The sequence below is a fragment of the Podarcis cretensis genome (assembly GCF_951804945.1).
Source record: "Podarcis cretensis genome assembly, chromosome: 5".
In the NCBI taxonomy this organism is placed as follows: Eukaryota; Metazoa; Chordata; class Lepidosauria; order Squamata; family Lacertidae; genus Podarcis; species Podarcis cretensis.
The window spans coordinates 62,581,427-62,804,621 of record NC_137174.1 but is presented as its reverse complement, the minus strand read 5'-3'; the positions used below and the strand labels follow the sequence as shown (position 1 = coordinate 62,804,621).

The window sequence follows — 223,195 nt, the reverse complement described above, 5'->3', positions numbered from 1 at the left end:
CTCACCTAAGAGATCTACAGCAAACCTTTTTAGAACTAAAATACCCAGCAGATGAAGTTAGACAACAGATCAACAGAGCCAGACTGATACCCAGAGAGAACTTGCTGCAAGACAGACCCAAAAAAGAAAATAACAGAACACCTCTAGTCATCACATACAGCTCCCAAGTTAAAACAGTACAACGCATCATCAGAGATCTACAACCTCTCCTGGACAATGACAGTTCTCTTTCTCAAGCTCTGGGAGGAAGACCTTTCATTGCCTACAGACAGCCACCCAATCTTAAACAACTCCTAACCCACAATAATACTACTACCAGACTTAACACGGACACTGGCACCAGAGCCTGCAATAAACCCAGATGCCAACTTTGCTGCCACATACACCCGGACAACACCATTACTGGCCCCAACAACATCGCACATACCATCTTGGGACTATTTAATTGCTCATCGTCTAACATTGTGTATGCCATCAAATGCCAACAGTGTCCTTCAGCTCTCTATATTGGACAAACAGGCCAAACCTTACGCCAAAGGATAAACGGACATAAATCTGACATCAGGAATCACAAGACAGAGAAACCAGTAGGAGAACACTTCAATCTCCCAGGACATTCCATACAAGATCTCAAAGTAGCTGTTCTATTACAAAGGAATTTCAGAAATAGACTGGAAAGAGAAGCTGCTGAATTGCAACTTATTACCAAACTTAAAACCATGGAGAGACCTGGTCTTAACAAAGACATTGGATTCTTATCTCATTATACATGACAAAGCCATTTTTCACCTTCTCACCCCTTGCTTTTTCCTGTAAGACCTATTGCAGTCGTTAAGAGTCATCAACAGGCTCATCACAGCTATCTGCCAATCACCCATTCCCACCACCCTTCTGAGTAATACCCCTCCCCACCTTCCCACTATTTAGAAGGGTCTGGTGACTTCTGTTTCAGTGTATCTGAAGAAGTGTGCATGCACACGAAAGCTCATACCTAGAACTAACTTAGTTGGTCTTTAAGGTGCTACTGGAAGGAATTTTTTTATTTTGTTTTGATTCAAAAGGAAGTGGTTCTTCATACACACATACGTTAAACAATGGAATTTGCTACCACAAGATGTAGTAACAGTTACTAACTTCGATAGCTTTAAAATGGTGTTTAGACAATTTCATGGAGGCAAAAGCTATAAATGCCTACTGGTCATGATGGCTGCTTACTGCCTCCAGTATTGGAACTGGCACATCAGTTCTGAATATCAGTTGCTGGGAAGCACAAGGAGCGCAAGATGTGTTATTGTGCTCAGGTCCTGTTTACAGGCTTTCCATAGGCAATTGGTTGACCACTGTGAGAACAGGATATTGTATTGTGCTCCACGGGGTATCTCCAGGGGCTAGAATCTGAGGGCCTATCCATACCTCATCAATGTGGATTATGAATTCCTTGCACCTCCTTTAATTCTCCCTCATCCTTGCAGCATTCTCCTCCAGGTACACACTTACTCCTCCCTAAATCTGGAGGTTCTCTGTGCAATTGATTTGGACTCCTATAGATAATCTCTGGATTTATGGAAAATGTGGGGCAATAGTAATTGGGCGAGAATGCTGCATGGACAAGAGGGAAATAAAAGAGGCAAATGGGGCTCACAATCCACATTAAGCTGAGGTATGGAAGGGCCCCAAGTCTAAGGAGAGTAAAACCTTTTACTAAGACACCTGAGTCTATGTTGCACCTTCAACCTTGCTCAACAAGCTAAGGTCAAGCACAGAGAATGAATTTAGGTCCAAAAACATCAGGGCTGTCTTACCTATTAGGGTTAGTGGTGTCCTGCGCCACGGCGCCTGCCCATCAGGGACGCCCAGCAGCAGGAGTCTGGGACCAACCAGGAACAGCTATGAGGGCATCCTGGGTGGCAGCTCTTTCTACGGCCAGCCATGCTCTCTCGCTTCCTGCTTGGGAGAGGAGGCAGCGGTTCCCGCCACGCCGGGAACTTCATTCTCTGTGTCTTTATCAATTTATTTAAAGAACAACAAACTGGTGATTGCATTAACTTTTTGATATGTGGTGATTTGAATCATGAGGATGAAATAGAAGAACTGCTGAGTCTTGAATGAGTCTTGCTTTGGAATTGAGGACTTCATTAGATTTTCTTCTGCCTTTTCATTTGATTTTGTTCTTAGGGCTTGTTAGAGATAATGTGTAAGTGTGGTGTCAGCTCCCTAAAAAAAAAAAAAAAGGTCAACAACCCTGGGGAACCTTTCTTTAAAAAGGTCAACAACTTGGGGGGGGGGCACTGCCGGAAGGATCTTTGCACCACGGCACCGGATATGATTAATACGGCCTTGAAAAACATGATTTATAAACAGGATCAGGAAACCTTCTGACATCAGTATCAACTGGGCTGGACAACTAGAAGTAGAAACTAAGAGCCCGAGACCTGTATTGTTTCCCGCAACTGGAAGATTCAAGAGTGTAGCCTTAAGAAACCCTAACCTTAACTACACCCTAACCACAGCTTCTGGCAGTGAAAGAGCATCAGAAATTGCATACGCACAAGTAGAGCAATGACTCTGGGTTCGTAGAAGTATACTATGTCATCACTCTCCAGCCTGGACATAAAATTAGAGATTACAGTCATTGATGCTGCTTCCCTCCTTCTCCCCCCCCCCCCCCCTTACCATGGGAAGTCAACTACGTCATTCTGGTCCTGATTGTGGCACAAAAACCATATTTCCCCCAATACCAATCCAAAACCCAATTCTAAGTTGCCGTTCTGCATCTACTAACCTGTGACGTAAGCCCCATTAAACACAAAGGGACTTACTTCTGAAGTAGGCATACAAGCCATTGTGCTGCAGGTTAACTACACAGTGAATTCTTAATGAGCGCCTGGACATCAGCTTCAACACAGCAAGACACATGCCTAAGCCTTTTTGCAAAATATTCACATTTTCAGTTTGGGAAGAGGATACTTAAAATCCACTTACATTTATTCTGCAGTAGTATTTGCAGAAAATAACTTCCAGGGAGTACCTGATATCAGGTGAGCGCACCAGAGGAAAGATGTGTCCTGGCTGCTAGAAAAACAGGAAGGTCAAACTACAGATTCCAAGGACTGCTAGAAAATAAGACAGAAGCAGGAAAGATGCATGAAATGGGGGAGAACCCCTGGGATTTCTTTGCCTGGTGTCACTTACTTATCAGTCACATATCTGACTTCACCCATTGGCTAAAAACATTGAAGAGTGAGCCATACTGGCTCATTTTACATAAATTACTTAGAAGGATACCTGCACATTTTGCTTCATATCTTAAGGGCTAGATACTTGACTTAAAAAAAATATTAAACATTGCCAATGGATGCCAATGAAGACCTTTGCAGGGCAGGCACCGAGTTAGAGATTCTTGGAATAAGTCGTATAAAATTATTGCTGCAGAGATCAAGTATATTATTATTATCATCGTCATCATCATCATTATCATTGTTACATACATTTTAAAATTCTTATTTATAAAACATTACATATTAAAAACAAACAATATATTGTTTCCATGAGCAATCATTCTGCTCTTTCAGTGTCCATATTCGCCTGCTGTGCTTCTTTCTGCAATCACACTCTCTCTGCTCTTGAATCCACAGCAAGCATGCTGTGAGTTGAGGTTGTCAGGTCAGATTCCAGGCTACGCACCATCAGTGAGCTGCAGTCAATGCAAGAAATGCAAATTGGCAAGCCAGATGAAATCTGTAGGAACCATATATGCATATAACAACCTAGAATAGGTAACATGACAAAACCTATACTACAACAAACCTCTGTAAAAACTTCCATTTAAGATCTGGTTATTTGTTGTGAGAAGCTAAGGGGCTCAGTTTGCTATTTTCTTCTGAAGACTACCTTGCCTGAGACCCTACAAATGGTTGCTTTACACAGGTGAACATCATAGTCTGATATAAAAATCTTAGGGTCTGACTATGCCTGCTAGACTCTAATGAGACATATTTTAAAGAATAGAGCTGTATATATTGAATATTGGCACTTCTTATATACTAGTTAAGAAAATCTAATTTTCACAGCATTAACATTTTAAAACATTTCTCCTACACAGGACAGAAATTTCTAGTGCAGCTCCACTGAGCTATACTAGGGCAGATGTAACCTTTTATATTCAGACAAGAAATGGCAGTATGCTGTCAACAACACTCTACAAAAGACATACACAAATGAATATTAATTGTAGATATCAGTAAACCGAATACAGCTTTGCAGTCATTTAATACAAGAATCTAGTATCTCCTCATAATCTTGTTTTCTTAAGTCCTTCCAAGACAGTTTATAACATGCAAGGAAAAAGACACTAATGATGATAACTGCTCCCCCAATCATATCATAGATGCTGGGGAAGATGCGTAACACAAAGAGCTGAAGGATCATAGCTATCACAATCTCCAGATGCTGCACTGTGCTGACCAAGGCTGGATGAAATTTGTTCAAGGCATAATAGACACCCAGAAAAGCCACTGTGGAACATATGCAGATGCCCATGAGATAGCCCCAGCTTGTTCCATCCAGTGGAATGATTGGCTCTTGGAGGAAAAACATGGTGGAGGCTCCCCACACTGTTCCAGTCCAACCAAAGGTAAACAGTGCTGTCCACATGCTGACATTATCCTTAATGGACCTGTACACGATCATGGAGAGAGCTGTAGTTACACCTGCCATAACTGTCATGGTATAGCCAAAGGCCTCTTTCCAGATATTCAGCAGAGAATCTTCTTCATCAACAATGTTGGGGATCATGACCAGGCAAACACCAAAGATGCTGCTCAGTACAGTGATTACATCAATGTAAGCCATTCGCTCATCTACTAATAAAAATGCCAAGATGGCGCTGAAGACAGTGGTGGTAGCTCTCCACATTGTAGTCCCGTTGCTTGGGGGTACTATTGCAAAGGAAGTATAAGCACAGGTAATGGAAATAACGTTGCATACTCCATAAAAGAACAGCCGCAGTCTGTATCCTTTCGGTCCAAAAGGTTCCTCGTGGTAGTAGCACACAACTAAGACGGAAAACACTTGTAAAACAGAACGAATGAAGATCAGTTCTAGAGATGGCACTTTGGAACGATCAGAAGCAAGTCTAGTTATCAGGGCAACACAACCATGGGCCAAAGCAGATCCAAAAAGCACTGCCCAAGTCTTTCTGGACTGAAAAATGCTTCTGTCTACAAAACTTTGTCCTTGCCCACTCTTATTAGCTTCTGGTTTTTGTGGTTCCTGAGATGGGATGTCAATAGTGCCAAAGAAGGATCTTCCTCTCCGCTGGCCATTGCTCAGCAATCTTCTCTTTGGATTATCTTCCACAAAACTCTCAATGTCTTCATTTGCTTCTTCATACCCTTCCTCTCCAGGCTGTGGATAATGAGAAGTATATTTCACTGTCACTGTGTTAGGATGAATTTTCACTCGTTTTTTTACTGGATATTGTTTGGAAGGTGAAGTATCCATTTCCTCAGGTAACTAGGACAGATCACAAAGGGGAAAAAAGCAAACAAAATATAATCATTTCAGCATGGATAAACCTGGTCTGGCTGCAATTTTGTACCATCTAGAAATTATTACTGTTCTATTGATGCCTTAGGTAAGCTGGGGTTGCTTGAGCAGACACCAGATTGAATATAAATAACCTTTACAGAAAACCAGTGGTGACATGAGATTAGTATGCTGTGCAATAATCATTAATGCACATGCTATTATTAGACAATTTATGCTTGGTGTTTACCTCCCCAGCAATACCCGTACCATTTTCCCTAAGCTTTAATTTATTATTGCAGTTCTAGAAACGGTTCATTCTGAAGGGCTCTTTACACTTAAGTAAAATTTAGAGAGATTCCATTTTGACCCAGAAGGTGACCTTGTGATGGCTAGATACAGAAACCAGCTTTGTTACAGAATATGCCACAGTTTGGCCCAGCAGCTGTGCACAATTACACTGGGGTGTCATGCAGCATACGTTAACATTATATAGCTGCAGTGATATGTAGTTATCCAGCAGGTACATCCTAGAATGCTGTATTTGTGTTCCAATATTATTTCCACTGCTGTTGATACTCCTTAGTAATGCTATACCAGATGAAGTGTTTTCATTGTTTATTTTAACACTTTTAGGCCACCTTTTTAGGGTCAAATGTGTCCAAAACAGGTTTGAAATGTAAAATTGAATCAACAGCACTCAAATGTATGAAATATGGCTTTGCTAACATAGCTGTCTCTGTAGTGGTTAAAAACCGTTAGGGTGAAGATGTCCTACATACACGTCACCCCCAGTTCTATTCTTCTCTACATATTTCTGGGCAATGCAACAACTTTAGGGATGGTAGCTTTTTCTGATGTTGTCATGTTGACCTGTGCTACCAGACCAGTAGTTATGTTCTTCAACAGTTTGGAATGATAGTGTGACGCTACAGGTTATGTTGTTGCATGGGTGCGTAAGTCAGCCTGCTTAATCCTGAACATACAGTTAGTTAGTTAGTTAGTTAGTTAGTTAGCTGCAGGCACAGTAGCTCATAAACTCAGGTCTAAAATTTGTAAGGCTAACTTTCGAAACATTGTACCGATGCTGCTAGCTGAAATGGTTCAAATGACAAATTTAATATTGCTTTCTTATTATGCAAACATGAACGAACTTAAGTCATCCACCTCATTCTCTAACCTTCCCCCCCCCCAACTGTATAGTGTTTACTTTTATGGCACAAGACGCATTGCCTTATAATTAAAATGTAAAACCAGTGCTTTTTTTCTGGGGGTATGTAAGGGTACACATACCCCTAAGCATTTTGTGATTCTTTGTACTTTTGTCCATTTACTGTATTTATTTTTCCAGATTTGAACTATAAAATGGTGGTTTTCTTGAGGCAAAACGAGAGCACCCCTAAACATATATTTTTTTTTAAGAAAAAAAGCATTGTGTAAAACCATAGGATCATAGAATTGTAGAGTTGGAAGGGATCCCGAGGATCATCTAGTCCACCCCCCTGCAATGCAGAAATCTCAACATGTGGTCTCCCATCCAATACAGTAAGTTGTTAGATTCTTAGACAGCAGACATGCTGAAAAATGAATCCCATCCTGGTGGGAATTCATCCTGGTGGGAATGAGGTACCCTCAGAGCTAGTGAGTGCCAGTTGAAGAGATCTCAGCAGCATGGATTCTCAACAAAAACAGAGATGAGAGAGTGTTCCTTCTAAGATATATGGCATAATTTCTAGCTGTAATATCAGCTGCTTAGTAAAATTTTGTTGAAACTGCGGCACTCAAAAGTTGCTCTGTGGTATTTCCCATTCATGGTTTGAAGAGATGACAGCTTTAAAGTTACATGCCTACAAAAATACGAAGGACTTAAAATGAAACAAGGTTTTACTTAAGCAGACACCAAATGACAGCTGAAATGTCATGCAAGAAGAGAAAACAATAAAACAACCAAATAAGAGAAAATAAAATTTACCTCTTGTTTAGAAGCTGCTGAGTAAGTGATCCCTCAAAAATATACCATACCAAGAGATGTTAAAGGGAGAAAATATGCTCTCCAGCATCCGATAGTGTATCCATTCCTGTCTTTTAAATTTGAAGAAAACAGAGAATTTAGAATAGCTACCTGTGAATCCAGAAACACAGACCCAAATGTTGTCAGTTTATGGAGTGTGCAGGAGGAATAATGTAGATTCTCTTTTGGTTACCGTCTCTTCTGTCTGTACATAAAGGCAGTGAAGGGGAGAGAGAGGCTACAGCTAAAGAATCAAATGCAATGAACAGACCAGAAAAAGTGAGCATGCTCAGTAGAGCTCAAGGGCATTTGACAGCACCGTCACTACTAATTGTGGAGGGGAATAAATATCTTTCTTACTAGTAATCCTGCCAGTGGAGCATATGTTTTAGATGACATATTACAAGACTTTTGTGATCCCTTTTTGGTAATGGAAGAAAAAAGCCAATCATTTAAAATATAAACGATGCGTGCTTTTCATGACATGCATGGCTTGAACATTATGGTTTCCTCATCCTCTGCTGCAAAGACAGATTTTTAATTAGCATCTTAAACAGAGGATGAATATAACACAAAGGGGAAGGAACCCCCATGGTAACTGCTTTGGATTCATCCACATTCTGAGACATGATTTTATATGCTAATGTAGAAGTTCTTACGCCTTATGTAAGTGCATACAGTGAAAATAATTTAAAGTATAAGTGGTCCTACCTGATGATTGCTAGTTAAGTGGTTAATACAATGACTGAGATGACTAACTGCTCATTTATATTGCTGGAATCCCACTGATATAAGCAGGATTATAGAAGTGGTCAGAAGTTCTATCAAAAAGCCTAAAATTTAGGGGGAAATGTACTGACTGATCAATGGAATGGCCTCCAAGGGTGAAGTCAAACTACAGTGTGACATCCACAGGGCGCAAGACAGGGCAATTTGTATGGAGGTCACCTTGCCTACGTGACAAGACCCTTCGCCCCTCAGCCTCACTGATGTGGTCCAAAGGAAAGCTGAGCAATACAGTATGTTTGGCACCAGCTTGGCTGCAGGAGCTGCTGGAAGGAGCTATGCAAGCAGGGTCGTCTTTAGCAGATGTGGTGCCGGAGTGCAAATATCCACCCAGCGCCCCTAAATTACCACAGATAGTGGGGGGGGGGCGCAGCTGTGCACTGCCAGCCATTGGGGGGCACAACTCTCCCCCATGCCGCTGCGGGGGAGCAATCCCCACAGAGGCTTGGGAGGGAAGTTGTGCACCTGCCAGCCATATGGTTGGTGGGGCACAGCTGGTGGGTGTGCAGGGGAAGGGGAGGCCGCTGGCAAAGCCGCACAGCTCCCCCACTCGCTGGGGTGCTCCTGAGAGGCCGGCGCCCTGAAGCAACGCACCACTAAGCCCTATGGGAAAGGCAGCTCTGTATACAAGGTGTCATCCAACCGTCTTAGGGACTCCATTTTGTATTTGTGTAGGGATTACTCTTTAGACTTTTCTTCTCCCACAGATATTCAGCAAGGCAGCAAAGGTTTAGGATCAGAGCTTTCCTTCTCCTCAAAGGAGCGAGCCCCATCTCCCCCTTATTTCCCTTTACAGCATGTGCAGAAAGTGCCTTCTTGACCGTTGGACCCATTGTTGGTTTCATCCGCTCAATCCTCTGGAGCCTATCTTCGCAGGTAAGCTCCAGAGGATTTGAGACCCATCGGCTAGCCGCACCTGGTTTAGCCAGTCAGATGAAGCTGCTTCCAGGGTGTGGCTGACAATTTTTAGGGGCTATAGGTGAGAGCTGAGTGCAAGATGAGGACCCAAGGTGGGCAAACTACCCAAGAAGGAGCACAATGTGTACCCCACCAAAGGTACTATCCCTCCCCCAACACCTTATTTTTTCCAGTAGCACCTTCAAGACCAACTAAGTTAGTTCTAGGTATGAGCTTTCGTGTGCATGCACACTTCTTCACACGAAAGCTCATACCTAGAACTAACTTAGTTGGTCTTGAAGGTGCTACTGGAAGGAATTTTTTTATTTTGTCTTGACTATGGCAGACCAACACGGCTACCTATCTGTAACTGGAACCTTATTTTTTGTTGTTGTTGTTTAGTTGTTTAGTCGTGTCTGACTCTTTGTGACCCCATGGACCAGAGCATGCCAGGCACTTCTGTCCTCCAGTGCCTGCTGCAGTTTGGTCAAACTCATGCTGGTAGCTTCGAGAACACCATCCAACCATCTCGTCCTCTGTCGTCCCCTTCTCCTTGTGCCCTCCATCTTTCCCAACATCAGGGTCTTTTCCAGGGAGTCTTCTCTTCTCATGAGGTGGCCAAAGTATTGGAGCCTCAGCTTCACGATCTCATAGAATCATAGAATCATAGAGTTGGAAGAGACCACAAGGGCCATCGAGTCCAACCCCCTGCCAAGCAGGAAACACCATCAGAGCACTCCTAACATATGGTTGTCAAGCCTCTGCTTAAAGACCTCCAAAGAAGGAGACTCCACCACACTCCTCGGCAGCAAATCCCACTGTCGAACAGCTCTTACTGTCAGGAAGTTCTTCCTAATGTTTAGGTGGAATCTTCTTTCTTGTAGTTTGGATCCATTGCTCCATGTCCGCTTCTCTGGAGCAGCAGAAAACAACCTTTCTCCCTCCTCTATGTGACATCCTTTTATATGTTTGAACAGGGCATCACCCCTTAACCTCCTCTTCTCCAGGCTAAACATGCCCAGCTCCCTTAGCCGTTCCTCATAAGGCATCTTTTCCAGGCCTTTGACCATTTTGGTTGCCCTCCTCTGGACACATTCCAGTTTGTCAGTGTCCTTCTTGAACTGTAGTGCCCAGAACTGGAGGTCTGACCAGTGAGGTCTGACCAGAGCAGAATACAGTGGCACTATTACTTCCCTTGATCTAGATGCTATACTCCTATTGATGCAGCCCAGAATTGCATTGGCTTTTTTAGCTGCCGCGTCACACTGTTGGCTCATGTCAAGTTTGTGGTCAACCAAGACTCCTAGATCCTTTTCACATGTACTGCTCTCAAGCCAGGTGTCACCCATCTTGTATTTGTGCCTCTCATTTTTTTTGCCCAAGTGCAATACTTTACATTTCTCCCTGTTAAAATTCATCTTGTTTGTTTTGGCCCAGTTCTCTAATCTGTCAAGGTCATTTTGAAGTGTGATCCTGTCCTCTGGGGTGTTAGCCACCCCTCCCAGTTTGGTGTCATCTGCAAATTTGATCAGGATGCCCTTGAGTCATCATCCAAGTCGTTGATAAAGATGTTGAATAAGACCGGGCCCAAGACAGAACCCTGTGGCACCCCACTAGTCACTGTTCTCCAGGATGAAGAGGAACCATTGATGAGCACCCTTTGGGTTCGGTCAGTCAGCCAGTTACAAATCCACTGAGTGGTAGCATAGTCAAGACCGCATTTTACCAGCTTCTTTACAAGAATATCATGGGGCACCTTGTCAAATGCCTTGCTGAAATCAAGGTAGGCTACATCCACTGCGTTCCCTTCTTCTACCAGGCTTGTAATTCTGTCAAAAAACAAGATCAGGTTAGTCTGACATGACTTATTTTTCAGAAATCCATGCTGACTATTGGTGATCACAGCATTCCTTTCTAGGTGCTCACAGACTGTTTGCTTAATGATCTGCTCCAGAATCTTCCCTGGTATTGATGTCAGACTGATTGGGCGGTAATTATTTGGGTCCTCTCTTTTCCCCTTTTTGAAAATAGGGACAACATTTGCCCTCCTCCAGTCTGCTGGGACTTCGCCTGTTCTCCAGGAATTCTCAAAGATGACAGCCAGTGGTTCTGAGATCACATCTGCCAGTTCTTTTAATACTCTTGGATGCAGTTCATCTGGCCCTGGAGACTTGAATACATCTAAACTAGCCAAGTATTCTTGTACTATCTCCTTAGTTATTATGGGCTGTGTTTTATCTGCTGAATCATTTGCTCCAAATTCTTCAGGTCGGGCATTGTTTTCTTTATCAGAGAAGACTGAGGCAAAGAAGGCATTGAGGAGTTCAGCCCTTTCTGTGTCCCTTGTTTGCATTTCACCATCTTCTCCTCTGAGTGACCCCACTGTTTCTTTGTTCTTCCTTTTGCTACGAACATACCCATAAAAGCCTTTTTTGTTGCTTTTAACCTCTCTAGCAAGCCTGAGTTCATTCTGTGCTTTAGCTTTTCTGACTTTGTGTCTACACGTGCTGGCTATTTGTTTGAATTCCTCTTTGGTGGTTTCCCCCCTTTTCCATTTTTTGTACACATCCTTTTTTAATCTTAACTCAGTTAAAAGTTCTTTAGATAGCCACCCTGGCTTCTTTAGGCACCTTCCATGTTTCCATCTCATTGGTATTGCCTGAAGTTGTGCTTTTACTATCTCCCTCTTAACAAACTCCCAGCCATCATGAACTCCCTTTCCTTTTAGTATTACTGTCCATGGGATCTCACCCAGCACTTCCCTAAGTTTTATGAAGTCGGCTTTCTTAAAGTCAAGAAATTGAGTCCTAGTATGCTTGGCTGCTCCTTTCCGCTGTATAGTAAACTTCAGAAGAGCATGATCACTCACGCCTAATGATCCTTCCACTTCTACCCCACTAACCAGGTCATCAACATTGGTTAGGACCAGATCTAAAATGGCTGTTCCTCTTGTTGCTTCTCCCACTTTCTGGACAATGAAGTTGTCTGCAAGGCCAGTGAGGAATCTGTTTGACCTTATGCTCTTGGCTGAGTTTGACATCCAACAAATATCCGGGTAATTGAAGTCCCCCATTATTACTATCTCCCTTCCTTTTGCATGCTTGGCCATCTGTTCCAGGAAGGCATCATCTATGTTCTCCGTTTGGCTTGGGGATCTATAGTAAACTCCCACAATGAGGTCCCTGTTATTCTTCTCTCCCTTAATTTTGACCCAAATGCTCTCACTTTGGCTTTGAGGTTCTAAATCTTGGATCTCTTCACAGGTATACACATCCCTGACATATAACGCCACTCCTCCTCCTTTCTAGTCTGGTCTGTTTCTCTGAAATAGATTGTATCCCTCCATTATTACATTCCAATCGTGGGACTTATCCCACCAGGTTTCAGTGATGCCTATTATGTCATATTTAGTTTGCTGTACCAAGAGCTCAAGCTCATCTTGTTTATTTCCCATGCTTTGCGCATTAGTGTACAAACATTGAAGTCCATTAATCATTCCCCCGTGTCTTTTATTTAAGGATTTTTTCCTCCCACCACTAGGTCTGCGTGGTCTGTCCTTCCACAATCTGTCCTTCCAGTAAGCACTCAGGGCTGATTTCCTTAAGAATGGAGAGGTTTGATCTTCTTGCAGTCCATGGGACTCTCAAGAGTCTCCTCCAGCACCATAATTCAAAAGCATCAATTCTTCGGCGATCAGCCTTCTTTAGGGTCCAGCTCTCACTTCCATACATCACTACTGGGAAAACCATAGCTTTAACTATATGGACCTTTGTTGGCAAGGTGATGTCTCTACTTTTTAAGATGCTGTCTAGGTTTGTCATACCCCAACACCTTATATACCCCACTAACAGTGGAACAATATAATCATTGGATGATATTCAATATTATATTATAATCAATGGATGATAAGCCATCCATTCGGAGTGTGAGCAAAAAAGGCATCAAAAATGCTAGATGAAGGTAGAAAAGCTCAGACAGACAGCAGTACAGCTGAAATTATCAGTTTAGAAGTACTACTCTTCAAAATAATTGATGTCTCTTATGAGACTTATCCACTGAGTGCTTTGCTGGCAAACATCCAATTTCTGTTAAAGGGCAGCTTTTAGAAGCTTTGTGGTCTGCTCAACCTGTTGTAAACATGTAGGTTTGATTAGGTATTTGTTATTTACACATCACAGAGGCCCAGCTTGCAGGTAACACTAAGCCAAACCATGTCTTAGTGCAAACAAGCAAATGTATGGGCTTCCAGAGGGGAGACTGCAACCATTTTGTTCCTTCCCATTCTGCTATTATACTAAGCTTAGCATCTACTCAGAAACCAGGCTTGTGGTTCATACCCTCCAACATTTCTCCAATGAAAACAGGGACATCCTATTCAATAATAATAATAATAATAATAATAATAATAATAATACCATTTATACCCCTCCCACTTGACTGGGTTGCCCCAGCCACTCTGGGTGGCTTCCAACATATATAAAAACATAATAAAACATTAAACATTAAAAAAATTCCCTATACAGGGCTGCCTTCAGATGGCTCAGGGGTCAGATTACTCCATACCCTCCAACATTTCTCCGATGAAAATAGGGACGCTCTAAGGAAAAGTGGGACATTCCAGGGTCAAATCAGAAACTGGGTCAGCTTCTGTAAATCCAGGAATGGAAAATAGGGGCACTTGGAGGGTCTGGTGGTTTATATCTCCCCACATAAAACACAAGCTGTAACCAAGGTTTGTCTTATGCTGTACAGCACAGGTGGGGAATCTTTGTGGCCTGCTGGGCCAGATCCCTATCTGTCCCCACCCTCATGGGCCAACTTTGACAAGTGGGCAGGACTGCTTGCCAGGCACTGGGCATCATTGTGATATCAGGTAATGGACAGGTCTGCTGCCAACCTAGCAGTTCAAAAGCACATCAAAGTGCAAGTAGATAAATAGGTACCACTCCGGCGGGAAGGTAAACGGTGTTTCCATGCACTGCTTTGGTTCGCCAGAAGCGGCTTAGTCATGTTGGCCACATGACCTGGAAGCTGTACGCCGGCTCCCTTGGCCAATAAAATGAGATGAGCGCTGCAACCCCAGAGTCGGTCACAACTGGACCTAATGGTCAGGGGTACCTTTACCTTTACCTTTACCTTTACCTTTAATGGACAGGTAGACTGTCCCACCACTTGTCAAAGTCCCTTGGTTCAGTGCTTCCCGAGTGCCCAACAACCAGTTATTTTTCAAGTGCTTGGAACCAAAGTACAAGGGACTTTGCCAGGCCTTTGCTTGGTGCTTGGGAGCTAGCTGACTTGCAAATGGCAGGGCTTGCAAATCACTATGTGCAGCACTTCCCAAATTCCTGACAACAGCTTTCAGGCGTTTGGGAAGTGCTGTGCAAAGTGCTTTGCATGCCCTGTCCTCAAGCATCACTTCCCCAGCTTTCTGCAGGAATTAACTGAATGATCAAGTTCTCCATGGAGAACTTGGTTGTACAGTTGATCCAGACATGTCGCTACCTGCCCCACACCTGATGTTGCATATATTAGGTATGGGGCAGAGATGGTTTGGGGAAAGTGGCTATGTGGCTGGTCAAATTTGGTCCGCAGGTTGATTGTTCCCCACCCCTATTTTTTTATGGGAGAGCTAAATCACAATTATGGGTTCAGGCCACCTGCCAAGTCAAATTTTGTATGGAGTGCGCACACACGGGATGCTACACATGCGCGGTCCATACGGGCTGTGCTGCCCCGGATGCCAGAGAGGGTTCCTCCCCCACTGATTTGTCCCACATTGAACGCCAGGAACTAGCAGCAGCAGCAGAGAAAACATGTTCCCCTCTTAACTTTCAATTTTCTTGGGCATATGAAATTAACCACAATTATCTTGAATTTTTGCTTAATCCTCCAGAAAGAAGGGCATTTTCGCTGGCCAGGTTTAATTCAAATCCTTCAACCCTCCTATGGGGAAGGTTCTTGGGAATGGTGAAAGGAGAAAGAATTTGCCCATGTGAAGACCACCAGGTGGAAACTCTTACACATATATGGTTCTTAAATGTAAACTCTATGTTGATCTCTGCCAGCAGTTCCTAGATCAACTCTGCATCCCCAAATGGAGACCAGAGTTAGAGGTCATACATTTTCTATTATTGGGGAATAATCAGGAGTTCACCAAGTTAGTGGCTAAATATCTTTATCTGGTTTTTTGTCATCGAAACACATGGCAGACATCTGATCTCCCTGGAGACCTAGAGATGTAATGTTAGACTGCTTTGCCTCTTTCATTTGACAAATGTTTTGTGTCACTGAGAAGGCGGGAATTCTGTATTGATTTGCTATGGATGTTTGTATATGATGCCAATAAAAGGTTTGATGATGATGATTGTCCCACTTCTCTTAACACTATAGTGCAAGCGTGTCTCTCCAGATGTCTATAATATGGCAACAGTGGAAAGCATTGCACAGCAGCTAATGAAGTGGAATGATGTGTAGACAGTCCAGTATAAATCCACCATTAATGCACTATTATTGCAGCAAAGACGTATTGCAGAACACTCCGGTAAGAAAAACACCAGTCTGGAGGGAAACTTTCTGCAGAGGAAGTCCTATAGCAGGCATCCCCAAACTCGGCCCTCCAGCTGTTTTCGGACTACAATTCCCATAATCCCTGAGCACTGGTCCTGTTAGCTAGGGGTGATGGGAGTTGTAGTCCCAAAACATGTGGAGGGCCGAGTTTGGGGATGCCTGTCCTATAGTGACAGTAGTCATTGAACATGTACAAAAGGTAAAAATTAAGAACAAAAGATGTCTGTATCTTTAATAACTGAATGTAAAAAAAAAAATCAGCATAGGTAGTCTCCACGCGCGGAGAAGCACTGTGGCTTGCCAAAACGCACCTATTCAAATTCGGTCTTCTGCAGACATCTACGCACTGTGCAGAAGTCCTTTCTGCTAGAGCTCCTCACCTTATTTCCAACCTAACCCGTAACGTGCACTCACATCGGGGCACAGCAAATTAGTGGAGACGCACTCTAGTGCGATAGCCCACATCTTGCAATAAAAGCACAGCCTGAAGGGAAAAAGAGGTCTCGGGCCTGCGCAGCAGTTAACACCAAAATGCTCAGCGCATGAAGATGCCAGCAGCGTGACGTGCAACCACATTGTACCGTATTAAAAAAAACTGCTTTTAAGCGGTCGGCGGGGGCGTCTTCATGCGCAGTGTGCACCCCGCCGAGGAAGAAGAAAAGAAAGTGCGCTCTAACACAGTTCGTAACAGCGTGAGGAGAGAAGCAGCGAGGCAGGCGTAACAGAAATATAAAGGGAGGCTGGGCGGGGCAAATGGCTGCTGCTGTTTCCACGCTTCGGGAACCTGCCCGCCTCATCCGCCCCCCCCGCCCCGTGTGCGCATGCGTCCCCGCAGTCCACAACCATGGCCGCCCTGCGGATCCTGCCCTTTCGGCTGCCGAGGGTTCCCCTGGCGTTTTCCCGCCGGCTCAGCAACAGCCCCCCTCGGCGCGCGCCCACGGTGCCCGAGCGCATTGAGGAGAAGCGTCGGGCTGCGCTGCTCGGCGGCGGCCAGGCGCGCATAGATGCACAGCACCGGCGGGTGAGCTAGAGAGAGAGAGCGAGGAAGCCTCTGGTTGGGCTTGCAACAGCTGGCTGCTCCCGGGCGACCCTCGGAGGGACGAAGGTCCCACACTCGCTTTCCTGCCAGAGCGGGGACGCTGCCTGGAGAGTCTAGTTGGTTTAATATGCCCCTGCCCGTATTCTAATAAGATGGGACTGGGGTCCGAGACCCTTCCCAGTGGCCCCCAATTTCAAATTGGGTTATGTGGGGGCTACTTACAAACTACTATCTTCAAAGCACATTCGAAGCACAAATTTCCCTCCTCAATTCTGGGCATTGGAGTTGGTTAGGGATAGGTGGGAATTGTAACTCTCTGAGGGTTTAACTGCATTTCCCAGAATTGTTTTGGGGGTGGGGAATGTGTGTGAAATAAGCAGCCCGGATCTAAGGTTAGCCCTGGTTCATCTTGTCTACTTAAGGCCACATATGTGAGGATTTGGAAGTACTTGTACAGGAATGCAAAGTCAAGAAAGTTCTGAAGCCCCCATTAAAAGCACTGTTTCCCAAATATTTTGAAGCTACACTGACTGTCATGTCTCACATTTTTTAAAACACTGATACACATGTGAAGTTACCTTCAGATGTTATCCATTCTCATTTTCAGAAAGGGAAGGCAGCAATATAATGGTTGAGGGTACCTAACTATAGATGCACAGAGAGAGTGTGGATAAATGTGAATCAGAAGCATATGTTTTGCAAAGTTCCTGGGATGTTTTTTACCATTCCCATATTACGTATATAGATATGCCAGCAGATATATTATGGGTATATTTATTTTCTTCATATGTCTTCAGTTTGAGGAGTTGTATTGTTGGAAATACAGAGAAGAAAATATTCATCCGCACAACGTGATTAAGCTATTGGATTCACATCTAGATGGCCACAAACCTTGTTAGCTCAAAAAACTGGATGTATTCATGAAGGATATGTGTACCAAACATTATGAGTCATTATAACTGAATGGAATCTACGTGGCTTGTGGGCTCTTAGAAGAATTGGGCTGGCTGCTGCTGGAGACAGTGGTTGTGTTCAGATGTAACACTAAACCATGGTTTAGTATTACATGAGTGAACAGTTGTGGGCGATGTGCTCCCTCAGCCTTCACAATTGGAAGCTAGTGATAATCATGGCTAGTGGCAAATCTGATTTGTGTGCAAACCATGGTTTTCTGGTTTTGGACACAATTACAAGGTATAGGTTGTTGCTAACTACAGTCAGATGTTTCTGGTTATAGAGTGCAAGGGGAGGAAAAAGTACGGTATATGAATTCAAGGCTTCAGGTTGCTAGGGGATGAAATAACTAAGTCATGGCATGACCCTGATGTGATCTGGCAAGGGAGTTTTATATTAACTGTGCTCCACCCCCTCAGCAGTTCAGTCTGTTGAGGAATGAATAATCGCTTTGCAGATTGCATCCTGTAGCTGCATCTGTAATGCTGAAGATCATTAGACTCGTCCCATGTTACCAACCACCTTGTTTTGCTTTAATTCAGGGCAGACAGTTATGGCTTGAAGATCCCTTTGAACTTGCAGTGGAAATAGGAATTAATCTGAACTGTTTTCTGAGGCTCAAATAAGTATCTTAAAATAATTGCTTTCCCTATCATGTGTCAGAGACCTAAGGTAAAGCACTTATTTATTTAAATTATTAAAATAGCTTAGTAATATTAAAATATAAGACAGTGTCATAGAAAGAGATACAACATAAAAAGAGTAATATCAAAACAGGAATTAAGTAATAGCTTGGTCCAACCCAAGGGAAAGCTTGGCCAAAAAGATATTTATTTACAACTGAAGCAACTGACAGATGATGCTTAATCTGCACTTTTAGCGATACTTATACTGATTTTATTATATTTTGTATGTTGTGTACTACCTTGATATACTTTATGAAAGTACAGATTAGAAATATTTCAATAAATAAATAAAACAAGGGTATTCTATAGTGTAAAGGGCTCTGGCAAGAAATATCCCCTTTACTCCAGATGATTTAAGTGATTTTACAGATCTAGGCATGGTCAGGTAGTCTTTCAAATAACCTGGTCCTGAGTTGCTCAGGGCTTTATATGTCACTAACAAGACCTTGAACATGACCTGGTAGTTTATTCGGCAGCCAGTGCAGCCATTTCTGCAAAGGTCATTAGCAGGACAAGATTACAAGTGGCCTTTTGGCCAGTGAGGATGATGGTGCCTAAATGACCCTTCTTTTTCCTAATGAAAGGTTAAATCAGAGGCATGTAATTTTCTTTCTTTTGTCGTTGTTGCTTGTAGCTTCTTTTGCTATGCATTTGCCTTTTATAAGGCTCTCTTTGAAGTGCTGCTTCTATAACATTTTCAGTGCTTGAATCTATATAAGATGAACATTTTTGCAGGCTTCTTAAGATTTTGAGGTGTGGGGGAATCACCATGACAATATGTGACTTATGTAAATTCAGCAATTTATTTTTGTGTCTGATGCCTATTTATATATGAGCAATAATAATGGGGAAATTAAAATAGTTGGATGGTAATTTAGAGCCCCTGTCTTGCTTCTTAAAATGACTTTTGCATGTTTTAAAGGATCAGGCTGAAAGATAGCCCTGTTATACATTTACTTTTTAGATTACTAATAAACTTGTATAAGCTTTTTGTGATTGGTTTTTCGACTCCGCCGGTGTACTACATCATACCTTACATCAAACAGAAAAAGTATGATTTATTTAACTTGTTCTATCTACCCTTAGAAAAGCACATTTGTAAGTTCTGATACTACATTTAATAGTTTCACTGAAGTCAGACTGTTAAACATGTGAATACAATCCTTTTTCTTTGCTAGCCCCTTCCTCTACTAGTCCTTTATGGGTTTTATTCTCTTCAACATATGTATATAACTCGGCATTGCTTACTTAAAAGGACGAAAATGTAAAAAACCAATTAATCAATAAATCTCTGACAAAATGATCGTTCCAGAAGAGAGCAATTTCTATATTTGAAGGGAAGGTGAAATTAAAAAGGAATTCAGTTGCAATATTGAGTTTAAGGCAGCTGCTTTCTGAGGAGCAAATTTATGGATTTGAATAAAATCTTAAATTAGTATATGACTTTCTCTTTATATTTGTAATTATGCTTGGCTCTGGTGTACTGAAATGATCTCCAAACCTTACCTTGTTCATATTATTTCCTGCACTTCAGGGAAAGCTGACAGCCAGGGAGCGTGTTCTTCTTTTACTGGATCCTGACAGTTTTGTAGAATATGACATGTTTGTGGAACACAGATGTGCAGATTTTGGGATGGAGGCTGAGAAAAACAAGGTACCTGGTATATATTTTGCTCGCACTCTTGGGACTGTTTGTCATTTGGAAATATCTGGCTGATTCTAGTGCCTGAGTCTGGATGGTGGATGGTTTACTCTAATAGAATGGATGGTTCTCATCTCTTTCCTCTATACATGCTCTACCTCTTCTTGGTTCATCTCCAATCATTCAATATGTAGTACTTTAGAGACAGAGCCTGACTTGGATATATTACATTCCCTTTCAGTTTCATGGTTGTATTTTACTTACTTCCAATTCATTCCTGTTCCAGGTGATGATGGACTTATGTTAGTCTGTCTGGATGAAGGAATTATGGCAGACAGTTGTTTCAGCTGGGCTATCTTCTCATCCGTTATTTATAAACTGAGCAAGGCAAAGATATTGTTAAACAGAGATTTTAATGGAGATTGACTTATGGGGTAGCCCAAGCGCCGCGGTTCGAATCCCTGCGGCGGGGTGCGCTCCCGCTGCTCGGTCCCAGCGCCTGCCAACCTAGCAGTTCGAAAGCACCTCCAGGTGCAAGTAGATAAATAGGGACCGCTTACCAGCGGGAAGGTAAACGGCGTTCAGTGTGCGGCTCTGGCACTGGCTCTGGTTCTGGCCAGAGCAGCGATGTCACGCTGGCCACGTGACCCGGAAGTGTCTCCGGACAGCGCTGGCCCCTGGCCTCTTAAGTGAGATGGGCGCACAACCCCAGAGTCTGTCAAGACTGGCCCGTATGGGCAGGGGTACCTTTACCTTTACCTTTAATTCTAAGAATGGGATGCATTATTTGAATTGTTTGTTTGTTCCTAAATACAAGAAAGCTTTTTCCTTGGAATATTTTAACCTTACCTTCAAAGTTTTAGAAGGTAGATAAAATGAAGTTTTAAATAATAGATACTGCTCTTGTAATAATGAAAAGGTAGAATCAGTTTTATGCGTTTCAAAATGTGGGTTGTTTTTTTTAATAAGCCAGCTACAGAAACTACCGTAATCTATCCTATTACACAGTACTTCTCAGGTTGCTCATCAGAGTTTCTGTTGATCATTTTCTTGAATGGCTCTAATTTATAAATTACAGAGCAAGTTGCAAAATTCTTAAATGACACAATTTTGCTTTGACTATCTAGGACTACTTTCTTGTTTTTCTTCCTGTCTTTTCATGATCTTATAGATCCTATATTCTGTTGCTTTTGTTTTTATTTGTGGTTGGTGGAGTGTAAATAAATTATACTCAGCATTAAAGGAGGCTGTTTAGAAGTATGTATTTTTCCTATCCCTCATGACCATCATTTTTTGTTGATCATCTGCTAAGTGCACAATAATATGGAAGTCAGCCTGTTTTAAATGATACAAGCAAAGTGTAATTGAAATGTATACTCTGCCCTAAATAGAGAGTTTAATTTTCTGGTTAGCAAATACTTGCTTTGGTCATTTATAAGAATTAGATTTCGTTATTTAATCATATTGCTGTTCTGAGTTGTACATTCTTTATTCTCTTTTGCAGTTCCCTGGAGACAGTGTGGTAACTGGCCAGGGTAGAATTAATGGCAGATTGGCATATGTCTTCAGTCAGGTATTGCTATTTTGTGTTTTCAGTTGCGAACTTTTTCTTTGAAGCCTTATAAACATTTTTGTATTTCTTTACATTTGCTTTTCATTTGCAGTGCATTTAGTTTGCAGGCATGTATTATGCCTGCAATTCAATAGAATTTTAATTACAGTCAATAAAATGACTACATCTGTCCATTTTGACTATTTATACAGTATTTCACAGCATGTTCTTGGACTATGGAATCCTTATAACTTGTAAGAATAGAGTTGCTTTGCAGAAGCTTACTTCTGATACTGCAGTCCCTTGTCTCTCTTTTTTTAAAAAAACAACAACAACAGGGAACTGGTTATAATACAACATTTTAACAAGCGTGACTAACCCATTGCCCTTCAGATGATGTAAGGCTGCAACTTCAATATTTCCTGACTACAGTATTTTCCATGCTGCAAGAGTTGCAGGAGTCCATTGGGAATAAAAGACTTGCACTACAGAAACCTTGTGGGATCTTTATATTTTGTACGTGCATTGATTTCTGGCATCACAGTGGTACCTTGGGTTACAAACACTTCGGGTTACAAACGCTTTGGGTTACGAACTCCGCTAACAACTTTTAAGCTGTTAAGCTGTATCTTAGTCCCTCCTCATGTGCATGCTCTGCCTGTGTAGGGATAGATTGCACTCCTTCCATGAGGGTGAAGTCTGTTGATATTTTCAACTTGCTTGAAGACAATTACACTGAATAATTGGGAGTGCAAAAAAGTCTGTTTTACTGGTGCTCAAGGGCAAGGCAGGGGGGAAAAATCTAAATCTAGTATATATATATATTTGGCATTCTAAGCTATTATTGTATTTGATCTTTGAAATACAATCTTTATGTAGGACTTCACTGTGTTTGGAGGCAGTTTATCTGGAGCACATGCTCAAAAGATCTGCAAGGTAAGCATTTTAGAAGACAATAGTTACAAAATTCTTAAGTGCCTGCAGCCTGCAAAATATGACAACGGAGTGTTTTTAAAAGTACATTATGCCTCACATGAATCCTTGCTACATTGAAGTTTATTTCATCCCCTTCCCTGATTAGTGTCTTCAAGTCTTAAGATACCATTTTTTTCAACATAATACAGATAGATACAGTTTCAAAATAAGTGTAAACACTCCTGAATTTTAAAAAAAACCTCATCTTATTCAACTCATGGCAGTTCCTTTTCAACTAAGCTACTCAGCTTGTGCAAGCCCCTAAATCTTAATAGCCTATTGCTTATTCGGCTCCAGTACTGCTGAATTCCCTCTCTCCAAACATAACCTATTTTTTCATAATGATAAGAAGTCCATTTGTTATTACAGAAGCTAAGATGTTGCTAGGATAAAATACCTCACAGTTAATTCATTCAGGAGTACATTTGAGGTCACAATTCCTGATAAGTGGTGATATGAGTTGTGAGAAGTATCCATTTTTGACATTTCCTGAATATAACAAATAGTTGATGAAGTACTTCTCTTGGTAGTCCTTTCTAGAAGATAGATGTATATGGTTAAAAATGGGTGGGGGCTTTTTCAGAGAGGTTTGCCTGATACCTGCCTCCAGTTTGATACACCAATGTCGTTTGGGTATCAAATATATTGTTACTTTCCCAAGATTTTTAGATAAAGTTTTGATCTTGCTGTATTATGATGCTTTTGTGATCTTGTGGTTTTTTTCATTTGTCACACTCTATAATCCTTAAGTGCCCTTTATCAGATGGGACGGGCTTGCATGTCACTCTAAACCATGGTTTTAAAACTATATAGAGAAGCCTCAGTGAGCTGAGCAAAGCACTGAGGATCTCTGAGGCTCATGATGCTAAATGATGGCTTAGCGATATGTGTGAAGTAGCCCAATGTTTAAGATGGTCAAGCACAAATGTTAAAGAGAAGAGTTAATTGAACATGAAGGTGTATTAATAATAATAGTGCCAGGTGGGGGTGGTTGACTGGCCAGTAGAGGTTTATCTGTAGATGTCGTAACAAGAAACAGACATAGGACTTGAACGCATTCTGATCAAAAATGAAAAGAGATCCTATTTTATAATATGATTATTAATTATAATAAGCGCTCACTATTTTATGTTAATTAAGCTTGTGGTAGGACTTCACTAGTAAATCAAGAGTTTCTGTATCCTCAGATAATGGATCAGGCTGCTATGGTTGGTGCTCCTGTTATTGGGTTGAATGATTCTGGAGGGGCCCGGATCCAGGAAGGAGTAGAGTCCCTGGCTGGTTATGCTGATATATTTTTGGTAAGAGACCTCTTAGGTAAGCAAGCTGATTCTTGACGCTACAGATGAATAGCCTAGGAGCCACTTCTGACTTTCTGAAAAAATAATGAAACAGGAAGCATGAGTGACACAACATTTCTTTTCCTGCTGCTTCCAGGTCTTACGTGAGGGACCGGGGAGGGGGCTTTTCTCCTTTATACAGGGGCAAAATGCACATCTTCTCTCTCATTTTCTTTTCATGAGATGCTGTTGTTTCTAGGTGTTGCTGCTAGAAGTCACAATTAAGGGGGAACAGGTCCTGAAATTAATATACTTCATTTAGGAGGTTATTTCTTTTGTTACTGTTACTTTTTAGGCACAATGATACCTCCCTGACCTTTCCCCTGGTTGCATCAGTATGTCTCCCCACAGGTATAAAGACTGTAGTGCGTATTTGGTTCCTCATTTTAGCCCTCTCCTGCAAACAGAGAGCTGCTGCAGCCATCAGCATTCACAAAGCTCTCCAGGCAGCCAAAGGGAATAATTTTTATTATGTGGGTGAATGAACTGCAGTAGCAGCATCTCTCTCCTTGCTTGTGAGTACAACCCTGGAGCCAGAAGAGGGCTGGAAAACGGCTCTCCATATGCATCTGTCTGTACCAGCTGGCGGAAGCAGCAGCTGCTGCCGCCACCAACACATTGGGCATTCAGTACACATGGGACTTCAGCTTGAGCCTGCTTCAGGAATCTGATCCTGGATACTTAATTCTCTGACATTGCCTCTGTCTTGTGCTTTTCTCCCTTTTCCTTGCCATATTTGTTCTGATGCACAGGGTTTTGAACTTGGATTAATTTGGATGGGAGTTTAAGATCCCGGTTAGTGGATGAACAATGAAGCTAGAACAAATTGAATGTTATTTCTGTTGGCTAATACATTCCTACAACATCATATTTTTTACATGAAATAGTTTGTTGCAAAAGTTTAACACAGATTTAGGAGCGCTTTGGGAACTTTGACTTGGAAGTGGTATAAAATGTGTAAGCAATGGAGATGTTTGTTTTCTTTTACAGAGAAATGTACTATGTTCTGGGGTAATACCACAGATTTCTCTTATTATGGGCCCTTGCGCAGGAGGGGCTGTCTACTCTCCTGCTTTAACAGATTTCACATTCATGGTAAAGGTAAGGATGTAATGTTAGTTGCCTTTGACTGTAATAATAACATAGTTACTAGGGAGTAAGCCACATTGAACACAGTGGGACTTAATTCTGAGTAAACATGAAGAGAATGAGTCTTACGAGAGCAGTTGTTTCAAGGAGTTTCTTGCTAGTGGTGGCTGACTCTAAAAATGGATGTATTTCTGTTCCTTTAGAAGCTCTGGCTTAAGGAATAACATCTTTTTTTAAACTGCCCTGCTATTTCAGGCTGTAGCTGTCACCTTTCACATCTTCTAATTATGCCGTGTCTTAAATATCTATTGAGTCGGTTGGCTTTGAGCTGTAAAAATTGTCTTGCTTGGAAATGAAAAATGAGAGAGGATATTAAAACTGGAAATTTCAGTCGTACTGGACCTGCAGTTAAGGTGGCACAGTCTGTGCTGTATTTTTTTGCAAATACAGGAATGTAAATGCTTTACTGGGAATCCCATGCACCAGCTGTGTGATCTGTTGAGGACTATGGCTAAATTAGAGTGAATTCCAACCAAATGCCTTGTTAGTTTGAATCAAAATAAATTAGAAATTGAAATATTTGGACCTTTTTAAATTAAGTTTTCCTATTTTGAAAGCACTAAGGGATGAAAAATGCAAACACAGAGATTGTCACATCTTGCACCTCATACTTTGCAGTTGTTGTTTCTTGCAGGACACATCCTATCTATTCATAACAGGCCCTGATGTAGTCAAATCAGTCACCAACGAAGATGTTACTCAGGAGCAACTTGGAGGTGCAAAGACCCACACTGCAGTATCAGGTCAGAAATGGTTAAGTTGTTTATAATTAACATTTGCTCCTATTTGCAGTCCCCTTATGAAGTGATTGAAGGACAATATGAAGAACATAGTAGTCCAGTCATATAAAATTAGTCTTGCAGATTAGTTTGGAACAGGCACCCCCAACTTGCAGCCCTCCAGATGTTTTGGCCTACAACTCCCATGATCCCTAGCTAATAGGACCAGTGGTTAGGGATGATGGGAATTGTAGTCCAGAACATCTGGAGGGCCGAAGGTTGGGGATGCCTAGTTTGGAACATAGTAAAAGTACCTGCTGGTTGTCTTTGGCTGAAAATTATACTACAGGGGGTGACAGAAGACTGTTACTAGAGGTATTGTAAGAGAATGTGTGTAAGAGAGATGGAGATACTGGGGCTGCTCCTGTCTAATAAGTGTCAAGGGGGAAATGTACCATTAGAACTGCCTTATTTGATCCCTGACCATGTTGCACCCAGCCTGCTTCTATGCATGGCGATCCTGTTTAGCCATAATGGCTCATAGTTGCTGATGTGACTGTGTGCGAAAATACTTTTTCTTCTATCTTTCTTGCTAGTCACTTTCATTGGTTGAACATGAATTCTAGTACTGGGTGTGTGTGTGTGTGTGTGTGTGTGTGTGTGTGTGCACGCACACGCGCGCTCTGCCACTTTCCTAACTCTGTAAACCTCAATAACATGGGTGCGAAACTGTTTTTAGCCTGATGGCTACATTCCCTTGTAACTAACCTTCCTGGGACTGCTGCCAGTGGTAGATAGGGCCATATCTCTTTCTCTCACACTTACACATATACATCCACAGACACATTCAGTCTTTCAGATCCATTTAACACCTGCTTTATTTATTTTGCAAAGGGGCTGAAAATAGGGGTTCAGTATGACCCTTGAAATGCAAGATGGAGTGGAACAAGACTAGGATGGATGTTCGGGGTGGAAGTAGATGTGTGTAAAACACTGGCACAGTTGATCAAATATGACTGCTGATCTGACACTGTTTCTTTTGGTGGACATTAAGAATATCCACTGGCATTTCAGTTAATGCTATGACATTTTAGAGCTTTAAGAATTTGCTGTGAAGTTCTATTTCTTGTCCTGTTGGAAAGTTCATTGGAATCTTTGCAACGACAGATGGATGTTTGATTTTTTTGTATTATAGGGGTTGCACACTGTGCCTTTGAGAATGACATAGATGCTTTGCTCAATCTCAGAGAGTTTTTTAATTACCTACCGCTTAGCAATAAGGATCCAGCTCCTGTCAGAGAATGCCATGACCCTATGTAAGTTATATTTACAAATAATAGATGTTCATAGAATCAAAGCGTGTTTCAGAGTTTATCCTGTCAAATGTCTGCAAAGTTACAGGCAATGCCCATTTCACGTGGGGGTTCTGTTCTAGGGCCCCACATGCATTGGCAGAGCGCATATAAGTGCACCCCGCCTGGTTCTGCCTTTTCTGTGACATGTTGAGTGATGTATTTGGTAACTTGTGGGTTCAGCACCATACGTGCGTGCACGATCATGCTTCTTTAGGACGTGTGTTATTCGGTCTTTGCTTGTATGATTTTCTCGATTTGTATCATTGAAGGAGACACCTATCCCTTTGAACCCATTTAGGAAATAAAATTCCTGGGTGATTTTATTATTTTTGGATAGATTCACAATTAAGTCTTGTGAAGTGGGGATGCAATGGGACTTTGGCTTCCATGTGTTATAGATACTCCTCCACAGAGATTCCTGTTGGAGGTCTGAAGAGTAGAAAACAAAAAGTCTCCTTTAACAGCAGTGGAAGGGTATGGTATATGTTGCCGTTCAGTTGATGGGCCAGATTTTGGATATTTTCTTTTACACTTTTGCCTCCTATCACTTCCTTTTGCTGGTTAACAAAATGAGGCTGTTCTTTCCTAAGTAGTATCTGAAAATGCAACAAGTCAACTAAAGAGAATGGGTTGAATTCGGATTTCCCTTCCATTTTTGTAGGCAGCCGAAATCCAGCAAAAGGCTCTTGGTTGATCCATAAGGGGGTAGGATAGATGTTTTTGTTGATGTTCCCACCAGCCCCAGCAATATGTTCCATGCTAATATGGAGTGTCCCCTAACCTTCTGGAACAGCTTTTGGGGGGCACAATGGACTGCAGATGAAAGGTGCAATTAACAAAAATTGCCTGCTCTTCTCCATCCTCCAGTACAAGCAGGACGCATATTTGGATCCATCTCAGTGTTGGAGGGTCCTTTACTGTAAACATGGAGAATAAAGTAAAAGCGCGGGGGGGGGGGGATCTCCTTCATTCTCTCAATATTCTGGAATTGAATTCTGGAATTCAGTCAAATAGTCCTAGGTTGTAGTCATGTCTCCTCACATGAGTAATTTTCTCGTATGAATTATGCTACGATGTAAGTTTATTCCTTTCCATTCTCTGTGTTTAAAGCAACCGGTTGGTTCCTGAGTTGGATACCATTGTCCCGATGGAATCTACTAAAGCTTATGACATGGTGGATATTGTGCATTCGGTAAGCTCTGTGTACCAGTGTATTACAGCTGTTGCGATAATTTTGTGTTTACACATGATGCATAAATATCCATTGCCTCTGAGAATTGTTACATGTTGTAAATACGGTGCATTTTCTTGGATGTATGCACGCTGCAAAAATACCGTTATTTAGAAATGTGTTCCTTAGTAAAAGTGGGAAAAGGAATATAACTGGATATATAAAAGGGTTCTTCGCCTTTATTCTCACCATTTGACAAAAGGTTATGCAACCTGTGGGTTAAACATGATTCTAAATTGCATTATATCACTGTATCTGAAGAAATGGTCTTGATGCCGACATTAACTACCATTGATTTCATTGATTTCATATATAAAGAAGATGTATAGCTTTAATTATTTCCATGGTGTTTGATTTCCATATAGTAAGTGTAAAATATGGTTACAATATTCATTGTTTTGAGAGTCAACTATAATTGGACACCATGCTTTGGAGGTGTTGTAATAATAGTGGCTGAGCTCCAGGGTGAGTCACTGATCTTTCTCCATTTTTAAAAAATAATAAAGATTTTATGTTGGTGTGAGGATCCTTTGACCTCATTCTATGTCTAAAACAGTGGGGCCTTTAATGGTCTGAGGGCCATATGGTCTTGTTGCAAACCCCCTAGGGGCCACATTCCAAATTTAGGGTGGTGAAATGTCTCTCCAGCCCCATGATACACTCTTAATTTTGGAAGTTACTCAGTGGAACCATAAATCTAACCAGGATCAGTCAGGAATTTCAAAATGAATCTTACTAACACTTTTAACTTTAGTGCTGTATGGAAGAGCACTGTCGACAAGACGTCTTAAGAGCAGGACTGGATTTAGGTTTGATGAGGCCCTAAGCTACTGAAGGTTATGGGGCGCTTTATATGTCCAGCTGTCCTTTGTCAACTACAAATTGTCGCTGTTTTTTATGCTGAATATGTGCTATACGGTAATTGATGGACCTAATAGGTATCTAAAGCCATTTGCACATAACAAAATATGTATTTTATCAAAGTAATTGTTGAACTGAAATACAATTGGAAATGTACATCCAGCTTTTTTCCCCCTTTAAATTTTTTGGGGGCCCACAAGAGAGTGGGGCCCTAAGCTATAGCTTGTTTAGCTTATACGTAAATCCAGCACTGCTTAAGAGCAGTATATTGAAAAAGATTCTTAAAATACTGTTTCAACTGTCTTACATTTTAAATCATCTTTGTGTGATACAGATATATATAGGAGTGTGTATTTCACTGCTCCACGACAGTAAGATATTTGAATCTCATTTGTGTAGATAGTTGATGAGAGAGAATTCTTTGAGATCATGCCCTCCTATGCCAGAAATATCATTGTTGGATTTGCCAGAATGAATGGAAGAACTGTTGGAATAGTTGGCAACCAGCCCAAAGTAGCATCAGGTAAGAGGAGGGTGGCAGTGGCTGGGAACCTTTATAATGTCAATTTATGTTGAAAGCTTGGAAAACTTACATTTGCATGTTGCATCTGTTTAAAATCTCATTGCTGAATAGCTCGATAAAAAAATTTGGTCCTAAGGTAGTTTAGTGTTCTTTTGCAATTAAGATGAAGGTTTGGCGCTCTGTGCATACTGCAAATAGAGTAAAACCTGCTTTACATCCTTGTGTTGTTCATGCTTTGTAAGTACCGCTGGCCAGTATTCAAAGAACCATGAAACGAGATGTGCTTTTAGGTGTAAATAAGTGGTGTGTTGGTGGTGTTATCATAACACCACCATTTCTGTACATGTTTGGAATCTATTTCCCTCTCCTGGTATCCCTTTTATACACCCACCCACACGTCACCACCTTCTTTCCTTCTCTTCTTCCCTCCCTCCAGTCCATTGGATCGTTTTATACTTCTGGCAAAGTATTCGACTTCCAAGACTAACTGCTTGGATATACCTCCCGTAAAAAGAAATGTTTTATGTTGATAAACTTGGTCAGCTGAAGATGTTAAAAATCTTTCAGCATCAGTGAATTATAGGATTAGTCCTGCAATTATAGCAAGATTTCAGGCACCTCAGTCTGAAACATCCAATGGTGGTCATGGTTACCAACATAGCTCATGTTGTTACAAGATTTATATGTAAGTGTTTTGGTCTCTAAATTGTTGGCGTTTGCTGGGGCGAGTGGCATTTTAGAGAAGAATAGAATTCAGCTGCCATATTGATATTACTTGTTTTGATTCCCTCCCCACCACAGATTAATGTAAACGACTTACAAAGCTAAAATGTAGTCATAGATAACAGCTTCCTGAGAATAGCAAGAGTACGTGTGTTTCGTGAACATTTATGCAGGTTAGATAAACTCTGTTCAGTATTTCACAAGGAGGTAGAAAATGCTCTTTTGCATAGGGTGTGTAAAATGTTGCTACTGTTGCCTGTTTGGGTGATACCTAACCAAGTAAACTCAGGGTAGACCCATCAATTTTAATGAGTACCCCGAGTATGATGAACATTGAATGTCACTTTTTGTATACAATGGCCACTGCAAAATGTTCTTGAAAAGCCTTGTAAGAATCTTGTCTACTTTGTCTGAAATTTAGGCTGTTTGGACATAAACTCCTCCGTGAAGGGAGCCCGTTTTGTTCGCTTCTGTGATGCTTTCAACATTCCTCTGATAACTTTTGTAGATGTACCTGGATTTTTACCAGGTAGGTTTTTCTTCTGCATCTTCTTTGACTGAAGATGGAAATGAATTGAGTGGAAGATATTTCACTTGATTCTTCTTACCTTTGGAACTGAAAATAGTCCTTGTATCAAGGAATTGGGAGGTGGGGTTACTTTTTATTTCAAGTGCAGAGGTAAAGCCATTACTCTATCCTTTGCACAGCTTCCTCCTTCCTGTCACATGTGTAAAATGACATCAGTCGCATTTTTAACATTTATCATCGTGAGGTTGAACATTCTCACAGAGATTGTATTCCTGGAGAGACTTTAGTAGTGGTGCAAAATCCACTGAAATAAAAAGTATGTGAAAAACACTAGAGAAAGAAAAGGTATTATTCTTTTCATCCAACTTAACTGCCCTGTGTCATCCTTCTTTAAGTACACAATTAGTTTAAGTACTTTGTATACACCAGGAAGCAGTCTTTTAGATCTCTCTATGGGGGCTCTATAGCTTTCAAATGAGAATGAGTGTCGTGGATACAGCTCTTCATGGCACTGACCTGCCATGAAGTAAAGCTGCATTATATAGCCTGCGTTTATAGCTTTTTAGCTCCTGTGCTGGTGAATATTATGGAGGCAATAGGGATACCTGCTCTCCTTAAGCAGTTGTTGCTTGCCTGTGCTTCAGGCGAGTGCTGAATCACGAGGCTGACATTTGTAGAATGCATTTATTGGTGCCATTTAATCACATATAATTAAAACAGTAGAACTAGGATAAGATTTTGGTGTAATAAAAGGTTTTGGCTCAGTGGATCCCTTTCAGTCAAACCAAGAATTGCCATGTAGAAGGTTATGTGGGATTTGCTACAAGGCTGTATGTAGATCTATTATAAGAGCGTATGAAAAGTCCTGTTGGATCAGGCCAAAGGCTCATCTAGTCTTACCACCTTGTTCTCCCAGTGGCCTACTAGAAGCCTGTGCAATGCCTGCAAGCATGAAATTCCCAGCCTCTCTTCTATAGATGCATACTGCCTCTGACAGTGGAGGTAGAACATAGCCTTACCCTCCACGATACCCAGCCTGCTGGTTGGTGTTTGATGCAGTCATGCAGTCTACCTCTACTCTTGTAGAGGCTTTTAACAGCTATCTTAATTAGTGCTGGGTGTATAGTTTCTTATTAAATATCCTCTCTTGGAGACAGTAAATTTCCTTTAACCATGTTTTGCTGGTTCCTGTTGTTTTCAGGGACATCTCAGGAATATGGTGGGATTATACGCCATGGAGCAAAACTGCTCTTCGCTTTTGCAGAAGCAACTGTGCCAAAAATCACTATTATCACAAGGAAGGTGAAGTAAAATTGTATTGTATAGTTTCTAGCTGCCACATGCTGTTGAGAATGCATAGAAGATATTTGTCTTATCTTCAGCTCAGCTGACCTCATCAACACCAATTCTTCCAAGCTCTGTTTCGATTTTTTGTATCATAATATAACATCATTTTTTGCTTCACTAATACTACTAAATTTCTCTAGATAACTCACATTCAAGCCTGTTTCCCCTTAACAAATGCTGCTTCCTGAGCTGCTTCTAGCCTAATGACTCTCACATAAGTTATTTTATGTAGAATCTGAATACAACTGCCTTATACATACACAATCTCAACCTGAAGTCTTGGATTATATGTTATTTCTAGTTTGGGAACACTCATTCCAGGGCTAATTGCCTGATGCCTAATTTGATGAGTTTTAGGCACCAGGCCAAGTCTTTTAATAGGCCCACACTTTTAACATTGAAGCTGCTGCATGAGATTTATCATCTGTTTTATGTGCTGCTCTTTTCTTATGTATAGTTATTGTATTCTAATATTGCCAAGTATTTAACTATTTTTGCAAATCACCTTGATAATTTTTAATTAGAAAGCAGGATACAAATTTCTTAAATAGTTCCAGGTCTGGCTATGGCAGAGGATAAATATGAGGGGATGTTTAAGGAACATTACACATTCTAGGAATGCAGGATGCTTCCTTATTCAGAGTCAGGCCCTTGGTCCACCTAGCTTAGTATTCTCTGCATTGACTTGCAGAGGCTTTCCAATGTTTCAGAAAAGGAACATTCCCACCCCTACCTGGAAATGGTCAGGGACTGAACCTGGGATCTTCTACATGCAAGGCAGATGTTCTGCCACTGACCTACGGCCCTTTTTAAGATACCTAGAAATCAAGGAATAAACTATATAGGTTTAAAAGTCTTTAAGTGGAGAAAGGGAAAGATGAATGAAAGAGAGAAGGAAAGCTAGGCCATTCTACTGGAATTTGAAAATGCTTTAAATAAGTGAGAGTGGATGCTTCATGATAACTATATCACATAATTTTTGAATGGTTGTAGTAGGAATTGTCTGCTTTCATACTATTAATATTAAGAGACTAACTATCCTGGTATATAAACATAATGATTAAATACAGTACATAACTTGTTGACACTTATTTCCTGTTCCAGGCTTATGGTGGGGCCTATGATGTGATGAGTTCAAAACATTTAAGAGGAGATGCTAATTATGCATGGCCAACAGCAGAGGTAGCAGTGATGGGTGCCAAGGTAATTCTCACTTTGTCCCCATTTGTACTCAGCTTATCTGGGTCTGGCAGGTAGGCCAGATTGTTACACCACCCCTCCCGCATGGGTCAATCACTTGATGGCATCAATTAGCTGATCGGCTGTGCCTTCAGATCCCCTTTTGGCTGAGCCAAGTTTTTATCTGCTCCACACCTGATAGCATAACATCAGGTGTAGAGCAGGTGGGTGTGGCTTGGCCAAAATGGCCTTGGAGGCCAAATGGGGAATGCTGGCAGGCCTGATTACCTGTAAGCTGGAGGTTCCCCACCCTTGTTGAAAATGGTTTAATGATGACCAAATCCACATTCCAAAGGCCTTTACAACTATGGGTTGAAATAATATCATATTCTTATATTTTCTTCTTAGGGAGCCGTGCAGATAATTTTCAGGGGGAAGGGGGCACATGCAGAAGCAGAATATGTGGAAAAGTTTGCAAATCCTTTCCCTGCAGCAACCAAAGGTAGTGGCTTTGAGAATGTCTATTATTGAAATTTCAGATACATAATTAAAGTTTTTTATTGTGATTTCAGTGTTCTTTTACTTCTTATTTGGGTGTTTATTTTAACTGCATTCAGATGATCATGTATGAGGTTAAAAAGCTAATATGAATTAGAATTTTGTCCCTCCGCCAGCCCCTTTGTTCTTCCTCTATGCAGGCAATCAAACCATGAAGTCTCTTAAGTAATCATCATTTCCCATTTTATCTGAATCGAGCTACTGTGGTTACTTGCTTTAAAAAAAAATCCAAAGCATAGAGCACTGGTTTTCTAAATTTTAACTAAAATTCCTTCTTGGGGTTGTCCCTTCTTAAACATTGATATCTGCAAAGCATAGTTACAAAATTGAAATGTATATAAACTCTATAGCCAACTACCTTCCTGGCAGATTGAACATTTAAGAAAGTCAATTCAGGCATGTGGAGCAAAGGGGAATATATTTTCATATTACAGTTCATTACATTTATTTATTCGTTCTTAGAACTTTCGAAATGTGAGCAAAGGCACAGAATGTAAAGCACCATCAGCTGATCTTCAGGTCTTGCAAAGCCCCTTCTTTGTAAGCACAGACCATCAACTGATTGATGGTGCTTGCAAACCCCATTTGGGGGCAGGTAACTGTGATTGATGGTGCTTGCAAACCCCATTTGGGGGCAGGTAACTGTGATTGATGGTGCTTGCAAACCCCATTTGGGGGCAGGTAACTGTGACTTGACTGACATGGAACCACATGGGGATGCCTGGCAGACCTTCCTCCACCCACATGTATGATGCATTGGTGTGTGTATATATGTATTACGGTGCATTGTTTGGAATGCAAAGCAGAAATTACTAGGCTCTTTAACATTTATAGCTATGTGTTTCACGATCAGGCCCAGGATCAGAGCCACTTATTTTTAGTTGTATCCCCTGCTTCTAGATGACTCAAATCCTCTGCCTTTGAGAGCTATGGCATGATTGTTTAATCAGAGCATTATTTAAGATCCATGATCCCATTGCTTAGAGCAGTGTTTCCCAACCTTGGGCCTCCAGCTGTTTTTGAACTACAATTCCCATCATCCCTGACCACTGGTCTTGCTAGCTAGGGATGATGGGAGTTGTAGTCCAAAAACAGCTGGAGGCCCAAGGTTGGGAAACACTGGCTTAGAGGTTATGCATCTGAGATGAGACCTTAAACTTATTATAGTAATTCTGAAGTAAAATGATCTCTGTGTTGAACAGCATAATTTGCAGTGTTTCTGAAGTGGTTTTCTTCTTTTAAAAATTACAAGAGAGAGATGGGAACTTGCAGAATTGCAGTAAAATTGTTCAGTTTTCATATGTAAATGTAATCAGAATGATGGCAAATGTTTTTGCAAAGCCATATTTAAGCCATATTCCAGATGTTTGGCTTAACAGGTTGTTTCTCCTCCCTTGCTTGTTTGGAAAAATGAAACATTTCTGTGGACTTAAATCATGAAATCAAATATTGGTGATCAGTACACCCTAAAATCCTGATTTATCCCTTTTTAGAGGAATTTGTTTGTATTTAAGTTGATGAATAAGATATGCAACACTTTAGCAGTTCATGGCTTCCTCTGGAGCAGCTTGCACAAAACATCAACTTCGATTTGGTGGAAGGCTAATGTGAACCTATTAAAGGATTATCTACTGCATGATGCTTTTTGCTGCAGAAGCAGTTACAGAGCAATGGGAGTAAACTGTCATACCTGTTTTATAACAGGGTTTGTTGATGACATCATCCAACCTTCTTCAACTCGACTGCGAATCTGCCGTGACTTGGAAGTCCTGGCTAGCAAAAGACAATCTAACCCCTGGAAGAAGCATGCCAATATTCCTCTCTGAATTTGTTTTAAGGAAAAGGGATGATAGGTTGCCAGGAAAGCAGTGGAGCCCAACTCAAATCCTGACTCGGAATCGTCGGAAGTATGTGGAAATTTTTATGGATTATATTCTAGAAGGGTTGGGATACTATGAGATTGTAGACAAGGAATCAATTGTACATTTAAGCAAAAGGTACAACATATGGAAGTTGTCACGATATGCTGTAACTTCACAAGTCTAAAGACAGAACGGATAATCATACATAAATGTAAAGCCAGCATATTGCAACAGAAGTCTAAGAGAATATGGAATTAAACTATTTTGTTTCCTTTAAACAAGATTGTCTGTGGGGAGATTATTTGTGGATTAGATTCAGAGGATAATAATGCAAAACAGGATTTAATCCTGCAAGGGGAGATGGAAATTACCTGCATGGGATTCATCACAAGAAAATATTACAGGATTTCAAGGTTTTCTAATGCAGATGTTATTCAGTATAAATTTCTTATCTGTCAGATTTTGGTCTCCTCAGCTACCTAACAAGACTATTCTCCTACCACAAGAGATTGTTTTAGGCCTCTGAAAGGCTTGTGAGAGACGATTTTCCTTTGTGCCTATGCATAGTACTTCTAATTGAGGAGCCCTTTTGCCAGGTAGAACCAAGCAGGCCAAAAGAGGTTCATTCATTCTGGCCTGATATACCTTACATACAGAATTTAGGCACTTTTAAGGTAATCTCTGGTTCCCTGTCCTCTATTAAGTATTTTAAGTACTAATCATCAGTTCTGCTTGGGGTTTACTGCATGATTGGCGTGATAAATGTAATGTGTATAGCCTTGTAGTAATGACAAATTTAGCAGGGCATGCGTAGCAGTTTCAACTTCCTTCAAACCCCACAGGCATGTTCACTGTGAATATGGTTTGCCTTCAAATCTGCCCTGCAGTAATGCTGATGGAAAGATGTTAAATCTGGCAAGGGTAAGAGCTCTTCTAAATTTGGGTATTTCTGTTTTGGAGAAATACCTTGCTGGAGGAAACCCCTGCCATTATCTTTAATTTCTAGATACTTTGTCATTTCACTCATGTGGCATTGCAGCTCAACATCCCATATTCGTTGCTTAAATGTGGCTCTCTCATATCTACAGGTTATCAGAGCCTGCAGTGTGAACCCTAGACTTCTCAGTTTCTTTTCCATTTTGTTTGACATGTTTGACAATTAAAATCAAGGGTGCCAGACTTACCGGGAAGAAAATTAGTTTTAGCCAGTAATGGAGCTTCAGAATCCACATCCAGCACCGAACTGGGATTTGTTCAAGGGGAAAAGATAGTCAGAAAACTGGGCTAACAAATATTCAAAGCCTTTGACAGAAAAGTAGTAATAACAATAGTTCTAACCCATAATGGACAGACTAGAAGTCCTCCTGTGTTACATGCATAGGTTCAGATGAAGTAGATATTTAGCGCACACAATACAAAGACCATGGAAAGGTAATTTGGAAAAAAATTGGTCACTGTTTATTATATTGGAGTAATCTGTTCCAAGATTCTTCTGTAATTGTTAGTAAAACTACAATAAATTTCCAATACAAACAATTTAGAGAAGAACTATACAAACGGGTATTTATGTAGCCCTAAGTATTTACAAGTCCCACCTTTAAGTCCACCTCATCTCTGCAAAGCTCTTGTAATTGAGAGGGTGAGTTAAGACAGCAGTTGAAACACATTTACAAGTGTGTTGGTAAGTAATGGTTATTAACCATAGACAAAACAGGGTTAAAAGAGACTATGTAATTGACATGGTTAGGGACAGTGGATATGCTAGAAACAAGAACAGCATGGACTCATAACAATGTATTTGAGGTCAGAAGGAAACAAGGTTCATAAGTCAGCAATATTAATATTCCTGTTTGGTATGCAGAAGGTGGATGCATTCCTCATCTTGTTCCAATAACAGAAAGGATTACCATTTACGAGCATTTTAATGAACACATTGGGATAATTAATTTGGACAAGACCACCTGCCAGCATACTTGCACCATTCAAGATTAATTGAACTAATAAGAGTAGCAGCTAGTGATGGACAGGACAATATCAAAAAGGCAAGATAAAGCTGGCTGATGCAGCCAGAGAATACTGTCACAAGTTGTTCTAAATGACATCTCCAAGACAACAAACAGGCACCTTACACCCGATGTATTAGTAATGCCAGGCAAAAACTTCAAGTATCAAGGTAGCAAAGCACATGAGCTCTATTAAGACTAGAGCATCTTTGTGACTAACTCCTTTAACCTTATCCACATTTTCCTGTCTATGGTTGGCAGCCCTTTAGGGCAGAGATTTTGCAGCAATAGAGCACCTAACATGTATGCTACTACTAAAGCTGCGGGCATGAAAATTAAAATATTTAAACCTAAGGACATCTGTACTTATTAGGGAACCAAGAAAAGAAAATTATGACTAAAAGTGGGACACTAAACCACAAATATTCCACTGCATTGCTGTTCCAATATTATTATCACTCAAGTATCAATATTCAGTCCAGGGTTCAACAACCCTATAAAAATAGCAGATGTTCTTTACAACAGACACTCACTGTTTTTTCATATAGGTTATCACAATTGTACAGAATTCCGAAGTGTGTTCTTTAATGTGTGTTTAAGAGAACAATTATAGATTGGATAGTGCCACAATAGAAAAGTTGATTACTACTTCTAGAAGTTGGATAATTTTTCTCCTTGCTGCACCCTTTGGGCAGGGAAGTTTCCTTTGTCAGAGGGTGAATTTAAAGAGTCCAAAGAGATAACAGTACTTTATGTAGACCTATTGAATCAACTGTGGTTGACATCAAGTTGCTGTACAAATGTGTTGCATGGCTTCTGGACTCTACTGGTAGAAATAAATAGGCAAAAATGCTAAAATCCAGACACTTATCTTCTACCCCTGCCCACCCAAGATAAGATACAGAGGAGCTACAGGCGTTCTGTCAATAAGAAATATAGGAGACCACATATCTGGAGAGATCTTTTTTTAAAAAAATAAAAATAAACAAATATTAATTTACACTCCACCAATCTTATATCATGGAACCAGAAGCCATATAATATTTGTCAAAGCCAGTCTACAATCTATTGTGTGATGGTAAGTTGTTCCATTCTCAGGTGTTTGCCAGGTGTAGAGAAAAGAACAAAGTACTTCACCTTATCAACTCAGACAAGGAGACAGACTTTGGAAACCCAACTCAAGTTTCTGTCCCATTTCAGCAAAAAAGATTGTCTGAATTCTGTACTTTTTCTTTCACTGTCAAGTAAGGTTTCACTTACAGGAACTCCCATTTCGATGTGCAGCATAACCACAGATCTTCCAAGTTGATTTATTAAATGCTTATTTTTGAACTTGTTATGCTTTTGTATAAATGACCACCAAAGTGGTGGCAGGAGAGGCTTGGGCAATAAGTGTATTGACAGGAGAAATGCAGAATGTCTACTGAATTCTGGAGGGCTTTTGTACACATGATTGCACAATCATGAGGTGGTGGTTCTTTCAATGAAAGCAGGAGACTTCTGAATCCTGTACCATCAATCAGATTCTGCAAAGTTTTCTGCACACATTACAGGTCACAGTATCAGCCCCAATCTCAACTCCACATGCTCTGAATCTATTTACTTGAATTACACATTAGGTATGGGTAAGGAACAGCAACTGCTTGGGGAAATGCAAGGTTTTCAAGATGCGGAAATGTTTCACTTAAGGGTGAAACATATTCACTCTTACTTCAGAAGGAAAAACCCTCAATGTCTGATCTGCCCAGAATGCTGGGCAAGCAGCAGGATTAGCACACTTTCAAGCTTCACTATAGGAAAATATTTAGTGGTAGACAGACCAAACAGAAAGCACCCATTTTCAAATGCTTTTGTGGAAAGGACTCCACCGCACATGTGATTTTGAGGAGTTTATTAAAGGAAAAGTGAAGCATCAGTTTTAAATTGTACAAAAGGAAAAAACCTCAAATTGTAAATGTACAATTTACAGAATTACTAGCAAAACCAATCAAGGAGACACATTTTTAAAAACCTATTGACCGCAAACTGAACTGGAAACCCATTGGAGGTAACTTACTTGTAAACGGCTTTTCTTTTACAGAATTCTATAAGGATCAATTAAAATTCAATTTTCCATATGAAGGGCTGTGGAGCACAAGCTTTGTCTCTGATGGATTTAAACCACCAGCAGCTATGCCACTCTGCCCACTACACTGATGTGCTACTGCACCATTTGTGTCCACTGTTTTGGGAGAACTTGTACTTTGTCCTGAAGCACCAACTCAGTGACTTTAGCAACTTTTCAATTCCTAAACAACTGCCTTGCTTGAATTATTAGATGTTTTTGGCAACCAAAATTTGAGTACTGTACAATTTTTAGGAGGGGAAACCCCGACTAAATGATTTGATTTAAATGGTGTCTTTGTCTCCCAAAAGGCAGGTAAGCATTGGATGCACCTTGAATTCAATAAAAGGACCTTTATGGGAGGTAGGTCAGAGTTTTTTTTTTTTTGCAACTGCTATCAAAAAACACCTCTGAAGCAGGTATATTAGAACTGGGTCAATTTAGATCTGCTTTAAAGAACACTAACATTTAAACTCCAAAAAGAAGACTAGTTTGGCCTCATTTTTACAAATGTTCTTATTAACAGGAGCTGTGCTCACCTCCGAGGAACAAAATCAGTCCTTTAACTACATTAGCAGCTACCAGGAAGAATCATAATATCAAAGCAGAGTGAAAGTCCAGATCATTGAAGACACTGAAAATATCTTAGAACAAATAATTAGCTGATTGGTTTTTTGGATTGTTCTGCTTTTTAGAAAATCATTTAATAATTACTCTTAATAATGCACAGTTAACACGGAGAATGTAGCTGTATTCCATTGTAAGCTTAAGAACGTCACCATCTAAGCACAAGTTTCTATGCAGCACATACAGTAAATCTAACTGGCAAAATTAATTTACAAAAATAGCACAAAAGGGTATTTACGGCATGGAAAGTTAGACACTTCTCTATGGTACAGTTAAAATTGCTTTGAAAATGCAAGTGTGACTTCTGTCTCCCTCCTCCCACCACCCCACCCGGTGATTTGCATTCCTCAGGAAAGTTGCTGCTTTTGTACCTCAGATCTGACAGGCCATGAAATAGGTAGTAGAAACAGCAAATAGATTACTTTAGAACCACTGGTTTGTTTTTCTGAGAATATTTTATTTGCTGGTATAAGTTGCTAAAAATGCACAGAACAAGTACCAATAGAAAATGTGCTGTTTGTGTGTTCCCCTAGTGCTATATAAAATGAATGTTACACAGCGTCTGTTGGAAAAGTGGCTTATGGACATCTCTTATTTTATGCCCTCTTATAAATAAAAAATAAATCTTCTCAGAAGTATAAAATCTGGGGATTTTTTCTTTTCAGAATCTGACTTTTTGGCAGAGATGCATACACCTGACTTCTAGCCTCTTTTGCAAGAGTGCTCCACTCTCAATGGTCAGAGAGGATCTAGAAGTGTACCATACTGCTAGTCACATCCAGTGCGTTTAACAACACTTCTCCAGCCAGGATGGCCTGCTGATAGCATCACTGCTGGTCAATGGCTGACAGGCATAAATTTAATAAAATGGCTAGCTTCTAAAACATAAAAAGGCAAATGTTAAAACATTTTGAAGTTGTACAGCAGAAAAATAAAGTTAAAAAGTTTTGTTTTCATTCAATGTTTTCTGAAAATGTGTAGAACAGTGTTTATTTTTTAACTGTTTTAATTTAAAAGCTTCTCCCCATCCAGGAAAAAAAACCTGCATTAGGACTGTCAAGGACAGGGAAACAAATGATTTGTAGGTCAGCCTTTCTGAGGTGACTGGCCAATATTCCTTGTTTCATTAAGAAGCTCCTCTTCTCTCTCATTACAAAAAGGAAATGACCTTAATAATTTGGTTAAAAATCAAACCAAATCACATCAAAAATGTGGTTTTCATATAAGCTATCACAGTATATAGGCCTTGAGCTCTAAAGAACAGAGTTCCACATTTGTATAGTGTCTTCGCCAGACTTCAGAACATTGGCATTCCAAATCCCTGGGAAAGATAATTGAGAACAAAAGTTACTGTCAGAGCTGCCTCCAGGTCCCAGCTCACAGAGGACCAACGCTAGGCTGTAGTTATGTACAAAAGTCTTTATTGAGGTTCAGTTTCCATTTTAAAGCCGCAGCGTGCAGCTCTACGTCTCGACCTTAGACCGGCGAAGTCCCGTCTGAGTCTCCTCCCCTTCCACACCAGTTTAAGACTCTAGCCTTGCTCCACCTCTTCCTAAGTTCCTTTCTCCTCTGGGCCCTCCTGCCCGCTAGGGTTTCATCCTTCCTGGACTCCTCTGACGCTGACCCTGACGATTCTTGCCCCTCCTTCCGGCGGGCTTTAGGACCTGGTTCCCTATCCGGGCTACCTTCTGTGCCGCTCGCCTGTACATTTGAACTTGGCGCGCGCGCCCAGCCTGCCACTTTCCTCTTGACCGTTAACTCGCTCTCCGATGGAGGCGTGGTCAACCCTGACTCATCTTCTCTCGCTGGTGGTGCATATGTGGGCTCTGACACCTGGGACTCCTCCCCCCCACTACGCTCTGGTGGGGAAGCTGGTCCTGATTTCCAACTGCTGCTCTGGGAGTCCCCGCTGGCCCCTTGCTTCTGGGGTGTCCCCCTTGGGTCGCCCCTTGCCCTGCCCATCGGCGCCCCCTTCTGTGAATCTTCCGATTCGCTGGAGAGGCTCATGGAATCTATCGGGCTGCTGTCATATTCTCCTACGCTGCCCTCGGATTGCTCCCCCTCGCTCTCCATCTCCTCTCCTCCCTGCGCTCCCGCTGAGTCCCTGACATCCACGCACAGGAGAATCCTTTGCAGCTCCAAGTGGCAAACAATACCTTGTGAAATCTTACCGAATCATCTTCAATGATAGCTGCAGAGTCAAAGAAATCTGGCCTCAATTCAGCTCTTTCTCGTCTGTTTCTTGAAGGGGGCTGGAAAAGAAATATTTTGTCATTGTCAAAGGCAGCAGGAGCAGCCAAGACAGCAAGTGTTAGGAAGGACTTTTCGTCTATTCCTAGCACCAATAGCAAATAATGTGAATTAAGAGCAATCTGAACAGTGAGTGGTGTAAATGGCAACTTTTGTTGCCAGTTCAGGAGCAACACTTAACCAACAAGAAGAGATCCCTGAATATGGAAGGGAGAGATAGCTCAGGATAGGAGACAGAGGGGGGCAGGGAGCCCAACCTACAATAGAAAAAACAACAACCAAGCAATAAAATTAAGAAAAAAGACAGAGCATACTAACAAAGCACAAATACACAGAGAGAAAGAAATAGATTGTGAACCCCCAAGGCAAGTCTGGACATGCAAGCCCCCTGAACGATCTCATCCCAAAACCATGGCAGCCAGCTCAGGGGAGGTGTCCTAGAGCTCAAACGAGCTCTATATTTTTAATTTCTATTACAGTACTCCTATGTGACTAACAGCAGCAGCAAATTCTTGTACCCCAGTCACTGGGCGGCTTTCAACAAAGTATAAAGGGACACACCAAAAATTAAAATCTTCTTAAAACATGCTTGTCTTCAGATGTCTTTGAAAAGCCACTAAGTGAGGATTTACTGACCAGATCAATGACCATGGTGTCTTCAAATTCTTCATTCATGTCCTCTAACTGGCCTCGTGAAGACATCATTACATCTTCAAAGATGGGCTCAGCATCATCCTCCATTAGACCCCGCCTTGTTGGAAGAAAAAAGGAATATGAATACGTTGGTAATGAGATCAAATATATAATTGCTGGTCCCACTGGGTAGATACAGACTGAAGCATAGGATACTGTTGGCATCTGTCTGTATCAAGAGACAATGGGGTGCAGCTCTGGGGCTGAAGTGAAACCACTGTGTTAGCAGAAATGAAGTGACCTCCCTGGGGTGCAAGGTGATGTCTCTACTTCTCAAGATGCCGTAGAGACATCACCTTGCCAACAAAGGTCCGTATAGTTAAAGCTATGGTTTTCCCAGTAGTGATGTATGGAAGTGAGAGCTGGACCATAAAGAAGGCTGATCGCCGAAGAATTGATGCTTTTGAATTATGGTGCTGGAGGAGACTCTTGAGAGTCCCATGGACTGCAAGAAGATCAAACCTCTCCATTCTGAAGGAAATCAGCCCTGAGTGCTCACTGGAAGGACAGATTGTGAAGCTGAGGCTCCAGTACTTTGGCCACCTCATGAGAAGAGAAGACTCCCTGGAGAAGACCCTGATGTTGGGAAAGATGGAGGGCACAAGGAGAAGGGGGTGACAGAGGACGAGATGGTTGGATAGTGTTTTCGAGGTTACCAGCATGAGTCTGACCAAGCTGCGGGGGGCAGTGGAGGACAGGAGTGCCTGGCGTTCTCTGGTCCATGGGGTCACGAAGAGTCGGACACAACTAAACGACTAAACAACAACAACCCTGGGGTGCAAGCCTAGGCAGAGTGTTAAGGAGCTCATCAGCTGCCCCAATGACAATACTACCTTCTCTGCCTCACTGATGTGGTCCAAAGGAAAGCAGGGAAATACGTTTGGAACTAGTTTGGCTACAGGAGTTGCCAGAAGGAGGAATATAAGGCATCATCCAACTGTTTTTGGGACTCCACTCTGGATTTCTGCAGGGCTTACCCCTTAGCCTTTTCTTCTCCCAAGGATATGCCGCAAGCAGCAGAGATTTAGGAACAGTCTTCCTTCTCGTACATGGGCTACCTTCACATCTTGACAAGCCCCATCTGCCCCTCACTACAGCATGTGGAGAAACTGCCTTCTTGACCACTGGATCCACTATTGGTCTTGTCCACTCAATCTGCTGGAGCCTATCTTTACATGCAGGGGAGTCCCTAACTCACCAAGCGTTTGAGACCCATAGGCTACCCTCACCTGGCTTAGTTGGCCAGTCAAAGCTGTTCCTGACACAGCCTGACAGCCTCTAGGAGTCACAGGTGAGAGCTGAGTGCAGGGTGGGGACCAAAGATGGACAAACTACCCCAGAAGGAGCACATGTCCCCCATCAGATACCCCCCCCCCTTAAGCATAAGATAGGGAAGCTTGTTACTGCTCTTGCTGTTCCTCTCCACATGGAACTAAATCAGTCTCCATTTACAACATTGTTATCCATGAACATATGGACCTCTGTTTGATTTCCACAAGAAAGAACACCTGCCCAACTTCTCAGAAATCTCCTTGCATCTACAGAAGCATGGTCTGCAAAATTATGACACTCAATGGATGCATAAGTGCAAATGCCTCAGCTCAATTTTAAAATAATAAAAAAAGAAAAGCCTTTTACCACTGAGATGCAGATATTTGCTAAAGCACTTGCTCAACACAATTGGTCTACTGTACCACTGTGGTTAAGCCTTTAGGTATGCTCTTGATTCTTTTAATGTACTTTAATTCTGTTCAGCAGAATACAGAAGCTTGCACACCATTTCAGCTCCATATTTAGGTACTCCAGCACCAACCACATGCAAACACCCCAAGATAAGCCAACCTATGACATGAACTAGGGCCTGCAACAAGTTCCATTAATGCAACTTTTAACCAGCCGAAGAGACTACCATCACTGTTACACAAGTACACAGTACAGTTGTAGTTCAACGGTGTCTACCAATCCAAATACTGTGGCAAGCCTTATTCCACATCACAGCTTTGTTTGTGTGCGCTGTATATCTTTCTAGAGTTGCTGGATGCCAAGTGGCTAATAATACAACTAACCAAATTTCGTTTACAAACCCCTGAATTATTAGTGTATATCTAATTTAATTCAGCACTGGGATCTGAATACTTACACTGCATGCCTTACACCACTTCGTCCTTTCATGTAGCTCATTCCCGTCCTGTCCTTTCGACTTAAGTCTTCTAATTTCTGTTGGCCCAGCCAAGATATCTGCATCTGAGGACTGAAGAATATGGTCATTCAGTCACAGGATGGATGCCCAACATATTTTGATGTTACCTTGAACCAGTTACCATCTCTTAAGACTAATCTACCTCACTAGGTTTCTGTGCGGATAAAAAGGGCATGGGGAAGAAAACAATGTATCCCACTCCTAGCTCCTGGGAGGAATGAAATGATAAAAATGTGATAGTAAAGTAGAATACCCCCCCTCGTTTTTTTACACTGGCTCTACCCTTCCAGGGTGCAGCGCTTAAAGCACAATATTTTGTGCCTCAGAAAAATGCAATACTTTACCCTGGTTGTTTTTGCCATGTGGAATGTGATTGCATTATCTATCACAAGTTCTGTTTTTGTCTGGAAATCTTTTGTTTTGTCTTTTAGAAGAAAGGGGCAGTTGTGCTGCCAGTCACAACTTGGTGATATTTTTTAAACAAACAGAAAACTTTAAAGAATACTTGGGAAGCTCTGCACTAAACTCCCCCTTGCCAAATTCCTTTGTTTCAGTTCAAAAACAGAAAGAATAGGAAGACTGCATTTGTATTAGTTTATGAAAGTGAGTTTTTAAATTAAGCTTTTCTGGTAGAATTTTCATTCCAACAGCATTTTAAATAGGAATTTCCATTTACAATGGAAGCATTTCATTGGTACATACTTGTGCAAAAAATCCTGCTCAGATCCAGGTTCTGACTCGTGTTCCTGAATTTGCTCCCCAATTTGCCGAGTGTTCTCTCTCAGCACCGTTGATGTGAGTTGTGGAGTCTGTAGAGCACCTGGAGTTTGGATGCTGTCATTTCTATTCAGCCAGGAGCCTTCAATATTCTCATCTGACAAAAGATAATAAACTATTACACACCACAAAGGTTTGGTGCTATTGCCATTTTTAAATTGTGCTGATAATATACCATTTATTTTAAACAGTTTATAAAAATTTAGTTTTCTGTCACATTGAACAAATGAAGATTAATAAATCTAGCATTTTTCTTCAGGTTGAGCTCTAATATATTACTTCTGTGCCATTAAAAAGACACCAGCTCTACAACAGAAATGTTTATTGCATAATCTATTTTTCTTCACAGACATATTGTAGGCATTAGGATTTCAGCATTATAGGGGATTTTTTTCATATGGTGTTTGCATCATGGTTCCTCCCACCTCTGCAACTATATAAATCTCTTGGTTAATTTGCGACATGAACCAAAGGACTTATCTCCTTTGACTGGTAGCGTGTTTATGTTTTTTATGTTTTTTGTTTCTTAAACTTACTGTGCTAGATTCTAATTATGTTACTTTGTTGTGTTCTTTGTTTATAACCTTTTCATAATAAATAGGTTTTGAAAAGCTGCATAGACGTTGCAAAATAACAAAATATTAATAATTGAGGAACCCCAATCTCCTACCCAACTGCTTGTGAAACCTTAAGCAAGCTGCTCTGCAGGATATAATTTTTTTGAATATTTCATACCAATCTGTTTAATATATAACTATAGCATCTGGTGATCTTGGCAAGTGAATTTTGTGTCATTCCCCCAAATCCACTAATTTGCCTGACTTCTTGATACAATGAGTATATTGACCTTTTAGGATTACTCTAAAAAACCTGCAAAGCTTTCTACATTCTCACTGCTCTTACTTCCTCTTTCTCTTGAATGTGGAACCAAACACATCTGATATACCTTCAGTAGAAGCATGCGTACACACATTTACTCAATCACCTCTATTGCTGCACTAAGAGAAGGTCCCTACAAGATTTGGTCTATTCACTTTTTCAAACATCTCAAGCTAAGATATTTGGGAAACAGGATAAACTTGCAAGCAGTCTCGCCCAGCCTAATCTCAGTCTAAACAGATGATTTCCCCATCCTGGGAATCTTACCTAAGAGAAAACAAAATTTATATGCCACAATGTTTGCTTTTATAGTTTTGAGGCCTGCCAATTGCTCTCTTTATCAACAAAACCTTTAGGTATGAAAAGATCAGACAAACGCAATACTGCAAATATCTGAAAGACCACCTTAATCCCAGCAAGCTTTCTTGGGTGTTAAGATCAGCAGAAGGGTTCTCTCAGTAGTTCTGCTACCTGCACAAGTGCGGGGAAATAGTGGCCCAGAAGAGGGATTTCTCTGTGGCAACCCCTAAATTGTGGAACTTCATACACATTCCCTACAGAGTTCTCACTTATGCTGAAGATACCTCTGTGTCCTGGTTTTTGACAGTTAGGCTCCATCTCTTTGATTTAATCTATCTTATTCTCTTTTTGTTTAGAACTGTATTACTTGTTTTCATAATTGAATATGTTGTTGTAACAGGCCCTGAGACCCTATGGTGAAGGGTGGGTAATAAATCTTATAAACAAAGAAACAAAGATCTGTGTACTAGAAGCTACCTATGCACAATGTGAAGTAACTTTATGAAAGTGCTTTACTCATACAATGTAAAAATAGGACTTTTAATGAGATTCAAAGCCACTAGAATCTCCAGGAAAGCTTTGACTAACTTCTGTGAAAAGGCCTGGAAGGTTTTTATTTTTTGCTTTTTCTATTTCTGCCTAAATAATGGGTTGTTTAAATTTCGACCCTTAACTCCCTTGCTGTCAAATGATGTTCCAATAAGAGATGCCACTCTCAAATCCTGAGGTCTATTTCAACAGCATGAAGTCAAAGAAAGTTTCACTTTTTTTGTCAGGTGCAATTCTGGTCCACAAAGTAACAGGCATTCTTCAAACCCATACTTACCCTCAACTCTTTTCTTGTGAAGTGGAGGCCGGCCTTTCTTATTTCTCACTGAAGAGGCTTTGCTGCTACTGCTTCCACTATTTACGGACATCCTATCATCTTCCCCACCTGTAACTAATGAATTTCTGTAGGAAATCAGTGGAAGCCATACATCTTCCCTCCTTTCCATCATCTGTTCTGTTAGGAACTTCTCCAGGTAAGTGTGACTGGCGGCAGGAGAAAACAGCAAGAGGATAAATAAATAAATTATGAATAAAATAGCTTTAGTAATCACAGTATCACTTCTGCCTTAATTAGCCATCAGATGTTCTGCATTATACCAGGGTCATCTACATTCAGAGGGAAATTTACCCTGACTGTTTGTGGGGGGGGGGGGGGTAAAGTTTTCTTGCCAATAGCTAAACACTGATATATTTGGGGGATGGGGTTGTGTGGGGTGGACACATATAGGGATTCCCATGTGCACATGTAATGTATTAACAAAACTTCACACACAAACACTATGACACAGACTCCCTTAGCTACTTGGTTTCATTTTTTTTCCATCCACAAGAGCAGCAGAATTTTTCTGGTTGTTGCAGCTGGCAATATTTATATGCAGATTTAGAATATGCAGGCTCAGGCTGTGCAAGGTTATATAAGAGAATAATATTTATTTATTTAAAGATCAATATATCCTCGACAACTGCCCAGTGTCTTCTTTCAACCAAAGCCGCAACATAAGGATTAGATTTATTCCCAATATAGTTGTAGCTTGGTTCGTGAACACCTTGCGAGTCTAATGTTTTGGCTTCCAAATGCCACAAACCCGGAAATAAGTGTTTCAGTTTGCAGGAGCTTCCTGTAGCCAATCAGAAGCCACGCCTTGGTTTCCGAACATTTTGGAAGTTGAACGGACTTCCAGAACGGATTCCGTTTGACATCCGAGGTACCACTGTATCGTTTTTGTGAAGCCAAACTACCTTTTAATATTATTATTATTTACACTGTGTTCACAAATGTACTAAGCATATATACAAGGACTAAAAATCTGCAAAACCTATGTGCAAATAATTTATCATTGAAAAATAAAACAAAATAAAGGGAGAAGAAGCAGTTTTTAAAGCATTATGCATAGTCAGAATACAATTTCAGCATCCTCAGGCTAGCACACAAACAAACTAAAGGAACTTGAGCCTGAAGACCTAGCTTATAGAAGCAATCCAATTCATGAGATCTTGCCAGTTCTTGCTCCCCCAACCCTCACAAAGAGGACAGGCGATCAGGAGGATAAGCCTCCTCTTCTAGAGTCAAGGTACATTATTTGTTTATTACCTGCCTACATTGCTTCAGAGTATGAGACAGGATGCTATGGGAACATGGTTTTAAGAATAGATAATCCATAGTTCCCTGAATCCAAACAGTTTGAACCTTTGTGGATTCCAAAGCCAGTTACAGAAATTGCCATTACACGTAATTTCAAACAGCAGATAATTCTTAGCTTCCTGTATACAGATCAATAACATTCCTCTTTAGCCAGGCATCCAACCATTAATCTATGGCCTTTTAAAAGCGGGGGTGGGGGCGTTGTGATTTTTCTGTGATCATGTTTTTAATGTTGTACACTGCCCTGGAATCTTCAGATTAAGAGTGGTATATAAATTGAATAAACAACAACAAAATAAACATACAATCAGCAAAACAGTACTTACACTGTCTTTTTGTCCTGCCGCAGGAGTTTAGAAGAAAATTCACTAAGCACTTCCAAGAAAGCAAGGTTAGGAGGAGGATATTCTTGGCCTTTCTGATTCTGATATTTAAAAGCAAATTCTATGCCATCTCTGTAATAAGATTCAAAGGACATAACTGATTTATTTGCAACACTATACTGCCCAATAACTAATACTCTCTGTGTAGTGAACAGCTCAACATAAAAGCCATATTTCAAAAAACCCCCAAAAAAACACACACAAAAAAACAAGGAAATGGAAATAGCCACAACAAATAACTGAACCACCACCAGCAAACTTTTTAAAAAGCACTAAAGGAGCTTAAGAATTTTTAAAGCCTGGGACTAAAAGAAGTATAATGAAGGTGTCAAGTGAGCCTCTTTACAGAGGACATTCCACAACCAGGGCACCACCCCTGAAAAAGCCCTCCCTCAAGTATCCCACCCCCATCAAACTTCATTCTACAGGGGAATGTGGAAAAGGGCCTCTAAATATGACTTTAGAGTCTGGTATACATAGGAGGAGGCAATCATTCAGGTACGCTGTGTCACAAAGGCATTTAGGATTTAAAAGGTAATGCCTAAACTTTGAAGAGGACTGGGAAGCATACTGGCAGCCAGTGCATATGAAAAATGAGGGACGTAACATAGGCATATTGGTCAGATCCTGTTAATAAATCTTGCCTGGTTTTGGACCAGCTGAAGTTTCTAGACTCTTTTCAAAGACATCCCCATTATATAATGCACTGCTGCAATCTAAGTAGGACACCAGGGCATGAATAATTGTTATTTGGACATTTATCTGTCCATGTAGTGCCACAGTTGAGCTCTTAGTCAAAGGTGATAAAAGGCACCCCAAGCCACTGAGACAATTTTTGTCACTTTAGGCACCAGAAGTCAAATGTTCCAGTTTACCACCCAATCTGACAGAATCTAGAGAGGGAGATGGTATTGCTATACATCCCACATCCCACCAGTTAAGGATTTTAAAATATTAAACTAATACAAACAGAAATTTATCTCCAACACCAGCATATTTCTCATAAGCATATATGCTGAATTCATAAACAGAAAGAACAGCAAATTGCTGTTATTATTTGACAAACTGACACGATTCCACACTAAAAATCTCTCACACAGGTTAAGTGCCTTTTAATGTATCCCTTGTCACTCACTTGTGTAACGTGGCTACAGCCTCTCTCGTCTTGATCTGGTCCAGGCCAAAAGTAAGAGCAAACCTTCGGGCCAACTCCTTAATCCCACTGACATGGGCTGATGTCCTGTCCAAGTTAGGACCTTGCTCTTGAACAAGCTCGTTAAACAGCTAAAGAAAGAATTGAATGGTTAAAATTTTAAACACAAGTGTTTCAAATGGAAGTCTGCAGCATATACATGGGTGTCAGCTGCCATGTAATAAATATTTAGGGTTAAATGAATTTGTTTTAACACTGGGAATGAATGACAACAAATCTATTAATTATGTCTAACACAGCAGTAAAAAGAAGTGGTCAACAGCAAGAAATGTAGCAGTTTTGGGGGGAAACTTCCACTTTAATTCAGAACTGTTTCACAAGTTACAATTCTTAATGCCTAAGATTCTTACCTGCTGCAAACTGAGAATGAGGGTTTTTGCACACTGAATTTTATCAATTTGCCTTGTTTTACTCAATGTCTCCTTAATTATATCCCCATAGTCATTGTAGTACTAAAAGAAAGAGAGAGAAAACACTCTTTTAGTTGTGACATGGAACATTTAGTCTTGACTATCTTCAATTTTATGTACTCTTTCTATACAGTGGTACCTCTGGTTATGAACTGAATTCGTTCCGGAGGTCCGTTCCTAAGCTGAAACCGTTCTTATCCTGAGGCATGATTTTACTAATGGGGTTTCCCGGTGTGCAATTTCTCTTCACATCCTGGGGCAAAGTTCACAACCAGGAGCAGCTACTTCCGGGTTAGCAGAGTTCATAACCTGAAGCGTTCATAACCAGAGGTACCACTGTAATCTGTTCCCCTTCAGTTGACAATGCTTTAGAGTGAATTTAGGGATTTGTGATGTGCTGCAGTGGGGGAGGAGAGGAAGAGGAAGCCCTAACGTATCATTGGATGTCAATCAGAGGGCTGAATTCACACTCTTTGCTCCTTCAATGGAAGAAGCTTCCATACATAGAAGGATTGTTTCCATGAGTGGCACTCTATTTCTATGAATGGAAGCTTCCTAGAGATAGAGTTAGTCGGTTTTACATTGTTTGGGCCAAAGAGCTAGCAATCACTCCCACACGCCAATATATTTCAGCTGTATTATTACTAAAAATCGTGCAGGATTCATTGAACCATAAAATTCCAGAGTTGGAAGGGATCCCAAGGGTCATCTAGTCCAACCCCCTAAGATACAGGATTCAAGGATAATTAAGACTAGACAAAGTACTAACACTGTCCAATAAGAGTATCATTCAAAACAAGGCAAAACCACATGCTGGAAGTTAATGCAGTTCACAGCACAAATCTGATATTATTATGAGAAATGAAACAATTATGGAACTATACCTTCATATAATGTTTGAAGATATCAGCTGCTGCATGCATGTCTACAATATCATAAATTATAAGTTTGCTAAAGGCAGCCAAAAGGTTTCTTCTCTTGTGTAAAGCTTCAATTTTATTAGCTTCATCCTCTTCATCTCCCTCTAGACATTAAAGCAGTAAAATATTTGTTACCTTTGAAAATGACATTGAACTCGACTTCACAAATTCAACTGGCACTCAATACAATTCACTAAAATATGACTGGATGGTTTAAGTGGGATCGCAGTCAGACAGCAATTTGGTGAATACTCAAAATGAATTATGAGTATTGGTAGGAGTTTGAACTCTGGAAGCTGAGCTCTCATTGTAACTAAGCCACAAATTTGACATTTTGACTAGTCTAGTAGTTGCATTTGCACATCATAATAAAGCATGGTTTAGTGAAATATGCATGAGAAACAGCAGGCCTCCTCCCTCCACCCTGTGGAGCTTTTAGTTTGAGTTTTAGATAACCGTCATGCTGTCTGACGCAACAAATTGTGGTTAATGTTAACCATGGGCAGTTTCAGACAAGCCAACTTCAAACCCTTCTTACTGAAGATGTCTTGTTTGAACTAGCTATGGTTAGTTTGAACACAATTCTTTATCTGGATGACACAATGAACTGTTGTTAAATGAAACTGAAAATAAATGCTTTCAAAGTCCTCCTCATCCATTACATGGGAAGTGGTGATGGGAAAGCATGTGAGCCCAAGGTTTCATATAGCTTATGCACATCATGAGAAACCATAGGTTATTATTACATGTGAAAGTGGCAAGAATATCAAGCAAGTTTTTTTAAAGGAAGGATAGCTAACTGAAATTCTATGAAAAATTATTACATCTCAAGTTGTTTTCTTTTACTAATCATAATTTTATTTGTTTGTCACCTTTCCATAGTTAAAACTATGATCAAGGCAGCTTACAACATAAAATATTTATATAAACACAAATAAAAGCAGTCATAAGCAATAAATAAAAATACCTTAAAAGTACACAACCAAATTGAACAATTTCCACATAAATCATAAGCTTTAAGAATAAAGATACTCCTCCTAAGCAATACTCCAACTGCACGCACCAAAACACTATCAATGCAATATAATCACTTCTGATATTACTTGTAAGAGACTGGTATGCAATGAGTGGTAGCATATACAACAGTGATGGGGGATCTGTGGCGTTCCAGATGTTGCTGGACTACAACTCCCATCATTCCTGATCACTGGTCATACTGCCTAGGTCTATTGGGAGTTGGAGTTGGAAAGCCACAGGTTCTCAATCTCTAATTTACAAGCTTGTGGTATGCTCAATTACTAATGATACCACATTTCACACACCCTTAAAGTAACCTAGAAATGGGGTTTAGGGGACAAAAACACTGATAAGGAAAGATAAATATGGGGAAATTATAGCCCATAAATGAAATAAACATGATAAATGGGTAAGGTGTGTTGTTTTTGAAGCTATGCGAAAGTATAAATCAAGATAACAAACATTTACCCATGCTCTGGTTCTCATCATCCTGGTCAATGAAGACATGGTCCATTACAAAGCTAAGGAGTTCAGACTGGAGTCCTGAATCTGGATTAAACACCAAAGGTTGAAGACCCTCCCTGCCTCCACTCATCAGCTGGTGGCTAAAAATCATCAACAGATCACAGAGCAGCATGAAAGCCTGGAATACAAAATAACTGCAGTCAATCACTCTGTAGACATCAAGAAAGGCTCAGATTCCAAATGAACAATCTGAAGCATGAGATTTCAACACAAGTATTTGGTGGATCACACAATTCAGCTGTTGCAGAGGAGAACTGCCAATAAAGGGCAATGCTGAACTAAGGAAAGCTGCTTTAGGTGAAGCAGCAAGTTATTATTGACTTCTCTAAGTTATTCTTCAGCAATAACTGGGGTGCACATGTTGAAAAGGTTCAAAGCTGCATGGGTAATAAATCCTTGCCATTACTTCCCAGACAGCCGAAGAAAAGGTGTGTAATAGCTACTATAAATGTGTGTGTGTGTGTGTGTGTCTGTATCTATATCTATTTCTATTTCTTTATCTGGAAAGAGATTCCTATTCCATCCCAATTCAGGAGCAGCTTAAAAATAAGATCATAGATTTCATGAACCAAACCAATCAAGATGTTAATGGCATAATTTACCTTCCCCGCCTCCACAAATTAACATCTGTTTGTTTGGTTTTGTCTCATTTCCACGAATTATTCTATATAGGACACTTAGTTGTTTTTTAAAAGTACAGTATGAACTCTTGAATTCAATGAGAGTGATTCTGACATTACATTAAACTTGAGTGCTTATGGGAGTAAAAGGAAGGAAGCGGCAAGGGAATGAATTGTCCACTGAATTCTGAAATGACACCTAGCTCTCGAGGTTACTTGCAAGTAATTTTAATTAATTCCTTCTGTACATTTAAAGTTCTGATGAAAATAAAGGAAATCTAATTTTTGCGCTGCATGACATGATAAAAACAAATTCTTTGCAATGAAGACACTTAATCTTCATCCAGAATCCAGTCACACAAAATGAAAGCATCTTTGACTCTGTGGCTAATTATATTCATCCTCTGTGAAAGTTGTCCACAACAAACAAAAATGACTTTGGTAGGCAAAAAACAAAACACTTTTGCTAAATTTAACATGTCTGTGACTTTATTATTCATGTTAATCAATGAATGTGTGTGTGTGTATGTTTTAACATGGTGTAAAACACAGCTTTAAAATATTTACTTGACATGTTGAAAAATTGTTGAAATTTCTTTTACCTCTTCTTTGACTGGAGTGTTTACATTTGATAGACACTGTTGGCAAACAGCCAGAAATGATTTCACTGTTTTCCTCAACACCAACAAATCTTCCTGGAGCAAATATTAAACAGGAATTAATTGTTTACACATTAATCGAAGTTTGTCTAGTCAAGACCAAAATAAAAAAGGATTATAGTAGGATTACTGAACAAAGCCCCAGTCCATCAAGACAGCTACTGAGACAGACAGAAAGACAAAAGAAAACTAAATCAAATCACACCATTTATAAAGTAATTTTTGGCCTAGACAAGGCCTGCAAGGTGGTTCAGAATCACTTTTTAGAAATCATATTATAACACGACAGTAAGTTACAGAGACCTGTTCAAACCATAGCCCAAGTAACAGACATATAGTATGAGGGGACAGAAAAATATAATTTGTATAATGTAACAATACAATATTTGGGAGTTTTGTGTGTGTTTCTTTAAAGTGAAAAATTTGTGGAATATTGCCGGCAGATGGGGCTACTCAATCCTCTCCCCTTCCCAAGCTGCTTTGCTCCCCATGAGGTAAAAAATCAAAACAGAAACACTACACACACACAATATGAGAATCCTGAATCTTTTCCTCTGAGACTGTTGATGCACTTATTCTGGCCTTAACTCTGCAAAAATAGGAAGCTTTACTATCCATGAAGCCCATCATAATCACATACATTCTCAAAATTAGCAAGTTAAGACATCAGGGAGCAATGAGGTATAACAAAGAGAATGGATGTTACTTTTGCTGCAGACCAGAAAGCTCACTGAACAGATATGACTAATACCTTGATTGAAAAGTTCATACCTTTACACATGCACTCAAACAAAAACAACAGAAAGACCCTCTGCTTCAAGGGTGCTTAATCAATAAAAACAATAGAATAATCTATAGTTCTAAAAATCAGCCAGCAAGTTAAAAGTGAAAGGGTCAGAATATAAGAGCTGCAACCATGAACAGGCTCTTTAAAAACCACTAAAAAGCACGGGAGAACAGGACAGGCATCACTTAGTGTCCAAAAGATAACAGATGGTACAAAGGACTAAAGAGGTAGCTTGATAATTTGGTTATCAAGCATTCCCTTAGAGGCAGGCCTTAATTCACATGAAGAAGTACAGTTATAGGAGAAAATTGCACTGTAATCTTGATTTTTCCATGGTAACTATTCCTGAACTTGATATGCAGAAGGGTAGTTATAGTGAGTCTGTGAGGAAGCTGCAAGGCCTTCATATAAGAATCTGAGATTATGATGTATAAATCAAATTGACAAGGCTTAACAATGACTTCTGAAGCACATTCAAGAAGTTAAATCTTGTTCTTCTGTTCCAGCTAAGATAGCAAACTAGCACATGTAAACTCTGCTTCAGCCTAGGATGCATTTTCTATCAGTGTCTAGATGAGATGCTAGTCTGAGAAACTCTGCTCTTTTAGAAAAGCAAGTGCAAATGCATTAATATTTCACTTAATATATAGGGAAAATCCTGGACTCAAATTAATTCCTTTTAAAAATCTCTATCTACCTCATTTATGTTCACAGCTGTATGAGTTGCTACATTGTAGAAATACTAAACAAAACTAACAATACAACGATACATGGAAGGACACAAAGTGGAGAGTACAGCAGAATCAAATGAGTAACAACACCTTCAGAAAGATTAGAATCCAAATGTTTCTTACTTTTGAAGGAGATCCTTCTGTTATCTTTACCAGCTGCCAGAGAATAGAATAATGGGAACACTGAAGAGCCTGCACCACTATCTGAAACAAAATGGACATAAAATGAAGACAGAAGTGCAAAGTTATGCAATTTGGAACCTAAATAGTTTTTTGTGGGGAAACAGAAGGTTGTATAATCCACTTTTAAAGTGTTTTTTTTTTTAATCCCCCCTATTTTAGTATACTTTAGGGGCCATTTACTTATCTTTGAAGCTAGAAAAGAAAAATTGAGACTTTCACAGTAGTTTAAAACAATGATCAAGTTTTAGACAGTACAGAAACATATACTGAGCATTCTGACTTCTGGTTTCAGCCAGGTGATTCCCAAACTAGAAATGCTTTAGTTCGATAATATGAACATTGCTATGATTACTAGAGCACAACATCAACGTCACCACAAGTGACCTCAAGGAGGCATCACAGAATTACAAGAAAGCATTAGGTAGCTGGAGAAACATTTAATTGTGAAGTACTGACAAATTCTTTATTACAGATAAAGACAACCCTGCCTATCGCTATATCAGCAGTGCAAAATATAAATCATAATGAGTCAGGCTCCCTTCTCAGAATGCAAAGTTAAAACTTGCTACAGTCAGGGAAGACACATTCCATGTTGGAGCCTTGTCTACAAAAATTAATCATTTTATATGCTTGTGGATTCCTTTTGAAGTACTGTGTAACTCAGAAGTCTTTAAATTACATTTCTGCAAAAAATGAGATTATATTTCTCAATTAATATTATTCTTGCACTTATTTTTAGAAGGGGGAATTTAAGTTCCTTAGTAGAAACTAAACACATTGCCATTATTACCTGTTCTGGCATAGCTCCATGTTCAATTCCAGTCCTCAGTAACCTGTAGCAGTTACTAAACAAATCCCATTTTGTAAGATCGTGAGCACTGAAAGTAGTAGTAAAAATAAAATAAAAAATATCAATATACCAAATAAAAACATAACAAAAATTGTTTTGTTACAATAAAATCATTGCTATGATTAGGTGGATTAGTAACTCAACTGTGCATCATCTCTTAAAGCAAGGATTTGATTCAGAATGGATATGTTTCAGAACCATCTTGCTCAGTGGCACTGAACATTTCATCAAGTATTTCCAACATATGTGCTTAAGTTCTACACGTGACTTGAAACCTTCCAATTTCTTTAGCACTTTTCAGCCTTTGTTCTACATATCACTTTTTCATATCTTCTCTAATGTTGTGCATTACGTGTAACTTGGCTATGTAACTACATCAATTGATTTGGCTAACAACATGTCAAAGGCACATACTTGTGGAAAGACGTTAACCTCTTTAAAGTGGAGAGAACGTTGTATATGTCATCATCATCAGCTTCTTCTCCCTGGAAACAGAACATACTGGATCAAGGACTGAACACTTTATACTGTGCTTAATTTACAGTGGTACAGTGTTAAGAGGTTAAATCCATACATGTATAGCCTACCTACAATTAGTGATGGCAACTAAGATTAGAATTGAGATCCTGTGCATTTTGGAAACTAAATTTCCTGTTCCAAATGCCTGAATCCATTGCAAACTGAGCCAAAACTCATTCAAAACTTCAGGCTTAGCTAGGAGACGTGCCAAGCACAAAAGCTGCTCATTCCCTTTCCCATTCAAACTCACTGCTACAGTAGGCAGACCTCACTGTGATCTCCCAGGAGATGTTCAGCTCTGCCATGGCTGCATCTCAGGTACAAGGATTCATAAGTGATACAGTTCCCATAAGACTTTATATCACAGAAGGGCAGTGATATAAAAGTTAAATGTTTGGACTAAATATGTTCTTATTTTTTTTTCACCCACCTCTGTGTCTGGACCCTTTGCTTTTTACACCCCTAATACTTAACTTAGTTCTTATTTGGTTTTCTGGGATACAAAAAACAAACAAACAAACAAACAAACAAACAAAAAAAGGACATAATTAAGAGATTTCAAATGCACCTCGTTTAGCAAATCCTCTACAGAATGGTTGAATCGGTCCACAAACTCATCAATGAGCTGGCTGTGAGCTATGTCAACTCTGTTCTGAATGGTATATTCTTCACTGCACAGAATGCTGTACGTTTTGCTGCAGGCTTCAAGAACATCTGATTCCACATGCTTTTCTACAACGAATTTAATCTGTTTCAACAAGGCATCCAAATGCTGTGGGAAAGAGAGGAAATCTGGTCATTTATTATAGTATTAAAAATTCCTATATGTTAGTTAAACATGAAAGTACCACAAGACAACAACAATTAATTACTTTTGCCCTGCCTGGGTTGTCTTAACCACTCTGGGCAGCTTCCAACAGAATATATCATACATTAAAAGCAACATTAGACAGCTTATCTAACACAAACACTTCAATACAAATCAGTGATATTCAGGCACCTGAAAGTTAAACAGAACAGCTATTTGGATATACTATTACCTTTTCCATTCTTCCTGTACTGTAAATTTCCAAGTCAAAAAACTGAGGGATTTGAAGAAGGTTTGCTACCTTTTCAGCATCAGCAGAATACTGGTAACAGAAAGAAGTAAAAAGGGAAAATAAATACCCAGGTGACAAAAAGCAATTATGCAACTAGCATCAGGAAATAACACTTTAGCGAATATACCTTTGACAGTAGCATGGGAAGTGCAATAATGAAGTGTTCTGTTAGTTTGTTTCGATCATCTATCTGAGTTTTTCTTTCTTTTGCTGTTAAAACCTATAAAAATTAGAAGTATATTACAAAACAAAGTACAATTCTTGGCTGCAACATTTCAAAGTCATTTTAAAAAGGCATCAGTGGAACTTTTTCAATTAGTATCTTTTAATCTAAGTGGCACAAAATGCATCTACTGACCAGGGAAGGTACTATATTAGTGAGACAACCATCTAAATTGTTAAAAAATCTTTTAAGTTATTAAAATGGCATTAAAGCTGACTCCACTGTAATAATGCCAGGTCAACTACAGCAGTGTAAATTATTACAGCAACACTTGTCAATGTAACTTATAAGTGCACCTTTCAGTTTCTTGTTTTGAGGACTATATTAGCTTAAGAACACACACACACACACACAGAGAGAGAGAGAGAGAGAGAGAGAGAGAGAGAGAGAGAGAAAGTTTAGCAACCAATGTCATACTGGCTTGGCTTGCACAGAATGCTAAGCCATGGTTTCTTAACCCATGGCTTGTTTGATCATCGGACTCCTGCTCAGTAGCTTAACTAAGTTTTGTTAACTTCTAACAAACCATTAAATGAAGCTATGTTTTGGCTAGGCATTACAAGATAACATGGTACCACAGATCTATTGTGGTCAGTGCTGATGATTCTCCCACAAATACTCAAAATGGTGACCTTGCTCTAGTACGTGAGGTGTGCCAAACTCTGGGCACTACAAGTCACCAATAGCAGATTTCCTTGCATTCAGCTGGGTAGATCAAAACACTCTCCCTCGTCAACCAGTGATAAGAAATGGTGAGGACAAAAAAAAAAAAAAAAAAAAACAAGCATGGAGACATACACAAGAGAAGTAGACAGGGAGATGGAGGGGAAAGTCTGAGGGGAAAGAACTGAAGGAAAAAACACTGAAGACCCTGAGAAAGCAGTCCGAATGACAGAAGGAAAGGTGGGAAGAGGAGGCAAAAGGTCACTAAACTCATAAATGGACACAAAGCAAACACTAGAAAAGCTACAAATGAGAAGAATATTTTTCAGAGAAAAAGGACCCAACCATCACAAGCAGGGTCAGTCTTCAGAGGACCCTGACTGATCCTTCCAGCAGGAGGCATCTTCCCTAACCATGTCTTGACTGTACCATTCAAGTCACTTGCCAATCTACAAAGCTGAGAGGCAAAATTGGCTGGAAAATGAAATGAATCCCAAAACTAAGCTGCTGGTGGCACTTTTCCTTTTCCTTATTCCTCACTCTGCCTGGCTACAGGATCTTTTCCACCTTTCACACCCTTCACAAGCCCTACCTTGCAAAGCAGACAGCTTTGTTTCACAGCTGCTGCACTGCATGGCAAAGCGACTGCAGTATACTCTGTTAAGTTAACATCTATAATATCAATAAGGGGATGAGTAGGAAAGTAACAAAGTACAGCGGAGAGATGCACAGCAACCGTCAAAGAGGTGGGAAATAATAAGATTTTGGGAGGAACCAGTACTGTCATAGCTAACATGTTTAAAATGGCTAAGATTTTTAAAAATCACACTTCTGATGGTAACACCATGAAATCCCATGAAGCTAAAAAGCAGCTCCATTGAAGCATAACAAAGAAGCCTGTTCCTAGCTGTTACTTCAGAGTAATTAGCACCTTCTAGTCAATAACATGGCAAACCATTCATGTGGTGCTTTGAAGTCTCATTATTCTTGTGCCAACCCTACTCCCCTTGCCTAACCCTGTTGACTTAATGTTAGCACTTGTTAAATTGGATTATTTTTAAGGCAGTAATTTAGTGTTAGAGGTTCAGAGATATTTTTTTTAAGTCAACATTCAAGGGCACTCTTACATGTCAAAGGTAGCACTTGTAAGCATGGCCCAATATGATGAAGAGACCCAGAATATCCAGTCCCTTGTACCCTTTGATTTCTAGCAGACAGCCTCACAGAGGTTAAGAGCAAAATTTTAAATATGTCATCTTTCTGAGATGTGCCAGCAGTGCTACCACCCACAATGCGACCCAATGCAGGGAGAAAATGAATGCCTTGAAAAAAATCTCAAGGAAATCGTCACTCACAACAAATGCTTGAGAGTGCAACCCAAAATTCTGTCTTTATTCAATAAGCTGGGATCTATTCTTCTAGACCAGAGGAATGCAACTCTGACCTACACAATTCAGAGTATTCCTGACCAGCATCAAAGGATTCTCCCCAGAAAACCTGCAAGGTGAGCTTCACAAGATGCCAGCACATTTAATGGAGCAGTCTGCCCTCAAGTCAAGGGGGATGCCCCATGTCCCAGTCTATTCCACAGCAGGTAGGCTTAGGAATTCGAGGACAACAGATAGTCTGTGGTGAGTTGTAGACTAAGTTGAAACCACTAAAAAACAGGGTTGCTGAGACTCCTTATGAGCTGCACAAACATGATGTTTCTACATAGCACACACATTACATTGTTTCCAGAATTAGGGAGGACAGTGAACGCCTATCAGAAACCATGACAGAAGATATTGAAAGACATAAGCTACAGAAACCTGTTTTAAATAAAAAAGAAACTACCATACTGGAGTACATTGGTGCTGCAACGCATAGCTGACCACTTACACTCCTGCACTAACAAATATATTGGCCTATGGGTTACATGGTTCAGCACTATGTGCAAGACCTCTGTCAATGCAACCATCTCTACTGCTGCCACCAGCAAATCCCCCAGGATTCTCCTGTCATTAATCTCCCTGGGAATTCTGAAGAGAAACAATGCCTAATTGTCATTGGTCAATGGAAATCATTCCTAATAACTCGCATGTCACAAGAGCTTCCCTGTAAAAGGACAATGAATGACATACTATTTTAAGTGTTAATAGTCTTTATTCAAATACTATTTCTCAACACGTGTTTTTGAATTATTGGTTCTCTAATGGGGAGCTACTGCATGTCGATAAAATAAATATAACTTGGCTGAACAAAAGATCTTAGTGAAAAATAATTAACTTACCCTCTTCCCAGTTCCCCTGCCCACTGGAGGATGTGCTTCTGCGGCTTGTCGAATGGTACATACCATCAGCTCTATAAGTGCACTTTCCTGCCGATCAGACATCGCTAAAGAGATAACAAGAATTTAAAAGCGGGCCGATGAAAAGCAGACAATTAGTCTATGAAAGAATCAGCAACCCAGAATCTTTGTTTAACATCGTGAGCATTTTACAACTGATTAGTTCACTCTTTGATGTTTTTCCAATCCATTGGTATTCATCTGAAAGGTGGCTCTCCATTGCCTATAGAAGGACATTAGGTTGGGAAATGGCTCCACTTAGTAGTTGAAAGTAGTAACAGAACTTGAGGGAAGCAGGAAGCTTCCATAATTCAGTTTATCTACTCACCAAACCTGAAAAGTTCATTTAGGAATGATACACCAATGTCTAAAGAGAAAAAATACCTATATCGCTAAGAAAAAATATAGCCAAGAGCAGGAATAGGCAAACTCGGCCCTCCAGATGTTTTGGGACTACAACTCCCATCATCCCTAGCTAACAGAACCAGATGATGGGAATTGTAGTCGCAAAACATCTGGAGGGCAACATCTGGAGGGCCGGGTTTGCCTATGCCTGGCTAAGAGCACAGCTAGCAGTACGTGAAAAATACAGAACACTTATCCTAACTGAAAAGTGAATTTTGCAGCCAAAAACTAGAGTGAAGTCCTGATGTCCTTCTACAATGGAAAATGGCAATGGAAAACCACCTTTCGGATCAGTACCAATGGAACATTCTCATTACTGGTGAAGGTTATCTAATTGGGAAGTATAACAGTGCCCTAACGAAGGTGGGATATATGACTGTGAAAGGAAAACTGCTGAAGAAGGGCACTTTTACCAAATGCTACTTCAACTGAAGAACAGGCATCAATTAATGCCTAGTGAAAGTACTGGGAGGAGTCCAGGTAACTGCTTTAAACACCTCTAAAGGCACCACAGTGGCATATGCTGTCCTAGTGGCAGCAGCTATGGTTGAGTGAGTGATTATCTTAACAAGGACTGGAAGGAACTACAATTAATAAGCTAGGGAAATGCAAGCATGGACCCACCTCGAAAAGGTGGAATTAAGTCACTTTTTCACCTATCACAAGATGGGAAGAAGGTGGGAGCGCTCAAGGACCCTGCCAAATATTGGTGTCATTCTCTCCCCCAACCCCCATACGTCAAGTCAAATTACTCTTGCAGCCCACTTGGACTGCAAGACCACCCTGCATTACAGGAAAAACAATGTTTTTAATTATTTATAACTGCCAACCATGTCTTTTAAGTCATTCCAAGGGATGTGTTTACATTAGAGGGGTGGGATATGATTTGATAAATTGTTATTATTCTTCAAGATCCCAGAAGGCTACAAGCCACTTCACAAAACAAGGTCCTTGCACTTAGTCAGAATTGACAGTACAATTGAAAGCTTAAGTATTTAAAAATAAAGATAAATTCTAATTTTAACTTTTACTGCAGTAAAAATATAGCAATCTGCTGACTATCGGCAACTGTCAACTTGTGTTCATTTTTCCAGAGCCCCAAAATGGAAGAGAACAGGCTACGCTATGCTGATTTCATAAAATCAATGTGATACGTACCTTCTTCACCTTGGACAGGTTCTTCCAGCAGCAATTCTGTCATGCATTCCCAGTCTTTTAACAATTCTTGGGAGCTCTCCCATAAACTGTCCACCAAGTAAGCTGCGTGTTCATGCAACTAGAAATAATGAATAATAATTGACCAGAAGGTCTCTCAGACACATATACCAATCAATATCTGTCAGTGGTACTCTATAAGAATGTAAGTGGTGCAATAATTAAGAATATGGACATTATAATCCTACCCTGCTGTAGCTGATGCAACATGGCTGGCGAATAGGGAGTTTGATAGCACTGCTTGTAAAAGCCCTGTGCATGGGTCTTGTGAGGCACTAAGGATGCCTGACTGTTATGAATTAATGTATTAATTTTTTTGCTTCAGTTAATTCGTAGAAATCATGTGGCAGAATGACAGTCATGTATTATGTATTACATTTTCATAAACTGATGTGATTTAAGCAATCTGTGAGAAACACTTTCTGATTGAAGAAAACATTTGCTTCTGTGATAAATTAAACAAAAATTACATTTTAGTGCAATTATGAAGACAAAAAATGAATTAGCCATTCATATATTAGCCATGGTATACTATAAAAGGGACTATGATGTTACTGAAACAGTATATTCAGTTTCAAAATTATTTTTACTTAGCAGATCAAAAACAGGTAGCTGTGCTGGCTCATTAGAAAAAATAATAGAATAGCAACTTTATTAATATATATGTATAATGCAATGAGCAAGCTTTCAGCTTTCAGTTGCACAAAATTATGCAGGGGCGATGATTTTTTAAAAATTGAAGGAGAAAAAAGTTGTAGTGAGGAACCTGTCTCTTCTGTTGCAAGGGCAAAACAATGCTTGGACTTCTGAGCCACGTATACTAGAATGCTGATAGTGCACATTAAACCATAGTTAAACAATATTCGTAGCTTAACATGAGGTGGGAACAAAGTCAGCATATCTTAGTGCCAGAACTAAATAAGCAAGAGACTCAGAATACTTTTGGAAATTAACAAGTTTATTAGACACATTTTTTGTAAAGAAAGAGATTGCATAATTTAAAGCATAATTTTACCTCGCTTTCAAGAAAGAAAAGAACGAGCATTCTAATAAGATTCCCATTTGGACTGTTCCGTCCTCTCCTTTTGGCTAGTGCTTCTTCTGCTTGAGGGTCATGCCGACTAAACAGTCTAGAAACAGAAGATAGTACTTTTCATATTCTGGCTCAGTTTTACAAATAACATTTTGGGCCACTTTTCTGTTAAAATAAAGTCTTATAGAAAAGAACTTTAAAAAAATAACCTAAAAGCAAGTAGCATAAAAGTAATTTAGTCATTTAAGCACCATGCCTTTAATGGTAGTTCTCTAGATTCTCCTCAATATTTTGCTATTTTCTTCAGGCAAATTAGATAGGCTTACTTTTTGTGAAGGAATTCCCCTGCTGCAACTGCAACAGGCCGATGTGCAGAATACACCAAATGATAAACATTCTCACAATCTTCATTGGACAAAGCTTCTTCACTTCCACTGGAAAAAAACAAAACATACCTCCTGAATCAAACCACTCAGCTACAGCTTTACTATCTACCTAAAATTACATTTGGAACAGATAATATACGAAAACCTAACTAGGTCTCATTCAAAATTCAACCAAGGTATTTAACATGAATGACATGGGATGCTGAAATACACCATGTAATTTTAAAACCAACAATTATTTTCCATGTAAAAATTAGTTTTATAGAATCCACCAGGTGTATGAGTGTCCAGGTGAATCTAGGGAACAGATTTTCTAGGGCTTCAAGGGGCCGCACTGGGAATGGAATCGGTGAAAGTTACTTCCTTCGTACATTAGCAGCCTTTGGGACTGCCATTTCAGTTCTCTGGACACAGCCTATTGCCTCAAAGTACTTTTACAGAACAGGTGCTGGCTTTCCTAAGCAGACATGGCTCCCCTGAAGACAGCATTCTTTATACTCAAAGTGATGTAGAATTTAACTGAAAGTAGCTAATTAACTCAGGCGAGTATCCTGCAGGCACTGATTACAAAGACACTAAGCAATCAAGTAGTATAAATACAGCAATGCCTTGCAGCTGACGGCACAAATGTTCTCCACTGAGAAGTATTTCATCTGAGAGGACATAACACTGCTCTCTGTAGTGACTCTTACAAATGCAAAACATCCCTTAAAATTATCAAGTACATCCATGTATGAACAAGGCCTAAGCTGTAGCCCGAGGAAGGTGCTTTAATTAATTACTAAGCATCAGAAAAGGAGAGAATTGTACCTGCCAATGTGCAGAAATGATCCCAGCAATTAAACTTATTATGCTCCCTAAGTAAGTAATTTTACGTCAAACACAGCATGGAAAACTGATGGAACTGCATCAGGTACGCTCTCATTTGTATGATCTCTTTTCACAAACAGGGTGAGCCTGTTGCCTTGAACATTTTGGGCAGAGATACTCAAAGAGCATTTTATGCAATATAAATAACTAAAATTTGAGGATTACTGTAATACAAAAATAGCTATAGTGGAGCATCAGTGTGTAAAATTCTTATTCTTATTCTTATTATTTAGACAATGCACTACTTTATATCACACAATGCAAGTATAATATATTGTTGGCAAATGGGAATTGTATTTCTTTAAAACACTTACTGAAGTATTAATGTGACTAATCGAATGGCTTCTACAGCAACATCATATTCCTTATCAAGTGTCATTGATACAATGCGATCCTGAGAAAGACGGAACACACATGAATTCAGAAGAAACAGCTGAAGACATTTAAATAGTCTTAACAGGCAAAGTTTTCTGTAAAACATGACAAGCTGATTCCCCTCAAAACACTGTAGGAACAACATGAAAGCATCCTCAGAAAGCTATATATCAAAAATATTGCATGCAATGGGGTACAAAAAATTGAACAGAAAAGTCATACATCAGTATGTATGAAGTGGATGTTGAGTACGGTGACTGCTAGGCAAGATATAAACTCTACTGGGCCCTGCTAGGGCATGTGGACCATAGCAAGTTCCTGTTCATAAGCCAATGGAATTTATTACAAACAATTTTTTTTTTTGGGGGGGGAGTAATAAACTACCAAGTTTGGACTGTAACACACTATGTCATGTACTCTCCATATGAGATTTTAAACTTTAAAAGGCCAGTTGTCTTATAGTGCTCAAAAATGCTCATCTCAGCAACCAGAACAATTTATACAAATGTAGGCTTCATGATACATTTTGTTTGTACATGGCTTTGAAGAAGGTTAACTTTTGTCACACTTACCTTAAATCTATTCGTAAATAGCTCCAATTTGGGGAACAACTCTCTGTTGGTGTACAAACTCTGCAAAGCTTTCAGACACTTCAACCTCACTTCGCCTTGCTAAATAAAAACATATTCAAAAATATTAAAAGTATATCAAATTCTCAAAAAAACCATGCACTAAAGACCTAACCATTCATTTCATATAATACTTATAGAATGAAATTTTTAAACATTAATGATATAGAAAATTGTAAACTTATTTTCTATATTAGTCATCTTTCCACCAAGTACTTGGGATGACTTACAACACTAAAATCACATCTATCCACTAAGATTACAGATTTCATTACACACAAATTAATTTCCTCCCAGGATAACTGGATTGGCAAAATATATAAATTCCTGCTGCCCTGGAGATTTTATTGAAGTGTGGTGTATAAATCTCTCCTAAAGTAACTATAAACAGCAATTGAATCCTATACACTAACAAGGACTGGAAGGGTAATTCTTTTATTTGGAACTGTGCAGTATCATTTCAACAGCTTGGGTATCACATACCATTCCTAAGTCTTGCCTTCCTGAGGTATTGCTTCCCTCAGCAGCACTATTGGCAACGACATCGTTATTGCTATGATTACTGCTCTTTTTAAAAATTGAAATGCCATGTTCTCTAACTGAAACAAATATGTACCATCAGGAAAAACTGTTATTATATATTAATACAAACTCCTACAATATTTCCCCCAGAACAATATTCAAGCTTTTGATTATGGCTGAAATACAGAGAAAGCTTGGCCCCCTCAGTCCACATTTTAAGACAGACTGCGGCAACTGCGGCCATCGAGAAGAATCAGAATGGCAAGTCTGTCAGTTGATACCATGCCGACGACAGCTATAGCCATCATTTTAATATAAGGGGTAAAGGTAAAGCGGGTAGCAGCAATTACAGCAACAGTGCAACTTAGTTCCAGATATTTTCATACAACACAGGCGGAGAAACAGTTAACTTTGGATACAGCTGCTGAGTAACCACAGAAATAACAATAAAAAATAATTAAATTTTTTAATTTATATCCTGCCCTCCCCAGCCGAAGCCGGGATCAGAGCGGCTAACAACAGTAAAATGATGCAACATTCTAAAATCATTTCATTCTAAAATCAGTTCAAATCAAATTAATGGCAACCATTGGGCTAGAGTTCTGTGAGGATTGCCAAAGGAGGGGGTCAGGCTGTGCCCTGGCCAAAGGCCTGGTGGAACAGCTCTGTCTTGCAGGCCCTGCGGAAAGATGTCCCGCAGGGCCCTAGTCTCTTGTGACAGAGCGTTCCACCAGATCGGGGCCACAGCCAAAAAAGCCCTGGCTCTGATTGAGGCCAGCCTAACCTCTCTGTGACCTCCAAGTTGCTTTTGTTTGAAGACCACAAGGTCCTCCGTGGGACATACCAGGAGAGGCAGTCCCGTAGATATGAGGGTCCTAGGCCGTACAGGGCTTTAAAGGTTAAAACCAGCACCTTACATCTTATCCTGTACTCCACCGGGAGCCAGTGCAGCTGGTATAGCACTGGGTGAATGTGGTTCCGCAGCGAGGACCCCATAAGGAGTCTCGCCGCGGCATTCTGCACCTGCTGGAGTTTCTGGGTCAGTCTCAAGGGCAGCCCCATGTAGAGCGAGTTACAATAATCCAGTCTGGAAGTGACCGTTGCGTGGATCACAGTGGCTGGGCGAGAGGGCGAGAGGGCGAGAGAGGTAAAGAGCCAACTGCTCCTTTACTGCATTCAGATTACATCCTTTACTGCTTCCAGATTAAAGGGGATCAACAGGGGGCTGCTGGAAGATCTACACCTTAAATAACAGACCACCAGTACCAACTGTTTGAATTATCCTGCTACAACCAGCTCAGGGCATGGCTGCTTGAGCACTGTAAGGAAGGCGGTATGACTAATCAACCTGGTATTCAAAACTTTGTTCTGTCACCACGCAACTCCCAATTTACATAGGGTTACGTTCCAAGGTACTGCACATTTATGAGACATCACGTGTATTTGAAACACCATTGAAAAAGCCTGCAAACACCTGTTCTGCCCTCTCCCCTCTTTGTGACATTTTTTAGTCACTTCCAGGTTCAGTGCGATGCATGTGTGTGTGTGTGGTCATGCACATATCTGACATGCCTAAAGCGGTTGCTGCCTGTAATCTAGTTTCAAACATGAATCAACATCCTCAGGTTGTCAGAACATGATTATTAGCCAACAGGATAATGTTGCTGGCCAATAATGCAGACAGAATATGCATGTTGGCAGGAGCCTCAGTTTAATTTTTCAGAAGCACTGCCAGTTTGGGGGGGGGGGGATTGCTGCTATAATACCAGATATAAAGAACTGTGCTAATGAACGTTCTGCCCGGACACTGAGGTCCAGCTCCGAGGGCCTTCTCGCGGTTCCCTCACTGCGAGAGGCCAAGTTACAGGGAACCAGGCAGAGGGCCTTCTCGGTAGTGGCGCCCACCCTGTGGAATGCCCTCCCATCAGATGTCAAAGCGATAAACAACTACCTGACATTCAGAAGACATCTGAAGGCAGCCCTGTTCAGGGAAGTTTTTAATATGTGACATTTTAGTGTATTTTTCATCTTTGTTGGAAGCCGCCCAGAGTGGCTGGGGAAACCCAGCCAGATGGGCGGGGTACAAATAATAAATTATTAATTATTATTATTATTATTATTATTATTATGAACTGCAGGCTATAAACCAAGACAACACATAATGTCTTCAATCTGGCACTATTGATTTTTCTTTAACAGGTTAATACTTAACAACTTCCATTACTTTACAGTTGTGAAAACTTATCCATTTAAGTTAGCAGAACCAGTCATAAGGGGAAAATTTGAACTAGCCTAAATTAGAACATAAATTCCATCACTATCGCTACATTTCTTTCTGACAATTATGAAGATTCCACATAAATATAGGTATTTCATTTTAAGTAGCTTCTTTCATGCTGACCATAACAAGGTTTCACAGCTTTTCAAGAGATGAGGAAAAGTAATATGAAGAAAGACACTTATGAATAATGTTATACATAAATAAATCAGGAAAACCAGGTACAATTGAATATAATTTAACAATATCACTAGAAAGAAATATGAAGAATGCAGAATTTTATTTTGCATTTAAATGAGAACACAGCACATGAAAAATGCTTCTGGAGATCTATGTTAGTGCATATAAAACTTACTCTGTCATGAAGCGTCCAACCAACATATTTTAAATAACTATCATTCAGGAAGGCATCACTGTACATTTTCATCCATACTCCGATTTCTTCAATACAAACAGCTCTAATCTCAGCAATAGCATCACTATGAAAAAAGGCGAGAAAATAATTTGTCTCCCTGCTTCTTCTCTGTGTGTACTTATATATAGAGAGAGCAATTTTTCATCATTTTGCACAATGTTAACCCTCTCTAATGTCACAATTTTGCCCCTAAAATCACTCAGCCCTTTAACCCTTGCTGCTCTTCATGCTGAAAACTGTCTCCCCTAAGACTTCAATAATGCCATTTCTTACTTTTCAAAATGTAACTTTTCCATGAAGCCTTTGGCCTGATCCCTTAGTCTCCATATCCCATTATAACTAAACCTGTGTGTGCATAACTGAAATTATATTCTTCTTTTTTTACTGTAGAATTCATTCATAAATTTTAAGCAAAAATGGAAACTTAACATCTTTTACTACTACCTACATCTAAAATGCACTTGCTCCACTTACCGATATCTATGGACAAATATACCCTTGAAAATAGAATTCATCATATTTTCAATTTCATCCTGATTTTCTTGCAGCTGAAATACAAATTAAGGTTACCTATTAATTTCAGATTAATAACATAATCATTTCCAATAGAAAATTGGTTCCTAGATTTATTCTTTTTCTGAATATCTGAACCGGGGACCTCCTTGTCTAATGAAACCAGTAAATCATGGGCCTAATTTAAATAACATCTGGCCTGAAACACGTGGTAGATCATATTTGTGACTTTGTCTTCTATTCCGGGTAAGAGGAGGATGATTTGTGAGTGGGGAAAATCAGGTGGCTCTCTGTTATGTTCAAATCACTACATGCTTAAGGTTATGGTAGAAGCAGTCTCTATGCTCTGCAGAGATGGGAGGACCTATTAAATTAGTTTATCATAGTAGACTTCTGAATCTGGTTTCCCAATATTTTCCTGGAGACTTTCCTGTTGAACTGGATCAGTGCTCCTATTGATATTCTAGTTGATCTCTTGCACACTGATATGACCCAAGCTATATATCAGGAATGAGGAACCTCCAGCTCACGGGCCAGTCTCCCCATAACCATGCCCACCTGCTGACATCACTGGTGACATCAGTTGTTGGGTGAGAGTACAGGGTTAACTAACACATTGGCTGTGCACCTGCACAGCCAAGGCAGCAGGATCTAATCTCTGCTCATCAGCTGATGAGTGAAGGTTAAATCCTGCTCAGTTCAAACAAGAGCTGCAAGGGCTGTCTGAAAGCTCCCTGCTTCCTTCGTGCTGGTAGTCTTGTGTCTGCTCCTTAAGTTATTTTGTTTCCTCCCTTGAGAGGACTAGGTCAGCCTAGCAGCAGAGCAGGGAGGATGGGAGTGTAATTTCTATTTCTTGTCCATGGCATTAAAAAATGAAGTGTTCCCACTCAGTGCTAATTTGTGAAGTGAGCTGATTAAAAAAAAAATTTGTTCTGTTACTATTCAATAGTTCATTCAAGCGTTCTGCCAAATGAACAGGATGTATGGAAAAATTAATTTGGTGTTCCATGCTGATAACTTACATGTACTGCTCATATGAATTCTTGATACACAATGCAAATGTGTCAGATACTTCCTCACAAGTCTAACCCATTGCAATGATTTTTCTCCTTTCTGTGCATGGAATCCTTTTCAGAGGATTTTAGTATAATAAAACTTATTCAACTAGCTTTCTGGGAAACATACTACACAAGGAGAACAGTGTTGGTCTATTGACTTACCTCTTTTCGTTTCTGAAGGAGAAGCTCCAGTCTTTCATTGGCTCTTTTACCAATCATTTTGTTTCTCTCAGCTTCATACTGCCTCTGTGTATTATCCTGATGAATACTCAGGTTTAAGGCAACATTCACAAGAGCAGTCATAAGCTTCATAGCTAGAAATAATGTGCAATAAAAAGGGCAGCTATTTTAGTCCCTGAAACCAGATAGAAATTGCTTGTCTTTGCTTGGTTTCCATGCTTAAAATAACTTATTTTTTCAAAAATAAAAACCAAGACTACCATATATAGCTTCTTCCAGTCTCCACTCAAAGACTTCTTTCAATGTCATCAAAGAAGTGTAGGTGAAATCTACCCAAAATATATACATCTGACCTTTTCATAGACAATAGCAGACCTGTTTAACATTTTAGACATTATAGCTCCTAAATTTCAAAATCTATGGCTGAATTAACTGCTGGTGGTTATAAGGAAGAAACAGGTATGCACTCTGAGCCCATGTGCTCCACCCCCCCTTTCCTTCATGTGGAAAAAGAGTCTAGAAATGCATACTTTACTTAGTGACAAACCATAGCTTGAGGATGCAACCAAACATGTTAAACTGGTTTGCTCAAACCATTTGGGATCCTGGTTTGTGGGTAATGGCAAACTACGGTTTACTGATAAAGAAACAGAATCTTCTAATCTCCTGCCTCTGCCTGAAGAGTAAGTAATGGATGTGGGAGTCTGAGGCATATGCCCCCAAAACACTCTTTGTCATTACATTCAAATTCCACCTCAATCTCCAAGTGGTAGTAAATTGTCCAGTAAAGCAAAGGACCTGTAAGTGAACACATAGTAGAAATAGGGCAATGTCTGGTCATAGAACAAGTTTTTCTCCCACCTCAGTGTTGTCCCTGCCATTTCCTTTCTCCCACAGTCACTGAAGAAAGTCAGTGGCTCAAACTGAATGTAGAAAACAATTGCTAATAAATGACCAGCTCATACTATCTTCATTATGTTTACAGTCTTTTATTATTTATTTAAAGTGCTTATATCTGCCTTTCATCTCTGCGCTCCCAAACAAAACATAATTAGCTTCATATACATAAAATGATAAGTTAGCTTCTTATGCATAGGAGTATTATACTTTCCTTTAAGATGTACCTACCAGCAAGTGTACTGGTATGCCTAAAAGCTCGGACCTGTGAATCTGACAAACCAGTCAGAAGTGAGATCACTGTGTCCATCATATATTCATCATAAATGATGCTGTACTGACATTGTCGTATTAGAACTCCTATGAATTCACAAAAATTTGATCGAAATTTTTTCCACTGTGGCCCAGGCATCGTAAGTGGGTAATCACCACTGTCCTGAAGGAAGACAAAATGCACATACTATATTTAACACAAGTTTAGATTTCAGCAGTCTCATCTTTTATATACAACTACTATACTGAGAGAATGCTATGTGTAAGAAACCTATTTTAAGGGGAAAGAGCACATTTCACTCACATTGTATCAACACAAAAACAAAGGTTTCTACATTAAAAAACTTTCAACAGGGAGGATGCTTGAGACAAAATTAGAATTAGAATAAGTTGGTTCTTCCTGTCATTGGCTCTGACTCCACCTACTGCTGGTCTCCCTGCCTTCTGCTCTATCAGTCCCAATGGGCACCAGTCACAACTTGGGTGCTCTTTGATCCACCATTATCCTTAGAGGCTCAAGTAGTGATAGTGGCAGAAAGTACCTTTTACTAAGGCTGGTATCCCAGCCGCAATCCTATTTTGAAGTGGATAACCTGACTGCAGTGATCCATGCTCTGGCAATCTCCATTTTTTAATTCCTGCAATACATTGTGTGTGTGTGTGGGGGGGGTGCCTTTGAAGATGATCTAGCAACTTCAGCTGATGCAAAATCTAGCAAGAATGTTAACTGGGACAGGGTGTTATGAACACTTCACACTGACCTATTTTACCTGCACTGGTTTCCAATTTATTTTTGCACCCAATTCAACATTCTGATTTGGGTCTATGAAGCTCTACAAGGTTTGGAACCTCAATACTTAACAGAATGGCTCTTCCTGGACAATACCTGTGCCTGAAATCTACAGAAAACGCTCTCTATGTGCGCTCTCAATCTGGAGCTTGGAGGGTAGACACAACAGAAGCCATTTAATATCACAATAAAACTGTATTCATAGTAGTGCTAGGCAGATTGCTCCATCAGCGAAATCATTTCTGCTTGTCTCCGCTTTCCTTCACCTGCATACTGTTCTGGGAGTGTGTGTGCCTTCTAACCATCACCACCCGGCAACTGGGGTGGTGGTGCAGGGGAAGGAGAACCACATTGTGTGAGCAGGACTTGTTGAATCCGATCCTATCCTGGAGAACTCTTAGCACACTTTTACCAACAGCTCAAAATATTTCAGAATTTTTAATACTATACCTCATCAAATTCTTCCGTCATTTTCCTGATTATTTCTGCATTCTGCATGTTCCTAAACATCTCAATCCTTACAGTGCCTGTAATAAAGTGAATAAGCATAACATACATATTTTACTCTACTTAAGAGTTTTTCCTATATTGCATATCTTGATATTCTGAACTACCTATTAAAGAACATTATGGCAAATGAGGAGCCACATCAAATCCCATTGTACTGATTATGTCTGGTAGCCAGCAATAAAACTTGAGCATAATAGGAAATATAAGTGCAGCCTTTCACCAGTGAAACAGTAAGAGAGGACTTGCGTCTGTTTCTGAGGATTGGCTGTTCCTCTTCTCTACTAAGAATACTGAAGCTTATGAAACAGCCTGATTATACTAGACTACTTTAATGTGCTCTATGTGGGCCTGCCTTTAAAGAAGCTTTGGCTGGTTCTTGGCCGCCATAAGCCTAGATTGCTTATTGGGGCCGAGAAGCCAGAGAATATAATATCTATATTGTACCAGCTACATTAGTTACCTGTTGGTTTTGAGGCCCAATTTAAAGTGCTAGTGTGGACTTCTAACATTCTAAATAGCTTGAGATCAAGTTATGCTAAGGACTATCTGATTCCATATAAACTTGCCCTTAATACTGCCTCCAGATACCCTGATTAAGGGCCTGTCATCAGGATAGTTTTAAACCAGCCTTAAAGGCCTCCTTATTTAAAGCTGCTTTTAAACTCATATTTGATTACTCTGAATCTGTTTTAAACTGCTGCAGTTCTAATGTGCTATTTGAAGCTGCTTGATTCAAAATGTTGATGTTTTAATGTTTAAGAACCAAAGAAAAGCCCTGTTAGATCAGGCCAAACCTAATGCTCTCACAGTGGCCAACCACATGGCTATGGAAAGTCCTCCAGCAAAACCTGGATGCAATAGTACTCTCCCCATTTGTGATTCCAGCAACTGGTATTGAGAAGCAGCCTTCCTCCAATAGTGAAAACAGAACATATCCCTCATTGCTATGGTCCACTGATAACCTTATCCTCCATGAATTTGCTTAGTCCTCTTTTAAGTTCAAGTTGGTGGCCATCACTGTATCTCGTGGGAGCATATTTCAAGGATGCATCATGTGAAGAAGTACTGTCATTAATCGTCCAACATTCAGTTTCATTGGATGCCCCCACATTCCAGTATGAGAAAAGCTTCTTCCTATCTACTTTCTTCAAACCATGCATAATCTTAACATCTCTATCATATCCTCCCTTAGTTGCCTTTTTCTCTAAACTAAAAAGCCTCAAATCTTGTAGCCTTTCCTCATAGGAGAACTGCTCCAAACCCTTGATAATTTTGATGGCCTTCTCTGAACACTTTCCAGCTCTACCATATCCTTTTTGATGTGAGACAATGAGAAACGTACACAATATTCCAAGTGCTGTCTCACCATAATTTGTATAATGGCATTATGATATTGGCAGTTTTATTTTCAATTCCTATTTTGTTTAATGATGATTCCTGAATGGAATGGAATGAAAATAATAATTAGCCCCAACATGGAATTCACCTTTTTCACAGCTCAGCACACTGGGTTGAAATCTTCATTGAGGTATCCACTACAGTCCCACAGCCTTGTTCCTAGTCAATCACCACTAGTTTAGACTTCATTGGCATATATGTGAAATGCCCCATGTACATCCCCTCAATTTGTACACAGTGAACTGCATTTACCATTTTACTGCCCATTCACCCAGTTTGGAGTTCCTTGCAATCACTTTTTGTATCACCTTGAACAATTTGGTGTCATTGGGCAACCTCACTGCTCACTCCTAATTCTCTATCATTAATGAATAAGTTAACAAGAGCAAGTCAGAATACTGATACTTGGAGGATTCATCTCTACATCTGGGTATAGGGCAGTATATAAAATCTAATAATAATAATAATCACTCTGCTTCAGTTGCCTTAACCAATTACTGATCCACAAGAGAACATCCTCTCTTTTCCCATGACTAGTGAGTCATTGGTGAGGGACTTTATCAGAAGTTTTTTTGAAATGTGACTGGATCACCTCTATCAATATATATGCTTGTTGACCCTCTCAAAAAACCTTAGGGCTTATCCTTGCAGAAGTCATGCTGGTTCTGCTTCTGCAAGACTAAATCTTCTACATGCTTGATAATTCTATCTTTAACAATGTTTGCTACTAGTTTTTACTAGAATAGACATTAAGCAAATTGACCTCTAATTTTCCAAATTTCTCCTGCATTTCTTTTTTTTTAAATGATGTTTCATTGGCCACTTTCCAGTCCTCAATTATAGAAGCGATCTTAGAGATGTTACTTATTTTTGTTAGAAGGTAAGCAATTTCACACTGGGGTTCTTTGAGAAGTCTTGGATGGATGCCCAGTGATTTGTCAGTTTTTAATTTGTCAGTAAGTCCTAGAACTGGCACCACTTTGGTTCCATAGACAGAGCACCATAGACAGAATCTGATAATCTCCTGAGAAAATACGCACTCAGGAACATATTAATTAAAATAAACTCAGGGGGAATTGAACTTAAGTCCTTAAAATCTTAGGGAGCTGCCTTAGCAGCACATTAAAGGGCCAGAGAGAAAAGCAGTTTACAATGGAAGGCATATTCAATAATGTATCTCTCTTGACCCTGGAAGCTGGAACCCTAGAAGCTGGTCAAGGAGTATCATCCCAGGCAGTGGATGACACTCATGATGACAGAAAGTTTAGTATCAAGGTTTTTGAAGTTAGATGTGTAGAAAAATATACCCAAGTGATGTTCCAGTACAAATGTCTGTCCAAATGCACTAATTTAGCTTCTACAGATAGAAAAGAGCCAACCAGATTTCTACAGCATCAAAATCTGCCATAATATAAAGAAAGGAAATGGTCAAGAAACAATCACAAGGCATCTTCTTCATGCAAGCAGTCCCAAACTTCCCCCAGTATGTGCTTATTTGGACAAACATTAAACCTCTTAACTGGAAGAACCTGGAATTGGATGCCAGCACTGCTCAAGACACAGCCCTAATTAGAATAAATGGGGACGACGACTTTGTTTGAGCACAAAGAAGTGCACACAAAAGCAAAATGAGCAACTATAAATGCTGAACTTTCTTGATAGGCTCTCACATTTTGTCTGCTTGGAGTTTAATCTTAATGATGAAGCCATGGACGGATGGAGAAATCTAGAGACATTCTGAGCTGGTAGAGATAAAGGACTCTGTGTACATCTTGGAGTGAATTTAGGGGGGAAACCTACCAAACCTCTGGCGCTTTTCTTGGAAAAAGAAAAAGAATGGAAGAAGTGTAAATGAAAGGGACATTTTAAAAAAAATCTGGATGGAAAACCACAGCAAATACAGCAGGAAATGGGAATGGAAGATATGGCACTGGGTGCTAATGAATATAAAGTAAGAAAAGAATTATGAAATAAAGATGGAAGGACTTATTATTGTTTAATATGGAGGAATGGTTGTTGAGTATTGAAGACAAAGCTGATATGTTCGATTAGAGAAAAGTTAGATTTATTAATAACAATAATTAGAGAACCCCTTTTGGACTTTTTGTGTAAAACAGAAAATGAATTAATCTTTAAGACATCTGGGTTGAAAGATTTGGAAAATATTGCCTAACAGAAAATAGATAAGTTGGATGTCACTCTAGAGTTAATATTTTGAATCATTTCTTTTATGTAACTGAGAGATGGAAAATTGGAAGTCCTTTTTATTTTCCCCCTTTTTTTCTTTCAGTCTTCCTTTGATGTTTTCTTTTTCTCTTTGTCTCTGTTTTGGTTTCTGTTTTTATTAGTTTGTTTTAGCTTACTGAATTATGAAAAATCTTTAATAAAAAACTTACTAAAAAAAATATCGCCATCATTTTGTGAGGCTTTTAAAATTTGTTTTGCTTTTCTGGTTTGCCTAGTCCTCCATTTACATATTCTCCTTTGACTTGGTGGTCACTATTTATAGCCTGGCAATCTGCCCAGCATTCTATATTTACCAGAGAAAGACACCAGGATTAGAATCTCAACTGATATTTGTAAACATTCGGAAGTTCTGGTTACCTTGACAGAAGAGGAATTGTGGAGGATAAATGTGAGGGGAAAACAACTGCAGTTGCATTGCAAGAGTAAAAATACAACTCTAGTCCTGTGGGCGGTGTACAGGAATTAACAGTCAAGTTTCTAAAACTAGATTTAAACATTTCAGTCCTATGTCAGCCAAACATGTATAGGGGCTGCACATATCCAGCTAGTTTCTTGCTTATATAGTATTGGCAATCCCAGAGTCCCCTCTGAACAAACAAATTGCATTTTACACTCCCTGGGTTTGAGCCCATCTGGGACGGCAGATTTTGCAGAGGTTTGCAGTAGGGGGCTAGAAGAAGCAGATACCCCTACCCCTTCCTCATGGAAGTTACCTGTGACTGATTTGGGGGAGTGAGGAATCCCCTTTCCCCCCTGCACCACAACTCACTCCATTCAACAGGAGTTGGAGACTGAATGGGGTGCTAGGGAAGGAGAAACAGCAAAGTCAGTTTTTGCCAATTCCCTTCTGCGGGCTTTTCTCTATGTCCAACATGTGCTAGTCTCAAAAACCAATCAGTAATGTATGAACATCACATAGAAAACCACACAGACCAACCACCACCGTGCTTACCCTTAAGCAAAGTGAGTATACTATAATGGGTATAAAATCATGTGACAGCCATCATGTTTTCATATCCTCAGTTATTAGCTTTATCTGGTTTCAGGTGTTTGCTCATGTCTTATTCCACTGGGATTTCTTAATAAAATGTTTTAAAAGTTACCATATTCCTTACAAAAATGATTTTGTCTGGGTAAAATGCAGTCTTGCAATGACCTTTTTCTGAACATGAGCTTGGTTATATTAAATTAGCTGTGAGTTAAGTGTCTGGCTTCTAAGAAGTCAAATTTTATGTAATTTTTCTCTTTCCAAGTCTGTATTAGTGCTACATAACCTGAAGAACCATAAAAGTGACTAACTGTCCTAGGTAAAACTGTATTATTTTGTTTTTAAATAATACAGGACAATTATTAATGTTCAAATATTAGTAGCAAGACCAGCTATCAATAATAGAAAAGCAATAATAGGATCAATAATCAAACAATTATTCATTGATTGCTGGTTTGACTTACTTCCAGCAAAGCAAAAGAATTAATTCCAAGTGAAGTCTTGCAGATACAGGGGTGTCCCTTTACCAGACACTGGAATCAGAAACTATCTGAGAATACTAGCCAAAAGATAATGGCCTAGATTTAAGATTAATTTATAGAACGATATATAGATTTAATTATGATCCCCCCCCCTTCATACTGGATCTTATTCAGTATGCTTTCAGTCATATAATTCAACAAAATAGAACAATCCTGGGATAACTGTATTTTCTTTTACTTCTGAAAAGGGGCCAGGCAGTTTAAAACACAAAACGAAAACAACAAAAAGACTTAATAAAGCAGGTAGATTGTTATAGCCCTAGCTTCAACCAGATAATTTTAGCTCAGTTAATATGGCTGAGAATTCTGAAGCTTCTAAATTAAATTGATTTAAATCTACATTGTTCAAAATATAGTATGCCATAAAACCTGGTTTTATTGGCATGTGAAGCAGCATGACAAACTCAGCTAATGTGCTGAGGAGGGGAGGGAAGAAGAGGACAAAACACACAAACTAATAAAACCATCACTCGTAACATTAAATGGGGAAAAGAAAGATACCAGAAACCTTCCAGAAAATTGTATGTTCCAAGAGTGAATTGTTTATGATGCACGTGGATGCACATTCTCAGGATAATAATTAAACTACAAGGGACTGTGATTCTCTTTTGACTTTGAAATGCAGATTAAAAAAACCTTTAATGTTGGGACTCTGGAAAAGCTCCTGACCCTCATAAGTTACATCAGAGTTATCTAAATATGCTGATTTGTCTGTCATACGAATGAATAGTAATTAACAAACAAAAAAAAATGATTTTGCCACAAAACTCTTGCAATGTTGAAGTGCTTCTGTTTAGCTTCCCAGCCATTCCATCCTCATTATCCTAGTTTTCCTTCCCCGCCCCCAACAGTCACTCGGCAGTCTGCCCACTGAGCAGGGTCAACCCTCAGTGGCCCATTTGGGGATATAGAGGACTGGGTTCAGCCCTAGCTACATTAAAATCTTGCATTAAAAGCTCTCTGTTCCATCCCTGGGGACATTTTAAAATAGCTTCTCAGTACAGACCAGAAAATGGCATATCTAGACAATGAAACAGGTCTACTGTGACATTTTTATATAATGATAATAATAATAATAATAATAATAATAATAATAATAATAATAATAATTTATTTATACCCCGCCCATCTGGCTGGGCCTCCCCAGCCACTCTGGGCGTCTTCCATAGAAACAAAAAGTACAGTAAAATCACACGTTAAAAACTTCCCTGAACAGGGCTGCCTTAAGATGTCTTCTGAATGTCAGGTAGTTGTTTATCACTTTGACATCTGCTGGAAGGGCGTTCCACAGGGCGGGGGCCACTACTGAGAAGGCCCTCTGCCTGGTTCCCTGTAGCTTTGCTTCTCGCAATGAGGGAACCGCCAGAAGGCCGTCGGCGCTGGACCTCAGCGTCCGGGCAGAATGATGGGGGTGGAGACGCTCCTTCAGGTATACTGGACCGAGGCCGTTTAGGGCTTTAAAGGTCAGCACCAACACTTTGAATTGTGCTCGGAAATGTACTGGGAGCCAATGTAGGTCTTTCAAGACCGGTGTTATATGGTCTCGGCGGCCGCCCCCAGTCACCAGTCTAGCTGCCGCATTCTGGATTAGCTGTTGTTTCCGGGTCACCTTCGAAAGGTAGCCCCACGTAGAGTGCATTGCAGTAGTCCAAGCGGGAGATAACCAGAGCATGCACCACTCTGGCGAGACAGTCCGCAGGCAGACAGGGTCTCAGCTTACGTACCAGATGGAGCTGGTAAACAGCTGCCCTGGACACAGATTTGACCTGTGCCTCCATGGACAGCTGTGAGTCCAAAATGACTCCCAGGCTGCGCACCTGGTCCTTCAGGGGCACAGTTACCCCATTCAGAACCAGGGAATCCTCCACACCTGCCCGCCTCCTGTCCCCCAAAAACAGTACTTCTGTCTTGGCAGGGTGCAACCTCAATCTGTTAGCCGCCATCCATCCTCCAACCGCCTCCAGACACTCACACAGGACCTTCACCGCCTTCACTGGTTCTGATTTAAAAGAGAGGTAGAGCTGGGTATCATCTGCATACTGATGAACACCCAGCCCAAACCTCCTGATGATCTCTCCCAGCATGTAAATGTTGAAAAACATGGGGGAGAGGACAGAACCCTGAGGCACCCCACAAGTGAGAGCCCAGGGGTCTGAACACTCATCCCCCACCACCACTTTCTGAACACGGCCCAGGAGGAAGGAGCGGAACCACTGTATGACAGTGCCCCCAGCTCCCAGCCCCTCAAGACGGTCCAGAAGGATGTTATGGTCGATGGTATCAAACGCCACTTAGAGATCCAGCAGAACTAGGAAACAGCTCTCACCTTTGTCCCTAGCCCACCGGAGATCATCAACCAGTGCGACCAAGGCAGTTTCAGTCCCATGATGAGGCCTGAATCCCGACTGGAAGGGATCCAAATGGTCCGCTTCTTCCAGGCGTGCCTGGAGTTGTTCGGCAACCACTCACTCAATCACCTTGCCCAAGAATGGAAGATTTGAGACTGGGCGATAGTTGGCCATCGTGGCCGCATCTAAAGATGGTTTTTTAAGAAGCGGTTTAATAACCGCCTCTTTCAGCGGGTCTGGGAAGGCTCCCTCACGGAGGGAAGCATTCACCACCCCACGAAGCCCATCACCCAGTCCTTCCTGGCTAGCTTTTATTAGCCAGGATGGGCAAGGATCAAGGAGACAGGTGGTTGGTTTCACTCGTCCAAGCAGCCTGTCCACATCCTCGGAGGTAACAGATTGGAATTGATCCCACTCAGCTTGACTAGACAGAATTCCAGCACTCTCCCGCCCCGGCCCTGCTCCCATGGTGGAGTCTACTTCTTCCCGAATCTGAGCGATTTTATCTGCAAAAAACTTTGCAAAATCATTGTAGGAGAACATGTGGCCCGTACTGGGCCCTGATGTTGCAGGTGGTTCTGCTAAATTGTGAACCACCTGAAAAAGTCTCCTGCTGCTGTTTTCTGCAGATGCAATAGAGGCGGTGAAGAAATTCTTCTTCGCCGTCGCTATCGCCACTTGGTAGGCTCGACGTTGAGCTCTAACCTGTGTCCGGTCAGATTCGGAATGAGTTATCAGCCACTGGCGCTCTAGCCGTCTCAACGATTGTTTCATTGCCCTCAGATCCGTGGAAAACCACGGGGCTGTCCGGGCTCCATGCAATCGGAGAGGGCGCTTCGGAGCCAAACAGTCAATAGCCCTGGTTAGCTCCACATTCCAGCGGGCTACCAGGGAATCAGCTGAAAGGCCATCAACATTTATTTATTTATTTATTTATTTATATTTATATTTATATTTATATTTATATTTATATTTATATTTATATTTATATTTATATTTATATTTATATTTATATTTATATTATCTTATGTGTCACTTTTTCCTTTCTTTCCAGGCACTCCATTCCCCCTTCCCACCAAAACATTAGTTTCCTCACAACTCTTGCTCACACAAGATTCCATGTCATTGACCTATTAAAGGACATTATTATTGTTATTATTATTACCCCTGTTGTTGGGTTTTACTAAAGGGTGTTTTTTTAAAAGCATTTGACAATTTCTGGGTTGCCACTAATCTGCTAATAATTCTCTTGTGCAATGGTGGTGTAACTTTGGCTGCATAACCACAAATACGAAAATACTTCATTCCATATTCTTTTCCATGCTCTTTAAAGTACATTAGTTCTTTAACTTTGAAGAACAAGTTTCCTAACTATGGAGAAAGAACATTACAAAATATGGCAGCTCAATTCTAGTTAAATAAAGCTCTTATATATTTACCAGGTACCTAAGTGTTAATACCTAAGCTTGATTATTCTTTCAAAAATCTTACTTCTTTATTACCATTCTCTGTATAGATGTGTTCATACAGGAAAACACATGAATACACAATATACAAGTTATCTATCCAGGTTTTAGGTAACACACCACATATTATATTCCCCATTCAAGAAACACATTGGATGATGAGTTATACAGATTTAGAACAGTTTTATAAAACTCTTATCACTTATCCTTACCTCGGCATCCTGAACACTGGATGAAGAAGTTGATTAAATCCAGAAGTGCTATGTCCCTATCTTGTTTATATGACTCAATCCAGTCATCCACTACAGACTGTCAATAAAATAGAAGGTATATTCAGATATTCATATCAGAACTTTTTATTTAAGAAACTTTTAGTTGTTTTCTTCAAAAAGTGCAAATAAATCCAGGTGGTTTATTATGACATCCCAAGTTTGTATAAACAGAACCTTTTGTAAGAGGGGAAGAGGGCTAACCCTCTCAGTTCAAAGGCCACATTTATCCCTAGTCAACTCGGGGGGGGGGGGTATAAATTTGAGTGTACACCAGAAATCCAGTTAATTTCATTTAGGTCAGACTTTAGAGAATTGCAATATTATAAGCATGCAGAACTAATGTGAGGAATAGTTCTAATTTGTCAGCAGTAACTAAAAAAAAGAAAAAGAAAAGAGGAAGCAATCTTATTTCAGTAAGTGTATTTGGATGATATCCAACTTAAGTCATTGATGTGTCTGCTCTTAGAATGACTGGGTTGGTTATCACCCTTAGCCTCCCTTCCATCACACAGAGAAACTGGACAACCTAGCGATCAAAACCATATCCCACGGTGTCTGCTTCAACACGCATATACTAAAACTGTAGCTCATATTTAGAGCAACTATTTTTTTAGCATCTTTTCCCATTTTTCTACTTCTGTGCACACAGTATTTTGAGTCCAAGTGTCAAATTTAAAAGCTTTCCCATTATTTGGCGGATGAGCATTTTGGATAAGTTAATGAAAGTATATTATGGCCTAATAATATCTCTTCGAATGTGGCATGCCCACCTAGTAATTTTGATATGTCTGCACAGCTGCTTCAAATGTATATTCAGCTGCTCTTTTCCTTAGGAAGACTGTGTACATTAGCCCTCAGTTGCTGTGTACCTTAGCAATTACTACCCCACCTCTACTGTACTCTCAAAATGTTGATAGTTTCATCCAATGATTTTTTCTAAAATCTGGTCTACACATATGTAAACCCACAATACAGTCACCTAAAAGGTAAAGGTAAAGGTACCCCTGCCCGTACGGGCCAGTCTTGACAGACTCTGGGGTTGTGTGCCCATCTCACTTAAGAGGCCAGGGGCCAGCGCTGTCCGGAGACACTTCCGGGTCACGTGGCCAGCGTGACATCGCTGCTCTGGCGAGCCAGAGCCGCACACGGAAACGCCGTTTACCTTCCCGCTGGTAAGCGGTCCCTATTTATCTACTTGCACCCGGAGGTGCTTTCGAACTGCTAGGTTGGCAGGCGCTGGGACCGAGCAGCGGGAGCGCACCCCGCCGCAGGGATTCGAACCGCCGACCTTTCGATCGGCAAGTCCTAGGCGCTGAGGCTTTAACCCACAGCGCCACCTGCGTCCCACAGTCACCTACACAGTAGTAAATAACATCCCCGAAGTTCAGCCATTTACCACTGCAAGTTGCTTTTTTCTCATACAATTTTGAAAAATGGCTGAGACAAAAAGTATTCCCTGAAATTTCATACTAATTCCTATGTTTGGGGTACTTTTTTGTGCCACCTAATAGAAAATACAGTATTGGGATTCTCTAAAAGGTCCCATGGGGTTTTTCAAACAAAAACTAATCTAAGGAAATAGACTTAGATAACATGGGCTTGTTGGGGAGCATTTTACTACTCCACAGTTTATTTTAATTTGGTTTGGATTACAAAAAAGTCCTTCACAACCAAATTTTTGGTTTTTTAATTGCTTGACATAATGATTTAAGAACTGCAGTGAATGCCAAAAATCACAGAATTTGTTATTTATTTAAGATATAAATACATACTTGGAGGGACTCAACAGAAAACAATAGTAAGTTACAAATACTGGTTTACAACCAGTAATCTGGTAACAAAAAGGAATCATCTCTTAAGAATACCTTTAAAACTCATTACTAATTAAGATTCCATATTTCCATATAATCAAGATAACCCAACCCCACTCTTCGGCATAAAGCCACGATAGTTGTACTTGGTCAATACATTTCCTTAGTGGGAATTTACCTAGCTGTTCCTCCAAGTACTTTGTGTGCCAACTACCAGAAAACTTTTCTGGAAATGTACTAGGGTTCTGAATCTAGTTTTTAAAATTTAACAGAGCCTTCAACGGGCACCCATAATTTTACCTGCATAGCACTTTTGCCCAACTTCACCACCTCAAACAAAGTGACAGGTTCCCCTTCTCCATTTTGTTGTGGGTGACCATTAGCTCTTCCTCGACCTGTTCCTCTTATTCCAGTTTCAGAACGGAATTTTTCTGCTGGAGTCTTTCGAGGCTTCTTATTGGCAGACTGGGAAACAGAAGAGCAGGGAGAAAGAACCTTGATGCCTTTATATCATTCTGATCCTTATACTTACAGTTGTATTGTATGAGAGTCCAGAGTTTTGAATTATCAGCAAGAAAAACAGTGCATTTTAAATATGCATCTTCATTATTCATTTCACTTCTGTATGGCTTTATATTTTAAAGAAAAAAAATCTCAAGATATTAGCAAAACATGACACACCAATTGATTAACTTAAGTTCACAGGGCTGGATCCAGAGATAAACATGCCAAACGCAGCTGACAGAACTTGACTTTTTCTGCCGCTAGCTCCTCAATCTCCAAAAAAGCTTCTTTCAAGGGTCAGGGGGCCTTATAGAATGGTGTGAGTATGGCAGGGATCCTTGATGAGGCAGCTTCTCACACAAAGCATTGCCTCCTAATTTTTGAGAAATCCCCATTCCTCTCCAGCCCTTCTCAGCAAAGAACAACAGGGTTCCCCATTCTTTAGTTCTAGCTCTTGGGAGGAAGTTCTGGGGGAGAGAAGCAGGACGAGGAAAGTCTGTTTCTGCCAATCCTTTGACATGCTTAGCTCTGGATCAAAGCCATTTAAGCAGATATATGTATTTTATTATTATTTTCATGAGCAGCTTTGCTCATCTAAGAAGAGCAGGATGGATGGATAGATGCAGGGCTTCTTTCAAGCCGGAACTCACTGGAACTGAGTTCCAGCATCTCTGTAGTGTAGTGGCCGTGCACCAGAGGCAGCAGGCAGCACAGCGAAGAAGAGAAGCTATTTTGCAGAAAGCTCAACAACTCTGGTTGGTTCATTCACACTAAATGAATGAACCCAGATAGATGGATATATGTGTGAATGAATGGAATGCCACGCAGTAGATAGCTCTCCCAGTTCAACATTTCCTCTAACCTTGAAGCACTTTGTAAAGAGGCACTATTTTAAATTTGTTTAGGTAGCTAACGCCCATGATGAAAGAAAATTGGGAAAAGGCTGCAAAATTCGAGCTGAACATTTTGGTCATGTGTTATGGCCTTATTTCCAATTACAAAACCCAAAAAGTAGACTGTAAAAACAAACAGGGGTATTATAATCAATACAACAAATAGTGTATTCTGGCATTGCTTCAAAGGTTCTGTGAGCACCCCCCCCCTTCCGTTCATAAAGGGGCTGTTTTCAACTTAGAAATAAAAATCCTGATATATCCTCCTGTTTCTCCTAAGTCCTCCTTCCCGTAGCTGAGGTGCAAGTAGTTATGCATTGGCATTTGCACCAATCACTTTCAAGCATGTCCACTTTACATCCTCATGTCTGAATTGCAAAGCAAATCTTGCTTTGCAATGTGAACACATACTCCTCTGGTATAAAAACTTTTCAGTGTCTGCTAAAAACATTTTTGTTCGGACAAGCCTACTCAGGTGTTTAGGTAGCTGAGGTATTTTTAAATCTCTTTACTGTTTGGCTCTCCATCATGTTTTACCTTCATCTTAGTCAAACTACCAGCTTAAGGTATCTCCAATTCTGCTCCAAGGCAACCAAAAGTCTATGGTACCTCTCTTTCCTATGCTGATTTTCTTTCTGTCCTTGCTCTCATTGAGCAATCTATTTTTCTTCTTCTAGAGTTTATGCTTCTGCTTTTTCTTCAAAGTAAAGGTAAAGGTACCCCACACCATTTGGTCCAGTCATGGACGACCCTGGGGTTGTGCGCTCATCTTGCTCTATAGGCCGAGGGAGCTGGCATTTGTCCACAGACAGCTTCCGGGTCATGTGGCCAGCTTGACTAAGCCGCTTCTGGTGAACCAGAGCAGCGCACACAAATGCCATTTACCTTCCCCCCAGAGCGGTACCTATTTATCTACTTGCACTTCGTCCTTTCGAACTGCTAGGTTGGCAGGAACAGGGACCAAACAACAGGATCTCACCCCGTCGCAGGGATTTGAGCCGCCGACCTTCCTATTGGCAAGCCCTAGGCTCTGTGGTTTAGACCACAGCGCTGTTAGTTTTTCTGTGTTGCCACTGTGCAGTGCTTTGTAGTCACAAGACTCTGTTTTGCACTCCACACATTCCAGACTGTTGGAAGTCTCACGGAAGACAGGAGATGGATGTGATGTTACTGTTCCCTGTTCCTTTGTTTCAGTTGCCCTCTGCCTTTCACAGAGAGAGCATGTGTTTTCTGTCTGCGTAGTTAGGAATAAAACTCTTAGCAATGTAGCCTGTGTTTCTCATCCTTCCCTGCGTGCTGGACACTCTGCTGAATGGGGAAGCGTGCTTGGAGCCTGATCAAAGGCTCAGGCTGTTAATTATCGTCGAAGGATGAGCTTTATTAGCTTGGTCGTAGCGGAGATTCCGACAAGCGCCACCTGCTTTCTTCAAAGCATATGTTTTTAATTACCTGCTTCAGAAACTTCTATCTCCCATTTCCCTTTCACTCTCCCCCAATTTCAATTATTATTTTGGCATTCTTACCAAATCTTCTCAAGTTACCTCAAGTTCTTATCCCTGTATTTTACTCTGTTTCCTGTAATATTTTGCCAAGGCATGTGTTAGATCTAGTCTGTCTGATTTTGATTTTCATCTGTGTGGCACTTCTCTAGGCAGAGTAATAGCCATAAGCATGGTTTGGCAATTTGGATGTCACATGAGATCAAAGCTGACAAACTGTATTTTGCAAATCGACTTCGGAGGGAGGGAGGGAGCCTGCAAGCTGACATCAAGGTTTTTGACAGCCAAATCATAGCCTGGTCATTCTGTATGAACTTGAGCAATAGACTACTGACAGAATTACTATTTATTTCACCTAATTCTAATGTCTCACTTTCTAAGGATATTGGCAATGTTTCTCTCCACCTTCTAGTTTTCCTTTTATTTTAGGTTCAACATTGTCTTTTCCTGGTCAGATTCATTCTAGTGCTAAATCTTGTGGTTTCTTTATAATATTTCTAAGATTTATTCAGGTTTTTTTCTAAGAATACTGCCAAACTCCAGGTCAGGCTTAATTTCACACATTGTTTTTTGTATTTTGGGCAAGTTTTCCAGTTTCTCACCTTCAGCCTTTGATTTGTTAATTCTGGAGCATTGCCAACCTTTCCCAGGTCTTGCAATGATAATCTCTCTCCTCTTTCCTGTACTTCACATTGGCTGCCTATTCAATCTTGCACTTAACACAGATTGAATCTTTACTTCTTAACCATTACATGCTCCAACTCCTCTCTATTCCTGCTCTTCCTTCCCTACTCACAGCTTGTTCTTGGGCTTTCTGCTGTTGACAGCATTTTTAATACATGTAAATCAGCACTTTGTTGCTGTCTGACAAATGCGATAATTTTCTGTTTATGTTGATGATACTTTAAATTTTCTTTTCCCCTTCCCATCCCCCATCTTGTCATCTTATTTTGTTGTAATATGAAATATTGGTAGGACTTGCCTGCTTTGATTTGCAATCTGCATGATGCCTAGCACAGCAATAGCAATAAAATTTTAAAGGCTGATGATTGAAACATTAAATTGGAGTCATCAGTACAGTGCCCATAGATGCCACGGTGCCTGTAAATGCCTTCATTGGCAGAGACCCCAGACACTGAACTTTTGGGGTTCAACTGTTTTTTAAAGAAGGTGTCTAGCCCTCCTAAAAACAAGGCTATGAAGCAAAACATGCAGGTACCCTATCTAAGCAATTTCTTTGAAATGAGTCAATCTGGCTGCTTCTACTTGTCAGTAAGTCAAACCTGTCATTGATAAGTAAGCTGCTCGGACACCAGGCAATAGGAATTCCTGGAGTTCAAAGAACTGCCATTTCTTCCTGCTACTGTCATATTTTAGTTCTTGAAAACTCTATAGTAGTACAGTGGTACATCGGGTTACATACGCTTCAGGTTACATATGCTTCAGGTTACAGACTCCGCTAACCCAGAAACAGTACCTTGGGTTAAGAACTTTGCTTCAGGATGAGAACAGAAATCGTGCTCCAGCGGCACGGCAGCAGCAGGAGGCCCTATTAGTTAAAGTGGTGCTTCAGGTTAAGAACAGTTTCAGGTTAAGAACGGACCTTCAGAATGAATGTACTGTACTTTTGCCCCAAGCAACCAGGGTGCATCTTTTCTGTGGTGGATTTGTTTGCGATCAGGTAGTTCCTAAAGTTATTTTCTGCAAATTTTATTACACAAGACAAACACGCACAAATGCAAAACACAAAAACTCTGCAAAGCAGCAACCATATTTTCCCCCAATGACAAGCCTCAGCCAAAGTCTAGGTTGCCATTCTGTACCCACTTACCTGGGAGTAAGCCCCATTAAACACAAATAGATGTCTGAGTAGACATGTATCCTATTGTACTATAGGTTAATTATACAATGAATTATTAATAACTGCAAAGTCTTTAGCTACTGCACAACAGGAGCATAAGCTGCTTTTTTGTGTTTTGCATTTGTGTGTGTTTGTCTTGTGTAATAAAATTTAAATCACGAGATGAACATGCATGTGTACTTCAGCCCTGAGCCAGTCAAGCACAATCTGTGAAATCCCAAATTTATCAAAGACAAATTCTACTTTTTGTCCCATTATTTCTATCATAACTGGCTAACAGCTGACTTCAAAGAGCAAGGCATGTGGTGCTAAAATATAGGCAAGGTCTGCACAACTTGTGACTCTACTGTGTAGGTTGCCTATCAATAAACTAGGGGTAAGGAACTGTATCCAGCTGCCAGACAGGATCCTTACCCACTCCCATCTCCCACAGGCCAACTTCTGGAGATGGGCAGGATCACACACCTGTCGATCACCTGATGTTACAGTCAGGTGACTAACACCTGTCAAAGCTCAAAGAAGGTCGGCATAACTGATTAGCTAATTGTTGTTTAGAACAACTTTCTTTGAAGACATGCCAAGCAGTTTATTAGCCTTGGGAGCATGCCTTCAAAGAGGCATTAACTCAGCTCATTGTCAGTTAGGGACAGGACCTTAGAAGTCTCTGCAGAGTGAGAAATGCTCCTAAAAGTGGAATTATTTCCCCCTCTACAGAGACAGCAGTTTATATTCTAAGTGCTGGGGAAGGGCTTTGAATACGAACTGCTTCCTTTGAAGAGAAAAAAAGAATACTCCTTTAAAAAACAGAACAATCATGTATTTTAAAAACTTGTATAACACTGTATGAAAGTTATAAGTGGTATCCAAAGGAATATTGCAAAAGCCCACTGAGCCCACAAATCATTGTCAATTAACTAATAGTCAGGTGCCTAGAACATGATGCACTTGGGGCTTTTCAAGCACCATTGATCAGCTGATCAGATGCCTGCCAAGCTACTTTCATGCTTTTAACTCTAGGTAGGTGTGATTTGGCTGGGAGGCCTGGTTGGCCTAATCATGTAAGCAGGCAGTGGGTTTCACACCCTTGCAATACACCTTATATGTATACTGCCTTTCACAGACTGGCTCAATTTATTATTTACTTATTAAATTTGTATACCGCCCTTCATCCACAAGTTTCAGGGTGGTTTACAACATAAAAATACAAGATAAAAACAAAAAATACATAATAAAAGCAATTCAGATTAGCAGGCCTGATACTGACTCTACATTGGGGTGGCTAACCTTTTTAGAGTCAACTCTCTGGGGGCTGCATGTCAAAGTTGCTGTGTGGCTGAGGTGTAGAGGTGGGCCTAAGGTATAAAAGTGGATGTGGTACATTTTCACAAATTTCTTTTAAAAATTCTTTTTAAAAAGCCCCAGTAAGGGGCACACAGCACAAGCAGTTAGTGACTGTGTGTCATGTACCAGGCCCCACTCCAACCTAGGGAACTGTGGCTGTCCTATCAGCCAGCCCTTGAGTCTGCAGCTGCTGATTTTGAATGCCAGGTTGGCTATGAATAAGATCTTCCTCATCCATGACCTGATTGTGGACAAGTTGGGGGGTTTCAGGTGGAATATACAGTAGCGCCTCGGCTTACGTTACCCTCGGGTAACGGGAACTTTGGGTTGCGAAAGCGGCAAACCCAGAAGTGTTTTGCCACGCACACATGCGCAGAAGCGCTCTACCGCATCGTGCACATGTGCAGAAGTGGTCCCTCTGGTTGCAGAAACCTTGGGATCTGACCGGAGCTCCGGAATGGATCCCGTCCGCAACCAGAGGTACCACTGTATATTGCTCTAAACACAAGCTTTTTTCTCCACTATTTCCACCATTTTATTGCAAAATTCATATATACCATATACCCACTCATCACTCATTTTTTAAAGCCATAAAGCAATATTGTGTGCAAACATGCCAGCATACATAAACAATCTATCAGCAGGTATCGTTTTTCGTCTCCAAACATTTATATGCTCCTGCCATTCCTTATATACCCTGGGTATAGCATAGATTCCAAGATCCAAATGTATTCTTTGTTATAAATGGTATAGTTATTTTTGTCACGTTTCTTTTCAGTTTGAACATTACTTTTTCTTGTTTCAGTTTGAAATACTTTTATTCTCCCTCCCTTTTGTATTTTTACCCAATCCGATTCCATGCTGACTGAAACCCAGAAAAGGATATTCCCTTGGATATTATTTATCTGATGAAAGCCTCTCACAGAGTGGTGGCAGTAGAGTGTTTGGTCTAAGTATCTGATAGCACTTACAATTGCAAGTATATATATCAAGTATGCGAAGACTACATTTCAGCATAACAAAATACAGCAGGATAGTTACATATATTCAATACATAATTTCCTTCCTTATGTTCTATTAAAAGAGTGTTTGTTTAAACTGCAGTTTAAAGCACATGCATATAATAAGGGCAGGAAGGGTTATCAAAGTTATTGAGCATTTTTCATTAGGATACATTGTTTTCAGTTACTCCAGCTCATGAGTAACAAATATCCAACTCAGACAGCTTTAACATTGTGAGTTCTGTCTTCCATCAATATCCCTGCCTCCATTTCTTTGGGCCCCCAACTCATTCTGCTTGCTATTCTTCACTTTAAGCCTTGTTACTTCCAATCCATTCACAACACTTGCAAAAATCTCAAACTTTGCTCTGCCTTGTCATTCCAAGACCAACAATTCAGAACAAATTAAGCCAGCTGACGAAAAACTGTAAATTTAATAATACATAACTAGCTTTCCAATAAACAATATTCACTCCAATTAAAATACATGATTTTTAATCCCATGTAAAAGTAAAACAGATGGGCTCCTTGCTTGTATGCTGCAATTAACACTGCTGAATCAACTGACTATGCAAAATAAAAACAAACCAGAACCTGAACAGGCTGCAGAGTTCAAAGACAAGTAGTCTTACTCATCGCCATCTTCACCCCAATGTTTATTCAGGAAATTTCTTGTTGTTATCAGTATGCACAAGATTTCCAATACAAAAGATTTGTTCCCACCTAACTTGTAAAAGATTCATGTGAAATAAGTAAATGTATTACTTCTTTGCTTCCTCCCTCTGAAAGTCTCAAAGAAGCATTTTGCGTTGCATATTTTCCTATTTGAAAGCTCACAGTGTGAAGAAGCTGTTTCTCTGCTGGTTGTTGAACTGCAAGTTTCCACTCAGTGTATATGAGTAATACATATCAGCTACTGAAGCCCTTCATGTGTCATTCTGGCTCTATAGGCAACACAGCAAAATGTTGCCATCTCCTACAATGGTGTCACAAATCAGATCCTAGAGCTCCAGGTGTTGCCAGTTCCTTTACTAGTTTCAAGTTGGCTCGTTTAGCAACTCACCATTTTGGGTTATAAACCAGGATTCTAAGTTCATACATAACACTAAGCCAAACCTCTTTGAAAGAGAGACTAAACCTGGCAGAAGTCTTCCTCTGAGCTATGCAGAAGGATGAAAGGGGGAAAGAGCTTAGAAGCTCATGGCAGCTCCCCACCACACTGCTGAACTATGGCTTAGCTCAGAGGTTTTCAAACTTTTTGAGTCCATGGATCCCTTAATCAACTACATTCTTTCTGTGGCACCCGTGGGGCTTAGGAGGCCAGTTATGTTACCCCTTGCCTGCAGAGCTCGCAGCCTCTCACTCTTTTTTGAACATCCTCCCTTGTGGAGGGGTCCCTCAGCCTCCTCTCCCCTCTCCTTGGGAGTCCTCTGAGCAGCTGCTGCCGATGCCGTCCCTAGTTTCTGAGCTGCGCCCCCCTGCCCCAAAGGGAGATGCCTCCCAGAGGCACCATTCACATGCAGAGCTTATAGCCAGGGCTGCTGCAATAAACAGCTGTGCAAGCCTTTGGGAGGCAAAGATGCAAGAGGGCATCAGAGGAGGGAGGGAGGGAGGGAGGGAGGGAGGGAGGGAAGGAAGGAAGGAAGGAAGGAAAGAAAGAAAGAAAGAAAGAAAGAAAGAAAGAAAGAAAGAAAGAAAGAAAGAGGGACAGAGGCCAGTGTTGCCATGGCACACTGGTTGAAAACCACTGGCTTAGCCTAATAAATAATATTAATAATTTAATGAGTTTATTAAGTTCATTTTAATAAGTTTACTGAGAAATAGTGGCAACAAAATGCATTTTCCCTCACCAACAAAATAAAGATAGTGTCTATTTTCAAAGAAATTCACATATGTCTCCCTCTCCTTACCAATTTAATTCAAGTCTGGGCTTTACCACAGATCCTGCTTTCACTGCCAGAGCTCAATATAAGGAATAAATGGTGTCTGGGCATACAGAAAATTTTAGATATTTTATAAGTTTTTATCATCAGTAAAAGTTCTTTTTTAATATTCTTTTTTAGTGCTTTCCACACTTTTGCGGCATTTTGGTTAGCCCTAATAAAGGTATCACCCAGCAGATTTTGGATTCCCCCTCCCTTATAAACCAAGAGAGCTACCTTTGTAGCTGATTTTTAAGTTCAAATAAGCTCTTCCAATCACCTACTATCTCATTTCTAACTGGAGACACCAGGGATTGAACTTGCAACTTTTGAATGAAAAGGATATGCTCTATCACTAAGCTGATGTTTCCTCCCAAAAGGCTTAAAGGCTGACCACTGGCCAGATATTCAAGATTTCAGTTACGTAAAAGATAATTCAAAGTCTTGATACAGTATCACTTGCCTTGTTACATGCTTTCACATGAGAATTAAATTCTCCCATTTTACTCATTTTAGTCTCTGGATCATTCATACACATTTTTGTTTGGGAGGGTGAGGTGAGGCTCTCCAAATTAGAAGGTGAAATTGGGAGGGGGCAATCTGGTAAAAGCCTTTATGGGATGTTTGCCAGGAACACATATCTGAAAATGTGGGACTTCTATATCATTTTATTGATTTCTTTTGAATATTTATAGGCTGCCTTTCCAAGCAAAGCTCTCTCAAGGCAGATTACATAATAAAAACTTAGAAATGCAACAGTAAAAGTATTAATACAAAAGAATTTCTACATGTACACAAACTTAGTCAGCAATAACACCCACCCACCCCAGAATATAAAAACCAATTTACCAAAGTAATCTATTTCACAGAGCAATGCAGCAAAAAATATACATTATGTATAAGCTTCCTGAAACAAATAAGCCCTCAGAGTCTTTCTAAAGGTCTGTATGGCATCTCTCCCTTCCCTGTTTAACCATTACTGGCAGTAGAGACTGAGAATTTCCAGTGGTAACCAGATTTTCTGTTTCTATTTTTGTCACACTTTGCCAAAAACAACACCTGTATTCACTAAAAGAACATACCTGTTGCATAATACAGGTGTTGCAAAAGGGGGGAAGTTGTATTATTTTATATTACATCAATGTTTCCTGAAAGCTAACAGTGCATGCATGAGTGCTAGCAACTGAAATGACTTTATTTCTCATCTCCAACTTTTATTACTAAACACTGAGTGTATTTTAATTGGAAACACACACGTCATGTCTCTTAAGTCAAGTAAGATTTAAGCACTGAGCTGATTTCTTAAATGACATTTACTATTGGCACTAATTGCACCAGAACTCTCCCTGCGCTGTGTGGAATATTGTGTAAACAATAAAATGATAACATCAAGACATTCTAATGCAAATAGATTGAACCAATAATTATAAACAACTGCCCACCAAAGCCTGCTCTTTAGGAAACTCTTTAAAACATGCACAGTAAGCTTCTTCAGAGCATTCTGTGTCATATTTTAGCAGTGATAACTAAACAAGAGGGTCGTCTTCCAGAGTCCTGGATTTTTTCTTACACAAACTTATACTTCTAAGCCAGTATAACACCACCATTATAGAAAAACAGTTGTCTCAAGTTGGACTGTATACTGACATTTCTTTCCAAGAGATACTTTGAGACTGTTAGGATCTTGCACTAATTGCATCTGTTCAGACGTAGGGCAGACTCTAGGTCATGTAAAACTTAGTTGACTCCTGATCAGCTACTAATTTCAATACAAATGAAAGAAGTATCTGCTTTCCCTTCTGCTAACAAGCAAACTTTGTTCTTTCCCTTGACAAGGAGTAGACATTTTGAATAATACTTTTATATTTCAGACTACATTATTACAACTAACTGGGGAGAAACAACAAAACCAGACTTCAGCACATGCTGAAGGTCTCCCACTGAGACCTTTGGGACTTAGAAGCACTCAACTTTTGCTGTATTAACTGCTATTCCAGCAAGTACTGAGTACATTTGCTTAACTCTTATCAAGGCACATGCTGACATGCCTTACTATGGAAATTTTAGTGTCAATTTAAACCACCACAAATTAAAACAATTTAAAGACCAAATAATGAAATCACAGCATATACGTTTGAAGGAAGTACATGCCTTTAAAAAAGTCATTATGTACACTGGGTGCACATGTATCAGGATGCTGAGAGCAACTGTAACTTGTGTGTGTGCCTATAGTGCATATAGAATTCAAAGAAAGGTAGCTGCTTGCAATATTAAAAACTTAGCACATTACACAGTCATAATATTCAATGCCAAAAAATGTAAATTAGCCTCTAAAGATTCTAGTGCAAGAAACAAGTCCCAATCCCAAACTGAATTTCAAAATAAGTCAGCTATTCCATGACACAAACAGTCTTTAAAAGGGTTGTGTTCTCCACTCACAATCAATTAAAGCTTCTCTGCTCCACCAATAAATGCCATTTTCCACACTACAAAGTTAGGCACGCTACCATACACACTAATCTGTTAATTTGAAATGAGTATTTAATCTTGAAATGTACATAGGGGACACAGATGGTGGAATTCAACATCACACTACTACAAATCTGGCTTTTAGGAGCATGCAAAGCTTGCAATAAGCCACCATGTGCCAGAAAAAAGCTCAGGAAGAAATGGTGTTGAAGAAGAGAGAGGGTGATGAAACATGAGGAAATTTATAAGAATCTAAAAGAGTGGCAAAGACTGAAAGTAGCAAGAGCAGGTTGGATTCATGAGAGTAAAGGTTTATCTGCATAGCTGATTTAATGGTGCTCTAGAGACCCTTTAACTAAGAACCATTTTCTAGCATTCCTGCACAACTGAGAAACCAAATCTTCCATAACAGGTTTATTATAGTTACAGATAGGTAGCCGTGTTGGTCTGCCATAGTCAAAACAAAAAAAATTCCTTCCAGTAGCACCTTAAAGACCAACTAAGTTAGTTCTTGGTATGAGCTTTCGTGTGCATGCACACTTCTTCAGATACACTGAAACAGAAGTTTCCAGACCCTTCTATATAGTGAGGTGGGGAGGGGTATTACTCAGAAGGGTGGTGGGAATGGGTGATTGGCAGATAGCTGTGATGAGCCTGTTGACGACTCTTAACGACTGCAATAGGTCTTACAGGAAAAAGCAAGGGGTGAGAAGGTGAAAAATGGCTTTGTCATGTATAATGAGATAAGAATCCAAGGTCTTTGTTCAGACCAGGACTCTCCATGGTTTTAAGTTTGGTGATAAGTTGCAATTCAGCAGCTTCTCTTTCCAGTCTATTTCTGAAATTCCTTTGTAGTAAAACAGCTACTTTGAGATCTTGTATAGAATGTCCTGGGAGATTGAAGTGTTCTCCTACTGGTTTCTCTGTCTTGTGATTCCTGATGTCTGATTTATGTCCGGACATAAATCAGACATCAGGAATCACAAGACAGAGAAACCAGTAGGAGAACACTTCAATCTCCCAGGACATTCTATACAAGATCTCAAAGTAGCTGTTTTACTACAAAGGAATTTCAGAAATAGACTGGAAAGAGAAGCTGCTGAATTGCAACTTATCACCAAACTTAAAACCATGGAGAGTCCTGGTCTGAACAAAGACCTTGGATTCTTATCTCATTATACATGACAAAGCCATTTTTCACCTTCTCACCCCTTGCTTTTTCCTGTAAGACCTATTGCAGTCGTTAAGAGTCGTCAACAGGCTCATCACAGCTATCTGCCAATCACCCATTCCCACCACCCTTCTGAGTAATACCCCTCCCCACCTCACTATATAGAAGGGTCTGGAAACTTCTGTTTCAGTGTATCTGAAGAAGTGTGCATGCACACGAAAGCTCATACCAAGAACTAACTTAGTTGGTCTTTAAGGTGCTACTGGAAGGAATTTTTTTAGGTTTATTATAATAATTAAGCAACATGAATTATTCTATAGGTGACATCCAATGATACCCAACTAACTGTGCAACGGAATTCCACTTGTGAAATGCAATTTCTTCTGCCTCTCCTTTCCACGTAGCCTCCTGCATTCCCTCTCTGCCTGACAGCCCCCTGCTCCAGAGCAGATTTTGGAGGCATGCAAGAGACTGCAGAGTGGAGGAGAGGAACATAAGCATAAGCAGAAATCCACTTGCAAGAGGCTGGTATGCCACCCTGTTTTTAACAACCTTGGTAAACAATTCATCCAGCAAAAGCAAAATATTTTCTTGCCATTTTCAGAAAAGTCTTATTATATTCTGCAAACATTATATTTTGAAAAAAAAATCAAACATTTTGCATATAAAACCTGCTTGAATACTTAAAATACTATATGTGACACAAAACAAAATATGAAAGGTTAACTTCTCTTACAAGCTGACTTTCTGCTGCACTAAAGCATCAATACTACTTGTTTACCAATTACACGGCAAGCTTTCATACAGATTAATATATAAAGAAAACTTCATGTGGAAATTAAGAAAATGAAATGCAAGAACAGTCTTAAAACAGGTATTCAAAGAAAAAAATAAGTGGCATACTGGAGGTCTGCCAGGACGACCGCGTTTTCTTTTCCCCTTCAGTTCAGTTTCTTCCAGTTCACTACCAGCATCTGAATGTGCAGTAGTTTCATTTGTAGAATCCCTGAAGGAAAATGCCAGTTAAAAATAAATTAGTAAAGAAATTATTAATGCATAACTGAGTAAATATTTGGCCCCAACACTACTTTTTAAACAAAACTAAGGGGCTAGTAAAGCTGGTCCCAAAATGCATGTTGTCAAGCAAGTGAAGCTCTCAGTTCACAGGATGACTACTGACAGGAAGGAGTGTGGACGATGCAGCAGGCAACTGGATCAGTTCTGTGTTCATGACATTAAAATGCTTGGAATATGGGGTGGAAATTGACTGGGATAATAGACAGGTAGGGCATGATGAATATTTATACATCTTTAACCACATTTTTCTTACTTAAAAAAATTCACTTTAAAAAAAACAACAAACTACTGAAATCAAAATCAACATTATTGTTAATAGCATTGTAGAAACATGGAATGTTCACCCAAAACAAATGAAGTTTCCATACGAATCATCAGGTTACTACTGCTTTAGCTACATTCTCCCACTTCTGCCTTCTACCATGCTGCTCCCTATGCCTGGTATATACCGTAACTCCCACTATATCTCCCTCTCTTTCTCTGATAAAAACTTTCACAAATAGCATACACAGTAAAAAAATAAAGCCATCTCATTTTACAGCTGACAACATTAGGATTATACAGAAGTGATGAGACTGTTCAGTACCTGCCCAGAGCAAATATTGGTTTAAGAACCTCCAAACAACAATAACCAACAACTAAAAGTAACAATACTGAAAATGGTGAAAAGGCCCAGGTTAAATGTCTACTAACATGTTATCCTACAGAACAGGTGCCAAGGATGATGGAAGCTTTAGTCCACCAACATCTGGAGGGCCACAGAGATTCCATGGATTTTGTTACTTGCTGTTTCAGTAGGTTGGAGAAAGCCCTTCAAGGCATTCATTCACACATCAAATGTTAGCACAGATTTAGGAAACCTTATAACAGGTCAGACTATTTATTCTCATAGTACAGTACTGCCTACTCTGACTGTCAGCAGCTCTCCACAGTTTCAGAAGAGGTCTGTCCCATCACCTGCTTTGAGATCCTTTTAACTGGAGCTGCCAGGTACTGAACCTAGGACCCTCTCGATGTGAAGTACGTGCTCTACCACTGAGCTATGGATGCTCCATCATTGCTGCAAGCTGTTCCTAACCCAAAGTCAAAAAACAAAATGGTATTTTACCTGCAATATAAATCTATGCCACAGCACTCATGAATGCCTAAGTAAAGGGTTCGGGAAAGACATTCTTGCCTGTAACTGGTACCTCAATTAAGAAAACTCTTTCATACTAAAATAGAAGGGAGGGGAGAGGGGGAAATGTTCATTTGTTAAAAGCAGATGAAGATTAGCAGTGTGAAATTAAAGGAGAATCTGAAAATGTTTATTTGGAGAATAATGATCTATAGCTGATTTGGATTTCAGAGAGCAGTGCTACAAAATGGCTTCTGTATGATATGTAACACCGTGGGAAATGTATAAAATTTCTAAGACAAGTATGAGAAATGCTGGCATTGAGAGCTATCTAAAGGAGACTTTGTTCTGGTTCACACATCATATTAAACCGTAGTTGAGAACAGTGCCGGATTTACATGCAATCTGAGTGGGCTATAGCCCAAAGCCTCATAATCTGGAGAGGACTTGGCCTCTTGCCATTAAAAAAAAAAGAAAAAAGGCAAATTTTACTACCTAGGCCCAGTTGCTTAGCAACATTAAACACATGATCTATCAGTCTATGACTGCATAACAGTTACACAGGTGCCTACTTACTGTTTAATAAAGTTCATGGAGGCTTTAAAGCTACCCAAAATCAAATGATAAAGTCAATTATGAAGCAATACAAGTCCTCAGATCACTGGCTATCATTACAGCGTGCATTTTGAGAACAAGGGAGGATTATTTTATATCATTGTGAATCATAATATTTAAATTTGACTTTTGTGAAAATAATGAGTAAGCGATATAAAAGTGGTGCTAGTAAATGAAAGCGAAAACAGAACAGAAGGAAATGTTCCAACGTTTAAAGCCAATCACATCATATGGCTTTGTACAGCATGCAGAAACAGCCCTACAGAATCGCTCATATACAGAACATTCATTTTTACAAACAGAAGAAAATCAGGTAGAATATATGAGCAGTCTGAGCATACTAAAGAACAACCAGTTCACATACAGAACATAGCTTCCCAAGAACTTCAAGTACCACTACAAGTACAGAAACTTCTGGAGAAAGTGACAATGAAGTGACAAGACCTACAGCCAAAGGCACAAGGCACTGAGAGAACGTGCCATGAGATAGTTACACTGAAAGGAGAAGTTCGAGCTCATTACCATCTTAAAGAATGGAGGGGGGGGGGGAGTAAATTATCTCAGCGAAAGTCCTAGCATTACAGACACAAAAATACCAACTGCTCATGCTAATAGTAATTTCAGAGACAATAATGGTATGGGCTTATGGACTAAATAACACTAAATAACAAGGAAATATCATTCTGGATTGAGAAAGGTCCACTGGAACATCAGCACTGGATGGACCTTTTAGCACTTCAAAGTGAACATACAAAAACCAAGCCCAATTCTGCTCGAATAATTTATTCTATTCCACCAAAGTAAATGGCCCACCCTTGAGAATGGCTAGTGTATTCTCCCACAAAATAAAGGTCTACTGCTTTGTGTGCAAACTTTTCTTTAACCAAACTACCTCAACTACAGCTTTAGCTTCTACTGGATTTGATGACTGGCATCATGCTTATCTTGTTCAAACCTAAGGAAGCTCTAAAAATCGTATGAACTCTATGCTAACGAACTTAACAAGAAAGCGTGATCAAACGCTCATATTAAAACTCGAAGAGCAAATCAAAGCAGAGCAGGATTATTGGAGGCACATACTTCAGTGAGTTATTGTAGTGATTTGGCAGAACGTGGCTTTGCGTTTAGGGGAGCTGATGAAGCATTTGGTTCAGCAAACAATGGTAACTTTCTTGGATTGCTTGAATTAATTGCCAAAATTGATCCCTTCCTGTGTGCTCACATAAATCAGTAAGGAGGTAAAGGCTCTGGGTCAGCCATTGTACTTCTCCAAAACCATATGTGATCATCCAATTAATACAGATCAAGAAACAATACTGAGCAACATCAAACAGGCAGGTTATTTTAGTTTATCAGTAGATTCAACCCCTGATGTTTCCCATGTAGATCAATTTATTCTCATTGTTAGATACGTTTCTCTAATGATGGATTACCAGTTGAACACTTTCTTGAGTTTTTACATTCTTGACTCCCACGCACATCAGCAGAGCACGCATAAGCCCACCTCGCTACACCCCCGTATAGTGTAACCCTTGTTAAAAAAACCTTCTACATAGGGTATTGTAACTTTCATGTCACTTTTGGAAAATGTGTAAAGTAAAAAATATTTTATTCACAGACAAGGCTTGTAATATAGAGGTTTAAGCTATAAAAGCCACACAATTGTTTTATCAGCAAAATAGACGGCTTAGCTGTTTAAGACTACTCTCACAGAAAGAGGTCAGGCAGTAAGGAGCATACAAGACTAATTGGGACATTACAGAAAAATCCAACCTTATTAACTCTAAAAATATGTTCTTGCATTCAGGGCCACTTCATAAACACCTAATCCCTGATGTCATTAAAACAAACAGAATAGCTGTTTGTTTTAATGAGCTGAGGAGACAATATCTCAAGTTACATCCTCTTCAGTTATGTTCTAGCTGTTAAGTCTGACCAAAGTTAAACGGACTAAATTTGAAAATGCTACAGTAAGGAGGCTTTCAGAGCAGATTTAGCTAATCATGAGGGTCCACATTTTCATTCATTACCACACTTACCATGGAAAGCATGCTGCCATTTTCCAATGAGCCCCTGGCTTCCTCCTAACAGAGTTTGAGTGGGTGGGGATGGTCCCAACAAAGGTGCAGCAACCATAACCCGCTCCCTAGCACCATAGCTGGGAAAGCTAGGAGCTGTTTGCTGTGTTGCTGAGCACCTTAGTGGCACAGTGCCAAGTCCCCACCACTTTCCCCAGCTTTGAACTAGAAACTGAGGAGTAAAGGGGGGAAATAAGCCTGATCTCTGGTTCCATGACAAAGTGTTGTGGCAGTCACAATTTTTGGTATGACTACCTTGGTAAGCAAATGATGAAGTTACAATCCCTGGGAAAAACATAAAAAGGTTTAATAATGAAAAGTGTAAAGTTTAGACAAAAGTGGCCCATGCTGTGCTTCCCAAGTAACTCACCTGACCTTTACTCACTTCTAGTTCACACATTTAATTGTTCATTTTTTCAGCTGAGTCACCTGGGAATGCAAGCTATCTACCTGCATTACCCTTGGAATCTAGGCACTCTTTACCAATTGGCTATAGAAGGAGTTGGATGGAGAAGGTAAAGGGTATATATTTACGGGGAGTTTGTGAGGGAATCAGGGCTCTGTGGACAGGAGGGAGCCTCTGTGAAAAAATCATCACAGCAGCAGTGGCAAACCACCAGGCAAGTTCAGCACTTGTTCAAGTTCAGCAACCGGGTATGGTGGGCAGAAAAGTAAATTCACAACTTGTTTAACCAAGAACTTAGCTTATTAAATTTAAGACTTTTTAATTAAAAATATTACAGCAGCTTTTAATTTAAAAGACTAAAGCAGTTATGAGGCTAGGAAGCAAGCACAGGGAGTGATATCCTATGAGTGCCATACCTATGACTATATGGCTCTGGCAGCTTGTAGTTTCATAGGATACTAAAATAGAATATAACAATTTGGGTCCTGAAAACCTATTGGGGCACTTCTAAAGGTGGGTGGAGTCAGGATTAGAACCTATACTTCTTAACACCAAAGAGACTTTCTGCTGACATTCATTATTACTAAATGCCCCCGGGTAATTCTGCTAACAGGCACTAGTACTAATTTTTATCAAAAGCTAGAACAGATTCCCACTTAAAGTATTTAAACTAACTCAAACACTACCTTCTCAGTTACTTCATATACTGCATGCACACTGTACATCAAGAAACCTTTTGACTAGAATCACCAATTAATAGAACTAAAGGGTTTCCTTTGGGAGGGTAGGGAAACTGCAATCTGATAGTTGCAGAAAGGCAGATTACTGTCATTCTTTGTCCAATAGCAGCATTTTTCTGCTGTTAGCAGAAAATAAATTGCTTATATATTCTCCAGAGTAACCATCACCAGTTGCAGTTGCTTGAAGAAATACACCAAGCAAGACCAAAAATGCACTGTGGAGCACAGAATCTTGTAGCAAACATATTCTTGCTATTCTCTTACGCAACACAAATAACATGATTTTAAATTCCCATATTCTGAAGAAAAAACTGAATATATATGGCACGTTTCCAATAAATTATATTTTTAGATGTTTTTAGCCATTTTGAAATGTTTTTTTTTTTTAATTGTATTGGTTTTTAACCACAGAAGTGTTTGCTGCCTGGGCTCCTTTGGGAGGAAGGGCAGAATAGAAATGTAATGATAAAAAATTAAATGGCTGAACTGAGTGTAATTTCTTCACCACAATCAAAGTGCACAATCACATATGCGATTAGGAACATTTATTTCAATTTGCAGTTCACCTACCCTCACAGCAGTATTAAAGGCTTTGTGGCCCCAGTATAATAATAATAATAATAATAATAATAATAATAATAATAAATTTTATTTATATCCCGCCCTCCCCAGCCGAAGCCGGGCTCAGGGCGGCTAATAACAATAAAACAGTACAAAAGTACAGCACAAACAACACTCTAAAATCATTCATTATAAAATTAATTAAATTCAAGCCACTGGCCACCATTGGGCCAGAGCTCCACGAAGATTGCCAAGGGAGGGAGACAGGCTGTGCCCTGGCCAAAGGCCTGGCGGAACAGCTCTGTCTTGCAGGCCCTGCGGAAAGATGTCAAGTCCCGCAGGGCTCTAGTCTCTTGTAACAGAGTGTTCCACCAGGTCGGAGCCACAGCCGAAAAAGCCCTGGCTCTAGTTGAGGTCAGCCTAACTTCTCTGTGGCCTGGGACCTTCAAGATGTTTTTATTTGAAGACCGTAAGTTTCTCTGTGAGGCATACCAGGAGAGGCGGTCCCGTAGGTATGAGGGTCCTAGGCCATATAGGGCTTTAAAGGTTAAAACCAGCACCTTAAACCTGATCCTGTACTCCACCGGGAGCCAGTGCAGCTGGTATAGCACCGGGTGAATGTGATCTCGCAGCGAAGACCCCGTAAGGAGCCTCGCTGCAGCATTCTGCACCCGCTGGAGTTTCTGGGTCAGTCTCAAGGGCAGCCCCACGTAGAGCGAGTTACAATAATCCAGTCTGGAGGTGACCGTCGCGTGGATCACAGTGGCTAGGTCAGGGCGAGAGAGGTAAGGAGCCAACTGCTTAGCTTGGCGGAGATGGAAAAATGCCGCCTTTGTTATAGCTGCAATCTGTGCCTCCATGAAAAGGGAGGTGTCAAAGATTACACCCAAACTCTTAACGGACGGTGCTGGCACTAATTGCGCCCCCGCAAGAGATGGGAGTTGCCCCCCAATCCCATATCGTCCCGTCCCAGCCACAGGACCTCTGTCTTCGAAGGATTTAGCTTCAACCGGCTCCCAGGTAACTATGCAGCCACAGCTTCCAAACATCTGGTCAGTGTGTCTGGGGCCGAGTCAGGATGGCCACCCATCAACAGATAGAGTTGGGTGTCATCGGCATACTGATGGTAACCCAGCCCAAAACTCCGGACAAGCTGGGCGAGGGGGCGCATAAAGATGTTGAAAAGCATCGGGGAGGGTATCGCACCCTGAGGTACTCCACACACCAAGGAGTGGCGCGATGACAATTCCCCTCCCAAGCGCCACCCTCTGTCCCCGACCAGAGAGAAACGAGCGCAGCCATTGAAGGACTGTGCCCTGGATCCCCACATCGGCAAGGCGGTGGTCCAGAAGTTCGTGATCGACCATGTCGAAAGCTGCTGACAGATCTAGAAGAATCAGCAGCCCCAACCCGCCTCGATCCAGCTGTCTACGAAGATCATCTGTTAGGGCAACCAGAGCCGTCTCGGTCCCATGACCAGCGCGGAAGCCGGACTGGAATGGATCCAGAGCCGATGTTTCATCCAGAAACCCACCAAGCTGTTCAGCAACCGCTCTCTCAATCACCTTACCCAGGAACGGAAGATTCGAAACCGGGCAGTAATTGGATAGATCTAAAGGATCTAATGATGTTTTCTTTAAGAGCGGGCGCACCACTGCCTCCTTCAGTTCCCCTGGGAATGTCCCCGTGCCAAGGGACAAATTGATGATATCCCCCAGGAGGGCCTGCACCTCGTCTGGACACGCTCTAATCAGCCAAGATGGGCACGGGTTGAGAGGACAGGTGGTGGGCTTTCCAGCTCGGAGGAGTCTGTCCACATCGGCTGGGGATATCCGGTCGAAGTGGTCCAATACTGGACCCGAGGACAGTCGAGGGGCCTCCAGTTCCTTTATTGTATCCAAATTGGCAGGGAGGTCATGGCAGAGCAACAAGACCTTCTCCGCAAAAAAGCTCGCAAATGCCTCACAGCTGTGCGTCAAATTGTTATTTAAATTTGGCTGTCCCTCAAGGGACGTTAAAGACCTGATTATACTAAATAATTGTGCTGGGCGAGAGCTAGCGGATGCAATGGAGGCCGAGAAGTAAGACTTCTTAGCAGCCTTCACTGCCATCTCGTAGGTTTTCATAAAAGCCCTATAAGATGTTCTTGAGGCTCCGTCACGGGCACCCCGCCATACTCGCTCTAGCCATCTGAGGTCCCGCTTCATTTTCCGGAGCTCCTCGGTAAACCAGGGAGCCCAGTTTCTGTGGGGTCGCAGAGGGCGCTTCGGTGCGATCTGATCGATGGCTGCCAGGAGCTAGATATTCCAGCCCTCAACAAGCTCAGTCAATGAGTCGCCAGGGGGAGCAAGGTCCCGCAAGGCTTGGCGGAATCTATCAGGGGCCATCAGCCTCTGCGGGCGAGCCCAAATCGGCTCGCCACCTAAGCATGGTGGGGGTGGAAAGTCAATCCTGGCTTTCAGAGTGTAGTGATCAGACCATGGCACCTTCATCGAAGGAGACATGATCACATCTATACCTACGCCAAAGATCAAATCCAGCGTGTGGCCTGTTTGATGTGTGGGGCCCGAAACAAACTGGGAGAGCCCTATGTCGCCATGGAAGACACCAGGTCCAGAGCCTGTGAGGAGGGAGTGGCATCAGCATGGATGTTGAAGTCCCCCAATACAAATAGGTTAGGGAACTCCAAGGCCCAGCCGGCCACCGCCTCCAATAGGCCTAACAGGGTGGCTGCTGGTGCGCTAGGTGGCCGGTACACCAGCCAGACAGCCAAGCTCTCCTCGGAGCCCCACACTAGGCCAACACATTCAATGCCGGGGATCGATGACGATGGTAGAGCCCTGAAAAGACAATCTTCCCGGATTAATAATGCCACCCCTCCCCCCCCGGCCCACAGTCCGGGACTGGAGGACGGAGAAACCCGGGGGCACCATCTTTCGTAAGATAACTGTTGCCCCTTCGCGCACCCAGGTCTCCATCACACAAGCTAGATTGACCCCCTGCGAGATAAAGAAATCTCGAAGGGTGGCGGTTTTGTTGCCTATAGACCTGGCATTGCACAGCACCAGTGACGGAGGTGAGTAATCCTTGCTCACCCTACCCTCGTCCCTCGGGATGAGGCGCAGATTGGAAGGGGTACGAGCATATCCATATCTCGATCCCCTTCGCCTATAACATCTGCCCCCCCCCCGTTTGCAGTTCTGATGAGAACCCAGGTCTATATACACTTGCCTTGCCAATAAATTTTATTTTATTCCCTAGTTTATCTGCTGGTAGATACTCTGCCAACTTCTGTACCATTAACAATTAGTATTAAGCAGCAGTATGTACAGGGTGAGTCCTTTAAAAGAGGCCCCGTGGATAACAGAGTACAGCGGTGCCCTGCAAGACAAATGCCTCGCAAGACGGAAAACCCGCTAAACGAAAGGGTTTTCCGTTTTGGAGGTGCTTCGCAAAAACGAATTTCCTATGGGCTTGCTTCGCAAGACGAAAATGTCTTGCGAGTTCCTGCGGGTTTTTTCCCCTCCCCCCCTTTTCTAAGCCGCTAAGCCGCTTATCAGCTGATCCGCTAAGCCGCTAAACAGCTGATCCGATAAGCCGCTTAACAGCTGATCCGCTAAGCCGCTAAGCCGCTTAACAGCTGATCCGCTAAGCCGCTTATCAGCTGATCCGCCAAACTGCTAAGCTGCTTATCAGCTGATCCGCTAAGCCCCTAAGCCGCTAATAGCGCTAATCCGCTAATGGGCTTGCTTCGCAAGACGAAAAAACCGCAAGACAAAGAGACTCGCGGAACGGATTCTTTTCGTCTTGCGAGGCACCACTGTACACATGTTCCATGTGGCCTCTTTTAAAAGACTCACCCTGTATATGATTTGTTTTGGAATACCAAACTCACACCACTGGATTCTCTAACCTCATGGAATTCTCTCCTTTCCAATATGACATGTTTAGGTGGGGAAACCTAATAAACAATGGGAATGATTCGTACATTGAATTCTACTGAACTTTTCTACTGAAAGTCATGAGAAACTCACCATAGTCCATCCAGCAAGTACAGTGGTGCCCCGCAAGATGAACGCCTCGCAAGATGGAAAACCCGCTAGATGAAAGGGTTTTCCGTTTTGGAGGCGCTTCGCAAAATGAATTTCCCTATGGGCTTGCTTCGCAAGACGAAAATGTCTTGTGAGTTCCTATGGGGTTTTTTCCCTCCCCCCCCTTTTCCTAAGCCCTAAGCCGCTTATCAGCTGATCCGCTAAAAGCTGCTAAACCGCTAATAGCGCTAATCCGCTAAGCTGTCAATGGGCTTGCTTCACAAGACGAAAAAACCGCTATACGAAGAGCCTCACGGAACGGATTAATTTCGTCTTGCGAGGCACCACTGTATATCTAGTCTGGCTATTCAGTCAGAGGGAACAGAAGAAACTGAGATGCTGCGTCCATATAATATACCTTTAAAACAGACTTGCGATTTTTTACTTGCCCTGAACACAACACATACATCTGCCCTAAAACTTAGATGCCTACTCTTTATCTCTAATTATTCATGTTGGATATTTCCAATAGAAAAGGAAGTAGAAATTGCTGCACTTCATGTTTGTCTGTGGTCAGGAACAGAAATCAGTCAAACAATCAGTACTCGTTCACATTTTTGTTGTGGGTTTTTAAAGTCCATAAATGTAAAAGGTGAAAGATTTATATGATCTGAAGAGAACTCTGGATGCCATGTATTAAATATTACAAGTTTTATCATCATTGTTAAATAGCATCGGGGACAAAATGTTCTGTGGCATTCTGCAGGGTACCAACTCCCAGGGCACCAAACAATACTCGTGCCCCCCACCTGGCACATTCTAATAATGGCCTTAAAGCTGGTAATGGTATCACTGTAATACAGTGCCCCCAACCTCCCTTCAGCCACTCCAGGAGGATAACTTGGTCAACAATAACAAAAGTTGTGGAGAGATCAAGGAGAGCAAGCAGGATTTCACTGCAGTCACTTCCTCTGTTTCTCACCCAAGGAGATACTGCTATTAGGACATTTCATATACCGGTAATCATAAAATTGTAGAGTTGGAAGGTACCCAAAAGGGTCATGTAGTCCAACCCCCTGCAATGGAATCATAGCTTTTATATTAACATGCACAGAAGGAAGCTGCAATTCCTATTGATGTCCCTGGGACTGACAGCAAACTGTATATAACTAATATTCAAAAGTATTTTCACTTCCTAATTACATCTGAAAAATGTTTATTTTTCTGAACCTTTAAAAATATATGCAAGTTTCTTCTATCTCTACAAGGCAATAGACTTCAGCATCATCTGCTTCAGATAATGAAATTTTGTTTATTACAAAGCTGATGAGTTTATTTTCAAACTTTCTCTATACATTACAATCACATTTTACGTAGAGGTTCAGTTCCAAGGGTTCCACACATACACAAAAATTATGCATATCCAAATCTTTGCAGCCACATGGCAGCTAGCAGCTGTACTGTGTGCTGAGTGGGCCATGCCCAGCAATCAAGGCAGAGAGCCTAAAGGCTCTTTTCGTGTCAGGTCAACAGGGGTTTTCCCACACAAAAAAGAGCTTTTGAGCTCTCTGACTTGCTTCCAGGGCAATGCCCACCCAGCACGCAGGTTCTGGGAGGTCAGGGATGCACACGCAAGATTTTGCAAAAACTCACACAAGCATGCCAAAACTGGCATGTCAAGTGAGCCTTGCCCCCCAAGCAAGGCAAAGAGTTTAAAAGCTCTTCACATGCTGGGTAACCCAAGCGGACCCAGTGCATAAAGAGTTTTTAAGCTCTCTGCCTTGCTTAGATTTTACGTGCGCAATTTAAACCAGTCTGCCTTCAACTGCATATTGGTGAAATTACACAAATTAAGTGTGTATAAGATGCAGTTGTTCTATGTTTTTCTATTTGCCCAAGGGTCGGATAGGTACAGCTCAGATTGACTTCCCTAATGTTAGCTATCATATAAAAGAAAGATACAGTGGCAGAAAGGGTAAAAGACAAAGAGTCCCACAGAAATCCATGAAAAGTCAAAAACTCCTGCTTCCCCACCCCAACAGAGCAGAATTCCAATCAACTTTACGGCCAATTGCAGCACTTCAAACACATTATATAAACCCTGTTCTGGAAGGCCATCTCACAGATAACAATGAATGGCCTCCTGCCTAAAAAAAATTACAGTACAGAAGTGGGGATTTTGGTAGTTGAAACTCTTGGTCCTTTGTACAAGCACCATACCCAAGGTTACTATTTCTCAGAAACCTCACTCAGATTATTTATTTTATTTATTTAAACAATATATATAACCACTTCACTTCAGTTTACAAAAATACAAAAATAAAATAAAATTTAAAACTATAAAATCTAACATCAATTAAAATGCCTGCTGCAATAGACTTCAGTAGGTACTGGAAAGTTCAGTAGGGAGGGGACCTGCCTGAACTCAACTGAAAAGGAATTCCGTAAACTTGGGCCCACAATACTAAATGTACAGCTCCTGGTGAACACGAGCTATGCATCCAAGCGATAGAGGACCACTAACAGTGACTTCCATGAAAACCTTGGTGATCATTCAAAGATATAAAGGATCAGGTAGTCCTTTAGGTGGACTCAAATTGTTAAGAGCCTTGTAAATTAACACAAGGACCTTCAACCTGGCCCAACAGTGTATAGGCAGCCTTACCTCTTTTTTATACCTTTTAAGCAGCCAGTGCAGACTTTTGAGCATTGGAGTTATCTGTGGTGATAGTCTGCCTTCTCAACAGTCTAGCAAAAGCATTTTGTACTAGCTGGAGACTCTGACCCAGGCCCAAGGGTACCCCCACATAGAGCACATAGCAATAATCAAGTATTTAGGTTACAAATGCATGGATCACTGTGGCCAGACTATCCCTAACCAAGAACAGCAGCAGCTGACATACAAGCTGTAAAAGGCACTCCAACCAGAGGTCACCTGAGCTTCCAGAGAAAAAGATGGATCCAGGGCCACCCTCCAAATCTGTTTTTTCAGAGGATCTACAACCCCATCCAGAACAGGTAGCTGGCCCATCTTGTGGACACTATCAACCCAAAGTGCCTCCATCTTCCTAGGGCTGAAGTTCAGTTCATTGGCCCTCACCCAGCCCACTCAAGATTATTATGGAGGAGTAGAGCTGTGTGTCATCAGATACCAAACACACAGTAAGAAATTCAATTACCATACAAGGTAAGCAATGCACTTTGAATATTTGGCTGTTGATTTTTTAAAAGAAAGAAAGAAAGAAAGAAAGAAAGAAAGAAAGAAAGAAAGAAAGAAAATGAACTACTCACTGTAAGACTGGTAACTCTGAAGTAATCATGATGTAGGCCACTACGTTTTAAAACCCAACGAGTATCTTGTGGTGACGTCTTTATCAGCCAATCTCGTAATTATTTTCAAGAAATCTCCAAATCCAGCCTATTAAATAAAAAAGGTAGTTAAGAACCATAATTCTGAAATGAAACTGTAGATTCAATAAACCAAAGGATAGAGGGTAGGGAGAAGACTCTCTCAAAGTCATGTGTATTTTCCAAATGTGAGGTAGAGGATCTTCCACATTGTGAATGTACAAAAAGTGGGTGGATTTCTCAATCAGGATTATACATGTTTTTCTAGCTCTGGCCAATATAATATTTAGCGTTCTGGATGCACAAAACCAATGGGAAGCATTTCACAGCATCTTAATCATAACCTCATGTGAAAAATGCATATTCAATTGTTCATTTTATATATGAAATGTCCATTATCAATTGTTAACTGGAGGACATATAAAAAGGTAACAGTTTACAAATCCAAATAAATAAAAATCTAAAGCACACTTAAAACAATAATTTTAAATAAAAGAAATAGTTTAAAAACTGCAAAAAGTAGAAATACAAGGCCAAAAGTTCCAGAGAGTTAAACAATCACATAAAAACACAGCATATCAGAAATTAAAAAGGCCTGTAAAAATAGTACTGCTTTTAGGCGTTGAAATGAACTACTGTATATATGGCTGGTTTGCATATGATTAACCACAGTTTGTCTTAAGCCATGTGTCTTTTGTGAACCCCCCATCCCTCGCCATGCAACTTGCATGGCTTCTCTCCCTGCCGCAGGGTGGCCGTACAGTTCTAATAAACCATAGTATGGTTTGTCACTAGGGTTCAAAATTCGCAGGGCACCAGGTGCCTTTTGCTAAAGATTCTCCATTTGCAAGCACCTCAAAAGGTCTGGGTGCCATTTTTTGCACCTGGCTGACATTCAAGGATTACTGAAATGTATGCACATATGTTAAGGATAAGCAATGTGCTAAGGAGTTTAACAATAAAGAGTGGAGTGTTTTGAAAACTGAGGTACGGTACCAATATTTTTATTGTAAACACCAAATTAAACATGTATTGACAATTTCTGCTAAAAATGTTATATTAACAATGTGCCACTTGTGTGAATTGCGTATTAGTTCATGCTTATCAAAATAATAAATAAATAGTGTTGCCGGCCCACTTGCCCCCCAAAGGGGCGACTAGACATTCTGTTTGGTGCCCACAACCCAGGTCCCAGAAGCCATTTGGCTTCTAGCTTTTCTATCCCAGTTTCTAACACTGCTTGTCATGTTAACTGAACTTGAACTGTAGCTTGTTTGTTTCAACCAAACCTCGAATGGTACGCCAAAAGTAAACCAACAGCAAACCTTTATTTCTGGCTTACTGTTTGTGGTTTGTTTGAAACAAACCATGATCTGGGTTTGAATAATACAACAAGAAACATTATGGCCTGTTTGAATGTTTGAGCCATGCTGGCACTACATGGGGACCCACACAGCAGGGAGAGACACATTCACAATTAAACCATTGGTTTAAGACAAACTATGGTTTATCATAGTATGATAACCAGGCCACTTCGTCAGCATAATTTGGACACTGCACAGTTCAAACTTCTGATATGGCCTATGGGGGGGGGGGCGGGAATTATTCAGAGGCAAATAGGAAGAATGCTTAGCCTGGTGACATACACTTTTAAATCACCATTCAATAACCACAATCAACCACAAACATAATTAGCTTGCCAGAAGCAGTACAACAATTCCTTAAGGTTTTCCCAAAAGCATTGTTTGCCTTGTAGCAAAACTATTGTTTTCTTTCATTTTGCAATTCTTTTTTGCCTTTCTTCCACCTTGCAATGCTTGCATTAATGCTCTTTCCCCTCTAGTTCCATGAATTCCCATGCAGTATTGTATCAAATACTTTATAATAGGGTGGTCCAACAGCAACACTTGATGCCCCCTCCAGATATTCAAAATGACGTGGCTGTTATATTATTTTTGACCTTAGCACAATAATTTAACCTCCACAATATAAGAATGGATCTATACACCATACATCAAACAGTCTTGGATGAAACTGATTATGTTTACCAGTCTGAGTTCAGGCCTGGTTTGGGGACAAAATCAGCCTTTATTACCCTGATGGATGACCTCCTTCAGAAGGGGGATTGGAGTAGTGTGATCCTGTTAATTCTCCTAAATCTCTTAGCAGCTTTTGCCATCATTGACCAGAGATCATCGTTAGTATTTCACGCCTCTGATGCTGCAGATGTGATTGGTGTAAATCACATGCCTGACTGGGAATAGTGTGGGAATGGAAGACAGTCTTATCTCTTCCGCTGTATGTACTATTGTACTGTACTTTTGCTTTTACTTGTCCTATTTTCCCTCTTGGAGCTGGAGAGAGGACGCCATGATTCCTTTGACTGTACATAGTGTAAATAAATACATAAAATAAATACATAGATTAGCTCTACGATGTCTCACGCTTCTTGCTGTGTTATGCCAGAAGATTAGTGTGCATACATCTTTTGATATATGTTGCTGAAGCGCACTGGAGAAGAAGGGAAATGCCTTTTCCAGAGCTGCACATACCGGAGGACGCTTGGAGTTTGGGGCTGCAGGGGCACTTATTTCAAAATTAATAATTCCAGACCAATGCAGGCCCTCTATGTTCACTCATCTGATATTTCCCCCTCAGCTTTTGTCAAGGGCAGATATTTAAACATCCTCAGAAACGACAGACATTGCAGATTTTTAAAAATATGCCAGACATAGTATAACATATTCTTTTCTACTGCCCACTGTGCAACCAGCTATGCTATTCCCCATTTTGGGTAGTCAAACATCGCGACACAATGGAAGCATCAGATGCTATCTGTCTGACATTAACCCAGAAGTAACTGCAAAGGTGACTAAGTTTTTATCAGTAGTATCTCTCAGACTGGTGAATGGCACTATTTAGCGGGAAGAAACTCCAATGAAAATCCTCGTTATTACATATGTTTACATGGCTGTTTATTTGTATCTATTTTAAAATTTCATATATGGATGTTTTATGATGGCTTGTGTTTGTAATGCCTAATAAAGGTTTGGCGAAGTAAGTCCTAAACCAGTGCCTGTATGCTGTCATGCATTAGATGGGGCTATTAAATAAATATTGATTCCGAGGTCCAAGAATTGGATAGTGTAACAACTCTGGATAGTAGTACACTCCCTCTGAAAAAGCAGGTGGTCCTGGATCCATTGTTGTCAAAGGCCCAGGTGACGCCACATGGTTCAGAGTACCCATTACCAATTTCAGTTGGTGCTCTAACTATGGCTGTTTCTGGACTGGGATAACCCTTCCATAGTGGTGCATACAATGGTAAGCTCATTATTAGAAAACCGCAATGCACCTGCTTCAGAAGCCACAGCTAGTGCAAAGTGTGGCTGCTAGAGTTCTTAGAGGGACACCCGGCAGTATACATATTACAACTGCTGAAATATCTGCACTGGATGTCTATGTAATGTCAAGCCAAGTTTAAGGTTTTTTTGTTGACGTTTAAAGGCCTAAATAACTTGGCACCAGGATACCTAAGCAGAGCCCTCCCCTGATACAGTAGAAGCTGATCATTTAAGAACTTCTGATGAGACACATTGTTTGTTTCACAACTAATGGATTGACACCTGGAGAAACCATGAAGGAGACCTTTTCAGTGGTAACACCCTCCCTCAGTTTTGTGGGGGAAGTGGTGATGATTTTTAAACACCAGTAAAAAACCTAGGTATACCCAAGTTTTTCTGGACTCTCTTAATTTTTAATTCTTTGTTTTGGAAACTGCTCTACGTTGTTTATGATTTACAATTGTGTGTTGTTTTCATCTTAGGAAAGTTTATTGAATGTAGCTGTATTTTTGTTTCCCCCTAAACTACAGATAGTATTTATTCATTAAAATTAATGTAACAATATATCTAACCATTCAAACATGCCCAAATAAAAAAAAAATGTAAAGGCCACATCCAGAAAGCTAAAACTTTAAATTTGCAACACGTCCAGCATTTGAAAATAATGGCAGTATCACGGGGCTATGCTCCCCCATGGTAAGCTACCCCTCTCAATGACCAGAGGACAGTAAATAATTACTATTTGTTGGTTTCAGATGTAACACTACTGCAGAAAAGTATTTTCTTGAGGAAAGTATTTCACCACAAAGTTAGCATTATGCACCTTAATCAAGAGCTCTAAATTTAGAATGGAAGATCAAGTCATACCAATGACTACAGTCCAATAGAGTTCTCAGAAGAAAATATTGCTGCCCTTTCCTTGGTGCCTATGCCAAAGTTATCTTAACAAATCCTTGCATTTAGCAATTCACCCAGCAACTACATACAGGGGACAGCATATGCCAGTGGGCGTATGAATTCCAAGACAGTGGGTAAGCAAACTGGCAGAGGAGAGGGGGTGTGATCCATTCTTCTTCTATCAGCAGTAGAGTAAAAAGTCATTTAAAATATAAATATAAGAGACATATGGCCTGGTTTACATTGAACACTTATGGCTAAGTGCTATGTGTGAACCCTGTCCAACACCTTAACTATGCTTTGTTTACTGCCAACAAATCACAGTCTTAAGGGATGTTTTGTTGTTGACTTATGAACTTTGGTTTAAGTATGACTTGATATTACATGTAAATCCATCACCCTTCCCTAACCATAGTCCTACCCCAGGTGCTCACCACCAACAAATGCATGAGGCAAGAGCAATTAGAAAATAAAACAAAACTTTGGAGAAATGAACTATGATTTGTTTGATCATCTGTTGGAGAACTCATGGTTAACTATAGTTTAAACCACAGCTTTTCTGCAAATCAGACCAGTATTTCTATGTTGGCTACAGAGGAAGGAGCTTCATTTTCTCTGCAGCCAGCCTTAGAAGGTTCATACTTATTTATAACCCTGCTTTAATATCTAGCTTATGAAACAAATAGATGTCATGGTTCCAGGACACCAACTGTTCTATATATCAAGTGCTCAATCATGCAGTTTTCTGCATTCAGTGGCCCAGATTCAATTTTTAAAATGCAACATCATAGCATCTCACGCACTGAATCAGTGTACTTTGATCTTCAGGGGTCAAGCAAAAAGAATAGCTTCAACTCAATGTACAAGCTGAGCAAACTAAGATAAAAAGAAAACTGAACCATTAAGAACAAAAAAACAAAAAATAAATGACCAGATACACATAAAATGCATACTATCCTTTCATTTCCAATAGCTTTAATTTATTTTTTTTGCAGGGGAGACTCTAGAAAATATTGGTTCTGTATTTAAGCATCAGCAATTCTACTAACATACCACATTCCATAGATCAATTTACCATCGCTGTTGAAATTACAGTAATTTCCAATGTGAATTCCATGAGGTTTCATCACTCTCATTCCTGGCTTCTATATTTCTTTTCTCTCCATCAGGCATATTAGCGTGCATTAACAGCCAGATCATATATACACAACATTGCCTGTGACCTACTAGGAAGTTGCTATAGCAACCACTGCTTTCTGCAATACATGTTATGCATTTTAAGTACCATCAGAGTGGATATAACATGCCTGTCATTAGCAAGCACAACTCATAATAGCTCAAAATGAAAGATACTCCAACAGGAAGTATATTTTGCATGTGGAAATCTTGTGAAGCTTGTTATTTCCAACATATATTCTAATGCAATGTTCTAAGCTAAGGATAAAGATGGAACAAATCTGATACAGCCCTAAATCAGTTTGTATTCTATATAAGCACTGAAAGATTAATGATACAATTTAATTTAAAAATTGTTTTCTCATACCCAGCCTTCCTCCTGCCCTAGAATTACTTACAACTTTTTAAAGCATAATTATTTTTTTAAAAAATAATAATTAAAATCATCAACAGACCAATGATAATTTTTTTAAAAAAATGCATTCTACTAAAGATGAGCAATTAGCAATGAAAAGCCTAGTGAAATACAAATGTTTTTAATATACCTAAACATTGCTAATGTGAGAGGTAACCAAATTGCAATCAGGAGGAAAAAGCCAGGGGCCACCACTGTGCTTCATGCCACTGCTACACAGGCTTCACCCACTGAAAGCACCACCAACAGGACTTTCCTTCCAGATATATGGGAGAGGTTAAGTCCTTCAAGTACTCAGGCCCCAAGTTGCACAGTGATCATGCTACTAGGAGGCAACCCAGAAACAAAGAAACCAATCGGAGCTATTGACTACAGGCATCTATAACCTTGTACATTAACTCTGAAGAGAAGTGCTTTTTACATTAGCATGAACAGCAAAGGGGACATTTAGTACAGGGTGGCCATCCTATTGCTGTGTTCCCAAGTTTAGGGGATGCCATTGAGTTCCAGTCTTTTTGATAAGTAGAACGGTAACAACCAAAGTCAACAGTTTACAGGAGGAAGATGACAACTCCAAGTTAAATCCTGGTCTCATAGGGTACTAGTCAACTAATAATAATAATAATAATAATAATAATAATTTATTATTTGTACCCCGCCCATCTGGCTGGGTTTCCCCAGCCACTCTGGGCGGCTTCCAACAAGGATGAAAAATACACTAAAATGTCACATATTAAAAACTTCCCTGAACAGGGCTGCCTTCAGATGTCTTCTGAATGTCAGGTAGTTGTTTATTGCTTTGACATCTGATGGGAGGGCATTCCACAGGGTGGGTGCCACTACCGAGAAGGCCCTCTGCCTGGTTCCCTGTAACTTGACCTCTCGCAGTGAGGGAACCGCGAGAAGGCCCTCGGAGCTGGACCTCAGTGTCCGGGCAGAACGATGGGGGAGGAGACGCTCCTTCAGGTATACTGGACCGAGGCCATTTAGGGCTTTAAAGGTCAGCACCAACACTTTGAATTGTGCTCGGAAACGTACTGGGAGCCAATGTAGGTCTTTCAAGACCGGTGTTATATGGTCTCGGTGACCGCTCCCAGTCACCAGTCTAGCTGCCGCATTCTGGATTAGTTGTAGTTTCCGGGTCACCTTCAAAGGTAGCCCCACGTAGAGCGCATTGCAGTAGTCCAAGCGGGAGATAACCAGAGCATGTACTACTCTGGCGAGACAGTCTGCAGGCAGATAGGGTCTCAGCCTACGTACCAGATGGAGCTGGTAAACAGCTGCCCTGGATACAGATTTGACCTGTGCCTCCATGGACAGCTGTGAGTCCAAAATGACTCCCAGGCTGCGCACCTGGTCCTTCAGGGGCACAGTTACCCCATTCAGGACCAGGGAATCCTCCACACCTGCCCGCCTCCTGTCCCCCAAAAACAGTACTTCTGTCTTGTCAGGATTCAACCTCAATCTGTTAGCCGCCATCCATCCTCCAACCGCTTCCAGACACTCACACAGGACCTTCACCGCCTTCACTGGTTCTGATTTAAAAGAGAGGTAGAGCTGGGTATCATCTGCATACTGATGAACACCCAGCCCAAACCTCCTGATGATCTCTCCCAGGGGCTGCATGTAAATGTTGAAAAGCATGGGGGAGAGGACAGAACCCTGAGGCACCCCACAAGTGAGAGCCCAGGGGTCTGAACACTCATCCCCCACCACCACTTTCTGAACACGGCCCAGGAGGAAGGAGTGGAACCAAGTCTTAAACGAAATCAAGTCTTAAACGAAATGCCTCCTTTCAGTCTCCTAAGATACCTAGCATAGAATTTTCTGCCTATTGGGGCATTTGAACACAATGCTAGATGAACACGTTGTAGTTACCATCACTGTGGTAATCCTTTAATCCTAACATCACCTGCATCACAGCACAAAACATGTAACATACACACCTATCTATTGCAAGTGGCCACTTACAAAGATCTGTGCCCTTATGCCTCTCTTCGCAAATCCCTTCTTTCCCTATGTAATAATCATCAGTGACAAGAACTGGCCTTTTGATGTCTTGGCTGTGGTGCTGTTTCCCCAGAGGAAAAGATGGGAATATTTGCTGGTGCTCTTTTTGTCATCTATCAGGTACCTTCAAATCTAATTTAGGTGAATCAAAAACTGATTGCCTTATCCTGGCAACTATGCTTGAAACAAAGAGAAAGCCTACTGCCTTTTAAATTTTTAAATTTGAATTCCTATGATAGCAATGTCATGTGCAGCACAAATATTATTTAGAATGTATGCATTATTTTATTATTGTGACAATACTTATTAGGATGATAATTTGTTAAGACAGAAAAGAATGTCTTTTTGCTAAAGTTAAATATATAAACAGAAAATATCTACAATAAGTCAAAAAAGGTTCTCTAGTAGTGAGATCTTATCTAAGAGTTTAAGAATGGTTTGACACCAAAGTCTTAAATGTGGTCTGCAAGAATTCTGCAATGAGGACATTGCACAAGCAAAACTCTATATATACGGTAATTATGAACTGCAATGATCTTGGCCAAATGAAATTAGACAATCTGCAATGCAAACATGTAGAAAAGGATATGCATGCAACTGTTCCTGATCCACATGGCATATATTAATAGTTTTCTCTTCCTCACTTAGAGTTTCAAGTCATCATAGAACATGGTCCTTCTAAATTCCAAGGTACAATCTTGCTAAGACACTGACCATCTTCCACACTGAGAGTAAAGGATCTTATCAAGCCAGTAAAAATGAAACATGGAAACAAGTGGTGGAGTTAATTCATTAATACCTGAATGTAGCTGGAATGTTGATCTGATATCAGAGGCCTTAATATAATAATAATTCATTTTTTATTAAATTTGTATATTGCTCTTCATCCAAAGATCACAGGGCAGTTCACAGCATGCAAACACAAAATACATAATAAAACAAAAACCCTACTCCCACAAACACATTTAAAAAGCCACAGAATGTTTCATCAGCCAAAGGCCTGGTGAAAGAGAAATGTTTTTGCCTGGCACTTACATTGCACAGCATACTACAATTTCCTGGCCTGCATTTTGTATTACCTATTGGGAGCCCATCAAGCAATCTATCACAATCAACGGATGAAAAGGATGTCAGAAAAGGAGGGAGGCCATCCTCAACTTTTAAGAGACTAGCTGACTATGCACCATTTGGTTATGGAGGAAGAATTGTGCTGCAGTATTTTCAAATTTCTTTTTTTTTAAAAGACCTGCAATGGTAACATCATCAGTTACTGCATGTACAGTAGTACCTCCATTTACGTAACCCTCTGGTTACGTAAACTTTGGGATGAGAAAGTGACAAACCCGGAAGTATTTTACCGGGTTTTGCCGCGCGCGCATGCACAGAAGCGGTCCTCTGGTTGTGAAAACCTCAGGATCCGGCCAGACCTCTGGAATGGATCCCGTCTGCAACCGGAGGTACCACTGTACTTTAAAAATCTGTTTGTTTTTCTTGTGAAATTTACACTCAATGCACTATACAACTGCAGTAACAAAAACAATAAAATCAGTTTTAAAAAAACAGCACCCTCACACTAGCAGTAACTAAAAATACAAAACAACAGACACAGCCTTAATATATGTAAGAGAAAGTTTGGGAGACTTCCCCAAGGACCAGATTTCACAGCAGCCATGCTAAAATAGCAGCTCTGCTCCAGACTCTCTCATCAAAAAGTGAGAAGTCCATATCTGATCTAGAGTATGTCTCCAGATTAACTAAGGCCTTTTCTTTTGCGCATGCCCTTTCATGGATTCATTGGGACTGGTAATCAAAGACAACCATATTAAGCATCTTTTGTGAGCCTTGGAACCTATCAGTCTTAAGCTGTTTGCTCCTTTTTTTCTTTAAATTTTTTTCTTTGATTTTCTGTCTTAGTCAGGGATTTTTCTGCATAAGTCATAGAGGTAAGAAAAGATCAAGGAAGAAAGAGAAGGGTCAGGTAAGTAGAGGAATAAGGAAAGAAGCTGATCTAAAAACGTAGAGCCATATGCAACATACACTGGCACAAGGGACTTCTGTGCACACAACAAAGAATCATCTTCCTCCTCTCTTGTCCCCTCTCAAAATCAGCTGCAGATGTTTGGGGCAGATTTTGGAGGCACGCAGTGGGAGGAGAGGAAATGGTTGTCTCACTGCTCCAGTGGGACCCCAGTAGTATAGCACTGCGTACAACCTTTAGCAAGTAAAGAGGCGTAAGAACAGCATGATTTTTAAAATGAGGCTTAAGCATGGTGGGAGGCTGGAGAAAGGCTGTTTGCTTGGGCTAAAACAGGCAGCAAGCTGGAGTATACCTAGCAGAGCTGGAGGAGTTCAATTGTTAGTTGCTGTTTCACATGTTGTTGGGCAATTTGATAGTTTAACCCAGGGGTCAGCAACCTTTTTCAGCCCTGGGAACCCTTAGACCATGTGGTGGGCCGGACGAATTTTTTTTTTTTTTGGGGGGGGGGAATGAACGAGTTCCTATGCCCCACAAATAACCCAGAGATGCATTTTAAATAAAAGGACACATTCTACTCATGTAAAAACACGCTGATTCCCGGACCGTCTGAGAAGGCGATTGGGCCACATCCGGCCCCCGGGCCTTAGTTGCCTACCCCTGGTTTAACCCATTTTCATTGATGCTTCTTCACATGAACTGAAAATAATGCCCTCTCCCACATATGCCGACCTGGCTGTTCAGATCCTGAGGACCAGAGATGCCCCCAAGTGAAACGAAACAGATGTCTAGCAAAGGAAGAGCTGCCTCAGTGGCGGCACCTTAGATATGGAATGGCCTCCCAGAATCATCTTTCAGAGTTCATTCTCCAAAGCCTTTAAAATCTGTATTCTTAAAAACTTGACTTTTAATCCCTTCTTTCTATGTTGTATATTTTCAGTTATACCATGAACTAATATATAAGTTTTTCTCTAAATATAAATTAGTATGCTGCTATTTTCTTTGTAATATTTTAACATTGAATTTTGTTTCAGGCATGTAAGCCACCCAGAGAACTATGTTACTGGGTAGCTGATAAAAATATTATATGTAAACAAACACTAAGGAAGAGAGTGTTTTTCCAAAAAATTAAAAGTAAATATCTCTGTTTCATCAAAAGAGAATATTCATGGTTTCAGAACTGAATAACTTACACAGATTAAACAGATAAGTCTTAAAACAGGAAAAGCATACCAATATCAACACAGTGCACTCTCCTGCTAGAGTTAGAAAGCATCTCCTGGAGTCTTGTCAGTCCAAGACACAGATCAACCCCATAATATTCTGCCATTGATTGACTGAAGTGGCATATAAAATGGCCGTGGAGTATGCACCAAATGATGGTTTGTTGTTTCAACAATTGAGTCATTTATTTGACAGAACGTTTTGAGTATGTACAGTGGTACCTCGGGTTAAGAACTTAATTCGTTCTGGAAGTCCGTTCTTAACCTGAAACTGTTCTTAACCTGAGGTACCACTTTGGTTAATGGGGCCTCCCACTGCCGCCACCGCGCGATTTCGGTTCTCATTCTAAACCAAAGTTCTTAACCTGAGGTACTATTTCTGGGTTAGCGGAGTTTGTAACCTGAAGCATCTGTAACCCAAGGTACCACTGTACATGCTTTTCTATAACCAAAACTTTCCAAACAAGTCATACTCAGACCTATTGAAATCTGTGAACTTAAGTTGCTGAGGTTCATTGATTACAATGGTCTACTCTGCATATGACTAGTGTTGGTTATTAACCTGTATTTTTACATGAAATGTGCCTAATGCAGCCCTCTCGCCATCTCAACATAATGCTTGTATTTTGTGCTTCCAATACCAGAAATAGGCAAAGCAATGAATTTCAACTTTTTTAACTACTGAAAATTTGCCAGGAATTGTGTGTCAACATTCTTCTACAGCAGCAGCAGCAGCAGAAGAAGAAGAAGAAGAAGAAGAAGTGGTTTGGATTTGATATCCCGCTTTATCACTACCCGAAGGAGTCTCAAAGCAGCTAACATTCTCCTTTCCCTTCCTTCTCCACAACAAACACTCTGTGAGATGAGTGGGGCTGAGAGACTTCAGAGAAGTGTGACTGGCCCAAGGTCACCCAGCAGCTGCATGTGGAGGAGCGGAGACACGAACCTGGTTCCCCAGATTACTACTACTAATTACTACTACTAAGAGACTACTGCTCTTAACCACTACACCACACTGGCAAGAAGACCCAAGATGCCTTAAATGTTAATGCTGACACACAGAAAAATGCTTATTTTTTCCTGCTACCCTACCTCCTCTATCACCTGATTTAAGGTGGAAGAGCAAATTAACACTGATTAACATATGTAAGCAAATATCACAACCATTTGGAAAGCTAAAATTACAAAAAATCATGACCTTTTGAGTTGACGCAATGCCCAAATTTTGGAAGTTAACCAAATTAAGGTTTGGCAACTACCTCTTAGTCTGCCACTGAATTACTTCCAACACAATATCCTCTAATCTCAATTTCAGTAGATGAGTATGGAGAATTTATCACCAACTTTTTAGAAACAGACTTCCTTCTCCTCAACATTAAATATTTTAAGCCCAAGTTTGTTACTTTCATTCCATAGTAATTTCAAAACAAGGTAATGTAACAGCCATAAATTCTAAAGACACCTTTCTCTATCCTCCCACATTTTATTTTACTATTTTGTTTGGCCCACACTTCTTTAGTGTAGGAAGTTTTTAATGTTTGATGTTTTATCGTGTTTTTACTATTCTGCTGGGGAGCCACCCAGAGCGGCTGGAGCAACCCAGTCAGAAGGGCAGCCTACAAATATAATCATCATCATCATCTTTATTCAGCTTAAATGCTGATAATCTACTGCAGCTGCTTAAACCTGCAAATGTAGAAAATAGGGGATAAAAAGCCTTGCATGGTGTGCTCTCTAATCTAATTCATTCTCTGAAATCTACAATACTCCAGATACATTTTAGCATGTATTTTACACTCATTTAAAGACCAATAACAGGATCTTGTTACGTTTATATATATAAAAAATGGAACTACCCTATTGTTCATACAGATGAAGAAAAGCGAGAGTGACAAATGTTTGTATGAGGAACAGATGTGAATATATTTATTGCAGCCCAACTTGGATTCCACTTTTAATCTCACCTATACACTTACATACTCTCTGTAAATACAGAGTTAAGAGTAAAAATGTAATACACGTTGGGCTGTGGTAAATATATATTCTAAAGAACTCCAGAAAGTTTTCTTTCCTGTGCATATACCAGTCTAGGATTATTAAGTGCTAACATGTGGGACAGATCATCAACAATATATTATGCAACACAATATACTACGTTGGAGCCTACAAGCAGGCAAAACAAGGCAAGCATGTGTGCAATTTAGGCAACTACAAGTATGGACCTGCAAAAAATAATAATTAAAAATTCAACTTCTATTGGTTCCTTCAGGAAGTAGCTCCCCTACCACAACATTTGAGTTAAATCCCCCCAGCATTCACATTCCAGAAGGGTTTGTTCCCTGAACACAGAGAAGCCATTTGCAGATATGTTTAGAGATACAGTGGTACCTCTGGATGCGAACAGGATTCGTTCCAGAGCCCCGTTTGCATCCTGAAGCGAATGTATCACGCGACTGCGTGTCGCGTTTCACCGCTTCCACGCATGCGTATGATGTCATTTTGAGCATCTACGCATGCATGAGCGGTGAAACCTGGAAGTCGCCGCGGAGCGCAACCTGAAAACGCTCAACCTGAAGCATATTTATCCCGAGGTATGACTGTACATCCTGAGTCAGGTTTGTATGGAAAACAGATTTAGCTCCAGTTCCTCCTGCTCCAAGAGCTACATGTGCAGAAGATGTGCAAGTATATGTACTTACTTAGACCAGGGTGTTTCACTCAATGGATTCAATACTGGGACTAGCTCCTTGAACTGGAAAGAAATGTGCCAGAGCAGAGGGGCTACAAAAGCTGTATCACTATTATAAACTCATTACACAGAAAGAAGATTAACAGAGGTCAATAGACCTTAATTCTACATACTATGTAAGTACCTAAACATGCATGCTACCATCAATGCTCTTCCATGTTGGTGTAATTTGAAAAGGGAATGAAATTACACTAATTGCTTGGTCTATCTCTTGAGCTAGCATATCCCTCTTGTTTGGATCTCGTTTAGAGATAGAATGCCAGGTGCACTGGGTAGCCTAGCAACAGTACAAGGCTGAAAGCCTGGCTTGCTGACGCATCCATCCTCACTTTAGCTCAGGAATGTGTGTAATTGCAGAGATGGGTATAAAAACCAAGACTGCATTGCATTCGCTGTCTGGGGGCAACGGGGGGGGGGGGAGTCTATGAGAAACCATGTTTGGTGGATTTTACATAGCAGTGTGAGCTAGCATGGCAAAGTGCTAGTGGATCTCTCTGTATATTTGTTTCTTTACTTCTTAGAACTCTATTATAGTAATAATCGTGTTTAGCTATGTCTTGACACAATGAACACTTTATACTTTAAACTCAACTGAGTGGGAAAGGAGTTTTCTTAACTGGGGTTTCTGGAAAAGGCTGACTACTAAAAAGCAGAAAAATTCTGGTGTTCTGCTGGAAGACCATGCTGGAGTTGTGCACTCTCTGCTGATCACACTGGTTGTAGTGAAGCCCCAACAGATAGTGGGCCCACGTCTGGTAGGTTATGGGCCAACTGACTTCTACAAGTCATAAAGGTAAAGGTAAAGGTACCCCTGCCCGTACGGGCCAGTCTTGACAGACTCTGGGGTTGTGCACCCATCTCACTTAAGAGGCCAGGGGCCAGCGCTGTCCGGAGACACTTCCGGGTCACGTGGCCAGCGTGACATCGCTGCTCTGGCGAGCCAGAGCCGCACACGGAAACGCCGTTTACCTTCCCGCTGGTAAGCGGTCCCTATTTATCTACTTGCACCCGGAGGTGCTTTCGAACTGCTAGGTTGGCAGGCGCTGGGACCGAGCAGCGGGAGCGCACCCCGCCGCAGGGATTCGAACCGCCGACCTTTCGATCGGCAAGCCCTAGGCGCTGAGGCTTTAACCCACAGCGCCACCTGCGTCCCAGATTTATTACTTGTCTTTAAAGTTAACAGAAGACTCACCCAAAATGTTTAATGCCTCTCCTTAACTGTGATACACTGAAATGAAGATAGCAGTTAGTTTGGAGACAGCACTGCTTCAAAGGTACACATCATATTTAGACAAAGACTCCTGTGTATTCAACTGCTGATGCACATCTGCTGAATATTTAAACTTCAACCTCGCTTTTATCTGATGTGGCCATCATCACTGCGATTCATTCAAACATTCGTATATATTTTGCTCAGTAACTCCTCAGGGCAGTATTAACTCTGTATATTAGGATTGTAGATTCAATAAGCATTGTCCCCATGTAAAAATCTGTGTAGAAGTAAGTCACTGGATAAATATGTCAAGAGATGCCACTATCACTTACTAAAGATCCTAGTTCATGGGACTCTTAGACTGTGTATATATGAAACACAGGTTTTCTGGGAAGGCTAGCTAACATAATATTTTCAAAGTCTTGATACATCTGTTCAAAAGTGTATAATTTCAATTACTTAATACTGCTAAACTCTTTGGATTCGGAATGTAAGCTGCCTCTTTATACTTGCTTAATGCTTCAAGACCAAAACGTTGTTGGAAAAGTCTAATACTTGCCTTTGGCTTTTGTAAAATAAGCCGGAACATTTCGTGCAATTCAGGGGTAACACATTCAATAGAAAGATTATATTTACTCAGCAGATTTATCACCAGGAAAATTGCCTCCTTCCTCCTAGCTCAAGCAGAGCCTTATAAATTGTTGGGCTAACAAAGAACCAGGACACTGCTTTAAAACTATATGCAATACCTTAAGATCATCAATATTTTTTAAAAAGCCTATCATTGTTTTCTGGCGTTTTTTGTTTTGGTTTGGTTCTTTTACTTGCATGGTGGATTCTGAGCATTTGATACTGTTACTGTATTTCAACTTCTTCCATTACCACCAGAACTCTAAAAAAAACCAACCTCTGGTCTACATTTTGCCTACATAAAATCTGTCATGATTGTGTGGGGGCTGGAAGGCATGCAAAGCAAGCAAGACTTTAACGTATCATGAAAGCAAGCAGATGTTTTCTCATATGCAAATCATGCTTCACTTCTCAGGCACTGGTAACTAGGACAAAAAGCACTTTATTTTGTGAAGATTTCCCCCCACCCCCTAATACACACACACACACACACACACACACACACACACACAAAAAAAAAATGTCATTTACTCTCCGATACAAAATCAAAGCGAAAGGAATTGTTTGATAAAGTAGGGCAGTCTCTTTCATGACACAGAAGACATAACTGTACTGAAAATGATTAGCTCTGAAGAAAGCGATGGTGTAATCTTCACCTACATCTTATTTTGTGCAATTTTTAAAGTTTCCACATAATAAAATGCTGCATCTAACACAGATAGTATAAAAATATAGTATATCCTCTACAGTAAACTAAATATTTCATGTTTATAATAATTGGAAGTGTATCTATCTGTAATGAATGACTAGTGCAAATGACTAGGGCAAACACAGACCTGTTTCACCAGTATTCATCCAAGGTAGGCAGTGTCTTACATTTCAGATCTGCTGGAGCCCAATATTTTCAACAACCATTTTTACTAAGCCCATTTTAATTTCATCTGTAGATAAAAAGTTAGCTTCAGGGTGCATTTCCACTGAGTTAACTCTTGAAACCTCCATTCAAGTTCTCTTAAATAGCCAACTGTTATTTGAAGTTATCCCATTCTACCCCTTTCAAGTTTTCATGTACAAAGGATTCGTGAAAATGTCAAGACTCTCACTTTGCAACTTTCTTGCTTCTTCTGAATGCCTCCATGCTTGTTCCAGAGTAGAAGTTAGACTCCACCCCTGCCCCTCCTGTTGAATTCCAGAATTCCTGCAAGCCTAGCATGAAATGAAAGGCCGATCATTTCCTGAATTGTTTACACAAGTGAGAAAAATTAGAAAAAGGGAAGAGTGTTTTTCCCACCCAACATGGAGCAAGAATCCTCTTCCTTCTCCAATTTTTCCATAATGCCGAAAGAGACTACAAGTGTGTCTCAAATTAAAATAATCCAAACATGCAGTCACTGGGAAAATATGTTACTGCTGAAGCCGGCAGTACTGCAGAACCCTCTCTAATTATCAAACTAGCTTCCACAAAGCCATCCATGACAAGCAGTAAAGTAAATGGGGGGGGGGGTCAAAAACTCTGCAAAGTTGGGAAGCACTGAAGAAACTATAAGTCTTATTCTTTACAGTGCCCCAATTCCTTGACAATTATTTTTGGCTGTACTAAGCGAATCTCTAATATTCATAACATAAACTTCAATGAGTTGGAATGGTACTCTGTCCAAGCTTCAACCACAAGTTTTATTTCTTCTTTTCAAAAATCAGAAGACCACCTAACTAGGCAGCATAATAATAAATCTTTAAATTAGGAACAAACAACCCACCTTTTGTTGCCAATATTATCTAATATTAGGACTCTACTGTGGGTCTATGAATGCATGAATATTCTTTATCAATGCTGTATCATCTCCACAAAGGAATTCTGATGACTATCAAACTGAATACAAATAGGAATTTTTGAAGGTAAAGCATTAATTTATCCTGTTTCATGCACCAAATACCAGCCATAGCTATCCAAACACCAAGTTTTAAGAACATTTGCCATTCTAAATATGAGATGCATTTCTAGCTCCTTTGTAATTGGATTACTACCATATTTTTTATCCAAGAGTCTGCTCTACTATCAATAATGATTGCTGCTAATCTGATTTTGGTTTCAATTTGTAAACCAGATACTATACTACAGAGTTATACTATAACAATATTAATAAAGAATCATCTCCATCGTCAATTAAAATTACTTAAATTAGCATATATGCACAATTTAGATTTTCCAATCTTATATGGGTTATCTTCCTTTTTACTATTTGGAAGAGGCTCAATGCTTACAAAAAATAGCACAGCTGAAAAAGGCAAACTTGCCTCATCTCTTGATAAAATAAAATAAAATAAAATGTTAATTATTCATTGCAACTTATGTGGTCAATGTCTTATATTATTACTTGCTTTCATATTTATTTAATACTTTCCGCCAACCTCTACCTCAGCCTGTCAAAACTTTTGAGCACCATGAAAATGTAAAAAGTTTACCAATTTTGAGACAGAAAGGTTACAGCAATATTCTGTAGGCAAAGGGAAATGGTGCCTTCCTACCCAAAGGCCAAACCACCTAATATCAAATTGACACTTTCAACAGCACCTGTGATTAGATTAGATACAATTTATATATGACTTCCCTCAAAAGGCATCCCAAAACAATCTGCAGGGGAAAGATACAATATACAATAGAAATCCACTGCAGTGAAATACAGTGGTACCTTGGTTTACAACCATAATCCATTCCAGAGGTCTGGTTGTAAACCAAAACAGGTTGTAACCCAAGGTGCGCTTTCGCCAATGGGGCCTCCAAAATAAAAATAAAAATGGGTTGTAATCCAAAAAAAGGGACACACACTTCAAGGTTTGACATGGTTGTAATCCAAAACGGTTGCAATCCAAGGTACCATTATATACTAAAAGCGTTCATCCACAAAAATCACCCAACTGCATAAATTAATAACTGCAGCCACTTAAGGATCAACAACAAAAACAAATGACCAGAAGCCAAACCATTAAAGCTGTCCAAATGCCTGGGCATAAAATTAAATAAATCTTCATCCTTCTTCTGGCACCAAGCAATGCTCCCTGGGGAAGGAATTCAACAATCAGAAGTCACCACAGAGAAGGCTCATCCTCTCACTGCCACCTTCCAAACATCTGTTGGAGTAGGTACATGAAGAATTATATTTCAAGAAATGGTAAACAACTCTTGTAAAAAGAAAAAAGACATTTCTTAGACTTCCAACCAGGATCAGCAAAGATTCAGATACCACTAACTTCCAGGCTGCTTATTACTAGAATAAAGTTATCATTCCTTGCTTATATAAGGAATATTTAAACAGAATTGCTATATATGTGTTTTGGCCTGGTTTCTACATCACATTAAACAATGGTTAAAGCAAACAAGGATTCAATGTCTACAAGCAGTGGAATTCTGCACATTGCTAAAAAGCCCACACTCCTGCCCCACCATGATACGTCTTATTGCTATGTGTGAATCTGGGTCCAAGTTTTGTTTCCCCAAAGAAAACTACAAGCAGGGTGCAAAAAAACCCACAAGCTCAAGATTCTAGTTTGTTTCTTCCCCAAGCGCAACATCAGCAGGAGCAAGGAAGGAATGAAACATATGCTTTAAAGGAACATGCACCAGCATGCTGTTCATGTACAATAAACCAGCCTTTAAAGATTAATATTTCCCAATGGGAGGCATTCCACATAAATCAAAATACTACACGTACACCATGTAGGTAGGTAAAAGGTAAAGGGCCCCTGGACAGTTAAATCCAGTCAAAAGTGACTATGGGGTGCGGCGCTCATCTTGCTTTTCATACCAAGGGAGCTGCTGTTTGTCCACAGGTCATGTGGTCAGAATAACTAAACCACCACTGGTGCACGGAGGACAGTGACAAGTGCCAGAATGCACTGAAACGCCACTTACCTTCCCACCACAGTGGTACCTGTTTATCTACTTGAACTGGTATGCTTTTGAGCTGCTAGGTTGGCAGAAGCTGGGACAGAGCAATGGGAGCTCACCCCGTTGCGCAGATTCGAACTGCCGACCTTCTGATGAGCAAGCCCAAGAGGCTCAGTGGTTTAGAGCACAGTGCCACCCACCCCCTTTTTACACCCTGTAGTAGTAGGATGGGACAATACTACATAGATAGTACATTTTTTCACCAAATCCAAAGTCATAACATTTTTCTTAAATCATCTAAAAAGACTGGCAAAAATCTCCTTGATTATCCCATCCAGCTGTAACAGGCAGAGGTAGCATGATAATAAGGCAAAACCATATGTTCAAGTATGTCGTCATAATATACATTGTAATGTGATTGCAAGACAGCTTTAAGTTATTTAACAGTCAATAATTTTGGAAGGTTTTTAAGATTTACTCTGGTCAAGTGTGTATAGATGCTTTCAAAGTTTCTTAAAATGTTTCTAACAAGTAACCAGGAAACTCTTACGCACGAGTGCTCTTGCAAATTTTCACCATCTAATCTCAAGGAAATAATATTCTTGATTTTGTGCAATTCAGTAGTGAAGGAAGTGGCAATATACCAGAAAGACCTACTCAGAAGGAAACTGGTCTATAACCCAGAGCATCCAAGCGTGAAGGGAAAGGAGTCGGGAATTAACTATCACCTCTTATTTTTTAATGGATTATAAGGATTCAGAATTTCAGTTTAAGGACCTCAGTGGGAAATCAGTCTGTACAATTATTGGATGACCAATTTTTATTAAGCAATTAGTAGAGAATCTGTTTGCAGAGCATATAAAAAAAGCACTGGTTACTACAATTAACCCTGTGTTCATCATGCTCACACTAGCCCATTTACCTTGGGGTCAAAGCCTTAAAAAAAAAAGGAGGGTTTCAGAAAGCATGAAGTGTTCTCTTCATTCCACTCAATTCAGTTCCCCCTGCCCCCTGGTTCACACAGCATTATGTGGCTACTTAGTTTGCTCAGTTCTCACCAGGTTGTTTTTGTGACAGTATTTTTAAGAGTTTTAAGAGTTGTGTAACCCTTGGGGTTCCTCAAAGCCTTCTTATACCTTCTGCTTATGCATGGACAGTGCTGTTTTAACTACCGTATTTTTCGCCCCATAGGGCGCACCTAGGTTTTTTTGGGGGGGGGAATAAAGAAAAGAAATTATTTTTCCCCCCCCCAGGCGCGGTGGCTCTGCACATGCCACCAGAAACCACAGGCTAGAGCATTTTCTGAACACAATTCAGTTGTTGAAAATCATTACACACACATGTGGTACATAGTGACCATCTAAGGTCTGGTGCTCCTATCTTACCTTGTTTTTGCCCCTTCTATTCAGTGAGGCTTAAAATGTGAAAGACGCACAACAAAAATGGCATTCTCCTTGACTACAAATTCTCCGCTCCTTGTTCTTCATGTTGCATTTGTTGCACATAGATATAAATCAGCATTTTGCTTTTAATAAATCTTTAAAATTTAACTTAAAATGATTAAAACTAACCACTAAGCTTCTCTTATAATAGCTTAATAAAAAAAATGTCTGGACATAAGCAGGTTGGCCCAACCATTAAGGGTTAAAGTGAACCAATCTCTACCAGATACACAAAGTAAAATGAATTTTTTCTATTTTAAAAACCCAACAATTCCCCGTAACATGAATATTTACATTCTACCTACCAAACATGGGCATTTAATTGTCACATGAAAGAACGGAATTGCTCTTGTCTCTCAAATAGCTACTAATCATTGGATATTTCGTTTTTTGTTTGAGAGGGTGGAACTAGGGCAGGAGAGAGGGAACCAGAAAGTAGTAACAATCAGGGGGGAAAGGTAACTTACTGTACATGTTCTTATATTTCCGTACTTAAGATGCAATCACTCACTTGCCAGAGAGTAAATTCAATGAGACTTATTTCTTAGTAGGCAAGATTGCACTGTTAACTTTCAACTGTCATGGATGCCCATTGTAAAAAAGGCACAATATGGTTAGGGGAATACAGTGGTGCCTTGCAAGACGAAATTAATCCGTTCCGCGAGTCTCTTCGTCTAGCGGTTTTTTCGTCTTGTGAAGCAAGTCCATTGATGGCTTAGCGGATTAGCGCTATTAGCGGCTTTTAGCAGCTTATTGGCTTAGCGGATAAGCAGATAAGTGGCTTAGCGGCTTAGAAAAAGGGGGGGGGGAAAACCCCCGCAGGAACTCGCAAGACATTTTCATCTTGCGAAGCAAGCCCATAGGAAATTCATTTTGCGAAGCACCTCCAAAACGGAAAACCCTTTCGTCTAGCGGGTTTTCCGTCTTGCGAGGCATTCGTCTTGCGGGGCACCACTGTATTTTAAAAAACATTACCTCTACAGGTTAAAAATGGAAACATTTTTACAGTGAGACAAAAATATGTTACGTGTAAACAGTACTTTATTTAGTAAATTAACATGGTTTAGTGGTCAGATTTAGGAATTGTTTAGGAATAGTGTCGATTTAAATCAGCATCATTTCTTGCTCATTTAGATAACTGTGATTTACCGTTTTTTCTGTGTATAAGACTAGGGTTTTTTTTTAACCAAAAAATTAGGTTTTTAAAATTGGGGCTCATCTTATACACGGGTAGTGCTGAGGGGTGTTTTCTTAATTTGGAGTCCCCAAAAATAAGGGGCGTCTTATACATGGGGGCGTCTTATACATGAAAAAATACAGGAAATCAATCCACTCTGCTTTGAGGGTCATGAACCCCTTTTGGAAAACCCATGTCTAAGCAATTTGATCTTTTCCACTGTTGTAGCATTTTATCTGTAAAAGAGAATAATCTGCCTCAGATTGTTTATTTTAGGAAAATTTTAAAATGCAATGATTGTAATACGGGAGCATATGCAACATTGAACAGATATTGTTACCCTCAGGACTCATTGCCTGAAATATGATCCAGGGTCTGGAGAAACTAACTTATCAATTTGGTTCAACAAATGCTGAATTGAAATACAAAACTATACACCAAAATGAGTTTTTTCCCCACCTACTGCTCTTGAGACCTTCTCTCCCCACAAGAACAGCAGGTAGGAATCAGAGGTTCAGGCCAACAAAAATAATTAGAACAGCCTTTTCATCCAGCGTTCAGCTATCACGTTTTGCACTTCTTACAGAATCATGCACATTTGTACTTGCAGTGCTTCAACCCAGAGCATTTTACAAGGGTTTCTGAATGTTATGTAAATGTTAAAAAAGGTGACCCTTTCATGATTTGAAATACAGAAAAATCCTGTGTAACAATAAGATACCTTCCATATATTAGAGAAAAAGTAGAGGGCCACTGTTTAAGATGCTGGAAGTTTTTCCTTACATTTGTATATCTTAATATTAGGTAGCAAAACACAAAGGAATGAAATGGCATGAACAACTGCCAAGGGTAATCTTCCTTCAAGTCCAATGCCCTAAACCTCCTGTGCTAGCACATAAATTCACAACACACAGTCTCAACTGCCCTCTAATTAATGATTATTTCTTGACTTGTCTCAATCAGAAACTTTAAAAACTGAAAAAGGTGTCCCCCAAGCACCCACTAATCATTCTGCAAGATCCTTTCTTTGCTAATAGAAGGACGGCTTTCGGAAAACAGTCCTCCTCTTTGGTGAAGCAGTGGCCTTTTGACTCTACAACATTGAATAGCTATTCAATCACAGCTAAAATGTCAGCCTCCCTCCATTAACCCCTTCAACCCCTTCTGGCAACAGCAAAGTATAGAGTCCAGAATAGCTTGTTAATCAGAAAAGCCAATTCCAGTTATCTTAAGAGTTCTATCCACATACTTTTAAGTACCGTATTTTTTGCACCATAACACTCACTTTTTTCCTCCTAGAAAGTAAGGGGAAATGTCTGTGCGTGTTATGGAGCGAATGCCTGCGGGTGGCGGGGTGGGGGGGACCTGCTGCACTCGTGAGCAGAGGATCCATGGTTCCCCTTCCTTCCCTCCTCCGTGGTTACAAAGCATGGATCCACATGGATCCTCAGGATTTTTGCATTGGGCTACTCCAAACTCACTGTCAGATCACATGTCTGTGGCCACAGCATGAACCACAAAAATCATATATCCACTATTTCGTTTAGAATATTTTTTTTCTTATTTTCCTCTAAAAACTACGTGCGTGTTATGGTCTGGTGCGTGTTATAGAGCGAAAAATACGGTATGTTCTGAATTTTACTAAACAGGATTTTTTAGTTATAATTCACACTGATGTCTGTTCCCTTTGTAAGGGTAACTGCATTATAGGGCTGTAGTCTAGCATAGTGTTTCCCAACCTTGGGCCTCCAGCTGTTTTTGTACTACAATTCCCATCATCCCTGACCACTGGTCTTGCTAGCTAGGGATGATGGGAGTTGTAGGCCAAAAACATCTGGAGGCCCAAGGTTGGGAAACACTGGTCTAGCACACTGCATCCTCCCAATTGATACAGTCATCTCATACTGAACTGTGAAGCACAGTACAGGTGCTAGGAACAATTGAAATATCACAGAATTTGCCTTGCATCAGATCAGACAATTGGTTCATTCTGCTCCATATTTTCTGCATTGGCTGACAATAGTTCTCTTTGGCTTCTAGTAGGCTGAGAAGAAATCCTACCTGAAATGCCAAGGCTTGAACCTAGGATCTTTTGTATGCAAAATATGTGCTCTACCCCTATGCTATGACACTTTAGTTACATGTTGGTAATAAACATCATCAGTTAAGTCACCAAGCAAGTATTTTCCCCTTAAATTTGCCTTGTATCCTATAATGTTAATGCAGTCTTTAAAACAGGCTGATTTACCAAGTAAATGTTCATACACTTTGAGTATACTAGCTTGCTGCTTTGGGGTAAACACAAAGGATCAAACAGCAGTCTCCAATCAATTAGTTTGGTATTTTCAGTTTTCATTAGTTATTTTTTTTTCCACATTAGAAAAGAGTGCAGCTTACACATGTTAACTACTGTACTTAGAATTCTTACCCACCAAAGCCATCTGCTTTTGTTAAATTACCACCTTTCCTGAGATAAAAGGTTTAGTTTGCTTCACTGTAGCATTTAATGCAGTATGATAGAACTTCATAGTGTCTGTGGGATATAGCATGTGGTTTTTAAAGGCTGTTTTTAAGGGAACAGTAGATGAAGCTTAATTTTAACTGGAGAAAAGGGGAAAATTAACATGTTAAGATGTCTAATATATGGCATCACTGTAACTGCAAATGTGGCACACAATATTGAGCATCAGCAGCTAGTATGGTGTAGAGCTGCAGAACCATCCTATCAACACCAGTATCACTACTATGGTGAATTCATGATTGTGTGGAGGACACTATCCAGTACTCACATGTAGTATTGGACTCAGTGTACATGCAGCTCTGATCTCTGATATTGAGAGTTAAGTATGAAAACAGAGGGATTGGAGATCAAACCCCTGCTCAGCCATAAAGCTGACCAGGTGAACCGAGGCCATTAACTATCTCTCTTGCTCTTTAATTTGTCCCATTAGAATTCTTATTTGAACAAAATGGGTTAACTTTACAGCCATCATCCTGAATTCCTTGGACCAGGCAGCTCCAAAGTCTGTTTGGGGGGCCTAATCCGGCCCGCTGGTTGGTTTAATCTGGCAGTTTATTTCCTGGGGTAAAATTCTAAAAAAACCCTCAACAAGTTCAATCCCAGAAAAAAGCTCAACACTTTCAATCCTTAAAAAGGTCAAAAATCTTGGTTGGCCCTCATGGCCCTTAACTTCATCAAATCTGGCCCTCTTTGAAAAACGTTTGGATACCACTGCCTTGGACAAAGGTGCAATCAAACAACTATAACTTTAAGAACTATGCCTGAATTTGCCCTTCCTTCCCCATTCCCCATTTCATTTTTTTTCAAGACTGCAAGCCTCAAGCAGGTACTGTCTTCAGTTTTTACGGATATAAAAGCCACTCTGGGATTTTTTTTTTAATGGGGGGGGGAATGCTTCATCATAAATAGTGCAAGCAGCTGGGGTTTGCAGCACAACTGGATAGCAGGTAGGGGGCCTGTGAACCTATTTACATCACAGTCAGGCTGTGCTCTTGCCTGATTCTTCCATTCAATGATTCAATGTTGCAGCATGTTCTCTGGCTCTTTAGAACAGATGCAAAACTACACCAAGGCACTTGAGCAGCAGAAGGGATGAATGTATATGCATTATTTGTATATGTATGGCATATGACTTATGGCAATGTACCATACTTTGGAGTTAACTTGTGGCATACTTTGGTTTTAAGTTCTGCCTGCAATAGGCAAAAACCTTACTGGCACTTGCAAAGACCTAGTAGAATGAATTGTTAGGAGTAAACTGCACAGTTCACTGCACACAGCAAAAATAAAGATGCAGAAGAGGTAGAGTATGCAAGAGTAAATGGGAAGAGGGGAGAGCTGGTTGAAAAGAAAAGGCAACAGGAATAAGCACCGACTGGAAGAAAGGGAGGCAGAAAGATTCTTTTTTCAAGTTTTTAGAAAAGACAAGACATATCAGTAAATTTTCAAGCAGTGCAATTGATGGCTTCATCTCTGCATTTCTGGATTTCCTGGCCAGTATTTCAGCAGGTAAAGGTAAACACATCAGCAAATCAGCTGCTGAGTTGGGGTGGGAAAGGGAGTTGTGTTAGTGAACCTGTTAATGCATAATAATAGCATGTACAGTTGGTATCTGACAGCAACATAGTATAAACTTGTTTCATACCTATGGAGGCATATCAAAATAAGTATCTAGATTTTTTAAAAGGCAGATCAAGGACTTTCACAATTATCCCTGAGTGCAAGCAGATCTCCAGACTAAGCCAACATGCAACCGATCATTTTATTTGTAGTTAACTTCTGGAGTTGCCAACATGACGTGAAAAAGCACCACAACACCCCAAAGGGATGCAATGGTACCCAGCAGGTGATCTACTCTCCTCTGTGCTGAATTGCTCATCAATTACTCTCCTGACTGCCCAGTCCCTCCTTGTTCAGCCTCCAATGTCTGCACCCACTCCATTTCCTTTCTGATTGGGCAAGCTTTGGAACCCACAGAAAAAGACGATGAGAAAAAGCAAATGAATCAGTGTTAAACTAGTATGCCTCTGTCACTGCTAGTAATGTGAGGTGAGAATAGTCTCTGGAGAATATTTAAGAATATTCTCTGCTAGAAAATTCTCCGGAGAATATTCTCCACAAACTGTAAATTCTGTGTCGTCTACACCGCAGCTTTAAATGCACAAACCTCTTTAATTGAGAATATTCTTGAGAATATTCTCCAAAAGATTATTCTCAAGAATTTAACATCATTAGTCACTGCACAGAAAAAGTATGCTTGTGTAGAAGGGACTGCGTGTGGCTAGGATGAACAGAACAATTAGACATAAGTCTACTCAGAAGCAAGCCCCACTAAGTTACTCCGATGTGAGCATGCTTTTGATTCCAGCCTTAGGAAAGAGGGGGACAGATGAAGATAGGAGAGTAAGACAGGACTCCTTCACTTTTAATACTTTCTAGGAGATGGAATTTCAGCAGATGTTCCTTGTCATGGAGCTTAGGCAACTGTCCAAGGTTCAGGACTAGTTTTAGAAACTCAGATATATAAGCTCCGGTAATTTCCAAATGGCACCTCACTTACAGTTGCCACAACAAAATATCTAAGAATATTCTGGAATGAATAATAATAATTATTATTATTATTATTATTATTATTATCATTGTCATCATTTCTATACTGCTTTATATTTTAAAGAAAAAAATCTCAAAGTGGTTTACAACACATTAAAACGTCAAATAAAACAATCCAGAATAAAACAAATTCAACCTTCAAGGAAAATATTTCAGATCCTTGTCTTTAAGTGACGTTTTACTTTTCCCATATTTATTTACCTGCTTAATTTGTATAGCTGCCCCATAGCAGAAGTATTCTAGAAAGCTAGTGTGGTGTAGTGGTTCTAGTGTCGGACTAGGACCTGGGAGATCAGAGTTCAAATCCCAACTCAGTCAGGAAGATCAATGGGTGAGCTAGGACCAATCACAGCCTCCTAATCTACCTCACAGGGTCATTGTAGGGGTTAACTGAGGAGGGAGTGAACCATGTACTCATTGGAGAAAAAGGTGGAATGCAATAAATAAGCCCTTCTGCTTACCTGCTTATGAAAGCTGGGCGGGCCAGCCAGATGGAAATGTCAGTTGCCTACCTGGCATACAGAGATGTCCCAAGTGGTCACAACTGGACCCACGCCTGTTGCAAAACACACCTGGCACCTGGGGAATTTCCAATGCTGTTCAGGACCTGTACTTTGCATCTGGCCATCCAAGAGGTGGATGAGAAATGCAGAGTAATCTTATGAAGTTTTACTCAGACCTAAATCCCACCAAGTTAAATGGACCTTACTTGCATATAAGAATGCATAGGACTGCAGCCTTGTGTTCATTTTCATGGGCAAGTTGAACCCCACCAGTGAAATTGGTATTTTACTATGTGAAGTGGGGCCAAATATTTGCTTTTTGGCATTTGGGGCTGAGACCCCATCTGTGTCATATATTGTCCATTTTGACTGGGCACACTTACTATGGCAGCCATTTTGTGGTGGGGCTCACAAGTTTCTCAAATTTCCAAATGCACCCATGCGTCCAAGAAGGTTTGTGACCGCTGGTAACCTCATCTTTACAATAATGTTGTGGGAACAGCTACGTAGTTAATTAGTGTCTTGGTCGATTCTTTTAATACTAATCATCATTAAACACATCATATAAAAGGTCTCTTCCTGTGCATGAAGTTGAGTTATAAGTTTCACCATAATTGCTTTTGATTATCTTTTGAAACATGTAATATCTTTTGAATTATACTGTATGTGTTAAAATTTAAGATGGCTTTTTTTTTTTTTTTAAAAAAAAGATTTTTCAATTAAATCAAGTAAGTTGTTATGATAGATATAATTTTCTTTGCCCATAATGCGTTTCAACAATATAGTTCAAAAAGTGAACCAAACAGATTCCTTTAGAAGACTGTGTAAAAGAAATGCTCAAACATGTTTGAATTTACTAGTTATGTTACTCATTTATTTATTTGTTAGTATTTCATGTATTGTGTTTCTTGTATTACCTTGTTCTGATGGAAAACACCCTGTAACTATTTTGGCAAAGGGTAGCATAGCAACATCTTGATAGACAAATAAGTAACAGTATCAGGTACAGTGGTACCTCGGGTTACAGACGCTTCAGGTTACAGACTCCGCTAACCCAGAAATAGTACCTCGGGTTAAGAACTTTGATTCAGGATGAGAACAGAAATCATGCTCCGGTGGTGCGGCAGCAGCAGGAGGCCCCATTAGCTAAAGTGGTACCTCAGGTTAAGAACAGTTCCAGGTTAAGAATGGACCTCCAGAACGAATTAAGTTCTTAACCCGAGGTACCACTGTATCTTCACCAGAAACCAACAAGCCATACTGTAGTTGCCAATCCCCTGCTTATTCAAATAGCAGCAGCCCAAAAGTCTAACAAAATATTAATGGTTTAGTATTCTGGTTAATAAAGTGATTATTAAAATCACAGTTCCTCATTTTAGACATAAAAGAGAACGGTATTATAAGCTAAATACGATTGGTGTTCCAACAGGCAAGAGGCATGGGAAGAGATAAGAAAAGAGCATGAGGCTGACAGTCATTCCTAGTTTGCTCAACTATGGTTTACGCACCCAGGAATGTACATCGAAATGTGGCTACAAGCCACAATGAGTTTGTCCTACCTTCACTGCTAGAGGCAGTATGCCTTTGAATGCAAATTACTGGGAACTGCAAGCTAGGAGAGGGCCACTGCACTCAGGTCCTGCTTGCAGGCTTCCCACAGGCATCTCTTTGGCCCACTATGAGAATCGAATGCTGAACCAGATAGACCTTTGGCCTACAGGGCTCTTCTAATGTAACAACAAGGAGATAATTTTGCATTTCAGCTAACCTTGGCCCAAAATCATCTAGTACTGCTTTCACTGATGCAACTTCTACACACCTGAAGGGTTGAGGGAGAGGGAAAATAGGAATGCAGCTCCATAAATGGCAATGTGAACTGGTAATTTCAATGAAATCCAGATTGCAACCTTTTGGTACATTGCAGAAAATACCCCTGAAGCTCTACTGAAATAAATTCAAGCCATACACACACTTAAGTATTCAGGTTAAAGTCCCGAAATGGACTTTGGACATGCCTGCTTTAGGTATAAGAACAACATACTCAACAAAGTTTTTATATATCACTAGCCAGCTGTACCCTTCTCTCAAAGAAGCTGACTGGGCCCCAAAGCAAGGGTGGACTTTGGTAATTTTTCATAATATGGCACCCTGTGTGAGCCCAAAATTTGGCACCCCTAAATGGACCTTCTCAATTTTGCGCCCCCTCAGCTCGGCACCCTGTGGGACGGCAACCACCCACCCACAGCCCTAACGTTGATGCTGCCCACACTGGTTACATTCAATCTAGCATATTGTATGCCTCTAAAGAAATTTCAAGAACTTCAAATCTGCTCAAAATTTGACTAAGATGTTAGTAGAAGCCTCATAGTTTGCTCATGCTACAATCAAATATTATCTGTTTGACTGATTGTATTTCCTGTTGGTATTCTAATCAAAGTGCCAGGCATCAGGTACTCTGCATCCTCATCATCCCTGACCATTGATCATGCTGGCTGGCAGTGGCGTAGCGTGGGGGTGCAGGGGGGGCCAGCCGCACCAGGCGCAACATTTTTTTTGGGGGGGGGCGCTCGCACTCACAGCTCTTTGCCCCTACCTGGCTCGCTCTCTCTCACTGCAGTGCTGGCTGTGCGAATCCGATCTGAGCTGCCGGGTCGCCGCCCACTGTGGAGGGGGAGAGTGCCAGGCGTGCGTTGCGGTGCAGAGCAGAGAGAGAGCGAGGGAGGGACTATCTGGGGGAGGGACAGTGCAGCGGCCGCCCAGCGCAGCGCTGAGCGCGGGAGAGAACCACACCCGACCAGCCCAGGCAGCAGCAAGAAGAAGCTGGCAGCGGCGGCAGGTTAGGGGTTAGGGGCGCAAATTACTTGCCTTGCCCCGGGTGCTGACAACCCACGCTACGCCGCTGCTGGCTGGGGCCCTGGTGGAAGTCCAAAACCTCTGAAGAGCACCAGATTGGGAGAAACAGCCCCAGAGTGCAGGATCCAAATCAATGGGTGCAGATGACATGAAATGGGATTTCAATTAATCGTCAGGAACTTCCTAATGAAACAAGCTGTCTGATAGTGGAACAGACTGCTTAGAAAGTGGCTATTAGTAGTTTAAGGAGAGGCTGGATAGCAGCCTATCAGGTATGATGTAGAAGCAGATTTCCTATATTTAGCAATAGCTGGACTGGATTGCCTTTAAGGTCCCTTCCCATCTTTAGCTTTTCTCTTAATGTTTTTATGTTGACCAGTTGTGGTTTCATTAGGTATTCAGTTTTTACTGTTCTATAATTGTTCGCTGTACTGCTCTTAAATTGCTGGTTGTAAGACATCTTGTAAGGTCTTTAGGTTGTATTCAATTTAAGAGTTTGAAATTAATGGTCCCAATATGTCCATTATTTTCAATAGATCTTCTCTGAGCAGAACATTGGGGGAAACTTTTTGTCCTAAAAAGCAGAGTTAAAATGTTTTAAATAAGCTGTAAATAAAATTAATTAATTTGGAATCTTGAGCTATGTCCAAGATTGCATTTAAGCAAATTTCCCAGAATTTTAAGCAAATCTTCAGAAGGTTAAATGTATTATATTATTCCAATGGGTGGTTGCTCAAATCATTTTCAGAGGAACGTCAACAGTTCAAGAGTTGGGTGAAACCATTCTGGTTCTTACATGAACAGCTTTTTCTGCATTACTAATTTGGCTTATCACACTTGACATATTTATTTAGGGCCCACTCTAGGTGTGTGGTTGTAATTTGTTTTAAACTGTTTTACTTTTGAATTTTACATTGTAGTGACCCACATTAGGACCGTCTGGTGAAGGAAAATAAATCTAAAAATATCCTCCTCTTCCTCCGGTGGAACAAAAAGGGAACATTCCAATCAACTTCTTAATTGCAAAGCGCTCATCTATATTAGTTCTATTCATCAAAACTCCCAATATTCAGTGAGATTCTGCAACATGTTCAAATGTATTGACTATTTAACAACACACAATGTTTCAACCTTAGGAAGAACACTACCTAAAAAAAAAAAAAAGTGTGGTGAATAAGTTAATAGTGTATATGAGTTGATGTTCTGCTCTTTGACAAGAACAAAATGTTCTATAATACAAAGGAGATAAATTATTCTTTGGTACAAGGTTGTAAGATTATACAAAAATGTAAGCTAACTTTTATTGGCCTATCTCTTGACTCACATGTTTTCCTCTCAAGTGAGCACTGCATTGCCTATTCAAATCAGTGATGAAAACCACCCTGCAAGGTAATATGTCCCTCCCCCCTCCCCACATTCTAGCATTCCCTACTGCTGTTATATGATCCACTAGTTGCTGCATGTCCCATAGTCACAGCTAGTCTTCCTGCAGGCTACGCCGTCTAGCACAAGATGACCTGTGTTCCAGTCAATACAACTTGTAGAACATTCTGAAGTTATGTCACGAGGCAGGAACACAAAGATCCAAGGTGATCTTAAACACCAGAACAGAACTTCTGGTGCTTACTGCTTTGGTCACCTACCAACCAATTATTCCACTTCCCAAAAAGCGAAACATCCTAAGTGGCCACTCTCCACTTACTCCAACTTGTACCCAGCGTCAACCCATCACCCTACAGTATTGACCAGCGTTTACCAGAAATCTGCCCCTAAAGCTCTTCCCTCCTCAAGAACCAGAAGCTAACACTTGATCTCTCCCGCAACGGCTCGGTCCAACTCAGTCGCGCTATTTTAGGCATCTACTCTGATTCCGCCTCGGCCAACCCCCTCGGGGATCAGCGCTCCCCCCAAATGGCCTCCCCATTTCCGCCTTGGCGTTCTCGCCCGCCACCGGTTTTCACGGCCGCCGCCACCCCCGTGTCCCCGCTATGTGGGCCCTCTGCCTCTCCCGGCTCCTCATCCACGGCGTCGCCAGTGGCACACAACCCACCCGCCCCCGGAAAGCGAGGGCAGCGCGCTCGACCCTTATCTTGCTCAGCGCCGCCGCCCGGCCGAGAACGAGCCGGGGAAAGCGCGCTGGAGGGCGGGAGGGAAGGCGGGCAGGCCCCGCGCGGGGGCGGGGGCACAGCGGCGGGCTCCGGGCCCAGAGAAGCCACTGGCGGGGTCGGCGAGGCGAGGCCGCCCCGTGGGGCCGCCGCCCTTCCATTGTCACCCCGGCCCCGCAGGGAGGGAAGAGAAGGGCCGAGCCGGGAGGGGAAGAGGGCCGCCACCCGGGAGGAGCCACCTCCTCGGGCGAGAGCCGCTCGCTCGCTCGCTCCCTCCCTCCCCGCTCTGGCTGCCGCCCGCTGGCCCGGCCCGAGAGTGTGAGCGAGCGAGCGAGCGAGGGAGAGAGCGCGAGCGGGAGAGCGAGAGAGAGAGCGGGCCCGCTGCCCCCGCCCCTCGCGCCTCCATCTTGGATCTCAGCCTCGGAGCCCCCCTCCCTCCGCCCGCGCTGACTGCGTTACCTCAGCTGGGCCAGCGCCCCCGGGAATCCTACGGTGCCACGGGAGAAGGGTCCAGGCGGGCCGGGGCCAAGCCGGGCCGGAACGAACAAGCGGCGGTGCCGGGGGCCGCACCTCAGTAGAGCCGCAATCCTAAACCGCCATCTGGCGGCATTTCCTACCCGCCAATGGCGCAGCCGCCGCCGTCGCCAACCAGACCCAGCGCGCCTCCTGCCGGCCGCGTCCGCACACTACTCGAGCAGGCCCCGCCCGGCGGGGAAGGCGCCCAAAACAGCTTTCGCGCGAAAATGTGCGCGCGTGCGCGCTACTTTTCTGGCCCCGTTCACTCACCGTACACCTTTTGTCTGCGCGCGCAGTGAGTCCACCTCTGGACGGAAGTGGTCTACGTGACACTTCCGTCCTGGCAGGGGGTTGGTCGGGCGGCCTCTCCGCCATTTTTATGCGCGCCTCCGGGTAGGGTTAAGGCGCGTCCCCGAAGCGCTCCAGTGTTTGCGAGCTGTGTTGCCGCTCGCGAGCTTAACAGCAGAGGGAGCCGACAGCTTTATGGCTGCGCAAGCGGATGACGGGCCCAAAGCGTTTAACGCAGACGGAGTGTTATTTATTTTTAATCGCTAGTACAATGTGATTTAAGTTCATGAAACGCGGGATGCACACAGAGAAATTAAATATTTACGATCGTTTCTTCTAGCAAAAGCCATATTTAGGGCATTTCGTTATTCGTTTAAAGTGCAACTGAAGAACTTCTATTTTTAGCAGTTTCCCGCATTAATTTCAAACGTTGTCATGAAAAGTATGGTTTGAGGGAGGGAATCAGAAATGGTCCCAGGTGACTGAGCTAATAACTACCAAGGAAATAAAGAAGATATTTTGGGAACATGTATATACCTACCGAAGGCTGGGAAATGATTAAGAACAAATTGCTGTATATCACTCAGGCTATGTGATGATCAAAACCCAATATTCTGTCCTCATTGATATATTTAAAACGATACATAGAACTGATAACAGCACTCCTGGCATGTTGTATACTTCAGCCCGGTTAGAATATCGCCTGTAAATAGAGTCATATTTTATTTAGTCTCACCCCCCCTCCAGTAACTTACAATAGTTGTTAGAATGTTTTTCCTCTAATCATGGACAGCAGAGGATTGGATAGTGAGGATCGAGAAATAGGTCAGGCTGGTGTAGAATCAAGAGCTTCCACACACCTCTTCCTCTTGCCTCCATCTGCTGCTCCATTGTCTCCCAGGACCAGGCAAGGGACTGGGAGGAGCAGGTTACACGCAGGTGGAGTCTACACCTGTTTGTGTGCAGTTCAGATGCAGGAGATAGATACATAAGCCAAGGTCAGCAGCAGAACCTCTGTTGCAACAGACATTAGACTGGTGGACATGCCTTTCCCTAACTTGTAAGTGTACTTTTAACAATAAATAGAATTATCTACTCTGCACATTCTATGCCTGTCAGCCCCATGACACCCTTACACAATGTCATTAGCCACCATCCCCAACATTGCCCCAACTAGAGGCAGTCCAATATATTTTGCTGCTCCACAATTGACTGTTGTACACTCCAATCCAGTAACTATATAAAGATGCGGGGCACAAACCTTGAAGCATGCACAACCTTGTATAATCTACAACTTTCACCCTGGAAGGGATTCTCTCTCTGATCACATAACCATGTGCTCTAATTGCAGTCACAAAAATACTGCTGCTGTGAGCAATTGGTTGTGTTGCTCAGCTAGCTGTGGATCCAGCAGAGTCCCAAACATTATTTACTGAAAAATAAGTAGCTTGTATGACTCAGTTGTCAACTATTTTTTCTCTTTCTTTTTTCCTTGTACTGCTTGGTACATTTAAAAAAAAAGTGCAGGTTGTCAGGAACTCTGGCACATGCACAGCTGTTAAAAATGCATTTTCACATTAAGATTTCTTCCCCACTTTACATGTTTGCTGTGGGAAACCGGTATACATACAGCAAACACATTTGTCACATAGAATATGGAACTGCTCTTTGCAAGTGTTTTATATAGATTGCTCTTGGACCAATCTCTTCAGGTATTGTTCACAACAAATTGAAAGTCTTATTTAAATCAGGGAGGCTAACCTGTAACCTTCAATATGTTGTTAGAACTTCAGTTCTGATCAGCCACAGCCAGCATGACCAATTGCCAGAAATGATAACAGCTGTAATCTAACATCTGGAGTACCACAGTGAAATATACTCAGTCAAGTGTGAATTTCATGCTGCTTATTCAGCTTGTAGTAGCAATGAATGAAACTTTCCCCAAAACATCTAGCTATACAGTATATACATTATTTACACAATGGGCCCCGTGTGCTTGGCTAATTCCGGGCTGCTCCTACAGGCCAATCTGGTTGCTGATTCACTTCCTCCAGAAGCCTGATTGGCTGCTCTTGCAGGCCAGTCAGGTCGCTGATTCACTTCCACCTGGAGCTGGATTGGGTGGCTCCTGTGGACCAATCAGACTGCTGCATTCTGGATCCTACTGTTCTAGAATTCAGCTCAGTACATAACACCCCTCCCCTCTAAGTTCCAATCCTGCCCGGGAGGTTAGCATTCATCCGTAGTCCTCAAGGTATGCCAGCCGCCTACGTATGCGTTGTGGCCTGGGGTGTTCTTTGGTCAGGGGTTCTGGTTCTGGCTCGTGTTTCGAGGCTGCCACCCAATCCAGCTCCAGGTGGAAGTGAATCAGCAACCTGACTGGCCTGCAGGAGCAGCCAATCAGGCTTCTGGAGGAAGTGAATCAGCAACCAGATTGGCCTGTAGGAGCAGCCCGGAATTAGCCAATCACATGGGACATATTGTGTAAATAATGTATATATAGCTAGATGTTTTAGGGAAAGTTTCATTCATTGCTACAAGCAGCTGAATAAAGAACATGAAATTCACACTTGACTCAGAGTACGGTATATTTCATGATGGCAACAACCTCCAAAGAAATTGGAGAACAAGGAAGGGAAGAGGCTTTCCTGAGGCCCTCTCCCATCCCTACAGAGGGTAGGCCTTTTCCCATCTCATCTCACTGAATACCATTGTCATTTTAGGAAGGAGAAAAATAAGCCAGGGGTGCTGTTTTGTGTGTGAGATTGGGCTGATGCTGAGAGAAGACACAGAGTGACTACCATGGTTTAGGCAGGCGGTATCCCTGGAAACCTAATGGAGAATCAAGATGTATTGGAGTGTTAATGCTGTGAGCCCTTCCATCCTATGTTCAGGTTGTATATATGTATAAAATAAATCCATATATCCTGAAGACGTATCCTGAAGACATTACTATCTCCAGCGACTTTCATTTCAAGAAAACAGAACCCTGGGTAACAGCTGGGAACTCTGGAGTCTCTCGCCATTTGAAGACAGGGGTGCATACAATAGAGCCATAACAAATTGTTTTATTTGCTGTTTGTTTAAAAAACATTTAAGAGGTTTATACTTGAACTGAGAGATTTCCCTTATAAATTGTCAGTGAAATGTATCTCTGCCAGTGAAATAGATACCATTGACTGAATGTATTCATCCTACAACAGCAAGGTGAGAAGATGGGGAAGCCCACTTGCACAGTAATGAATGTTGTTTTTACCTGATGGAGCAGCATGCCCATATTGTAGCACAGAAAGATTAATCTAGAGAGATTATTCCAAGAGAAACAGCTCACTGCAAATGGATTAATACATTCTTTAGAACCATCATTCTACAGAAAAGGGAAAGAAGGGAAGCAGGGCTATTCCATTGGTTCTTCTCAAAGACTAGCTATCTTTGGCTGTTCCTTTACCATTGGCAAACAGCATCCATTCCACAATAAAAACTGATGTTTGAGTTTGTTTGCCCCCCCCCCCACACTTGCCTGAGAGCTGAGTGTCTTGGTTTTTATTTATCTGTAAGCTATTCTGGGGGACGCGGGTGGCGCTGTGGGTTAAACCACAGAGCCTAGGGCTTGCCGATCAGGTGGTCGGTGGTTCGAATCCCCGTGATGGGGTGAGCTCCTGTTGCTCGGTCCCTGGTCCTGCCAACCTAGCAGTTCAAAAGCACATCAAAGTGCAAGTAGATAAATAGGTACCGCTCCGGTGGGAAGGTAAACGGCATTTCTGTGTGCTGCTCTGGTTCAACAGAAGTGGCTTAGTCATGCTGGCCGCATGACCCGGAAGCTGTACGCCGGCTCCCTCGGCCAATAAAGCGAGATCAGCACCACAACCCCAGAGTCGGCCACGGCTGGACCTAACGGTCAGGGGTCCCTTTACCTTTAAGCTATTCTGGGATCAATTTCAACTGACAGCAGAGTAAAAATGCCTCAAATAAATGCCTCAACTAGCAGAACATCTGCCGATACTGGCATGTATCTTGTGAAATTTTAGCCGTGTCCTACTGGCCTCTGGCCAGGGTTGGGGGTGGTAGTGGAATGAAAGTATGAATTTAGTTTCACTGAGATCTGTAGCAGGACCAGTGAATGAACTGAGTTAGGCTGTAGCATCACTCTGTTTACCCCTCTCACTTCCCCCAGTACATTCATTCCCACCCTTGATATACTCCCTTTTGCCCTCTACACTGGTATACCTTGTGCTGGCTTAATTTAAACTAGCAGCTGGCATAAGTAGATACACTGAGGTGAATAATTTAGACTGGTTTAAAGCCAGTTTGACTTGTGGGTGGGGTGAGAGTGATAGACCAGCTGGGAGAGGTTAGGATGTGATATACCTAGGGTTTGGGATCACACCCTCACAATGTTGCCCTCTTCTGCAGCTTTTGTTATCTAAATACATTCATTTACATTAATTTTCTTGCAATTTGACAAACCAAAGGGCAACTACCTGGTATAATAAGTAGCAACAAACTTGTATGTGTGTGCACAATTTACAATAATATTTTTTATTTCCAGTGTGCTTTGGGGTAGGGAGAAATCACACATTCAAGACTGCAATCCTAGGCACACTTACTTGAGAGTAAGTTCCACTGAACTGAGACTTGCTTTCTTAAAAACACTAACAGATTCCTCAAAAGTGTAACAGTCTGACCCTTTGCCACTATACCTGGACTAAGATCCTATGCACACTCGGCAGGTCAACAATACAATAACAGCAGAAACCAAAAGCAAACATACCTGTACCACAACAGGCACTTCACAACATCCCAATAACAATGCTATAATACCCCCCCACACACACATTACCTATGACAGCAATAGTCAACTACTCAGAGAATGCTGTGACCCCCAACTCACTGCTGTGTGTAGGTACATCAATCTAAGTAAGTTCATCCTGAATGTGATCCCCCTAAGCCCTCCTGAAATTGAGGGCTGCCTCATTCTACTCTAGGTGCTGGGCAGTACTTGACACAGTCAAGCACAAACTCCATTCCCTGGCATAAAGGGCAGATCCACCAACTGGGTGCTTTCTGATGTGGCTCTTCAAATGCCCATTTAAATTCCACAAGGAAGGTGGCATAATCATTAAGGAAGCAGGCAAGGCTCCAACACATATGGCAGGCAAAACAGGTTTCCATTTGGTCTGCCAGAAAATCCATCAGCTGGAAGGCAATTGGACCAAAAAGCTAAGAAACATTAATTGGGTTCTCAACAATTTTGTCTGGGAGGCTAATGAGACACTTTCCCCTAGGAAGTATTTGGGTTGGACTGGAGGTGGCAGCAGTATGGGCTGCCTGGAGCTGGCCTTGCAGGGCTGTATTCTCCACCATCGGTTGTGCAATTTATGCTTGCAGCACACCTAATTTTTTGCTGCCAGGGGGCTTCCTTCACACACAATTGGACTAAAAAAATGGTTCTGTAACAAGAACAACCTCAGTTTTACAGAGTTTCTGACTCAAGGTAAGAGTTTAGGTTTGGGCAGGGTGGGGCTAGACTTCAGGATTTAACAGCTCCCTGGACAGTTCTATGCAGGGTTCTGGCTGGAGACTCCACTAGAGCAGAACTCAAATGTTTCAGTATCAGTCAACCTCAGACTGAACCTTAAATAAGAGCTGCAGCTTTGAGTAGTTAGCTCTGCCTTCTGTGAAAGAAACCTCCTAATTTAAAGGAGTCCAGCAATCGCATCCCATAATTCTTCTTGTGTCTTCTTAATTTCTGCAACTTCTCCCTTAATCCTTTCTTGCTCCTTCCTTATTTCATTTACTTCCTGTTTTATTCGTTTCATTTCTTCTTCCAGGTTTTGTGTTCTTTTTGTTATTTCCTTCATCTGTCCCTTCAATTCATTAACTGTCATGTCATATTTTTTATCCATTGATTCTAATCTCGTCTCCAAATTCTTCTCACGTTGTTTAATATTTTTTTTAATTTCTGTAAACATTTTTAAAATGTCTCCCTTAAATTCAATATCTTGTTTTGATCCTCTTCTTTCCAAAGATGTCCCACCTTCTCCTGTTTTTTTTGGTGTTTGAGACATTATTTCTCTTTTCGTGCCACTAAGTATCACCCACAAATTTAACTTAACACCCTTCTGCCTCTTGATTGGCCAACCCACTATATTAGCAATCTTTGGGACACCAAATTTCTTCAAAGTAAACCACTAAAAAAGGAAAGGAGCTTTTTCTGCCTCTTGTTTGGCTAATCCATTGTAGTATCCTAATAAAATAGTCAAATGGGATAAACAAATAATAATGATTGTATTTTTTTGTTGCTCTTCTTTTTAATACTATCAGGGAGACAAAATCTAAAAACCACAATAAGGGACAGAAAGAAATAAAATAAATAAATAAATAAATAAATAAATTTCTTCCACCACTTGCCTGGCCAATCCAATCCTTTAATCAAAGTTCCAACAAAACCATATACACAAAATTTTAATCCATTATTCCTAAAAACAAATTCAGAAAAAAGTAAAAAGAAAACGGGAAAGAAAAAGGGGGAAAAGGAGAAAGAAAAAGTAAAAAGAAAACGGGAAAGAAAAAGGGGGAAAAGGAGAAAGAAAAAAGAGAAAAAAAGGATATATATATATCTTCACCAAAGCAGCAGAGCCATAAATCTCCCAAAGTAAAAACAAAGCTAATCTTTCCCAGGGAACACAGTCCGGCACCATAAAATAAAAAATCAAAGTCCTTCTACTCCAATATGAATTGAATGAATTGAGGTAAAGAGAATCAAATTTGAGATTGAGGTCCGTGCCTGAAGTACAAGGGGAGAATATTCTGGAGAGGCTAACATTGGAGATTGCACAATGGTTAAGTATGGAAGTGGGAGATATCAGAAAGACAATTCAGAATGCTTTTAGCAAAGAAATTTCCAGGAGATTGTTTGATTATATTTAAAGATAGAGAAATGAAGAATTTGATTTTACAGAAAAACAGAGAAAAAAGGCTGAGCTTTTATAATCATTTTTAAAGACGTCCCACTTTGTTTATTGAAAAAACGTGACCATTACAAACCACTGAGACAGGCATTACGGAAAAAATGGAATTGAATTTATGTGGGAATTTCCAGAAGGTATTTCCTTTCACTATAAAGGGGAAAAGTTTAAGTTTACAAGAGCTGATGAAGCACATATATTTTTGAGAAGATACAAAGAGTTGGGAAAAGGGGAGGAAGCAATTGTGGCAGGAGAAGCAGAACCGGCAGGATTGGAAGAAGAAGAAATAGATAGTAAAGAAGAAGAAGAAGAAGAGGAAAAAAGGCAAGTTTAAGACTTTTACATTCTTATTGGTAAAGGGAACACAAAATGGCACTGAAATTATGGACATGGAATGTTAATGGAATGAATGATAAAAAGAAAAGACATAAAATTGGACATTTCCTTAAAAAAAGGAATTTGGACATTATTTGTTTACAAGAAACTCATGTGGCGAGAAAACATAGAAGAGTATTGATTAATAAAAAATTGGGAAATGAATTTGTTTCATTAGACAGAAGCAGGAAATGAGGAGTGGTTTTGTATATAAAAAATAAATTTGAGGCTCGGCAAATATTTAAAGATGAAGAAGGTAGGATAATTGCGGTACAAGTCACATGGCAAGGTGAAAAATTGATAATAGTCGGAGTGTATGCACCAAATGGAAGTAAAACTGAATTTTATAAAGATTTAGAAGAAAAATTATTTGAATTTGTGGATCAGGTAATCATAATAATGAGTGACGTGAATGGAGTGGTTTCGATGGAAATGGATAGGTTGAGATCAAGAGGAAAATTGAAAGAAGGGAAACTATCTAAGACCTTTTTTTTAATGATTGAGAACTGTAATTTGATAGATGTTTGGAGATTAAGACACCCATTAGAAAAACAATTTACTTATTTCTCAGAACCAAATCAATCAATGTCAAGAATAGACTATATTTGGATATCCAGCAAGTTAACACCAAGAGTGACAAAAATAGAAATACAACCAAAAATACTTTTGGATCTTAATGCAATAAAATGTGAAATAAAAGAAATGGAGGAAAAAACTTTTTGATGGAGACTAAATGAGAACTTATTGGATGATCAAAAAATAAATGAGAAAGCACAGAAGACTCTGATGGATTATTTTGTGAATAATAGTAATAAAGGAACAAAAACAAGTGTGGTATGGGATGCTAGCAAAGCAGTAATGAGAGGCTTCTTTATACAGCAAAACAGTATTAGAAATATATTCAGAGAAAAAGGCAAGAAAGAAATACTAAAACAAATAATGGAAAATGAGAAAAAATTAGTTAAAAACCCAAATAATGTGAAAATAAATCAGAATATTAAAATCTTGCAAAGTCAATTTGCAATTATAATAAACCGAGAAGTAGAATGGAATATTAAAAGAATGAGACAAAATAACTTTGAATATGCTAACAAATCTGGAAAGTGGCTGGCATGGCAGATCAAAAAGAGAAAGGAACAGAATACAATTAATAAGATTGTAGTGGAAGGAAAGGAAGTAGATAACCTGAAAGAAATTAGAAAAGGATACGTAAATTTCTATAGACATTTATATAAAAGAGCTAGAGAGAATGATGTAAAGATTTATTGCGACAGAAAGGGGTGCAAAAAATTCCCACAGAAAAGAAAGACAGACTGAATGACCTAATTGAAACAGAATAAATTAAAGCTGCTATAAAAGAACTAAAAAGTGGAAAGGCACCGGGACCGGATGGATTCACAGCAAAATATTATAAAGAAATGAAATATGCCCTACGTGTACGGTTGAAAGAAGTGATGAACAATATATTAAGAAAAGGAGAATTACCAGAAACATGGAAAGAAGCATATATTACATTAATACCAAAACAAGATTCGGATTTAACACAAGTAAAGAACTATAAGCTGATTTCGCTGTTAAATAATGATTACAAACTATTTGCAAGCATACTGGCAAATAGATTGAAAAAGATATTGAATGAGATAATTCATAAGGACCAAGCAGGCTTTTTACCTGGCAGACAGATGAAAGACAACATAAGAAATATAGTTAATATAATTGAATATCTGACTGCCAGAAATGAAAAGCAAGCGGTGTTAATTTTTGTGGATGCGGAAATGGCCTTTGATAATATATCTTGGGAGTTCATGTTAAAGAATTTGGAATTAATGGACACTGGACAATTCTTCTTACAAGAATTAAAAGCTATATATTCAGAACAGAGAGCAAAACTGATTCTAAATGATATAGTAACAGAAAGTATCGATATTACGAAAGGTACAAGACAAAGGTGTCCATTATCACCATTATTATTCATATCGGTACTGGAAGTCTTTCTACGGACAATAAGGAGAAATGAAACAATAAAAGGAATTTCAGTTGTTCGGAATGAGTATAAAGTGAAAGCCTTTGCCGATGACTTGGTACTAACAATAGAAGATCTAGTTACAAGTGTTAAAGGAATATTAGAGGAGATAGAACAGTTTGGGCAAGTGGCAGGTTTTAAATTTAACAAAAAGAAAACCAAAATGATAGTTAAAAATATGAAACAGGACTCGGTGGAAGTACTGCAACAACAAATGGGCATAGAAGTTAAATATTTAGTTATTTGGTTAACGCCTAAAAATATTGATCTTTTTCAAAATAATTATACACTGGTGTGGAATGGAATTAAAAGAGACTTGGAAATATGGGGAAGGATGAAATTGTCATTTTGGGGAAGGATTTCTTTTATCAAAATGAATGTGCTACCAAAGATGTTATTTTTGTTTCAGTCAATTCCAATAATCAAGGGGGCAACAATTTTTAAAGGGTGGCAAAAAGCAATTTCAAGATATATCTGGCAGGGAAAGAAGCCGAGAATACAATATAAGTTGTTAACAGATGTTAAAGAAAGAGAAGGCTTCGCCCTGCCAGATTTGAAATTGTATTATGAAGCATCTTGTCTCTGTTGGTTAAAGGAATGGATGTTATTAGAAAATACAGAATTGTTAGATCTGGAAGGTTATGATAATAGATTTGGTTGGCACGCATATTTATGGTATAACAAAACAAAAGTCCATAAAGGATTTGGAAACCACATATTTCGAAGATCTCTAATAGAAATATGGGATAGGTATCAAAACCTACTGGAATGTAAAACGCCGCATTGGTTATCTCCATTAGAAGCAATGAGTGTGAAAAGGATCAATATGGGTGGGAATTGGATAACTTATGGGGAATTAATACAAAAAGATGGGAGTAAGTGGAAGATGAAGCCATATGAAGAAGTTAAAGAATATGTGAATGATTGGCTCCACTACCGCCAGGTCAATGAAATGTTTAAACAGGATTTTAAAGAAAAAGGATTTGATTATAATAAATCAAAGTTTGAAGTAGAGATATTAAGTAATAAATAGAAAATTTTTGTCCAAAATGTATAAAATCGCTGCTTGAATGGCATTTGAAGGATGAGGAGGTTTGTTGTTGTTTAGTCGTTTAGTCGTGTCCGACTCTTCGTGACCCCATGGACCAGAGCACGCCAGGCACTTCTGTCTTCCACTGCCTCCCGCAGTTTATGAGGAGGTAAAGTCGGTAATGATTCATTGGGCCAAAGATATTGGGTATAATATACAGTTGAATGATTGGGGAAAACTATGGAATGAAGGTTTAAATGTGATGAAAATGATGTATAGATGGTATATTACACCCGTTAAATTAGCTAAAATGTATAAAGTTAGCAATAAATGTTGGAAATGCAAAGAAAAAGAGGGAACATTTTATCATATGTGGTGGGAATGTAAAAAGGTGAAAAACTTCTGGGAGATGATATATAATGAAATGAAAAAAATGTTGAAATATACATTTATTAAGAAACCAGAAGCATTTTTACTTGGCATTGTAGGGGATGACATAAACAGAAAGGATTGTAAGTTGTTTTTATATGCAGTGACAGCAGCAAGAATATTATTGGCACAAAAATGGAAGCAAGAAGAATTACAGACAAAAGAAGAATGGAGGATGAAATTGATGGACTATGCAGAATTGGATAAACTAACCAGAAGAATTTGAAACCTGCGGGACCAGAGATTCACAGAAGACTGGTGTAAATTTACGGACTATTTGAAAAGTAATTGTAATGACCAGATTACGTTTGTAGGTTTGCAAGAAGTTTTGTGAGGTAAATTATTTGAATAACTGCAAAAATGGTTAAACAGGTGGATTGTGAGTTAAGATAATTAAAGGCAATAGGAATTTAAGAAATGCAGAAAAAATAATAAAAATGGTGGATCATCAGAGGTGCTGATGGAAGTCCAAAAAGATTTTATAAGATGTGAAGTTCTGTGGATTGTATAATAATTGGCATGTTGAAATTCATAAAAAAAATTTATATATATATATATATATATATATATATATATATATAATTTAAAGGGGTCCAGTCTGCTTTAGCAGTTGTCACCTCTGACGGAAAGGGGAGACTGTGCTTCTACTAGGCTTCCAAGCTGAAGTTCTTCAAGTCAGAGGAGGAAACATCATCATCGTCTATTCTACTTTATATGTTTAAGAAAAAATCTCAGTGGTTTGCAACACATAAAAACATCAACTAAAAGAATCCAGAATAAGACTTCCTGTTTGCAGCAAACCCGGAGCTCTGGCACCCAGGAGGGGTCCCAGACAGAGATTAATGGGGGGGTAAGGGGCATGTCTCCCGTAACCTTTTGAGGGTATTGAAAGGGCAAGACCCACGGTCATGGTCATCCGTTAGTGCCTTCTCTTTGTTTGTGAGCGGGGATGGAAATTCCTGTCTCCCAGACAAAAAGGTAAGGGCACTGGGCTCAATGGCTCCATCCAAGGACAGCCCAAGCAAGCTAGTGACGAAAGCTGCGGAACACCTTTGAATTTGGACAAGAGGCACCTCGCTGAAAAGATCCTGATTTATGCTGGAGGAGAAAATAATCTGTTTGGAAAGGTTTGGAAAGAATGAAAGACACTAATTTTTGCTTGAACGGTGGAAGGAGCGGAGGGGAGGCAATATTTTAAGTCATTTTTTTAAAAATCTAAAGCAATGGAATGCAAAGTTTTCAGGACAAGTGGACTTTAAAGATACCTCTTCACAATTAATTTATTTTATAACTAAGGACTTTGCCTGAAAGAAGATGGAGAGTAACAACCTTTAGGGACTTTTGAGAGATTTTGACCACCCCTTGGAACTTCATATTGTGAAATGAAAATAGTAAAGAAGAAAAGATGGCTAACAACTGGATTGACTGTTTGTTAGGCACTGAGAAGAGAATAAACTGCGGAGTTGGATGTAATGGAACTGAGGATCGGCAGGATGGACTGCAGGAAGATTTAGTTACAGATAGGTAGCCGTGTTGGTCTGCCATAGTCAAAACAAAAAAAATTCCTTCCAGTAGCACCTTAAAGACCAACTAAGTTAGTTCTTGGTATGAGCTCATACCAAGAACTAACTTAGTTGGTCTTTAAGGTGCTACTGGAAGGAATTTTTTTTGCAGGAAGATTTATTAGTTTAGGGGGGAGGATGGAGAGGAGATCTGGATTTTGTTGCAATTACATCAGCCCCCCCCCCAAGCTTGAAGCTGGAAAAAAGAACAGTGAAAGGGACAGGATGGACCGCAGTGTATACCAACTTGACAGCTTCTGAGACTTTCAGACAGAAGAGAGATGGGTTGTGATTGTTTATTAATGAGATGGTTGTATGTAAAATTGAGGATTAAATTTGGTGAAATGTGAAGGATGGGTGATGCTGGGAGATGGGCAGTGTTGATGGGGGAGAATGTTTATTATATATTTAGGGGTTTCATTTTCAGCCTTTGCATGCCACACCCGTGCAGCTGAGTTGATTACTGGGGACAGATGTCAGGCAGCAATGCTCAGGGCCATGTTAAGGAGGAATGTGTGTATGTTGTCTGGGAGGAAGCAATATCTGTTTTTCTCAGACAAAGTGTTACTCAAGAGGTATCAGAAGGAAATGTTTGAAAATTGATAAACGACTATTATAGATAGAAGGAAGATTTACTCTACTCAGCTATTTTGAGGACAGGCTATGACAATGTATAAAAGCCATAGCAGAAATTGGTAATTGAACAGGTGATGTGTAGGGAGAAGGGATGAATGCATTTTGAAATAATAGTTATTTTGTTGAGAGCAGCAAACGAGGGTGGAAAATAGAGGGGACATTTAGGGGGAGTGTTAGTTTTTAAATTTAAATTTGTATTGAATTTATATTAATTTGGTGACAATTTGTTTAAAATTAAGGAAAATAAACAATTGGCAAAAAATCCCAAAAACAATCCAGAATAAAACATAACTGAAGAAAGTCAAATATAATCATTACAGTCAAAATAAAACATTTCAAAGGAGGCCCATTACGGACTGCACACTTAAACGTGTTAGCCACCTAGAGTGGCTGGGGAAACCCCACAAGATGGGCAGGGTATAAATATTTATTATTATTATTATTATTAACGTGGCAAACTTGACCAAAAATATCTGAAACATTTCAAAAGATAACATTACTAAAGCAAGTTCAAATATGAAATGAACATTCAAACAGGCATAATTAACAAGAGAATAAAGTATTATCATAAGCATATAGTATTGCTGCTGCTTCTGTTGCTGCCGCTACTGCTAATGGTTGTCCAGGGTGGGCAATGGCTGTGAAAACTGAGGCTCTATGATCTGGGCCTGCAGAAAAATACAGCCAAGATGACCTCCTCAGACTGGAAGTTACTCAGTGGGCTCGTTTTGCATACGGGCTTCTGCCTTAATATGAACATCTAGGGTTGGCCCTGAGGGAAATTCCATCTCCTCCAAACCCCCCGTTTTATATTCCAACGACAAGGAAACCAAGCCAGCACATGACATACCATATCTGACATCATCCTTACAGGTTCAGGCTATTCATCCTTGATTATATGTTCCTCCTTTCTGTTCTGCCAAGGGTAGGGTTCTTTCTGGATCTGGAGCCAATAAGCACACCAGTGGATAAAGAATAAGTCATGATTTATTTGCATAAGGTTAACAAATAGCAGCAGGCATACAAAACACAAATTATAGCATACCGGACAGAAGTCACACACAATCTCCCCTTCAGCTGCCCGGAGCTCCAGGTAAAGCAGCAAGAAAGACCCTGGCCGACAGTCTCACAGCATCTGGTACCTCTATCTATGAAGAAGCTCCCTGAGTCCCTTCAGCCTACAGCTTTTATAGCCAACTTTGATTTGATTGATTGCACCTGGTTAGCAGGCACCTGGTTAGCCCGGGGCACTGGGTGTGACTAATGCGGAGTAGCTGAGAGTCTCCAACCCAATTCACTGCAACTGGGTATCCTCCCTACTAGCCAATCAGCACTTAGAACACAGGAGATCCAGGAAACTCCTAACACAGGTGTGTGAAAAACAAATTCTACTGTCATGAATCGGCAAATCTTAAACTGGGGATGTAAAAGGGAAAGAGACATATCTAACTCCTCGAAATTACAGTGGTCTTCCGCATTTCTCCTAGACTTTCATTTCCTATATATGTTGGGGGGGGGGTTGCCCCAGGTCATCAGAGAACTCGCTGTAGGCCTATACAGTCACATAGGCTTCGTTAGATGTCTCCAATTTTCCCTTCCATTAGAATACTTCTTGAACGTGCCTTCAAAATTTGTCATCCCTCTGGAACACCTTCAGAATTTATACTCATTGCTCCTATCCAACATTTCTGACATCGATTTTTGATATTGAGCTTTTTGATACTGATTTTCTGAGTCTAGTGCAGTGTTTCCCAACCTTGGGTCTCCAGCTGCTGTTGGACTACAATTCCCATCATCCCTGACCATTGGTCTTGCTAGCAAGGGATGATGGGAGTTGTAGTCCAAAAACAGCTGGAGACCCAAGGTTGGGAAACACTGGTCTAGTGTATATATCTGACTATGCTCAGTTTTTACATCCCTTGCTATCATATATTCCAATATGATATGCTCACATTTCCCCAAGGTTCTCACCATTTTCACTTCATAACCAGGACAGGCAAGGATCAAATGGCGCAGCAGGATAGCGCTGTTACTCTGTCAGACAAGCTGAATATACTAAGCAACACAGGTTAGAGCACAAGTTATATGTAGCCAGTGAAACTTCTAAGTCCACCAAGTAATGGGTCAGAAGCAGTTGTGCGCAGACCTGATATATCATCTCAGGAGGTATATTGCCTTCCTGGAATATGTGTTCAAGATATGGAGAGGTTGATTAAACTCATAAAACCCACTGACTGAAATCTATTGCCAATCCATTTGTGAGCCAATGCTGCAATCAGAAGAAATCTTGAACAGATCTCCAAGCTTCTGGGTAGGAAGCTAAAGGATTTGGGGGCACAAGTTGTGTTTTATCACTGCTTCTTGAGGAAGACTGCCAAAGAACTTTTAAGAGAGGTCTGGGTACACCACCCACATTCCCAGCCAGTTACTTTTCTCCACTCAATGAGCAGTACCATGGATATTGAGGGGAGATAAACAGCTGGCTGGCTGGCAATTTTGGAAATGTACAGTCCTCCTATTGAATCTATTTATTATATTAATATGCCATCCTTCAAAATGGATTCCAGGGTAGTTCCTAACACTTTAAAATCTTCTGCCTTCACATAGCATTCCGTTCATCCATGGCAATCTGTTCTACTGCATCTATGGGAATATTCTGCAGATGGGTGATGACTATGGTAGACTGGATTGTGCCCAAAAGTGATTATTCTAAATTTAAAAACAATAATCCAAGCTGACATTTGGCCTGATTTTTTAACCTTTATTCCCCCTCCTCCCATTTTTCTGCTTTGCGCAACAAATTGAATAATTTAAGAGTTTGGGGAGATTCGAAGCTTGCCACGATTTTGTGGGATTTTGTTTGGTTCTAATAAAGGTGTTGCCCAACAAGGCTTTTCAGTTACTTGCGAGTAAATCCCCTTAAACTCAGCGGAACTTACTTCTGAGTGAACGTGCACCGGGTCCTGTTGAAGGGCTGCAATTTTTTGTGTTTTTACTTGGAGAGTATAGTACTGTATTCATTAACTGTGCAAGTGGCGAGGTTGTTTTGGGTTACAGTATTTAGAGAAGGCCAATCTGGTTATTCCGGCAGTGCTTTTCCTTACTAAAATAACGAGCCCGCCCAGGGAGGCCGCGTCTGCCTACGAGTTTCGCGGCGGCGACGGGCCAACTACACTCTGTGGGCGCTCAGAGACTTCCCTCGCCGTCCTTCGCGCGTCCCAATCTGGGCGCCGAGATTCAAAACAGGTTCTGCGTTCGCTGAGGAAGCTCCGCCAAGCCCTGGCGTAAGGAGCGTGCAGGGCCGCTGAGCGTTGTTTTGATCATGGTGAGAGGATGACGTCCCCGATCGCCGCGTCTCTCTCGGGGGCAGCGCTACCGCTAACCGGCTTTAAGGAAGACACTGGGCCTTGGTCGGGCTCGCTCAGCGCCTCCCGAGCCCCGCCCAGCTCGCTTGGGAAAGACGGCTCGGGCGCCCGACGAGACGCGAAGGGGGTGGGTGTGCTGAGAGAGAGGGAAAGAGAGAGGGAATGGCCGCGCATGCGCAGTGGCGAACCCAGGCGGCCGCGGTGATGGCTACGCAGTGACGGTTGGATCTAACGGTTGCTATTGACGTTGGGGCTGGGGGGGGGGTGCGGTGGATGGTTCTGACGCCGAGAACGGCCGGGAGTAGCGAAGCCGTTGGCCCCACGGAGGCGGCCCTGGGAGCCGCGCGGTGATGCGGCGGCGCTGAAACTCCGGGCGGAGGCGCCTCCCCCCCCGCCCCTACCAGAGCCGGGCCCGGGCCGTCGCCCTGCGCGCTGGGTTCGCGGATCCTGCCTCGGCCCCTCCCCCGCATGCGGGGCCTCCCCTCCGCCTGAGGCGCCCCGGGAGGGCGAGCGAGCAAGGCCGGCATGGGCGGCCGCCTGGAGTAGCCGCCTGGGCCGCCGCCGCTCGGCGCGAAGAGGAGCTGCGGCGGGGGAGGTGGCGGCGGGGAGGCGGAGGAGGAGGAGCAGGCCCCGGCTCCGGCCCTGGCTGTGAGGGCGCTTCGATGCGGGGCTAGGAGCGCAGCCGCCCCTCGGCCTGCCTGCCCTGCCCGGGCGCGGAGCCGCGCTTTCTTCTCAGCCCGGAGCCGTCGGCCTCAGCGTCTGCGATGAACCCGGTGAATGCTACAGCCCTGTACATCTCCGCCAGTCGCCTGGTGCTCAACTACGGCCCCGGAGAGGACCCGCAGTGCCTGGCCGAGATCGGCAAGCTGCTGCCCTACTTCCGGCAGTCGCTCTCTTGCTGTGTGTGCGGTGAGTGAGGCGCTTTCTATTGTTCTGGGCCGCGGGCGAGCCGGCACCCTCCTTTTCCCTCCCTCCCTCCCTCCGTCCGTCCCTTTGGCTCGGGCTCGCCTCACTCGCTACACCCACTTGCAAATGGGCAGGGAGCAAAGCCTCCGCCGCCTTTTCGGGTAAACCTCGCTTGGCAGCCGAGAGGCGCGCGCGCCCCGCAGGGCGACCCGCTCTTCCCGCCCGAGAGTTGTGAAAGACCCCTCTCCGCGCTCCCCCCGCCGCCCGGTCTCCTTGAAACTGACCGGGAAATGGGCTTGCCGGCTCCTTGAGTAAATGCTGTCACTGACAGGGACACCCCGGGAAGGAGGGGGACACAGACAACAACAAGAACCCGAGTCACATGTCCCTCCTTTGCCGCTCTGTGGACGAGATGGGCTTCTGAAAACTTTGATCTTTTTATAACTCTTCCTAACGGGGTTCCATACTTCGCCTGTTCGCTCAAGCGGAATAGCCTATGTTGATTTGTTAGGGCAAACTTTTTTTTCCCTAACACCTTAAAGACCAACTGTGTATGCTTACTTGAAAGTAAGCTTTATTATGGTCCTGTACTCCCAAGTAGGCGTGCATAAGATATCAGGCGAACACTTTTAGTGTGGCATAAGTTTAGACTGAGGATGAGAATGTTTTGCATATGTGTATAGTCGGTCTGTTACTCTGTTAAAAGTTTTGGCAGTAGTGCATTTGGGAAGCTAAATATGTAAAGTGTGTTTGCTTTGTGTAGCAACACATTTGAAGTGATATATATATATATATATATATATATATATATATAATGTTCGCTGAGTTGGTGAACAAGGCAATAGAGCTTGAGGGAAAATGTTGTATACTGGGAGGAAGGGGTAAGGTCATCCCTGTAACCGATGGTGTTCAATTTGTTTTGGTTGTTGGATAACAGACATTCGCGTGAAGAAACACTCTAACCAGAGTACTGAACAACCTGCATTGTAAGGTTGAGCATAGGAGTACAGACTTCAAAAAATGTAAACAGTCTTAAATTGCATAGGGACATTGTAACATATTCTGTAATCACTCTTTATTAATGTACTGATAACTTCTGGTCATTGCATCTTAAAATTAGCAGAGATAGGTTAAACATTTTAACTGCTACCATTTAGAACAGATTACAGATAGGTAGCCGTGTTGGTCTGCCATAGTCAAAACATAGTCAAAACCTGAAGAAGTGTGCATGCACACGAAAGCTCATACCAAGTACTAACTTAGTTGGTCTTTAAGGTGCTACTGGAAGGAATTTTTTCATTTAGAACAGAGTTTGTGAGATTGCTTTTTGCAAGAGGGAACAAATTTTAGACTGTGTCAGGTCCTTAGCTCTTCATTCACATATTCCTTTAAAAAAAATTTATCAATTACATTGAAGGTATTAATTTAAAATAAAACATAACTTCTGAAGTTCATCTCCAGTGAATAAGTGAATGGAGCTGACTCGAGGCACCATGGCATCTCAGGCAGAGAATTCAGGTAGTTCCTAGTCCTCTGCAGTGCATAACTTGTCATTCCCAAAACTTAGTTGACACATCCATTTCTTATTGCTATGATCAAGCATTCTATTAAAGCCATTGGTTTACATTGAATTAAACAAAGTTTAACATAAGTTCTGTGTTTAAACTCTGTTGTGAAAGGGGAATAATATGGGTGATTTTCTACTAACCTGTCCTGTCAGTGCAAGGATTTATGCTTGTGTTGTGGCAATCCCTGCCTTCCCCCCTTTTGCTCCAGAGGGTTGGAACACCTAGAGTAGGTTTCAGGGTTGTGTGGTGGGAGGAGAGGGGGGAAGAACATTTTGTTGCACGAGCAGAAATAATTGCACTGGCAGAATGATTGCCATAATGCTATGTTAGATTTCACCCTATATGGTTAAATACCTGTCCTTTTCATTATGTCCATGGAACTCTTTGTACCTGAGGCAAATGATTCAACCTTGTGATAGGGCTGGCATTTGACACAACTGATACATTGGTGAAAAATCTGACAAAGCGAGCACATGGGTCATTGATCCTAAACCCTTTGGACTTGTGGGTATGTGGAATCCTAAGAGAATTTTGTGGGCACTAGTCTCAAAATAGCTGCTGTGGGGCATGGAAAAAGAGAAAAAATGGAAATTGGATTAAAAATAGATCCTCTTGTATTTTCATGATTTTTACGTGGAACTTCCCCTAGGACACCATCAAATGTTGGATGATATATGTCTCCTTGGATTGATCTTTATTATTATTATTATTATTATTATTATTATTATCTGTATATATACCTGCAGGTCTCAGAGCGGTTCACAAGATAAAATCACAATGTAAGAACACAAAATACATAATCAAAATAAAAACAAAAACAAAAAAGAATAACCCCCTCAACACATTTTAAAAGGGCATTGGATGTCAATCAGTCAAAGGCCTGGTTAAAGAGGAATGTTTTTGCCTGGTGCCTAAAGGTCTATAATGAAGGTACCAGGTGAACCTCACTGGGGAGAGCATTCCGCAAACGGAACCAGCGGAAAAAGGCCCATTCTTGTGTTGCCACCCTCCAGACCGCTCGTGGTGGAGGCACATGAAGATGGGCCTACACAGATCCAAGGCTTGTCACTGCCACCATGGTACAAAATGGAGATCTTCAGAACAAATCCATGTCCCATGGTAGCTCTGGCAAGCACTAGATAGTTGGTTTTTACAGTGCAATCAGTAGAAACCAATATCGGCTGTAATTTAATGATGTTTCATAGGGATATCTTTGGGAGAAGAAAAGGCTAAGAAGTAAACAATACACAAATCCAGAGTGGAGTCTCTAATAAGACAGTTGGATGGTGTTTTGTATGCCTCCTTCTGGCAACTCCTGCAGCTGAGCTGGTGCCAAACTTATTGCTTTTCTTTTCTTTGGACCACATCAGTGAGGCCTAGATGGGGGTCTTGTCGTCTGGGCAGCCCAGGACCTCCATACACACTGCCCCAGCTTGCGCCTAGGGAGGTCATTTCACTGCTAATAATGCAGTGGTTTGACGTCATCCCTGGAGTCACACTCCATTGTCTTTTGAGACAGACAGATGCCAACATAGAATCATAGAATCAGTGTTGCGTGGAATATAGAATCGTGGAGTTGGAAGGGACCCTGAGGATCATCTAGTCTAATCCCCTGCAATGCAGGAATATGCAGTAGTCTCATATGGGGCTTGAACCTGCAACCTTGGCATCATGCTCTAACCAATTGAGCTCTCTAGTTCTCCAAAGGGCATATCTTGTAAAAATCACAATGATTCTTGCAATGGAGCCTTATTTTTGTGCCACGATGGCACATCCACCACAGTTCACTGTTCCATCATTTTGTGGATAGCTTGAGAAGGGAAGGGAGAGTGACCAATGAGATGGGAGGGGGAGGGGCATGTTTAAACTTTTGGTAGATGCCAGAGAGCAAAGAGAAATTGATCCGAGAGCAAGAAAAACCCTTCTAGACATCCAGTTTGTTGTTTCTGTGGGTTCAGGTGCTGTTGCTGGCACAAACCTACTGGAAACGAATATACAGTGGTACCTCTGGATATGAATGGGATCCGTTCCAGAGCCCCGTTCATAACCTGAAGTGAATGCAACCCGTGTCTGTGCGTGCGCGGGTTGCGATTCACCGCTTCTGCGCATGCGCGTGTCATCATTTTGAGCGTCTGAGAGAGCGGCGAAACCCGGAAGTAACGTGTTCTGTTACTTCTGGGTTGCCGCGGAGCGCAATCCGAAAACGCTGAACCTGAAGCAACTTCAACCCAAGGTATGACTGTAAAAGCACAAGACTCAGACCAATGTAGGTTAGCAATAACCCTGACTGGAATCACTGGCGAAGGAAGGCGGGTGCGGGGTGTGTGGTACGCACCGGGTGTCAGCCGTGAGGGTGGGTGACATCGCCATGCCATCCCCCCATACTCGCTGCGTGGGCAGCTAGCAGCGCCACCCCCACTATCCTGGCGGGCGGTTAGCGGTGCCCCTCCCGCGCTCTCTGCGTGTGGCAGCGGGCGGCTAGGCGACTAGCCCTGCCTCCATGGGCCGGCTAGCTCTGTCCCCGAGCCACTCCCTGTGCTAGGGCAGGTAGCTCCACCCCTGACTGGAATGTTGTTGTTGTCGTTAATACATGGTGTATTTTGATTTACTGAGATTCTGTTACTCCATTGCTTGATGCAGAAACAGCTGGCTTGAATTTGATTTTAGAAAATTACTTTTTCCATTGTACACCAAATGCTCTGTGGTCTTTTCTGAAAGTAAATTTTATTTCCTATCTACTGTAGGATTGCTAAACTTTAAATGCTTCAATTTTGGAATCAGTATGAACATTCTGTTTGATGTTGCTGACAGGAGCAAGTTTACCTGGATCGTGCTGGTCAAAATCCTATGTGGTCTCCTTTTATTGTGGTTGCTTTAAAAGGGCAGTTTTAACTGCTATATACTTGCAGTAATGCTCACTATGTTAAACATAGCTTCTTGTTATTCCTTCTAGTCCATGCTAGTGGCAAAGGGTCAGGATTGAGGACCTGATAGATGGGACCGAGGGACCACATTTGGCCCATAGACTGGAGGGTCCTGACCTTACCTTTGCTATTGGGCCTAAGAATAACAATTTGAGGTGTTTTGTTTCTCCTAGAATCATAGAGTTGTAGAGTTGGAAGGGACCCCAAGTGAGTGGCCACTGGGACTGGGCCTGCTGCCAATAAGAAAGTTCCCAGGTATCTCCTTTTTCAAGTCTGTTAACACATTTTCCCTTTTGTTCCAGATGGTTTCAAAGTAATTAAGTTGGAAACACTAGTAAGGAAAGGTATTTGTGTTGGAGCTGGACATTCTGGTAGTAAATAGAAATACATTGATTTTTATTAATGAAATTAAATTAGACATAATTCTTAGAACTGGAAGAACTGGTAATTTGTATGATAGCGTAGCCATAATTGCTTAATAATAATAATATTATATTTAAACCTCACCCATCTTACTGGGTTGCCTCAGCCACTGGGGGTGGCTTCTAACACATAAAAAACATAATAAAACATCAAACCTTAAAAACCTCCCAATACAGGGCTGCTTTTGGGTGTCTTTTAAAATTTGCATAGTTATTTATCTCCTTGACATCTGATGGGACGGTGTTCCAAAGGGAGGGCACCACTACTGAGAAGACCCTCTGCTTGGGACTGCTTGGTAAAAAAATGTGTTGAATACCAGCTCTTCCCTAGTTTACACAAATGACTGTTCATACACAAACAATATTTTTATGATAGTTAACCTGGTACTGAACAAAGTCCAAGATGAAATAATGACTCTTCTGCAAATCATCACCTCAAACACGGGTTCAGGAAGTGCTAATCCATAGGTCTCTGCCTAGGATGCATGGTATGTCATGGAGATTTGGATGCAGTTTAAAATGTAAGGTGAATGGAATTGATGGCATGTTAGAACCAAATTTCAAATGCTATTATTGTTACAGAAACACACATTGATTAAGCAGGATATAAATTTTAATAAAACAGAATCAAAGAATGTGCTCTCTGTGAAATGAACAGTTTTGTTTGTCATTTGGTACAACTGTATGTCTTCCTGTAGGGGAGAGAACTTATTTGTTTAGCACTCAAAGGGCAATATTTTATATTTGGAATTATGAGGCTGTATACAGTGTTGCACAACAGAGGAATCCAATGCAACAATGGAAACCCTGCTGCAGAAACAAACCACAAGGCTTAGACTAACATTACATGTGAACAAGAATTCATGGTTTGTGTCTCTCCAAATAAGCCGCAACTAAAAGCTAAGGTTTGTTCTTAGCTTACCCTTCACAATAAGCCATGATTTAACTGTTTATTGTGACATGTGAACAGGACCAGTGTGTCAGTTGCCTGATTTGCAACATATGAACATAGCTTTGTTTCTAAGTGAATACATGGTTAATCTGTGATGTCTTTAAAAAAACTGGTGGTGTACTTATTTTGTTCTTGAGAGTTTGGTTCAATTGGTGACTGGGAAAAAACTTTTACACAGAATGGAAGATTAGAGACAATTGCCTAAAATATATTCTAGGATTTAGAGTAATATGGTCTATGTGGAGCTGCACCATAACACTTAATCTACTGCATATTATATGTGCAAGGGCAGAGTGATGTAGGCACATGTTGGGCATCTTGATCCCCAGATCTCATGCACCTCATATACTGCTGGTTCTGTGTTGTGGTTGCTAAATGAACTGGTTGGAATCCTGTGCTGCAATGTGTGAGAGGAGGGCAGTGTCAGATTTGTGTCGAGGGCTGTTCATTGAATGTAGTAGATATGACACTTTTTTTTTTCCTGTGAGTGGAAATGTGACCTCAGATGGTGGGGAGGATCCTAATTAACCTAGTGACTGCTATTCCCTTTCAGTGTCATAGTTGCAACAATGACAATTTTGTGGTGATGTAGCATCAATTGTTACATTGTTACAATACATGGCTACGCAAACATGACAGTTCAATCATGCTGCAAAACCCATTGTGTTAGTTGCAGCAGGGCTATAACTTCATAATGTCACATTATCCTGCACAAGGAGGTTTACTGGTGGGTCTGTTTCAATCAAATGGGGCAAATGGAGGAAAGTTTAGTGCTCTAGAGAAGTTTTAAAGTGGTGTTTGAGGAAGTCGATGTTCTCACATTGGTATCAGTTTTTAACAAAGCCTGGAATCTGTAAAACTTCAAGCTAAAAGAAAACAATACTGTATGAGCAATTAGGGGGATTGCATGCATAATAGGTAGCTTTCCTTTTGTTTCATGTGATGTAAGATATGGTGCGATATTTTCCATCAATATTGTATTTGTTTAAAAAATACAAGATCCTGTAGTTTTAGAGGAAAATCCATCTTTTATTGCATGGTTGGTCAGTGTCTGCTGAAGGCTTCAAAACAAAATAGTCCCTTGAGCAGCAATTGAGAGGGGGATTTCTGTACTGCCAGAGTAGGCAGAAGGTAAATCCAGATCTACTGTAAAATATTTGGATGACACAGTAGATTGGTAAGGATTTCTGACTCCGTCATTTAACAATGGCAACAGCAAAATGACCCCCAAAATTATACTGCTGAAATGAAGAAAAATCGAGTGGTGGGGTAATTAGAATCAATTATTGCATAGGATTGTGAGCTGAATTCAGTTTTGGTACTCAAAACAAACTTGAACTCAGAATATTTTCGTTCTAAGTATATATCTTTTGCAAATGGATCCAATTGGTGGCTCTTAGGATTCTAGTAAAAAATCAAAGTTGATAAGGCAAGTCTGAAGGGTGCCTGCCTTTACTCCTAGATCTTCACTTTCCCTGTCTGCTAGGCTTGCGGCTCTCACATTTTTTCCAACTTGACTTTTTCCAGTCTCAACTTTATAAAATGCTCTTATTCAGGACTCAAATTTTATAACCAGAATAAGGATCATTTTTATAACCAGAATTAGAATCTGTATAGAAAACTATATAATATATTTTTAGGAGATGCTTGATACTAAATGTGATTGTCCTGCACTGAATCTTTTTACCGATTTTAAGATTGCTTTTCCTTAACAGTTGCCAGCTCCATTTCTCTCACTTCCTCACTTTCCATTAGTTCCCCTCCTGCTACCCTTTTTAGGAATTCTCTCGCAAGTCAGCTCCTCAGTACGTATAAGTGCTCAGATCATAGTGATGGCAGTCTCAAATCCCTTTCTCCTCTTTGTGTGGAATGCTGCTATGCTCACAGCTTCCTCTGAGGAAGGCCCTGAGAAATGTATGTTTTGGGCCAGAAAGAGTCTGGTGTCCTCACTTGATTTATATGCTTTCAGCTTTTTATTAAAGTTCCAACTTAACTTTGATTCGGGTACAATTTAGCACATCATTGTACAGTGAACAATTTAGCACATCATTCCTTCAGTCTGCTTTTAGGTCAGTGATGGGGAACCTTCATCCTGGTAGCCAGATTAGACCTAGCAGGGGTGCTATTGGCTTGTGAGGCCATTTCCTGAAAACCATGCCTAACTGACAGCAGGTATGGGGAAAGTAAAGACAAGGGGACAATCAGGAGTCTTAAAGTACACTGAGGGAGACTGCAGCTATAAGCAGTAATTGGCAGGGGCAGCAACTTTGCAGAAATCAACTGAAAGAAAAAGTTTCTAATTGAACATCCCAATGTAGCCAGTCCATGCTTACAAAGGGATCTTCCTTCGCAACCTGGCTTGAGTTCAAGCCGGACTTCAAAGGCAGAAAATAAAGAACTGAGAGCACAGTTAGTGTGCACTCATGTTTCTTTCCTTTGAAGCTGGCTAATTGATGTTGCGCTAATTGATGGACGCGGGTGGCGCTGTGGGTAAAAGCCTCAGTGCCTAGGGCTTGCCGATCGAAAGGTCGGCGGTTCGAATCCCCGCGGCGGGGTGCGCTCCCGCTGCTCGGTCCCAGCGCCTGCTAACCTAGCAGTTCGAAAGCACCCCCGGGTGCAAGTAGATAAATAGGGACCGCTTACCAGCGGGAAGGTAAACGGCGTTTCCGTGTGCGGCTCTGGCTCGCCAGAGCAGCGATGTCACGCAGGCCACGTGACCCGGAAGTGTCTCCGGACAGCGCTGGCCCCCGGCCTCTTGAGTGAGATGGGCGCACAACCCCAGAGTCTGTCAAGACTGGCCCGTACGGGTAGGGGTACCTTTACCTTTACCAAATTGATGTTGTGACATAGAATCATAGAATTGTAGAGTTGGAAGGGACCCTGAAGGTCATCTAGTGCAGTCATACATAACTAAATCATACCTGGCAGATGATCAGCCAACCTCTGCTTTAAAAACTCCAAGGAAGGGGCATCCATATGTTGGATATTCTGTGTGTGTGTGTGTGTGTGTGAGAGAGAGAGAGAGAGGGGGGGGGGAGAATCATTTGTTCAAGAAACAGATAAGTCGTTTCAAGAAGCAGCAGAAGGCTGAGTTTGTTTTGATGCAAGGGTATTTTTTGTGGGAATTGTTCTTTGGACTTGTATGCAGTATGACAGCAAGTACTGATAACTATGGTTCTGTGTAACTTGTAACTTGCTGTGAGTCTCTTGCTTGTGTCTTGTGGTGAGAGAAACACAGAGAGTGAGTCTTGGACTCTTGTTGGACTCTAAGCATGCCTTGACCACAGCAGTGGTGAATGTCTATATATATTTGCTACCAATATGCTTTTATGCCTATCAAGTAAACTTCTACACTTGACTGAATCTTTATGGCGTCCATGAGTGTTTATTGCCTACTGTGTGTACCTTCAACCCCGAAGACACTTCTAAGGAAGGAGCTGCATTGAGATGTAACTCTGCTGAGTATAAATAGAGGCACACACACGCAGCAAAAGTGATGCTGGACCCTATCCTTCTAAATCATCCATCAGAGGTTGATGGATTGATCCAACACTATATCCACCTCTTGTGGGCATTTGCTCCATCCTTCATGTGACAGCACTTTAGTTATTTGAAGATGGCTATCATATCCCCTCTCAACCTCCTCTTTTCCAGGCTAAATGTACCCAACTCCCTCATCTGTTCCTCATAAGTCTTGTTCATCGTGGTCACCCTCCTCTGCACATGTTCCTAAACCGTATTATCTTGGTGGGATGCATGATGGGACAGCACCCACTGTAAGCACCCACTGGGGAACTACAATACGGCATAGCTCCATAGTTTGTCTTCAATAGCTGTTGGGATCTTGAGTCAGCTGTAATGTCTGACCATAGAGCGTGTTTGGTAGACCACCATGTAGACCAGGGTGGTCTATCCCATGCCTGAGGGCCTCATGTGACCCTCAAAGCCTTTTATTGGCAGTCCTCAACAACATTTGACAACCCCACCCCCAGAAAAGACTCCCCACTGCCTCTCCAAAGCTAGGTAAAGAGGCACTGGGCTTTGGGAAGGTGTGAGGACTCTGACAGGGTCCTAGAGTACACCTGCCTCCTTCCCAAAGCTTAGTTTTCACTTTCCGAGCTTTGGAAAGGAGGTATGGGGTTCTAGGACCCTGCCACAGAGCCCTGAGTCTCCTTCCTAAAGGCTTGCTTAGCTGGCTAAGGGAAGGCAGCATGAGGGCCTAGGGTGTCTGTGTGTGTGTGTACATTTTTTGCCTCTCCCACCCCCGTGCACAGCCTGCGGGTTCTGTGTCAAAGTACGCTTGCAACTGACTTGGTATGAAAAATTGGACTACCCTGATGTAGACACTCTACCACATGCACTCTGGTTGGCAGCAGAAAAATAGTGCTGGATCAAATAAAGGCAGTGGGCAGTTAAAATCAGTGGATAGTTGGTTGGGGTAATAATTGGCAACATCACAGCATATTTGAAGGTTATATTGGCTGCGGAGCAGCAAATTTGGTTAAATAACAGCAGAAGAAGATTCATGATGATAACCTGTGGTCCACAGGTTGCCCTTAAGTGTGTTAAGTTGAGAGTTGATTTGCCTTCATTAAAATTTCAACTCTCAATTAGCAGGGTTTAGTTGTTTGTAATTCAGTGAGCCATTAATAGTAGTATTGCCTAAGATTGCTTCCAGCTCATTTATGCTCTTAGAAAAGTTAGGTATAGAGCTTATCTGTATCTTTGTTCACAAAATCTCTACTACTTTTGTGGTGGTTATACTTTTATAAATGTAGTAAACTGGGATGGAGATTGGGCTCAGGCATTGCAAGCTGCTAATAAGCCGGCTTTCTTTAAAAATTATATTGCTCAACTTACTGTTGGCATTTAGTAAATGTACTGTTTTCCCTTAAATTAATAACATAGTGGATGATCGTCTGTTCCTATGTGCAGAAATGCACATGTTCAAGCTGTGTGTGCACAGGAGGGAGGATGCAGCAGGAGACTGAATTGTCCCTAATTGATTTTTGTGCGTATACTTGCAATTTTTCTTAGCCTGCTGCTTCTTTTATTTCAAGCTCTTCTCATTTTAATAACTTGCAGTTTCATTTATTGTTTATTTTTCTTCCTTTCTTTAATACAGAATAGGTAACTGCCTCTGTTGTATTTTCTGAGGAAGGGTTTCAGGTCCTTGGACTTGCACCATCAAGTTCTGTCTATCTGTGTTTGTGTGTGAACACACACTATATGATACACACAGACCATTTTCAAGCATCTTTTATCATTTTGCTCTGATGACTGCTATTTCTTATTGTTTGTTTAACATTAATTGCCTAGCTACACATTATACTTGTCACATGTGAGCTCTTTTTGTAGAGTATTCTGAAGGATTCCCTGCCAAGAGGCAGAGAGCAACATTAGAGGGGGTGGTAATTTCTTTTTGAAGGTAGATACTACTGGCTCTTTCTGTCTCTCCTCTCCTCTGCCTTTTCCCTCTCTTCTTAGCTGCTTGCTACATATCCCTATGATACGGTTAGAAGAGAGACGAACTGTGGAACTTAGCCACTAAGTGGAGAAAGAGCAACAATTCATCCTTCACTGTTTGTGTGATTTCTGCCCCTTCCAACTTTCTGTCCCCTTGTTGTGGACCCGTTGGAACTCTCATCAGCTAGAGCAGCCTTGCATGGTGGGACTGCACTCATGGGGTAAGCGTAGCGCATAGCAAAGCTTCATGTGAAGAATTTATTAGAATGTTTCAGCTTTATATCACAACTATAGCTAAAGTATTAAATAGCAGGTGCAGGTATCTTTTGGATGACATGTTGAAAGTATTGAAAAGCCGATACATCTGATAGCTTTTCAGATGCGTGCAGTAATCTCTTTCTTACTGTCTCCTGGTTTTTGAGCTGCAAGGTAGTGAGTGAGTGAAGGAAGATGTGGAAGTGATGATGGACAGACCTTGTATTCTTTGTGTCATTTTTATAATTTATGTTTGAAAAAAGTGATTTAAAAAACTTATGTAAACCACTCCACTAATTTGCCACCTTTTGAACATTAAGGAATACATGGTTTTTTTCACCTAATTGTTAATCTCTGTTGACAAAACTAATGTGGGAAGTAGCCCTCTGTTCTTCTTTTCTTACTTGTGACTCAATGTTGTGTTTTTCCTTTCCCATTTGAAAATAGGATTGGTGAAAGTCAGTGAAATTCTTAATTCAAAAAACTTTCAGTTCTCCAGTAGGGGCAGGTACATTTCTGCTGCCAAGGTATAAGTATATTAAAAGAGTTGTGCCACCTTGCTGAATTTACTTAATTTTTGCCAAAGAATTTACAATGCCTTGCCCAAAAAAGTGCAGGGCATTTTTCAAGGGCTTATACCACTCTAGTAAGCACTAGTTTGGTGCAACTACCAGAGAACACATGGGAGGAGCGGGATTTGATCAGTCATTTGCTGATGGTTGCAAGAATTCTGTAATATGAGCAAATATTTGTCAATGATTGCAGAAGTATAGAATCTCCTGGGCTTTGCTTTAACTGTAACAAAGCCAAATGAATATGGTGGAGCACTGAGAGTGAGAATATTTGTTTGGTGACATATCTGAGTTTTTAAAATACTTTTTTATTTTTATTTTAGGAGATCTGCTGCAAGATCCAATTGCACCCACCAATTCCACATGCCAGCATTATGTATGCAAAACCTGTAAGGGCCAGAAGATGATGATGAAACCATCGTGTAGTTGGTGCAAGGACTATGAGCAGTTTGAAGAAAATAAACAGTTAAGCATTCTAGTGAATTGCTATAAAAAACTATGTGAGTACATTACACAAACACCACTAGCACGGGATATTAAAAAAGCTGCTGAGACTTCTCCAGATCTATTGACTTTGCTTAAAGATGGCGCTGCACTCCATGAAGACACAGAAGAAACATCTGATGAAGCCGTTGCATTGTGTATCACACATTCCCCATCACCTTCAACCTCAGAGCATGCTAATGAGCCTCCAGCATGCCATTCTTCTGTTCCTGAAAGCACACAGGAGTCTGATGTGAAAGGCTCCACTATTAATGGGTTGCCCAATTGCAATGGGCTGTCAGTAGATAAAATTGGAGCAAATATTCCTTCTCCTGAACAAGCAAATACAGTTAATGTATGTAGCCCTGCACCGTGCATAGAAACTGACGATAATTCTAGCAATCTTCAGCCTGGCCAGTGCTTAAAAAGTGACGATATTTCTAGCAATCTTCACCCTGGACAGTATGTAAAAACTGAAGCTATTTCCAGCAGTCTTCAGCCTATCTGTGATGCTGTTTCTCCTAGTGACTTGTGTGTGGCAAGCAGTGATACCTGCAGTTTCAGCAAAGACACCACCAAACCTGGCGATTCTCTTCTACTTAGTGTTGAGGAAGTGCTACGGAGCTTGGACTCCAACACAGAGGTCTGTGGTCCTAATCTGCAACATAGCTTGGAAACCAATATATCCAACGGCCCTTTTTTGCAGCTTTGTCCTCCGCCTCCTAGCCATAGCATGTTCATGTCAATGGGTGCTTCACCTTATGGGATTTCATGTACAGCTGTGACACCGAAGGCGGTAAAATTAAATAGAAAGCGATCGCGTTCCGAAAGTGACAGTGAAAAGGTTCAGCCTCTTCCCATTTCCAGCATCCTTCGTGGCCCAACGTTGGGAGCCTCAGCCCCGGTAACAGTGAAACAGGATACAAAGATGTCTTTGCAGCCTGTAGCAGCTGTACCAAATGGAGGCACCGCTCCTAAAATAGGCAAAACTGTACTCTTAGCAAATAAAGGCATGAAAAAGACTCTAGACCACACCGCCAAGAAACCCCACCCGAAATCCAAAACAGGAATGCTGAAAAAATCAAGAGCTGGCAGTCATGTGCCAGGTGGTCTAACAAAAACGGTGTACAAAAAGCCACAGGAAAAGAAGGGGTGCAAATGTGGTCGAGCCACCCAAAATCCAAGTGTTCTTACATGTCGTGGCCAACGCTGTCCTTGTTATTCGAACCGTAAAGCTTGCTTAGACTGCATATGCCGTGGCTGCCAAAATTCATATATGGCTAATGGGGAGAAGAAACTGGAGGCATTTGCAGTGCCAGAAAAGGCCTTGGAGCAGACTAGGCTTACCTTGGGCATTAATGTGACAAGCATTGCTGTGCGCAATGCCAGCACAAGTACCAGTGTAATTAATATGACAGGGTCACCAGTAGCAACGTTTTTAGCTGCCAGTACAAACGATGATAAGAACTTGGACGAAGCTATAGACATGAGATATGACTGCTGAGTCAATTTTTTTCTTTTTGATCTTTCTCTCCTGCCTTTGGTAGGGGGACTGCTATAATTTTGAGGGCAGCTATGGTTCTGTTTAACTTGCCGGAGCTCCTGCATATAGATCACTTGTATCAAGTGTTTTTCATTGCTATGTTGTGTGTTAGTGTCTGGGAAATAGTTTGACGGTAATTGCGGAGTTACCCTGAAACTGTCTTTAGTTCTTACAGCACCTCATAGTTTCAGATCAAATGCTAATGTAAATGATTTATAATACACAATTACTTTTGGGCAAATATTGACCTTGTACCAGTTCATGCTTTGTGCTTAATCAGAGATTGATTGAATATACAGCAATGGTTTCTAGTCAGTCCATCACACTTGTGGTAATTTATTATGTACCCATGGTTAGAGTCAGTGTCGCAGGAAATCGGCGTCAAGCTCATACTGCAGTTGTAGTAAAAATGTCACAGCCAGTCTTCTCATACCACGTTATTGTGGATAGGGAGATTAGTAATTGAGCACTTTAAACTTGTTCAAAAATTAAAGTCATTTTAATTTTCCATCTAGTGTATGTTGTCCTGAAGCAAAGAAAACTATGAAACTGGGCCCTCCTGTCAGATTTGAACACTCAAGATTCTCATATATATGTTTCTTTTTCTCTAGAGTAATATTTCAGAAATAGTAATAGAAGTTCCATTGTCATGAAGCAGCCTTTGAAGACATTATTATTATTATATTATTATTATTATTTTTGGAAGAATTTGCAGATTGATGTCACTGGTCTTTTGCATTATGTGTCATACTGTAAACGCTAATCTTCAAGATATTATTGTGGAGTTCATTATGAAATAGGTAATGTATATTTTGGAATGTGCTAGTTAGCCACAAAATAAAAGCAATTTAATTCTCATGCCAAAATTACTGAGACATCATTGTATATGTTAGTTTCTAGCTGTTGGCAAGAGCATACCTCCTCCCGCTTCACACAAACATGCTTGGAATAATAGCAGCATGATGACACTGTGAGGGCATTGACTTTCTGCTGAGGTCCTCCCATGCAGCTACTACTTCAAGAGCCTAGTGCCTGTTTTCCCCAGCCTTGCTTGCATAAATCTGCTCCTATCTGGGTGGAGTCCTGGATGGGATTAGACACCAGCTGGATGCACCAAGAAGAGACACAGCAGGGCATCGGTTGAAAGTGACTAACATGCTGCTGTGTGCCCAAGTTTGGAACAGCAGGGGTGTGCCAAGCATGGAATTAGTGTGGTGGATGTTGCAAGTTTATCTTGGAGCCCATCGGAGCTGTTCTACCTTCTGCTCCACACACAAGCTTTTGTCTTTAGCTTATTTCCAATTATACCATGAAAGAAACAGCAAACCGTAAAGTTGAAAATATGCCACTTTGTATCAATCCTCCTATTGTTGAGATGTGTGCCTAGAACAGGGTTAGCCAGTGTGGTAGCATCCCGATGTTAGATTGCAACTCCCATCATTCCTGACCATTGACCACGCTGGCTGGGGCTGATGGGAGTTGTGATCTACATCACCTGAAGGTCACCATGTTGGCTGCCTCTGGTCTAGCATGTAAGTTCTTCAATTTGCGTATCTATGGGCTGACTAGAATGGAAAAGATTAGCCTGCTATTTTAAGGACAATAGTTCAATAACCTGTTTGAAGAGAAGTGATGCCAGAATTTCTAAAACTCCTTAACATTTGCCATCTAGTTGTTCATTAAGTGACATTGCCAGGGAATTATGACATTAGACACTTTGGATTTGGCACAAAGCATGTACAATGATGGTTACTAGGTCTGAAAAGTAAGCAAAAGGTTTTGGACACCAATTGGATGATGCCTCCTTTTTGTTCTGTAGTGTACCATGGTGTCATTTTATGTGAATGTGGTCAAATAGCGTTTTTGTTGGCTTTTTGGTTTGTTTCCCCCCTGTCTTTTCTGTGGGTAGGGCAGGGTGTGTGTGTTTGGGGGGGGGTTAAAGCCATAGAAAGAAGGATGTGATGTACGTGTTCCGTATGTACTTTTTTTGTTTCTGTTTTGCAAGAAGAGTTGAAAAATATTTTTGATAATGAGAGTAAATGGTGGAAAATGCTCTTTAGTATTCTCGTCTCTTTTTTTTGCCAGCCCAAACTCCTGAATTCTGTGTTTAATTTTGAGGTTTACTATGTCCTCCTATTAAAACATAATTAGTTAAATATTTGTGATTTTTGTGTGGACCAAATGGGATCTGCCGTTATCTACTTCAGTGTTCTAACCTTTACTTATTAGTGTAAATCCAATTATTATTTCAGTATCTGTAAGAAGACTAATCAAACAAACCAAAAGCCTGGAGTGCTATTCCCACTGCCTGGGTATTTTCTGCAAATGTCTGTAGAACTGTTAAGTTTTTTTTCAAGACTGCTACTAGTATAGTTCTGGAGCTCCAATATGTCATGAGTATGCCTTGGTCCCCAAATGTGGGAATGATTTCAATCTATCTCACAGCTATACTAAACAGTATTCCAGTAGCTGGTGATTAAAATCAACTGTTCTTTGGAACTGCTTATTGGAGATTCCAGATCTTTAATGTATTGCTGGTGGTAAATTCAGGTTTGTTTTAAAAACTAATTTTCTTCTACACTGCCAACATTCTTAAACTGTGTATTAAAAATTGAGCTGATTAATAAATGCCATTTTTAATTTTTATTTTGTTAAACTACCCAGGGAAACAATTTGATATCATTTAATACTCTGAATACTTGGTTTCTAAAGGAGACTTTTTGTTTCATTTCATTAAAAGTTGTTTTGTTAATTTCCTGCAGCTTCAAAAATTTAATAAAGCAATGGGGATAACTCATGTTGGTAATAAGAGGACTGTCAAATCAATGATCTTGCATCCCTATGCTTGGGTGCCATTTTTTCTATGTTGCTTCCTAGACTGCTTTAGCAAAGAGGTGCTTCTATAGTCACTTGCCAGAAGGAACAAGAGGATCACTTTGGGCTGCTTTGCATATACATTATCTTCTTTTTAAAAAAAAAAATGTTGGTTGAAAAATAGTGTTTGTAAAGTACAACACAAGTGTTTTTCCCATAATAAAAAACACTTGCACTGCACTACAGAAAATGCCACGTAGGAAAATTACTAAAACCCAAGCATGGAGTCAAATGAAGAAGGCAGGAAAAGGCACTTTGGAGCAGCTGTGAGCACTTGAACACATGTTTAATTCTGGATTTAGGTATCGGACCAGGTTTGTGTGATCCCAAAAGAAGTCCAATTGTGCAGAAATCAAGATTCAGGACAGGCAAAAGAATGTACCTCTTTACGCAGCACACAGTACAGGATATAGCCATGGCTTTAAAAGAGGTTTATACGAATTCATGAACGATAAGGTCATCAGTGACTATGTTCTCCCTCCATTTCAGGCACTGCTTTTGAGTACCAGTTGCTTGGATACCCAGGTAGGGAGAATGCTGTTACGTTGTCATGGCCCTCTGATTGGCCACTTTGTGAAAATAGGCTGCTGGACGAGATGGGTTTTTTGTTTGATCCAGCAGGCATTTATATTAATATGCTCTTACCTAATATATTGTAAATACTTCAAAATCAGAAAGGGTACTACATAGGCATTATAGATGGTAGCTGAATCTCACTCTTGAAGAAGAGTCGCTGCTACATTCCTAATTGCTCAAAAGCAGCACACCTGCTACCCATTGCTATCTGAGCTGTAGATCCAGGAGACGTACTCTATGGTGCAATTTTTTCTCTAGGGCAGTGTAACCTACCTCCCCTGCTTGAGCCAAGACTTTTCACTGATTTGATGAAATTGATGAAATTTAATAATTAAAAATACAACAGGGTGTTGCTAATATATTGGCATTTCACTCCAAACTAACATCATTTTACCCAACCACTGTACATAAATAGCAGGGAGGGCAAGAAAGAAATCTTAGATTAGGCTACGAGTGGTTATGACAACAGTTGCTCTGAGCATGCTTCAGTAGGTAAAAACAACCATCTCAAAGCAGTGCCGCCAATTCCGTTAGGTTCTTTGATGGTCTGTGATGCTGAGAGATGCTATAGTCCAGTGTAAATGGAACTGTTTAGTCATACAGGAATAAACTTGGATGAGCCTTGGTGTCACATAACGCTCCTCTTGCAGCACAGCCACAAGGAGATGTGAAGCATCTGCTTCCATTTTTAATCTCTGGTCTGTTGTTATATCCATCAAGGACAAACTGCTTAACCTCTGGTTTCTTAAAACAAGCCAGGGTCACACCATGGTTTCTTATCCTGGCTTGTTCCAAGAAACCATAGTTTAACCACAGTTCCCAGGTCTGTCATAACAAGAAACTCCAGTTAATTTAAACCTGGAAGCCTTGCTTATAAAGTCCTTTATCATAAGCTAATAGTATCTGCAGTTAAAGGGACACGGGTGGCGCTGTGGGTTAAACTACAGAGCCTAGGGCTTGCCGATCAGAAGGTCAGCGGTTTGAATCCCTGCGACGGGGTGAGCTCCCGTTGCTCGGTCCCTGCTCCTGCCAACCTATCAGTTTGACAGCACATCAAAGTGCAAGTAGATAAATAGGTACCGCTCCGGCGGGAAGGTAAACGGTGTTTCCATATGCTGCTCTGGTTCACCAGAAGCGGCTTAGTCATGCTGGCCACATGACCCAGAAGCCAATAAAGCGAGATGAGCACCACAACTCCAGAGTAGGTCATGACTGGACCTAATGGTCGGGGTCCCTTTACCTTTTTATCTGCAGTTAATGGTGCAGTCACAGGCAGTAATCCAACTTGACCAGATTTATAGAGCAATTCTTTACGTGCTTATTTGGGAAGTGCTTACCGGTGGTATGCAACTAAGTTTTATGGACCTAACTTAGAATGTTCATTAATTTCAATGAGTCTACCCTAAGCAAAACATAGTTGAATACCTTCCAGAAAGGAAGAATAGTATAATAAACATCTTTATTAATTTTCAGAAAACTTAAGTGACAATATGACCTCACATAAACATCAAAATGAAAATATAAATGAAAACAATAATGACAATTTACATTCAAACATGTAATTAACCCTCTGATATTGCATATCTCAGGTACGGGAAGAGCACAAAAGGAAATTGGTAAGTACAACCGAGCAACTACAACAGAGCAAGCAGTATCACAATCAAGGTAACGGTCTGATTATTTTTCCTCTTCACATGTTCAACAGTCCAACAACAGAGTCTTGTAGAGATTTTCATGACTGTAGACAAACGGTCAAAGTATAGAACCCAGAGATGAGAGTATGCCAAAGGAGGCGAGTAACTTTATTCTACTTCATAAACAATTTTTAAAATCCCTTTTGACCTCTCCACACTGTCTGGGTCAGTTTTTCTAGAAGTACAATTTGCCTGATTTGGTACCAATGTTCAGTATTTACCTCTTTCAAATCCTTCCAGTGTCTAGCCACATGAGATCTGGCTGCCACTAATGGCTAACAATTGTTTCCATTATGGCTAACAAGTGTTTCCATTATAAGTGTAAGTACTGGCCTGGAAGGCCAATTGTGGCATGAGATGAACCCATTGGCCTGTGATGAAACTAAGTTCCTGAAACACATGCACCCAAAATTTCCGCACCTCTTTACAATTCCATTACAAGTGGAGGCAAGTGCCCATATGTCAACTCCAACTTAGAGGGGAAGTCTGGGTACGTGTAATCTCCTTAAATACTGTCAATGGAGAAGTTTTAATTATGCCTTCCTAGCAGTTGCTGCCAGGTATTTAAAGGGCAGCTTAGACTACAATGTATTACAGTCCTCTTGATTATGATGTTAAGGCCATGTTTCCACAGTTGATTTTTTTAAAAAAGATATTTAATAGTGTACAAACTGTAAAAAGAAACACTTTAAAATCTGGTACACAATATTTTTAAATACCAATGAACAGCATCAATTGCCATTTTTATATATTGGATACAGTATCTCTCATCGCTATTAAGACTATCAAACAGCTTTTGCTCAAATTGCATGAGCTGGCAAGTAGCACTCTTTTTTGACTGCCAGTTTCAGAAGGAATTAATATTTGAAATGCCGATGAAATCATGGGAGATAACCTCGGTATTAACAACCCTGCCTTATGCTTCCAGACTCTGAACACTGCCATAATAAAATGATTTATGATCTAGAAAAGTGAGTGCAATTTATGCTTTCAGGAAGGAGGGATTTTAATCGGGATTCCTTCTGCTATGGTCTTTGAACTAACACAACGAATGCTGTTTTATTCTAATTTATGTTAATTCACCCAATAACCTGGCTCTCTAGTTGGGCTCACTGTTTCATTCTGTCTTCTAAAGTAAAAGACTGATACCACATTTCTTATTTGGTTCACCTCATAATAAATCTCAACATTAAGGGCATCCCTTCCTGAGCTGGTTTAAATAAAATGGATTTCCTAATCAATGGCAATTGCTGAACCAAAGATAATTGTTTTTTCCTTTGCCATTTCTGAAGCTGCTTCTTGGGGACCCAAACTGGCAGGGTTTGAAAGAAATACAATAATGTTTTAAAAATAAGCATCATGACTCCCATTAGACATTACTAACATTGATTCTTCCCCATCTAACTACATGTTTATTAATTTGTTGTCACACGTTCCCATAACTGACTTTCTATAACTTAGATTCCTTGTAATATATATTCCCAAATACCAAATCTTAGAGTGAGCAGAATCTGAAACACTGAGGGAAGAGCTCTCTGAATCTTGGGCATATGTACCTCCAGCTTATTAAAATTAACTTGGAACCCATTCACTTCCTCAGAAGTGTGAAGCTCTTTTTAAAAGCTGTGCCACCACATTTAACGACTAAGAGGTGGTCAGACTTACGTATATCACTGGCACACATGCCTAACAAATAAGAAGTATTCCAAATATTGACTCCTTTGATATCAGGCTGCTTCAAAAAATGGCATTCAATGTATTAACTTGTGTATTGCAATCCTATGCATGTTTATTTTAATTATGCTCCAAATTATGGGATAAATGGGGCTTGCTGTTTTAGAATTGCAAGATGATTGGCATTAATGTTTTATACTAATAGCAATCTGTGTGTGACCAAAATGAAACTGACAAAAAGCATGCAATTCAAAAAAATTCTTACATAATCAAGTTGAAATTGATTGGATTTGGCACAAAGACCAGACTATACACCAGTCCAGATTGGGTTGCTCATTTGCTATCCTGTAGCCTTGCTCTTATTCCAACTGATTAAATGTGGTAGTAAATTATGTACCGTACAACGTCACTTATTTCAGACTCCATTCTAAAACTTATTTCTGTTTCTGAGATACAGCACATTAATTCCTATCTTGTGGGGGGAAATTAATGAGACTCACTATTTTTAAAAATATTTTTAATTGCAAAAAAGGAAATACAAAGGAAAATAGCTAAGGCAAAGCCTTGCCCAGCACAAGTAATCCTCGGACAACTGTGTCAAACAAGTTTCACAACTTTTTTTTGTACATCTTAGTTCCTGCAAACCTTAACACATAACAACAAAGCATGTTAAAATACACGAATAAACATTAATTACAAGCATTTCTCCAAATTATTTAGTGTTTATAGTCTCTGTGACCTTCATTAAAAAATATTTTTGCATAGACTTCACATACTGTGATACTCAAAGATATTCTTAGACCCAAGAGTTATTTTGGCATTGTGGATGAACTTTTTGGTCTTTTAAGGCTATATATTTTAAACTACACGCAAGATGCTCTTGGAGCGATCTTGGGAGAGCTTTTGTGTTAAATCCAGACAGTTTTGTCCAATTTTACAAAAAACCACTCTTACCAATGAACCTGATGCTCGGCTCAGCTCTGTGCCTTCTGCACAATACTGCCTCTCAGTGGCGGCCCAAAGAAAGTAGAAAAATCAGTTACAGAGTGCGTGAGGCACCTCCAAAACATGAACACTGCTTAAAACCTTGATACCAATTGCAGCATTCATTTTTAGTAACCATGTTTCTCCCTCATTCCACTTTAACCAGTGGAAGACAGACTTTGTCCCAATAGGCATTAAAGAACATGCATCACCAAACAAGTATTGCTTGAGCAGTTTATTGAAAGGAATTTCTGCAGTATAGTAGACTGAATTATACTAACCCCTTTCATATGAGGTAGGTGTTATTATTTCTACTCTTCAGACAAGAAATCCGATATACAGCATTAAGAGCAGATAAAAACAAAACGTTCAAAATTTGACTAAAAAAAACCTTTACAGACTGTTGTCCAAAAGGTATTTTTGCACACGTGCAAAAGTTCAACAAGCTTTTACTAGTGGTGCATAGCAGGTGCTTTGCAGAACTGGGAATAAAACATAGGGAGTCTAGCTCCTAGTTATGCTCCAATTAGGCTACAAGTATTCCATAAGAACATTTATTTATTTTTACAATACAGAAAATTTTACAGTGTTTTTGAATACAAATTTGCATACAGTTGACCTGTCGACACATCATTCCTATTCAAATGTAGTGCTAAATGTAAGTGGAAACCTAACGGATTACCACTTATAAAATTATTCACTAAAGTTATCTGCATATCTACACTATTGGCTTCAAGTGAAATGATGCTAATAATTGCCTCTGCCATTTATGGCAAGTAAGATATGGCAGCTCAAGTTAACCTTTTTTCCCCCCAAAATGAAAATAAGCATAATTGTGTTTAGCTAAAGAAGTATGCATAATTAAAAAAAGGGGTGCCTCTAGAGCACCAGCATAGCAGAACAAAAGTTTGAATGAGTTAGCAATGGTGTGAAATAGATCCTGGTAACACCAAGGAAACACTTTATGCGAAGCCTATGCTTATTTAAGATGCTATGTCTGGATTCTCTAGAGAATACAGTTATTCACCCAAACTACATGGCGTGGGTGGAGGAGGGTTGACACATATTGACACATTAAACCATTCCTGATTGGAATTGTACGAGGAGTGCAGTAAACCTTTCCAAACAGCAGACCAGTCTAGAAACTTGCATGAGACTAGTCTAAAGTCTTGTTCAGTACGCAGCTGCGTTGGGAGGCTGGACGTCGCAGGTGCAGCATGACAATAACCACTCTAATGTGGAATAATGCTAACTTAAAATAGTTGCTCAAAAATAATGGTGAAATCATAGTGTCAGTTCCACTAAAAATACTAAAAAAAAAGTTGCATTTTACCAACTCCTTTCTCCTTTCTCTATAATATGTAATAGTATATATAAAACCAGCTGATGTACTAATGAAGAATTGGATGGAATCAAACGTTTGGATGAAATCTTGTGAACTGTATAGCTAGCACAAATGCTATGAGATAAAATCTAATACTCTGGGGGAAATGAGCTGTGAACTGAATATTTCTTCCAACAACTCAGAATTATGGGATCCTCCAATTTTCCTAAAATTACAACCCCCCCCCCAAAAAAAAAAAAAAATAAGTGTGGATATAAATGGTATAGATGACATGGAAATGAAAAAATTTTCTGTCTTTTATCTTTATCATCAGCAGTCTTTTTAAAAAGTGATAAATCCCATACTTTATCATTTGCACCATTTATCAAACTGTAAATCAAGGGGTTTTCATTCTAGAACCCTTCTTATAAGCTCTGTTGCTGATACCTGGTCTGAAATTAAAACTTGATTGAGGTTATTTATTTATTTAAAATATATATTTATTGAAAACCAGCTTTAAAAAATGTTAATTTGTTGTTATTACAGAGAGCACCACAAACCTCTGACCAAAAAACTTCCACTTCTCTAATTCCAACTACACACGGTTTTGCTTAAGTAATTAGTGCGGAAAAAGCGCTCTGCACAAGAACATGCCTTATGCTGAATCAGATCATTGGTCCATCTGGCTCAGAACTGTCTGGCAGCAGTTTTCCATGTTTTTACATGGGATTCTTTCCCAGCCCTGCTTGGGGATGCCAGAGACTCAACCTGGGACCTTTTGCATGCAAAGCATGTGCTCAGTCACTGCACCTGGCACTTCCATAAAATGGTGTATATGTGTATGCATGCGTACAGATAAAGAACACAGGGTAAAGTACAGGCCCCCTTCTGTTTGTGACCAAGGCAAATCACAGAGATGAACCTCAGAGCTCTCACACCGTTAGCGAGAGTCATACTCCTGCATCAACAATCCAGACAGATGCTCAAATACTCTCTTCCAGATTGTTATTATACAATGCAGTATTCACGCTCCAGGACTGGCACTGAAATTAGGTTCCAAAATTCTAGTACAATGTTAACCTATAGTAGAGGAAGTTAAATTTGGTATGCTGGCATTTCTTAAATTTGATTTTGTATCTGAAAAAAGTGCAAACAATTTCCTATAATTCAATGCATGATTATTCCTATTATTTTAACACATTTTATTACAGAATTAAGACAAAAGCAAGTTCAATACCAAAGTATCCAAACTTACAATCCATACTGTTTAGCCTGCACAAACTATATTCGTATTAAATGGGTTTGAACCAAGGCAATGCTTTTAAGTCTGGGATGCAAATCTCAGTGGCTTTCAAATTAATTTAGTGCCTAATTCTAAAACCTGCTTTAGTGCCACACAACATTCCCCCATTGTGCAAATGAGGAAACACCATAATCTAGCGTTTTAATTTCTAAAGAGCAAGAACCACAAGCGAAGTTTGGGGGAGGTGAGGGTGTCACTGATTTTAATGGAGCTTTCTGAGCTCCAGTCAATTTTCTGCTGTATCAGGGTTTTTGTTTAATATTTGGCAGGGCATATACCCTGCACCTCTCATTCATGAGAGGTTCACACCCTAAATTTTAGTTTTAAAAGCTAAAAAAAATGGTGAACAATGCAGGAAAGAGCTATGCTATTTCTTGCAGCAGTGTTTTGGGTTATTTCCTTGCAGTAACTGCTTGATTATGTGGGGATATATGTGCCATGATCTTTCTACAGAGATATGTAGGAGTATTGCATTTGCTAAAATTAAACATGCACGAGGGGCTCTTGTACTTTGTTGGAAAAGCCGTAAGAAAAGGAAAGCTCCTCCTGTGGAGAGGCAATTAAGATCAAATAGCCTGGATTTTTCTAGAATAAACTTTAAAAAACAAACAAACCCAGTAGCTTTATATTGGATTTGAATAAACTCTTGGGACATCCCCCCCGCCTATTCATTTAAAATCTTCCTGTGATGGTTATCCAGTGGAGTAATCTGAAAATATTTCTAGGAAAACATGTAGTTTTTGTCACAATTACGTAGCAAGGTGAGAAGGAAGCTGAAGGTTCAGTTTCTAAGTATAAAAAGAAGAGAAAAGAATCCATGAGGCAGGAAATAATTTCTTCAACTTGTTTTAAATTCTTTGGTTTTCTAAAACCATGGATTCTTTTCAACCCTTTCCATGCTTCATTGTACAGTGTAGCCCTTCTAGCTTCTCCACAGTTTCTAAATATGCCTGTGGAAGCCCACCCATATCCACACACATTACCATACGCTGGAAGTTACCAAACTGCAGAAGCAAGTAATTATTTTTTTTTTTTAAGATGGTGTTACGGTTTCAAATGTTGGTTATTTTCTCAAGGAAAAGAATGAAGTAATTCCTGAAATGTAAGAACTGAGGACTCTTCCATTTAATAGCAACAGACCTTGGAGACACTTCTTCAATATGTTTAGGTTGATAGATCTGAGATAACTAAGTGGTCTGACTTTTCTTCAATTTCAGGTAGTGATAAGAGTTCATCTGTTTCATAGTCGTCATCAAAAGATCTACAAAAAGGAAGAAAGATATTAAGAATGCAGATGGTTTACATGTTTGGTTATAACTGAGGTCTTTTACTTGGATCATTTTTCAGTAAGTAAAACAGCTATAAATCGGAGGTATTTATAAAGGCGTAGAGAGCAGAAATGTAAGTAGTGGATCCAAATGGCCATGATGATTCCATTTAAATCTTTAACGTATAACATGCTAAAGCATTTGGTACCACTGCTTACGAATTTTTCACTTTATCACCTTAATACATTTTGTAGAAGGCTCAAAACAACATGCAAAAGAAGCCGATTTCTCTGCCCTCATACAGGGGTGCCTTGGTTGTCAAACTTAATCCACTCCCCGAGTCCGTTTGACTCCTGGAATGGTTCAAAAACCAAGGCGCAGCTTCCGATTGGCTGCAGGAGCGTAAGCCGCGTCAGACGTTTGGTTTCAAAAAAATGTTCGCAAACAGGAACACCCTCTTTTGCTGGAGATAATCTCCAGGTATAGGCAAGTGCATCTGTGCTGCTCATTGTGGGAGACAGTTGCCGGGGAGAGGGAGAAATAGGGGTCCCTAAAATGCAGTTTTTTCCAGAGGTATGCTGGACAGAACAGGATATACAGAACAGGCTTTTTTCAGAGTTTGGCCCTGGAGAAGAAAAGTGCTTTCACTGATGTGAAGGCTTCCAGAATAACCATACTACCATAAAACATTGCTTATCTTCACTCAATCTTGCTTACCAAAGCCAACTCCTGAAAGACACATTTTAAGTCATAGCAATTTTCTGTGTCAGTGCCTGGTAGTGTACTATAAACTAAAACATAAGGAACACAAAGCTCTTATCCTTTCTCTGCCAAGGCTGAGTTGCCTCAGGGCATGCTTTTAATATGCCAGGGAAGCTTTCATCTACAAAGAGTTAGCAATATGAATTCATCAATAATACACAAATCCTTTGGTTGAAAAAAAGATTGTAACATTTCTGCCAGCATAGTTTAGGAACAGTTCAGCTAATTGCTTTGACATTTTGTAGATACAGTAGCAAACAGTATAACTATCAACTAAGGAATGACACCCTAAATGACTATGTCATATGTGTTTATTGTCATAGTAAAACAGGCTTGCAGTGACATTCCAATATTAGTTATTTAGTAACTCATTTTATTGTTCATAAACTTATTTCTCTGTTTTAAACAGTTTATCTTTTTCATTTTGCTTCAAAACAACTGTTCATCTTCAAACGTACGAGTTTTGAGGCTTCTGGGAGTAGCAATTATAACCACATTTTGCAGATATTGACACTCACCCTTCTTGTAACTGTTCATTGCCAGACTCTTCAGCAACAAGAATTTCGTACTCCTCAGCAGCATATCTGTCCCAGTCAGAGGGTTCAGGACCATCATTTTCAACATCCTAAATAAATATGTGAGAAGGAAACATGAAAACTGAACAAACCAAGTCACTTTCACAATATCCATATTTGCAATAACTAGGATGCCTTTAAACAAATACACACACACAGTCTCAGGGCAATGACCATTCACTTTCCTGGTAAACTGCATGGGAAATTCAAACTCTGAAGAGTACAACTACTGAAAACTAGAAATAGAAATGGCAAACAAATTATTTTTCATACGCTATACCTCTGCATACATTTCTTTATACACTTTTAACTTAATGCCCCAGAACACTGGACTGAGGCATTTCTTGTCTACAGTAGACCATTGACTTCAGAAGGGAAATAAAAGCGACATAGTTCTCTTCTGTGAAACTGTTTAAACTTGTAATGAAAGGTAGTTACAAATTCTTCACCAATAGTTGTTTTTCAATCAGGTGAATAAGGATACAGGGGTTGCTATATGAGGGGAAAGGATAACTTAGCTACCTCTTGTTGTCCCTTCCAGTTCAAAGAGTTCTAATAACGTTAGCCATATAAGCCCGGAAAAGAGATTCTTGTATCCTACTTGATGTTCTAAATTTGTAGACACTATATATCCCATCTAATAATTGTCACTGAATTGGATAAACTTGCCAAAGATCACATTCAAGATAAGTGAAAACAGTCTAGGTTTCTGTTCCTTTGAAATATGTACTGAAGAAACTGTTACTGTTACATATAGATTTTACCATTTATGTATGCTGCTCATTTATCAGAATCATTTTAAGTGTTAAGGAAGAATAATGTGCAATAGGCCAATGTACAAAGGTCTCATGACACCAAGCAAGCAGGGCTTTAATCATTTAATTTCTGCTGAAGATGCAGAAATGTCTTGTCATTACTTGTCCTAGTACCTGATCAAAGAATAATATAATGGGATATTACACAACCTTTCCAGATACTAAGCAAATTTAATCAGCTCTTCTTCCTCTTATATTTTCTGGGGTTACTAAGCATACATTTAGGAAAAAATCTGTTCTAAATACATTGTTTTGACCACTGCCACCACATTTCATAGTAAATTCTTTTGGGAATGAAAGTATCCATCTCTTGATGAAAGTATCCATCTCTTGTTCCTTTCCAGAGTAGAACTCTCAGAGCAATCACTATTTCGGAACTGCTTTATACCTTCTGCACAGCAAAGGGATCCCGCTGTTCATTGTCCAAGTACTTTTCCAGGTTAAAGAATGTGTTGTAAAATACATGAGCCATTCTGCATCTTTTCAAGTCTCGCAAAGTTACCCTTCCTGCAAAACCAGAACACATTATTTTATTATCAGTCTAGCAGTTCTCAGTAGGACTGGGGTGTCAGGGCTTCTGGGTTACAGGTCATGTGGTAAATAGTATTTAAAGATTTATGAAGAAATGGGAGATGGCCTTTCAGGCCAGATTCACCCATTCTTTTAGGTGATCTATTTTCAACACAGGTTGACAAATTTGTTAACTCAGTTTGAATCAGTATGTGCCAGTGGCATGCAAAAATCCAAGTTCTGTATGCCATGGAAGTGAGATGATGATGAGTTTATATAAGCCCCCCCCCTTTTTTTTTTTACAAATTTGTGCTCAAAAGCAGTTTGCAACAAGATAGTTGCTGTGAACAAAGTTTCCCCTAGTGCTTGATCACCAGGAGCAAATTCAAATGTGTTCACCCAAAAAAAGCCAACATATTTTGAAATAAGTTTCTCAAATACTTTTGTGGACAAGGCCTTTCAAGTGTGCACTGCCTTGATTGGCATCACTATCAGGTCTGTAGGCGAGAGATCACACAGATACATTATATCGGCTGTGGGGAGGACTGCAGGGCCTGCTCCCTTCCAGGGCCTTTTCCAACTGGCCCAGGGGGCATGGCCCAGGCCCTCTCTCCCAGCTATAAAGGGACTCCTGCTGCGGTGAGGCCTCGGACCATCGGCTGGGTGACGACTGCAGGGCCTGCTCCCTTCCAGGGCCTTTTCCAACTGGCCCAGGGGGCGTGGCCCAGGCCCTTATTTGGAACAAACTTTGGGGAAAGTGTGGGAAATGTTCTGCCATTGCTTCCCTGTTCCAGGTGGTTAATGTGCTTTAAAATGTCCTCAAGCAGTCGGTGGCAATTTAAATTTTTATTTCTTTTTTCCTTTTTTCCTTTGTTGGGGGTGGGTGGGATGGATATTTGGTTGGGGATTAATTTTAGTATAATTGTTCTGTTCCTTTTTGTTATTGTTGTTGTTTTATTGGTTCTGTATAGTTTGTGTTTTGTTTTTAAGGGGCGGGATCAGGGCTGCCTGGGAGTGGGGCCCCAGCCAACACGATGGCTGGGACAAGTTCCACAGGGGGGGAAGCACTGGGACATCCGATCTCGGTGATCATGGGCAGGAGGCGGAGTTACGCTAAGACCAGACCATGTCATTACCGAGGAGGCAGGTTTAGTCGTTGTTTGAAGACTATCCCTGCCTCCGGGTCTGGCCTTTGTCAGATGGATACTGGAATCAACAGGGGAAACCTACATGACCTGAAGGTGTTGCTGTGTAATGCCAGGTCAATGATGAATAAAACCACTGCCATCCACGACCTGATTGTGGATGGAGGATTTGACCTGGCATGTGTGACAGAGACCTGGTTGGAGGAAGCAGATGGGCCTGTCCTTGCCGCTGCTTGCCCACCAGGTTTCTCTTACGCACAGCAACCCAGGTCATGTGGGCGGGGAGGGGGGTTGCAGTGATTTTTAGGAAGTCACTAGCTTGCACCAGGCGTCCTACTGGGAAGATCCAGTTTTCTGAGTGCATGTTCTGGAAGCTGGGCAGTAGGGGCAGTACAGGATTCCTTTTGGTGTACCGACCTCCCCGCTGCACCAAGGATTCTCTGTCCGAGCTGCTTCAGGTAGTGGCGGATTTTCTCCTGGAGATACCTAGTTTGGTTGTCCTAGGGGATTTTAACATCCATGCCGACACGACCTTACAAGGGGCTGCTCGGGACTTCGTGGAAACATGGCCTCCATGGGGCTGTCCCTGAATAAGTTTGGCCCAACTCATAGTCATGGACATGCCTTAGACCTGGTGTTCACCTCTAGTGACGTGGGTGATCTGACACTAAGTAAAAGTGAAACAAAAGAAGTGCCATGGTCAGATCACTTCCTGGTGCAACTGGACTTCTCCGCGACCCTTCCCCTCTGCAGGGAGGTGGGACCAATTCGGATGGTCCACCCCCGCCACTTAATGGATCCAAATGGTTTCCAGAGAGTGGTAGGGGATGCTTTATCCCATGTTGATGGCCTTTCAGCTGATTCCCTGGTGGCCCGCTGGAATGCGGAGTTAACCAGGGCTATCGCCCTCTCCGATTGCATGGAGCCCGGACAGCCCCGTGGTTTTCTTCAGAGCTGAGGGCGATGAAACAATCACTGAGAGGGCTAGAGCGTCGGTGGCAGAAAACTCACTCCGAATCTGACCGGACACAGGTTAGAGCTCAACGTCGAGCCTACCAAGTGGCGATAGCGACGGCGAAGAAGACTTTCTTCACCGCCTCTATTGCATCTGCAGAAAATAGTAGCAGGAGACTCTTTCAGGTGGTTCACAATTTAACGGAACCACCTTTACCACTGGTACGCAGGCTGAGACCCTACCTGCCCGCGGACTGTCTCGCCAGAGTGGTGCATGCTCTGGTTATCTCCCGCTTGTACTACTGCAATGCGCTCTACGTGGGGCTACCTTTGAAGCTGACTCGGAAACTACAACTAATCCAGAATGCGGCAGCTAGACTGGTGACTGGGGGCGGCCGCCGAGACCACATAACACCGGTCTTGAAAGACCTACATTGGCTCCCAGTACGTTTCCGAGCACAATTCAAAGTGCTGGTGTTGACCTTTAAAGCCCTAAATGGCCTCGGCCCAGTATACCTGAAGGAGCGTCTCCACCCCCATCATTCTGCCCGGACGCTGAGGTCCAGCGCCGAGGGCCTTCTGGTGGTTCCCTCATTGCGAGAAGCAAAGCTACAGGGAACCAGGCAGAGGGCCTTCTCGGTAGTGGCGCCCGCCCTGTGGAATGCCCTCCCATCAGATGTCAAAGCGATAAACAACTACCTGACATTCAGAAGACATCTTATGGCAGCCCTGTTCAGGGAAGTTTATAATCTGTGATATTTTAGAGTATTTTTGGTTTCTATTGAAGCCGCCCAGAGTGGCTGGGGAAACCCAGCCAGATGGGCGGGGTACAAATAATAAATTATTATTATTATTATTATTATTATTATTATTATTATTATGGCTCACCATGCATTTAGAGAACCTTATAACACCATTTTGTATTAGTGGCATTAGCAGTTCATGGCTCTGCACCTACTTGCTGAGCCACCTCTAAATGCCTGGAGAGTGAAAATAAAAGCCTGTTTGGTGGTGGTGGGAACCGATCTCTACCATTTTTTTGCTATTACTTTGAATGTTAAGTAAGGAATTGAATGAGGATGCAACGCCTAGGAGGTTGGTAAAGACCACTACTTGGCTCTGGGTCTCCCATACACAAGGAATCTTATCACTTGCTTGGATCAAGTGTCCTGCTGGTGACTGCCAAAGAAGTGATGCAGACAGAGTAAGATAACTCTTCAAAGGGGTCTGGGAGATCAAATATATCTGAGAGATCAAAGATAAAACAAAATAAAAGAAAAAAATTCCTTCCAGTAGCACCTTAAAGACCAACTAAGTTAGTTCTAGGTATGAGCTTTCACGTGCATGCACACGAAAGCTCATACCTAGAACTAACTTAGTTGGTCTTTAAGGTGCTACTGGAAGGAATTTTTTTCTTTTATTTTGTTTTGACTATGGCAGACCAACACGGCTACCTATCTGTAACTAGATAAAAGATAATCATACTCCCAAGAAATGGTCAGCAGTGTAGATGAATATTATTGCATAAATGGGCCTTACCCTCACACTCTGGCTTCACTAGATCAAGCATTTGGCACAGTAAGTCATGGAATGGCAGTGGCTCAATGCCCATGGATTCCATCCTCTCACACTGCTCCTCGTAAAAATACTCCAGTTCATACATGGAGAGCATGCCATCCCCATCCAAGTCCATGCAGCGGAACCAGTATTCAATACTAGGGAAAGGGGAATGAATAAGATTTGTTTGTAGCAAAGTTGGGGCAAGCAATAGTTCTAACAAAGAACCCTTATTGAGACAGCTTTCATATGCACAGTGAAGCTTTGTCCAGACTCCTTCCTTATAATGCCTTTCATTGGAAATTTCAATCTAGAAATTCAGAGCATGAGCTAAGATATATAATACCCTCAGTTGCTCAGTGACTCAAACTGCAATAGTTCTCCATCCTTGAGAGAAATTACAAACTGAGATGTTCACATTTAGCAACAAAATACAGGATAAAGAAGATGTCTAGATAAATTCAAAGCAGAGGTGATGCTATAGCAGTGAGGCTAACTATCAGAACAATGTGTTTCTGATCTTCATGGTTTGGTAGCCACTGGGGAGTGACTCCTTTTTCTACCACAAAAGTAAAGCCTTCTTGGGCCATGTGGAAAGAGCTACACTGCCGCTCATTCCTACGGTAGCACTAATCAGTTTATGTCAATGTCCCTGGCATCTGCATGTATTGTTTTAGCTCTACAGTTAGAGTGTACTGTGAAATATATTTTGGACACTTTTGTGATTTGAACATAAAGTGGTATATCCAATGTAGCGCTTGGACAAGGGAAGTTTCCCACCACAGCCCTCTATGTCTCCCAAAAATATTACATTTATATTTTATATGCAACATAACACTAAGGAGACCATCACATCGGTGCAAGCATTTCACTTGCCAGACAGAACAATCTCCCCCTCCTTCCCCTAAGTGCTGTTCTGAGTGTTTCCCCAACCCCACCAGAGTCAATTGGGCATGGGGGCATGAGGAGAAGGAGGGGCAAAAAGCCCCACCGCACTAGTGGAAGACGCTTGTGTTGGCTTCCACAAGCAGGACTCACTAACTGAATCATTTCCATTGTGTTTTTTAAACAGCATGCTTGTGACTGCCAATATTATCATCTTCTCATTCCTCCCTATCCCCAGCACATGATTAGCAAGTGACACATGAGGCCAAGATTGTAAGCCTATGGAAGTGCTGTATATGTGTGTAGAGTGCACAGGAAATGTTAGGACAAGTAACAAGAACAAAAAGAAACCACGAAGCAGTCTCATTTGGCTGCAGCTGTGCTGTATACAGTGGTACCTCTGGTTAAAGACTTAATTCGTTCCGGAGGTCCGTTCTTAACCTGAAACTGTTCTTAACCTGAGGTACCACTTTAGCTAATGGGGCCTCCCGCTGCCGCCCGATTTCTATTCTCATCCTGAAGCAAAGTTCTTAAACTGAAGTACTATTTCTGGGTTAGCAGAGTCTGTAACCTGAAGCATCTGTAACCCGAGGTATCACTGTACAGAAGTTTATCTTTTCCCCCTATTTTCCTGTCAAGAATACCTTCCTGACTGTTGCTATTTGCCCCTGGAGTTACATAACATATACATTTAACAACCTGCAAACTTTGTATATATGTTCCTTCACTCCACCTACTCCAAATTTCTGGATGACTTATCTCACCTTGTGGGACTTCTTTTGTCTTCTTCAGAAATTAGAAGCCATACAAAGTCTGCATAGCTCATGTGGTTTTCTTTGTGCACTTGAATTCCTCTGAAACAGATTTCAAACACTCGCTGAAGTTCACATGACAATTTCTTAAAAAAAATAGATGTCTGAATACATCTCAATATTTCACTTTCAATTCCTTAGAGACCCCATGGATGTGTTAGTGCTGGTTACCCACTCCCTGATTCTTTGAAGTTCAATACTATTTAACTTGAAAGTGTACCCTAGAGAGCAGATCAGAAACAGCAAACTAACAACCCAAACATGACAACTTTCTCTCAGCATGACCACATTCTCTCAGCATCAAGATTTTTGGCTGTTTATATAATCATTTATGTTGTACAAAGTCTCCATGTGGCAACCTTTCCCTGACATTCCAGGAAGATAAAGCTTTCTTATGAATGTATCTAAAATACAGACTGGGAAAGGTTTATAGTTCAGTAACAGCATGTGTGTTCAATCCACTGTATCTCAGGCTGAAAACAGTTTATTCTGGATTGAAGACAGAAATCATTCCTGGAGATTTTCTGATGGATGACGTGCAAGGGTCAGGGAAATTTCGCATCACAATAAAAAGTGCAATTGAGCTTTACATTTTGTTTCTCAACACTGTAGAGTAGAGATATTTCAAAAGAGAAATAATGTCCATGGGAGCCAATGTGAGCATTACATGTGCCTTAGGAAATAAGATCATAGGAAGCTAAGCTGAGTCAGATCATTGTTCCATTTAGTTCAGTATTTTCTGCACTAACTGGCAGTGGCTCTCCAGGGTTTCCACCTGGGGACAATCCTAGCCCCACCTGGAGATGTCAAGAGATTTTAACCTTCTGCAAGCAAGATCTACCACTGAGTTTTGTACCCTCCCCTCCCTTCTCTAAATGATTTAAAACGAAGCCAATTTAAGCTGCACATCTGAAGCCACCCCCAGACAAGGAATCAAAGTGATTATATCCTACATTGAAGTTCCTGAATCCCATTCTAATTGTTATTTCAAACATTAATTTTCTTCCTTCGATCTTAATTGTTCCCTACTTTCTTACCTAAGCACAGCTCCACTGAATATTCTCTCTATAATCCTGTTTGACAGAGCTGTAGATGAAGAAATAAGGATTAGGAACAGTTTCAGTTCTTGAATGTGTTTGCAATCTTTCTAACAATTGTTGCTTTTCCCTATACACAAGTGATATCTGTGCAGAAGAATAATCATATGAAAAGTGGCTTTCAATCATATGCAAAACGCAACAGAAAAATGATTTTCCTCAGTGGCCATGTTTTTACTATGTATCAAATAAATGCCTTAAAATAGTTTTGATTCTGAATACTTTTGATCTAGTCATTCTGTTGCTTCCTGACGGCTGGTTGTGATGGGCCACAACAACCGCCACCCACTCCCAGATACAGGTAAGAGGTTATTCCATGACTAGGCCTGAATCCAGATTGGAATGGATTTAAATAACCTGTGTCCTCCAAGAATGCTTGCAGTTGCTCCATCATGGCCCTATCCACCACCCTCTACCAGAAAGGGTATTGGCAACAAGCTGATAGCTGTTCCAATCCGAAGGGTCCAGAGCTGGTTTCTTTAGCAGCGGTTGCACCACTGCCTCTTTCAACGCTGCAGGGACCACACCATCACATAGCAAAGCGCTAACTACGCTCTGGACCCAACCAGTCAGCCCCACTCTACTAGATTTGAGAAGTCAGGAGGGGCAAGAATCGAGGGGGCATGTGGCTGGATGCATTGCCACATGTATCTTGAGTGCATCAGTTGATTGCACAAGGTGAACCTGATCTCACAAAACATCCTTGACAAGATCACCAGCTTTCTCCACTGGACACCCTCCTCCCCCCAAAAAAGCATTCAGGAACACATCAGGTTCCATCAGTTTCTGAGGGCAGACCATCCAAACAGGCCCATCACCCTTCCAGGAAGGAGCTGCCACCATCAGCCTCTCTATCTTTAATCCATCCTCATATCACTTGGGGGCAAAGATCACATCAAGAGTGTGCCCTGCCTGCTGTGTTGGACTGATGAACATCTATATGAAAGGCAATTTGTAACATTTTAATGCTTCAATCCACAGCAGATTTAGGCCAAAATTAACCCATAGCGTTACAGCAAGTAAAGGATATGGTGCCTGTTCATAGTTTTAACTTTTTACATCTTTTTCCCTACAAGGTTATGGCATAATAGACACAGCCTTGTGCTATTAGCTACCCTTTAGTTTAGTATTTTCAGCAACTGAACAGGGAAAAGCTATATCCAATCCAATTTTCCCAAGAGCATGACTTTATTGCATGTCTATTTTGCATAATAATGACATGACTGAAGCACAGCAAGAGATATGCAAGGGTTTTTTTTTGGTAAGAATATAAAAAAGAGAGATCAAGTTTGGTAATCTGGGGTGCCCATAAAGTACATATGAGATAATATTTATTTTATATTAGTAACAACCACCACCAGTGCCTCTCTTGCTTAGCTTACCTTGATCATTGTATCTAGCCAGATCTTTCTGGTTGATGTAGAGATCATGGTCAGTGTCCAGTTCCCAGAATTTACAGTAAATAACATAGAAGTGCTCATAGGAAAAATAATCAGTGATTTGATTTATGTCATCCTCTTCCTCTAAGAGAGCTAGGGTCTGAAAAAATGAGAACAAATTCATTCTAATTTCCATAGGCAGAAGGCGCAGACCAAGAACTGTGACTAGAATGCTATCTTGTCAGTCTTTGTTATTATTCAATACATACCTTAAACAGCAAAAGAACTGTATGAAACATTAAACTTTTACTTTGTGATTATTTTAAAAATCCACAAACAAACAAAATTAATACTTGATAGAGTTTTGTGACCATATGCTAATGTGGCTACTATAATCCTTACTGTGTCATATCTATCATCCTTCAACACTAGAAATGTACAAATCTGTCCAGATCCTCTTTTAGTAACTTTTGCTAAATCCAGCTATAAAACTGAAAACACTGAACAAGCTATGGGAACAACTAATATCACTTAAAGGTAAAAGGTAAAGGTACCCCTGCCCGTACGGGCCAGTCTTGACAGACTCTGGGGTTGTGCGCCCATCTCACTTAAGAGGCCAGGGGCCAGCGCTGTCCGGAGACACTTCCGGGTCACGTGGCCAGCGTGACATCGCTGCTCTGGCGAGCCAGAGCCGCACACGGAAACGCCGTTTACCTTCCCGCTGGTAAGCGGTCCCTATTTATCTACTTGCACCCGGAGGTGCTTTCGAACTGCTAGGTTGGCAGGCGCTGGGACCGAGCAGCGGGAGCGCACCCCACCGCAGGGATTCGAACCGCCGACCTTTCGATCGGCAAGCCCTAGGCGCTGAGGCTTTAACCCACAGTGCCACCTGCGTCCCAATATTACTTACTTAAGTCCAATTATTTCAATTGGTCTACTCTGTGTAACAATGGATATCACGGAAAGTATTTTAGAAATATTTGTTGCTCATAGGAATAAAAAAGAAAAATAACATACCTGCAGAAAGTTGCTTTTCCTCAACTCTGTTAGGGATATTTTCCCAGACCAGGATCTATTGACTGTATAGAATATTCTTTGAATAACCTGGAAAAAGATTAAATACAATTCTCAAACCTGGACTTATTCAGTGTGATTAAAAAAAACAAAAACCCCTCAAAGTCCCATAAGTCTTGCATCTTGTTTCTGACAGTAGTCAGTGACCAATATTTAAAATCAACAAAACAGACTACATGTAAACAACAAAAATATGTATATAGTCTTAGAGGGATCTAAAATACCCAAAGGTAATCTCAGGGCAAGAGCAGTTGATATGGGTATAGATAGTCTTTCAGATATTCAAATCCAAAGCCATGTTGTATTACTAGCCTATCACTTTGGACAACTTAACGAAGACTGTAGGGAAGGGAACAAGATTCTAGGGGTAAACATTATTATGCCATTTGACAATGTGAATTACTTTCCTTGTAACACTCAAAATGAATCACAAACCTTTTCTTAGACAAATGCTGACATGAAGTTAACCTACCGTAGTAATGTAGCGGGAATGGAATTCTGGGGCATCCTTTAGAAATGTCAGCCCAGGATGAGTTTCGACTACATCCTGAAAGATATCCAAATTATGTAATACAGAAAAGTTAAGAGAAATGACATGATACAACACTGTCAACAGTTAGAGTATAAGAACATATGAAAAGCCCTACTGGATCAGACCAAAGGTCCATCTTGTCCAGCATTCAGTTCTCACAGTGTCCAACTAGATGCCTATGGGAAGCCCACAAGGAGAACTTGTGCAGGCAACTGTTCATAGAAGCATTATAAAAGCTACCGTCTTTAATGAAACCTTTAAGATTCATAGGTATTGCACACCTGCTAGGCTACCATTTTGAGTTACTTTAAAAGACAGAAAAATAAAACATAAAAGTCAGTATGCAGGCAACAATGTATTTTCAGTCCACACTCACAAAAGGCCACATAAGCAGTACTCCCAGTGTGTGTGTTCACATGGAACCACCTCCTCACTGTCTTAGTTGTGTCCCTACAAACACTGAAGATCCTGTCAGTGCCTCTCTCAGTAGGGCATCCTACTATGCAGACTCAGACTGGCTTTCGTTTGCATGTTGCTTAACTTCAGATCACAGTGAGTGAATTAAGCTGTGGCTCTCTGGGTAGAGTATATTGAGGAGGAAAGGGATGACTTCTTCAAAAAAAATTATGTGCTTATCTAAAGGGTTTTTTCTCTAATTCATAAAATGACACTTATTAGCAAGTCACACAAACCTGCAGTAAAGGGATGAAATCTTCTTGTTCCAAATAGTTGCTGCTGGGTTTTGCTAAAAGGCAAATGAATTTTGATGCATCATCATGGCAGTTGTGTAGTATCCTACAAAGGAGAAATAAGACTGTAAAAGTACTCCTATCGATTTGGATTCCCAAAGAATCAAAATCACACAGCTTTGTAAGGTCTTCAGCTTAACCCCTTAATTCTCATTCCCAGCTACAACTGCATTTGTTCACATTCACCTATTTGTACACTTATCTCACTCTCTGCAACCTCTATTTGTCTTCCACATCATCTGTTTTATACTGTAAACCTCTTGGGGCTGGGGATCTGACTATTTTATGCTTATGAAATTCCATATAAAGCATCATGTACATTGATGAAGCAAAAATAATACGGTGAATAATAGTATTAGCATTAAGGATCAAAGTAGACATAATGCTAAACACATCTCTGGAAGTTGACTCTCACTTTCTCGTTTTATACTCTAAATAGCCATGACAAGGGTCCCAATTGGGATCATGATTGCACTGCACAAGAAAAGAAAGGTTAACACTTTCTTCTGCTGTAGTCCAATAAAAATAGCCACCTGCAATTATTTGGCTTGGGAGTTGCTTCACAATGGCAACTAGAGTAAAAAGAGAGAGGTGCAATTTCCAGTGATATACTTAGTGCCACTTCTAGGTCAGCCTTGAAGGCTGATTGTGGATGTGGAATGTACACAGATTCATCCTCATGCACCAGAAAGTATGCATAAAGTAATGTATGAACAGTTGTACACATGAATGTTTTGGCTTCTATGCCAGGTGGATTCGTTTCCTAATTCATGAAATTGGGACCAAAATATACATGTACTCTTTTGATCATTTTTCACAGTACTTTATATATACTCTCTGGTATATAAGCATAAATAATGTACAACACATTTTGTGATAATGTCTTCAATAAGTACTACACAGATCCATTAGAATGCTGTAGCTGATGTCATTAGTTGGTGGTCCGCATTTAATTTATTCTCTTGACTGTTAAGTAAAAGTAATACAACTTCAGACAGACATTCAATAACAAGAATAGCCTATATTCTATTGAGGTTAACAGTAAGGCCCTTGTTAATTTCAATGACTCTATGGATCCAGAGTTAAGCACAGTCTCTGCTTGCAAAAGTTGCCTCAGAGATTTTGTCTCCCCCTCAGCCATTTAGAAGGGCCCCATGATCCTTAGTGGAACATTTTCTGGGGGCAAGAGGAGCTGACATGGGGAGGAGTGGATGGCATAGTCAGCTTCCACCAGCTGTTGTGTATGCTTAACTCTGGGTCCAATTCAATTTTTAAAATATTGAAAATGGTTAAGCACTGCACTGCTAACCAGAGCTCCCTCGCTTGAAGTATTCACTCAAGATTAGATGTGTTTCTGACAGATGTTATAATTAAACCAGAAATTCCAAGGAAGGCATAGGAATGGCTGGGAGAAAATTTATGACCAGTTGGTGAAATTCGACAAGGCACCAGCAGATATGACTAGACTTCCTCTTCCTATCCCACCCCATCTGCTTTGAAGGTTCTGCCAATGCTCTGGAAGGAGAGGAAGTCCCATTTGCAGGAGTGGAAGTCCACTGTGCATATAGGATGCCATGATTGGATATCACCTTCTGGGATTTACTGGTAGATCTATGGATGGTAGATCAACATAGGTTTGCAGATTCCAATTTTTTACAATAGAAGGAACTAAAAGTGTCCTCCCGCTTAAGTTAGGCTGCTGAGATGAAGAAAGCTGGGAGACAACAGGGGAAGATATATGTGTGAAAGGATCTGTGTGGGAGCTCCAGTTCTTATACTAAAAACAAAATTCTGGCATGAGCATGTGCTCAGAAGCACCTAGTTCCTCAACTCTACACCGTTCCTGGTCCATTATTTTGCACCTGACTCTGGTTGGTGGACCACAGGATGAAAAACAAAGCAGATCCCACAAGCCAAACGTTTGCCCACTCCTGCCACAATGGGCCTTTCTGGCATAGAAAACTATGAATACATATGCAAAACTTGTATGACTACAAGATTTACCCAACAAACAGGACTAGCATTTGTCAATAAATACAGACTACATTAGCAGGAAGAAACTGGAGACAGTATTTTTTAAAAAGGAGAGCTGTATTTAAAAGGGCACAGTGGAAACACAGAAAAGAATAAATAAACATGCAAAAGAAAGGCATACTGTGCTGGTTTTTCCAGAAGAATATTTTTGCACAGTTTACTCACTTTCTCCACATGGCCACAAATGAATGTACAGATACAAATCCTGTCCGCTCTCCCCCTGACGCATTGAACATGGGAGCTTTCCAGTACAGAGGGCAGCAGCATATCTGTGAACAACACAGTAAGACAGAATGTAGCTAGCTAGCATTCGGGCAGGGACATTTTTTCTTCTTTATGATGACATTTTAACAGAAAAGAAGATGAAGAAAATGTAGCTTTTGGCTTAAAAAAAAATCCAACTAAACCAGAATTTTTTAATTGGACCTAATACATTAATATCTGAATCCATTTTTCTTTTTACTCCGAAGTAAGTATTACTGATTTCATATGAGCCATTTAAAAGCAGAATGAGACCATGTGCAGTATGAACAGCATCAAGCTGGCCCGGATATATTCTCTCACCCTTAGACAAATGGATGGAGGAGACTTTTGTTCAGCCCACATTCTTAGATGAATTAACCCAACACCTCCTGGAATAATGTACAGGTTGAAACATAACTATCCTTTGGAGTTTGCGTGGAAGTAGGGTAGAATGGAGTTATGAATAAATACATGTGAAATTGACAGAGACTGGAAATAGACTGAAACATTCCTTTTGGAAAAGTTTTGCTTTTGTTTACTACTTCATCTCATCCCTTCAGCTAAAAGCCACTTCATCTGAGAGTACGCTTTTTCTTTGAAAACCATTTGCTGATATTGTACTGAGCCTTTACCTTCCATAAGTCCTAAAAGCCTGGCAATAATGATATTTACCTTTGCAATTTTCCCCATTTCATTAAATGGTACTCTCTCATCTTCAAACTCAGAAAAGGTTGCCTCAACCTTGGCAATGGTCTCCTCATGACTACTGCAGACATTAGGAAGTCCGTTGGGGAAGTAGAAACGTGGAATGTTTATGGACAAGGGCGTACCAACAGTTACTTTATTCGCAGGCAGAAGTGCCTGTGAGCTGACTGCTGAAATTGCAGGCACTGGGGACGTAGTCACAGGTTTCTTCTCCTGCTTATTTTGGACCTAGAAAGATAACACAAAAAATTATTTTTGGTACAATAGAATGTGAGTGTCTATGCGTGTGCATGTGTGTGTATCCCTTTAGATAAACAGAAATTAATGAGCAAGTATCTAAAGTAAGCTGTGCATATGTGCCACCACCTAATTAACCCAAAAGATCCTCAGGGGAATACAACCCCTGAAACCTTGGATAATTGGCAACAATAGCTATATATAAACACATACAGGAGAAACATATAGGATTAGCGGAGCTGGCCTAATGAATCTTCTCTGTATACTTCTGATCTATGCGTAATTTTTTGTTAGTACTGCACATTCAGGTACCACACTTTCCTAAGTTCCTAAAAGAACATCCATTCAAAGTTCTTTGAGGAAGTGGACAGGTTTCTTGTAGCTTAAAGAAGTCACTGAGCTCCAATAATAATCTGATAGGAGAACATTTGTACTTATTAAGAAGATTTATACCCCATCTTTCTGTGACAAGACACTGGTGTCTGGAGTGCTCCTCAGTCAGGCTGGCTTCTGCTCACCAGTCACGCAGTGTCCTGCCCATCTCCCCTTATGTTTTCTGCCACCTCTGTTGTGGGATGGATGTCTGGTGATGGGCAGTGAAAAGTGCCTTCCTTGATAGCTGTTTTGAGGAGCTTTTAGGAGCTAATTCCAGGATTTCTTTTGTAACTGGATCCTGTCTCGGAAACTGTTAAGTTAGGATACAAAAGCTGCTCAGTTCCAAGATCACTGGGTAGCTAGGTTTTGGTTTCTATGTGCAAATGAAATTAGTAAGATGGCTACGTGAGTGTACAGAATCACAAAATTTCCCAAAGAGGCTCTAATTGTGAAGGAGGAACAGTGGAAGAGGAACAAATTTGCCAATAAGATTATTTGGTTCACACCACTTGTGCCAATGTTTTATGAGAACACCAAGAAGTGATGCTCAAATAATAATAGGGGATGCAAAGCTTGCTGCAGACCCATCTCCTTGCAGGTGTCTCAGTGCCAGACTGAATAAAAACTGCTTGTCCGTTTGCATCCTAAGACTTATATTTACATTCCCCCAGAGTGGCTGGGGAAACTCAGCCAGATGGGCGGGGTATAAATAATAAATTATTATAAATTATTATTATAATGTCAAGCTAAGCTCTCAGCAAAAACTTAAGACCCCTTTCCTGCTTTTTACTATCAGAAGGCAGCTAGAGATAACAGGCAGAATACTGAAGCACAATCATACATGACCTTTCCCACAGTCATTGGGTTTTAATCCTTAAAACATATTTTCAGCAGTGGAGTAGAACAAAGCTTTCCCAACACAGCTGACATTTAGGGTCACCAAGGAAAGCATATAGCATATAACAAACAGAAACACACTGGAGCAGTTCTTTCTTCAGCAAGTGGGAGACAAGTTTTAATTATTTTCAACTAATAATCTTTATTAGTGTTAATATTATTATTTTCAAGAGAAAAATAGTTTTCGACTCTTTCCTCTTGTTTACCAATAGGACATTTGTGTGCTAAGCCGGGAAGGCCTATTTTTAAACCTATGGGGTATCTGGTGCAAATAACCTTCTGAAAATAGAAAAGCCTGAGGGAGACACAGTTCTGTCCCCATATCCAATAAAAAGATACAAAGAAGTATAAAAAGAAAAGCACATTCAAACCTGGGCCTGCTGGAATGACTTCAACCTCTTCTTGAAGCGGGATGGAAGAACAAAATCACAGCCTTTTGCAAGGAAAGCTAACTCTCCTCGTAAATCTGGGTCCCTTCGCAGAGATGTTTCTTTGATCATCATCCTGGCTTAGTTCCTGAGCAAACTTTTGTCTTCCCAGCAGAGGTATCAAGTCCTTCCGGGAGATCACTTCAGCCACAATGAGCTATTTTCTCGATTTGGAGTTTGTTTGTTTTATGGCCAACAAATTCTAAGCGAAACATACCTTGCCTTCTTCTTACTTACAGCAAGGATTGTTCAGTCACTGTACCTAGACGCAAGGCCAAAGAACCTCCCCCCGCCCCGACAGTCAAATAATCCCCGAGTATGAGTACTTCTGGGTGTCTCTTTGCGATTCTTTATCAAGAGACATGATCTACACCAGAATCTATGTCCCTGCTGGCTACATGACAGTCAGAGAATCTGTCCTTGGCTTGTGATACAGCAGAGGTATTGTGGGAAGGGAAGCACCCACCACTACTACCAGTGGTGCTAAAGTTAGACATACTGCAGAAGTAGCTAAATATATCACCTTCCCAGATAGTTCTTATTTTATGAGCTTCAGAGGTGAAATTTGAGGTGCGAATGTATAGCCATCAGCCTAAGCTGGAAGCAAAAACATGCTGCAGCTTAGTCCTGTGTGAAAAATTGTGTTATGAGGTGCCCATCACACAATCACACATTTTCTAATTTGAACTATGAAATAAAATACTCAGGACTCTTTAATTGTTCACCTTTCTCTCTTACTAAGGAAAAATTAGCTGTTTCCTACAATCCAAAGGGACTGCACAAGAAAAAAAATACGTGGCTGGTTATCAAGCATTTTACTTCCACATTCAAAAGCACTAACAATTAGTTCTTTGATACTTACTCTGTAATAAATGTGCTTAGGATTGTGCTGCAGGTGGGTTTTTTTTAGAAGTATCAGGATAATCAATTCAAGCATAAGAAAGCAATTATTTAAATATTTCCTTTAATGCTTCATTCTTTCACTTATTTTTGCTGGACACCACTTTTCAATCAAAGGCTTATCCTTATGCTAAATTTAATTATTTTAAAGTATTTATACACTGTTCAATATTTCAAAAATCTATTAAATAGTAACACACAGTACTAGAAACTAAGCCCCTCTCTATATGCCATTTCGAAAATCCTCAAGAAGGTAAAGCAATTTGGAAAGTCTAATTAAGTGTACTCTTCCCCAAACCTGATAATTAATGCTATTAAAAAAAAGAAAAAGATTAACAACCATTGCCACTACTGTATATATAAAACTTTTATTTCAGAACTTACAAGGAATTTACTGTTTGCAATTACAGTTTGCTCTGGAACTCAAGAAATGCATATTTTTTCATAGTGGCGCTCTGATTTGGGACATGAAAAACTAAGTTTCACATGTTTATTATTTTACTGTCTCAGAAGGAATAATAAAACTATGTCACCCAATCACATGTTCCAAGAAGTGACATGAGGGCCAGCAGGTTCATAAAGGTATGTGGGGTCGCAGTTGGATCAGGAATAGATATATCAGCAGTTGAGACTATGGTATTCAAGAAATTTATTTAGCTTTGTTCAAGACTGATAAAGTAAATATACCAGGAATCCTAAATGTATTTGTCAATGTAATTCTGTTTCCTTTCTTATTCATTAAAATTATTTGTATACCACCTTTCATTTCAAATGGCATTCCTTGTTAACATTCTTGCTAGAATTATAAAATTATATTACCCCGCTATTTTAAAAAATAAAAATTGGCTTCAATGACTTTCTTTTTTCAATCATCACACACAGCAATTGCATTTTGTGTTTTGAAAACATCCCTGTGTTTTGAAATAGGAGCATCACACATTATTAATTTCCACAGTCTGATAACATTTCCATACAGGAAACAGTGGCTGTATACGAGCAAGTATGTCTATCATTGGAACATAGGAAACTGCCTTATATTGAGTCAGATCACTGGTTTATTCAGCTAAGTGTTATCTATATTGACCAGCAGTGGTTCTCCAGGATATCAAGCAGGAGTTTCTTCCAACTCTACCTCGAGACACCAGGGATTGAATCCGGAACCCTTCTGCAGGCAAAGCTGAAGCCCAACACTTGCTATGGTCCTTCCCAAATATTACTTTGGACTATGGAAGCAATATTCCCCATTGCGCTATGAGACACTAGTCCAAATCCAGAATCACTAGCTTGAGTATTATACAGTAAGACTGTGTCTTGCTCTTGTGCAGGGGCTACATTCCAGGGGGGCAGTGTGTAAAGTCACAATCATGTATAGTAAAAAAAAAAACCCCTTGGAACTGTCCCTGCACCAGCAACCTTACCTTCCTGAGCCAGCACAAGATATTTTGGGGCCATTCAAGATCTTGTGAAAGCCTTCAGAGCCCGCAAGAGTGTTTCCCAGAGCCTGGTAATCAAGAGCTTTTAAGCTCTCTGCTAGGATCTTGGAAACTTTCATGCGGGCTCTGGAGGCTTTCGTGAGATCTTGGACGGCCCCGCAAGACCTCACTAACACTACCAGAGCCTGCGCAAGTGTTTCCCAGAGTCCGGTAAGCAAAGCAGAAAGTTTAAAAGCTATTTCTGTGCCAAAATAACTTTAAAACTCTTTGTCTTCTGGGCATTTAATTGCTGAGATTTCAACTAGCCGGCTGCCAAGCGCATAAATTTGAAATCATACAATCCATAAGAGCCTGCTGAATCAAGGAAATGGCCCATCTAGTCCAGTATCCTGTTCTCACAGTGGCCGACCAGATGCCTGTGGGAAACCAGCAAGCAGGATTTGAGCACAAGAGCCCTCTCCCCTCTTGTGGTTTCCAGCAACTGGTATTCAGAAACCTCTCCATCTGTGCTGGCAGAACATAGTTATCATGGCTAGTAGCCATTGATAGTCCTTTCCTCCATGAATTTGTCTAATCCTATTTTAAAGTCGTCCAAGTTGGTGGTCATCACTACTTACTGAGGGAGCAGGTTCCATAATTTAACTATGCACTGCCCAAATGAGTACTTTCTTTTATCCATCCAGACTCTTCCTACATTCAGCTTCATTAGATGTCATTGAGTTCTAGTGTTATGAGAAAGGCAGAAAAGCCTTTCTCTATCCATTTTCTCTATGCCATGCATAATTTTATAAACTTCTATCATGCCACCTCTTACTCACATTTTAGCTAAAGTAAAGTAAACAACTCAGCTCAACTCAATTATTTTAAAGTAGTGATCCTACTATACTGTATAGTCGTAACGGTGGAAAATAAATGGGGAAAGCATTTCCAGGGAGAGGGGAACATGTTCACTCAATTTTTCCAGTTCCAGCCTCTCTTATACAATTTAAAGGAGATATGAAACTAGACCAGAAGTTAGTAAGCGACTTCCGTGTACTGAAAATAATTTAAAAGAACTTTTGAGACAATTCCAGAATTCTAGGCACAGATCAGTGCTTTCCTGGCCAGTGTCAGAGTGCTTTTTCTTTCCCCAGGAAAACCTGTGTTTACCGCTGAATTGGAACAAACGGCAATTCAGGTTTTTTGCAGGTTGCTGTTTGCTCCAGTTCAGTGGTAAGGAGTGGGTTTTCAAAGAGAAAGAACTGGGGGTGGGGGAGCACTTGGACATGGAGCTTTAAAACGTGGACTTGTGCCTAGAAAAACAGCACAAAAACAAGTCTGGATAAGCCCATAGTGAGAATTATCCAAGTGAAGCCTGCCATACTTACAACAGACTTTACACACATCTGTTGCAGCAGTAGTGGCCACATACTTCTGGAAGTTGTTCTGCAGGGTACAGCTTGAAGTACTATAAAAGCTGTGAAACTGGATTTAGTAAGGCTATGGAAGGACATAAAAATGAAAATGTACCCCATAGGCAACTGTTGCTTTACAGCAGGTTTCCTAAAATTCAGCCCTCCAGATGTTGTGAGACTACAATTCCCATCATCCCTGACCACTGGTCCTGCTAGCTAGGGATCATGGGAGTTGTAGGCCAAAAAAACATATGGAGGGCCGAGTTTGAGGAAGCCTGCTTTACAGTATCACCCCCAACTAGCTAAAAAAACCCTATAATCTACAGACAGCCTACATGCACACTTTCACACATGGCAAACATGTGTTGACTATTCTGCCATATGGACAAACAATGGGAAGTCTGAAAAGGTGGCAGAATTCCACACTGTATGTACACAGAGTGAAACATACAAGTATACACATACATACATAAAGAGTATATAAACATATAGAGAGTATACTGTACTTTTCTATGCAGAAGTGATATTCATGTGGGAAATTTGTTGTGTGTGTGTGGTCCGTAACTGTTACATAAAGAAAGATTTGCATTCTTACCTTTATAACCTCTGGCATCTGTTGAATAAGTGCTGGGACAGGCTCTTTGGCAGATGTACCTATGTAGCTTTGCTGAGCAGCTGTGATGGAGGGAGCAGCCAAAGTTTCCTGAAGAATGTGCATCACTTCCTTCTCTTTTGATAAACTTCCTTTGCCCATTCGGAATTCTACTAGTTCCTGGGCAAAGTCTTCAATACTCTCCAGAATTCGCAATAAAAGGGTTTTGTCTTCATCCTCCATTTTATGACCATTGGTTTCCATGAGTTTTGATAAAGAGGGAGAAGGACTTTTGTCTACAGGTGAACAGACTTTGCCTTTATTTTCCAGAGTCAAAGGTTGGCTAATATGCTTCAAACATGCAGGATTAGTCTTAGTGGTAGTCTCTCTCAGAGTAGCCTCCATTTTCTGTGAAAAATGTTCCAAATCCAGGAGAAGTTTGTCTATTTCCTCTTGATTATTTTTTCTGGATTCACCTTTAGAAATCTGAACAGTACAATCAAATCCTTGAGTGTCTGAGGTTGCTTGGGTGGAGGTTTGGGGCAAAATTACAGGTTGAAATAAAGCAGGTGATGTTTTAGTTGAATTTCCAACAGAGTCTGCCCTTTCTGTTTTCTGCTCATTGCTGTCTGAATTAACCCGTCTTCCTCTCCTCTTAACACTTGATACACTGCCCAATGCCTTTTCTCTATCTGATTCTTCCATAATGTACAGAGTTTCTGTGGGAGAAATGCAGTCTGACGGGTTTACAGATAGTAACTGAGGTAGCGCACAAGCATCATTTGTAGATTCTAAGTTTTCCTGCAAAACTTTTGAAGAAATCTCTTTTGGAGTGTGGGTAGGTTTTGCTGAGGAGTTTGTGTCAGTGCTGTTCTGGTTACCTCGTAAGTTTGAAGTGAGAGATTGCCTTGGCACAAAGGATGGGGAGGACACAACATCTTCGTATCTAGGTGGCTGTTCATTGCCAAATACTGGAGGAAAATTAGACTGCTGCAAAGCAGATAGGCTATTAATTAGTTCTACCATGTCACCAGGCTCAGTTAGCCCAGACTGTCTAAACTCAAAAGGCAGTTTTTTAATATAAGAAGAAAATCTTGACATTAAATTCATATATATCATTTCAGAATTGGCTAAGGAATCATGACCACTTTCTCCACTGGCACTCCCTGAAGATTTCTTCTTGATGCATTGCTTTATTATATCAGTACACTTCTTCAAGTCCTCAGAGCATTTGAGCAAGATGTCCAAGCACATCTTAATATCTCCACTAGAAGAACCATCCAGCTTGTGCTTTTCCAAAATCTGTGCAAGAAAGCTATCCTCATAGAGAGTCTGCATTGGTAAGGAAACTGTAGAATTCACATTTCCCTCTACTGAGGTGCTGCTGACCTGCCATTTCTCATCTGTTGAGGAATTATGTGACAGGCCAAAGGGAGGAGGGGAGTTTTCATCATTGCTGAAATGGCCATAGATCAAGTCAAAATCTAGTGACCTTCTATTGAATGGGTCTGACTTAACTTTTCTTCCCTTTCTATAGGTTACTTGATTGGGAGAATTTCTGAGTTTTTCAAATGAAAATTCTTTTATTTTCCCACTAGCGAGATTTATGGCTTCTCCAGTGATATCTTTCAGACTTGCAGTGTTTTGAACTGAAGACCCCTTTTTGAGCCTTGGGTTACTAGGAAGGATTTGATGATAATCTTCATCCCCAGCCAAAGAAAGGGAATTTTCAGGCATTGAAAGTCTGTGGGTCAGATCTGAACCTCTAAGGCTGTGTGCAGAGACTTTAATTAGCTCTGCACAAACGCTGTGGTGGGCCACTATGCATGCAACTCCTTGCTTAAATACCTGACATGCCCCTGTACAGTAATGCACAGCATGTTGAAGTCGACGATCTATCACAACACTGCTGTAACAATTCACTGTTGTTATTACACGTCTATAGGTTACTGCCATAATGATAATTTTAATTGGCTGCACTATAAACTGAGCTAATGATTCTGTTAACTAAGAAAATAATCTTAAAATGGGGAAAAAGTAATCCATTGTCAACTGTAAGGTAGCTGCTGCCTGTGAGAAATTTAACTTAACCAGTGAAATGTGCAAGGCTAATTTATGGCACACTGGTTACATTTCATTATTTATTGAGATACTGAAAAGTTATCTCCCACACAAAAAGTACCGTACTGATGAAAAATTGCTCCCCTTCTCTCAGTCTAAGCAAATGTTAGAGGTAGAACTGTAGAACTTCAGCCCACTTGAAGAAAAAAGAAGGAATTGTTTTCTCTTGATTTGCTGTTTTGAGTTTCAGATGCCATGTAGAAGCAAAAAGCATGTAGTGTGCTTAAACAATCCAACTCTTCCATTAATGTGGAAGATACCTGCAATGACAAATTGTAAAAATAATGTGAAACTTACCATCGGACTCCACCTGCTACTTTATCTTTTATACATATATTATTACAATAGTGTATAATTTTATTCATGCTTATTACGGTTGGCCTAAGAAATTTTCTGCCCAGGGCAAAAAGTGGTCGTCCCCCCATTCCATTAACAGAAGCTGACTGGACTACTAGCGGAATTAGACTTTTAAAACTGGCAATGCAATAGCATCCTCCACTGCCTCTGAGGCTGGTAGGCTTGTCTAGGGGGTGCATGATAAGTCATGCAGCATACATAGGTGTGGTCTGACCAAAGCAGAATAAAGTAGTACTATTACTTCCTTTGACACAGATACTTCTGTATAGTAGCCTTAGTCTCCAAAGTGTTTCCTGAATCATCATTTTAAGACTGTGACAAACCTGCAGATTGAACTAATATCAGGCTATTTATTAGTAACATTTTTAAATCTCGTCCTACCCTTTTTATTATTTATTGTTTAACATCTAGCACGAGGAAGTGCGGGACGCAGGTGGCGCTGTGGGTTAAAGCCTCAGTGCCTAGGGCTTGCCGATCGAAAGGTCGGCGGTTCGAATCCCTGCGGCGGGGTGCGCTCCCGCTGCTCGGTCCCAGCGCCTGCCAACCTAGCAGTTCGAAAGCACCTCCGGGTGCAAGTAGATAAATAGGGACCGCTTACCAGCGGGAAGGTAAACGGCGTTTCCGTGTGCGGCTCTGGCTCTGGCTCTGGCCAGAGCAGCGATGTCACGCTGGCCACGTGACCCGGAAGTGTCTCCGGACAGCGCTGGCCCCTGGCCTCTTAAGTGAGATGGGCGCACAACCCCAGAGTCTGTCAAGACTGGCCCGTACGGGCAGGGGTACCTTTACCTTTACCTTTACGAGGAAGCGCTCTGTGAAACTCTAGAGCCTGCTCAATGCTTTGCGGTTTTTGGTTAGACAAAGTCATAATGTTACTATCCCTATTTGCTTTTTCCCCTAACAGACCAAGAGCACTGCAATGATTTCTGCCTTGCCGGGGGGTTGGACTACATGACCCTCATGGTTCCATCCAATTCTACAGTTCTCTGAGTCTGCTGCCTGGGGACGGATTGATTATGGCCTCCTCTTGCTCATGTGTGTATATTTAATTATTTATTTACTTAGTGCACTTCTGTCTTGCCTCTCCTCCATCATGGAGCTCAAAGCAGTTCTCATGGTCTCTCAATCTAGACACTGACCAGCCCAAATCTTGCTTAGCAAGGTGGCTGCATCATGTGCTCTCATATTCCATTGCCAGTAGATGCCAATAATCAGTTGGCAGCATCAGCAATGGATGTATGTTTGTTCTGTCTTCCTCCTTTCATTCCACTTCATCTACCTCTACTGTCTTTACTCCCTCTCATTACTGTTTAATGACCACCAGCAAAACATACATTCTCCACTTTCCTGCCGATCAGCATACCTCCTTGCAGTACTTTCAATGCCCTAGTTCCTCTGCCCCATGTCCAGCTCCCACACCAAATATGGCAAGGAGGCATGTTGAGGGCCAGGAAAGTACCTTATAGGCAGGAAGGCTGCACACACACCAGATTTTTGTGACAATGAGTCTGGAGATCATGATGCATCCTCTGCTTGTTCTTTTCCAGTGCTCAACATGTTCACAACTCTTTCTGCCAAGGTAAATATGAACCATAGAGGAAGCCAAAGGAAAGAAAATTGAGAATGAAACACAAGAGTGTTACAATATTGTATTCCACAGGTAAATTAGAATTTATATTCACATGGCAACATAGGTTATATATAAATACATCTCCATCCCTCAAAATAACTATTACTATAGGCAAGGATCACCATTATCTATTTTTTTTTCTTTTGCTACACATTTTTCTAGGGAAAGAAGAATAACAGGAAGCAGAAGTGGGGGGGGGGGTGCTTCTAAATCTATAAATGAAGATACCAGATTAGGAATCTATTTGTGTGTATACAAGACTTCATTTTTGTGTTGAGGCATCAAATTTTTCTTACTTAGTTCATAGTGTTGACTCTTGCATTTTAGACACTCTGGTGAAGTAATTTGGAAATATGAAAATAAATACTAGCATTCTCTCCTATAAGGAAGGAGAATCACATGAAAACTAGCAGCCTGAATATTCCTTTTAAAAATCTCTTGTTCTATGGCTATAAGCAGGAATGCAGCTGTACTTTTGTGGATATGTGAATTGGCTTTCCTTTTCCTACTATCAACTAAAAAAGTTAGAAGGAGCTGAACCAGGACTACTCCTAGATATTGTAGTTCTTGAGGGTTGGACTAGATAACCCTTGGGGTCTCTCCCAACTCTATGATTCTATGACTCTGTGACTGTTCATGACCAGTTTGCATTGAACACTGGCCAAGCCTGTGGAATATTTGGAATATTTACCTAAATGTCCCTGTTGCAGGACTCATAAGAGGACAAAGTATTTTACATTTGCTGATCAAGGAACATCGGAAGATCAAGCCAACGGTCCCTGGGCAAAGACTAGCAAAGGTGCCCATGGAAAGTTCACAAGCAGAACCTAAGCACAAATGCATTCTTATTAAGTTTCCAAGGAATCCCAGAGATTCTAGCAGCTCAACTTTAAAACACATGTGGTCTATGAATACTGATGCCTTTTGCTTCTTTACAATCTGTGACATAGTACCTAATTTCCCAAGTCTTACTCAAGCACTTCTTTCCAGGCTCAAAACACATGACCTGTTCTTCCTCACCTGAATTCAGACACCAGTCTCTGTCTTACTACACCTGTTGCCTATTTATCTTCGTATCTCCTTGCTTCTATAAAATACAATGCACATGCTGTAGACAAATCTACAGTGTACTCCTGCAAGGTCTCGCAGTGGCGACAGGATCTGACAGCAGAAGCGGTGGTGGCCTGCAAGTCCTCGCGGCAAACACCTGCAGGGACTCACGGCAGTGACAGGAGGTGACGGCAGCAGTTGCATCCTGCGAGGCCTTGCGGCAGTGGCAGGAAATTCCAGCAATATTAGTGGCAGCCTGCAAGGCCTTGTGGCGACACAAGCAGTGGGACTTGTGAGGCCTCACCGTGGTGGCAATAAGTAGCTGAGGCCTGCAATTCCTCCCGGCAGTAGTTGGAGGCAGTGGCAGAAGCTGTGGCAGCCTGCCTCAGCAAGGCCTTGCAGGATACCTTTGCTTCTGTCTCCTGCCACCAGCGCAAGGCCTTGCAGGTCACTACTGCCACCGCCACGACAAGGCCTTGCAAGCTGCCCTCACTTCTGCCACCGCCACCCACTGCCATGACAAGACTTAACAGGCTGTTGATTATTGTGCCACTGCTGTCAGGCTGCTTTTGCTTCTGCTGCCTAGCAGGCCTGCTGGCAGTCCCAGATTATTTGTATTCACTATGACTCATCATCGTATTTTGGATTATCCTGAATACCACTATTTGGTAGCCAAGCTTCAAACCAAATAATAATAATAATAATGGGCAAGGTGGGGCACCTGCCAAAGGCCCACAACGTGGCAGAGGACCCATTGCTAACCTGAGATGCTGGGCCAGTTTCCCACTTCTCAATGGGAGAGTTGCATGGCAGCAGCAAACATCTGACTCCTCCCAGCAGCTTCAAATCAAGGAATGAGGCTGCCCCAGAAGCTCCAGCAACATTCACAGGGACTTCTTGGTTAAAGGTCTATTTCTTGTTGGGTGGAGTGTAGGAAGAAGTAATGTAGCACATTTATTTTGAGCCCTGAGGGCTTCTTCAATCACAAGGGTGTTGTTGCTCAGCTCCTTCTTGGCATCTCTGAAGCAGCGAAATGGGTGACTGTTCCAGAGGTTCCTATGATATCATCAGAACCTCTAGGGTGATCATACATGTCCTAAGTTGAGATGCCTGCAAGGAGCTGAGCAACGGCTCCATCCAGCTCCAAAAATCCCAGTACTCTCAGAAAATATTCTCTGTGGCCTCAAAGTGCTCTGTCAAGGGAAAATGGGGACTTTGTTTCAGAGAATTCTGCAAGCTGGGAGAGACGCCTAGGAAAAGCTAAACAACACTTCTGCCTCATCTGCACCAAGGGAGATAGCAATAAGGAGCACGAAAAAGTTGCAGCTCTCCTCCAGCCGTCCCCCCAATCAGAACTTGCCCAGAGTCCTTGCGATATATAGGTGGGCAAAAGGGAGATCTGGTGCAAAGAGAGAAAAGACAGCGGGTGTTGGTGTGTGAAACGGACCTGCAGAGTGTGCGTGTGTGTCGGAGCAATCACAGGATTGTGTCAAGAGGAGACCCAAAGGCTGAGAGTGTAAAGGAGGTAGGGGAAAGGCAGGAAGGGAGCTGCGAAGGGCGGGAGGAGAGGGAGAGAGAAAGGAAGAAAGAGAGCGGAGAAAGGGCGCAACAAGAAACGAGCTGCAACCACCGTGCCCCATGGGCACCTGTGCCCGAGGGCCCACCAAAACCTGCAGCCGGCCCTGACCGAGGGGCAAATCGACGGCGCTCCCCAGGCGTTAAAAGCGGCTCCCGCTCCCTCCCTGAGCCTCGGCTGTCACCCGCTCGCCCAGCGGACGCAGAAGCTGCTGGGGACAGCCGAGGCGCCCGAGCGCCGCGGAAGGCGCTGGGAATTATTGAGGTGCCTCTTGTTTCGGCCCCGGCCGCTCCCTCCTCCCCGCCTCCTGTCCCACCAAAGTAAAACGCAGCATGGATTCAGACCGCGGACGAGGCTTGGGCGTAGGGGGGAGGGAGGGAGGGAAAAGCTGCCTCTTCGGCGCCACTTTGCTAAGTTGTTGAGCGCAATTAATAACGAGCAGTTGGCCGACAGCGCCTGAGGCGGACGGGACAGTAGCTGAGCACCTACCCGCCGCCGGGGCGACTCCCTCTCCCATCGTGGGGCGCTCTTCTTCGGATGCAGCCCTCCTCCTCCTCCTTCCTCCACCCTCCTCCGGGCCCAGGGAGGCTCTGCCTCTTTTCCTGTCCCTCCCGCGCGACAAAGGGGGCGCCCGCCGAGCGCGCTCAAGTGGGACTGGAGAGGGGAGGGGAGAGGCGAAGGCGGCGGTTCCCTTCCAAGAGAGGGCCGGGCCACGGGTGCAGCATAACAGAGCCCTGCCCGACTGCGAGTTCGTGCTAGGGACGCCGCCCGCCGCGCATAGCTCCCGCCTGAAACTATTTCGGTGTCCCGTGCCTTAAGCCCCAGGCGGCAGTGGGACGACGGGTGGGGGTGGGAGAGACTTCTGCAGCCGAGCCCCGCGTCCTCTTCGCCCTGCTCCGTCCAAGGGAAACCGCCCTCTCGAGGGCCTTGAGGATTCAGACAAGCTGTTCTCTCGGAGTTCAGGCTCTTAGGTGGGCGTTGAAACAAAAGGCCAACGCCCTCGATAGCAGAAAAATGTGGAGTTCGGCTGGAAGCGCGCTCTGCAGCAGAGGAAAGTTTCGGAAGAGTCGCGGCGGGTCTCGAAAGATTCAGAAACAAGGAGGGGAAGGAAAGCAACTCGGGTTTTTCATTATCTGCTTCTAAACCACATGACTCTGGAGTTCTGGGTCCAGATTATGGAACCCTTGAGTCTGGCATCTGTGAAATGCCAGCTACAGTTTCCTGACTCTTTTGACTCCAGGCCTGTTCCAGAAGTGCACCCGCCCTATGCTATTTGGCTCATACTTGCTTGACTCACCGCACCCATCTTGTGTACTCACTCATCAGCTCCTTCCCCATAGTGCTGGAATAGGCTCCTGGTTCTTTATTCCATTCAGTGGTGTGAGTGTATGTATGGTAGGAAGAAGGAACTTGGGTTTGATTTAGCTCTGTGTCCCGAAAGAAGCTGTAGGCTAGTCCAGATCATGCATCCAAGACCAATGTTCAAGCTTGGTGCTTCCAAAAATTCAGTAATTCACCTAGGCATGAAGAACTGGAGTTTGAGCACCAATATTTAACAATTAAGCATTGGGCCAGCTCAGGGCTATTGAAGTAAACCACTTGATATGCATTACATTTTATCAAAATACATGCACAGATAGAATAAGAAAAAAATTATCCTTTCCAAGTTCAGTAGTAAACAAAAGTGGATAGGTGAGTAACTCTTCATGGGTTTTCAGAAATTGCTGTTTGTCAGGATCTCCTGCCTAGTATATTGTTTTTATCTCTTATCTTAATTCTTAAGTTTTTGTTATATGCTGCCACTTTCCCAAGTAGTTAAAAGTTCTATGGGCAAGGTTTAGTTTCCTTTGGATGAGAGAAGCAAAACAGGCACTCTTCCAAAGGCAGCATCAGAGATAACAACTGTACCTCAGGGATGCTTCAGCCAATTCACAATCTCTGACTAGTATCCCAACTGAAACTGCAAATCTGCCTTTAGCTGACTCTCAGCCTACTTCTTGTCTGGGGTGTATTATCTTCTAAACTCGTATTACTTTCTAAATCTAAAGGGTGGATTTCAGGCTACCAGGAAGGCATCCACATTCATTAAGAAACAAAAAGACTATTTTGCCAAGGGCCTAACTTCCATCAGAGACCACTTAAAGCAAAACCAAAGTAGTAATCAAGATGAGGCAATTATAGAAAGAAAAAGAGAGGGCAAACTGCTAAGCAACATCATGATAGCTGGTTTTTTTGAGAATTCTACTGGTCAGGAGGATAGCCTACCTTATTCTCCAGTTCCAAAGTAGCCAAGCAAGACAATGCTCATGAGTTTAATGGCTTGTGAGAAATTGCTACTGTAGGATCTTTTGCCTGGGGCATTATTTGCCTTTCCGGTCCAGGTGAACCAAACCAGGATAGTTGTTGTGAAGTAGCCCTGCTTGTCAGTATTTCTGTCTAGACAATAGCTGCTGCTCCTGTCCAAAAATAACAAATCTAGATAGGATGTACTTGTACTGGTTTTACAGCTGGTCATAAATAAAAATGTTTCAGGATCTGTTAAGATGCTCTCAGACTATGTGTAGCAACCATCACAGCTGGTATTTGTTCGTTTGCTTTACTTGTTAGGATTTCCTGTATTAGCTCTAGGTATTGCAAAATCATATAGAACATACTATGCCGGTTTATGATTTGATAGGAACTGCTATCTGTAAAGATCTGTTGCTGGAAACTCAGCTTGCCTTTCTGTTGCATAGAAAATAATATTATAAAAAACACCCTGTCTCAGTATCTATCTGTGGGACAGTAGCTTATTCTGTAGTAGTTCAAACATTGCAAAAAGACAGTGGCTGTCCTGGCCACTAAAACACACAAAAAGAGACCCTTTTTTGGTAAGCAAAACTTTATTCAGGCAAATAACAGTACTGTCTGAGCAGCAGACACAAGGCTCAGGTATCGTGGTTCAGAAGTTCAAGAGCAGAGCAAGAAGTTCAGAATGGGACAGTAGCAACAAAGATCTCTCAACTTTCCATGTCCTGCTCACCAAGCTTTTAAAGATGAGGCATGGCACACTCACTTGCCTTGTGGAAATATTGGGATTGCTCCTTGGGGTCTGATCCCATGTGTGAAGGTGAGGCCCAATTCTAGGCAACAAGACTGCACCTTCCTGCTACTCACAGCTCACTCTTCTCTTGGCTGTTCCAATACCTCCCCAAGCTCTTAACAAGGCTTTTCATTTGGCAGGAAAGTTGGGGAGGAGAGCTGGCACCTTGCTCCCCCTTCTGAAGGGGCTCAAACTGGGGTGGAATGGGGAGATCTCCTCATGCCTCCAGCCCAGGTTCCCATCCTTCAATTCTCCTGTTTATTCCTCCTCCTGCATCAGAGCCTGCCAATCCAAACCTGATCCCAACAGCACTGCAAGGCTCATGGCATTACTTGTGCCAGTCTCGTGGATTAACAAAAATTGATATGTTTGAATTCTGGAACAGAATCTGCCTTTTTGGTCCACATATAACAAAAAGCTGGTTTTCAAAACAAAAAACAGTAAATCAGTATCACCTTGTTAATTTGTAGAAACACCGTGTGTGTGAGATGTGGGAAATTGTATGCTGTGAGAAATTATTTATCTTAGTTTCATACAAAGAACATTAACTGTAGGTATACCATATAATGATAGCAGGTTTAAAAACAGCAGTATAATGTCAGGATGTCCTACCTTTTCATTTGTACTTTCTCTGGTCCACATTTTAGGGAGAATGCCTGCATTAGGCTTATGAATAGCAAGACATTATTACATGCACAGATCTCCTACCTGTAAGGTTGGTTATTTTTTATTTTTTTATTTTTTATTATTTATAAATATTTATTGAAATTTTTTAAATAAATACAAAATGCAAAAATGATAAACAATATAACATGAATCATAACACATTTTTTCAAAACTTCTTTGGACTCCCTCACGTCTCCCGCTCCCACTTACATCATTATAACCTTTTTCCAGCAATTTATCATCTTGTTTACATTCTTAAATCTCGTTCAATTAATTTGATCTAATAATTCTCCAGAAATTTTATATTCTCCTCAATCTCACTTATCGTCAAATTCAAATCTAATTCAATGGTAGGCAGATATTTATGATCTAGCATCCTTCTTAGTCTTCTGCCAAATTACAATACTTTTGTAAATAAATCTTGAATTTCTTCCAGTCTTCTTCAACCCTCTCTTCTCCCAGGTCTCGAATTCTACCAGTCATCTCGGCCAGTTGCATATAGTCCATCAGCTGCATCTGCCACTCTTCCAGTGTGGGTAGATCTTGAGTTTTCCAGCTCTTAGCGATGAGTATCCTTGCTGCCGTTGTTGCATACATAAAAAATGTTCGGTCCTTCTTTAACACCTTCTGGCCGACAATGCCCAGAAGGAAGGCCTCTGGTTTCTTAGTGAAGGTATACTTAAATACCTTTTTTCAACTCA

At 40.9% G+C, this 223,195-nt stretch overlaps 5 protein-coding genes and 2 long non-coding RNA genes across 14 annotated transcripts; 3 read left to right on the top strand and 4 right to left on the bottom strand.

Moving 5' to 3' along the window:
- Positions 1-3,413: 3,413 nt before the first annotated feature.
- Positions 3,414-5,553, bottom strand: SLC35G2 (solute carrier family 35 member G2). Its single transcript, XM_079976913.1, has one exon. It carries the CDS (start codon positions 5,500-5,502, stop codon positions 4,264-4,266), a length of 1,239 nt encoding a protein of 412 aa, XP_079833039.1. The 5' UTR covers positions 5,503-5,553; the 3' UTR covers positions 3,414-4,263.
- Positions 5,554-16,612: 11,059 nt separating this feature from the next.
- On the top strand, positions 16,613-36,292 carry PCCB (propionyl-CoA carboxylase subunit beta). The gene is made up of 15 exons (XM_079976887.1): positions 16,613-16,808; positions 20,001-20,120; positions 21,613-21,681; positions 22,540-22,596; positions 23,823-23,936; positions 24,966-25,076; positions 25,759-25,867; positions 27,039-27,159; positions 28,309-28,390; positions 29,690-29,813; positions 30,958-31,065; positions 32,267-32,367; positions 33,517-33,615; positions 34,000-34,093; positions 35,854-36,292. Exons 1-15 carry the CDS (start codon positions 16,632-16,634, stop codon positions 35,973-35,975), a joined length of 1,608 nt encoding a protein of 535 aa, XP_079833013.1. The 5' UTR covers positions 16,613-16,631; the 3' UTR covers positions 35,976-36,292.
- A 3,598-nt stretch (positions 36,293-39,890) lies between these two features.
- On the bottom strand, positions 39,891-146,617 carry STAG1 (STAG1 cohesin complex component). Of its 2 annotated transcripts, none has more exons than XM_079976834.1 (34): positions 146,411-146,616; positions 113,166-113,292; positions 100,153-100,255; positions 86,889-87,053; positions 84,718-84,814; positions 75,457-75,533; positions 74,175-74,379; positions 73,029-73,180; positions 71,770-71,843; positions 71,236-71,359; positions 68,024-68,122; positions 67,391-67,470; positions 66,147-66,254; positions 65,803-65,917; positions 64,731-64,848; positions 63,111-63,214; positions 60,080-60,172; positions 59,893-59,982; positions 59,421-59,624; positions 58,748-58,818; positions 58,274-58,361; positions 57,424-57,504; positions 55,726-55,818; positions 54,447-54,621; positions 52,926-53,065; positions 51,982-52,083; positions 51,554-51,702; positions 50,362-50,490; positions 48,671-48,876; positions 46,591-46,762; positions 45,829-45,939; positions 43,632-43,746; positions 42,917-42,997; positions 39,891-42,066 (listed from the first exon to the last, which is right to left on the bottom strand). In XM_079976834.1, exons 2-34 carry the CDS (start codon positions 113,192-113,194, stop codon positions 42,043-42,045), a joined length of 3,774 nt encoding a protein of 1,257 aa, XP_079832960.1. In that variant the 5' UTR covers positions 113,195-113,292; positions 146,411-146,616; the 3' UTR covers positions 39,891-42,042. The 2 variants fall into 2 exon arrangements, with proteins under 2 accessions (XP_079832960.1, XP_079832959.1); XM_079976833.1 differs by lacking the exon at positions 39,891-42,066 and adding an exon at positions 42,078-42,096 and having other exon boundaries at positions 42,861-42,997; positions 146,411-146,617.
- A 4,636-nt stretch (positions 146,618-151,253) lies between these two features.
- LOC307216536 lies at positions 151,254-163,586 on the bottom strand. Its single transcript, XR_013839123.1, has 4 exons — positions 162,718-163,586; positions 160,629-160,721; positions 152,219-153,002; positions 151,254-152,159 (listed from the first exon to the last, which is right to left on the bottom strand). It is a non-coding gene; the product is annotated as an uncharacterized lncRNA (long non-coding RNA).
- A 185-nt stretch (positions 163,587-163,771) lies between these two features.
- On the top strand, positions 163,772-189,696 carry MSL2 (MSL complex subunit 2). Of its 4 annotated transcripts, none has more exons than XM_079976869.1 (4): positions 170,624-170,642; positions 171,985-172,087; positions 176,532-181,633; positions 183,274-189,696. In XM_079976869.1, exon 3 carries the CDS (start codon positions 176,612-176,614, stop codon positions 178,193-178,195), a length of 1,584 nt encoding a protein of 527 aa, XP_079832995.1. In that variant the 5' UTR covers positions 170,624-170,642; positions 171,985-172,087; positions 176,532-176,611; the 3' UTR covers positions 178,196-181,633; positions 183,274-189,696. The 4 variants fall into 4 exon arrangements, with proteins under 4 accessions (XP_079832992.1, XP_079832995.1, XP_079832994.1 ...); XM_079976868.1 differs by having other exon boundaries at positions 170,631-170,646; XM_079976867.1 differs by lacking the exon at positions 170,624-170,642 and adding an exon at positions 170,672-170,833.
- On the bottom strand, positions 185,553-222,569 carry PPP2R3A (protein phosphatase 2 regulatory subunit B''alpha). 4 transcript variants are annotated; one of them, XM_079976837.1, is made up of 15 exons: positions 219,236-222,569; positions 215,978-216,061; positions 212,019-214,396; positions 205,727-205,987; positions 204,977-205,080; positions 202,721-202,823; positions 201,969-202,043; positions 201,440-201,526; positions 200,426-200,582; positions 198,984-199,032; positions 197,899-197,988; positions 196,232-196,407; positions 192,472-192,590; positions 191,212-191,318; positions 185,553-189,924 (listed from the first exon to the last, which is right to left on the bottom strand). In XM_079976837.1, the coding sequence occupies exons 3-15, from the start codon at positions 213,969-213,971 to the stop codon at positions 189,828-189,830; spliced, it is 3,378 nt and encodes a 1,125-aa protein (XP_079832963.1). In that variant the 5' UTR covers positions 213,972-214,396; positions 215,978-216,061; positions 219,236-222,569; the 3' UTR covers positions 185,553-189,827. The 4 variants fall into 4 exon arrangements, with proteins under 4 accessions (XP_079832963.1, XP_079832964.1, XP_079832962.1 ...); XM_079976838.1 differs by lacking the exon at positions 215,978-216,061 and having other exon boundaries at positions 185,553-189,209; positions 189,804-189,924; XM_079976836.1 differs by lacking the exon at positions 215,978-216,061.
- On the top strand, positions 189,885-192,566 carry LOC307216540. Its single transcript, XR_013839129.1, has 2 exons — positions 189,885-190,009; positions 192,428-192,566. It is a non-coding gene; the product is annotated as an uncharacterized lncRNA (long non-coding RNA).
- Positions 222,570-223,195: the final 626 nt, after the last annotated feature.

Bases quoted from the DNA above. Each gene is read 5' to 3' on its own strand.
- SLC35G2 (XM_079976913.1), bottom strand. From the start codon at position 5,502: ATGGATACTTCACCTTCCAAACAATATCCAGTAAAAAAACGAGTGAAA.
- PCCB (XM_079976887.1), top strand. From the start codon at position 16,632: ATGGCCGCCCTGCGGATCCTGCCCTTTCGGCTGCCGAGGGTTCCCCTG. The intron at 16,809-20,000 runs GTGAGCTAGAGA...CCTGCACTTCAG, and splicing joins TAGATGCACAGCACCGGCGG to GGAAAGCTGACAGCCAGGGA. The intron at 33,616-33,999 runs GTAATTCTCACT...TTTTCTTCTTAG, and splicing joins TAGCAGTGATGGGTGCCAAG to GGAGCCGTGCAGATAATTTT.
- STAG1 (XM_079976833.1), bottom strand. From the start codon at position 113,194: ATGATTACTTCAGAGTTACCAGTCTTACA. The intron at 68,123-71,235 runs GTAAGTTTTATA...GTTTTTATTTAG, and splicing joins GTTGGACGCTTCATGACAGA to CAAGGCGAAGTGAGGTTGAA. The intron at 58,819-59,420 runs GTGCATTTGAAA...TTCTGTTTCCAG, and splicing joins TAGAGGATTTGCTAAACGAG to GGAGAAGAAGCTGATGATGA.
- MSL2 (XM_079976866.1), top strand. From the start codon at position 163,908: ATGAACCCGGTGAATGCTACAGCCCTGTACATCTCCGCCAGTCGCCTG. The intron at 164,053-176,531 runs GTGAGTGAGGCG...TTTTTATTTTAG, and splicing joins GCTCTCTTGCTGTGTGTGCG to GAGATCTGCTGCAAGATCCA.
- PPP2R3A (XM_079976837.1), bottom strand. From the start codon at position 213,971: ATGGCAGTAACCTATAGACGTGTAATAACAACAGTGAATTGTTACAGC. The intron at 205,081-205,726 runs GTAAATATCATT...TGTTGTTCACAG, and splicing joins AAATGGGGAAAATTGCAAAG to ATATGCTGCTGCCCTCTGTA. The intron at 202,044-202,720 runs GTTTGTGTGACT...GATATCTTTCAG, and splicing joins ATTTCATCCCTTTACTGCAG to GATGTAGTCGAAACTCATCC.